Source organism: Embiotoca jacksoni, unplaced genomic scaffold (genome assembly GCF_022577435.1).
Source record: "Embiotoca jacksoni isolate LCO1_2020_lvr unplaced genomic scaffold, fEmbJac1.0.p SCAF_3, whole genome shotgun sequence".
NCBI lineage: Eukaryota > Metazoa > Chordata > Actinopteri > Embiotocidae > Embiotoca > Embiotoca jacksoni.
This window is the reverse complement of record NW_027185381.1, coordinates 4,225,462-4,480,252: the sequence shown is the minus strand read 5'-3', so window position 1 is coordinate 4,480,252 and position 254,791 is coordinate 4,225,462. Positions and strand designations below refer to the sequence as shown.

General features: G+C 40.2%; 3 protein-coding genes across 4 annotated transcripts; all 3 read right to left on the bottom strand.

The window, feature by feature from the left end:
* Positions 1-47,657: 47,657 nt before the first annotated feature.
* Positions 47,658-211,241, bottom strand: LOC138206115 (metabotropic glutamate receptor 8-like). The gene is made up of 11 exons (XM_069162617.1): positions 210,559-211,241; positions 203,653-204,465; positions 162,119-162,335; positions 111,100-111,235; positions 109,544-109,698; positions 109,288-109,425; positions 89,207-89,407; positions 71,554-71,693; positions 69,153-70,088; positions 52,786-53,032; positions 47,658-48,805 (listed from the first exon to the last, which is right to left on the bottom strand). Exons 2-11 carry the CDS (start codon positions 204,193-204,195, stop codon positions 48,756-48,758), a joined length of 2,763 nt encoding a protein of 920 aa, XP_069018718.1. The 5' UTR covers positions 204,196-204,465; positions 210,559-211,241; the 3' UTR covers positions 47,658-48,755.
* Positions 211,242-213,918: 2,677 nt separating this feature from the next.
* LOC138206403 (peroxisomal succinyl-coenzyme A thioesterase-like) lies at positions 213,919-233,771 on the bottom strand. The gene is made up of 10 exons (XM_069163094.1): positions 233,576-233,771; positions 231,939-232,038; positions 231,668-231,858; positions 229,904-230,073; positions 225,882-226,001; positions 225,452-225,534; positions 219,030-219,123; positions 216,370-216,450; positions 215,640-215,778; positions 213,919-214,055 (listed from the first exon to the last, which is right to left on the bottom strand). Exons 1-10 carry the CDS (start codon positions 233,769-233,771, stop codon positions 213,919-213,921), a joined length of 1,311 nt encoding a protein of 436 aa, XP_069019195.1.
* A 6,098-nt stretch (positions 233,772-239,869) lies between these two features.
* On the bottom strand, positions 239,870-254,206 carry LOC138206402 (peroxisomal succinyl-coenzyme A thioesterase-like). 2 transcript variants are annotated; one of them, XM_069163092.1, is made up of 11 exons: positions 254,062-254,206; positions 251,585-251,786; positions 251,392-251,491; positions 251,121-251,311; positions 250,077-250,246; positions 244,464-244,583; positions 243,577-243,659; positions 243,330-243,423; positions 242,278-242,358; positions 241,689-241,830; positions 239,870-240,924 (listed from the first exon to the last, which is right to left on the bottom strand). In XM_069163092.1, the coding sequence occupies exons 2-11, from the start codon at positions 251,778-251,780 to the stop codon at positions 240,788-240,790; spliced, it is 1,314 nt and encodes a 437-aa protein (XP_069019193.1). In that variant the 5' UTR covers positions 251,781-251,786; positions 254,062-254,206; the 3' UTR covers positions 239,870-240,787. The 2 variants fall into 2 exon arrangements, with proteins under 2 accessions (XP_069019193.1, XP_069019194.1); XM_069163093.1 differs by having other exon boundaries at positions 251,585-251,781.
* Between the last annotated feature and the right edge of the window lie 585 nt (positions 254,207-254,791).

Here is a 254,791-nt window from a genome sequence, read left to right as displayed (position 1 = left end):
ACTGTATGAAACACTTGTGCACATTTGGTGGATCCCTCGGAGGACAGACAGACAGAGTGTTACACTCACCTAAGCAGAATGGTCGGAGTCACCAGTGGAGGTTAAACAATGCCATGTAATTTGATCATTGACGTAGCCCATTAATTTGGAAGAATGATGCAATGTATGTATAAAAACAACAATCAACCATGGAGAGACCCTGTGGCATCCCCGTGGCAAACCATTTCTGGGGCTGGACCGAACACTATAATGTATTTATTTATGAAAGTAAATATATATATGTATATATTTATTTATTTATTAACAGGGACTGAAACTGCAGCTGAACTATGCTTTGTGTGTCAATAAAGATGTGTAGTTGTAAGTTGACCAATGATTCTTCTTTTTATTCATTGCTGACAGAGGCATGTCTCTCTGCAATACATTATTCCATAATATAAAAGTTTTCCAGCGCCATGGAAATGTCACACTGAAGGTAGCTTCTCCAAATACTCTGCAGTGTGTGGCAACTGTTTTCTCTTTTTGCTGTCTGACAGGACCTCGAGTCCACCCGAGAGAGGAAGTGTGATGGTGACATTAAGCAGGTCAACCTGCCAGCCTCCAGACTGACTGGAAGTGACAACATATGACTGAAAATGTCCTACTCTGTGACCCCGCCCACTGAGATTGGTCTGTTTTGGAGACATGTCTGCTGCGCCCCATCCTGCCGGGAGTCAAAATAAGGTCAGCTTCTGAATACTGGGAGAGTCATTTTCAGCATCACTGACTGCCTGGATTAAGATGACATCCATTTCCCCACGTGTTGGCAATTAATCCTGTGCTGTTAATCATATTTAAACAGGTTGCCTCATAGAGCTCAAGAATCCCTTTATACCATATTTTCCTGCCAGTTGACACACATTGGCGACACAAATTTATTTGACATATTAGGCTCTTCTTACCCTGTGGTCTTATCTCTTCTTGTGACACATCATCAGTCTTGTCTAAAGTACCATCCCAAAGCAAAGTCCACAGAACACTCCAAAAGGCCAAACTTAAATGTTTTTACTTTGGCCAATTAACCACAGTTCTTTGGGAGTTGATGTTGTGCAAACCATGTAACAAGGACAATTGGATACAGGATTCAAAGATGGCATCCACTCACTTGAATGAAAATTGCTTTGTACTATATCGCAATTTGTACCTGGAATCCTAGTAGAGCCAAGCTCCAAAGTAGACTTGATAAGGAGTTGCTGTGCAGTAACTCCTGGACATACATATATCTTAAATCCATTCTAGGTCTGAAAGTGTGTCAGGATCTGGTAATTTCTCAACATTACAGAGAATCGAGAGGCACCGGGGAGGTTTTCCAAATATGAAACCTCAATAGGTTAAACTTCATAGTAGAAAGTAAGAAAACGACTATGTATGTAACAGTTGTAGAGACTTACAGCATGACCATATTTGGACATGCTGTGGCGGAATGAGTGGTGGATCGGACTCGATCTGATTAAAAGACTGGACGATATCACGTCCCAACCACCGATAGCTGTAACCTGACTGCTCCACAGGCCTGTCAATCAAACAGGCATGCCCCCCAAAATTACAGCTTTTGGAGGCTTTTTTTTTTTTCTAATTAATGACGGGATTATTTTTTTGATGGAGTGCCAGAAAAGTAATAGGAAGGAGGGTGTTTTGCAAACAAATCTGAAAAAACTTGTGGAAAACATTTATTGACTTGAAATTTCATGAGACCAGTTGAATGGGAGTCTATGGAGCCGGAGGCTATTTGGAGCAAATGTCTGGCAGCACTTGGTGCTACTGCAGCTGGAGCACTTCCACATTGGCCTCATTCGCTCCACTTAGCACTGTTGCCCAGCCATCCAATCACAGTGAAGGAGGGGTGGGACAAATGTACTCTACCACCGACATCAGAGGCCATTACAAGCCGTGTATCCAGACTATAATCATATAAAACTGAAGCTGTGAGTAAAAGTCTTGCAGAGTTGGGCAAATGCTGTACAGCTGGTTTGTCCCAGTGGACACTTGTGGTATTGCAATGAAAAAAGCCTTGGTGGCACAAAAGTAAATTATCCTACCATGTCACTGTAGACCACCATTATAAAATAAATGTTTTTAAAAATGTTGGCAGGATGCAGTTTTTACTGTGTTTTTAGAGTTTTGAATTTGTGACATCTCGGCTAGCCTCTGCCCACTGGTTTCAATAACAAAATACAACATCTCATTTAGCTTTTCATGCATTTTTTTTTTTGTTCACAAGTTGAATCCACTGCAACAGCTGCTATGAGAAATTTAAACCTTGATTACAACAACAATTACTTGACGAATGTGGTTATTCTTCTAACCCAGAAGTTCCAGTTTAGCTCAGGAAGTCACATGACCAACAGACTCAGTGAACGGTGTCAGTATACTAGTTTTCTAGAGGGTTGCTAGCTTGTCTACTTGTTATGTGGTAAGGTGTTCAAGTGCACAACAAAACAGTCCTAGAAAAACGGGTAAAATCTCACAGCAAAAAGAAAAATGCATTAATGCTTGTTATCATTCAGTCACATTTCCTTATTGACTCTTTCAAATGAGAGCAAGCAAAAGTTCCCCTAAAATGTGAAATTATACCAATGATGATTGCATACAAACACACCAAAACAAACAAACAAAAACACCCTTCAGGATATAGTGGTGTGCATTTTGTGTCAACCAACAGTGATAGTGAATGATAAGAGCTAGACTCACAGCTGGTACAGTTATTTTTTTTTTTTGATTTTGTACACTTTATTAATCCCCAAGGGGAAATTTCTTCGCTACAGCAGAGGGGCTCTCAGGGGGGAGCTGCTGCAGCAGGCTGCCACTAGCGCGGCGCCAGGTAACCTGACCTGAGGTGCATGTTTTTGGATGATGGGAGGAAGCCGGAGAACCCGGAGAGAACCCACGCAAGCACAAGGAGAACATGCAAACTCCGCACAGAAAGGCCCAGGACCGGATTCGAACCTGGAACCTTTTTTGCTGTGAGGTGACAGTGCTAACCACTGCACCACCACTGCACCACCGTGCCGCCCTATCATTTTGCAGCTGCTATTGTGTCACTAGTTTTAGTTTTTTTGTTTTTTTTTAATGAACCCCTCACACCCTGGAGGTCCCTGGCAGTATCTGTCATTTAACTAAGTGTGACACACTCAATACCTACAATCTAGCAGTGTAGTGCCTCATTCCTGTTGCATGTAATTTGGTGGGGTTGCAGTTGGGGAGTTTTACAGCAGGCTTGCAGCTGGTCAGTTAGGGTTTACTGGTATGTAGCTGTGGACTTCTGGCCACTTAAAATAAACAGAGGAAATGTAGTGCATCATATTAATAATTTTGTTGTATCATAATTTACAGAAGGTTAATAGGTAACTGCCTCTGTAATCAAAAGTGCTGCATTTCCAGTTGTACTTGTTCTGCACCAAAGCTAGTGGTTCTTAGTTTATAGTTCATATTGCTAATCTTAAAAACAATGTGGAGCACAAGTGAAGAGGTCGCCAAAATCATTTGGAATTTGTCGAGCGTGAAAATCAATAGTGAAACTCATGATAAGCTGTCAAGTAATTGCTGAGATATCTTTCTGCAATCAATGCAGATCAATCCGAATCTGATCATTGCAGATACAACAACTTCCCCCTCATCAAACAGCCACTTCGCTCTGATAACCAGCATCATATCAACATTACACCTCAGAAGCTTGTACAACCAGATTAAGGACTGTTTTATTAAATTGAAACTCATAGCGTTTCTGATAGAGAGTATAATTCTGATGCTGTATTACCAGGAGGCTCATCAATCAGCACTAATGAGTTTCTCTTCTACAGGCAGACTTTACAGTAGAAGGCCTAAGGTTCTGTTCCTGCTTTATGTTTCAAATCAGCCTATTTCCTCTGTGAAGAATATCACCAATTAACCACATACATGAATATATCTTGCAGATAGAAAGCAACAATTTCCATATTACTCTCTTTGGCCCTGTTACTGCCTGGGTGAGGGGAAGGAGGCAGTCATTAGCTGGTGGATACTGTTCACACTGACTTCAGGATCACTAAATGAAAAGGGAATTGGAGCCCAAATGTCCTTTAGAGAAGGCTGTGTTACCTCAGGAACCACATTGATTGAGAGACACCGTGTAAGGTGGTTGCAGTGTAGACCCCGTCACAATACTTAGCTGCCGGTTAACAAAACTTGTGAATCCTTCTTGGTTCTTGAGGAGCTGGAGCATTTAATTAATGAAAAACCCTAGCTCAACCCACCACTCGCCTGCACTGAATGCTCTTGAAGTACCCGCCCTGCTCCACTATTTTCAGCCTTGCTTTAAAATGCAGCCGCGAGACCCCTCATTGGCAGTAAGAAGAGAAACCATATCTCCCCCTCTCGTCACTAGTTACTAGTGAATTGCCCAACTGATCTATAGATTTTTTTCTTATTAATGCATTTTATTGGTTGGCACCATATATAAAGATGGATAACATGACAGCTCGCAAGAAGTGAAGAAAAAACATCTAAATAGCCTTTTTGGCAGATTGGGACCAAACACACTGATGGTGAAAGCAGAGATGTTTGGATTAATCATAGTCAGCTGTGTCCCCTATCATAGATGAAGGTCATCTATGTGGATGTGGAAGTTATTGAATGGAAAAGCACATGCCTGAAATCGGTTCAGACATCTGCTTTTTTGAAATATAACACAAATGTAGCACTTCTGACTGCCTTCACAAGTGTTGCACCAATTAACTTTTAGTTAACTTGTTTGACCTCAGCCGGTTTGTTAAAGACATAATCAAACTCAATGATCTATTGCATTATAACCAGGAGAAATCATTCAGTAACAACTGAAAACATATAATTGCGTAAGAGTCGAACTTAGCCCAGTAAACATGGTAAAAAACAAGATATGTAGGGGGGGATGCTTACTGCATTTTAGAGATGATTGCTGTGGATTTACTAACATGAAATATATTTCAGGGTACATATGTATTTTAGGTGGCTTGTTCCTGCTGCCACGAGGTCATCTCACTTTTAATGAGAAACAGTATGACAGATGGGATTTGCTTGACTTTGCCATGGCCACCACAAATGCGTCAATCATGAAAAGAAATACATGTGTAAATGCATAAATGTTTAAATAAACACAAAACGAATGAATACATGTGGAGTTAAAAAAAATGTAAGTGTAAATGTACCAATGTGAAATAGATTTATAAAAAAATTCATATGTACTTATTATTTTGTTGGATTAGGATTTATTGACTGATACAATTGATACAATTTTAAAAGAGATAAGTATCAGCAACGTTTTACGATGACAAATGAATAATGAAAGTCCAATCAGCTAATCGAATATAATATAATCTGTTGTAATCTGATCCCAGTCGCTGGGGGGTTGATTTACTGATTCTGGTCACCCCACAGATGAACTCCATCATCCTTGTGAACTTCAACCAGGCCCTGAGGACTGAGGGTGTAGTATGGTGTTGTGACAGACAACCTGGGGTGTGGCGGACTGAGATCCAGACTGAAACACAACCTCAGGAACCTCTTCTCTGTGGTCACATCTGTTTGTTACACTGCCATGTGTAAAACCATGTAAAAGGGTGATCATATCAGTAAGTTTATACCATAACAGTGTATTTATTCCATATTTACCCTTTTTGCCTAATGTAATTGTACTGTTCATCAAAGTCCAATAAAATGGTATTATTCATTGGTATCACGGCAAAATGTGAAATAGGCACACCAGTCCACTACAGCAAAACGTGAAATAGGCACAGCAGTCCACTACAGCAAAACGTGAAATAGGCACAGCAGTCCACTACAGCAAAACGTGAAATAGGCACAGCAGTCCACTACAGCAAAACGTGAAATAGGCACAGCAGTCCACTACAGCAAAACGTGAAATAGGCACAGCAGTCCACTACAGCAAAACGTGAAATAGGCACAGCAGTCCACTACAGCAAAACGTGAAATAGGCACAGCAGTCCACTACAGCAAAACGTGAAATATGCACAGCAGTCCACTACAGCAAAACGTGAAATATGCACAGCAGTCCACTACAGCAAAACGTGAAATATGCACACCAGTCCACTACAGCAAAACGTGAAATATGCACAGCAGTCCACTACAGCAAAACGTGAAATAGCCACGCTCTGGCCTGTCCAGGCGTAATAGTTTAGGTGACAGTTTAATGATTTACCGTAGTGGACGAAAATAAAACCTACTGCATGCATACATGTGATTTACAGGGTGGTGAAAGCATTAGGACAAACACATGGCTGGGGTGAGGAAATCACAACATGGTTGGGTTATGTGACAAAAATATATTTGGGGTTAGGAAAAATAATATAGTTGAGGGTAGGACAAAAACAACATGGTTGGGCTAAGGAAAAACAACATGGTGTCGGTTACAATAAAAAAATAAAATCATGGTTGGGAAACAAAAATCAACTGAAGAACAACAATTTATGCTCCTGAAATTTAACCTTTGCCTCCTGCATGGCAGTCTCAGATTTATGCCATGAGGCCATCCCTCCATTCTCCTAATACAGCTGGAAAATGTCCTTTGTCCTTGGTCACACGATCCTTTGTTACGTTACTTTTACGTGGATGTAAGTTTCACACTTATAAAACGCGAAACTGTCATGCATTGAGGCCAAAGAGTTTTGCTGTAGTGTCTATTTCACACTTTGCCATGATATTAAGTTGTATTATTTTATGTCAGGATCCCTGTCTGACCCTAGTGTGTTTTGACCTTTGTTTCCCTAGACCTCCTTTCCTCATGTGTCCTGTCATTCCCCTGTGTATTTGTTGTTTTTGGCCATGTGCTTGTGTTTTGTTCTGTGTCCTCCTCTGCCCACCTCCAGTCACCTCCTATGACCACGCCCCTCATCAGTCAGAGCAGCTGCCACCAATCCAACTGATCACCACCTGCAGGTTGCTCATCTCACTGATCACATCCCTAGACTATATCAACCCTGGTCAGTCATTAGGTGTTGGTCCATACTCTCAGCTACATCGTCTCACCCACCACCTGTCGCCACTGCTACCAGCCAGCCAGCCGGCCGTTCGTTCCTGTTCCCATTCCATTCCGTTCTGTACTGTGCTGGCGACGTGTAGTGGACTTCCACCCACTTCATCCTGCCTGCTACCCTGTGTTGCAAGTATCCAGTCTGCTGCACTCTTGTGTCGGACCTCGGTAGACCCCACAAGCGTTCAGTCTGCTGCCCTCTGGTGTCGGACCTCGGGAAACCACACAAGTCGCTCCAGTCTGCTGCATGGCCTGCCAGCCTGCCTGCCGTGTCTACGGCCCCCACATGATCCTGCCCGGACCAAAGCTGAGTGCATGGTCGCACCAGCTGACTCCGCCGCAAGAGAGATCATATTTCTCTAGTTTTAGCTTCTCTTCACTGGCTTCCTGTGAAATCAAGAATATAATTTAAAATTATCTTGATGACTTACAAAGCCCTACATGACCAGGCTCCATCATATCTTAAGAGATCTTATAGAACCATATAATCCTAGCAGAGCACTTCGCTCTCAGTACGCTGGTCTACTTGTGGTTCCTAGAGTTCACAGAAATTGAATGGGAGGCAGAGCCTTCAGTTTTCAGGCTCCTCTCCTGTGGAACCAACCAGCTCCCAGTTTGTGTTCGAGGGGCAGAAACCCTCTCTAGCTTTAAGATTAGACTCAAAACGTTCCTTTTTGATAAAGCCTATAGTTAGGGCTGGCTCAGGTAGACCTGAACCAACCCTTAGTTATGCTGTTATTGGCCGACATTGCTGGGGGACCTCGTTACATGCTGAGCTTCTTTTCTTTCCTCCTACTCTTTAACTGACTCATACCTCACTATCCTTTTCTCTCCCATAGCTTTTTCTTATTATCTGTTGTCTCCATTCAGTTCCCTCGCTCGCATAGTTTCTGTTCTTTCTTTTCCAGATGTCCCACCGTGGAGCTGCATGTCTCGGCCCTGCGCTTGTCATCTCCACCAACAGTTAATGTTTTGTATCTCTATGCTGTCCTTTTCTCTCTCTGCTCTCCTCTCACCCCAACAGGTCGAGGCAGATGGCCGCCCACCTCTGAACCTGGTTCTGTCGGAGGTTTCTTCCTGTTAAGAGGGAGTTTTTCTTCCCTCTGTTGGAGGTTTTTCTCCCTTAAATAGGAGTTTTTTTTCCCTCCTAGCTTATGTGGGAATTGTTGGGTTTCTCTGTATAATATTGTAAAGTCTTGCTGTAAGGACTTTAATGTCTTAAGTGCCGTGAAATAACCTATGTTGCGATTTGGCGCTATGTAAATAAAGTTGAATTGAATAACACATTTTGGAATATAGTTGTACAAAACAAGGAAGATTCCAAATCTGTGGTTGGCAGGTTTTCCCAAAAGTTTTGCTCTCAGACACAGCTAACACCCATCACTGAAATGAGTCTGGTGAGGTTGAACTGGAGTTAATGGATTGCAGAATTAATACACAATATACTGAAACAGCAAACACTGCTTCTATGGAGTTAATTGCAGCAGGCAGATAGTGTGAAAGGAAGACCCCGGCGTTGGATAATTTCTTTGATCAATGATGATGTGAAGGAGCATGTTGGGAACCTGATAACAGCACAACAATGAGGGATGAAGTTTTGGATAATTACCGACACCAAGAGTCAAAAGGAAATCTTAAATCTAATCAGGCAGACAGAAACACCAACAGAGGAGTATTCATTCTCAAAGCGTTGATGAAATGAACATTTATTGTACGTCTACAATATTTAAACCACAGCCATCAATAACCTGCCAGAAGATTGGATCAAATTAGATAATAATAATAACATCCTTCATTTCTCTGACATGTTAATTCAGAAATGCCCTCTTAGGTACTGCTGCTTTGCAGTTAAGATTTCCCTAAAATGCCAAATCTGTTCATCATTTTAATAAATGATATTATAAATTAACGTATTAATGAATTTGTTTATTAGCCTGCTAGCTGTATGAATCCACGGCTGGCCGTGTTGGTCTGTCCTTTAGTTGGTCCACCACTTTCCTCTAGCCTGAAATATAAAAACAACTACCATATGGTTTGCAATCAAATTTATTCCACATAATCAAGGTTTCCAGACAGTGAAGCCCCTTGACTTTGGTATCTTCCAGACTTTCCTGTAGTGCCACCATAAAGCTGACATTTAACGGTTTTGTGGCATCTCTTTACATCTGTTGGTTGAACTGTTGTAAAATGTGGTACATGCTATTAAAATAATAGTAAAATACTGCCCCATTGACTTAAGACCAGGTTTGTGTTGGTCAGTCATGCAATCGCTTTTCACCGCCTCAAGATAGCGTCGCAATTACAATTACTGGACGGGAAAACGACAAATGGTCTGGTCGAAAACAATCTTACAATGGTCGTGGCGCTGCTTTGTGCCGGATGTGAGACAGAGCACTGAATCTATAGTTTAAGACAAAATCAGCATCTCATTTCCAACCAGCAACTGCAGATTTTTCTAGTTAAAAGGACAACTGATGTGAGCAGTTTGTATCAGATAGGTTGATAGCTTCCCATTTAAGCTAACATTAGTTTCATAAGCTGAAAAAACTCCCAACAAAGAGTCAACAACGTCAACATCCACGTGGAAGACATAAAACAGCATTCTTGTATTGCAGTGTAATTTAGTTAACTGCTCCCTAACAAACAACATACAGAGTAACTCTCTCTCTTTAGTGATGGAGCAGTATTATTCAGTATACAGCTATGTGCAAAGCTGCTCTGTTAACTGTTGTATACAATAGGTTTATTCAGAGCATCTGTGTGGGCGGTGACATGTAATCCAATCATGTAAAAGGTATCTTTTTTTAATGGATAGAAATAATGTGATGAAGCTGTTTGTACACTCACTACATCGTCCACACTGACATCCCTGATAGGTCACACTGTACACTGTCGTGATGCTCTGCTGAGTCTACAAATCACAGCAGTCTTGTTCTTCATGTCATTAAAAGCAGGCAAACTGGAGATTTTGTCTCATTTTCCATTCAGAGAGTTGTTCATTTTGGTCAATTTTTACTTCATGCCTCTAAATTTCGAGAGGCCGGGCTTCCTTTCAACAGCTGTAGCAGCTGGAGGTGAGTAACCGCATAATCAGTCACTGTTTAAAGAGAGACTCAGAGCCAGGTGGACCGTCTCTGGGTAATAAAGGTTTACATCAGAGCAGTGACCATTAGTGGTCTTAGCTGGTCCTCTGCAGCTTCTTGCAGTGTTGACACCTTGCCCTCAGAGAGTCATTACTCTGCGCATGGGACCGGCAGAGGGCCTCTGGATGAAACGAGCGTCCTCTTTATGAGTTGCTGGATGACCAGAGGTGCAAATATAACAAGGCTGAGGAGATGGATCATTATTGGAGCCGTTACAGGAATGTGTGAAGTGTGAGTGGCTGTGTGACAGCGTGTTTGACAGCAGGAGAGTGTCATGTCGAGGCCTCCGGACAGACCGAGATGGTTTCTTCAATGACTTTAAGTCTCCAGAGTAATGGCCAATCAGAGGCTGCGGAGCTGAAGAGTTCAGCTGATAACTGCACCACACGAGTCTTCATATTCAGTTACACTAAGCTATTATATAGGGTTCATGCTGCTGGATCTTCTACAGTTCGTTCATTCCTTTCCTCAGTCATCATTTATCCTTTATTTATACTGATTGGACCAGTAGAACTTATTGACTCGGCACTAGGGATGTTAAGATACCAGGATGTTGGTACCAATTACACAGAAATTTAACAGATCTTGAATATGATTTTGATACCACAACAAACACATAATCCAATGAAATGCATGCATTCCAGTATGAACTCTTTTAGTACATTCCAGCCACAAAAGAGGGATAAACCTTCATCATTATTTCAAGCAAAATATTATTGGGCCAAAAAATAAATCAATGTTTTTTGACAGGTATTTCTACGGCTGTGTTAAAATGCTTATAATAGGTCAAAACAAAAAAACCAACAACATGCTATGTAGCCTGCAAGGATTTAAAATAAACCATACAGTTATATAAAACTGTTGCATCTAGTTTCCTTGCTTCATGTGAGTTTGTTATATTTTCAGTGTCTCTGAAAAGCCTTGGATATGTTCAGCTGTGTGTGTTTGCTCAGGTAGAGCTCTAAGAAAGCCGCAGAGGCTGCTGTACATACAGAGCATGCCCCACGCTATTTTGTGAATGGCTGAATAGTAATGTCAGTAACTAATAATGTTATGAGCAGCAGCACCAGATTTTGGGCTATTGCAAATGTTCACCAGCATTAACAGTAATATTTCAGGATCTGAACAGTGACGACATGTTGTGAATGTAACATTTGAAATTCTGTAACTTTAACTTCTGTGTACAGATCCGGATGTCTGTCTTTGAGCTGCTCAAATGAGTTTGAGGTGCATCTTTGGTACCATTGAAAACAAGTACCATCACGTTTTCAGAATTTTGGTATTGACTTGGTTCTGAGGTAGCAGATCTCATGACATCCCTCCTCTGTATGAACCCCTGAGGTGAAATTATCAATCATTTTGCCAATTCAAATGATTTTATTCAGTTGTGGTGACTACAGTTTCCGAGCGTTCCCCTCAAAGTTAAAATACATTTCATTACAGCAGTGTTTCAGTGTAAAGTCACTCGCTTTGTTTATTGTAAATGGCTTACACACAATTTTTTTTAGCTCAGTCCACTGCAGTCACATTCAAGTTTTGAGTACAAGAGAGGATCAATGCCATCTGAGACTGCTCCTAACACGTGTGAACGATGCGCAGCACCGTGACGTGCACGGAGCAGGATAAAGGTATAACCCTCATGAGTAAGTGGAACAAAATGCATTGCTTGATCAAAATCAGCAACCGAGTTACGCACGTTGTTTTGAGCGCTGGTCTGAGATTTCTCTATGAACATGACACAAGGGGTGCACCCTCAAAATGCTTCAGCAAGCTCATGGCAATGAAGCCATGACTCTGGAAAAGTGGCTTGACTGAAATTTGCGTTTCCAGGGGGCGGAACATCACTACTACAAACCAAAAAAAGGCACGTCAGGTCAGGTGTTTTTTTTTTTGGGCATTCACAAGGCGGTGCACCATAAATTTGAATTTGCGTAAACATCGCACCCCAATGTGCTCATAAAACTCGGGTGCTGATTTTGATCAAGCGATGACATTTGTAACGCTTGCTCATTAGGGTTATACCTTCATCCTGCTTCATGCAGATTGCGGTGCTGCACATTGTTGGCGCAACAGCAGCAGTCTCCAATCCACCCTCATATAACTGATGCCAAATAAACTGTGTCACATGATCTCCGCATGACTGCAATGTCAGATCACAAAATTAAATAATGTGTCTTATTAACAGAAAACACAGTGTTCCTTTTGTAGAGCACAACATCAAAACAAAATCGACAATTAAAATGTATGCAAAGCAGGTATGTGTCTATGTTGTTAATTGAAGTCAAACCATTAAGCTACATCAGCTTTATAAATCTACAATAACCTCAATGAAAACTACAAACTTGTTGACTTTAAACAACAGAAAAGATCAAGCTGGAGGTGTCTTGGAGTCAAGGAAACAAGGTTTAGGCAAATAGAAAAGGGAATCATTTGAAAGACAGCATTTACACCCATGCCTAAGTAATAGACTGACAGTAATAGCTTCGATAACAAACTGTTGTCAGCCAACTGATCAGCTCTCGCCTCCTCTGTGTCTGTCAGTAAATGTGATGTTTTCACATGACATGAGCCTTCAGATAGCATCCTCCCTGTCAGCCAATCAAGTGCTGGGATGCTTAAATTGGCTGTTTTATAGACCTACAATCTGGGAGAACACATTGGAATGATCTAATATGACGTCACTCCAAAGATTATGTTAACTGGTTTGCTCCAATATCAGTAGTAAAAAAATAAAACAAAAAAATCCAAATAGAAACATATGCTCTGTGATTAAGGTCTGGTCAGATTTAGATACAAAAACAGCCTGATGAGGTTGAAGTAACGATGAAGATTTGCATTAAAATCTCTACATTTGTAGGGTTAAGGGGAGCTTTGTTGTCATGGTAACAATAATAAACGCACGATTAGGGTTAAGTCATTGCAGCCATTGCATCTAAAAAAAAAGAAAACAATGATTACAGGTTAAAAACAGGAAACAAATACCTTTGCATATTAAAGTCGATGTTTAATTGAACCAATCATCCACTTCTGCAATTTTAATTACTATGGTCAATGCTGAAATTGGCTGGTGATACCTCAAGGGCCAGTGACCATGACGCAAATATGCTAATAAGTCAGGACACCTCATTCTTTTCACTGGTTGTTGTTTTAATGTGAAAAATTTGCACAATGAGGCTGGCAATAAATCATTCAAGTAACAGATTACTGGTAACCTATTGGTGGCTGCAGCAGCTCAATTTAGTGTTGCTGCCAGCTTCTCATAATGGCACAGTGGAAACAGACGGGGGTTTGTTTGGGCAGCTCCATCATCAGAACCATAACAGACACAGCTATATTTGTTTAGTTGTTTAATTAAAGTAGTGAGTATGACAGGGACGCTCCTCTCAGTCTGATAAGACTCTAAAGAGATGTGTTATTTGTCTGAACACTGTTACTGGGTTTCATGTGAAAGATGAAAGCCATTCACCTCATACAGGGGCTCAATTATCAAACTTCAACACTGAAGCTGCGCTAAGAGAAAAGAATGGCTCATTATTGGAACTGTTCTGGTGTAAACATTTGATTAAAGACACTGCATTCTGCTCTGCTGCCCAATAACTTAAATTTATAAAGTGGTTTAACTTAATGAGTCCTGGAGGACAGCTTCACACCAGTTAGATTTAAACAATCCCAGAAGCTCATTTGTCAATCACAACTTTAAATAACTTCAAGAAAAAAAACTTTTGAATATTTTTCTGTGACATAATCATCATGAAATATTCTGCAATCACACCAGTGCTGCTGCAAGCCAACAAATCAATTGTGTTTGGCGTTTTGCATAATGACTACACATAGGCTGAATTCAGAAGGAGACCCTCTCTGTTGTTCCTCTTAGTTCACAGACTTCAGAGTTTAAAAGAGACCAGTGTGTATCTGTTTACGTTCCCTGAAACCTGTGAAGCTAATGCTATAGGTCCATCAACATGTTCTTTTCCTCCTGTTTTAGGTGTTTCACCTCTGAAGATGGAAAATGTCATAACAAAATGCATTGACCTTTAGCTCTGTTTATACAAAAATAATAAAAAAAAAAAGTGTGAAAACCAACACTTACAATGTCACACAGTGTCAGGTCAGTTTAAACCCAAAGCCCACTTCTGGACAAGAAAGAAGGAGTAATCAGGGTACAGAGTTTAGATATCTAAGAAATTAATGGGATCACAATTCTGCTTTTCTGGGGAGCCGGTGAGCTGGAAAATGGGACAAGTGATGGAGCCTGACGAGGTGACTCAGTATGTGGACTTAAAGAGAATACAATGACTTCATGCAGATGTTCTGATATATTTGATTCCACATCAGTGTTTGTGTTTTAAAGCATTACGGTAACACTAAACCAGTTTAACATCAGGTGGTAGGATATCATGAGACTTTCATCCTATTTAAAACAAGCCAATAGGTCAAACCAGTATCACAGCTGAGCGTGAAATATACACACCGGTCCACCAGAACAAAAGATAGCCACGCTTTGGGCTGTCTAGGCGTGAAAGTTACACACACATAAATGTCACACGACGAGGGTTCATGTGACAAAGGTACGGTAACCGAGGTATTAACACCGAGTACAAATGACAGTTCCTGCATATTGGGGACTGCCATGCAGGATGACGAGGTTGAGGACTGCCATGTGGGACAATTAACATTCAATTCCAGGAGATGACAATGTTGTTTTTGGGTTGTTGTTTTGCTTCCTAACCACAACCACGTTCTTTTTCCTAACCCCAACCATGTGTTTTTACTAAAAAAAAAATAAATGTTCCTGTAAATCACATGGCTGAAAGCATGCAGAAGGTTTCATTTTCGTCCACTACAGGAAAATGTGTAACTCACGCCTAGACAGCCCAAAGCATGGCTATCTTGATGTGTGTCCATTTCACGCTTTGCCATGATTCTGGGTTACATAGGTCATTTATACAAGCACTCTATTAAGGCACAGAACTATAACTATGTTTCATTGTGATAGTGCCGTCTAGTGGCCCTAATAAATATGATGGAAACAAATTAGAAGGCGAGGTGATGTAGGTATAGAGCCACAAGGAGAAACAATATTAGGTAAAAAAAAAAAAAAAATGCAGAACTTACCTCAACTGTATTTCCTTTTTTCTCTTGTATTATATCATTCCTTCTGTGAAGTTTTTTTAGTTGCTCAGTGACTGAAGTTGACAGAGATGCAGGACTTTGATAACTAGTGTGACAGTGTTCATTGAAAGGATTCATGCTGCAGGAGCGCTCTGGTGATGTTCCACTTCTGATGTAGATTCTCGGTAAAACTATTTTATAAAGGAACCTGAAGCTGGGGTTCCCACGGAAACCTCCAGGAGCCTAAAACAAGCTTCGAAAGGGATTTGGGATTATCATCCAAAATTAATCAAATTAATCCAAATCAAATTGCTAAATAAATAATTACTAAGCGGCGCCCAGAACAGCATGTATCAGCAATTTCTCGTCCTTACTGACAATACGACATGTTCGTAAGTGTCTTCAGAACACACGGCACACATATGGTTAGGGGTAGGGAAAAATAAATCCTAACTTCCAATTGGAAACAGAAAGCGAATAGTTGTATCTCATGTTATAATCCATCCATCCACCTCAACCTATGTAGAGTCTATGATAACATCAGTTGACTTCCTGCTTGGCACAAAAAAGTCACATTTACATAACATAACTAATTCTGTCACATGGAAAAAGTCTGTAAGAAAACTGTCTAGTTGGTGAAACAACATATTTCTGGAGATTTAAACCTTGGCAAGAGAATGTCCCCAAACCAGAGATTAGTATTCACTTTTCGCCCTGGACGGCAGCAGTGTTTCGTTCAGCGGAAGAAAGAAAAGCCAAATTGGTTTAATTTCTGCTGCATGTTGGCTACTTTAGGACATTTCATTCATTCATTAAATCACCCTCCAGGTTTATATCTCTCTTGGTAAAAAGGTTTCCCGAGCCTGTAGAGAATTATGAGAGAAGTCTAATGTCAGCTGCACTGCAAAAACTCCTCTATAACCTGAAGGTAACCTTCCAGAGACATTTTATCAGCATCATACAGATGTTCATGTTTGATTTGATGCTTTTTAACCTGCTTAACCCTTACTTTGTGCTCTCCAGTCTATGGTAAACTCAAATTCCTTCCCTCTGCAGTGACCCGGCTTCGTCTGCATTAATATTTCAAGTTGCCTAAAAACTTTAAATGGGAGTGAGGCGTGCCAGTCTTTAATTCCAACATGCTAAATAATTGATGCTGTTGGAATCTGATGCACTGCAGAGCTTCAGCAGCTTCTCCACTGGAGGAAATTTACATCCGCTTAACCACTGATCTACATTTCCCATCAGGCCTGGAGACTGCCTGCCAAATTCCTCACTAAACAGAGAGACACAGAGAGGTGTGGATGATGTGTTAATTCATTTTCGGTTTCCATTCTGTTTTTCAAAATGGATTATTCTTTCATTGAAAAAAAAACAGCCAAAATATAAATGATATCTGTTGAGGTCAGTGTGGGAAACAGCTCGAGGAGGCTAGCAATAACATAGTAATATTATATTTTAGTTGTATATGTCTTGCCAAAAACTGACTGGTGAGCCAAACTGTTGCACTGCGTTTTTGTTTTGTTTTTTTGCCATTTACAATGACTGTCCTGCTGACAGAAATACACTCTCATATTTGTTAAAATTTGCAATCCCCAGCTAGTCCAGCAAATTAATGAACCTTTTTTGATTTAACTATATAACTGAGACAAAGAAAGTCAGAAAATATTGACGGCCGGACTAATACATTGGTGGTTTGAGTCTTTTCATGAGATTTGTTGAGAGTCACTGCTGTACCCTTTAAAGCTGATGTAGGAGAGCAATCAACCAACACACAATAGCCCAGTAGTGAATTGAATCCAATGATTTTGATTGACAAAACAAAGGAGTCAATTTGATTGTTTTCAGCTCGTATTGTGAAGTCTTTATTAACTAAAGACATTTTTATCTGGTAGTGACGCTTTTTACAGTGGTGAAAAATGGCAATTTACCGCTGAAAAGTTTGGAATTATTTTTAAACAATTAGTCCTGGAGAGTAAGGAGTTTAAAAAAAGCCTCTCATTTTTAAAAGGATTGATGATCAGTTTTGCTACAGTGACATTTGTAACAGTTATTGACAGCTAGTGAATTCACTTTAGCTCTGCAAGTTGTTTGAAAAGTTTGCCCCCAGGCCAATTCACAATTATTTTCTTTCAGTCAGCTTAGATTGCAGTACAGTCATTAATTCTAACATGAAATCCTGATTCAGTACAGGGCATTGATCATCACTGTGTTCATCTCACTGCCCCTGAGAAAGGAATCACTAGCAAAAGGAAAGACAGAATAAAAATGCAGGAGTTAAGCCATCTTTGATACTTCTCAATTGCATCTCAAAACGTTGTGTATGGTAATACCATCAGGGCTGTCTTGTCCAACACATTTGATTTTGTCACAAGTTTTATTTATAGGCGAATAAATTAATTCTCTGTGCATTCCAATCCCCATACTACCATACTATTTAGTATGTCGGAAAAAGATTTAGTAACATAGTATGTTAAATACAGTGTGCCAAAAGTACCAGGATGTCTTACCACATCCGGACAGATTTTGCAGTATGCAGGCTAGCATGCTGATCTGCTTGATCTGACCCACAATCCTCTGCACGAAAGAAGATACTTCACATCAACTGAGCCACTGGGAGAGTTTGTGGCGATGATGCTAAAGGAAGAAGAAGGAGAAGAAGAGGCATTAAAAGGAAGCCTACTGGTTCCAAATCGCATCCATCCATGTCCCAATGGTATACATACTACATTCTTTGTCAGGTTAGTTGTAGTACATACTAAAAGTAGAACGAAAAAATATCTATCCGGAACACAGTTTCTGTATTTTTTTTGTCTCATTTGTAAAGCTCCAGAGGTGTTTTAATCTATCAGCATTGGGGCGCCGTTTTTTTTCTCCACTGGGGCAGAAAATATGAAATGCTTCAGGGAGTTTCAACAGGCTCTGAATCAAGACACAAACTCCTAAAGTGCTTCCATCACTCCAGGGACAAACTGGGTTTCACAGCTTTCTGTTGTGAATCCTGCCATGTGGGATGGAAAATGGCTTTCTGTCATTTTCTTTCTGCCATAAGAGCAGCAATAAAAGGACTGATGATGGCACACCTACTTAAACACTAATGACCATCCCCATTTAAAACCATATACTGAAAGATAGGCTCTGTGTATTCAGATAAAGGTGGGTACATAGTATTGTAGTAGTATATCCTTCAGTCATATGCCATTGTTACAGTATATTTTCTTCTGTTGTGGCTTGTTTTAGTCAGAATAATGACAACAAATAATAAAAAAAAAAACAGTATTATATTCTTTTTTTGAGGTTACGTTTAAGCAAAAATGATATTTCATGACCTTTACCTGAATCAGAGTCACATTTTGTTGATAGTTTTGGAGTTTAAGGAAACATGGCTCTCGTTCACTGAAGGTTTTCTTTTCTCCTTGAGATGCTGAATAAAATTAAACATTAATACAGACAATTCATAGGACACCGGATTTTTAAATGCACACATCTCTTAAAGGACCTTTTGTTTCTCAATACATAACAATCCGTACAGTTACAGTGTCACACCTAAGACACGTCTGTACTGTAGCCCAGGATAAATATAAACATATGCAAACAGACAAAACACAGGCAAATTCAAAACTTTAATTCAAATCATCATCAACTTGACCCTACAGTGGGTTTTAGTGTTGTATTATGTTTTGTGTATTCACATCAATTTTCGGTATGTTTTTTTGTTTCTGTATTTCATTGTGTTGCCACACTGACGTCATATTAGTTTGCTCATGTTTTTACTTTTTGCATGTTTACTAAAGTTGCCGTGTGTTAAGCTCTCCGGGTCACCGTACCACGGCTCCTCCCACTTGTTCAACAGGCTTCTGTTCTTTCACAGTGATCGTGAGTGACAGCTGGGAGGAACAAAGTCTGACTATCAATGAAAATCCCCCTTTTAACAGGAAGAAACCTCCAACAGGACCAGGCTCAGAGGTGGGCGGTGGCTGGGGTGGGGGGAGAGGAAGAGAAAAGAACAGCGTAGATATCCAAGACAATAAACTGTTGGTGGGGCAAGCAATCACAGACCAGAAACATACAGCTCCAGGGCCAGGAATACCTGCAAAAAAAAAGGCACAAACCTATGCAAGTAGGGAAAACTGCATAGTGAGATAACAAGCAATACGAAAAACGATGTGAGAAAGAAGGCTTAAAGTTAACGAGATGTCATGGTGGCATATACAGTACATGCATAGAGAGCTGCAACATGAACTCACTTAACCTCTGAGACACCCGGACAGGTTTCTCAGACAGAAGAACATTGTTTCCATGAGTTTAAATCAGGACCATCAACTCAGTCTGTCACCGGTCTGACAAGACACACTTCAGCAACTAAGATGAAATGTGATGTGATGTAAGTACTGGGAGACTTGACCTAAAATAAAACTCATTCCTTTGTCTCAGCAGTTTTTAAATCTATATTGCTGCATACATATGGAGCCAACCATTGCATACTATTAAATAAGTCCCAACTGTAGCCACAAAATCTGAAATAAAAACTCTCTTGAATTTTGACAAATGTATGTATCGACGATACTTTTTTCCGTCATAAAATTTGTTGAATAAAACAGTAAAACGCACAATATATCAGATGAATAATTATGTATTAAAATATATTGTATAATATATAGACTACCTTATTGTATGTATCCTCTCTAGTATTATGTTCTTTGATTTGCATTTAATACCATTTCATCATTTTATTCAAACATTTGATCAAGATTGTTGTTATTTAGCCATTCATAGAGTTCTTAAATGTTGGTCCAATAATCTGTTTACCTTAAAAATACTTTCAAATCAAAGGTTGGGCTGCTAGCCTCCCTATTTCTGCACATATAATGTATAATCTCCTGCCTTTCTGGACAATGCACAACACAGGTACAGCATCTGGCTAAAAGTACTATAATTCATTTAATACCATGATTTGCTTTTTTCTAAAATGGACCCGGCTACAGGATATTCCCACCATCAGAAGAGAAACACCAAGAAAAACAGATTAATACCCACATGTACTGCATAAATACCCTCTGAGCCACCCACAGACAATTACAGTATAATTACAGAGCTCATTATTTGTCTCTGCAGGAGACTCAGATGTTTTTTCTTCTGTTAAAAGAACATTTTAAAATCAGCAGCTGGAACGAGATGGAAAAACCTGCCGACTGTTCATTAATAACTTCCAATCAGCAAGTAGGTCGGCAACATCGGAGGCATGTGAAGGAGGGTCAGAGGTCACAGCTGTATGAAAGAGAACTACAGGAAAATGTAGAAAAAAAAGAGGCAGGCTTAAATGAACACTGGAGTTTTGCGATGACCTTTAGCGCTGTGGAGAAAGGTGTCACAATTCCACATGAATTAGGACCCAAATGCCCAAGTAGCCGGGTTAAACAAACAGAAAACAATTTCACTGAGAATTCAGTAAATAAAGTAAACAAAATCAAAAAACAAAGTAAAGCTGAGTCGCAAATTAAACAAAGTCTAAAGCACATAAATACTCAATATCAAAACATAAATCCATGAAAACTCAGAACCAAACTATGAATGATTGACTTGGAATTCTTATTTGAAAATCCAGCAAACAGTGATTTCAGAAAAGGAGTTTACATACCAGCTTGGAAGACTGGTGACTGCACACTGTGTTCCAAATGGTGTACATACTAACACTCACTATTTTTAGTGAATAAGTATGTGTTCACACTGTCAAGTACGAAAACCTCCAATGTACTACAAGTATGAGGATGGTGTACTCGAAATTGTCCACAAATATATGGAATGATGGACATTTTTCACCCTCAACGGTCAGCATTATGGTGACACAGCAGAAAGCCACTTTTGGATAGAAGCCAGCAGTATGTTTATAGTGCATGTTAAACAGAGGTCGCAGAAATAAAATAAATTAAAAAAATATATATAAAAAAAACTGTTTCTGGGTAAAATAATCCAAGCTGGCAGATATGTTGACACGTGATGCATTTTTATGTGATAATTATTTCTGGTAAGTGTACAACGGCAGTGTGCAATTTAAGACAACACAGCCATGTTAAAATTGAAGTACTACACAACTAAATGAAACATGTAACAGCACCCTGTGTGTTAGTGTACTAAGGGAAGTTTGCTATTATGAACACATCAAAAGACTGGAAACCTTAGATGGGGGAGGACGTGACACAAGGAGGCAGAAAGATATGAACAAGATATGTAACAAGGTTTTATTTATTTTTTGTTGACGTGCACCTGCATGTAGTTGACACTATACAGCTTTACTACTCCAATAAAAGACAGCTTTTTGCTGTAACATCCTAAGAAATGCAGCAATGGAGAAAAGAAAGAAACTGGAGCATGGATGTAAACAGGACAGGGCTTCAAATTTAAAAAAAAAATAAAATGTGTTTCGCAAAACGATTTATGAGGAAGGAACTGCATTTAACATATTTGTTTGATCTCAATGATGCTTGGTGAGAAACACAGAATAGCCATTGACAAGAAAACTATACAGACACAGTATCATTGTATCATTGTATCATTGTATCATTGTATCACCCTAAATTACCTGTCAGGTACGACAGCATACTGCTGCTGTGATGACAACATTTTTTCTCGAGTTTAATGAGATATTCTGGTTCAGTGAAAAAACAAGTTTTGTCATATTCAGTGTGAGAGAAAGTGACACTGTAATGCGTTGGAGACATTGGAGGAACAACAAAAAAAGTCATCATTACATAAAAAGTGTCATTATAATTTGCAGTGGTACCAGTAGGATCTCATCTCAATGTACGAACACAATTTACCTGCTGGATACGTAGATACATGTTTACTATTGCTATTTACTATGTCGAGTACTTAGCCCTGTTATATAGCTCATCTCTCTAATTGGCTCTTTACTATCTGCAGGTATTAACCACAGTCTCAGACTCATACTTGCTGCGTCACATTTGCTTTTGGCATTTTACACGGTTGCTGCAAGAAGTGTGACAGGTAAACTGTATATTCCATCATCCCACATTGTACACTTATGGTTTTGAGTCACAGCCTTTTTCTATGTAGACCATCTGAATTAGTTTTTATTGAAACGTTCCAAAACTACATGCTTGATCAAAAATATAGATACAAAACTAGAATATGAAAATATATAATTAGCCTGAGATGCTATTTGTTTTATGCATGGATGTTAAGCTTGGTTTTATTAAGTTTTTCAGGAGAAATTAAATTAAAAATCCATCCAATCGGATAAATTGTCCAATCAGAGCTTCACTGTCCTTGAGGAGCAGCAGGACTTAGACTGTCCTCTCACTTCTCAGTGAAAAGTAATAATTTCCTTTGTGTCAGTTGCAGGCGCCGTAATTATTTTGACACTCCAAAGTGAATTCCCTTCTTTTGTCTGGCTCTGGCTTTTTCTCCATCCGAAGACTTATTGAAGTGTCACTCTTAGAGGTGGCACTGCCCATTTATTTTTCCATTATTGCGAGTGATAAATATTTGGCTGTTGCTCTAGCGTTAAAGTGTCACTTGAAAGTCACAGAAAGTGAAGGAAACATACTGCCAAACACTTTACAGTTTGTTTTATCTGACAAATTTAAAATCTCAAATTGCAGTCATTTCAGCACACCTGATGCACAGCGTTATCTGCATTTACCATTATGTTTCATCACAAAACGCACACGGTCTTGTTTTTATTTGGTCAAATTTGAATGGTCTCATTTACTTCTAAACACTTAATTGAGATGTGTAATTTCTGCAACAAAATGCCTCTTTATTATTTTTTTGTCTGAAACAGCAGTGGTAATACCCACTTGATGCTGCTAAAATTAAAGTTGTCCTTCCAACTTTTTCTTACAAATTAAAAGGTTAATCTAATTGGCTATATTGTAAAGCATTCAGCTCACAGAAGGTAATTGCAGCTGTTTGGCTGCGTGATGAGATGGCCTGCTGGTTTATTGGTTAGCTATTTATTTGATGTGTTTCTCAGTTGGTTGGCTGCTTGGTTGGATTGTTAGTTAGTTGCCTGGTTATATGGCCGGACGTTTGGCTTCTTAGGTAGCTGGTTGGTTGGAAGTTGTTTTTATTGGTTAGTTAAAGGGTGAGCTGGTTGCTTTGGTTACTGATTTGTCAACAAGTTGGTTGGTCGACTGGCTGGCTTGTGGGTTGTTTTGCTTGTTGCTAGCTGTAATGTCCCACAGCAGGTTAGTAGACAGAATGAACACAATCATGTTGGTAGCCTCACGCTGCTGCACGCCTACGGTATGATAATTAAACCTCCAAATATGAACACCTTGCTGTCTGAATAGAAAATGAAAAGCTCAACTAAACTTGAGCTTTGATTGAGGTGAAATTGTTTGGCTCATGCAGCATACAGTATGTCTCTGATTTCAGGGGACGTGTTCACAAAGATTCCTCGGACTAAAAGTTACTCCTAGTGACAAAATTTTAAGAAAACTCTTACAATTGTGACGTTTTCTAAGAATTCCCCTTAAAAGTTAAGAGTAGATCCTTGTAAAGACAAAAGGTATTCACAAAGCATCTTAGCCCTTAAGAGAGGTCCGAAGGTGGAAAAAGGTTTGGAGCAGGGAAGGAGGACTTTTAAGAATTTCTTAAGCAGCGGAGAAAATTGCGGAAACTTTCTTTAAACACTGAAGGACGGCACGCTAATGAAACGCTACAACTTATATCATGCAGGAATGATGTTTGTGGTCGATCTCATTTAAGACGCTCACCTCTCCAACTCAACACAACAACGGCAGAAAGGAAAGTGATCGCAGCGTGAAGATATTTGGTGACTTTGGAAACTTTATTTCTACGGGATGTCACTGTCCATTCTGTGCCCATTACCACCCAATTACAGGATGAGTCATACCTAGTAACGGGGTCAACCACACCTCCTCACTAAGATAACGGTTTCTGTCCTTTGCTCGCTCAGAGTTGCTCTGAGAAGTTTCCTAGTACACTCCTAAGTTACGACTCCCTATGTTTAGGCTAAGTTAGGAGCTCTCTGAGAGGATTCTAAGAAAGTTGGTGAATATGGCATCAGGTCTTTTAAAACCTTTATGGTCAGACATTCATTGTACTATCCCCATGACATTTGACATATTGCAAAGTTTCACTCACTGTTATTTATTATGGAACCATCACCGTCTTACATACAGACATGCATCTGGATATACATATGTTAGGATAACTGCTTGATGGCAGCCACAGGATAAATAACAGCTGTGCACCCGAACATTCAAAGAGTAAGTCATCAACAGTTTGGTGTGTGGCTGTCGAGTGTTGTGATATTTATCCCTCTTACAGTTGCTGATGGTTGTCAGGGCCGATGAAGCAGATTAGATGAAGGTTGAGGACTTGAAAAGGAGGTTTTTCTTCTGACTTATCGCCGCTCATGACAAAATTGTATTTACAAAGAGGTGCATTTGATTTTAATGCACACAGACAAGACGATGGGTTTCACCCGCTCCTGTTTTAGTGAGAATTGACGTCTGAAGCCAACAATGTTGGATGACAGCACGAGACGGCCGATGTGTAACAGCTGAGCTAAAGGCCCCTGTGAAGCTTTGCGTCTCATCTGCACTGACAGATTCAGGACGGCAACATCGCAGCGTATCGTAATCTGCATCAGTAATACGCAGAACAAAACAACATCAGCTGCACGTGTTATTTCGGTCTTGAAGTGTTCAGGTTCTGAATAAGCATGTTACATAATCTGAATTTGCCACTTATGATAAATGTACAGGAGATCAAGTCAGTGATGTTGTCCAGAGACACCAATAACAATCTCATTAGTTTCTTGCTGTTATTTGTCCTCTATGATAAGGTAATTATCTTTGCGTTTAAGACAAGCAAAATGAATAATTCCAAGATCTCACCTGGACCAGTTGTGACAAGCATTTTGCACATTTTATAAACTATTGTTTAATAGACAAAACACTTCATCCATTAATCAATGCAAACTTTGGCGGATTTAGGCAATTGTTTAGGTCTTAGGTATTTTTGTTTGAAGCAATATTTCAGTATTTTGTCACCCATGTCTTGTTTTTGTCTTTATGGGTTTTCAATTTGTTTGGCTGACTATAATAGCCGTAGCAATGATCTCTTGTGAGGCTTCTTTTTCCCTCCGGTCCTATGGTGCTACATGTGGTAGTTGTGACGTGTGGTGATCTGATGGGTGTTTGTGTTTTTTAGCTCTTAAATTAAGGGGTAGCTACTTCTTATCCTAATTTGTATTGTTCAGCTTTCGATGATTTCTGTTAACATTAGTTATATTTGTGCTAACCCCTTTTTGGCACTTGCTTTTATTAAGTTTGCTTTAGTTTGTTCAGGATTGCTTTAGGACCAGTGGAAGCGAGGGCATCCAGACGGTGGAGAGTTGGGGTGATAGGGCTTCTTACCTGCTCTTTACACTCCCATAGTCGAGTGGTTAGTGGTAATTTTTATTTTTTTTATTTTTGCACTTCCTTCACAATATTTGCATGCTTTTCCCATAATTTTGTTGTGTGTGTGCAAAGGCACAGGAGCACGGTGAGTGCTATGTCCCAGCACCAATTCTCCTGTCTCACTATTCATGGTTGTGGTTTAATTATCCTTAGCACTCCATTTCCATGACTGAAATATGGGTTTTTATGCTGTAGTTTTAAAACAAGTTAGATTTAGTGTATATATATATATACATATATATATATATATATATATATTTATTTTTACAACTCGTTACATTCGAATAATAGATAACCAAATAACTAACCAAGATGAAATTGTAATTGTGAGAGAATTCCTTGTCTCTGTCCATTATTCACCATCATCTGTAATAACCTGTGGCTTTTAAAATGGGAGGAATTGAGAAGTAAAAGGGGTTGTGTCTCCTTAAAATACAGATTAAAGAAATTAAGTCCTGGCTTTGGAGCGGCGGTTTTCACATAAACTTACAAATAAATGTGGTGGAGTAGAGCGTATGATATTTCTTTCTGAAATGTCATGGAGTGGAAGTATAAAGTAGCATCAAAATGGAAATATTTGGAGTACAAGTACCTTAAAATTGCACTCAAGTAACATACTTGAGTTAATGAACTTCCGACCACTGCCAAAAGACCAGGTTGCTATGTAGGAGTGTTTCAGGGCTGAAAGCTCATGTTCACTTTGACATGAAACATAGTTTAATGTTTTTACTTTGTTTTGTTTGGGTATTTTTTTTTAAACAATTTTGAAATGGAAGTTAAATTTGCTGTAAGCACTTCTGTTTTCTATGTATGACTGAATGCACTGAAAACTGTCTCTGGGAAGTTTTTGAGGTTTAAAGAGTGTCTTTGTTTCTCAGCAGTTTATGGACTTTTGCATGTATCATGTCTTTGCAAGTTTCCTTTCTGACACAAATTGCAGCAAATGACACTAACCATTTCAAAGTGGCCTGCTTTAACTCAGTGGAGTAACAAGGTGGTGATTGGCCCAGGTGCAAAGAATTTTCTTCCCATGCCCAAAATCTAAGCAAAAAAAGGCAACTCAGTCTCACCACAGAGTTTTACAATGCAACTCCCGCCTTTGATCAGTTTTAGCCACTGTCCATGGTGCTAATTAAGGCCCACCGAAATGCCAATTTTATCATCGCTAATCCAACAGCCCTCTTTGGGCTCAAACCACCACAGCCTTCTCAAACTATCAAATGTTCAAATATTTTACACCATATGTCGATAAGCTAAGAACAAGCCTATGCTTCTAACGTCTTATCATTCGCAGAGTTTCTTGCTGAAAGTTTGAACTGTTGACAAAAAAAAGGACGTCGCCACATTGACACAAGTTATCACAAATGACAGGGCAGAAGGTCATTGGACAAACCAATTATCATTTCACAGCATGTCTTTTTCATTTATAACTCTTGAAAATAAAGAAAATATCAGAATAAGCCTCAGTGATGGGTGAAAATTATATTTATTATTTTAAACATGCAGTTTTGGAACATTTTAAAAGGACGAAGTCAAGACAAATATTGATACATTAAATAAGTTACGACTCAAAACATAAGTGAATATGGTAGTAGGGTGGTACACAAGTTCAAGAAGTGCCTGAGCAACAAATACGGTCTTGAATAACAATGGTGGTCCATCGTGAATCAGAGGACCGTCGCAATGGCCCAGAGGCTCTCGGTGAGTTGGCCGTCGCTGCGTCAGCGAGCGCTCGTGTGGATATGTGGACCAATCTATACCTGCCTGTTGCTTTTAGAGCACCTACATGCACCTGCCCCCGTTGACTCACACAGTAAGTTTGGCTCACATCTTTCTGCGATCCCACAGTTTGAAAATGTAGTTGACCGCTCTATATAAATTATACACAAACCTGGCAGCAGTAGAAATATGTTTTAAGCTACATCAAGAATATTGTATGCATTGATCAAAATTGCTGGGCATCTATTCCTTCAGATATGCTTGATTTGTGTGGAGCAGACATACAGAAAGTGCCACCTGGTGTACAGATATTATAATATTTTAGCCTTAATTCAGAGACTATCCTACCATAAAAAAAAAAATTAACCCATAAGTCAACTGAGCAAGCAACTTATTGCGCATTGTTATGGTTTCATTATGTCAGGACTCTATAGTGGCCACAGTAATTACAATAGGTTGCTGTTTGATCTGGTTGGTTGCTGTCCTTAGAAACACCTCTCCTTCTCACAGCTTTGTATTTACATTTTAAGTCACTTTTCAGAAAAAATAAAGAGATAGAGTATATTTAGCAGCTCAAATCCTGATGTAGGCCTGTGAACAGAACAATATACTGATTGTATTTTCTGTTTGAGGGTGTAACAGCAGAGAGTTGGTGTCATCTTACCTGGGCTACCCCTGATCCTCTACAGGATTTCTGCAAAATCACAAGAGCATTTCTTTGTTGAATCTGTTTAGGTGTTACTCATCGCACTTATCTGCCCGCAACATGTGTTCTTCCAGGCTCCTGCCTCATTCTGAATGCATTACACCAAAAACATTCATCCCCTGTCAAACAGTACACCTGTACGCCCAGATACACTTCAGTGATTCTTTTCTATCCCTGCTGTCCTATTTACATTCCCCGCATTGCCTGTCTGCCGAGAAAGGAAAACAAGCTGCTAGAGGGAATGCAGCCCAGAATTATTTAGTTTTTTTCTGTTGGCTACACACGCAATATGACTGTGGTGGAATGCTGAGAAATAAAGCAGGTGGCTGGTCTGCTACTAAGCCTGATGAGAGTTTCTTGCCTGGTGGACAGTTTGAATAATTTCCTATGAACTGTGTTTCTTATCATCAGAAAGTCAAGGGGCCTTTTGATTTTACTTGCGGAACCATATGGCCTGAGTCACAGATACTACAACACATGGGTCATATGGAGGCTGCTCACACCCTGCGTTAAGCCTCCTGGGTGATCCCAAGTGACCACGAGTTCTCACACTTTTCCACATGTATCTTGTTGGGTGACCCCACTGTGATCGGATCTCACTTCCCGCTCTGTATATAAAATGAACACTTACATCACGGAAATGTACAAGTAAATAAGAACATGAACAGGTACAGAAATGGGAAGAGAGGAGTAGAAGCATGAGGTTTTCGATAAAATGAGACATCTGTGCTAAATGGACCCTCATTTTGATGCGTTTATCTTTCAGAAATGTATGACATAGCCAATTTCACGTGAATAAATTAACTGTGTTTCTTGGCATAATGCATAAAGCCTTCCAAGACTAAATACCAAGAGGTTTACCTGTTCTTGTCACAGATACTGAATAATGGAAACGTGGGCGACCCGATAACCTAGTGGTGGGGACGTATGCTGCCTCGGTGCAAATTCTGTCCGCCTGGTGAAATTCCCAGCTGGTCCCACATTTACTGCCCACCATTTACTTGCTGTCTTTCAACATATTTCCTGTCTGTCTTCGCACCACTATGTGAATAAAAGCAAAAAAATAATACAAGCTAAATATCTAAATCCCTGCTATAGAGTGTTCTCAGCTTTCTGTCGCAGGTTTTTCATGTTTCAGGATTAGATTGACCTCAGGGAAACATATTACCTTCAGTTTTATCTGGAGCATCTCTGAGGAAGAGTCTGAGGAAGTCTAAATCAATAAGACAATGATGTGGAAAAGAAATGAAAGTGAGTGTCCTTGTTTCGTTATGAGGAAGGTTATCTTAATCAGTGTCTGTCGGGGAGAGTTTGTTAGCGGGTTCGGGAAAGTGAATGCATCCCTGATGAGTTACTGATTGGTTAGCATGGGAGCCAGATTGAAACAAAGGAGACGGTTGTAGACTTCAGAAGGACACACGCCACTGCTCGTCTTCTCTTCCGAAGGTGCGGCCGTATAAATGGTCACCTCACTGAAATTCTTGGGACTGAACATTTCAAATAATCTCACATAAAGAGAGAAATGAAGGCCTACCAATTCTTCTGTTTCCTAAAGAGACTGAAGAGACCTGGAGCCGGCAGCCCAGCACTCAACTCCTTCTACAGGTGTATAAATAGTGAGGACTCTATCGTTCTGCATCACAGTCTGGTACAATAGCTGCTCAGCTGCAAACAGGAAGACAGCGGGTGGTGAAGACCGCCCAAGGGTTTATTGACAGACGTCTTCCCCACATCACGGACAATTACACTGGCAGGTGCAGGAAAAGGGCCTCGTACAACACGAAGGGCTCCAACCACCCTGCATGTGGAGCTGTCTTCATTCAAACCCTCCTTCTGTGTTACACCTGTAATGCAGGTGCAGCGTCGTTATGCTGCTATGACAGTATGACACTAAAAGAGGCTTTTTCGTCACCTGTATTTATTAGTCCTTTCAGGAAATAATGATTGCAATAATTCATGCAAATTTTAAATGTCAAACCTGTTTGCGAGAGCTTGCAATTGTAAAATTCCCATTATTTCTCTGCAGTGCCCAATAGAAAGTCGGCTGAAAGGGGTCCTTTTCAAACAATTCTTGCTTCGTCGCCATATATACATTCTAATTAGAAGTTAGGAAGGCACTTAGATATGGTCTTACTGTAACATGACAATCTGTAACATGACAATTAGGCAACTTATTATCGCTCTTCCTTGCGTCAGTATAATCATACAGTATGTGATTGAAGTTTTACACACCCATGCAATTGTAAGGCATTGTACTTTGTTTTTGCCCATATAGGATTTGTTAAATTAATGTTATTCAAAACTTATGAAAAGCATTAATTTTTACAAAAGACGTAACCTTTTTTTTTTTTTTTTACTGCAACCACAGACTTTCTGTTTTGTAAACTATGACATTTTTATGACTCATAAAAGCCCATTTGTTTAAGTTCAGAAAAATAAGATGAGAGCTAAAATACTCCATGCTATTTATTTGATATACAGCATGCCTATTATCATAGGAAGTGATTACATATGACTATTTTTTTTATGAGCAGGTGGTTAAAAGAAATTATATTTTTTTACTTCACTTGCAACTTTTGCCAATTCCCATAATTTACAATTTAAAAGAAAAAAAAAAATCACATAAAACTCAGCAAATTGCAATGCAATCTTTGAGAAATGCTACTGCAAAATCAAAATGTTTTTAATGGAGCGACTAGTTTATTCTTATTAGATGAAGACATAAGAATACCAATGCTTGTGTGGTGGGGAATGTTTCCCTTTTTCAGGTGAACAGTCAGGTGTAGTGGTGTTGAATGCAGCTTGAGGGACCTGCTGTCCTTTGTTCTACCTCTTTGCTCTCCTGTGGCTCATAGTGTTGGAGTGTCAGGTTGCGATAATCCCTCTTAATGCCAAAGTGTAAATTGCATACTTGGTATCGATCTGTTGTAACTTTGTTTGATAAGTGGCTGAGATTGTTGGACACTTCATGGTTGTTTCGCCATCTTGACACTGTTAAACTCCGACATGTGTTTTAGTTGGCAGTATGGTGGTCCTAGTTTAACTCATCGGGTGTGCCTGCTGCTATTTTGTTTACCCTGGTTCTGTTTTGCTTTTTTGCTGTTTTGCTTTACTGTTTGGCTATATTGTTTGTTTGTTTTTCCATCATTGTTTTGTTTGGCTTCACTGCTTTGCATTGCTGTTTTTGTTTTGCTGTTTTTGGTTCTGTGACTGTTTAGTTTACCTTTACGGTTCTTCTGAGTTGTCCTTAGTTTTTTCCTTATTTTGTAGTTGTGGTGGCGGGGCGTGGTTTGGCTCAGCTGCAGGAGGGGCTGATTGGGGGAGTGGCTCAGGGAACAGTGCCTGGAAGAGGCTTAATTGGCCTCAGCTGAAACTGATCCCTGATTGTCCCTCTCTGGCTTGATAAAAGGGAGTAGCAGGACACCAGACACAAGGAAGGACACGGAGTAGCAGGATGGCTGCGAGACAGACAAGGGATGCAGAAATTGTGTATGTATGCAGCGTATGTTTGTGGTGGAATAAACACCTTGGAAACCACACTTCCGCTGACTATTGTCGTTCGCGCTGGGAGAAACCACCCGCGGTAGGAAAATGCTTGCCACAGTAGTTAAACCAACTGGGTTGTGTATTTGTTTATTTTGGAATAACTTGTTTAGTTTCTTCTTTTATGGAAACTGTGTGCCATATTGTAGGGAGAGTAGGCACCAGTGGCGAGGTCCCTGCGCTTATGCGCTTGTGTGTGTCTGAAGTACAAGGACGCCTTTTTTAAGTAGCACACCGGTCTACCATGAGGATTGCTGTGTTGCACCCTGAAGGTGAGTGTGTGGTGGCACTCCTCAGCATAGACTACCTCTCTCAAGTGGCCTGAGTTACTTCAATTTAGTTTTAATTTATGTTGGACTGAGGGTTTAAGGTATATTTTAGATTAATGTTAAGTCTTTCTTTTAACCCTAATGGAAATAAAAACATACTTTTCATTCCCTTATTGACTTTGTGGTTCTCCCTTTTTGTTTTTGTTTTTCCCTCCCCAGCAGCTGAAGTCCCTGCCAACTTGTTTATTTTGTTATTTCTATAAAACAATTGGTTTACTTTGGAGAAAGCATCTGTTCTCTCTCAGTAATGCGCCTGTGGGCCTCCATTAGCAATTTTCCAAAACAATACATAGTATTTCATGGGGTACAATTCCCCAGGTGGTGTTGTCTGTCATAATCTAAGTAGTTTGAGGAAAGCCAAGGAGCTGAGGACAATTGAATGAACAGAGCTCCGAAGTGGGAGGGTGCATGGCTGGTTTACCCATTTTGTATTTCCAGAAAAAAAATTATGAATATAATGAGCTACAATGGCACAGTTTTCATCATTTCACCTTGGGAGAAACAGTCAAGTTCTACTGCTAAATAGTTTACTTAGGAGCTTTGAACTTTTTGATGACGCCATATATTTTGTAATGACTATTAATTGCTTGAACTGATGATCAAACTCCTCCCACATCACCACTCTATTAGACTGTTAGATTTTGCTCTGAGTCACCATTGTCCCCTAGTACATGTTTTCTGGAAGGTTTAGTCAGGATATTAGCCTTATTATTACAGGTTAGTTTTTAAAAGTTAAGCCCATGTGTTCTGTTTGCTTCTGAAATCATATTGAGTCTTATTTGCCACTGACAGCTGAAGTCCTCGACAGTGTTCTCCGTCTGCAGCATTGAACTCCTAGTCACATCTCTAGACAGATGGAAAGGTAGAGGAAAAAAAACTAACCCACAGCTATTAACACTGATGGTGTCCTTGGTTCTTGTGCTGGTTTCTGTCTCCCACAATCCTCGGGGTATAATTGTGAATAAACACCTTAAAGAAAAATGCAGCATTTCCTTCACAGCCAAAGTTAACAGTAAATAATGCACCGTGTGCGTGACAGGATAGTATGTGGATCATTAATTTCAGAGCATCTCGGATGAGTCATCTGTGCTTGTAGGAGTTCTAGGGGGCCACAGCTAATTATAGCCTCTGTCCAGGAGGGGGATGATGAAGAGGAGGCTATTGAAGAGGGAGCGTGTGTTTGTGTTGGGCTGATTAGGTCTGTATTTGCAGGTGTGTTTCAGCAGGAGTGTGTTTGTGCGAGTCATGTGTATTCAGCACCTGTGTACATTTTTTGTTGCACTGCAAGTCATCTGCTGTGCACCGGCAAAAATATAAATATAGCACAAGCATTAATGTGCTATTTTACAGCAAGCTGCTAGGTTGGGCTAATTGCCCACATCAGCATGCTGATATGATAATGATGACTATGTTAATCAATCAATCTCATGGTGTTGCAACAGGAATAGTTAAAAGATCAACAAAGTCAGCAGGCTTCTTCCTCTGGGGACCATGAGCGTGTGGACCAGATTTCCAAGCAATCTCTCAAATAGCTGGTGAGATATCTGTCTCCACCGAAGTGATGGACAGACTGATCAAATGACAGGCTGGCACTACCATCTATGAAGCTATGCTAAAAAATCAGCACGGTAGCTTTTAATCACTGTTTACATGCACAAGGATCATGTTCTTTTCCCGTGTTCACACACGTAAACGTTATCTTTTACCTTGATCAGCAGATTCCTCTGTTGATTCAAATAATGTGATTATCAAGATTAAAGCTGCTTTGATACATTTTTTACATAAACAATGAATCCAATGATCCTGTAATTTTATGACCGTAAAGTTGTACTTTTTGTTTGAAAAATAATAAATTTGGCTGCAAGAGACCACACACACAATGTTTGCCAGATTAAGTACACCTGCTACTTTATACACATTATTATCTCCTGTGTTCAAAGAAGGTAAATTAAAGAAATTGTCACCAACAATGCAGTTTTCCTGAGCAAAGTGGAATAATTGGTATGTAAAATGCAATCATGTTATAATGCAATATAAAATAATATACTGTACAGTAAAATACACCAATTAGATCAATATTTAGAATGTGTATTACTGTATAAAATGCAATGAACCTATATAGATAAGAAAAACAATGACATAAGTTCCTGTAAACATCAGATGTAAAATATATGATCTGTCAATCCATTTTTGAAGAGACTATCCCAGCTGACTTTAGGTAAAGACGGGGTGCACCCTGGACTGTTTAACACAGAAAGACAGACAACCACGCATGCTCACATTCTCACTTACGGCCAATTGAGATGTTACCTAACACAAGTCTCGGCACTGTGGGAGGAAGCCGGAGTATCAGAAGAAAACCTATGCAGGCACAGGGATGTAGCATGTAAATTCCAAACAGAAAGGCTCCAACTGACCAGAGAGGTTCAAACCTAAAATGACAAATATGCATACAATAAAAATAAAATAGAATATGTTAAAAGTAAAGACTGATGTATCAACACACATACACACAAGCTAAATACACTAAACAAAAAAAACAAAATATATATATATATACCATTGACCTATACAGTGTAATATTTGTATAAAAAATTCAGAATATCTTTATATCTTTGAATAAAGTTGTAAGGAACATTTCTGTCTGAAATAAATCACAGCATTGATTGATGAAGCCAGCAGTGCTGAAATTAGTTAACACATGTAGCTGGGGAATAAAGTTACAATTAGTGGCTCAAGAGCCAGATACTTTTTTTTCAGGAGTTGGTGGAGGCCAAACCTGAGCTAAAAGAAAAGTAAAGATCAGATTTACATTGATCATGTAAAGACAAAATGCAACTCCAATAGGATGATCGTGTTTGTTCAGTGTCTGCCGGATGTGGAAGAAGGCTAACGTGTGAGCCACAACTACTTCATACGTTAACAGGATCTCAGACATTATATTTTTAGCTTGCTCTGCTTCCCCTACGTGGCCGAAAATCATTTAATGCAGCTTTAATTGACCGAGTTTGACATCTGAGAATAAAATTTGCTGAAGGTCTCGGATTTGTTCTCGACTTCGTGTGTAATACATCTGGACTGCTGCTGTGATGAAAAGTTGTCCCGCACATCTACACTTGACTCTAAGCTACTCCATTAATCCAACAGACACTTCAGGGATCAGTCCGACGTGTTTCTGCCGTCAGCCAGTAGAGAGACAAGCTGCTGCGTCTCTCCACTCTCTGCAGGCTAGTATGTGGTTGCATTTTAGAAAAAACTCAATTTGTTAAAACCATTTTCCATCGTGCTATTTAGAAATGGTGAACAGAGACGCCCATGAGATGCCCACAGCACATTTCCCATGCTAATCATCCATCTGATTTACATGTTAATATCACATGAGCGTCACAGTGAATGATCTGTGACCAGATTTATCTGAATATAAATATGTTCAATCTACCCCCTCCAACATGTGCAGAGGCATTATACTCAGAAAATGTCAGGCATCATTTTCTGTTCTTTTTTCTTTTTTCAAGTAGAAAATGCGCAGGGTGACAGTTTGGAGCGTTGATGGTGAGGCATAAATAGACAGGCTGTCATTTCAGGCACAAGCGTAGTTTTTTTTCTTTCTTTCTTTTTTATAACTTAGGAGGATTTGTTGTTTCTGGACAGTCTGAAGAGCAGGAAGTCACTCTGTGCTGCTTTTCATATGCCTGCAGTTTCACCACAGATGGTATTTTAGGTTCACGTAAAAACAAAATTTTTTTCCACAGTTGGCACAGGTCATAAATCAAGAGTGTGGAATGTAAAACTCGGCACTTTTTAGCATTGGGCACTTTGGGATTCATTTTTCCAGCTCCGTATTTTACTCCATATTCATTGCTCAGGCATATTTGCCAAAAAATAAATAAATAAAAGTTAAAATTTGTTGGTATTAAGCAAGACAATTTTATTTTTATTTGTTTTCATTTGCGACAAGAAGACTGTCACTCACGTTTTGTGTTAGCAAAGCAGAAAACAGCAACACAAATGTGAAATTTCTTTCTTCCACTTTTGCATTCTTTGAGCAGATGCATGTTGCTCAGTCTGAAAGGGAAAATCCAAGATCTTTCACTTCGCTTTCAGTCCATCAGAGCAATTGGAGGTTTCATTCAGAAAGTGATGGTTGAAAATGGGAGTAATTGGGAGGCTCGTATTTTCAGGAAGACAGAATAATGGTAGTGGGTGTGTAGAGGAAACCGTCGTGTTGATGCTTTGAGACATTTCCTAATCAGTACATAAACGCTTCTTTGAAATGTGCTACAATTGTCATGTTACCATCACCACATCGAACAGTTCACTAAAAGATTCCTCTTCTGATCAAATCTGTTTTGTTTGAGACTGTCCAGCTGTATTTAGAAATATTCAATCTGCATCTCCATGATTAAATCAGAAATGTGCACGAACCAGTGGTCACAAAACATATGTAAATGCAGGTGCTGATAATGATCAGCGATGCAATTTGGACTACTAACCTAAAAAAGGTTATTGTTTTTCTCTGCTCCTTGCTCTCGCTGTGCGCAACAGGAACACTCTTGGAACTTTTTGATGGATCCTCAAGTGTGCGGTAGAAGAGGTAGTAAGTAACTGCCATTGTTGTTGTGTTGGTATCTTAAAATGGTGGAAACTGTCTGAATTGTGAGGCTTTGTGCTTCGGACAATTAATTTGATTCAGAAAGGACCCGAATACGGTGGCAGAATTTTAACTTGGCCCATTTAGGCCCATGAATGTTAATGGGGTGCATTTCTCTTGTGTCTCTTGTGCAGTGCAGAAGCAAAAACATGACCCTTTTTAATAATTCATAATTAGCACACACTTAAATACAGACAATTTGAATCAGGGGTTACAGATTAGGAGCGAATGATTTGATCATCCTGAGGTAAGAAGTACATGCCTTATTTAAATATCTGACATCAAGGGTCTGCTGATTTCAATTTGAGCGTGTGGTGTCGTCAAGCCAGCATCTAAAGAGCTCTCTGGGGCATTCAGAATTTTTTTTTTTTTTTTTTTTTTTTTTTTTTTGTGGATTGCTTTGAATCCTCCAAATCATTTGAAATATATCATTTCCACTCTAAAAGAAAACACCCACAAGTGGCACAGAGTTCAAACAACCGGCAATTTGTCGGATCACCAAAGAGCAGACCGTTTGATGCAAAAGACGTCTCCAAGAACCCGAAAAATTTCAGCACAGGATCTGCACTTTACTCTTGGAACTGTTTGTGTCAAAATGCATGTGAAAGAGATTATTTCTGCTAAAAGGGGGAAACTGTGGCCAAGGGTGTACTTTCTGCTTTCAAAGAAGAACATTACATCCACTAATATTTCAATAAGGAGAGATCGTTAGGAGTGGAAAACGACTTATTGAAGTAATGACAGTTTGACTCAAAAGGTTTTGGCGGTTAGACTCCGGCAATGAGAGGTCGCTTCGTAGAGCGATGCCCCATGCGATGTGGGAGATAGGAGAGGATCCCCCGGAGCCAAGGAGAAAGACCTCCTACAGCATGAAGGAAAAACTCCCTTTTAACAGGAAGAAACGTCAGACAGGCTCAGAGGTGAGCGGTCATCTGCCTCGACTTCGAACGTCAGTGGAGATTCCCAGGAAAACCAGATGTATCAGGTGGTGATAGGGAGGAGGAGGATTGCACCTCGAGGTCTGAAATAAAGAAGGACAGAATTACTTCATGGCTAGTTTTATTGATCTATAGGGATGAGAAACTGGCTCAAAATCATGGGCAGAGAGATCATTGGGCAAATATGGTCACGACAAGATTATGAATGAGTGATTTGACAGTGTCAGAAAGCAGAAGTGACGCAGAAGATAGCACAGCAGGATTCATTCACGAAGGTGGAATTAAACCACGACACAAGGTTAGAGAGCTTCATTATAGAACTAACCTAGAAACGTATTTTTTTTGTTGATTAAATGATTTCAAAAATGTACAATTTTTCTTGTGTTCAAGTTTATCACCATTGTCTGCAGGCACTGTTTCAAAGAGGATCAAATGTTTTTCTCGTCCAAATATGTAAAAAAAAAAAAAGTCCAGAATTCCCATGGGATGTCCTACATTTTTCACATGACTGTATGTCTCTCACTTTGTACAGTATGCACTGTGGGAATATTGTATGACAGCAGTACAGCGAGCACCTGGTGTCTCAGAGCAGGTCATTCAGGGTGAGCAGTGAACTGTGAGCTGACCGATCTCCCAATCAAGACCACTGAACGTGTCGCTGCAGCACACCTGGGACTGAACCCACCTGCAGCCAATTAAAATCTCAAAAAGAAGCTGTGACCTCCCTTCAACACACACACACACACGCGCGCACGCACACCTCAGACCCTCAGAGCTATGAATCGATATCTGGGAGGATAAAAATAAACTTTGTTCATGCATCAGGATCCATCAGAGCTGACAAGAGGTGAAATCAGTCGACACCATGACGGGAAGCTTTTTGTGAAAAGGCAGGATAAAAAGGAATCAATAGTCATATTATTAATATAAGAGCTAATGAAGCCTGCAGCAGTTGCACTTCAATTATATATACAATAAATATTGATTCATGAAGATGACAGTATCTGAGCAGAATCCTGCTTTTATCAGCTGTCTGGAGGTGTTTAACTTTTAGCTGCTGCAAAAATGAGTAAAAAGGCAATCTCCACTGCTTTTAATATCCCATGTTTCCATATTGTCTTCAGTTTCCCACAGAGCCCTCTCCTATGACAACACACATAATCATATATCAGATAATCATCTATCAGATCATGTAATCTAGTTTATAAAAAAAAATTACCCTATTCTTTTAACAGTTTTATTTCCATGAATTGGCATTTCAGTATAAATGATGTATTAGTCCACCTGTGGTGATTCTTTTTGTATTGTAACTATACAACTCAATAATCACAACTAAATATGTTGATCGTACCACTTTTCAAATTATGTCAAAACTACTGTCAGTCCCACAGTCACTGTGATCTAGAATTATATAACAACTAGCACAGCCAACAGTGTTTCTGAACATTTATGCTTTTGTATCTTTCTAAAAGCAAAATTAGTATTTTTACACTTAAGCACGTGAATCATCCTTCATGTCTTCATGGGCTTATTTTCAGAAACATAGCAAACAAACCAAACATGTTCTAAACTAGTGTGGATTCTAATGTGATGTCTCTTAAGGAGCCTATTATATGATATAATGATATAACAAATGATATAATTTTGCTGGATGAACAAAAATCCATGGTATGGAATTCTTAGAGGAATTTTAAGCCTTACATAATGACTTCCATGTGTCAACAGAGGAGGAAGTTGACATCACATCTGAGAACTTGTTGGTGTCTGTCACTTGGGGCTGACAGCTTCTCACCACTGGGGTTCAGCAGTCCTACACTGTCAAGTTTTGTGAGCGGGGGCCAGAGACATGCCAGATCTCCTGCGTCTCAACATGCAGCCTCCGTCCATCTCTCCCAACAGGCATCGATGATGAGGTAGAGTTTAACATATTAACACTGTCAGTAACATTATACAGAAGGACCGCAGGGACCAGACTTCCCACAGCACAAATCTCATGTGCACCTTAATGACAGGCACACAGGGTCGGTAAAACTTTGTGGAGTTTTGAAGATTCAATCCAATTCAATTTTTTTTTTTTTATTGCACCAAATCACAACACGGGTTATTTCATGGCACTTAAATGCCGTAAATAAAGTCCTTACAGCAGAGCTTTACATCATACAGAGGAACACAACAATTTAACAATTCACACATAAGCGAGGAGGGAAAAACTCCCCTTTAAGGGAGAGAAACCTCCAACAGAGGGAATAAAAAACTACCTTTTAACAGAAAGAAACCTCTGACAGAACCAGGCTCAGAGGTGGGCCACCTGCCTCGACCGGTTGGCGTGAGGCCCACCAATGTGGCAACAAACTCTCGATTTGTCCTTCTATGAGCTATCGCTACATAGTCACACCTGTTTACTTACCAGTCAAGAAGAAGCATTGCAAAGTTCATCATTACACTTCATTCTTTCACTCCCCAAAAGCTTTGCTCCAGTGATTGAAAGCAAAACTAAATGCTAACTGTTGTTTTGCTTCCAATTTGCCATAAATTTCAGCCACTGAAATGATGTTGTTTGTTATAATGAATTGTTCCATTCATCTTAACAAGGTTAGAATATGCTAAATCCTCTTCCTCTCATGTTGGACTGCAGGCAGACTGGATACTGTGATTTTGTTCCACAATTTGTCCCATATTGTGGATTGTGATTGTGATTATTGAGTTGTATCTTAAAATTGCCAAATGTTGTGATAAAATTGTAAAGTTGGCAAAGTTGTTTCCTTCCTGCTCACTGTGACTGTTTAAATACAACAAAACTCTTAGTCTTTTCATACGTTTCTGTTATATGTTGATTTAAAACTGCTGTACTGTGTTATCATCTATACTGACATTTGAAATGATGGATTACAGACAAGGTAAATAAAGACAATCATTTGTTTGGTTGTTTAATGCCTGACAAAAGGCAAAATACTACTACATGATTGGTTTGCTGTCAATCAAATAAATGCGACTGTAAATGACGGGACAACCCAAATGAAGAAGGTATGAGGAGTGAAATTTCATAGCACAAAGCTGGTGACAGACTTAGAGCACAGTTGCTAATATATGCCATTTAAAATGGATGTTCATTAATTTGAAGGGGCAGATTCCTGTTGAAACAATGTTTCTTCTGGTACAGCTCTGGACCTTGAGTCAAACTGTAACGGAGCCCTGTGCCTCCTGTCGATATTAATCACATAAAGTGTGATGGTTTTCAACATTCTGCCATTTCAGTATAAAACTAATTAGTGTTCCCTTGGTGTTTTATAACAATTATAGTCTATTTGAATTGATCTGCGGTCCCCCCTCTTCCTATGAGAAGAACACAGATCTGTTAAAACAATGTAAACTTTTCAGAGAGTAATTGGCCCCGGAGCCACCTACAGCCGCTGGATGAAAGTGCTTAGTAATGAAGAAAACCTACATTGTGTCTGTCAAAGGGCCAATTAAGCTGATGGTGCAGAATTTCCCATCGGTGTCAGAACTGATTTACCAGTGATAAGATCTGGAGAGGAGGAACCTGCTGGAGTCTCTATTATCTGTCAGAGAAGATACTGATGACTGAGCTTGGCCAATAAAAACCCTTTGTCTGTCACTGAGAGAGTGACTGAGTGATCAAAGTTACACTATTGATCAACTGAACTGAAATTACACCACTGAACACCTGAATGACGTGCCCTTTCCTGTGCCTAAATTAAAAGCTCATCTCCTTTCATCTTTGTAAGCACTTAGCCCAGTACCAGTAGGTCCACAGAGAGAAATAGGGAAAGCAGAGAGAAACCCCGACGTCCCAGTGTCCTCGACGTCTTCCAAGCTTCACCCAGGCCAACTAGATGATATCATGTTTCAGGCAGTTTGTGGGCTGGCTTCAAAGTCTCGTTCCAGTTGGCTGTTCCTGGTAGACCTCCAACAGGACGTGGCCAGAGGTCATCCTAATCAGGCGCACCAAACCACTTCAACTGGTTCCTCTCAATATGGAGGAGTAAGAGCTCTACTTTGAGTTCTTCCTGGATGACTTGAACCATTCAAGGAGAGTGGTGGCAGTCACGATGCGAGAAAACTAATGTCAGCTGCTTGTAGCCACGATCTTCTCCTTTCTGGTATTACTCAGGTTTCGTGACATAGGAACACTAAGTGTAGGGATGTAACCATTATTTAATTGTTGTGTCTTGGTGAACCCCTGCTGCTGCTGGGAATGAAGTCCAAGGACTGGTGACTGGGGGAAGCTGGATGTCAGGGTGAGTTACTGAGGAAGGTTACAGGGGTCCTCCAGCAAGCCGGTGTGGTGAAGCAGTCACCGAGCTGATGAACAGGTGGGTGGCCGACTCAGGAGGTGAGGATATAAGAGAGGAGACGCTAAAGAGTCTCAGGTGAGTAAGTAGGCACAGGCAGGTTGGTAGCCTTGGGTGTCTAAGAGCTAACGGGCTAGCAGGAAGGTGCAGCAGGAATCCTCAGGGAGACTTTCAGGACAACAACGGACGGACGGCTGACAAAACTCTGACTTGAGGCAATGCAGAGAGAACAGGAGTCAGGTACAAAGATACGTTTCAGGCCTGGACAAGTAGTTCTTCTAGGTGATCTGAGTCATGGTACCGCGAGGCTAACAGAATGATCTGATGAAGGTGGAAAGTGAAAGACCAGGGGTTTATATACTGCTCACAGGTGATTGGTGGAAATGCAGTGCAGCTGTGTCAGCTGTCCGGAGGAGTCAACCAAGGAGGAGCCTGCAGGAAGTAAACACCAACAACCCACGGCCATAAAAAAACAGACCAACACAGGCACCACATATGGACAATGGGAAAACACCATTTTGTGATTTGAATTAGATAACAATAAATGACACGGCTACGGACCGGAACAGTTCCTACTGTTCCCGTATAGATGTCCTCTGTGACTCCTTTATTTAGAGCAGTCAATCACAGATGTCAGGCATGTTGACAAACATCCTTTTTATATCATCAAATAACTAATTAGAATCAGCCTTTTTAGAAAAATGAATACCTGAACCAAAATCATCGTGATAAGAAGTACTTAACATAAGTTTGATTTTTTGTTTTGTTAATCGTATATCTCATCCGCTAACATGGAAGGGGCGGGGCTTATGATCTACACTGGCAGCCACCAGCGGGAGATCAAGATATTATGGCTTAATATGATCCATCATGTTGTCAATCCTAACATACAGCCGAGACAAGAAAGCCATACAGACATGATTTAGGCTTAGACTTTATTAATCCCAGTGGGGAAATTTAGTCCTCAGAGCAGCATAGAAACGCAAAAAGTTGCACACAATAAGAAAACATTTACAAATACTTACACATAAAATAAGACAAGATAAAAAGAATTATTTTAGAAAAAAAATAAGAGCAATGAACACACACACATTAGGCACACAATTCACTTAAATATGGATGCTGACAAGAGACATTTATCACAGCGATATTATTTCAATGTGTTTCACATTGTTGTTAAGGACTAGTAATAATGTTAGTTTAAAATAACATTATTACTAACATCACCTGTAGTTTATGTAAAAACATTCAGGTTTTATTTTTAGATACTTCATGAGAAACATATTAGGGATCCACAATTTATTTTTCAAGTAAACACTATGCATCAACCCACCTGAGAAATGTTTGACTGTAACTTTCTACCAAACAACAAAACAAACTTACAATTTTTTTTGTAAAACTCAATATTTGTTTTTTTTTTTATTTTTATTTTCAATTATAGTGTATTGTACATATTTTATTTTCAATACAGGGATGTTTTAATGCTGCTTTAAATACAATTTTGGCAGAGAAATAATAAATCCCTTATTTCTTAAATAGACCAGACCTCCTTAGAAGCCAAATTTAGGAATTGAACCTCTGTTCAGCATTGCAGAAAAAGGCAGCAATACAGAAACTCTAACCACCATGATATCCACCACACCCTGAATACATTTAACATTTGTCAAAAATGTTTGAACTGCAGTCTAACTTTGTGGGACTTTTTTCTCTTCTGCAATGTAGAATATATAGATTTTTTTTTTAATTTGAATTTGTATTTTAGACACCTCATCGGGCTGAATTTAATTTCCCTTTTGTTGATTATTTTGGCAGTGTCCATCCTAGAGCTGATTACTTCCTGGCAGTCGCTTCATAGATACAAGCAGTGTTTTCTGCCAACCTGCTTGGCTGAGTCCTTCTCTGTGGGAACAGATTCAGACTGCTCTGTCACATTTCTGTTTTCTGATGTTTCTCCTTCAGGCTGCACCCCTCGCTTGTGTCAACAGAATTACTGCTGATTATTACCGATTATTGTTCATTGATGGAGTTGACACACCCTCCACAGGTTATTAATCATATTCTTTCTATCGAGCTGAATTCATTCACTGGTTTACATTGGGGGTCAGTTATTCTTAACACCAACAGCTGCTAAAAAAACCCCCCTCTCTTTCACGATAATGAGCTTGCTAATGAGTTTGCAATGCTCTTTGTGTGGTTTTCTTTACTTTCTGATAAGGAAACAATAATATTCTTAAAAGTAGCTGATAAAATGCTGAGGCTCCTCCACTTTCTCATTTGCGTTCTACACTCTAACAATGCAGCTACAAGCAGGGCGCGGGAGCGAACGGATGTTCATGCTCCACAAGCTCTCCAGATATATCACTGCTTTTCTACAAAGACAAAAACATTGCGTGTATGATTAAGTCATTTAAACTCTTGATTTAATAATTTATGTTCTTGCACCAACCCTAGCTTTTTACAACCGATTTAATGTCAAACTAGAGAAACTGCGGTAATATTACATTGGACTCACAGAAATGAGTCAGGTGCTGAGGATGTACCGGTAGGTTCCCTCCTGCTCCTTGCACATCACTGTGGTTCTTACCACTTGCGTGCAACAGGAGTAGACTGAACGTCTTGATCCATCCTCGTGTATCCAGTGCTGAGGCAAGCATGTGAATTAATGGGCACGCTGAATGATTTGCTCAGCTTGGTCAATGAGTGATAAGGAAGAGATACTACCACACTCTCAGTTTCTGGCTTTGACATAGACATATGCTCCTCTGGCCTCTCAGTAGTTTTTATTGTAAGCACATTTCTTCCATCGTGTACACAATTTTGAAATATCATCAATATGGTTGTGGCTTTGATGTCTCATTTTTCGTCCCTCTCTCAGCTGTCCATCTGTAAGAGGTCACGAGTTCAATTTCACTGAAAGAAAACCCCTCTGAAATGGTTTTCCTGTTTTTTCATTTGGGATTTGAGCTCCACATCTTGTGTTTCAGTAAATCTGTGAGAAATTTGACTGAAAGTTTTGACAGAAAAAGGAGCTTTCCCATTTAACGTCATGCATTAGGAACCATGAGGGCTGTACATTGTGGTAGTTTGGCAGATGAGAAACTCTACATAGAAAGTTATAAATGAAATGAAACAGAAACTGGAGGACAAAAACAAAGACCTTTTTAATTAAACTGAGGAACAAGAGAGCACTGAAGGACAACAGCAGAGAGACTCAACAGCATGAAACCAGAGGGCAGACAGAAGTGGGACAGACATCATCCTGCAGTTAATGGGTCGCTTTGGGATGCTGATGTCAATATTCATCAGCCACCACTTCATCTGAAATTGGAACAGAACAGAACAGATCACCTCATTAAATGTTCTGTCTAAACTATGAATTATTCTGAGTGTCATCACTATGGGAGGAAAGTTTGGGCAGTTACTGGCAATAGTTTTGGCATTTTAAGTTAGCTGAAAAGATTCATACCACTCTCATGTCTATCAACTTGAGCCAGCAGCTCTAGGGAAGACACCCAGCCTGGCTCCCCCCAAAGGTAACCAAATCCACCTACCAGGATATCTAAACCTCCCATCGTGTTTGTTTAATCTGTACAAAAACCAAAGCGTAAACACGACAACATATGTTATGGTTATGTGCGACTCTTTTTGTCTGCCACCTCACTGGTTGCCTGGGAACTGCTAAGAGCCAAGAATAGAAACAAGACTTGGAAAAACTCTCACTAGAAAATATTTGTCAGCGCTAATCTAGATGTTACCAGTGAATGTTGCCATTGACCTTCTTTCTCTAAGTTGCATAAGTCAAAAGCAGTGTTCCTATGTTCAAGGTGCAGCTAACACCTGCAACATTCAAAATGGCTCATGTTTCACTAACAAGATGCTCATGGGATGCTGCCACACAATATTTTGGTAAGTTTAATGGTTGGACTCATGGTGCCATATTGTAGCTAAAGTAACTAAGATTAGATCATGAGCGAAATGGTCCATGTTTGTAGTAAGTTAGTGTTTGCGTCGCTCTTTATTTGGAAAGTTTTTTTCTCCAAACAGAAAAAAATGGCGATTGGAAACTCTAGACTTGATACCGGTTCCAATACAAACCAATGTGTAACATCACACCTTGCCATAATGGTAGAAACACTGACTGCGTCTGGAAGTTAAAAGTAAGTAACAATTCCTCTCAGTCTTCTGAATAGACACCCCAAATCAGGATATACAAACTGATTTTTTTTTTTACAAGGCTGATTTTTAGACAGTTGAGCCTGAGAACAGCAAACACCGAATCAAACAACCCGGTATCACAGCAAAGCATGAAATAGATACATCCGTCCACTACGGCAAAACATGAGATAGTCACACTTTGGGCTCAAGAAAAACGTTGTCACCTCCTGGATTCAAACCTCATCATCCCGCATGGCAGTCTGTTCTAATACTTCCAAAAAAATGTCTTTTGTACTTGATTTTAAAACCTCTGTTGCGGGACCTTGGTCACATTATCCCGCGTCACATGACATTTACGTGCGTGTAAGTTTCACACTTTTAAAACGTGTAACTTTCACCCCTAGACAGCCCAAAATATTGTGATCTCACATTGTGCTGTAGTGGACGGGCGTGTCTATTTCACCCTGGGTTGGATCAAACAGTTAAACCCCCAATCAAAACCTGCACAGAATTTCAGCTGAGCTGTTTCATCTTCACTGTCTTCTTCAGTATGGACACAGACGTTCTTTTCTTTCAGCTGGCTACAAATGCGAGAAATGAGAGAGCCGTCTGGGGAAATAAAAGCACGATGCCTGGAGGCTCCATCACTCAGTGTCTACCTGTTCTCTTCTTCTTTTCTGCCAGGACATGCAGAAATATTCATTACATGCATGAGGAGTTCTCTCTGGCAGCTTGTATTGATCCGACCTCTCCTGTTCCACAGCACATATTGATCACATCGACTGTGCTGAGTTTCCTGCCAGACTCAGGTTTGTATGGTGTTAAAGGTCAAATCCAGTGTGGATGGAGTTACTGTTTAGTTCCTGCTCTGCAGCTTTACCATGTGTGGACATTTACTATTTGCTCCTGGTTTTTCTGTTCTATCATATCCCCACTGACATCTGCTCTTCACACATGAAAATTATCCTCTCCAATTAAAGCAGAAATCACCTTTAAAGTATTGAACTTGTTAGTCCGTGGATAGAACATGTTTCAATAGACACAGATAATTTGCTTCACTTAGCTCATTTTGTGCAGAACAGATGATTTCAGATGATTTTTATGTTAGACTTTGGCCCAGCAGTTCTTGTTTGCGGCAACAACCACTAGGATGGATCTGTGGGGAGTTATGTATCGGTCAATATGATGTTATAGGCCATAGGAAAAGCTGTGGTACACACCTGTACCACAGGTACCACTGGATCAGTTTGATTTTTAACAGAGACAACAAATTCAGAGTTAATTTTGACTGGAAACACCACAATCAGCGGATTGGCTCACAAAGTGAGTTTTTGTGTAGTTGTCAAAGATAAATTTTGTGAACTTTGACCAATCGTAGACTTTTTGACAGGACTGACCTTTGAGAGAAGACAACTGAGGAGGGAATGAATCATTTTAGACAGATCACACTATCTACTTTAATACAGGACTAAAAACTACTCTAAAACGATGCAGCATGGTCAGAATGGGAGATTAAGATATATAACTTGATTTAATTCATGTACAAGTCATTATTGTCCTGTAAAGTGAATGAATCAGCTTTTATAACTAACAGCCAAGCTGCTAAATGATTTTAGCAAACCAGTGGTTGGCTAGTGTGCTTATCAGTTATCACTAGTGAACCACCCATGGCGTCTCTGATTTGTTCCGAAATTCAAATATGTCTCCAGCTGTGCTCGTTGACAACTGTTTCCCTGGTTTGAAATAGAATCAAGAGCTTTTGTAGTCAAACGAGGGCCTCGAGGGACGAGGGACATCAATAATCATACATACCTGGTCTCAAAGTCTCACACTGAGGAATCAGCCGCGTCAGAACAGCACCAACATGTTCTGCTTCCACTGAGAGGACGACAGCGATCTAAATAGAATGGAGAAACAAGGAGACACAAAACCCCCAAACCCATAACAAAACAACAAGAATTCACATTTTCTCCATTTATTCGTATCTTCTATTATTCAATCTTTCCCCTCTTTAAACAGACTCAACCATGGCACCAACTTGTGAAACATTCCTTTATTATAAATAGATCATTTGTATAAAAAGGGGCATGCTTCAATTCAACCATGGCATTTAGACATTTCACAACCAAAAGCTACTGTTCAGTTAGCCAAAAACAGCGACGGACTTAGAACTCATCTCATAATGCAGGTTGACAGACAGACAACATGAGACAAGAATCAGAAAATTTCACAACCACAATCAAGTTTTTTTTTTTCTTTTTTAAAACGCACAATTAGAATAACAACAAATATGGTTGGTCCCTTCAATTTGTTTTTTGTATAACTTTTGAAAGACTTTTTAATGTTTACATTTTTTTTTTTTTGTCTTTGTCTCCCAGGTTACCGTTAGCTTGCTTTTGCTTATGGTTTTTAGTTGTGATCATCTCAGGTTTTTTGCACCTTTGCAGCCCGTTGCCTGCTGTATGTAAACAGAAAAACACCACAGATGTGTTGGTTCAGTTAATCAGTCGCTCTGATCCTCTGGTCCTTCAGCCTGTTCAAAAGAACTCCTTTCTGTCACAGCCTGTGGTAATGTCTTCTCTTGATTCTGACGGAAATCGGCTAGTTAAGTGTCCCAGGAGATCCTCGTGTTGAAGGTCCTGTTTCTTCACATGGCGTGGTTGGTGTAGCTGACATAGGTGGTTTTTGTTGGCGGCACTGAGGAGAGAACAGAAAATAGCAGATTGTAAAAGCTGCTTAAATTAATTTATCTTATTTCCCTGCAATTTAAACAGTCTTCAGATTTTCACTTCTAACAGCTAAATTCCAGCAGACTACATATTCTGAAAAGGTCTGATCCATATTGTACAGATTGCGATTGATTGACACTGAGTTTTAGATTTGGGATGAATTTCACTCTGATTGGTTGTCATTTAATGTTTAAACGCCTAATGAATAGTGCTAAACATTCAACAGTCTAGCTCTTGGACAATAAGATAGATTTCCAAAAGGTTCAGTTTTGTCTTTGATAGACTGTTGGCAGTTTGAGCAGTTCGACAATCTGGTCTCCCACATGGCAGCTATCCAGAGATCTGTTCACAACTCCAGTGAGCTTGTTTTAATATTACTGGAGTAGCATTTTCCTGGTCATGGTCTGACGTCAGCTGCACTGATGGAACTGTACTTCGCTGCAGAATAGACAGATGGTTGGGCATCTGTGGGTCCACATTCTTCTGTTTAGCTTTTTGCCATCCTGTCATACTAGAGTTACTAAAATAGCTTTCAGTCTGGGCTGACTGGTCTTGTTTGACTAGACTTTATTGGTACTTTTAAAAACTGATTTGGGGTGTTCATGTTCATTGTGCGCATTTATTGACCAGCTAATGGATCTCTACACTGTGTGCATAGTAATCATATAGTTTATTCATCAGAAGAGGCTGATCAGAACATGTAGGCGACGGTCTCCAACCTTTTTTTCTCTCAATACTTTGACAAAAGGAAAGAGTCCATCAGCTACACACTGGTGTAAATCTTGACGGCGCAGGCAGTGCAATGCACACTGTGACGGTTCGTGATATAATGAAGATCAGACAAAGCTCAGGCACAGCCGAACAAAGCGGAGGAAGCCGTGATGGATATACTATAAATACCCCATTCCTACCATATTCACTTATGGTTTCAGTCATAACTTATTTAATGTATTTATATTTGTCTTGTCTTTGTCTTGTTAAAATGTTCCAAACATTTTCCAAAATGTTTTATTTAAAATAAAGTTCCACTCATCACTTAGGCTTATTTTATTTTTTGCTTTATTTTCAAAGGTTATGAAGGAAAACGGCATACTGCTTATTGGCTTGTCCAATTACTTTGCTCCCTGTCATTTGTGAGAACTTGCGTCAACGTCATAGCTAAAAAAAAATTCTCAAAGGATCAACTTTTCAGCAAGAAGTTTGGTGGATGACAAGACGTTAGCTCAAGCTGATACAATTTTATTTAAGAAACAGAACAGGACAAGAAAGACTCAGTGGATTGGCTATACTCTCAAAAGTCTGTGTCAAGCAGAGCCAGGAATTTTGACTTGAGCATTATTGTTAGTGAGTTTGCTGAACGCAAGGCCCGTAAGATGAACTTCTAATGGGTGAGTGCAGGTTTCTGTTTGTTATGAAGTGGGATCAGATCAGGGATTTAAATCTGTGGCAATGAAATTGTTCCCTCTCATTTGTTGGAAAATGCGCATCGACTGTAATCTGTGTAGTAACATTTTGCTGCCACATCATTGATGATAAATGATGACTTCAATAACATACGTAATCAGGCATCGTCATACAATTATTTTGTGTTGGACTATAATGAGTAGCTGTGCTTTCTTTGATGGCTATAAGGAAGGACTGTTAGATTAGTGCTGATATAACTGCCGTTTTGGCCAGCCTTGATCAGTGCCATGGACACCGGCTTAAACTGATCAATGGCTGGTTTGCAGGCTGGGAGTTGCATTGTGTGTTGCCTCAGTGGAGAGATGGAGTTGTCTACTTTATCTGGATTGGTTGTACGTTGATGTGGGTGCCTGTGTGCACTCACAATAATGTGCTTACATCATGGGTGTGGGTAGGGCCCCAGAAAATGATTTGCACCGGGGCCGATCCCTACCTTGTTACACTACTGGTTACTCGTGTTTAGCAACATTTATTTACACAGCTGAGCTCCACCCAAACAAACTGATACTCAAAAAATACAAAATGACAACAACAAAACACCACAAGTTTTGGTCACTGCATCAACAAGAGGTAAAACGTAATCAACCAGGAGTCAGTGGACGGACAGAGAAAGTTGAAGGAAGTCATTCACATCTGACGCCATCTTTGAACAAAGACAAGACAGGTGATAGTCAAATGCTGTGGCATCAGGTATTATGCTCAGTTGCTGTTAAGGAGCTAGGATATTTGTTAGTCGAGTTGTCTTATTGGATACATGAATATTCATCCTAAATGAAAAGCTAATATAAGGACAAGCTGAGTCTTTGGGATTCATCTGTTCAAAGTGAAACACGGCAGAATAAAAGAAGTTGAGCCTCGTATAAGGTAGAGAAAGTGAAAGAGATGTGAGAGCTGCTTGCTTGTTTATTAATAAAGCAGATCATTTCAGTCAGCACATTTGTGATGAGTAAACAAGTCGACGTCTCCCACTTTTCTGCTGACAAACCGAGAAGCAGCTTTGAAGTGTTACTCTGAGCTGTTAACAGTTTGCCTACAATAGATCTCCACTCAGATGACGTCTAAATAAACTCAAGTGATTTCCTGTTAAATCCTCTTTAGTGGAGGGACTTCATGGCTGCGACTTTACCCCCAGATGGCAGAATTTACAGACAAACTGACAGAGAATAATTAACTCTAATCACTAAAAAAATATTTTTTCTCGACCATAAGCGCTTAGTACATAATTGTAAATACTTTAACTATAGTTTAAAGGAGCAGTCCTGCATTTAATTACATCTTCTTGTTTTTCAGAGCCATATTTTTACACCGGAAAGCTGTGTCAAACAACAACAAAACAGTGAGGCTTATGAAGCATTCATAGCCAGCAGGGATGGCATGAATAGAAAACTATGAACCGGTGGAACAATATGCTGTAACAGGTCAGAATCACAGTAGCTTCATTTCATACACGGCAGGACTTACAGGATTTGTTGCTATTGTCTGGTGTGATACACCACAGGACACCTTCAGAGATCTGAGAGACTCCTATCCCCGTGGGTTGGAGGTATTTTGGTGGCAAGTGTTTGAAGAAAATCACTGATTCAAAAGTTTGCTGGAGCTGGTGTTGTAATTAATATGATTTATACCGGTATAAAGGTGAGCACTCACCAACAAGTCTAAGAAAGGTGAGCCAACAACTAGCAAAGAAAGAGTGAGGTGTTTCATACATATGACAATTGGCAAGAACGTGGGGGGAAACAGTATGTAAATGCCGACCAAAAGGCTGATGACATCAAAGGGTCGAAGAGATGGGAATATAGGTGCGGTATGGTTTTGCCACTGATGTTGCTGAGTTCATGGCATCTGATAGACAACTGATATTATCAAAAGAGAAAAAGATCAATGAGTTCATGTAGTTTCGAAGTGCAATAAAAGTTCTATATTCAGGATGTGTATTTCTCATGAAAGATTGGTCAAAAAGTCTAGTCTGTATTATAATCCGTTCTACACAAGCAAAGGACCAACATCTTATTGTTTTGGGTCATTAGTGTGAACTATGCGCTCAAACGTAGGTGGACAGCCATTTTAACTAGTTCAGCTGCATCAGGAAAATCTATTTTAACAGATGCATCAAAGCATACAGCATCTTTGGTGGTTTCAACTCAAAACTTCTAGGACTTAAAGTATCTGACGCTAACGACTTGATGCCAGATGCCACAGACAACCTTCAGAGATCTTGTGGAGTCCACGCAGAGTCAAATCCAGCATTCAGCCATGTATTCAGCTTTAGAAAAGATCAATCTGAAGATCTAACTGACTTTATGAGTCACACTGTGAAAAGAATCCAGCCTTTAAACCTGTCAGTTTGTCAATTATCCGTTCTGCTAGAACTTTTGCTTAAAGTTTTTTTCTTAAATTTGTCATGTAAAGAAATACTTTTTAAGGAACATAAGCATAGTGACCATCATATTAAAAATCAGATTGTGTGATATCAGACCCACTCACCGCTGGCCTCCACGCCCTCACACAGCTCCGTCTTCACTTCGCCGTTGGGCCGCTCGGCCGCCAGCTGTGACAGCTTGCTGGTCATGGTGGCGGCGGTGACGATGGCCTTGAAGCTGCGTTTGCGTTTGGGCACGTTCTGCTCGGGGTGGAAGATGATGATGTAGACCTTCGGCATGTAGAGCATGCCCAGAGAGACGGAGGCGCTGAGGCTGAGGGACACAGTTAGCGTGGCTGTTTGGATGTACATCTAAGGAGGAAACAGAAGAGACAGATGATAGTGAATGGCCAATGATAGCGGTCGACGAGATTCAGCGTGAGTAGGAGATCGTCTTTCACAAACTTACTGTTTAACTTCATGTTAACTTTCAACTGTGGTGTGTCAGAAATTCTGAATCTTCAGTTCTGGTGCATTGTAAGATTCACACATTTAGCATTCAGACGGGAACAAATGATCTGTGCTAAAAAAAAGTAGCAACACTCGGATGAATGTAACGAAGAGACAATACAATTCATATTCAAAATTTGTCTGAAAATATTTTCTGAGGAGAAAAATTAACCTCAAGGACACACTGATTTCTGCTTTAATGACACTGCAATGTAAACATGTGTTTTTTTTTTTACAAGAAAACTCCACAGGGTACATTTGATTTGTATCAAATTCTGGAATCACTAACTCTGATCCTCAAATTTCTCAGAAACTGACTTATTTGAATTACTAATTTGTTGCCTAAAATGTTATAATTTACATTTGGGTAAATTCTGTAAATTCTGAATTTTAGTCATTAGCTGTAGTGCCACTTCATCTGTTTTTTGTTTTTTTTTATTATTTTTTTTTCACATAAGGATTTCAGCTGACTGCGTTGAAACCCCTTTTGGCTCATCACATGCAGATAAGGCTGTGGAGCTGATGTTTTTTTTTTTTCAAGGTTTTACAACTGCAAATTAAACTCAACACTTCCAGAGTTTTCATAAAAATATTACATTGAGAGGCAAAGCTGCTGGAAGAATTTTCATCTGGAAAGTCTGCACAGAAAGTGCTGAGTTTTGGTAAAATTAGCTGAACACTGAAAAAAAACCAAATGGCCAAAAGAAGTACTGGAAAATAATGAGTGACTGAAAACAGTGTGTGGAGTAGGACTTGCTTCTCTTCTTATACTGATGAATTTAGTGCTAATGAAATGTATATTATACTGAACTTACTAAGGCAACAGGTTCACTTGGAGCAAATGCTACATATATATAAGCAACAAGTTAGAACCAAAAATTTGAAACAAATATTAAATTGATCAAATAAAGCCTTACTTCTAATTAAACCTAGTATTAAATAAAGACTTGGATCAGTCTAACACTGAGGTAAATAAAACTACTTCTGCACAAAGTACACTGTGATACATTTATTCATGAATTCCAATCTTTTAATCCACTTGCAGTGCTTCCTCCTCTCACCTTGTTAACTGTGAGCTGAATAAAGCTGTTGGAGTTCCATCATGTAAGCAGCTGACTATCATTACTGCTGATAATCCTCGGTCTTTAAAGAGGAGCATCAACAGAGCAGAGAAACACCAGCACTCCGTCCTCATCTCTGTTTGACATGACGACCCTGAAGGCATAATTAGGCTCCGCGCTGCGTTTATGACCCACCACGAAACTATTGATTATGTGCTCTTATCGTTGTCTGCAGTGTTGTTACTGACAACATTCACGTAGACCTGAGAACTGATCTACTGTCGCATCCTGAGTCTCCCTTTAAACTTGCAAATTTAACATCAACACCATCACTTTTTGAAATAAAATGAACTTTGATAAAAATATTAAAACAGACTGTTGACTGGAACTGCATCTGCTACCTTATGGTAGCGTTGTTCTGTATGTTGGTTGGCCTGCAGCAGGCAGTGCCCTCTTAAACTGTCTAAAAGTGGCCCTCTGCTCAATGACGTTTCATATAAATGTCACATGGTTTGGATGTTTAACCTTCTCTGCAGAATGATGCATATTCTGAGTTTGAGACCGCAGGACTGAATTCAGCAGTAATTAAACAATAGAATATAAAGATGGATGAAATACCACCACTTCCACCCACTGTATAAAAGTGAATGTTGCAAAAAAAGAGTTGCTGCCGTTTCATGCTGGTCACATCATTTATAACCTGCGTCTGTGCAGCGGTGACCAGGGGGGGTGGAGATGTGGTATTGAGGGCTGCAGTACACACCCCTTGACCTTCACGTAGCCCAGGTGCTGCAGTCTTGATGTGAATTCTCACTGTACGTACTATATGCTTATCACTTTTGACGTAAAAATAATTACTGTTAGTTGTCTTGCTGGCTAGCTACAAATGTCGCGCATCCATCTTTACTTAAAGTCTGTGAATCCTCAACTCAATCCACCCATGGCTGTATTGCTCACAGAGCTATTTGTTTTGATACAATGAGCAGTTCATGAAGGTTAATACCAGAATATAATCTACCAGGTGTAAGACTCCTAATTCTATTTGAATGTTGTTTTATGTCCACTGGATGCGACTGCATCATGTTGCATCAAGTTTTTCAGACTTCCAGGAGTCCGCCTGAAGACACATATCTATACTGTTGTGTTTGCAGTTTACTTGTTTTAATGAATTTGAGGTTAGAACAGCCGAAAGCTGCAAATGAAGGGCTCCAGTCACAGAGCTGGGGTCCTTCAGTACAAACTGGAAGTACAAAGAATCTTTTCCAACTGATGTACTAGAGTTGAAATGAGATGCAGCCTCGACAAGTGGACATCGGGGGTAAAACGGAGAGAGCCTCCGTGTGCTCTCAGCTGTGACAGGAAGCATCAAAGTGTAGTTTGTATTCTCTCTTGTCGCCACTGTTGATGCTGACAAAACAAATTTTGGGATGAAAACCTGTCTTCTGCTACAGCAGAAATATAACGACTCAGCTGAGTTATCAGAGAAAGAAAGCAGCTTGCTTCAAGCTCACTCTACCACACACACACACACACACACACACACACACACACACACACACACACACACACACACACACACACACACTGACTATGCAGAGCTCAACCAGGTAGCGCAAGCCTCTGTTTCATCCACCCGCCCTGCACCATCTGTCAAAACACACCTGTGCTCATGCTCCCAACACACAACACTACCGCTACCCACAGCTTGGAGACCACCCATGTTGCTATGGCAACTGCTTCAAGTAGGTTGAGGCCCGGGTTAATGGCCCCTCTGACTGAGTGTCAAACTGATAGCAGGGATTCCTCAGCGGGACTCTGCTCAGCCACCAGGACCGAGAGGAAGGAAGGAAACATGGCGACAGATGGATCCCTCCCCAAGAGCTGAAAAACAACGCTGGCAGTGATTCCAGGGACACATGAAGGAATCATTATGAAAATGTATGACAGACACCCAAGCATAAAGTCATTTGTGGGCCTGAGAGAAAAAAAAACAAGCTCTGCTTCAAACTGTGATTAAAAAAAACAACAATCCGAACAGTTTGAAGGTCAGAGCAGTTGGATGACATGTTTTAGGAAGGATTTGAAGAGAAAGGTAAAGAAACGTAGAACGGCTGACTGACAGAAAACCACTGAGTCAGACGACGAAGAAAAGTGGAGATAATGTGAACCTTAATGTAATGCCAGTGTTCAGTCTTGCCGAATACAATGTATTCCTTCACCTTTGAGAAAGCCCTACCCTTAAGACCCTACCCTTTCTTTCCTCAGCATTAAACTCATGGTCTGGGAGTATTAGGCAGTAAGTGAACAGTTGCTTATTCTTTCAAATATATTTGATGCTGAAGAAATGGCAATTGACAAGACAACTCGGCCAGAGTATCTCTTCAATACAACCTTGTGGGACACTTGAGATCAGAAGTGGTGAGTACTCATACCAACAGTGGTATGGACAAACCATGAAGTGGCAGAGGGGCATTGGGGGAGGGTGTGCTTGAACATGTCTGACCCACAAGCTCCCCAATTTGCAAATTACTGCTGCTAATGTCTTGGTGCCAGAAACCAAAGGGCTCTGTAGAATCCATCCCTCGGTGGCTTGGAGGACCTACAACATACTAAGAGGGAGTGGTTATAATGTTTTGGTTCATCCGTGTAATACTACAGTAGTAGTGCTTGTTCAGCTGATTGGGTACTATCTCTCTCTCTCTCTCTCTCTCTCTCTCTCTCTCTCTCTCTCTCTCTCTCTCTCTCCAACTATCTCTCTCTCTATCTATCTATCTATCTATCTATCTATCTATCTATCTATCTATCTATCTATCTATCTATCTATCTATCTATCTATCTATCTATCTATCTATCTATCTATCTATCTATCTATCTATCTATCTATCTATCAGGCACGCCACACAATAGAATTGTCATGTCAAGACATGCAGGTTGGATAATGCATAATTAGCATGATTTCTCCACAACAAAGTTACTCAATAGAAGCTCTACTGAAGGCATTACGGCACAAAGTAAGCCTCTACAAACAAAACTAGCTTTATCAACAAATAACATCCTTATTATTAGTTATCTGAATTTGTACACACAGTGGGTGTTAAACGCATCTGGAGAGGTGGATTAAAGGGTTATTATTTGGATGTTTTTGGAGAAATGTGTCTAAAAATGTGTCCGAGGGATTGATTAAGCCACAGCGAGTCATCCAACTTTAAATCCCCTTCAAAGGCAAATTTGAACTGGAACTGGAAGTTTGGGCAGCTTATAAAGAGTCCTGTGTGTCTGTGTGACCTGGGGGGCACCTTTCAGCCTGATCAAAGAAGAACTAGTTAAAAACTCTGGACTATTCGCTCAGACTCCAGCCGAGTTCTGAGCCGAACTTGAACGGCAGATCTTTAATATGAACGTCAGCAGCAGGTCAGAGCTGAGATGAGAACCGGTGGATGAACCAGACAGGATCATAATCACAAGATTATTGAATAGAATTAGCTCATTATTCATTAGTTTGATGGAAATTATGATGTGCCGGGTCTGATGAATAAACATTAACACTGGCACTTCCCTACATCTCTGCAGTTTAATCACCTTCTTAAATTTGGCCCTTTTACTCAAATAAAAGAACACACTGTGCCTCAAGCAGAAAGAGTTTATGGAATTTTTATACGTTAATCTTACGTTAAAATCCAGATGTTCCTGCACTTTATCTGTCATTTAATGGAGTGGATCTGAGGAGCTTTAAACCCTCATTAACAGCAGAAATCAGTATCATCAAGTTCTTTGGGAAAAGCACTAAGCGCTGATTTGTCTGCACATCTCTGCAGTCAAATATGTTCCCGTCAAATGACCATAAATCATTCAATGCAGACTATTTATTTTCTGTTTTTGTCATCTGATTAGTTACATGATCCCTCCCTGGCTCTCCACAGGCAGACATATTAAGTTAGCTTCTTTCCAATGCATTAAAATGCTGGAGGCAGTGCTGCTGCTGCTGGAAATCAAACCCTCTGTGTTTTCATAGACACTCAGTAAAGATGCTGTAATTTTAGACCAGCCAACAGTTCCCCAAAATTCTTAACCCCTTCCACCCTGGAGGTCCCTGTACTCAGAACCAGACTATCTAACTGTTATTAAAATGCAAACCGCCGCCATTTTTCGAAGGTCGCTCAGGTCCAATGAAGAGGCCACCTGGCACGAATGTGATAAAAATGGATGTAGCATTTAAAACAAGTTGGAAAAAAACATCAGTTTTTAGTGACAAACTGTTATAAGGCTATTATTTACTCTCTAATTTGCAGTTTTTATTAGCTGAAAATAAAAAAACAAAACAAAATAAAGCCCAAAGTTGTTCAGTTTGTCCTTAAATTTGAATTTTGGGATGTTCTTTTCAGGTAAAAGGTTTTGCCTTTAGACTCTTGCCTGTCTGGTTCAACGCCAAAATGTATTACATGTACCGTCATCACTTACTGAGCTCTCATTTGAGTTATATATAAACCGAAAGGCAATTTAGACATTACGTGACATCGCCTTGTGCTCTTGAATATTATAAATTGTATTTTGATAATGTACCTTAAAATACAAACTACTCTAATGTAAAAACAGGTTGAGTCCATTTGGTTCACATTTTTTTTGGAGTTAGGATTATGCAAATTGATAATATTGTTTTGTAAATATTTTGCAGATATTGATATTCAGCCCATTCCTGCTCATCATTCTGCTATCACTGCTGTAAACTATGTTCCCTCTGTTTGGCCCAAAAGGACAAAAAAAAAAAAGAAACAAAAAGCCATCCGTAGATTCCTAAACAGCAGCTGGTCACTAATAACTGTGGTTGGTATTGAGTTCCTTTCCACGAGTCTGACGCTTATGAAGAAAATAAGCAGTAGAGCAAAGCTAATTGCTAACTATGTGCTGATTTTTTTTGTTTTTTCTTTTAAGACAAGAAGGATAAATTGGTTGCAGTTAAAAAAAAATGCCAGCAGAATGTTTTTATGTTGTTTGTGGACCCCAAGAAAAATACATCTCAGTCAGATATTTCTGCCTAGACTAAAATATTGCACTGACCAATACTGTGGTTCCCAAATTTACACCAATATCGTGCCTTCAAAATAATAAAAATTCTAAAAATCATAATTATAAATTTGAACTATAAAATTAGTTATTGTATATTTAGCCTGTATATATTTCAGGGTGGAAGTCTGATCTAAAGGTGGAGTTTTTTTTCCATTTTAATCTGGTGCCAGAGGCTAAAGCTTTCAAGAACACAATCATGACATCTTATTTGATGATTGTCACACAAATAATTGCAATTACCAAGTCTTTTTAGAAGCCTAATCACAATTTACTAATGCACAGACAACTTTTGAAGACGAGTCCCATATTAACTGTGTTGTCATTGTCAATAAATGCCCATCAAAATGTCTTCAGTTGAATATTAAAGGTTGGCACATGTCCCAATCCATTTGTGACATTTTGAGTAGCTCAGCACAAAGACTGATGGAGCACGCCATCCTTGCTCCGTTAAAAGAGAGAAAAAGTGCACCTTAAAACTCCAACTTAGTTTTATATACATCTCCGTGGTCTTTACATGTCATGTATTTAAATAGAAAGCCTGGAGGTTATCTGGAGATATAAAATGCACAGGAGGAGGAGAGGAGGGTGTTTTTGTGTGATTTTCATAAATCCTGGCAGTATGAAGTGTTTGTAGACACTGACAATAACACTAATAATAGCACTCTTAGCATATTAATATGATAAAGTAGCTCATCAGCTGAGGTCAGAGGAGTTGGATTTCCCGGAGGAGCTGCTGTGGGTGGAGGCTGCATGTTAATCTGCTCCTGGATCCTCTGGCTGAATTTCAAAGCCCCGTTTGTTATGCGTGGAGACTCTCTCCCAGCGGCCCTGAATCCTCTCCATCTACCTGCCTGTGAATGTGAAAGCCTCCCGGGGCAGACGGTGCCGTGTTCAAGGCCCAGCCCCTCTGATGTGCTTATTAGTCATTCTCTGGCTTCTCTCTGTGTCTCCCTGAGCCGTGGCCGGCACAAAGCCAGCGCACAGTCTGCTGCTGCTGCTACTGTAAATGTCAGCTCGTAATCGTCCTGCTCCAGATTCACAGGCTGACCTAAAAGATCATCTGATTAGTTCAGGTCCCCCACATTTTGGCTCATTTGAATCCTCAGCTCCCTTTCAGATCAGGTCTTTTTTTCCTCAACAGAGCCATGACACGTACATACTGTAAGTGAGACAATCAATTCAGTGTGTTTGAGTTCACTGGTGAGACCACTTCAAACCAAAAAGTCACGATTTCACAGAACAATATGCACCCACACATCATAAGGGACAGACGGGTGTATGATAAGTTCATTATACTGCAAATGACAGCCTCAACAGTAAACATATAGTTGAGGTAGAATTTATGGCCGAGTTGTTGCATTGTGTTACAGGCCACGCCTGTCCCTTTAAGCGAGCTGGCCATGCGGGTCAACGTGTGCATTTGACGTACGTTTTTGGGTCAGGAAGTGAAGTTTGAGAGACATGTGAGTGAAGCTAATGTGTTAACGTTCCTATGGCATCACCAAGGTTATTACAGTATAGTATATAAAGAGGAAGGTGAATGTATGCAACACGGTTGGCAGCTAAGCCTCAGTGTTGTGCACTGTGTAATCTGCCCGAGGAAAGGGATAAATAAAGGCCCGCTTCATGCAAAGTTACAAAAGCCTCTCTCAAATGCTGCTCATCACAGCAGAGTAAATCTGAACAAGCGAAGCTAGTTACCAGCTACGAGCCAGGCTAAATGAGGCATATCTAGAATTACATCCAGAGGACTCCATACTCAGGTTAGGAGCTGTGCATCCGGGAAGAAAGGTAATGATTGGTTTGCGTTACATTTTGCAGCTGTACCTAATAAAGTGGCTGCAGAGCACATCGTTTATTATTTGTAGCCGCATTGGTAAAGATTCTAAATCTTCTTTTTGGTAAAAACATGCATTCAGACTTTGTTTTATAGAATAAAAGCAAAGTAAACATATATTAGGACATCACTGGGAAGGATTTTATCTGAAGAGTGTTCTAAAGGTTCTGAGGTACTGAAGCAGGTTTCACAACCATTTGCTTCTTCCAGTGTGAAACATCTCCTTCGCATAGAGCTCATCAGCTTGTTTAATGTGCCCTGTGGAACTCTGGTCCACTCCTCTTCAATCTGTACGAAGTTCCTGGCTATTGGCAGAGACATGAACATGGTTTCGTATACGCCAGAGCATCCCAAATCAGACATGCAAGAAGTGTAATGTTTTTAGCTTCCAGGAATTCTGTGCAGATCCTTGCAACGTCATCACATCAAGGAAGTCTTCCCTTTGATTAATACTTCCATATTATCTCAGATAAATCTATTTCTTTCAACAGGCTTTGTACCACAGGCTTTTAAAGTGGCTGTAATTAAACCTTGACTTAAAAAGCCGACTCCTGATCAGCTGTTTTAGGAAACTACCAATGGACCAATTTCCAACCTGCTGTTTATTTCTAAAATCCTTGAAAAAGTTGTTGCAAGTTAATGTTGTGATCATTTACAAAGGAATGATCTGTTTGAAGATTTTCAGTCAGGTTTTAGAGTTCATCATAGCACAGAAACAGCACTGGTGAAAGTTACTAACGACCTTTTATTAGCCTCAGATAATGGACTCATCTCTGTACTTGTTCTTCTGGACCTCAGCGCTGCTTTTGATACGATTGATCACACGATTGTATTACAGAGATTAGAAGATGTTATGAGGATCAAAGGAACTGCATTAGACTGGTTCAAATCATACTTGTCAGATAGATTTCAGTTTGTTCATGTCAACAACGACTCTTCCAGACAAGCAAGTCTCCAGGACTGCCTTCTTTCATCTACGTAATATTAATAAAATCAGGAAGATCCTGCCTTAGTGTGATGCAGACAAGCTAAATCTTGCATTTGTTACTTCCAGGTTGGATTATTGTAATTCCTTGTTGTTAGGATGTCCAAATTACTCATTAAAAACCTTGCAGTTGATCCAAAATGCTGCAGCAAGAGTACTGACGGGATTTAGCAAGATATCATATTTATCCAGTTTTAGCTTCTCTTCACTGGCTTCCTGTGAAATCAAGAATATAATTAAACATTATCTTGATGACTTACAAAGCCCTACATGACCAGGCTCCATCATATATCTTAGATATATTATAGAATCATATAATCTTAGCAGAGCACTTCGCTCTCAGTACACTGGTCTACTTGTGGTTCCTAGAGTTTACAGAAGTAGAATGGGAGGCAGAGCCTTCAGTTTTCAGGCTCCTCTCCTGTGGAACCAACCAGCTCCCAGTTTGTGTTCGAGGGGCAGAAACCCTCTCTAGCTTTAAGATTAGACTCAAAACGTTCCTTTTTGATAAAGCCTATAGTTAGGGCTGGCTCGGGTAGACCTGAACCAACCCTTAGTTATGCTGTTATAGGCCGAGGCTGCTGGGGGACCTCATGATGCCCTGAGCTTCTTTCCTCTCACTCTTTCACTCTTTCACTCTCTATAAGTCATATCTCATCATTAAATCTCATTAACTTCATGCTTTTTCTCTCCCTTCTCTCACATAGTTTTTGCTTATTGTCTGTTGTCTCCATTCAGTTCCCTTGCTCGCGTAGTTTATGTTCTTTCTTTTGCAGATGTCCCATCATGGAGCTGCATGTCTCTGCTCTGTAATTGTCAGCCCCACCAACATTTCGGGTTTTTAATAACATATTCAAATAACCTATGTTGTGATGTGTTGGGTAATTACACTGCACATTATATACTTTCCTTTTATTATGTTGTTTATTAGTATGTGAAGCCACAACCAACAGTGGATTTGCTTAACCTAACATATAACAGCAGTGGAAACAGTTGGAGACAACAAGCCTGGCTCTATTCAAAGGCTACAAATTTGACAAGTAACGTTATATATACGTTATATATATATTAACGTTATATTTCATCTGTATGGCAATTCACCATTTTATACATTGTATATATACAACTGTATATACACATAGTTACTGACTGGATTCTCTTCTGGTTTCCTCGAAACTACTCTAAGCCAAGAAATGGAAAAAAAAAAAAAATGCTTGTTTTGCTTGTTTTATAAAACAAAGGTGGAGGTATTATTATTTTATTTTTTTTATCAAAAATTCAAATTATATACTTTGTATGTAAAATCTATCTCTGAAGTCCCTAAATGTATTTGATTCACAAGTGCAGATTGGACTTGTTTCCAGGCCGTAGTGATATAATTCACATTTCTACTTCTGCCATAAAGGAACTTTAAATCACAGCCTTATGAACACTGATGTTATTAAACCTCTTTTCTAAAAATGGCAGTGAGCTGCGTTTCACCAGAGTGAAAAGGGTTAGGTACCTCAAACAGGGCATACGAATGCATTCGAGAATAAAGGTGTAACTATCCATGCTTTCTATCACTGACAGGACCATTGAGCAGTTCATAGTAGTAAATCCGGGGCAAGCCGAGGTAAATGACTGCATCTGCGGAAATCAATAACCTATTTAATACGAATAACAATCTCAATGAGTTAAAAGGTGAGACTTCGGCACGAGGGAGAGCTCAGCAGCCCAGAGGCATGAAATTACGAAACCTGCATTGTTAGAGCTTGATGTGATCAAAGAGAAGAAATGCTCGCCTCAACATCAATCTCGAATTACCCTCAGACACTCGGATCAGACCTAATTCATTATTTTTTTTCCAAGTTCGGTCTTGAAGTCGACATCCATCTATCACTGAAGAAAGCAGTGATGCATGTATGCATGAACACATGTATCACTGCATGTAGAATAGAGAGCAGTAACCTGTGTGGAAGACCCAGTCGAGAAATTTATACTGTTTTTAACTTCTCGACTGAAGTCGCTGATGATGAGGAGGAAATTAATTTCCAAAAGTGGAAAGTTGGAGTTCAACTTTTCTGTTGACCGATGCAAACAATAAGAAATCTGGAGGATTGCGGCACAGAGACAAAGAGTTCTGGATACCGAGAGGAAAGTAAAAATGTTTCTGAATAAATTAATAGAGAGCCTAAAAAGTGTGGATTTTCTGGGAGAGTTTTTCCCAGGTGGAGTACTAGTGGGTAGAATAAAATAGCAAGAGTATCTCAAGAAAAATAACTAAAATCCCATTTTCCACACAATGAAAAACACACTGCTTCTGCAAAAAAAATAACTGGCCATTTTGTTTGGTGTTTGGATCATTTCTTCCAGTTATGTTCAGTTCACTCTGATTGCTGGAGTTCCAGATTTTGTCAGCGGCTCACTGAGCAGCTTCAACCTTTAAGAGCGGGTGTTACTGCAACAGAAAGGCCAAACTTACAGTCAATCAGACATCACTGATCCTTCACTAAATGAGCTGGCTGACTTCTGACCTCATGTGTATTTGTGACCCTGACTGCAGTCTTCTGAATGTTGACATATAGCTTTAAGGATGACTCCTACCTTTGCTTACCTTTTCATTTCTGCTTGTAAACAAACTGAGCTTCAGCTTCATCGGCTGTTTGTGTTTCAGTGCATTTTTTTTCTCTTCTGTGACATTCATAAAGAGCGCTTCCTCACAGTTGAACTAAAAAGCCTGTTCTTGGAAAAATACTGCTTTCAGTGCTGGAATTTTAGCCAAAACTTTGACATCTTAATTTAGCTTTTACATTTCAACAGCCCCTTTCCGTTTTTGCATTTCCTTTGTAACTTTCTAAACATGCTTCAACTGTCTTCAGTGATTATGACTAAACCCAAATCTCAACTTCTTGGAGCACTTTATCTCAATGATTTCAACTTCTCAGTGATTCCGGTGCAGCATGTTGTCAATTTGATAATGGCTGAAAAAGGGGCAGACTGGCACCACCATCCAACTTTATGAAGAAAAAAACTGACAAACTTGTCTGGAAGTTTCAGGCTCATAATCACCTAATTTATGGTACTATGAGTCAGTTTTCACGGGCTGATGATGTTTAATTGGCTTGAGAAGAGGTAACTAATATAATTAATGCCTCGTCCCCTGTTATTATGAGAACCACTGCCCAGTGTAGGAAGTGGTTTAATGATGAGACGAAGGGACTCAAAACTTTATTTGCTATTTTATCTTTAATTAAATGTGAACAAAGAACACGCTTACAAAGAAGGTGCTGGAACAATGTTAAGGAGTGAGCAGAAGTAAATTACACACACTCAAAGCTCAAGATGCAATTCATTTATTAACAACACTGATGAAGAGCAATGTGCTTCAAAACGTCATTTTTAATAAATTGCTTTAATTGGGAGCTTTGAGTGTGTGCAATTTACTTTTCAGTGATTAATTAAATGACCTAAGGTACTGTGTGTAAATTGCCCCTTTGAACCTGTCATGTGTCGATGAAGCAATGTCACACTCTGTGACCTTTCACAGCTGGTAGATTATTGAACTAGATGAGTAGATGTTTCTATGCGCAATTTAATTGCAGTTCATTTGTAGTTCATTATATTATACATTATATCTTATGGCTGAGATTGTCTACCGCATCATGACATGTGCCAACTGCCTGATTCACATCCAATTCAATAGACAGAGAGCCATCTTAATTTTGATATAATTAACTGCATTTAAAAAAAAATTCTTTTAAGTTTTGGGATGAACTACATCCAACATCTTTGTGTGATTTTGGATAGGACTGTTCATGTGCACTCTTGCCCACTTAAAATTAAAATAAAAAGCCCTCGGTCGGCTGCACTGCACTTAAACCAGGTTTGAGCTGGTGGAAGCGCTTCGACCACCTTTGTGTTGGTACAAAAATAAGGTCCTATGTTCTTTCAGTACTTCTTTCTAACTCAGTTTATTCTTCAATTCAGGAAATATCAACTTCTTTTTACTTTGTGACATCGTAACCATCATCCGTTATTGCCATACAAAGGTTCTAAAACAGGATTGTGTTGTTTCACTGAATAAATCACCTCAGGCAAGAACATAAGCAGAACTGGATTTAAATTGTGAAGGTTTGCTTGACATAGAAGAGTTTATTGATTTAGCTGGTCTGATTTTATGAAGCCCAACACATAATTTGCATGTTTACAGCAAGCAGGACTGGTTAATAAAGAGTTGAACAGTGGGCACAACAGTGTTTATTGAATAATGGATGATATAGCCTGAGGTGTTTGGGTGATTGCGTGTCTGTCCGTCTGCTGTGTGATTACAGAAAAACATGAAATACATTTTTCTCTGTATAGTAAAATGTGTTATTTTTGTGGCAGCAATTTGTCTGCACATTTGTTGCAGAATAAGTTGTGTCTATCTTCAAATTGCTGTTCTCTGAAACCTCAGAAAGGGAGAAACTGGCGGATGATTGATGTGACACCTTCATCTTTTTGGGGACGGGGGATGTAATCTTCATCTCAGCATGTCTGAATGTTCAGTTTGAATCTGCTGCATCAGTTGTTTCTATGGATAAAAATACCCACAGTAAAACTGATACGGCTGTTAGCAAGCGGTGTCCGTCTATCAGACGAAATCTGCACATTCCTGTTGGTACACCTGGTTCACTCTCTATTTTTTTTTTTTTTTTAGCTTTAAGCAGAGTCACATGGCCTTCATCAGTAAATGGAACTGGCTCTCATTACATGAGACCAAAGTATTGGAAGTTCAAGGGTAATGGGTGGTTGAATATGGTGGTAGTATAACTCTTTTATGTTCATTTTTGACCTTTGAAACAGCAATTGACAAAAGAGTCCAAACTTAAGCTCCAGTTTCTCACTTGTTCTCGAGATTTAGACTGTATCAAACAGTCCTACTCAACATGCTGTGTTTGCTAAAAGCTTTGTCAAAAAAACTGAGTTTAGATTTGTTTTGTCAGCTGTTGTTTCCAAAGTCCAGACGAGTGAACTGTCACGCTCAGTTTTGGACAATGTTTATAATTTCATAATCTTACATATAATTCCAAAATGTTTACAGTCAAGGGTTATATTTCATCATACAATTGTTATTGTTCCTACAGTGTTCTATACGTTCCTACAGTGGAGAATTTCAAAATCTTGCTTTGCTCTGCTGGTTCTGCTTTCAATAGCCCACCTGATCAAAGGCTTTAAGGCTGAAGAGGGTGAAAATATTTCTTTTTTGGCATTTCAATAATAGATATTAACAATACATTTTAACTTCCCTTTAACATGACTTTTAAGGAATGGTGCTTGCAACTTTGGCGGTAGACAGAAATCTTCAGGATCCGGCTTATTGGTTTTAGGTTGAAATTCAATTACCACGGCTTCCACTATTGTTAGTGCAGGTTATAACCAGTGATGGTGAGTTTTGCTGGGTTAAATCTTAGTCATTCGATCTAAAGCAATTCTTCATATTCTCAACAACTAAAACAGTAGCAGCAGAATAAGACTGATAAACTATATTTAGAGGAAGTCTCAGTGAATCGCTCATCCTGTCCTCCAGATCTCCCCACAGACACGATAATGAGCAAAATCCTCCATCTGGCAGACTCGCTTACAGCAAACTCAACCCAAAAACTGTTGTCTGAATGTGCTAAATTTAATTCTGCTCTAATTAGTTTTGTGTCGAGAGGCTGCAGCACAGACTGGGCTGTGCCTGTGGTGATCAGAAATTAATCAATCAGTCCATCAGAGCAGGATGGTAAATCTGGTTTGTAGAGACAATCCTGACTCAAACAAATCACCTTCTGTATTTAACATGTGTAGAGGCCGAAAACGAGCCTCTGTAGTTTCGAGTTTACACAAGCAGCACAGATAATGACCTATTACAGGCTAACTCTTAGCTCTGGTGGCTATTCACACAGCACTTTAACATCCTGTCCTCATTATTGAAGCATTGCATTTTACCCTGCAAGAAATCTGGTAACCAAAGTGTTTGCATAGCTGTGTCATTGTTTGTTGCCTGCTCAGTAAGGAATGGATAAAAAGTAAATAATGAATTGAACTGTGTCTATCTGCTCTAAAGTAAGATGCGTAATGAAGTATGTTCAATACAACTAGGAATACCTTTAAACTATTTCCAATACCAAGACTAAGTATATCACTAGCTCACGATGTTATTGGTTACATCATGGCTGGAACATCCACCGAGTAAAACCAGTCCTGGATGATATGTAATGGCTGACATATGCAGTTTAGATGATGCTTTTTTATTGGATTTGGGGAAGTTGACTAGCCTGGCTGCACCGACTGTCGATCACAGCTTCAGTTTTCTTCACTGTAAATACAGTCTGGAACTCAGAACCAATTAGCGACCAGTGTCAGTGGTAAACCGCGTTTGTCCCACCCCTCCTTTTACTGGGATAGCACGAGTAGTGACAGTGACGAGCGCGTTAACATGTTTCAATTCTTACTGACTGGAACAAATTGTCGAACATTCAGCGCTGAACCTCGTCAAGCTGCTGGTGTTTTTTAAAACAATTTAAAAAATATGCTGTACTCGGGTAAGAAACGCTTTGGTGGACACAGGTTGTAGGTAGTTACAGCGGTGGCACGCTGATTGGTAAAAATGAATCAGAAGTCTACACCCAGTAGGATAGAACGATTGCAAACCACTTCTCCAGGGAGGACAGCCAGACCCATATTCACACAGTGAAATTGGCTGGCTAAAAGTTTACATCCCAACAACTAACTAACATTTACTACTACTTCTCTATATCAGGATACTTTGTTGAGTGTTAGACACAACACATATTGGAAGAGAGTGAGGGAGTCTAAAAAAGTCAATGAAATAGCCAATTTGAGATTGCCTGATCTGAGAAATTCCATCAGCTTTAGCATCCTTGCTGGAATTCAACATGATGTCATCTGTCATCCAAAAGCATGCAGAATGTAAAAGCTGCTGACAGATTGTGTTTCCATTTATAAACTGTGGCTAAACATCACATAAACATGGCCGTGCATTATTCATGGTACAAGTGCACTCACCCGCTCCGCGGACTGTGCCGTGCCGAAGAAGATGGGGATGAAGGCGAGCCAGATGATGCAGGTCGTGTACATGGTAAATCCAATGGGCTTGGCCTCGTTGAAGGTCTCTGGCACTCCGCGCGTCTTAATAGCGTAAACAGTGCATGTGACCATCAAGAGGATGCTGTATCCCAAGGAGCAGATGAGCGACAGGTCGGAGATGTCACACTTGAGGACTCCGCGAGCATTCTCAGGATCCTGCGTGCGCTGCTCACCGTAATCCACAAAGGTGTGCGGCGGGTCGGCAGCAAACCACACAAGGACACCGAGCAGCTGAACTGAGATGAGGGAGAAGGTGATGACCAGTTGGGAAGCCGGCGAGATGAAGCGCGGTGCCGTCACTGCCTTCTTGCCCTGCTCAAAGATGCGGTGGATGCGGTTGGTTTTGGTGAGCAGCGCGGCGTTGCTGAAGCACATTCCAAGGCCCAGGAAGATGCGTCGGAAGGAGCAGACGACAACATCGGGCGCGGCGATCATGGGGAAGGTTATGATGTAACACAGGAAGATGCCTGTCAGCAGGACGTAGCTCATTTCCCGACCCGAAGCACGCACGATGGGTGTGTCGTTGTAGCGGACGAAGGTGACGATGACGAAGGTCGTCGCGATGATACCCAGGACGGAGATGAAGACGGGAACCAGTGCCCAGGGTGAGTGCCACTCCAGCTTGATGATGGGGATTCGCTGGCAGCCAGTGCGGTTCTGGTCGGGTCTCTTTTCATAGGGGCAGAGCTCGCAGGTGAACTCGCTGGCCTGGAAGTGGTATCCCTCGCAGCGCTCGCAGTGCCAGCAGCACGGGACGCCCTTCACCACCTTCTTCCTTTCGCCGGTGCGACAAGGCAGGCTGCACACCGAGGACGGAAGGGAGGGGTCGCCAGTGGTCCACTGCAGGACCTCCATCTGAGGGGAGGGAGGAGGAACCAGCTTGGTCAACATTTACCTTATATTTAAGAAAATGAGCAAACAGCCCAGTGCATCATAGTTCAACCTCCACCCTAAATCCAAGTTTAATATATATTAAGCTGCAGGTAACCATATCAGTGGTTGTGATGCTTTAGGCTCTTTAGACTTAATGGTGAAACAAACTGAAACCATAGGTGACACTGACTGCAAACACGCACAGCAACAGGTTTTAAATCCACAGCTTGATTTTGTTTCCTCCGTCAGTGGACTGGCTGAAATCCCAGGTGTCCATATAACCCCCACACAGAAACAATATGGATTTATAAAGTGTTAAAGTTGGGGGAAATTGAGTTATTCCACAGTGTGTGTTTAAAGTACTCTATGATTAAAAAACAATGGCAGAATGCGTTCATTGACAACGTGGTGCTTGACTAGCAGGGGGCAGCTCCCGGAGAAAAGAAAACTGTCCTTACTGGCTTTTTTTTTTTGCTTAGCAAAATATTCTTCTCTCCTGCTGTTGTGCTTCCGTTTGGTGGAGGGCAAATCACTGCTGCAGGGATCAGATATGAATGCACATATGTTCAACATCTACTTACCAGTTTGTTCGCAAGCTTTTCAAAAGGGACTTTGACTTGAGATAGGTTTGTTGAACTGCTGTTTCCATGATAAAGAATGAGAACAACAAGTCCTAGAAACATGGAACGTTATGAACTCTGTTTTCAGTCAAACTCTAGAGATCATGTGACACAGTTTCAAGTTCTAAAACAAGCAAGTGAGTGGACCTTGAGTTAAAGACCCCCCTCGGAGGAAAATCGGATTTTTAACCTTGTTAACATTTCTTTGTGGTGTTGTATAGTACAAGATATATCATGAGTAAACTAAGCAGTCAATACCATGTCAGCGCAATTATGTCTTAAAGACCACAGATTCAGACAGCCAGGGTTTCATACATCACAAATCCAAGGAACCAATCCAATCAATTTGCTGTCCATATCTTAAGCTGCAGTCGAGCTGCAGAGGTGGGTGGAAATAAAGGCAGACTCTATGTTGAATATTCATAGAGCTCCAAATACTGACTGAAGCCAAAGAAGAAAAATTACACTGAAGCCACATGGAGGCATTACAGGTTGTTGTTTTTTTAAACAAAAATATTTTCTTTTTTTATGAAGTAATTTAATTAACTCTTGGAGAAGGACTTTAATATTTTTTCACACTGCTGTTTCCACAGCTGGGAGTAAACGTTTCCAATCAACACATTTCCATATTCTTTAGGTTTGCTCAACAAAAGTAGATTGAAATTTAAAAATGTAATTTAAACATGTTAAAAAGAACAACCTTTATCCTATTTTAAAATAAAGTCTCCCATCAATCAAAATTGAACTCAGGTCAGAATGGAAAAACATACTGCCTTGTGCTCATATACACCTTCTTGTCAAACCTCCTACAGGTTAGTGTCCCTTACGTCGAGAAACAGCTGATTGGTCCAGTGTCCAATGACCTTGTACTCTGCTGTCGACCTGTTGTTGATCTGATACTGGAAGATGTCGTAGCGTCCGGGAGCATCTCCATTCTCATTAAAGATGACCGGAGTCCCGGCACTTCCTGCAAAAATACAAAGCCCATATTTTCAGAAATTAATATAAGATGCAAGACAAACAGTTACCCTCGAAAATGGAAGGGTGTGTGTGTAATATACTAAGTACCAACACATGTTTAGCCATATTTTGAAAAGTGTGTTTAAAAAAAAGTGCGAGAACATACTGTTGTGAAATTGAGATGTTTAAATGTTTATTTTTTTTCTAATCCGTGTGTAATATACTAAGTACCAACACATGTTTAGCCATATTTTGAAAAGTGTGTTTAAAAAAAAGTGCGAGAACATACTGTTGTGAAATTGAGATGTTTAAATGTTTATTTTTTTTCTAATCCATGCACATGTGAGAAGACATTTCAGGTTCTGTGTCTTGATTCAGGAGAGTTCAACATCTTCCCTGATTGATGCTTCCCTCTACAGTGGGGAAAAAAAAATCATCTCAATCAATTCATTCAATTGTAATTAGAGTCCAAACACACAGCTTCTGTCCTTGTCAAACATTAAACCACACAAAACAACTTGGACAAGTGCAGGGAAAAATCTGGGGTTTGAGTTGAAATAGAGGACATTCGTTGTCATGATTATAGTAATGAACACTTAGTTAAGAAAAGCTAAACAAAAGGCTGTTTTATACATTTAAATGATCATGTATGGCGGTATCTCACCTGATATACCAATACCTGATAAGCGTCTTTATAATTAAAATGGTTATTTAAATGCAAAATCATAAAGTAAATCTTAAAACCATAATAGTAATCCTTTACATCTTTTACATTATTAAAATGATTATTTATACTACTTTTTTAAAATAGGAAAACTTGAAATTATTTTCAGATTTTATATGACACTAGTCCAAAGGGTCCAGTAACAAGAATTTAGTTCAGCTCAGAGATTCAAACAAAAGGAAGGGGAAATGTGGTAGAAAGTGTGACTGCACCGCTGAACTTTCCTTAAAGATGTTATTAAAGAAAAAAAAATGGTTCAACTTCATTATGCTATACAATATTTTATGAACATGAAATACGATTTTTGCAAATTGGATCAAAAAAACATTTTGAGGTGGTTTGTAACGCAAATCCCATCTGATTTCTACAGTTGCGTCTCAGTCCGCACGTACATTTTGGACATACATTTGTGGAGCTGTTACTCAATAAATTTGGGATTTTCTTTTAGGTGTAAACTGTAAAAACAACCCAACGCCCAAATGATTCAGTTGCTCTGACAAAAAAAACTTTATTGTCACAGTTCTAAAACCCTAAATCTTCATCCAACTTTATACGTTATGTTAATGTACCACCAAAATCAGCAAATATGTTTTGAGAGAAACATTATGTCCATATTTCTGGTTATTTAAAAGAAACACTTTTAAATAAAACATCCGGCAAGTTGCAACACGGTGTAAATAAATCTTGACATCTTTAGACACAAAGACATAAAATATTATGTTTTCAATAATTACCTCTGTTTGACATGTTTTTATTTTCCCCACAAAGAAGATAATTACTGTGCTTGATTATAAATCTTAAATTGCATCTATGTCACCGTTTTTTTCAAATTCCAAGAATTTACAAATATATCAAATATTTGTAATGTCAAGTTGACTTTGAAAAGTCTAAATAAGTTCTAAGAAAACAAAAAGAGTTATAATCGGTTTCCTCATTTAGACCAAGATGAATGTAATGTATTTGAAACACAATTCTTAAATCCAAACGTTGGATTTCAGAGTGTTTGAACATCACAAAGAACATTCACAGCCTCAGCTAATCCTCCTAAACAGAGTCAGTCTCTTTTCTTTGAGCTGCTGTATTCTGTGTGTCTCTGTTGGTAGCGTACCAACTTCGTATCTCGCTAGAGGGCAAATTTAACATCGGGGACAGTTCTCTCGAACTTGCCGCACATTAGTTTGGATCCGCTGAAGCAGAGTGGAAAAGCTGCAGATTGGAGCTAAAGAGCTGAGCAACAACAACAACAACAACAACAACAAAAAAGAAAACAGGCGCATAATGAAGTGAGTGGGCGCCGGTTAGATTCGATCCTGCCCCGATTTTCCTTCTGCAGCATGAATAAAAGCAGCGCAAATCACATCAGCATGAATCACCATACCTCGCCTCGGGATGTAGAAACCTCCCCTCCCCTCCACCCCCACCCCCTTTCCTTCCCCCACCTCACTGCAACTCACGTCAGAGAATCCGCGTTGCTGCCGAATTAACGCCCTCGCTCAACATTATTTCCAAACATGGTAATCATGCTAACTGTGTGGTGACACATGTTGCAGCTTTCTCTTTAAACACAATAAAACATCCGACAAACAATCTGCTCCGTAGAATGAAAAACAGACATTATAGTAGAATCCAGGATAAAGAGCTGTTTTTTTCGGGGGTTTTTAGCACATTAAGCAACACACGCACACCAACTAACCAACTAAGGTGATGTTACATTAATGACACTGATGTCAATGAAACTAGACATCTTTAACAGTTCAAGTGGTTCAGAGAAACTGAGCCAGGATCCAGCATCTGAGTTAGGTCAGGTCTAGATATGGTCCCATGTTAGTATGTAAACCTCTGAGATCCTTTTATGGATAGAGTGTCATGAAATACAATGTTTTCTCTCTGTCTGGGTCTGTTCAGGATCTTCTAATGCTGCAGATCTTCTGGTCTGCTGAGAACATTTGTCATGCTTGGTTTAATAGCCTCAAACAAATATTGTGTGGTCTGAATGTGACATAACTGTTCTTGGGTCCGTTTTGGATCTGTTTTCATGTTGCACCCGTGGAAGTTTCAGGACATAAAGAGCCATCAGTAACTAAATGTCCCCTTTGGGCTTTGTTGCTTGTGTTTTCATCGCATTTGAAGAAACACTGAAATTTGGCAAATTATAACTGATTATGTTACATTTTCTTCCACTTATCGAAGGTCGGGTCGTGGTGGTAGCAGGTTGAGCAAGTTAGCCCAGATGTCCAGCAACATTTTCCAGCTCCTCCTGGGGGATCCCAAGATCGTTCCCCAGACCGGATGAGATATATAATCTCGCTGGCATTTCTGGTGCTACGCTGGGGTTGTTGTCTGCGAGCTGAAGCAGCTTTTTAATTAGGGATTATCAGAGATAATTATTAATATTGATAAAATTATAAGAATTTTTTCAAATTCACATTTGATCTCAGATATAATCCTGGACATCCAGTAGCGAATGGCCCAAAAACTGACACAGACACAGATGGAGGTGTGATAAAGGTTCCTGATAAGAACCATTAAACCATAAATGTGAAACTCTTTTACCAATGAGCTCATATAGTGACATTTAAAGGGTCATTTAACGTATTTAGAGGGACATGGGACTTTATTTTCAGGCTGTCTGTACTCTACTGTGCTGCAGTTTGGGTCAAATCGGAGCAGAAACAGATCTACTACTCCATTAATCCTCCTGTTCGACCTGCATGGATCCAACAGGAGCGGATCTTCTTCGGTGCCCTGCCAGGAAGCACAGCGCGGTGAGCTCTCCAGGTTTTATTGAACGGTCAGAGCTGCAGCCCGTCAGCTCGACCATTCCTCCGTCCGATAATGCCTCTCAACGTACCCATTTCACTCTGCTCGGATTTCTGCATCCTTGCTCATCGGAAACTTTCATCATCATTCCATTCAGATGTCTTGCTTTCACATAGATACGTTGGGAAAAAAACCCTTCTGCTATTTCAAAATTGCTGGAGTCAAAATTCAAAATAGGGTAGGTCACAAGTATTTTTTTTAAAACAGATACCATAAAATAATGTTTTATATTTTCAATAGCACAATGGAAGGAAAACATACAGAACAGTGAAAACTGTGGGAACAGAAGGAAAGCTGCAGGACACACATGCACAGTTCAACACTGTCAGAAAGTCACTCAGTTCGTATTAGAGAGACGATCAAGCAGGACTGCTTCCTATTGTCAGTGAAAATAAACGAAAAAAGGCACACTTCATGTTTGACGGTATGTGCAAACCCAGTATCTGCAGCAACCGCAGCAAAACTGGAAATGGCTAGCTTTGCCCTGTCTCGGTGTGACAGTTTCACGTTTTGAAAGTATGAAACTTACATGCACATACATGTCATGTAACAAGGGGTCATGTGACCACGGTCCTACAACAAAGGCAACAAAGGAAAAAATGTTCACGGTATCAGGGGACGGGAGGGGTGGCTTGATGCCATTAGTCTTGGACTGCCGTGGGAAACGATAAGGTTCGTATGCAGCAAGAGTTTTTGTTGAGTTCTTTTGTTTGTTTTCTAACCCCAACCGTGTTTTTTTCTCCTTAGCCCAACAATGTGCTTATTAATAACCCCAACTGTGTTTTAGATAAACGTTTCATTATTGTAAATCACCTGGCTCTACACATGCAGTAGGTTTCATTTTTGTCTACTACAGGAAAACGTGTAACTGTCATGCCTAGACAGGCCAAAGCGTGGCTATCTCACGTTTTTACGTGATGAAGGGTTGGTAACTGCATGACTACGGTAACTACGTAATACACTCAGTACTGTGTCTGAATGCATCCTATGACACACTGGAGCCGCTGCAGTTCTTCTGACTTACTTTTTTCAAACTGAAGTTGTTTAAATTAAACTTTTTTTTTCTCCCCTCTTCAGTCTCCAATCCACGCTATGAGCTAGCTTTTTTTTTTCCTCAACAGGCTACAGAGGAGATTCAAATTAAAATGCCAGTGTGGTGTTTTAATGTGTGCTGGTAAAAGGAAGCTTTTGCAAAATTAGCCAGTCATATTCAGTCTTGCAGTAAATTAAGGTTCACAGCTGCTCTTCTTAAACTCTGTCTATGCTGATTTTGGAGACAACTTCATGACTTTGATGATTTGTGATTTTGTAAGCATCACATCACAGCAGCTTGGGAAGGACTGCCGGTTAACATGTCGTATTTATTAGCTGCAATAGTCATTTTGTTGTCTGACAACAGAAACTGAAATGTGTAAATGAGAATAAGTACGTGATTAATTTTGCTGTGCTAAAACATAGTGATCACAGATAGCAGGGGAGGACTGCTAAAAATCTGAAGGCAGGGACCAAACATAATCCAAGTCTGCAACCAGCTGTTTTTCTTCAAGCTGCTGTCCTTTCAATTTTATGCATCTACATGATTCAAGAAAGCAAGTGAAATTCCAGAGCTCATTACATAAACATATCTAAATTTCCCCACTGTGGGATTACTAAAGTCTTATCCATCTATCTTATCTATCTATATCTCTGGTCAGACATGATTACCATTGTTAGGCTGGAATTTACAGTGCTAACATGAGGATTCATGACGTAATTGGTTGAGAAGTGTTGGGACAGACGTTGAAAGACGGGCTGTTAATCCACGGAGGCGGACTTCATACACAGTCCACAATCATTGGTCACTCGTTGGTTATGTCATGAGAATAAGAGAGCCATTCAGTCTACAAATACACTGAGCAGAGAGGCAGAGGTGGCCGTTGTCGCTGGGACGCAACCTGGGAGACGGTGTCTGGTATTAGATTACACCAGGAATCATTATGAACAGTCCCAGCACATCGGCAAGATGTATTTTGTCCATATGCATTATGTATTCTGCACAGCAGGGGTCTCCAACCTTTTTTTTCCTCTCAGAGCTAGGGTGTTATTTTCTGTATCTACAATTACACAGATGTTTCCTAAATGCAGACTTCAGTGCACGCAACTCAAGTGTGGCCAAATCGCTTTAAAAAGTGTCAAATGAAGCATTGTAATATAAGATTTACCAAAGAAAATCCAGTGTTTCCCCTCTGATTGGGACCACATGCCCCTCCTGACAGAAACACGTCTTGGCCAAAACATAGTATATGGCTGACCCATGTGTGACACAGAAGGGCACGTTGCAGGTCGCGTTTCTGTCCTCTGATCTCTGTGTGTTTCATGAAGGCTGGCGCTCAAACCTGCCCCCCCCCCCCCATTACACTGACACGGTGCGGAGCAGACACTGTTATACTGTATATTGTTGGAACCTTCTGCAATCTTCTCAGAACCAGTTCGTAGTCTACTGGTTTACAAGCAACGGGTTGAAGACCTCTGCTGTTCGGAGTTAGAGAGAAAGACTTGGAAAACAGTGGGAAGTTATTTATGCCCTCTAGGACCACAAACTGTTTATTTATTTGTTATATATATATATATATATATATATATATATATATATATATATATATATATATATATATATATATACATATATATAGTTCTGTTCATTAACAAAAGAGATTAAAAAAAAGTTTTGAATAGTGAGCTTTTAAATTTGGCCTTGGGGTTAGGATGCTGACAACTATACACGGCATCCCACTTCTGCATTAGAAATACTGGATGTCCATTTGTACAGCTCACTCTCTGAAATACAATATGCATTTTCCCCAAACTACTCCTTTAATCCCGAGGCTAACAGTGCAAACAGCTGAGCTCTCTCTCGTTGTTTCCTCTTCCTGCTTCGTTCAGCAGTTTGTAAAAAGCTGCATATTTGAAGAGAAGCCGCAGCAGGAGATGAGGTCCTCACATATTCATCACTTCACTCACCTACAGTATCTGCTCGTCCCCTCCGCAACCTCCCCACCTCCCTCCTCCACCAATGATCTGACTGTAAAGGGTTTCTCTTCCTGCAGCGCCACGGGGTCAGTAATGCTGCATCCTCCTTAAAAAAAGGCAACAACAAGCTATTATCCCCTCTTAATAAGTATCTGCTGTCAAATTGAATCAGGGTGGAATCTCCCTGACATCCCTCCCCTCCTCCCTCACCCGCTGCTCTCCCTAAATGTTTTCAACTGGGACGTTGCTACAAAGGCCTCATGCAGATGGCGTTATCGCAGCAAGCACTAACATTAACACAAGTGTCTCAATTAGCATCCTGACGCTCCTCTAAAAATAAGCACACGGGCGAGGAGCACACGGCTGAGTTGGCGATCAGCCCCCCGGCCGCCGTAGCCACGGAGCGCTGCCTCGTCCTGGATTTTCGCATTTCATACGTTAAAATTATGGGTAACCGCGTTGCCCCATGTTCAGAGAAGTGAAGCATAAAAAAAACAGAGAAGCTGCCCGAGTTTGATTTATGTCAGCATTTGATGTATGTGAGGGTTTAACCGAGCACGCTGTTCACAGATTCACACAGGAAAGCCCCAAACGCAGTGTGACACGAGTGTTTGCGCGTGCGTGTAGGCCTTAATAAGAATAAGCTCAATCAGGCACAAACTACACATGCTGCTGAGCCCGGATTCATCGGTGATGCACGTGTGCTGCAGCAGCGCTCAGAAGCTGCGCCGAGGAGATGTTCTCAAACGCTGCAGATTCGTCATATTTAGCTCCGTACTGAGTTGCACCAGTTGGAGGTTTGACCAACAGCCAAAAGACAAAAAACTAAAGAGATTCAATTTGCAATGAGATAAAAACAGAAACCAGTAGCAACGCCTCAGAGAAGCTGGAGCCAGATATCATTTGGGAGCATGTATTCACAAATTAACTGATAATTGCCGGCTTGATGTTACAGCAGTAATGGGAACATTTTAGAGACGGTAAACGAGTCTGTTCATGTCTACAAATGATTCAAACCCCAAAAACATTTGCACATTAAACACATCTGCAAAGGAATAATGCTCGTGATCTGCTTATTGTTTGTGTTTTGTGGCAGCAGTCATGGCTTTCCTGACACCGAGAGGCCCAAAGTCCGCAAGAGCAAGTTCATCTGACTTAGAGCTACAGCACCTGAACACTGTCCCTGCTACCAAGTAATTAGCATCGCCCATTACCCGCATATTCCACTGAAGACGTGTCCGTCGCGATTTTGTTCCGTCCTCTGCGCGGCTTTATATTCCACCGCGTTTTGTCTGCCCATTTTATCTTTAATCATTGTCATTAAAAACATGAATCCTCCTATTTATTGTGTAACTATTTCACATACCGTGTCTGTAGCAGAAGGAGAATGCATTTCTTGTCCAAATTGAAAGACCGCTGGGGTAGATGGTGATGTAATGACGTTTTTTACGACTGGGAGTTTGCACATGGGCTTTTTATTGTGAAAATTTGCGTCAGAAATAGATTCGCTACACATCTTTAGCGGAGCAGTGTCGGAGACGGAACGCGTTGGACACGGACCCAGTGGAAAACAGCCTTTACTCTCTCATCTGTCCTGGCTTCCATTCACCTGGAAACACTCTCCCTATCAGCCAATAGAACTTAGTAAGGACAGGCGCTGAGCAAGACAGGATCAATTTCAAATGTTGCATTCAGGTCGGGGTCTTCTGCAAAATCTTAAAGCAATGCAAGTGTGAGCTTCTACAGTATATGAGCATTGCAGCTCGGGGTCACATGAAGTGAATGGTGACTACTTTTGTCATTCAGAACTCATCCTGAACTCATTGATTCTTTCTTTTCTCTACACACTGCATTTCACATTTCTAAATCATGTTTTGAAACCTTCTAACTAGCATTAACGAGCCCAAACCAAAGCCATTTATCCCCAGTGTTCCACAGCCTTTGCTCTACAACGACATCATGTTGCCTTCCTTTGCTCCAAGACAGAAGAGTCATAATGTCTTTGGAAAATAGAGCTCTTTGTAATGTAAAAGATAAAACAATCTATTGGCTTAAAGGCTCAGAGGGGATATTCTGGCTTCAAAGTTCAATTCTGTAGGACTTACTGTAGTTAAAGCCAAAAACCTTTATTTTTGAATTTTGACTTCCGAGATCATGTTGAATATGTCACCAAATCTGCTTTTTATCATCTCAAAAAAAGCCATTTCTGTCTTGGAGTGAAACAGAGACTAATCCATTCTGTCACACCCATTTGTCTAGACTATTTTAAATTGTCTGTTTTCTGGTCGACCCAGACAAGTTGTAAATCAGTTACTGAGCAGGACCAGGAGGAGAGAACACATTACACCTACAGTATTATCAAGTCCTCACATTAGTTGGCTGTCAGTTTCTGTATAGATTTTTCAGGCACAACCACCTTTAAATCAAGCTGCAGTGTTTATATGCTACGATATTGTTTAACATAATACAATAGTACTGTTTATTTTGCAAGTTCTTTAATTCTATAAAGTTTGATCCACAGATTTACATTACTTTTCTGGAAATTTGGCCAGGCAACAACAACACTAAAGCAAGTTTGACACAATTAATACAGACTCGATGTTCAAAGTGATGGATTACACAACTAATATGAGGTTTTTGTCCATAACTGATACCCACACTGTGCCTCATAAAGGAGATGTATGCAGGAACACATAAACACATTATTTCCTGAATCCGCTTCAATGCCCTGAATTCGACCGTACCCTGAAGTACGATTTCTCCTATGGACTTTAATCTGGAAGATGACTGATTAATCATCCTGTTTGTGACATTTCCTGTTTTCTGGCCTCATTTGCTTTAATTCACGAAGTAACAAACTGCTTAATGTTAAAAAAAAAATAATAATATATATATATATATATATATGACTTGCAGCCTTCAATTTAGCTTTCACTGAGCAAAGATTTACTTTTTCGACCCTGCGGGTGAAATTTACCGCTGATTCAATCTTTAATGCCTCTCCTCCTCCTGCAGAAATAACATCCAGCAGCTCCTCACATCCATCACGCCCAGCCCAGAACTATGAGTCCCTGAGAGCTTGACACATCAGCCACAAAATCTGCTCCATCTCCTCGTTTCTCTGTTTTATATTTGTGTCTCGCATTTCGCTGCGCGGTGGAGGTAGATAGGAAAATTAGAATTATTCAAATGCAATGTCCCGTCCCCAGTTGGCGCCTGGGAAGGAGGGAAACGAGGGGAGTTCTCCTGTCGGGAGAGACATATCTGGGGTAAAAGGGAAGATCTCCCGTCGGAAGTATTACAATTTACAGCAGGATTACAGTGAAGTGGAAGGCAAATATAACAGAGGAGAGGGAATACGTTTTTCAGTTTTTTCCCATACAGTAGGATGAGTTTTTTTTTCACTGATTTTAGTGAGATTCAGCATCATAATCCCTGACACTCCAGGGGAAGACTGCCAACCCAAAGCAGCCTGGAATTCAAGTGGATCCAAATCAATACTCTATATTTACACCAAATGTTTGTCATTCAGCAAATCACTCAATTAAACAAAAACACAACATGTTAATATGCATTGTTTGTGGTTGGCTAACAAGTAAAACAGTGAATGTATTTTGTGTTTCATTCTGTATTTGTATGAACAGAAAGCAAAAGCATTCCTCCTGAAAGTTGTTGATATGTTTTAGTCAGTTGACCAACAGGCTAGCATGGATGGAAGAAGGTCAATACAGTCTTAATCTAAATCTGTACACTGTGCTGAAATGGTGTACATTCCCAAATGAATTTGTTTCCTTAATGGACACGGGTTACACAGCCCATTAACAGGTGGTCTGTTGCCATTAAAAACCAATACTCCTGCGTGGATGTTTCATATTGAAAGCACTTCAGAAGTTCAAAGAGAATAATCCTCCCCATTCCTGGCAGGCTTTTACTGTGAACAAATTTAACAGAGGGCTGAGTATCTTCACAGCGTTAAAAAAAAAAAAAAAAAAAAAAAAGTCAGTAAAAATGTACAGTAGATTGGAATAAACAAGAAAACAATATCAATAATGTTGTGGCTAAAAAGAGAAAGTGTTTTCAGCAGAGTAGTGAGACATGAATGTTTCATTGATGTAATCGATGCTGAGGGAATGTATTTTACTGAATTTATCAAACAAATTAAAATGGCAAAAGATCAGAAAATGGGGAGAAATATACAAATTAAACTCAATAAATTCATTAAAATGTTAAGGCCTGTCTCCAATTTAAACATGTTTAAAATAAGACTGGTTCTTTCTTTAGTTGTTCATTAATGTTTCAAGTAATATTTAAGAATTTTTCATGTAAAAATTTGAATGAAAGTGAACAAAATAAGCAAAATATATTGAAAACCTGTTTTCCTGTTAAGTGAACTTACCTATTGTGTCTTCTAAAAAAAAATATTGACACAAATGGTAAAAGAAAGTGTAAAGAGTAATTCAAAGTGAAATCCATTAAATCCAAGTTAACTGGTGGTTCATTGAGATTTTTTTGTTTTCTCTTACTGTTCCTTTCAGTGTGTCCTTAGTCCTTTTTTCTTTCATCACTCTGAGATCTATGAGGGAGTTAGTTGGGGTATGATAGAATTGTGTATTTGAAAAGAAAAGCACTAGTAACCTTCAGCTCCAGCCTCCAGAGTGATGAAGCGGAAGAGTGCATCTGGAATGTGTGTTTTAATTGTCTGCTTTAAATAAAATAAATTCTCCTCACTGAGTAATAAAAAGGAAGCCAACCTTGGCCATAAACTCCACAACGCTCCGAAGTGAGAGAGGCAAAACTAAGCTCTGCCAAAGCTTTCATGAAACCTACAGATGGTTGTTATCCAACCAGAGAGAAAATGTTCATGTCACATGTTTGAACGAGAAGGGACAGGACACAAGCAGAAGGGAGTGAAAACCAAATGAATCATAAATGAACCTTTTCACTGCTGCTACTAATGCATCATATGAACAAATGTGGAATTCCTAAAGGCAATATTATATTTAGGGGGACCAATCTTATAATATTACATTTGAAATTGAAACTCATCCCAGACCATCTCAGTTGGGTTTAGGTCAAGTGATCATGAAGACCAGGTCATCTGGTGCAGCACTGCATCACTCCTCTTCAAACAGCCCCTATAGGCCTGGGACACACTGGATGTGAGGCGTGTGTGTTACCTGGTACTGCGTGAGATGCGTGACTCATGCGTGATTTCATGTACAATATGATCACAGCAAAAAACCCGTGTAGGCCCTAATTATATCATGACGACACTTTACCAGGTGAAGGTGTGTTTCGGCTCATTGTCAAAAAATCAAACAATGTTCCCACAAAGGACGAACCAGATGTGATGTCGTGTCACTGCAGAATGTGTGGTAGCCATGCTGGTAAAGTGGAGACTTGCATTATTATTAATCTTGGGAGAACAATGTTATTATTATGGATACAAATGATAGGCAGAGATAAGACACACTGCTATACGCCACAATTATCTTTTAACACCATCAATCACCAGACAATCCACTGTTTCCCCGAAAGGATGAAAACCGAAACGGAAAACAGTCCCTCATATTTTATGTGTCATGCATGTAGAGGTGTAAAATTAACATCTAAGAAATCATAAAGAGGAGTGTGAGATTTGTTATTCTGCAGCTGCGTGTAAAGTTTTTGTAATTATCCAAAACAGACAGCTCATCAGACTGCAGCGGCTCCAACTGAGCTGAGAATAATGAATCTGGAAAAAGAATGAAAGCCAGCAGCCACATTGAGTGTTCAATAATGAGCATGAGTATTCCCTGACGACGGCATCAGCATCGGCACTTCCTGCTGACAAAGGCCCCCACCCGCTGTGGAGTCAATCATGATAGGCGGACCTCGGACTGTGAAGATGAGGAAGAAAAGAAAATGAAACAAAAGATGGACAGAAGGAATGAATGAAAGGTTAATGAGGAAGTGATGAGTCGTCCTTGTTGGTTGTTTGTTAGATGGAGGAAAAACAGCAGCTGGACACATCAAAATTTGGAGGAAAAAAAAACAGGTATGAAGGTTGGGATGACTAACAGTGGTTTTTAACATCTTTTTTTTCCATATTCACTGTCCCTTTTTTCAATGTCATTAATTGATCAAATTTTACTCTCAATGAGCTGGTAAAAACATGTGGAAATTAAATCACACATCTCAAAAAAGAGTGAATGACACCATAATGACCAGAGGAAATAATGTATTGAGTTGGTGTTTAATGAGAGATGTTTAATATGGAGTCTATGGAAGCAGTGACTTCTTGGAGCCAACCCCTAGCGGATATTAGACAGCATTTGTACCTGGATTGAAGACTGAGGTAAATAGTAAGCACTTACAGTGCATCCGGAAAGTATTCACAGCGCTTCACTTTTTACACATTTTGTTATGTTACAGCCTTATTCCAAAATGGATTAAATTCATTTTTTTTCCTCAAAATTCTACACGCAATATCCCATAATGACAAAGTGAAAATAGTTTGTTTAAAATTTTTGCAAATCTATTAAAAATAAAGAACGGAAATATAACACGTACATAAGTATTCACAGCCTTTGCTCAATACTTTGTTGAAGCACCTTTGGCAGCAATTACAGCCTCAGGTCTTTTTGAGTATGATGCTACAAGCTTAGCACCTATTCTTGGGCAGTTTCTCCCATTCTTCTTTGCAGGACCTCTCAAGCTCTATCAGGTTGGATGGGAGCGTCGGTGCACAGCCATTTTCAGATCTCTCCAGAGATGTTCAATCGGGTTCAAGTCTGGGCTCTGCCTGGGCCTCTCAAAGACATTCACAGAGTTGTCCCGAAGCCATTCCTTTGTTATCTTGGTTGTGTGCTTCGGGTCGTTGTCCTGTTGGAAGATGAACCTTCGCCCCAGTCTGAGGTCCAGAGTGCTCGGGAGAAGGTTTTCATCAAGGATGTCTCTGTACATTGCTGCATTCATCTTTCCCTCCATCCTGACTAGTCTCCCAGTTCCTGCCGCTGAAAAACATCCCCACAGCATGATGCTGCCACCACCATGCTTCACTGTCGGGATGGTATTGGCCAGGTGATGAGCGGTGCCTGGTTTCCTCCAAACATGACGCTTGGCATTCAGGCCAAAGAGTTCAATCTTTGTTTCATCAGATCAGAGAATTTAGTTTCTCATGGTCTGACAGTCCTTCAGGTGCCTTTTGGTAAACTCCAGGCGGGCTGTCATGAGCCTTTAACTGAGGAGTGGCTTCCATCTGGCCACTCTACCATACAGGCCTGCTTGGTGGAGTGCTGCAGAGATGGTTGTCCTTCTGGAAGGTTCTCCTCTCTTCACAGAGCAACGTTGGAGCTCTGCCAGAGTGACCATCGGGTTCTTGGTCACCTCCCTGACTAAGGCCCTTCTCCCCTGATCGCTCAGTTTGGCCGGGCGGCCGACTCTAGGAAGAGTCCTGGTGGTTCCAAACTTCTTCCATTTACGGATGATGGAGGCCACTGTGCTCATTGGGACCTTCAATGCTGCAGACATTTTTCTGTACCCTTCCCCAGATCTGTGCCTCGATACAATCCTGTCTCGGAGGTCTACAGACAATTCCTTTGACTTCATGGCTTGTTTTGTGCTCTGACATGCACTATCAACTGTGGGACCTTATATAGACGGTGTGTGTCTTTCCAAATCATGTCCAATCAACTGAATTTACCACAGGTGGACTCCAATCAAGTTGTAGAAACATCTCAAGGATGATCAGTGGAAACAAGATGCATCTGAGCTCAATTTTGAGTGTAATGACAAAGGCTGTGAATACTTATGTACATGTGATTTTTTTCATTTTTGATTTTTAATAGATTTGCAAAAATTCCCCCAAAAATTATTTCACATTGTCATTATGGGGTATTGTGTGTAGAATTTTGAGGGAAAAAATGAATTTAATCCATTTTGGAATAAGGCTGTAATATAACAAAATGTGGAAAAAGTGAAGCGCTGTGAATACTTTCCAGATGCACTGTATGTAGCACTTTACCACCTTAGCGGTCTCAAAGCACTTAAAACTGTTTCCCATTCACACACGAATGGAGCTGCCGTGCAAGGTGCTGGCTTGCCATCAGGAGCAATTCGTCGGTTAATGTCTTGCCCGAGGACATCTTGGCATGTGAACGGGAGGAACCGGGTATCAAACCACCAACCTTTCAATTGAGGCCTAGAGGTTTCAAACAAATTTCATCTACACTTTAAGACCTTCAGAGAGCTTCATGAGACTAATTCTAGGTTCCAAATGACACACTTCCCGTAGTATACTAATAGTGCTAATAGGGCACTTTACACAAAGGGACCTTGTGCAGTGCAGGAATTTTGACATGGTAGTGTTGTTTCAAATCGCACACTGCTGTTCTGCACTTACAGGAAAACCTCTGCATGCGAACACATCACCCAGCAAAATATCCGCAGCTTTAAATATTTTACCTGTATGTTGAGCCCTCTGTTTAAAACACAGTAAACACAATGAATCTTCTGTCCACCAGCAATAGCAGTGGAAACGAAACACTTTTGTGTGGTGTTCAGGAATAGCTGCAGCTTCTTTATGTCGGTGGCCCCGCCCCCTTCCTCTACGTAGCCAAGATGCCGACCGTTTAGGGTGGAAACCTGGTACTTGCAGTGTACTGATGTTTCTGTACTTGACAGTGTGAACGCACTTATGTACTCAACATAGTGAGTGTTAGCACACAAGTATACCATTTGGAACACAGCCTGTTTTGGCCACACAAAATACAATTTTGGATTAGCATAGCAGTTCTGAACTTCTTGTGTTCGTGCTTAGTTTAAGTTGAAAGCTAAACTCATTCATGTAAAGACTAAAATACTGGTTCGATTTGAAAGTTGGACAATGAAATGTATCCACTCATCCCCTTAAAAACCTGATGCTGACCTCTTTGTTTAGACTTGCAAGGCTACTTGATGAACTACTTTCACCGGCAAGGTAAGTGGAGGCATGTTAGTCAATCACAATCAAGCGGCAACCAACTGTGATGTTACCAGTTGGTTTGTGAACTGTTTTGAAGCCCTGTGTTTGGCCGCCGCCATGTTGTTTTTTTTGGAGCAAGAAGTAACCACATTTGGACAAATTGTGGAGGAGAGAGCAGTGGGTCTGATGCACTCTGATTTTAAAACCTGAGGACACCACACCCGCCCACCCAGATCAGAAGCCTGACTGCACCGCAGGCCTTGTCAATCAAAACAAATACGCCCCCAAATACAGTGCTTTTGAAGCCTAATATCGAATTAATTATGGGATTATTTTCAGATTCACCCAACACACTGATTAGAAAGAGTGAATGACACCATAATGACCAGAGGAAATAATGTATTGAGTTGGTGTTTAATGAGAGATGTTTAATATGGAGTCTATGGAAGCAGTGACTTCTTGGAGCCAACCCCTAGCGGTCTTCGCGGTATTGCAGTTTAAAGTACTTCCACAATGACTTCACTTTTCAGACCTGGAAGCTACGTCTACTTTTATATGCAGTCTGTGGTCACAATATGTTCATCTAGCTGAGCAGACAAAAAAGCTAACACAGCTGACGTAGAAAACCCCAGTGTGACGACTATGACTGCAAAACATTGTTGAGAATAAAAGTTTACAGAAAACTTTTTACCAAACATCAATAAGCTTCATGTTATAAAATCATTTATTAATTTCTTATTAAGTTAGCAGAGGCCATCTTTATTTCAGGTGAGATGTGACATCTTCAATACTGCCTTCAATTCCAATCCAAAAACAGATCAGATGTGAATAAATGAATAAATGTTTCATAAACTTCTTCGGTGATATTATTTTTTTTTAACATGTTTTTATTGCCTGACTGAGGACATCTGCATGATCAAAGTTGAAAAAGGGGAAACTCTGAGGTGCACATGCTTCATGTGAGACCAAAAAAATCTGAAACACCAAGTTCAGCTACTGTACTAATTGTATTGTGCAAGCTTCCATCTGTTGATGAGTGACTCATTGGCTCCTGGGAACCCTTAACCAATAACTTCCTTTCAAAACACACAATCAAATAACAAATGTATCTATAAATATCTTTTTGTTTTTTATTTTAATTTTTTTACCCTTTTACTGCTTTCTTGCATTTGCAAAGCACTGTGACATTTGCTCTGTGAAATACTTACTTACTGATTTACATGTCCAATGAGGGCATTCAGCTAGAACAGAACCTTTAACAAAGAACCTCCACATTCAGATTTCCTGGCTTCTTGTGCTGCAGCCGACCTGTGTGTTTACTGTAGATGTGTCCCTAGCAACCACTGCATTGTCAGAGCGCAACAATAATTCCCTGCAAGAATGGGAGTATGGGCACACACTTAGGTGCACATTCATTGTTGTGACCTTGAAATGAACTGAAGAGAACTGAAGTCTTGGAGTTGTGGTAATTTTAACAGTGGAATGTTGATGCAGATGGAGTGCTGACACTGTGATCGGCCCTGTCTGCTGGTGTGTGCTGTGTCAGTCACTTGTCCACCCAGGTTGCTTTAGTATATGCCAGGGGAGTTGATTGCATATACCTTATCTGGAGCACCTGAGTTCAGAGGCTCAACAGGATATAAAAAAATGTCCCAGCGTGGCTCTCTGTCATCCCTGCCAGTGCCTGCACCTTCTTGGTTTTGTTTAGATTTAGGTTTTTTTTTTTTTTACTCCACAACACTTTATCCACAGGAACACAACTGATGTCACCTACTAACACACGCCGCAACCAAAAGCTTCCATGCTGCTACTTTTCTGTACTACGATAAACAGCATGTACTTATTGGCATTTTGTGTCCTTACCCATTTTTGTCATGGCCTAATGGCTGGACTGTGGCTGGCTCATCTATTTTTTTATGTTCCTATTTGTGTTGCACACATCTAGTTAAAACATTTGTCGATTTTGTATTTCTCTGCCATTTGGCTACGAGTTTACGTGTTTTCACATAGCAGAAGTTCTTACCGTTGAAGTTGACAGCACGGATATGGGCCAGCAGCTCCTTGCCGTCAATGTTGGCCATGCGTGGGCACAGGCCGGGGTATCCGGCGCAGAGCTCGCGGTGCATGTGGTGCAGAGCGTGGGCCATGGCGTAAACAGCATCCATCACAAACTGCACCTTCCCCTCCTGCTCGTAGGTGGAGTCACGGCCAACTTTCTCCAAACCTAGAACAGAAAAAGGATTTATCACTCAAATGGTCAAAGACGTCCACCATGGGAGATCACAGGTTCATTCAACCACCGTTCAACAAGTAGAAGATCCACCATGAACCTTCTCAAAATTCTCATCTGCTGTTTCCAAAAACCTGAAGGAAATCTCAATTTTAACTTTAAAAGACAGAACAAATACAAAAATCTGAACATCTACAGTTCAGTGTCAACTGGGCAACCCGATCTCCTGAAGAAGATGATGTGATGTGATTTAAAATGAACAGAACAGCTTCGGAGTCTGTGGTGACTTTTGGATGGTTGCAACAGTCATCAGTAAACTCATAGGTTCTGTTTTTTAAAGAATGAATACTTTCTGTTCCTGAAGTTTATATTCAAAGGTAAATGGGACATGGAATTTACAATGATGACCACATTTGCAATTTCTTTTTAAAAAGGAACACATCTTGTAATTATTAAAACGTTCTTTCAATCTTGATTGCAATAACAAGAAACTTAAGAAATATTAGAAATTATCATCTATAAGCTCTGCTGAGGCAACAATGAAAGATAAGACTAAGCATTTAGACAGTAAAGCAAAACCAATGAGACCAGTTAAACTAACTATTTAAACTTAAATATTTCTGTGAGCCTCTTTCCGCCTTTTTGTGTACTTTTCTCTTCCCCTCCAAAGGTTGCTGAGCTCGTCCTTGCCGCCAGGCAAAAAGTAACTCACAAAAGGTTATGGGAATGTTAAATGAGACACGTTTCCCATAACAAACCCATTAACATAAAAAAAAATGCACTTGTCATCATCTCATTAGCTGTGATTAAATAACCGAGTGGAGAAGACATCGTCATCTTTTATTTGAAACTTTCGCACAGTCCTTCCTAAAATGTTCACTGAGTGATTAGAGTTATTAGAGCCATGGAGCGCTGCGATCATGCCGCCGGCTGGAAAACTGAAATGAAAGAGAGGAGGTGGAAACTAACTGCTGGACTGGACCCTCCATCAACAGACAAGACTTCTCTGAATTAATAGGAGCTTAGAAATGAAATCCAATTTAATTCTAATAGCAGGCAGGCAGCAGAAGATCTGTCCGAGGGGAGACATTTGCTTGAGCAGTAAAGACTGATTACACGTCTGTATGGCAGTAATGAATGAGCTTCGACCGGCGAGCGGAGAGCACAGGATGTCAAATAACCGAGGCAGACAGGAGATGTACAGCTGAGTGCTGATGATTGCCGCTCGCTGCAGATGATGAGGGTGTTTTTAATATTTAAAGAATACATATGTTTGATCCTGTAAATTTAAATGATGTCTGAATGGAGCGTTTTGAATTTACAAAAAGGTTCTTGACGTCCAATCTCACTCAGCCTCAGAGAGATTGGAAGAAGGTCATTGGTGAATACTCAAATCAGTTGGATTATGCTATGTATGCTGTAATTGTCATTTTTCTTCTTTTAATGAGCATGTTTTTGGGAGCATGTGGGGGATTTGTAGCTACATTTAACATTTATGTCTGTTGAAGATGTAACTTATTCAATCAATCAATATTTAAACATGTGACAATAAGAGAGACATTGCTCATAGTGATGACATGATCAGCTGACTATGCATCTCTACTCAAAACTGCATCTTGGTTGTGGAAACACATGTAAATAAACTAAGTTTCTGTTCCCTGATAAAACATTTCTGAGTTGGAAAAGCACCTACTGTTAAAACAATCAAGACTGTTCATCCAGCGGTGCCCTGGTAGCCTTCTAGTTTAGATGCATACTGCATAAAAACACTCTTCTCTAATTTCAGTGTGGGACCTTTGCTGCAAACGCTGCTATGTTTGACTGTCAAATATATATATATATATATATATATATATATATATATATATATATATATATATATATATATATATATATTTTAAGTATGGTAAATCCACTGTTGATTATAAATGTCCAAAGTAATTCCATGATAACCATTAGATATGTTTGGTTTTGGACCGAGGATAGCTCTAAAGGGGAGGTCTTGGGGTCGACCTGCAGCTGTTGAGATATGAGACATAAGACATGTTGAGTGACTGACACTGATAATCCTGCAGAGCAAGATGGTAAGTGGAAAGTGTGGAATCTGCTTCAAGACAGCTGCTTCATTTGCAGAAAATTCCAGTTATTTAACAGCCTCTCCCTCTAAAGATGTTATCGGGCTAAAATAAATGGATTATGAATTAATCATCATCTCCAGAAACTTCATGAATGAACATTATTTTCAGAGCGGGAGGTGAGCGGCGTGTTAGGCCAGGTGGTGACTGGCCACTCTGCCATTTGCCTCCTTATTTACTAAATTAGCCTTATTGACCAATGATGATGATGATGATGATGATGATGATGATGCTGATGCTGATGCTGATGATGGTGTCGATGGCGAAGCTATCTGACCGATGAGAGGCGGCAGCTAGACAGACAGCTTCATCACAGCTGTTGGCATTTCAATTACACATCACTTAGAGGGTAAATTTAATTCCTTCTCAACACGATGGAGGTGTTTGTGCCCCCCACCCCACACCCACCCTAACCTCCCACTCGCAGGCATCCTTCTGTTTCAATTAGATTTGGAAATTAGATAAACAGCAAACTAATTACAGAGGTTAGGGGAATGGGAGTTCAGGGAAAACGCGGCGAGCTGGGGGCGTCTCGCACGCCTCAATATATTTACATTAACAGAGTTATTTTCGTTGGCTTTGTTGTTTATCAGGCAGAGTCAGTCTCAGCGAGATTTATCAGCAGAGGATTAATAATGTTTGCTCACAATGCTGATTTTGACTATGAGTAATAAAAATATGACAGACACGTCTGAGAGCTGCTCAAACATTCATGAATTTGTCCTGCCTCCACGTCAGCACTGAAGACTTCTTTACTTTATTATAAAACCATGTCATTCATTTTCTGCTTATCTCTGTTTTTTTTTAAGTGATTTGCATGAAACAGAACGAACGGCATGTCATACAGAAACAAAATAAAATTGAATCACAGCATGAACAGAAAGTTACTTAAATCTTAACAGTCATTCAAATGTCCATCAACATGGAATATTTCCCCTGTCCGTGACATTTCAGGTTTATTATTCATAATATTTCCTGTTTATTTAAAGGTTTCTACCCAATGCAATAAAATACACAAAAATAGAAAAAGGTGAGAAAAGTTTGAATCAGAAGAAGTGAGTCTCGAGCCTTAGCTATGAAGTGCAGATTCAAGGCCAAAAATATTCCAGTTCAAGACCAGTCAACACTGTTGGTTAATCCAAAACCGAACCATAAATAGCAAGTCAAAACCAAAACGTCTTATTACAAGTAAAGGCCAACATTTCAAAACAAGTAAAGCCTGGGAAAGCCTGGTCGTCTCAGGATATTTGTTCATTTGTTCGTTAATTTTGTTGTCCATGTCAACAGGTTACGGCAGCCACGTCCTGCCTCGCTGCTACGACGTCTTCTCTAGCGTGTCAGCATCTTGTGTCTATTTTTCACATATGTTCTCAGGAAAAATATACGGTTAAATAAAATGTCATTGCATGTATGTTTTATAATAATAGCAGAAACTTAGTGCAGGCTACTATTATACTATGTTAATAATTCAACAGATAAAGGGCAGTGTTTATCCGACGGGCTTGCTCTTTCTATCTGTGTGTGTTGCTCTGAACGAGGGTAGACAAAAATCACATTAACTGCTTTTTGGTTGCACTTCTTCAATCATTGGACCTCAAACATTCAATTACTAGCCATTATTTCAGGGAAACTCAGTATGAAAAAAAAAAGAAAAGGGCAGGAAACACACTGCGAGCTCCAAGCAGTACAGCGAGGCAGCCGTCAAGTCCCAGGTGTCACAACACCAACATTTCCCAAGACAAGACCAACAACTTGACACAAGAAGTCAAGACTGAGTCCAGAGTCTAAGTCAAGAGCGACAAGTTCCAAATCAAGACAATTATGTCAAGTCAAATCAGGTCTATTAAAGAATGGGTTTCCATGTGAAAGGCTTTAGTGTTTCAGCTTAATGAACAGATCTCATTATTGAGACTGAACAAAAACGCTGGGTGCTTCCAATGACACATTTTTAGGGGTTAAAGGTCAAAAGAGAAAGATTATTTTCTGTTGGCCAAAAAAAATACATGATAAATATTTTTTTTATAAAACAGCCGCTGTGCTTTGTGGCTTCTCATCCCTTCATAATAATGTCAGAGCGAGAAGATGAAAGCTGCTCACAGTTACAAAAAACATTCCTGAGAGCGGCTAAACTCTAAACAGCTGCTCGATCTCCGATATGGAGGCAGCTTTGTCCCCTCAGAGATCATTGCTGCTTACAAACAGAAGAAAGAAAGACACTCAACCTTTGTCTGCATCACGTCTTCATCTGCCGATGTTCCTGGCATAACAAACTGCAGGACAAGCACACAGAACGCACGCACAAGGAAACACAAGTTTCAAATGCAATTCTGGCTCTCCTATCTGCTAACACATTGTTAAACAAAGCAGGAGCATAGAATTAAGTCTGTTTTCTGGTGGAACTGTGTTTGTTGAGTCTCTAGGTGGGAAGTTGGAAAACAAGGTATCCACTAAATAACAGAAACTCGTCCTCCTCTCCTTACTGCCAAGAGAACTGTGACACAGTAAAACACCCTCATCCTGTTTCATTAAAGAACGACTGAAATCTTCATTACAGCCCCACAAACAAACTGATCCATCTCCATGACATCATCTAGTGGTTTGTGAACTGCTGTTTTGAAGCATTAAGTCCAGGATTTGGGGTGAGACACGCAATGTAACTTAGTGTTATGTATTCTTTTTGTTGAATAAAACTCAACGTGAGTTCACTTTATAGCGTTCACACTCCGCAAACAGCAAGGACAGGAAATATATAATTTAGACTCTAAACGTAAACTTCTATCCATTGTGTTATTGTTGGGTTATTCTTTTCCGTTTGTCACTTTCTTTTCTGACCTTCAGCCAATCTTCCTCCCTCCTTCTTACATGACTCACTCAGCGCTCCTGTTGGTGGTGAAGTTTCCAGTTCAGCCATCATGTCCGCTGTGGTCATCTTTCTTTTTGATTGGTTTTTGGTTATTAATGGCTGTGAAATGACTTAATTCCACCTCCCACTGCTGCAGAGTGTGTCATATGTGTCTTTGCTTTTGCACTGGGGTGTCTGTTCACACATTCTTTCTTGGGGACATGTGATGGCATCTCTCGGCTGGCACGTTTACCATTAAAGAAAAAAAAAAGATGATTCTGTGACCGAAACAATAATAACAGGTTTGGTGAATTATTATGATTATTATTATCATTATTGTTTTGTATTATTATCATTATCATTAATATTTTCTTGGGGAAAAAACAAATCTTTTTTTTCTTTTTCTACAAATAGTTTAGGTTTGAATGTCATTTCTATATTATATTAGTGACAGGAAATAAAAGTATGGGAAATGAGGTCTGTATATCCTGTAGTAAGTTTTAAGTTAGATTACAGTTTCTAATGAACTTCAGTCATCTTGATTTACACGGAGAACATTTGGTGATGCTGAGTAACACTGACGGTGACTGCTGAACTGGCTCAGATGCTGTGGCAAAAAGGACACGGGACATTCAAGCAAACAATGGCTGACTTTGTCTTCCATATGCAATTCTGCTGTTTACCTGGTGATGGTAGAAACGGGAGATTAAATGATTGCCTTTGTGATAACTTTTGAGAGAGTTTATTGTTTTTTCTAATGCAGTACTTCCTATACAGCAAATTTCTGGAATGAAATATCCTGGAGTTAAACAAAGAGTTTGATTTTGGGAGTTTATTTTCTAAGTTAGACTACAGCTTGCGTTCAGTGTTATTCTTTGGTGGGTAATATTTTGGGATTCATTCGCTGAGTGTTGAGGAACACGATTTAACACGACTCCCGGTGTTAACTGCACAGCTTTGTTGCCGTATTAGCATTTCCCAGGATGCCTTAGTTATTTCTTTGTAGCTTTTGAGAATAAATCAACCAAATTAAATCAAAGTGATGGGCAGAAATTATATTTTGTTTTGTTAAAACGTGCTGTTTATCAATATTTCAATGAAGACGCAATGATAAAGAAAATGGGGCTATCATTCAAAACCATAAGTGTACAAGGTAGGAACGTAACATATACCAATCACAGTGGCACTAATATGTTGGTCATTTTACAACTTGTTACATAAAGTTTTCATGTAGCATTAATTGTTGCACACTGCATATAACTACACTGCACACCATTGTTAAATATGTATTTGTGATGAATATGTTGTGATCTTGTAGTCAGTCTTACCTAAAACATTTTTAGTGTGATGAAATTGTAACTCCATGAATGTCAAATAATAAAGGCTTTTAAGTGTTGACTGTTAAAATTGTGAAAGAGTTCATATTCAAACAATTCAAGGTTAAAGTACAATTTTACTCTTCATGAGAGTCGAGTTTTAACTCCCAGAGTTCAGGTTTAACTCCTGAAAAGTGTTAAAAGATCAACTCCAACAAAAGAGTTCCACTCTGCTTGAGAGTGCATTCGATGGTCTCACATGTACAAGCAAAAAGAGTTGATTTGAACTCAGAGAGAGTTCATTCCAAAGATGTGAATTTGCTGTGTTGGATCTGAATGCTCAAAATTTTACTTTATGTAATTTACTGTAGTACTCATATTTATACACAAATACAAGTTCTGGGTACTTCCTCAGCCTCTACTCGTACACAGGACAACACAAACACCACAAAGCAAATGTTATGTCGACTTATTTTGCCTGATTGCGGCTGTCTTTAACAATAATTTCCCTTTAGTGATCTTCAGTGATAGTGTGTGTTCATTTCACACATTATTTCACACATTATCTCCCCGGGCCATAATACTTTCTGATGACTATCACAAATGAAAGTCCATTTATTTCATTAAAATTTATGAAAAAACGATGCTTCATGTCACTTCAGAAGTTGCCTGAGAATCAGGCATGTATCAAACTAATTCAGTGAGTGTCTGCATGTCTATGAGAATATTAAAAACCAGTACAGCTACTATTGTAGGTAATTGCGGACATTTTTAAATTGTGCAAATTTGCCAAAATATTAAAAAAAATGCACTCAACTAAATAATTTGGTATTTTTTTGTCTCGTTTTGTTTTACATTAATATGGCTCATCATATCGTATCAATATGGTATCTACATATGTTCTTGTATTACAGCGCAAACTGTCCAATAAACAACAAATGCCTGGAGGACACGTAGTGACTCTGCAAAAAATATTTAAAAGTAAAAACAAAGCAGAACCCGACAAATGAGCAAAGTGCTGGTCGAGTGTAGGTTGTGCCCTGAGAGGTGCAATATAGGATAACATTAGTATTCAGTCTCCTACTCTAACTTGTAAGTCTTCACTTGAATGATGAAACAACACACTTGTCCCCATTATCCAAACAAGTGTCTCTGTCGACTGCCGCCGCTCGCACACAAACAAACAGGGCTCTAATTATAGGGTAGATCGCAATCAATGGAAGGCTGACAGGGAATCCATCGGCTGGAGGTCACGGAGATCAGTGACGAATACCATCCACAAAGGTTCCGCTTTTGACCTTCAGAGAAGAAAAGGATCTCATCTGAGAAAAGGACCTCACAAAGAGGTTTTTAGCCTGATGCAGGTGATTCAGCTGAAAGCTGGAAACACGGTGTCATGTGTTTCTGCTGTAGTGCTTCACTTCAAACGGAATTCCTTCATTTACATTCAAATTCAATTGTTTGTACATTGATAATGAAGTTATTGAGTTATTTCTGACAATATTTGAAGTGATAATTACTGGATAAACTAAATGAATGTAATGATTCATAAATCAGGTCTATAATGATTCATAAAATTGACAAAATAAAACGAGAGCTGCCCAATAATTTGGACTTTAAAAAGGTCCTACATTTTTCAAATAGACTACAAATTCAGGGACTACATTCTTGAGGTTGATTATTTGATGATATATTCACTGTTTTTACTGGTGTATTTGCAAAAAGCTAATTAGCAAATAACACTGAAAGTCACTCCAATGGCATTTTACTATATTGAAGAAATCAAGGTTAAAATTTGTGGGTGTTTGTATAATGTAATTTATTTTACACTTTAAGAACCCACTAATACTGTAATGTATATCCTATTCCTGTTTCCACTATTTTACCTCAAATCCGAGTAAAGCTATTAAATAGGTTACTGGATACTGAACCCTTACAATATAATGAATTATATATGTTATTATATGAAATATATATTATTATAAAAAATAATATGAAATCATATGCTTTAATATTCCATTAATTTACCAATCCAAAATTATGTAATGGAGGTACTTTTCAATAAATCCAGGGATGTTTTCATCCATATTTTTCATCCTTAGAGCTATCTCCTTAAAATTTGGTATATGTTTTACTTCAACAGTATTTGTAATTATTAAGTCATTGGTAACAAAGGATAAATTAAATGTATTTTATGTGATATGTCTGTTTCATGGTGAATGTGTAAATGAAGGAAGAGATGCAGGATTAGAAAATCATTAAAAAATATATATATATATTTTTTATCAAATTTACCCCCATCTGAGTGTTGAGGAGGCGGGCAGGGCGGGTGGCTGGGGTATAAATACAGTGTTGCATTTCTTTTTCAAGGCGAGACACTCGATCTGGCAGGAGATGAGGAGCCCAGACGAAGCAGCAGTGTTAAATGTACTGGATAACTCCTGAGCTTCAGGGAGCATCACCTTCGGAGCTGCCACCTGCATCTCATGGATATTTAATTATCCTAATTAATTACAATTAAGGCGCCCTCGTCCTTCCCCTGTAGACCGACGTTTAAAAACCCACACACATGTATGTTGTTTCAGAGTTTGGCTTACATACATGTATATTCACAGGAATCTGCCGTGTTGTATTATGTGTGGTACTATTATGAAATGGACCATTCCACTGGCATGACACAAAAACAAAATAAAGTCCTTCATTCATGCTGGGCTTCACATACATTTAAATTTGCTTTGATAGATTTAACTATACAGAATATTCACTGTCATACTAATTTTCTTCAGATACATTTTGAGAGAGTCTGTTTTCTTTTTTCCATTTTTAAATGAAAAAAAGAAAACGTTTTTTTAGCATTTTAATCTGCACATCTAATATACGAATCCTTAACAATATCTACTTGTAGTTTTTTTTTTCATGGTTATAAGTTGTATATTAGGTGTTCAATCACTTGGTTACAATTCAAGAAAGCTTGCGGTCTTGGTTAAAGATGAAATGTAAATAAATTCATACTAATCCTCTACATTTCACTGAGGAGATATGATACTTTCCAGCATTCCATGTTTTTCAAGACTAGGATGGACATTTTTGCGTTTATTTGACAGACAACAGGGGAAGAGGCCGACTGGAAACATGGGGTGAGAAAGGGTTGGACGATATACATAGTCGCCCCATGCTGGAATCAAAGTTGTGCAGTGTTACCATCGCATAGACACACTTGGGTGCCTCTACATACAAAAATACCTTTTATTCTTAAAAATACAGTCTGTACATTATTCTCCCACATAATGATTCTCTGGGATTCACAATGTGCAAATTGCTTTTTGAAGATGAAACCTTTACCAAATCAGGTCCAGCTGGGGCGCCACGTCACTTTTTAGGCATCTATGAATTTGACCACAAACACTTTTTCCCTCGAACTTTCCAAAGAGGTTTTATTTCAAAAACTGTTTCTACAACTATCTTATAAGGCCTGGATAAAGATTATCCGGGAACATTCATTCCTGGTGGGTTTGGTTTCCTGCTTCAGAGACAAATTGTGATCGTAATTCATCTTCAAGTCAAAAATATCACACACTCTCAAAATGTGTCTACATTTTCAGCTTCCAGAGTCAGGAGTCTCCAACCTGTGGTGCAGAAATCAATCTGAGCTGCTTTTAACACAGAACAGCCTCAATTTAGTGAAAACAGTTGATAGCTGTGATTTGGTGAAGATGTTGTTTTCTTTCTGCCTCATGAAGTGAATCGATGCAGCCACAGAGGTCATTAAGCTCCTGATGTAAGATGATGTACAGCTGCAGGACTTAACTGCTCAGGAATTAATGTCCAGACTGACATCCGAAACAAAAGGATGTGTCTCTGTATTCGGGTCTTATTATAAAACAGTGATAGGAGCTGATGTGAATGGACACACTCAACAAAATAAATAGATAATGTGTTCTGAATTTTAAACATAGAAACAGTGTAGAGGCTGTTAGTATTCTGAAGTTCAAAACATGAGCTGGATCATTGGAATACAGTCCGCTGTGGGGCTGAAGCCTGCCGGATGAATGTCTTATCAAATGAGAAAAACTGATCAAATGAACATCTATTTTTCTAAATGAACAGGATATTTAGATTTGTATCTCCACAAAAAGGATTAACCTAGTATTCTAATTTAAAAAAAATATCGTTATCTGGATTTATCTCAACAGATATCAGATTCAAAAGAATAAAACTAATTCAAAAGGATGAAACAACTTTTCCTTTAGTAGATATATTTGGCAATATAATTTGGAATAATTGCCATGCTACACAATAATTATCTTTTCAAAAAGCAAAGTGCATGTCAGGGTGAACATGACTAAATGAATCCCAGTGTTCCGGGTAAAGAAATGTTTCATCCATACATGTTTTGAACAACCACATTCACACAGTTTTCTTTTATAACATATTGTTGAAAAGACTCAACACGAAATGATGACCGTAAATTTGCTGAACCAACTATTTATGATATTGTACATTGTGCTGCTGAGAAATGTGCTAACATGCACAGCACTGCCCCACTTCTGGTGTAGAAAGGAAGACAAAATCACGAGGTCGGTGCAATTCTGTGTTGCTGAAATGTTTACAGACTGCCTGTGGCTACAGCTACTTCATGGACACACATAAAAGGAGTAGTTTTTGGAACATTTGACGGTAAAATGACTCGAATGTTTAACCACGTTTAGCCACGTGCAACCACATGCCTCTACACAACTATAAAAAGTTGTATACTGTAGTCACAACAAATGGATATTGTACAATATTGTAAGATATCAGATAGAGCACATTGTCAGTGAGCGTATCACTACTACGCTAAGTATCATCGTATTTGCAACTTTCCCAATTTATTAATCATCTAACATTTCCTCACTACATTGATATGAAATGTACACTGATTACATTGTGAATTAAAACACATTTACTGTTGTAATCGAGTTGTATGTGAACATAATTTCAGGAAGGCAGGTTGCTGGTAAATATAAGACTCCAGTGTTAATGGAGTTATATACCATTAACATATAAACAGAAACAGCTAGCCTGACTCTGTCTAATAAATTATGTTTAGTTAATCTGTACAAACACCTCAAAAATGACAATTCAATTTATTACAAAGGATTATGTCACTGTGTGTTACGTGTATATTTTTCAGATAACTCAGAGGAGTCTGGGCCAACCCACTATCGGTGGGTGGATTTTGTAAGTTTTAGGCGTGGCAATCCTGGATGTTTTCCTGTTTCCAGTCTTTTTGCTAAGCTAAACTAACTAGATGAAGACTGTGGCGTCATATTTAACTCTATGTCAGAAAGCAAATAAGCAACCTTTGCCCATCCCTCCAGCTCTTCAAAAAAAACAAGTCATTTTATGAAGATGTGCAGGTTTGGCTCCACCATAAAATGAATCTGCCCTATTAAATGTTTCTGTGGTGTTCACCTTTTTTTTTTTCTTGAGCTTCGTCCCTGTAAAGTAACTTCTTTTCTTTCTAAATGAAAACATTAAACTAACGACAGGTGATACATACACAACACACGACTCAATACAGACACACTTTGGTACACACAGGCACTTTGTAGCCTCTCGGCACTGAGCTCACAGCTCTTGACAGCTCTGAAAGAAAGATACTGCAAACACACACACACACACACACACACACACACACACACACACACACACACACACACACACACACACGCACACACACGCACGCGCACAAACACACAAACACAATGCCGACCTGCTGACTCAGCTCTTTGTCTGTTTGTGTGATGACTCTGCTCCAAAACTCAATCTGGAGCTTCTGACACAATCACTTGAGATCTGCGTCCTGACAGCAGCAGCCTGATCAAAGCTCAGGTAAAGACTCACAGCATTATCAGCTGCTTCAGCTGGGACACTGCAGCTTTTCTCAGAGTGCTGACGCTGTTCTTCTGCTGTTTCACTTTTGTCTGCAGCTGGAGGGAGGCCGACGCTTGCGCCTGTATTTACCCTACACCTTCCCCAAATCCTGTTTCGTGTGTCCGCCATGTTTGTAAAGGATTTGGCCCTCAGTGGCCAACTGTTCCAAAGAGGAAGTCCTCCTGAATCAGGCAGGATTACATGCTGCTGCGGGGGACTCTTCAGTCAGCAGGTAAAGACTCAGCAGAGAGATGAACATTACTCGAGAGGAGAACAAAAATTCCTTTCAGATCAGGCTCAGCAGCTTTCAATTTACCCCTGTGGAATCCACTTTCATCTTGCTTTTTTTTTACGCAATCATTTTTTGGGATTGTTCACCACCTTTGAAACTGTCCTTCATCTGCCTTGCATGATATCTGCATGGCAACTTGGCTTTTTCTCATTGTGTGTACACAGAAAGCAGCTAGGAATCCAAACTTCAAGAAAAAGATACACTCACCCAGAAATATTTAAGAATAACATTGATTACCATGGTCAGGGTCTTGGTTAATTAACATTGTAGACAAGACAACAGGACGGCAACATCTTCTCTGGTGCTCCTGGTCAGCGGTATAAACAGGGATCCACAAACTGCTAACAGGACGTTGGTTGAGTGCCGAAACAAATCTAAAGTATACAGGCTCAAACTCCCATTTTACAGGACTTAAAGGATCTGCTGCTGACATCCTGCTGCCAGATCCCACTGTACACCTTCAAATGTCTCGTAAAGTCCACAGGTTTACCCAATTCCACTATTTGATCATTTCTTGCTTGATCCAAAAAAATCCTACCCGTCTTTAATCTTGATGCGTCTTCTTTCTAGTTTGAGGAACGAGGCGTCTGAGCGAGGACACACAAGACCATTCCTTGCAGACGTCTAGTATCAGGAAAAAACACACCTCTGTCTTACAAAGAACTGGAGTCTGCATCTGATTGTACTGCTCTCATTGCAGCAGTTTTATATACAACATTTTTAACTCAGTGTCAAAATCAACAAGTTTAGATTTTATATATGTTCTGCCAAATGATTGGATCTTTGGTAACTGTAGGTCTGATTTATAAACACGTTCCATCACCCATCAAAACGTTTTTGTTTGTCATTGTCAATCATTTTATCATTTTGAACCTGTATCATGGATAATCTTACAGACAGGGAGAAGAGAGTCTTGTCTTTCAGCAGTCAACCCATTTTTAATTAATCAGCAGTTTATATTAGTTTAATAAAAGTGGTACATTAGGTACAAAGCATATTTTGATGCAAGCCACTGTATATTAATATAATTTCCAGTTTCTTGAAAATAAATATGCGACTAATTATTGCAACAGACTGAGCCTTGTACTAAAAAACCCCAACTCAATGTCACTGGTCTATTTAGGACCTGTTGTAAACTACAGGTTTCTGTTGACAGACGATAGAGGGATGATGGGTAATCAGGACTTTAAAACCATTTAAAAACTGTAATCTGAGGAAGTCTTTTGAGTTTATACACTATGAATGCAAACATTATTGATGCCTTACGTCAATTATTGTGAAGTCATCTGTCAGCAGCGAAGCAGTGAAGAAGACAACAGGTGTGAAGAACACATTGATTTTACATTGGAATTCTATTTGATTTCAACCCGTTGTGCCTTTGCTCTCATTTTGTTTTTTCCTGCTAATGACCACAAAGAAATGAAGCTGCCCTTTTGGCTGAAAACAGTTCTGCATGAAAACACCACAAGGTTTGCTGGTGAGGTGGGTGAGGGTGGGGTATTAAAGAGACATGGAATGTGATCCAGGAAGTCCACTTTGAGTAACACATTATTGACTTTAAACTTCAAAATATAACTTTCATAACACTGAGCATTCATTCTATTTGTCATCACAATGATCATGTGGTAAGAATAAAAATGACTTTATTCCCCTTCCAAATGAATTTATCAGGAATGCTTATTTGCATATGTGATTGGCTGGATTATGTTGTCTACGATCCGACAAAAATTTAACCTGCTTCAACATTTGCTCAGCGTTTTTTTGCTCAAGTTCTCTGTGTTGGCATCCCTGCTGTGCTACAGTCTGGGCTGCAGGACTGGGAGGACTGGTTCATGTCAGTTTGGACCACAGAGGTGAACCTGCCCCTTTACTAATCCAATATTCAAAGCCACCTTGCAGGCTGCCTTTACGCTTTGAAAATCAGAATATTTAGCTACTGCAAAGGTGACACACTAAATGTGGACTGTGTCAGTTGTGGCTCACTGACATATCCAATGTTTCATAAGAATATGACAACAGAAGAATAGATGGTGAAACTTCACCAACCAAAGCACAGACCGATCCAACTCAATTGCTGTTCTTTCATTTTTCTGAGTTCTTGTTTTGGTTCTTTTTGGCTTGCTTTGTAAATGCTAGCTTTTCTATGGAAATCAGATGTATCTGTTCCATCTGAAAGTATCTTAACTCAAAGCTCTCATTAGATACTGTTGAATAATCTCCTGCTTCTTAAAAAAACACTTGTTCATATTCATTCTTACATTTAGCATGATAGAATGAATGCAGGGTTAATTACCAACCAAAAGGGTGCCAAAGGCTCTTTGTGTCACGGGCTTGAGAGGTTTGGCTCCAAAATGATTATTCAGCATTTTAATTGGCAGTCAGCAGTGGTCACAAATCCAGCTCATGAATACAAATGGAGGCCGAGTGTTGGAACGACCCGAAGAGACAACAGACCCTGTTAACCCTCCAACATGGAAGAGACGCTGGACAGCTGGGATTAAATGGCTTCCCCTCTCAGGTTCTGGGGATTTTTGCTCCCATCATCATTCAGTGGTCACAGGAAAATATAATCCCTTATTATTTTGAGTTCCTCGTGAATGTAGGTCAGGCTAAACTGGCCACAGGGGAAGTTCATGACTTTTTCCGGTGCGCCTGTCTTGTAAGGGACGTTTTTCTTCCCCACCCAGGCATTATATAGCCTATATACAGATATTCAATATGTCATCTTAGCTTCAACAACATGGCTGGGGCAATCTGTAATAGCTGGCAGCAGATGCCATCACAATTTATCCAGCACTGATTCCCAAAACACAAAGAGAGAGAAGAGAAAACCGGCGGCTGGCAGTGCAGAGAAGATGCCCCAAAAAAACAGAAACAAAATCTTTGTGTGCTGAGATAACGGATTTATTGAAGCAGTCTGCAGGTGATGATTAGATCAATGGTGAAGAGGCAGAAACATCAAAGAGGATGAGCAGGGAGCAGGTGCTTTCATCAGGCTTTTATGCTGTGTGCTGTGAACTCGCTACAGTAAATGAACTAACTGGAAACAATGTGTTTTCGCTCATGTAGAGGTTTTAATGGAAGAGTGCCGCTGCAGGTTTGATCATTTCCAAGGTTGAACTATAAGTTGAGGTTGACACAAAATTTCTCTAAAGGCTTAAAGTGTCATGTTTTCATCATTCTGTTTTGTGTTGTCTCCATGACTGCAATAATTCTCATAAACTTGTTTTTCACAGCCACTGAAACTTTCTGTTGAACAAAGTAACAAAGTGCTGATTCGCCAAGTTTGTGTTTGTCGGCTGTTCCTCCCTCATTGTCAAAAATAATTCATCTGCAATGCTGCTGGAAGAGTTGCGGTTTGTTTTTGTAACCAAATTATTGTACACAGCATGTAGTCCGACAAACGCAAAACCATCCTGAGCATGGAAAAATGTCAGCAGCCTCGCTTATGACCTATCACACAGCTTAACTCCTACCAAGAGCTGCACAGGGTTGTCCTATCACGCTGTCACAGTCCGATGGTTCTTTCCTTCGAAATAAAAAGCAGACATCAGATCAGACTGGTGTGGCTGACATATGAATCTATCAGCAGCTCCTGTTGTTCCCACTCATAGAAAAGAACAAGAAATCGAGTGAAAAGATGGAAGGAAGCAAAGGAAACAAATTGTGCCGGTGCCAAATCGACAGCCGCATAATTATTATCATCACTTCAAATGTGATTGAGGTTCACATGTTAAAGGAATCCTTATGTGTTCACATGCTTGGCCAATAAAGCTATGTCTGATAGAACTCAACAGCAAGCAATGCTCAAAATATGGAGAAGAAATTCTAAATCTTAAACGCTTCACACAAATCTTCAAGCCAACAGCGCAAAATATCTATACAATCAGCACATTGTCAAGTTTAACACTCAAAACTAGTGTCACCAATTCAGTATCCGACGAAGGGCCTGATTTACTAAGATCTCAAATAACGGGCACTAAATTGCATGTTCCTTCCAAAAGTTCGCACAGTTGTTTTTCACCCGCTTCGCGGCTGAATTCCTAAGAGTAATTGCGACATTGAAATCAGGTGCAAAATGCTTTATTTAAATGAGGGGTTTGCGTGCGTTAATGGGATTCCAGCAAAGGAAAACAGAGCGACCGCAAAAGGAAAAGGAAATCTGATCCCATTAAAATTATGAAATATAAATATAACAAGGACAAAACACTATATAGGAGATTATCAGCAAGAAAGACAAATACTGTGGGAAAAACAAAAAGGCAAAAAGAAGGCTTAATAATAAAACGTCGGCAATAAAACAGGAGGGATGGTGGATGAGATCCTCTGACAAACACCGATCGGCAGGTCCAGATCTCTGTGATGAGCAGGTGACTTTTCATTCAGTGCCTCGGGAACCTGATGAAGCTACCTGTGAATTCTGCGGGACACATTCAGGACCTGTTACAGCTCACCTGACTAACGGGACTGGGTGGGAGATCCAAGCAGCGATACGCTGGAACGACCCAGAGGCAGGACGATGCTGAGTCGTAAGAAGTTTTGACATTGCTCGTATTTCGTGGCTCCTCCATCTTGTTGGCTGTCAATCATCATTCAGTTCGTTCAATAACTCCGAAATGTCTTCGCTGGACAAACAATATGTCTGAATCATTTTTCCCTCTGACATCTCAAAAATGTTTCCACGGGTGTAAAACCACATTCTCTTCGTATTCTTTAGTTTCTCTGCGTCTCCTTCTCACCACAATAAGAGCAGCCGTCTCTCCAGATTTGCGCTCCTGATTAATACCTTTCAGTCGTACTAAAACACACAACAATCACTTCTCCTATTTCTACTTTCAGGGTTAGTAAATATTGTTGCGGGTGCTAAATTGTTCTGTTTGCATGTTCCCTCCCAGTATTTTGCACCTTCAGGTGGAAACGCGCAATATTACATATGCATGCAGGCAAACACGCAAAATGGACAACGTGTGTTAAATTGCACATTTGAAAGATGCGATCCCCACTGCACGTGGTTGGTAGATCAGCTTGGACATATTGTTGTGGGTGGTGTGGAGTTTGCACCAGATTTTACACAGGCAGACTTTTAGTAAATCAGGCTCTGAATGTTAAATACGATCCCCATCTCCCCCTCCTGTTTCTGAGGCATCGTGTTAACAAAAATGGGACAGTTGCGAGGTAACAGTGACCTTCACCTTTGGCCATCAAAGTCTATTCAGTTTGTCCTTGAATCCGAGTAAATGTTTGAGCGACATTTGAAGAAATTACCTCAAAGCGTTCCTAAAATATCAAGTTCACGAGAATTGATGGTGTGATGTCACTGTGGCTTTGACCTTTGATCCCCCAAATTCGAACCAGTTCATCCTTAGGACCAAGGGAATGTTTGTGACAAATTTGAAGAAGTTCCCTCAAGGAATTCTTGACATATCGCGTTCACAAGCATGGGACGGATGGAGACACCGAGCAAACACATAACTTGTTAAAAATGTAATTAGAGGTCTATTTTTGATCAGTAATAGTATTATTAATATTATAATAAATTAGCACTGCATATTGTTTCACATGTCTGTTCCAGGACTTTTTTTTACTGTTCCTTTGATCAACTCCTGATCACTGGGATTTATCTTGTGACCCTTTGGAGGGCTACAACCCCAACGTTGGGAACCACTGGACAAAACTGTCTGTGTGTACAGTATTTAAAAGTAGCTCTATCTGGACCAGCTACAACAGTAAAGATAACATACTGTAATATAATCTAATACTATATATAATGAAGGAATTTGAATGCAAAACTTTCATCTGTAATGTATTTATTTTAGATTTTGGTATCACTATTTAAGTATAATTTTACTGTTTCTCCTACCATTGTCTTGGGACCTCCTGCCCCGCCTACTCATAGAACGACATCGGGGAAACACAGAATGTTGGTGATTTTCTACTATAGTGGAAGCTTCATGTCACTTTTTATGTATAATTCTCTACATTTCAATGGAAAATATAGTACTTATCACACCATTCTATTTCCTCTAAAGCAAAAGACTGACTTAACCCATAAAATTACTTTACATGAGGGACATTTTTATTAAGGATTAAGCTAACAAAAGTATGTGAATTAGTTAAAATGAACTCCACCTCAACATGCTGCACCCTCAATGGACTCCTCAGCATTTAATAATGTTCCAATAATTCTGCCGAACAAGTATTTTTCATACGTTAAGTACAATTAATAATAATACCTTTGCACCTAAGTAAAATTTTGTTTTACTTGTAAATAAAGATTCTTACATTGTGGTACTTTTACTCAAAGAAGTGAAGAAACTGAGAGCATTTTGTAAAACTAAGAGTGGCACTAACAGAAGCTCCTCACACTGCAACAGCTACAGCAAAGAAAAAAAAAAACATGTTTTACTTCTTGTATCTGCCCCTAGAAATCACCCTGAGCTGCCTGAGAAAAGCTGAGTCAGCAACATAGAATTTAACCTAATCACGCTTTCGTAGTTTGGGAGGTTTTTGACTGCAGGGGAAGAGCAGAGTTTTCACTCTGCTCTTCTGCAGGGGGACGTATTAGAGTTCCATGATGTGATTTCCGGTCGGTGCTTCAGGGAAAAGATTAAAGGAGCTGTGTGTGCATGTGATGCAGAAGGGAGAGTTTTTGAAGGGTCGGAGACAATTATACAGAGAAAAAGTAAATGTTTTCTTCTCAGTAAAGTCAAGTCAATTCAGCCCAAAATCACAAATCAGCCTCAAAAGGCTTTAAGGGTCAAAGATACTGAGCCTCCATGTTCGACCCACATCTGAATCACAGAGGGGGAAAAATAACATTACGATAGGCTGAAAAGGAGGCAGGGAGGGAAATGATGAATTAGAGAAGGGAAGAATGAGGTAGAGAAGAACAGAAGGAGGTAAAGAATGAAATAATTAGTTAGAGAAAGAAAGGGAAATGCAGGGACCTTAAGGAGCATGTAGTGAAGCAAAAGAGGAAAGAAAAACGTACTGTAGAAAAGGTTAAATAATCAAGTCAAGAAGGTAAGGAGGCGATAGAGGAGGAAGCAAGGAGAAAAAACACAGGCAGGAGAAGTGTTGCGGGCAAAAGACAAAAAAAGAAGAATGGAAAGAAGGAAACAAGGAAGCAAAAGATGGATGAAAGACATGAAGAAGCATGGGAAACAGAGAATGAAGAAAATAAAGAGAGAAAAAGGGAAAGGAGAATTTAGAAAAGGAAAGGAAAAGACAGAGAAGAAGTTAAGAGAAGGGAAGGAGGTGATAGTGGAGGGAAGCAAAGCGGGAGATCGAAGGAAACAAGGAGGTAGAGATGGAAGACAGAGAAAGAAAGAAAGAGAGAGACAGACAGACAGACAGACAAACCTGTGTCCTACCTGTACATTTCTTGGGGCTGCCGGGCCTCTTGCCGTGCATCCCCAGCTTACAGACGAAGTTTTCCTCCCAGAACTCAGCAAACCAGACGTTCCTGCGGTTGTTTGACAGAGAGCGGCTCTTGAAGTAACGGTCGAATGCTGCCAAAAAGAAGGAAAAATGTCACTACAATCATGATCTCCTTTCTGAATGTCTTCAAAAATGCGTGTCAGGTTTGCTCCACGGCCTGCTGCTCAGCGCTACGTTTTCCCGCCTCACCATCCACAGACGCCCTCTTGGGGAGGATGGTGACAGCGCCCTCGGCCACCCGCTCCTGCTGGACCACCGGGGAGATCTTGGAGCCCCAGCTGTCAGAGCCCACCCACAGGAAGTGACCCGTCAGGTTGTTGCGTTTGGCTGCATCCAGGATTCGCCTTTTAGCATCACAAGTGACAAATGAGACATGAAAATAGAGAGTCGGCTTTAATTTCCCCCTTGATATAAACTGCAGAACATTTTCTGATGGAACAAGACAAGGCTTCTACTATACCATAGTAACATATTGAAGTTAAGTGTATATAATGATTTTGTTCATGTTCACCACGCTAAACACAAAGTGTAACTGACCCTAATGGGAATATTGCAAGTTTTGCATATATCTATTCATAAACAGATACAATTTTTGACCCGATGATGGTGCTAAATGAAAGTATCAGCAAAGTGACAATTCACCCTGAGGGAGACTGTACCAACTTTCATGTCAAATTATCAAATATGTGCCGAGATAGCCGGTTTTTCTCGTATATATTCACATTTGAGACATGAGGGGTGATTGGTCTGGTCCTTCACTGTCTCATGTGTCTCCTCTTGTCTCTGTGAGGTCTCAGGATGAGTAACGTTTTCTGTCTGTGTGTGTGTGTGTGTGTGTGTGTGTGTGTGTGTGTGTGTGTGTGTGTGTGTGTGTCTGTGATTCAGAGCTGTAGATTAACATCAGCTGTCACACTGGGGGAGTGAATCTGTGTGTGTGTGTGTGTGTGTGTGTGTGTGTGTGTGTGTGTGAGAGAGAGAGAGAGAGAGAGAGAGAAGCTCTCAGTTCAGTCACATAATTGGAAACTTGTTATCTTAATCTGCTCTGAACAGTTGGTGGATGAACTGATTAAATATACTGAGAACATTCAGATAAAGAAAGTATGAACTGAATCACACAGTAAGTGTGTGCGCGTGTGTCCCATTCCATATTTGGAGACTATATTTCACATGAACTGGGGAGAAGCTGGAACTGTCCTTCAGAAAAAAAAAAATCAGCAAATTATTATCAGTTTGTATTTTGTGCACTATCACAGAAATATTATTAATATCCACGTCAGTGTGCTTAGCAGATGTAGATATTGTATTGGGTGCCAGGCAGATCTATTACTCATTAAACTCAAGAGATAATAAGTGTCAACAGGACAGCTGGTAAAAAAACAAAACGGAAGAAGCACCGATGCTTGGCTGCCTCTGTCGTCAGACACATGATCCAACTTTTGCAGGTCATAGTTGTCCGTTGAACGTCTCCTAACTTGGAGGAGCTTTTTTACAGTTTTACACATGTATCTTTAGACTTTGAAGTTTATTCTCTGGAAAAGCTTTAAACACAATAGGCCTACTTTAGTTTTTTTGGTTGTAGTTATTTTAAATTTTCTACAGACTCAGCCATAATATCATGATAATAATATTAACCATGTAACTCCTTAAGCTCTCCAACTGCTCCAGGAGTATCCCCCTCAACTGAAAACTAATCGGGGATTTCCCCACAAAATATTGTATGTGTGCAGGTAAAAAAATGTTTTCACCGGATGTCGTCCTCGTTGGCGAACATGATGACAGCGCGGGCGTTGGGCGTCTCCACTAGACGGAGGATGATCTTGTCGAACTCTCCTGGTCTTGGCTCGCGAGGAATCTTCAAAGACTGAGCGATACACACTCCACCTGAGAGAGAGAGAGAGAGAGAGAGAGAGAGAGAGAAGCTTTAGTTTTCTTCGCTGTGATCGGAAACTCTGTTCTCATTAACGTTTGCTCGGTCACTCTGAAGGGCTGACCAATCAGCGATCAGTGTCGATAGCCAATGTAATGAAGTTGAAGTCCAACACTTTATTTAAAACAAAACAAAGTTTTTTATTTGGAACAAAACTGAAACATGTCTTGTAAAACATCTTAACGTAATGTTCCCATTTTAACAGGGGTGAAAAAAAAAAAAAAAAGTTTAAATAACTTAAAAGCACACAGTAAAAAATACATATTAAACAAATAGTAAAGAAATTATAAGAACAAAAAATGAAAATATGAACATTAAACAGAAGAGTAGCTAAAAGAACCTTTTTGGATCACATAAAATCTGTTCTAAATGAGGATGCATGATCAATCCAAGATTTTCAACAGCTTTCAAACTTTTCTTGTTCAAGTCTTCAGTGGGAATTTCTGTTGTCATCCATTTTCTCATGAGAGCTACTTATTTGCTATCAGAAAAATATTAAACATGTATACAGTATATCTGTTTTCGGGACCCTGGACAGTGTCTGGTAAGTGCTTTTTCTTTAAAAGAGGTAGTTTCAGCAGTGGTAGAGTTTCAGCACAAATGGTGATCAATGGTCAAAGGCGGCTCCGATAGTTTCAAAATCCTCCATTGGCCATTGGAAACGATTCGCCAACTGTGGTTTGTCTCTGACTTCTCAGTAGAGTTATGGACAATTAGTAAGGCTTATTTGAATGTCCAGGTCAATGATCAGAAAATAATTCTGCAAAATACAAAATCATGTCCAGAACAACGAGTTAACCACCAGAAAACACATGGAATATTTTATCCCCCACCGTGCTCATGTAGTTAACCCCAACACGTGTTTCAGCTATCACTTTCATTTCCCTGTAAATCACATGGCTCAAAGCATGCAGTATGTGTCATTTTCATCCACTACAGGAAAACATGGAACTTTCACGCTTCTAGACAGGCCAAAGCGTGGCTGCTACACATCTTCTGTAGTGTCCATTTCATGTCTTGCCATGATACCGGGTTAAACAAAATCGAACAAACAAACCCTGTTTTACCAATGCCCCACAAATCTCCAACAAACATACTGTGGTTTGCAAATACAAAATACCATTAACAACCTCATGTGTCTAATGTTTTTTCAGCAGTTTGAAAGTCTGGGAGCAAAGATATATACTACTATACTATACGTATCTGTCAATCTGTTCATGAAATGCTCATCTTCCCTTCCATTTAGGTGTAGACGGGTTTTATTTTCTCTGTGTGCTTCATTATGTCTCTGCTGTAATGTTTTAATCATCTTTACCGTTTGTCTGGTTCTTATTTTACTCTTCTGCTCTGACATGTCGCTATGGGGACCATTAAACTTTTATATCCTGTCAATAAAACAGGTCAGAGGGTTCATTAATACTTCAAGACATCAAACACTGTCAGATAACCACAAATATCTCACTGACGATACTGAACCTGCAGGATTCCGCATTACCAGGTTAAAATGCCTTCATCCATTTATGTAGCAACAATTATTTTATGCTCTTAACTTGACCTGCTTTATTCTGCTTTGTCAGGCTGCTGGCAGATGATGAGGAAATTGAAGATGAGGAAGAAAAAGTGGGGAAGGGCAAATGAGGGATGATGAGAAATGTGAAAAAAAGAGAGGACGAAGGCATGATTGTGGAGGAGGACGATGACTTTGATGGTTACATGAGAATAAAGAGGGGAAACTCTTTGATACCACAATGAGATTCATGTTTGTGTTTTTTAGTGAGATGTCTGGATGGAAGGATTACCATGAAATCAGGTGCTTTTCATATTCCACATCCTCTTCAAGATGGCCTGTGATGACGTTTTAGCCCGTGCAAAAATCTTTACTTGCAATATTTTTGTTAACAAGCAAAAGCCGAACAAGACTACTGACATTTCTCATCAGTCTTAAATGTAAAATGTAGCTTGTTCCTGTTTGAAATAATTGTAAAGGTCCTGACATTTCTATGATTGAAAAGAGCTGCAAGGTTGTATGACTTTATATTTTTTAGAGCAGTTTGAAGCTCATAGAATTAAGTTGAGCTTGAAGGTCCAGTATTGACCTGCGAAGGAGTCTCAGGTCCACTAGCTTGCAGCTAGCCTTCAACAACTAAACAAAGAAGGTTTGCTTCATTGTCAATGACATTTAAAAGCAGGCTTGATTATTCTGCTTCTTAGAAAGTTGGCATAAAAGAAGACAAGAGGTTTTGAGGTGATGACAACACTATAGCTTGATCACATTATATTCATCTTTTATGACAGTTTTATCTGTTATGACTAATTGCACTGGGTCCTTTTCTCTGCTGCTGCAAGAAGCTGATTTCCCTCCTGGTTTCATGGATGTTTGTCCCTCTCCTCATCACATCATTTAACTCTCACATTTGTTCTCGCAAAAGGCACCTCTCCTAAAAAAAACACTATTGAAGTTTGTGATATTGCTCCTGCAGCATTGCCTCTGGGACAGATGAACTAGGGCAGTGGTGGAGTTTTAGAACTTTATGCCTCTGACAGAAAGTGAAGCAAAGTACAGTAGAGGCTGCAGAGAGTACCAAACCACAGAATGTAAGTCCTAGATTTATTTGCTTTCTTTCTTAAAGTTTAGCCACAAAGGAGCGATTCACTGGCTATTCGTCGCAGAAAATCTCAACGGGAAAAGAAACAAGATTAACGACAAAAAAAAAAAAAAACGTCCAGTTGGTCTGACCTCAATTATTTAAACCTCAAAGCTGTCTCAGAGGTATCTTAAAGGAAGAAGAACAGGAATGTACTGCAGCAAAGATAGTTTTAATGTACACAACAAGTGCCGTGTTACTGCGGACTAACAATGGTTGACTGACTCAGTTTCACTACCTCTCTTCACCTACCAAATGTCTCACAAACTCTAACCGCTAACACTAATTATTACGATTACACACATTTCCCACAGACACTACCTAGTATGAAGCCTTTACCAACAAGGTGAGAGTGTGCACTATCTTACTGGGTTTATCAAGTAGGCACCTTCCTTCACCGGTGTGTCATCGAGGCCCACGACATCTCAGGAAGGCTCAACCGAGTCCTGATGTCCCAGAACTACGTCTGTCTATTCCCACACCCACCACCTCTGCTTCAGCTGCTTCACATCTAGTCTAGTATAACTTACTTTGGCTACATACTTTGGCAGCAGTATCTTTGCTCAAAGCCACAAATTCATACTTTCTGTACACAAGGTAACTTTCCTGCTCCGCCAAATCCAGAGATAACCTTGCTCAGCTGCTTCTGCCATCTCCCTTACCGCCTGCCGCAGGCTCCGTCCAGGGATTCCAAACTCCCGCAGTAAACATTACTGCAGCAAAGGCTTAAAAACCGAATTGTTTCCAAGCAAGATAAAGGAATCACTAAATAGTCCATAAGGTGTTTTCCAAATTATTTAATTCACTGAAATTTCACCTGATGATGACACCTAATGTCACTAAATTCATTACTTTTTCCTGAATGGAACATGAATGTGCTTACCAAATTGAATGTAATAGTGAATGAGTTTTTTCACTGAAAACCACATACGTTGACTTTATTGCAGAGCGAAATGCAGGATACATCCTCTGGGAACCAAACTTCACTATAATCCATGTTTTTGAAATAGCTTACTGAAAAAGTGAAACATATGATCTGCTGGTGGTGCCAGAGGAAATGTATTCTAATATCATTAGGGTTCATCCTCTGCACACAAATAATGTCTGTACTAAAATCCCTTCCACTCCATTCATTAGTTGTTGAGGTATTTCATTTAAAGCCGAACATATCAACCCTGCGGGATGCGTTAGAGAAAAAGTTGGGGAACACCACAATATGAACAAATTCTGAATACAATTTTGTGGCAATCATTTGTGTGATTGTTGGGATATTTCAGTCTGAACCAAAGTGGTAGGAGGGAAGACTGACTGGGCCAACCCTTGAGCCATGTTGACAGCATTAGTAAAAATATAAGCAGAAAAATGTGGACAGTAAGAGCTGGGCAGAATAAATGTAAGAAATAAATGTTGATGCTCATCAATTCAGGTTTTTGTCTGTCCAGAAACATTTGCAAGACAGAGCTATGTAATATTGAACTGACAATAAAACTCATAGACAATATGTAGTTGCTAAACTCTCACCTGATTAATTCCAGCTCAGTTGAGTACAGATACTTTTATTCAGGATACAGCACATGCTACACACAGCTGCACATGCAATAGTGTGAAATATGTCTGCAGACAAGCACCAAGTTAAACATAAATGGAAGAGAAATTACAAATAAATTTTGACTGGATGTTGAATGGAGTAATCATTTCAAGGGTTATTTCCTAAAATTAGCTGTAACTGACTAACTTACAGCTCTTTTCCATGATAATTTAGAGCAAATAACAGACATGCATAAAATAGTGTGAACATGACTTTACTGTTGAAGCAACACTGGTATAAAAAATACTATATTATATTTCACAAATAGCATGCAGCTGAAGTGTTATCCCGTTGAAGAAAGAGGAGTAGTGTGAGTTCAGATCTCGCCTGTTAAGTCTGATCTCAAGGGCTGATGGGAGAAAGATGGAGATAAAACATTTAAGACCCCGCTGCCGTTATTATCACACCATCTACAATGAGCTGAGAGGCCATCTACTGTCACTCCCCCAAGACACGGCTTCGTTCACATACTTTCAGAGTAAAATTGATTCCACTCTGAACCCATTCCTGCATTACACAGAGCATCAGACTGGAGCTGCTGCCTCTCCTGGGCAGCCTCTCTTCATTGTGAGGGTATGGGATAATGTAGTTAAATCTACGAAGGTCAAGCCACTGGCAGTGTGATGGCAGCAGTTTCGTCTTACATCTTAATGTGAATTTTATTTTTCTACGCATTTTAACGAAACGGTTTCTTGACATCTGGTTGGTTTCAAAACCACAAATTGAACTTCACAGGATTGGAGTCAATAGTGAATTTATCATGACAGGTAGTAGTATTCAAACACCCCCCTCATTTGTTCCATATGGATCAGCACCTTCAGTTTGAAATATGTTTAGGGACACTATTAAAGTGCCAAACTTCAACTTCTGTAGGTTTGCATGAAGCATGTTAGCCTATGTACAATATATCACAGATATCATATCGCGGAGTTTACCGCCATTTAGATTGAGGTGGAATTGTCTGTCGATATAATCAATCAAACAAATCAAAGGCTCAACAAAGCAAAAGAACTAAAGAATCAAAGGGTGTTGGGTTCATTTGAAAAAAGCAGGAAAACTAGAAATTGAGCGAGGAGATCCATTCCACTTGCTGAAGATCTGACTAATGGTCAGTACCTCCAGGATTCTGTTGACGGTTTTTTTTTTTCAAATTATGCGGTGGATTTTCTCAAACATTGCGATGTAAATTATGGAGTTTTAAGTTAGTTTTTGTTGAGAAAGAAAACTGTTTTTTTTTTTTTTAAGCACTACCTGATGAAGGAATCTATGCAATCACGAAGCTGTGATAATATTAATGCTGCACATCACATACATATTTTAGTTCTAATCTTTTCTTTAATTTATTTATTGAACTTAGAAAAACATGGGGCTCAGAGTTAAAAAAAACAAAATCATAAGTCACAGCTTTACAAAACATATATATATATATATATATATATATATATATATATATATATATATATATATATCTCGACCAAATAAGGCCGTCTAAATAAGAGCTTTAGATGCTGTTTAATTAATGTCAATTCAACACATAGGCCTACTGTATGCACAAAAACAAAGTGCAGTCTCTTACAACTTGGTGTGTATAATTTTTTTGTACCATACAGTAACATGTAATCACTTCCATTAATAATAAGCATTTTATTCTAAACCTTCCGCAAACCCCTCCACTTCCATTTGTTTCGTTTGTTCGTGTTTCCTCCGGTGCACAGTTTGTTTTGGTGAGGAGGAGAGCCGTACTGACTGTTAATGAGGATTTATTTGAGTTAGTAAAGTGAGTTTTGTCCAAAAACACGCACTTCATGTGTTAATACACAGCTTCTGCTGATTAAATCCTTTTGCAAAGGAAGGGAATTTAAACAAAATTCCAACTTGCGCAAATGTTCCAGTTTGTTTGAATTTGCGTTAATTATTGCGATCACGATTTCCTGAAGGGACAGTAATGGAAGATACTCCACAACAACCAGGAGCTGCAGTGAAAATGGGAGAGCATCATCAGAGGAGAAACAAAAAGTCAAAGCTTTCTTTATTTGTCCATTGACATTTGAAATATGGCATTAGTCAAACAAATTAGCATTTCCCATCATGCCCTCTGGTTGGATTATGCAACCAAATTAAATAGGTTTTAGTGATGGGTAGAAATGTACTTTTAATAATGTAGTTTTGGAACATTTCAACAAAGACATAAATATATAAATACTAAATAATACCGCAATGTATTATCATCAAAGCTACAATGTGACAATTTTTCTAATACAGCTTACTATTTTGATTTTGTGATATTGCAATAATTTCATTATCCTTAATTATTTTGGCCACAATAATTCATTCTTCATTCTTTGCAAAACTTCAAGTGACCACTGAAAAAAAACTGTCAGCACAGCCAAGTGGTGATGCTTAATCAGCTCTGTTAAAAACATTCATGGGTGCCAATCAATCCAGTAGGTACTGACATACTTTGTATGAAGTTATAGTATATGTATATATATAGTTATAACCAATTGAGGAGCTCACCATCCTCAGGGGACCATGAATTTCTGTAATAGAAAGTCATAAAAACTTGTTCACGGCACTGTTGGATCACAATTAGTTGGAATTTTGACATCTGAGCCACTTGAATATGAACTGCTGATAAATTATTTTGTGTCTCCCGTTTGAACATGCTGTTTTTTTTTCCCCCAGCCTTCCTTCATATTTAAACTACATCCATCTGTCTCATGTCACAATTGCTAACAATGACAGAGCTCAAGTCCTCATTTTAAAGTACTTTGCAGTTTGCTGCTCAGTAAAGCAGGACTCATTTGAAAATGAGAAGCCATGTACACAGTGTGAGATGATGTTCACTAAAGTGGGAGCGGTTAATATTTCAACCTGGGGATGAAAATTAGATGGAGACACTAACACATGGCAACATGAGGTATTCATCACAAACTGTAATGAAGCTTAGGAGGAAAACTCAAACTGCAGAATATTGATGTTACTGCCAGCCATTTTACTTCCGACGCCAGGTTTTAGCTACTCAAAAGCTGTTTTCAAGCCTTTTCTATTGATCCATGATCCCATTATAATTCATCATCTGGACACAATGTCATTAAATAATGTATTTGAAATGTTAAAAAATAGTTAGGACATTTCGGTTCGGACCAACTGACATGCTATCACTAACACCATCTTTGGGACCACACAGCTAACATGGCTAAAATAATTCTGGAATTGCATCTTGTTTAATGCTTCGAAATTCGCATATCTTAACATTTTCAATTAAACTCACTGTTTTTCACTCTGTCGCCTTGTTTACTTTTTGTTTTAGTTTTAACACCAGCTTAAATGAAATGAACAGGCCAGGATTTGCTGTGAATGTACCCTTGCGCACCAACTATGTTCCCAAATCTCAGTTTAGTGAGGCTTTCCATTATTACTGACAGCATTACCAAATTAAAATTTGAATTTCAATTCGTTGTAATTACAACATAAATGTTGCTTTTCTTGCAGTGTTTTTAATATTACTAATTTTGCACCAGTCCTCTTTGTGTGTATTTTTTCGTTAATCCAACCTACCTTTTCTACCGCGTAGATTGTGGTCTACAGGTTGGAGGCCCATGGTCTGAAAGTTATTATTTGGAATTGAAAATGCTTTTGTTCAGACCAAAATAAACCTCCACAAAAATATTGGGCTTGTTTAGCTTTAATTTATTTCAGATGATTCCTTTGCAGAAGTCCAACAGTATTCCATAATCTATGACAGACTGAGGGGTGTCTCTTTTGATACACAACCAGGTGATATTATTGCATCATGTATTGTTGACAGCTTGACTGACTATTAGAGCAAGCAACTAACCTCCCTTAAACAGCTGTCAATCACCTGTCTGTCAAATGGTGATGGTTCCCTCTTAAAATATTTTTATAATGGGACTCTCTTTGCTGCTCTGAGATCGACAGGATGAAAATTATTCTGTCTCTGGTTTTTGTTTTCAGAGATCAGTCTGGTGGGGGTGGACAAACCTCATGAAAAGACCAAAACAAACAACGTGCTGGTCTGTTCCTCAATATTTTTTGACTTCTTTATCCTACTCTGACACTAAACTGCAACTTCCCTGATTCCTGCAGACATAAATCTTTAACAGTATACACAAGTATACAAAGGGCCATCAAAAAGTTTAGAGACTGCTCCCTGTTACGTACGAACACAGCGCAGTACCGTGACATGCTTGGAACAGAGGTAAGCTATACACTTTATGAGTAAGCCCTCCCAGTTTAGTGACTTATTCAACATTAGTTTGTGAGTTACACACATTTGTGTGACCGCTGGTATGTGCGCATTTGGGTATAGCGCATAGAGCCCATATCAGATTTTGTGTCACATTTTGAGGGATCAGAGAGGCAAATCTGATAAGTATCGATGGAGAGGAGCAACGAATGTGTTATTGCGGGCGAGAAACTTGCATGTTTTCAAAGCACTATGAACGGGTGTGCTGTCATGTTGGAGAACCCAAGTGCCATTGCACTGCAGTTTAGGTAGTTTGCACCAAATGTTTTCCCCAGATGCTTCAGGACACAGTCCTGACAGTCTGACCCTTGGGTGCCAAATTCATGATGCACAACCTGCCAATGTCACTTTACTTTCCTTCCCCAGCTCAAATGGTGATGTTCTGCCCCTCAAAGCCTCAATGACACTCAAAACGCCTCGCCCATTTTGTTGCTTTATAACCGTACGGCTTCCAAAAGCTTTACATGGGTGTCCATTGCTCATTTCCAGAATCTAAGTGCAAATCCAGCATATAATTGCAAATGCTCAAGTGATGAAACTTGGAATAGTTAGGTTCATTTCTCCCCCTGCGCTGTGCTCATCACGGTACTGTACTCAGACAATAACGTGCAACAGGAGCAGTGTCTGAACATATTGATTTCCCCAACATGGCGAAGTAATCTCAAACGTTGACTCAATTATTTTCAGGCAGGGAATAATCCTCATTTTGATGCTCTGCTGAGTGTCTCAGCAGCTGGACAGTGTATGTGGGAGTCAAAATAACTACGATATGTGTGTTAGTGGTATAGAAGATATTGGTATGGCTCCCTATTTGTCTTTTATTAGTATCATGCCCACCAAAATAATGACACTGTATCCTCTCTCTTACAACTGTCTCTCTTCTACCTCCTAAAGTATGAATTGTGACATCTATAAAAAATACACAGCCTGTGGATTGCATTCCACCATCTGTAGTTGCCTCAATCACAACTGCACCCCAATTCCCTACCCAAATACATCTTTACATTTCAGCCACTGTGTGGAATCTAATTAGGAGTTGTGAACTCGTCTATCTATCACAAATGTATTAGAATGTGGAGATGTTTCGCAATACCGTTATTTTTACAGATCTCATTAATGATTGGAGAGGCGCCGCTGACCTTGTCTTAACTCTCTTGAATAGCATTTTGTTCAAGCTTTTTTCTGAGCTGATTTTATATCTCAACCCACACTCTAATAACAGCACACTACAAAGCCAGGAACTTCTGTTGATCAATTTACCTCTTCCCATTACCTATATTATTTTTTTTCACCTTTACTTATCCAAACAACAATGCCTCTTTTCACATGTTCTTTGGAATACAGCACGTTGCAGCTCTGAGCAGTTCAGCAACAAATGCAGTGTTTCCTCTACATGCAGCACAGATGAAAGCACGAGTTAACATGAGGTACTAAAGCAAGGCTTACTGTTAACTACACTTATTGTTCTGAACAGTGGTTTATTCAGTGGAAAAATTGTTGTTTGTGATACTTTTGCACCCTCCGGGCCTCGAGATCAGTTCTAAGGCAGCCAGCTCTGAAGCCTAAATACAAATGTGACCTTTGGCTGGCCTCGCAACAGTCCAGTTAGCTCGCAGGGTGGCCACTTATATTTCTAGCTTCCATCCAGGCCTCCAGTTTGGGCTGTGTATTTGTGTTAATGAGTTCATGTTAATCAGGTTAGCCAAACAAAGAAAAGTTTGCAGCGCTAACAGAATATTGGACAATTATGCAACACCCCAGACAACCTCTTGTGGTAAATAAACTGGTTGAGGTAAGGAAAATAAGACATCACATATGTGAATCCCCGGTTCCCAACGGTGATTATGGACCTCCAACTGAGTTGGCTGTGGTGAATGACGGTTCATAAATATGCCACTTCATTTATTTTTGTAGAGTCACTTTATTGCTCCAATTGATAGTTCTCTTCTCACTCACTGTTTGTAACTAAACTGTGTCTAAACATATTTAGTTGTATGAAGGAAAGAGAGTCTGACAAACTTGGAAGGGATTTCTGGTGCTTCCTTAAGGAGCTGCTGCACATAAATGTGAATATAATATAAATGGAAACACATAGCATTGATTTTAATGAGCTTTAGTTTTGGCTGACACTTTTTCAACAGAAGAAACTCAATGTGGAAAATCAGCTGCTGACGCTTCTCCTGCTGGACTCAAATTCACAAAATTAACTTTAGGTGACAAAGTGAGAAATAATCAGTTAACAGATTTTTCACAACACACACACACACACACACACACACACACACACACACACACACACACACACACACACACACGCATATGTGATAAAATGGGAATGTGCTCCCATTTCCAGGGAAACAGATAAAGAAATCCTTGCTGTTTCAAACAGGCTGAGGATTTACTTTAAGCTCTGCAGAGTACATCTCTGCTATAAGCTGCTGCACTGAACTGAAGCAGTAAATTCACTAAATGTTACAGATATATTTACTCAAAAAAAAAAATCAGCACCTGGGGTTTTTAATTCAATATCTCTAAAATGATCTCTTATCTAAAAATCTATTTTTATTCGTTTTTATTAAATTGTTATTGTTACCCAGGTTACCTGCAGTCTTCTGACTATATTTGACATGATCAATATATTGTTGGAGTTGTCAAATTTATTTGGGTTCCTCGGCTTTCAGCCACAATGATAAATCTACTCTCAGAAGCTCAACATTCACCTCTGTTTCACAAAAATCATTGGAAGTCTGAAGAGACTAAAAACAAATAAATCTTGCAGCTGTTTTTTTTTTGCTCACAAAAGAAAAATTAAAATAGAGTTTTTGGAGAAAAAAAAAGTAATATTTATATTTATGCACATCAAAGCTTAATGAGTTCATGAGATAATATTGTATATATTGTATATTTGGTTTGAGATATACAATAAACTATAGCTGGACAAACACAAAGTAAATGTGGAAAAAATACTGTGTTCCTTTTACATTAATAATTATGACAATAAATCCACTGGTCAAAACATCAACCATCATCTCCCATTTCACGTTATTAATAGCAAACAACTTACTTTGGTTTAAAAATTTAGAAAATTCTCAATATAAAGTTGATGTGTATGGATCACATATTGTGGCGTGATGCTAGAAAGGGGGCTTGTGTTCTGAAACTTGGGTTTGAGAGTAGTAAAAAGCCAAAACTCAGGGCATATAGTTCACCTCTACATCTGAAAATGATGCAAATTTGCAAAGTTCGGATGGCGGTCCATCGCCAAATTGACAATACACTGCGCCTCCGTGGTTTTAAAGGGGATGAGAGGAGCTGATTAGATTGGTCATGATTGAAGTCAGCTGTGACACACCCCTTCGAATGAACTATTCCTTCTACTTTACCACTGCACCGTGCTGCGCCACAGATGTGCTTGTGTCCGTGTTCACCAAATTGCCAAAAACCTTGGCCACACCGAAATGCACTCACAGTCCAAAGGAGTTAAACCCACAATTGCGGTGAGCCCAGCTTGATGAAAATAAAGCCTAAAGTCTTGAAATCAAGTCAAGTTTCTCTTAACTCACCCAGTTAGGACCTACTTTTAGCTTTTGGATGTTTTGTGAATATTGCCTCTGATTCCTCAGCCACTACAGCATTGGACTTCTGGATTTTGTTCTCTTCTGAATCAAAAACTCTGGGGAGGGAGTTCAATCTCAGCAATTTGTCCTGTTTGTATTTTTTACACAAAGACATAAGCTCTAATGCAGCATGGTTTTAATGATGTGGAATCAAATGAAGCATAGCAAAGGGACAAAAGACCAAAGAGAAGAAATAATACAATTTCACTTTGCTTTTCAACTCAGCTGAAGAAAGTCTCACAGCGGGAGCCATTGAAGTCAAAGACGGGCCGAATAAACACGTCTGTGAACCTTCAAAGGCATGCCGTCTAATGGAATTATGTGTAATAACAGATATAATTAAAGCTAGCCTCTGGCAAAGCTTTAACACTGACCTTTCAATGAACAGCTCACCATGGCAGTGAGTGTTTATCGCTGTGTAACCTCCCTCCTCCAAATCCTGAGTCGGAGTGGCAGATAGAGGCAGGACATATGTGCCCACTCGCCTCTTTCATTCTGCGCCTCAGAGCCACTGAACGTTGGACCATGAAAGGTTTCCTGAGTAACGCATGCACAGCCTTGACTTTAAAGCCAGATGAAACAAGCGGAGCAGTGTGTCTACAAAGCTTTCAGTATGCCTTCAAGCAAAAATGTCCTTTAAACTTCAAAGTGTCATCCCGGCTACTTTGTCAACTTCAGCAGTGGGAATTTCCCAGTTGAACCTTTATTTATATCAAATTAACATTTAGTTTAGTTGATTAATGCGACACTTATGAATCAGGACTTTCTTCCAAGGTGTTGGGAAAGCTAAGGGCCACAGCTTTTAATACATGTCAGAACAATTTCACTCAGCATTTCAAATCTCTTTAATAATAGGCTACTGCCAAAAAACTACTGTGCTCCTGACTGCATCACAGTGTTGCAGTGAGCTTAATGAGCTTAATGAGCTCAATATTTGTTTTATGTAGCTTTCAAAACGATACCATGTTTAAAATAACTCAGTAGCAATATATTGCAAACAAAGCATTTATGGATTTTCGTGCAAATTTCTTGTATTAAACAATAGAGTGTGATTTTTAGGGGATCTGAAGTGACACACTGTCACTCAGTACTATCTATTAGCCAAATGTCATGTGACCTTACTATGTCAAAGAATAAACCAACCGCACTTGATTTCCACTTCCGTAAAGTTAAGAGGCAGCACGGAAAATAAGGACAGTGAACAGGCAGCTAATGAAGATTGTGCTAGAGGATACAATATTGACAGTGCTCCCACAGCAGGGCCCACTCCAATGGGGAAGACGCCCCCGCAGGCTCAGCCACAGAGCTGGACACGTTTTTTTTTTTTTTTTTTTAAATATAGAAGATTCACAATACCTGGCTTGATTCAAAGAGAGGAAAGCCACAATGTCTTATCTGCAGAGGAGATAAAAAGTTTGCTGCTTCCTGAAAAATGTAGGGTTAACCTGGCAGAGGTGGATGTGTGTGCCAGATGCTCTGCAGGTATGTAAAAAAGTACACAAACAGAGCACAACGTAAGCATGAAATAAGGTTTGCTTAAGAAATAGCTGTGAAAGTGGCTCAGGCAAAGCAAAAACACATTCTACCAAATCTAGTGTGACGGAACAGTATACCTTCTCTTTTATTTGTGGATTTAAATTAGCCACTTATTGAAGAGTTTGATCCAATGCCTTTTGTGTACATGTGGATATAAGCTGGCGAGCACATTTCACCTTCGTTGGCCCTTGGACAAAAAACAATTCCACTCAACTGAAATAGTAGATACTACACATAACTCCAGCTGAATGAGTATGTGTGTGGCCCCCTAATGGGCCTCGCTATTAGTTAATTCCTACAAGGCTCATCCTCGGCACCCTGAAGCAGACTTTTGTACTCACCACTGCACACACCGAACATCTACCGGGACTGGGCCGGATCATGCATTTACACATAGAACTAGAGTTATATCCAGGAACCAATATTTATATTTCATGTGTGTATCGCCCTCGGAAGGGCTTAATTACTGGTTACCATTGAAGGCTAAGGCCATTAGGGATGTGATGTACTCCCAGCCGGGCCCGACCAGCTCCAGTCTCCTCAACAAAAGTTTGGATGAGGGACTTGGGGGACTCTCTTTTTTTGTCTTTTTTTTTTTATATACAAACTGAGGTCCAACCTTCAGGCACCTAGGGCTTACCAAATGCAAAGCAAAGACCCCATCCATGCGGTGCCCCAAGCACAGAGTCGTGTATCATATGTCTGAGATACAACTGTAAACAGTAGAGGTAGGGGACCAGGAGACAGCCAAGCAGATACACTTCAGTGATACATGCTAGAACTGTGCAGCGAAGGTTGCTACAACCCTGTTCAAACAAGCCCTGAGCCTCATCAGAGGAGTACGTTTAATGGCCTCATAGCTCCGGTGAATTACTTTGCAGACCCAATGAACAATCCACTGGGAGGACAAAAGCGTCCACAGAGCTTACATGCCATAGCACACAGACAGCTCAATGGAGCTCCTCAAGCCCACCGAGTGGTCTACATGGCATATAAAGGTACTTCTCCTTACCGTATGCTAATGCTCAACATATGTCCTTGCCTTTAGTGGTTATCTGTAGCTTATGCACTCCCTTTTGTTGTGTGCATGAGTGTTGCTGTGCAGCCTTCTGGTCTGACCAAGGAGTTATTTCCAGTAGTTAATGTTCAGATTTTACCAGTTGTTCAGGTGGAGTGTGAGAACTAAAAAAAGGCTTCAGTCATGTAAAATGTCATCATTAAATGTCAGACTTTAGTATCTGACCCTCATGTTCAAAAATCATATGGAATAAGGGAATTTACAGTGAGGCATATGTATACTGTATCCCAGAAATACTGGCTCTTCCCACTTCATTACTCAGCCATTTGGATCAGACGCTGTCAGACTCAGGAAGTTTGGACTAGAACTTCACACGGCTCTATAAATACTCACACAGCAGGGAAGAACAGTCAGAATTGGGACACTTTCAGCTGCAGTGTGAGAGATCTTCTTTTCGTCTGACTAGAGGCTTGTTGTGAAGAGGAGAAGACATTTTTGGCAAAAGCTTTGGCTTGGTCCCAGTTACCCACATATGAAACAGCTCACAGTGGTATGTATAACCTCTGAATAGTGTCAGAAGTGGGCTCATCTGCCAAAATTTCACAAAATGAACACCATGTCTTAAAATTTAAATGGAAATGAGGAAGAGAAAGAAGTGGTTTCACTTGAAGCAAAGATTTAAGTGGAGGCTTAGTAGTTCCAGTGGGGGTGTTGGTATGGATGGAGATGTTTAGCATTCTACCCTGATCAATAAAATTGAAAAAGTCCTAACGAGTTATCTACTGGGAGGGATGTTGTCACAGATTCACCAACTGTTGCTAAATTGAACCATAAGCTAATTGTAGTCTTCAAGGTAGGTAGGTAGGTAGTTACTTTATTCATCCCCGAGGGGAAATTTTTTCGCTACAGCAGTATACAGAAGCAATAAGATAATAATAGAATAATAGAAAAGCAATAAAACAGCAGTAAATAGCAGTAAAAAATATAAAATGCACAGTATATATAGTATATACAGTACAGTATATATCTATATATATTATATACAAACAACCAAGAAACACAGTCAACAGTGTTATTGTTGTGTGATGGATTTTGCCAGAGGTGAGTTATTGTACAGTCTTATTGCGGTCGGCAGGAATCTCCTGTATCTGTCCTTGTGACAGCGGAGCTGAAGGAGTCTTTTGGAGAACGTGCTCCACTGTCCTTGCAGCAGGTGGTGGAGAGGGTGGTCAGGATTATCCAATATGGATAATAGTTTGTTCAGTGTCCTCCTCTCCACCACCTTTTCCAGGCTGTCCAGTTTGCAGCCGATGATGGAGCCGGCCTTCTTAACCAGTTTGTTAAGTCTTTTGGTGTCACCGGCTCCAATGCTGCTTCCCCAGCAGACCACAGCGAAGTACAATGCACTGACCACAACAGACTGGTAGAACATCTCCAACATCTCGCTGCACACATTGAAGGATCGAAGTTTCCTCAAGAAAAAGAGTCGACTCATCACCTTCTTGTAGACAGCGTTGATGTTGGTCTTCCAGTTCAGTCTGTTGTCATGGAGACACCCAGGTACTTGTACTCCTCAACCATGTCCACCTCCTCTCCCAGAACTCTCAGCGGTTGTGGAGCCGTCGTCTTCCTCCTGAAGTCGACCACCATCTCTCTGGTCTTGGCCACGTTCAGGAGCAGGTGATTTCTTCCCGCCCACTCCACAAAGTCCTCCACTACTGCCCTGTACTCGTCCTCCCGTCCATCCCTTATACACCCTACCACTGCAGAGTCATCAGAGAACTTCTGCAGATGGCAGGACTCTGAGTTGTACTGGAAGTTAGTTGTGTATAAGGTGAACAGGAAGGGAGACAGAGCAGTTCCCTGAGGAGCTCTAATACCACTGACCACCGTATCAGACAGCACACTGCCCAGACGGACAAACTGTGGTCTGCCTGTCAGGTAGTCATTGATCCAGGAGATGGTGGATGCGTCCACCCCCACCACCCGCAGCTTCTCACTCAGCAGCAGTAGTTGGATGGTGTTAAATGCACTGGAGAAATCAAAGAAAGTGATTCTCAGTCACCGGTTCCAATCAGGTGAGACTGAGCTCGTTGCAGCAGGTAGATGATGGCATCGTCCACTCCCACACAAGGCTGGTATGCAAATTGCAGAGGGTCCAGAGAAGATTTCACCAGCGGCCTGAGGTGTGCCAAGACCAGCCTCTCCAGCACCTTCATCACATGAGATGTGAGGGCAACCGGTCGGTAGTCGTTGAGGCCAGATGGAGTCGTCTTCTTGGGGACAGGAACCAGGCAGGACGTCTTCCACAGCACCGGGACCTCCTCCTGCTTCAGGCTCAGGTTGAAGAGGTGTTGTAGGACCTCAGCCAGCTGGACGGCGCAGGTCTTCAGGACCCCAGGGCTGATGCCGTCAGGCCCTGCAGCCTTGCGCTGGTGGAGTCTCTCCAGCTGTCTCCTAACCTGGCCAGTCGTCACAGAGAGGGGGGGTGGGGGGTGTCGATGGAGGAAGAGCCCTTTGAGATTGAGGGCTCTATGCAGTTCACCAGGGGGGAGGGGGGCAGCAATAGCTACAATCCAGCAACTGTGTGTTGGAGGATGCGCCGGAACATCTCAAAATTGTCTTACAAGACTTTAGGTGTTGGTGCCAGATACAACACCACATCTAATGGTCCCGCAGAGTCCATGTTTCTGTGGTCTCAGGTGTTTTGGCAGCACTCATGACCAACAGCATATCAGGCAGGGGTGGTCCTGTTTTGGCTCATCTATGTGCAAGGGTATAGGTTTGATGTCGACAATGGTGGAGACATAAATTTGTCCGTCCTCCGCCAGAAAATCGTGTAAGTTTTAATTGCATTTTCTGAAATTCTGCACAGTATGTGCCTAAATAACACCAGACAACACCAAAGCTCGCTTGCTCTCCTGGTCACCTCTGTCTCTTCCTCCTCGTTATCTCTCTCTGAAGCCTTTATGGACAACCTCTACCGCATGTAATACACATTCATTGACAACCATATTTTTTTTATCTAGTTTTGGTTATGCACGAGGTAAAATAATTTTGGATCAATTACATCAGCAGGAAATATTCAATGAGGTAACATTACAGCACACAGGTCTGTCTATGTCTAATACCTGTAACCACTAACTTATACAATAACTCTGACATAAACAAACAAACAAAAAAGCAAAACATAAAAAAAATAAAGAAACTAAACACTGTTCATGCAGGTAGAACTAGTGATGGGAGAAAATAGTTTGCTCAAATCAGAAGGATGTGCTCTTTTAAGTAACATGACAGCTCATATTGCAAATGATCTGTTTACCTGTGTCTGTCTCTGCCTGGCCTAGGCCTTTCTCTCTTTTTTTATGTCTCTCTCTTTGATGTCTTTATTACAAACAAAATTAAATGATAATAAATGGAACTTATTCTCTTACAGTCATTTGTTAAAGACTCAGATTTAGACTTAGACTTCAGTAATCCCACAGTGGGGAAATTTAGTTGTCACAGCAGCATAGAAACACCGTTAGGGGGGGGGGGGGAAGCTGCATACAATTAGAAACAATTACAAATACATATACAATATAATAAGAAAGATAAATATATATATTTTTTTTTTTTTTAAAGTAAGACCAATGAATAAATACACACACACACACACACACACACACACACACACACACACACACACACACACAAACTGTATACACAAATAATAAATAAATACAGCTTGGGATGAATGGAAAGTGTCAGGTGCTATGAAATGATATACAGTGCAACATTATTTTAGGGTGGTGTTGAACAGTCTGACAGTCGTTGGAACAAACGACCTGCGGTAGCGCTCCTTCCTGCTCTGAGGGTGCAGCAGTCTGAACTGAAGGAGCTGTTTAAAGCTCCTACAGTCTCACGGAGGAGGTGAGAGGTGTTGTCCATGATTGATGTCAGCTTGGCTAACATCCTCCTCTCACCCACCTCCTCTATGGAGTGCAGAGGACTGCCCAGGACAGATCCGGCCCTTTGGACCAGCTTGTTCAGTCTCCTCCTGTCCCTCTCTGTACCTGCACAGATCCAGCAGACCGCTGCATAAAAGATGGCAGACGCCAACACAGTGTCGTAGAAAGAAGTTATAAAAGTGCAGGGAACTTATTTGCAATACAACAATAGATAACAAGTTACCTCACCAAGGATGTTGTACTGACAGATGTAAAGCAAGAGAGCCGGCTCAGCCATTTTCTACTACTACTTACATTTACTAAGAAACAGGAGCTGATATCCCTCCTCTCCTTCACATCCACAATACTAATCAAGACAGGAGCATGAACATGAAATATTGCAGGAGCTGCAATAAGTCATCAGAAAATACTAAATATAATGTTAACTACAGTAACCAGAGGCTGTAGCCACACAGATGGAATTTAAATCTATAGAGAACACAAAGTAAAAAATTAGCAATCCTCGAAGAAGTAGACACGCCCCAGTTGTTTGGACAACAAGTATAATGACGACATGAGAAGAACAAGAACAGTTTCTCTTCGTCAAGTCAAAAGTAATCTTATGATAGGCCCACAGGTTTAAAGGAGTCAAATACACCAAAACGTTGTAATACTGAAGAGAAATCAAGTTATGGAATAAAATAAAAAGCATCCTTTATTAAAGATATGAGAAAGCCAAATCATGAATGGGCATGTAACTAAAGACACAAGAAAGTATCTTATAATCAGAGAAATTCAGACAATAAAGTCTTAATCCCTCATTGCAAATAACTCTCCTTCAGGTTTCAGTTTCAAATAAAACCTTTAATAAGCTAATTTAGAGCGTCATTATATATCTAGTGAAGCAAAGGAGGAGGTGAGGAGGACGATGATGGTCCATATGGCTGCTGGTTTTGGTTCTGTCTCACAGCCTGCCTCAACATCTGTCCATTAACTGCTGACAGAATGAAGGAAATGGGATAAAAAGAAGAAACCCATCAGACCCGGAGTTTTTTTTCCAGGCGTCAGCATCATAGGTGTCAGGATGCTGTATGACACGTCCAAGAAAATAACCAAACAAAAATACAACAATGTTTTTTGCAGAGTAGAAGCTGACTTTTGCTATCAGTGAATTGTTCACTTTCCGGTTCTGTCTGTTCAGACTGATTCTGATGACAAGCAGGAAGAGAAGCAGCAGTTATGAAGTGAAATGGAAACAGACTTCGAAGATAAAGAAAGATGAACATGATGAAGAGGACTTCAGCTTCCACTCCGTCCATGTTCAATTCCACTGAGAAACAGGAAACTTCAGGTGCATGTGGAGCAATGACGCAGTTTAATGTTTTTCACTGTTTGTATTTTGAATGGCGCTGTTGCAATTATGTCATCTCTTTTGTTTGTTTTTTGCAGTGACTAAATGGACCTTGAGAATTAGGACCACCAACTTGTTATCTCAAGGAACAAAACTTCTAATATTTGTACAGTGGATTAAAACAGGCATCCACTCGTTCCGCCCTGGCGGTAGGTGTACCGGGACCATGTTCTATGTGTAATTAAATACAATCTGCTGCCATTTTTAGGTTGCACAGCATGGCACCTTCAGTGAAGATGTTTCCTGGAATTACTACGACTAAAATGGATGTTGCATTGATGTGCTTCATTTCTGTTGCATCAAATTTGGTAGAGTTGCAGTTTGAGAAGTTTTAGAGCAGGTTCAGTTACATCAGTATTTATCGATTCATTGTTATAAGGCTTTTACTTCATGTCTAATTTACAGTTTTGATGAGGCGGAGGGAATTTTGGCGGAAGGTTTTCAAAGCTCTCATGATGACGATGACGAGGAGACTTGTTGGATTTCAAAATTCTCCCCAGTGTCTCTCATCCATAGAGCTCACTGTTTGTCATTTTGGTTATACCTGATAGATGTATGAGGGGCTGTATGACTGTGTGATAGAGAGATTAAAGACATATGTTTGTCTTTTACATTTAGTATTCTGTTAAAAGAGCATGATTGTACATGATGATGTTTAACAGGTAAAATGCAAAGAATATATATGAATATCTGTCCAAAATTGGAAATAAATCTCACAGTCTGATAAATCTAAACAATAATCCTCAAAGTCTGGATAACTCACACAAATAAATTATTGATTTAAAGAATTATATGTACATATCTTCGACAAAAAATAAATTCAGTTCTCTGCAACTACCTCTTCATGGAAATTAGCTGAAAGCAATGACTCCATGATTAAAAAAAAAAAAAAAAAAAAAAAAAGGAAATTAAATTAAAAGCCTGATGTGATTATTAAAAATCTCAGCAGTGACGTACAGCATATATGATTTATATGTGATGGACTAAAACCTGTGAAAAGACTGGAATATTCCTTTAATTGTGAAACTGGGGTCAGGCTCGGGTCGAATTTAATTCCTACAAAGACGAGCTCAGATTTAATTTCCAGAGGCTTTTTCTTTTTCAAATACTACGAGCTGCTGAATGAAACGTCAGGATGGCACGGGGCGGGTCTGTCCTCTCTCAGTGGGAGCAGGTGATGAAACCCACCGCAACAGCTCATCACTGTGACTCAGACAGGACCTGTGTGATACGTCTCAAGGTTGTTCTTTGTGTCCTTCATGGGGAAGAAAAAAAAAAATCCTTAATCCCTATTCTGTTGAAACACAAGGATACAGTGTCAGCTGATAGAGCCAGACTCTTTTGATTCAAAAGTTTTTGAAAGCTCAAACAAAGAACCTTCTAAAATATTTAACTATGCTGTCAACTATTTTCAATTAGTTGATCCAGCTTGCTTTTGCTGTGAAGAACTCTTTGTGTTTGTTTTAGTTGTCTTTGTGGGTCGTCACATATCTCTGTGGCTGTTGTATGTCTCTTTGCTGTGGTTTGTGTATCTTTGTAGTTGTTCTTTTTTGGGGGGCTGACCTCTGTGCCTTTCCAACAAGTAATATTAAGTCACTTCATAGAGAGACACAGGCCCAGAGGCCCCTTGATGCCTCAGCCTGTTCCTGGTAATAAGCCCATTCAGTAATCCATCTGTGCTTTGGCTCTTTATGAGCTAATATTTGTTTGCTAGAGAGCTAATGATATCAAAATGCACTTTTGCCAACTGTTTTCAACAGGAAGTACCTTCATCCAATTAAAAAAAAAGTCACTGGATGATGTCACACCTATTTACTTAATGATGTCATGCTTGTAACAACAGTTTTTACAACCGGTACCAGTCAAAAGTTCGGACACACCTTCTCATTCAATGGTTTTTCTTTATTTAATTTTTTTTCTACATTGTAGATTTATATTGAAGACATCCAAACTATGAAGGAACACATATGGAATGATGTGGTAAACAAAAAAATGCTGAACAAACCAGAATATGTTTTATATTTTAGATTATTCAAAGTAGCCACCTTTTGCTTTGATGACAGCTTTGCACACTATTGGCATTCTTTCAATCAGCTTCATGAGGTAGTCACCTGAAATGGTTTTCAATTAACAGGTGAGCCTTGTCAAGAGCTAATTTGTGGAATGTCTTGCCTTCTTAATGTGTTTGAGACCATCAGTTGTGTTGTGCAGAGGCAGGGTTGGTGCACAGTTCTATACAGTGGCCTATACAGGCCTATTCGACTACAGTTCTAATCCATATTATGGCAAGAACCACTCAACGAAGTAAAGAGAAACGACAGTACATCATTGCTTTGAGACAGGAAGGTCAGTCAATCTGGAAAATTTCAAGAACTTTGAATGTATCCTCAAGTGCAGTCGCGAAAACCATCAAACGTTACAATGAAATTGGCTCTCATGAGGACCGCCCCAGGACAGGAAGACCAAGAGTTACCTCTGCTGCTGAGGATAAATTCATTAGAGTTACCAGCCTCAGAAACCGCAAATTAACAGCACCTCAGATTAGATCCCTCATAAATGCTTCGCAGAGTTCAAGAAGCAGACACATCTCAAAATCAACTGTTCAGAGGAGACTGCGTGAATCAGGCCTTCATGGTCGAATTGCTGCAAAGAAGCCATGACTGAGGAAGAACAAGAAGAAGAGACTTGCTTGGGCCAAGAAACACAAGGAATGGACATTAAACCAGTGGAAATCTGTACTTTGGTCTGATGATTCCAAATTTGAGATTTTTGGTTCCTCCCGCCGTGTCTTTGTAAGACGCAGAAAAGGTGAGCGGATGGTTTCTACATGCGTGGTTCCCACCGTGAAGCATGGAGGAGATGGTGTGGGGGTGCTTTGCTGGTGACACTGTTGGTGATTTATTCAAAATTGAAGGCATATTTAACCAGCATGGCTACCACAGTATTCTGCAGTGACATGCCATCCCATCTGGTTTGAGCTTAGTGGGACCAGCATTTGTATTTCAACAGGACAATGACCCCAAACACACCTCCAGGCTATGTAAGGGCTGTTTGACCAAGAAGGAGAGTGATGGGAGTGCTGCGTCAGATGACCTGGCCTCCACAATCACCCGACCTAAACCCAATTGAGATGGTCTGGGATGAGTTGGACCACAGCGTGAAGGCAAAGCAGCCAACAAGTGCTCAGCACCTCTGGGAACTCCTTCAAGACTGTTGGAAAACCATTCCATGTGACTTTGTGGTCATGCTGTGAGGCATGTGACCATAGAAAGAAGTCTGGGACAAGCTGATGTCACCTCACCGTTAGCCAAGTGTTCAGAGCACTGTGAAACCTGAGCCTTTTTCTCAGAGGAAGTGCTTTTCCATACATGTACCTCATTATTTAAAACTTCCACCATTTTTATTATGAACATTGGACCACGGAATATTATGTATACAACATATATGACATAAAGGTTTCCTTGAAGTTAAAGTAATCATTAACTATTAATTATTTTTAAGCAGCTATTATTACATCACTATGCATCTAAAACTGTTTTTAAAAGAAGTAATTTATTGCGATTTTTGATTTGCGGGGAAAGGAAATCCAAAAGCAGCTGCTGCAATTAAAGCTTATCGTCTTAAGTGCTTCTGAAATGAACAAAATGGAGGTCTTTGAGATTGTAACTTTAATACAGTGAATCCCCAACAGTGGTACAGCTCCACTTGGTGGAACACAAGAGCCTTCCTAAAAGCAGTGGTGTAGTCCTTGTGACATGAATGTGCATCCGGAAAGTATTCACAGTGCTTCACTTTTTCCACATTTTGTTATGTTACAGCCTTATTCCAAAATAGATTTAATTGTTTTTGTTCCTCAAAGTTATACACACAATACCCCATAATGATAACATGAAAAAAGTTGTTTTGAAATTTTTGCAAATCTATTGAAAATAAAAAACGAAAAAAAAAATCACATGTATGTATTCACAGCCTTTGCCACGACACACGAAATTGAGCTCAGGTGCATCCTGTTTCCACTGATCATCCTTGAGATGTTTCTACAACTTGACTGGAGTCCACCTGTGGTAAATTCAGTTGATTGGACATGATTTGGAAAGACACACACCGTCTGTATAAGGTCCCACAGTTGACAGTGCATGTCAGAGCACAAACCAAGCCATGAAGTCCAAGGAAGATTGTATCGAGGCACAGATCTGGGGAAGGGTACAGAAACATTTCTGCAGCATTGAAGGTCCTAATGAGCACAGTGGCCTCCATCATCCATAAATGGAAGAAGTTTGGAACCACCAGGACTCTTCCTAGAGTCGGCCACCCGGCCAAACTGAGCGATCGGGGGAGAAGGGCCTTAGTCAGGGAGGTGACCAAGAACCCGATGGTCACTCTGACAGAGCTCCAACGTTACTCTGTGAGGAGAGGAGAACCTTCCAGAAGGACAACCATCTCTGCAGCACTCCACCAAGCAGGCCTGTGTGGTAGAGTGGCCAGACGGAAGACACTCCTCAGTTAAAGGCTCATGACAGCCCACCTGGAGTTTGCCAAAAGGCACCTGAAGGACTCTCAGACCATGAGAAACTAAATTCTCTGATCTGATGAAACAAAGATTGAACTCTTTGGCCTGAATGCCAAGCGTCATGTTTGGAGGAAACCAGGCAGCGCTCATCACCTGGCCAATACCATCTCTACGGTGAAGCATGGTGGTGGCAGCATCATGCTGTGGGGATGTTTTTCAGTGGCAGGAACTGGGAGACTAGTCAGGATGGAGGGAAAGATGAATGCAGCAATGTACAGAGACATCCTTGATGAAAACCTTCTCCAGAGCGTTCTGGACCTCAGACTGGGGCGAAGGTTCATCTTCCAACAGGACAACGACCCGAAGCACACAGCCAAGATAACAAAGGAATGGTTCGGGACAACTCTGTGAATGTCTTTGAGAGGCCCAGGCAGAGCCCAGACTTGAATCCGATTGAACATCTCTGGAGAGATCTGAAAATGGCTGTGCACCGACGCTCCCCATCCAACCTGATGGAGCTTGAGAGGTCCTGCAAAGAAGAATGGGAGAAACTGCCCAAGAATAGGTGCTAAGCTTGTAGCATCATACTCAAAAAGATTTGAGGCTGTAATTGCTGCCAAAGGTGCTTCAACAAAGTATTGAGCAAAGGCTGTGAATACTTATGTACGTGTTATATTTTCGTTCTTTATTTTTAATAGATTTGCAAACAATTTAAACAAACTATTTTCACTTTGTCATTATGGGGCATTGTGTGTAGAATTGTGAGGAAAAAAATGAATTTAATCCATTTTGGAATAAGGCTGTAACATAACAAACTGTGGAAAAAATGAAGCGCTGTGAATACTTTCCGGATGCACTGTATGTACACACTGTTTACCTTATCAGAAAGCTCCTGGATTTCCCACTTAATATATATCTTTTATAGTTTTGTGACAGAGTTTTCACTTCTGTGATTTTATTTGTGCTGCCAACGCTTATACATTTGGTGTCATGTTGCTTTACAATTTCACATCTATTACAAACTGAAATGACCATTAAAAGTACAACTTTACTGTCACAGGTTTGAGTAATGACATACATCAATGATGGATGTAATCTAGGTTCTGACAAATTGTTTGTCAGGATCCATGTCTGACTGTGTTTTAACCTCTGTTTCTCCCGATCTCCTCTCTTAGCGTTCTGTCAGTCCCCTGTTTGTTATTGTATGCCATGTGCTTTGTGTTTTTCCACTGCCTGCCTCCAGACACCTCCCATGGCCTCGTCCCTGCTTGGTCTGCACAGCTGCTGGCCATCAGGTTGATCACCTCCTGGGAGTATATCAACCCCGGTCCTGCACTTCGGCGTCGTCAGTTAGTTCCGTCTACTCACCCGGTATCATGCTGCCACAATTGCTGTCAGTTTTTAGCCTCCCTTTTCCTTGTCTGGCTCTGACCTCCGGTTTTTGTCTGCCCGCCTCAGCAACCTGTCAGTATACCTGCAGTCTTCCTAACCTGTCCCCTCGTCTTGCGTTGGACTTGCCTGATGCCCTACGGAGATCCCACCGTCGACTCTCACCTGCTGTCCTGTGTCGTACCACAGAGGTCACCAGTCAGCTCCAGCCTGTAAGTCTTGTTTCAACCCACGTCATCAGCGTCGAGCCACCTCTGGTTCCTCCACCATCCGTCTCGATGCGGTCCACCACTGTGTTTTGGACTTGGCCCCAGCAGGAGAACTCAGCCCTGTCTCTGCCTGTCCCTGCTGATGAACTCGCGTTCACTGTTGAACCCTCACGTTCAGACTCACCTCCAGCCTGGAAGACTCTAGGTCTTCCCCTACCAGCACCAGCCCATCTACAACTCCTTTTGCAATAAAACATTCTATTGGATTAGTTGATCCTGCTATCATCATAACATTGTTAACTTGAGCTGAAGTTTATTTTTGGTGCTTTCAGCTCTTTGGAGGAGTATTTCCTCTTAGTTCATTAAATACCTACAGCAGGATCCATGTTAGTGTCTCCAAAGCGAGAGAGTTGTGCACATTTACGCACAACAGCGGAAACTTGATTAATAACTTATGAATATCAAATTATCCCCATCACAGGGACAAGATCAATCAGAATCTAAAGAATAATCACAATGTGTTGACTACTTTTCTTCCACTCAGATTGTGAACTGTCCAACTGTTCGGGATATTTTTTATTTTACAGTTGGTGAAAGTCTGGTCTGTTTACTAAAGTCTACATTTTTCTGTCAAATGTTTTAATTACAGTCTTTAAAAAAAAAAAATCATTATTAATAATCTTTACTGGCAGATAAAGTTTTCAGTTTGAAAAGCAACAAAAAGATGGAAACAGTTGGAGGGTAAAAATATTTCTGTGTCACAGAGCTCTTGAAAGAGGCAGAGAAAAATAAACCGTTGTTCCAATTTGTCTTTCATTGCATCCTCATCGCTGTTAACAAGCTCTGGATAATTGGAGCACTCTGAGCTTCCTGCAGCTGATTATGTATTCAGTGAAAGCAGCTTGTTTCAAACCTCCTCCCTCACTCACAGGACTGGGATACGGACAGAAAGAAAAAGCCTCACAATGGAGTTCTTGTTTCACTTTTGTTGCTTTAACTGTGCAGCACAGAGAGGCTGCAGATTATTCTGAAGTATAATCGGAATAATTTGTTAGGCATTTTCAATAACATTGAAATTGCCTAAGAAATATCACTGAGGATCTGTGGAGCAGTTCACAATTTGACAGTCAATGTTTTTTTCCAAAGGCTCCTCGTACAAACTTGAGAACAATAGCAGTGCTGTTTTTCACATTTTGACCCCCTTTTGGACAGCTAAAAGAAACAGACAATAATGGGACTAAGTAGGGCTGTGGATTGGCAAGTATTACAATACAGGAGTTACAATTCCACATATAGCAATATATAACTAATTTCAGAAAAACTGCCATTGTATGAACTGCTTCTTTCATAGTATATGTGATTTCCTGTCTCAGTTTAGAGTGGAAGAGTTGCTGTACAGCAGTATGGGTTTTTAATGCTACACAAATTAACCACTGACCACCATGAATCTCTGCATGTCAACTATTCGTTGACATCTAACTTTGCTTTTGAGATTCTGTACAGGATAACAAAACATACTCTGCTTCAGAAGGAACAGTAATCCAGAAGCCAATTTCCTTTTAGTTAGATTTTGAATATAAAGGACCCCTGTGTAGGATGAAGGGGGAATCTATAGACAGAAATGGAATATAATATTTGTAGTTATGTTTTCATTAGTGGGTAATTGCCAGAAATGTTTAATTTGTTGTGTTTTTGTTACCTCAGAATGAGTTCTTCATTTCTACATAGACACATGAATCCACAGAGCACATGATGTTGCACAGCCATGTTTCAAAAATAGCTCAGACGAGACAATCCAAACACTGGCTTTAGAGAGAGACTTTACATTGTTCCTGTTTTGTGGCCACTGTAGATTCTCTTCTCTCTGGGGGGAGGGGGGTATATGGGTGGTTGCCACTGCCAGATGTCACTAAAGCCTATAAACTGCTCCTTTGAGATTGTTGGTTTGTCAGCAGGAATCTTGTAATGTGATGTTGAGTTTAAATCATCGTCATTTAACACCATGCAGTCAGATAGGATCATTAGAGTGAAATATCACTTTAAACCACTTTAAACTGTGATGCTTTCACCTAAATGTTTCCAGGGTTGCCTAACTCTGAAAGATATGAGCAATATTTAAGCAGCAATCAAACGATAACGCAACATAAGTTGTAGAAGACCATGTTACTCTGGAGCTCTTAACTATTCAAAAAGAATATCTGCTCACACCCATGTTCACATTCACACCCAGTATTTGTAAAAGAAAAAAGAAGACTGGAAAAACATTCTGCTGAGGCTGCAGATTCAGCCATTTACCATCAGCACTCCATTGACCCAACCTGCCTTGTGTCAACATTCCTGGCTGCTGGTGTTGTAAATTTGGCCCACTTAGAGACCCTTAATATTAAGTCATTGTTTGAACATCACAGCCTATCTGAGTTTTGTTGCTAACCATGTGCAACTCTATGGTCACAGTTCTAATGGCTACTTCCGCCTGGATAATGAACCATGTCAAGAAGAAAAGTTTTTTTTCAAACTGGTCTGAACATAATAATGCGTTCGTCAGATTTCAGTGAGATCTTTGGTCACCAGATCTGAATAGTAGTTGTAGAATTGCCTTTGGGATGCAGTAGAGCTGAAGGATGGCAGTATGAAAGTGGAGCTCAAAAATCTTGAACTCAGAATCTCAGGAATGTTTCCAACATACCATCAAGAACTTGAGCTGAACTGAGCAAAGGGAAGACCAACCCAAGTATTGGCATGGTGATTACTGAGTGTACAGCGCATTACATTTACTGTCTGTCATTTCAATTTAGTCACTGTATAGTGCACTCAAAATTTCCACAACAAAACAATATTTTTGTAGAATGTACACTATTTTCTATTAACAATCACAACGCAATTCTCCACATTTTGAAGGACTGAAGTTTTAATATACTGCTCACTATTGAGTGTCCATGAGGAGCAGTGAATGAGTGAATAAGGTGGTGACTTTAGACACAAATTTAGATTCTTTACAGTTTCCCTTGATTTGATGGCTTTTGTTTTTACTGTGATGAGTGTGTGCCGATAACTAATTTTTACTACAGTAGTGGATGAATCTCAGAATGCTTAAAATGCTTCCTTCCTCCTAAAAGTGATTAAATTAAACGGTGGTGCAGTGGTTAGCATTGTCGCCTCACAGCAAAAAGGTTCCGGGTTCGAATCCGGTCCTGGGCCTTTCTGTGCGGAGTTTGCATGTTCTCCCTGTGCTTGCATGGGTTCTCTCCGGGTTCTCCGGCTTCCTCCCATCATCCAAAAAACATGCACCTCAGGTCAGGTTATCTGGCGCCGCGCTAGTGGCAGCCTGTTGCAGCAGCTCCCCCCTGAGAGCCCCCCATGCTGTAGTGAAGAAATTTCCCCTCGGAGATTAATAAAGTGAAATAAAAAAAATTAAAAAATAAATGTCTTATGTATACATGCATATGTCAGAGTAAAACAGACAAAGTGTGAACATTTAAAAATATTTGCTTCTTCTACAAAGATTATTCTGAAATGGCCATAAAGATTTTTTTGGTACCCCCAGAAAAAAAAGATAAATAACTGATATTTCAAACTAAATGTTTTCTTTAATTATAATCACACGTCTTCAATATTTTAATCAGTCATTCAGCTTATCTAAATAGAGGAAAGTGGTCACTGCATCTTTGTGTATAATTGTTTGCAAAGTAGAGAATCTAAGAAGCTCAGAAAGTCAAGCATGTTAATCATAAATGCTATAAGTCTATCAAACAGCTTGATGTTTCTGTGACTACAGTCAAAAATATTAGTAACAAATAGAATACATGGTACTGTAGTCAAACTCCTGGATGTGGCTGAGAGAGGAAAAGTTGAGCCTGGACTGAACAGAAGGATGTTGGTGATGGTGGTGATGGTGGACCAAGAACAGAGGAAAACTTCCCAGTAGACATCAGCTGAATTGTAAGATCTATCAGTGTCTGATGGCAGCATGTGGTGCTTTTTCAACACAGTGGGCTCCATTGAAGATGACCCAGGAGGACTCCACTGTTGAAAGAGCAACTTGATGGAGGCCAATTACTTTTGTCAGATAGAAGTTATTTCAGAGAAAATTGTGGGTTTTCCTATTTTTTTCATGGACAGGTACTAAAAATAAATACATACCTATAAAAGAAAAAGAAAAAAATGTGGCCAAAGTGGGTGGAGAAAGGATGACGGGTAGCTGCCTCATTAAACAGACAATATTAGGTTTGGTGTGTACACCTTGACTTTGCTTTGTATTTCTAAAAATAGGTTTGATATTTCCCAGTAAACTTCAGTAAATGTTGTCTTATTATTAGTTTCTAACCTTTCCCTTTCATTTTCACTCATGAAAATAAAGGTCAGTCCCGTTCTTGCAGCAGTTACTGTGACAGTCCTCCTAAATGACACACCTTTTCTTCTGAGTGCAGTCGTCTCTCACTTGCTCCTCACCTCCTCGTGTTCAACTGGCCACCACTAATGGAGTGTTTCATGTGTTTGAGGAAAGGAGTTAGTTGCTGACTACAAATGATTAATTTTGCGCTACTCACTTGTTCTTAAAAGGAGGAAAGGTCGAGGAATCCCTTTCCATGAAATATTCATCCATTCCTTCGACTGAATGCAAATGCTGCCCACCAGGAAAAATGAATGGAAGTAAATGATCAACAACATGAAAATATAGAAGTTGGAATCACTAGAAACTAGAAAAAAAAAAAAAAAAACTTTCCCTGTTGGATGGACAAAAATGGTGAAAATGAAAACCAAATACATCACAAAGACACCCAGGTGAGGGTAAACAAAGTATTTATGCTATATACGGGAGTGAGAAAGAGAAAAAGAGTTTAAGGGATAAAGAAATACAGAAGGAAAGATGGAAGAGGATGAGTGCTGAGAGAAAGTAGAGAAAGAAAAGCAGATTATCTCCTGCAGGATTTCACACTTCTGAGGAAGAAAAAAAGACGAGATACTTTTTCCACAGCAACTGATCCGACAGAACGTCAGCGAAAATACAAAACCATCACTTCCTCTATTTAATCTGCTGCACAAACACCTACTCACAAAGTCACAGAAGCACAGTACTGTATTTGACTGAAAACTTTGAATGACAGGAATATCTGCTGCTGAGTTCAGAGGAAGAAAAGAACCGTTTGCTGTGACGCTTTCTCGTCATTAAAAAGACAAAGTCAGAGTCGAGCAGAAAACCATAACATCAGGTAAATCTCTGTCTGTTTTTCTGACATGACTGAAACTATTAGCTACTGAATGGTGCTGAGTATTAATGACAAGTAAAACATAATATTTACAGTAAAGGTATCTTAGACATTAACTTACTTAGAGTATGCTCTTTATTTAAGAACAGAATGGTTATGAAAAAAAGAAAGAAACATTATATTATATAATCTACACATAGGCTGAATGTTTGTCAAATGTCCAGTAAGCATCAGACACCCAAGTGTCCATCGATGGAGAAATGTCCTTGGGGTGGACATTTTTTTGATTTACCCCTATTGACCTCCTTTAGGCTATAGATTTGTTTATTTGTTTATCAATTATCAGATGTCACATTCTAAAAAAATTAAAACCAAAAAGACAGACCAGAAAATGTGATAGAGCCAGTGGTATACGCTTTCATATGGGATTATTTAAAACACTCTCCAGGAGGTATTCATTTAAAATGAATAAATAAACAACAGACTAGAAGATCCAATTTTGTTTCAATCAGAAATGCAGTTAAGTAATTACTGGTGGTAGATATAATTTTTTTTTTAAAGGAAACATAAGAAGGGCTGGAAATAGAGTATGAATAGAATAAGTGGAATTGTTGTGAACTTGATAATTAAAAGAGTTCAGTTCACATAAAAAAAATGGAGGAAAAGTTTGTTCAGTGACTCATAATACAGCCAGCTGTAACTGACTGATCTGAATATCATAAAGAATGCCGTATGGTTAAGGATGGAAAACGTTTATATGGTGTTTAATTGCTCTTAAAACGCACACACATAAAAACCAAGCATGTGCACAGAACAGTATCTGCGAGCGGACGACCATCCTTGCGAAGGATTGTTTCTGCTCTGCGTGAACGAATGTGGTCCTGATGTGAGCACGAGGCTGTGACGACCCTCCCTTCACATTCACAGCTGCTCGACACTCATTTGCTCCTCAGGTTGACCTCTGACACTTTGGAAGTGTACACTACACTGTAGATGTGTGTTGTCTTTATAAATTGTACATTAAGTTCAAAGAATTGAATATTGGTCTGCGTAAAAATATAACCACTTTGCCTGCCTTCTTTTTTTTTAAATAACCCATAATGATTGTAGTGTAAATATAAGTGCAGTCAGTTGTCTATCACTTCACCAGATGGGGCTATATAGAGATGTTCCCAGATTGTCTCAACACGATTTATATCATTTTTTTCTTAAAATATATTTGAGGTGTGCAAAAATGACTAGACAGACTGCACAGAGTAAAAACTACAGAACTCTTTTCTCTCAAGAAACAATAACTATGAAAAGCCTCTAATACTAAAATCTCCATTAATGTCTCTCACACTAAAACTTCAAAGATCACAAATCCAGCAATCTATTTCCTAAGCAGGTTAACTGCTATGAAAACTGCTGTGTAAGTGAATTGTGAAGTGAGAAGAGCTATTTTGGGAGATTCTGGTTCTGGGGCTTTGTGCTTTTTCTCCATGGCAACGGCAGCTGAGGCTCATGGGTATTTAGAGGGATTATTTGCTATACAAAACTGACAGACAAAACACGATTTCAAAGAAACAGCATTTAAATGATGAAAACTGATTTCCATAACAAACTTCAAGAAAAAAAAAAGTTCTGTAAACCTGAGCAACTTGTGAAGAGGAAATACAGGTTTCCTCTTGAAAACACTTTAAACCAGCAACCTCTTTGATGTATTTCTTTCATTTCGTAGTGTTGTTTTTTTTTTGTGTGTGTTTCCATGTCTTAAACTCCTGAACTCATCAAGGAGCATCTGCTTTGTAAAGCCGCTTATTTATCACGAACTGTTCAGCCTCAAGATGACAATAAAAGACACCCGAGAGACAAACAAACAAAAAGCATCTCTAAAACCTGAGACGAGACGTGGTATCATCCGACACACATGCAGGAGGTTTTCACACCAACAACTGTTTGCAGTTCTGAAGATGCATGTTTAATTAACAGCTACTGAGCTGAATTTAGCTTTGGAGGCAGCAGGCGTCATCTCAGTCAGACATGGGTTCAAACAGGAGTCAGCCCGCTGACAGCCCTGATTTCCCGCTGAGACAGCAGGAAAATCCCAGTTCTCCTGGCGGAGAGCCTCTTGGTTTGACTCGATGGTGGTGAGATGAGGACAGCCTGCAGACGGCAGAATGGCTATTTTCTTTTTTTCTTTTTTTTTACAATCAGAGGTCAAACAGTAAGTCTCTCCTCTCTCCTTCTCCGAGAGCTGCGGTGGCATCCCGAGCAACACTCAAGAGCAACATCTCTTTTCCTTTACTTTTTGAAACTTTTATAATGCTGAAATGTGGCCTTGTTGAATAATTACTAGTATCAACCATGTCACTTAGAATTTGTCATTATTATAAATATTGTCTCACAAAAAGACATTTTAAACTGCAATTACCACCTTTTTTGCATGTCTCTGCCAACCAGTCAAGTTGCAGTTTGCATCCTTGTCTTTCCAGACTCATACTGTATTTACTGAACACATTGGTTGAATTTATTAAACTGTATTAAGTGTATTTTTTTGTAAGTATAAATGAATAAAATTGATTGGACTTTGTTACGCTTGATGGTTATTGTATGTCTACTGTATTAGAGTGTAAATTCATTTGAGCAAACAGGTTCGGGGTCCGAGGCTTCGCTGGGGCATGAGCTTTTTTTATGTGGAGTTTGTATCCCATGCACCATCCAAAAACATGCCTGTTAGATTATTTGGTGACTCTAAATTGCCTATAGGTGTGTATATGAGCGTGTATGTCTGTTTCTGTCTTTCTGTGTTGACCCTGTGATGGACTGTCCCTGTCCAGGGTGTACCACGCCTAGGCCCAAATTTCAGTCTGTTTCATTCTGTTTTGGGAGAACAGTCTGATGTTTTGCATTAAGCTATTTTCACTGTTTATAGTGACTGGTAATTTTTTTATGAATTATGCAAGTAATGTATAAATATTTAACCAAGCTCCCACCACTACATATCAGAGATTATCTAATGTAACAATGTCTGAGGTCAGCATGAAATGCATTTCTTGATCTTATCAAGTGTTGGTTGATAAAATAATCTCTACTTCCACTCACAGACTTTCTTTTAGCTTTCAAATGTGTCTCAGTTTTCCACAGTAGAGAGTTTGCTCAGCTCAGCTGGCAGAGATGCTCCTGATGTCATTGCACCACCTAAATTGTGGAACCTCAGCAATTCGTTGACACCTGGGAAAACTCTGAGGAAGACTGTGAAATGATGTTGAAAAGTTTGGACGAAGCAAATAAGTCGATCTTGTTAAGTCGATTTCCGTTCCAATAATTATTTGTACACTTGCTCTTTTGGTTTTTATGTAAGTTTTTAATGTAAGTTGTCCAAGATGTCTAAAACTAAACTATGTCCAGGACATCTCACAACTGCCTGTTTTTTTGATTAAAAAATAACACCTAAATCCTCTACAATGTACATCTGTGTCAGTTTATTTTGATAATTACCTCATTAACAACATTTAAACTGATGGAGGGCTAAAGTCATCACCACAAACATTCTCACAAAGAATTCTGGTCCAACATGGTGACTGGTGAGCTGTCAGCCTCGCAGGAATAATAACCCAAATAATGATGACGGTAATTAATAATAATAATAACAGTGGTGCAACAGGCTGTAATTCTCAGTGGTCAGACTGGTATAATCAGCCCAGAATGGAAACTTTATAAATTTATAACAACCCATCTCTAGCTCTCACTCTCTCGCTCTCGCTCACTCTCTCTCCCTCCCTCGCTCGCTCGCTCACTCTCTCTCACTCCCTCTCGCTCTCTCTCCCTATCTCTCGCTCGCTTTCGCTCCCTCTCTCTCGTGCTTGCTCCCTCTCTCGCTCTGCTCACCTCTTTTTCTTCCCAGCAGTTTGTTCACTTCACCAACTCTCTCTCGCCCCTGATTGAGAGCAGTAACATACAGTAGGAGTCGAGTCTGCACAGCGTGATCCAGCCGCAGACAGAAAAAGACATCAGTGAACTGACAGCAGGTCCCTGAACATATCCCAAAGCCATTTTTCCTTCAGTGCGGTTCCTGCTGTTCTTCTCACAATGATCTCCCACTTTACAAAGTGGCAAGTTGAAAACAAAAACTTCCTGAGATGAAGGGACAGAATTAATTTATAGAATTTAAACCCTAATACTTCCAACTTTGGAGCTTCATATTTTGTAGTAAATTTTGCAAACTTGGGTTGGCCAGATGGATGATTGCCATTGTCCACTGCAGACAGCTCACAGTCATCATAATGAGAGTCCCTATCCACATCGACAGCAGGGCTCACCTAACAGCTGAGCATGCATACATCTGCCTGCACAGCTGGCAAATGTTCTAGTTGGTCTCTGCCACGTAGAATATAGAACTAGAACAAATGGACAAGAACAGCTAGCGGGCCGGCCATCACACTGTCCTCCCCTGAATGCAGCATTATGTGACTGAAGTAAATCATCACAGAGTTTTGGGGTAATATATTATCATAAGTTAAATTGAAAAGGAAGAGCAGCATGAGCCTGGTGTTGCAAACCCAAATTTACTGCGTCATGGGTCTGACCAAGCAGCAACCAGCTGTGACGTCCGCCGTTGGTTTGTGAACGGCCATTATGACACCTCGAGTTCTGATTTTGGCCGGCTCCATCTTGCTAGTTTGGAGCCGGCAGTGACCATATTTGGGTGAGCTAGGAAGGAGCGAGCGGGGGATCTGGCTCCATCCAATTGGAAACCCGACAATACTATGTCCCGCCCACTGATAGCCTGAACCTGACTGCACCACAGGCCTGTCAATCAAACAGACACACCCAAAAAAAAAAAATAATGACGGTGTTGTTTTCAGATATACCACCAGAAAACTAGAACGAAGGAGAGACTTTAGCTGACAACACCAAGATAACTCGGAAATTTTATTGACTAGAATTTTATGAAACAAGTTGAGTGGGGGTCTATGGAGCCGGAGGCTTTTTGGAGCCATCCTCTAGTGGCACTCGGGTTGTATTGCAGCTTAAGGCGCTTCCGCATTGGCCTCGTTTTTCAGACCCGGAAGCTACATCCACTTTTACATACAGTGTGTGGTCTGACCACTCACCATAGGGAGTTGTTTTCTGTCGTTGCATTCCACTGGTTGCAGACCTGGGTTTTCTGACACTCTACCACGGCTGCAACTGCATTTGGAAAAAAAAAAAAAAAAAAAAAAAACGCTTGACTTCATGGTCATCGTACTTAGCCGTCGACACTGACCGCTGATTGGTCCGGCCTTCAGAGTGGCTGAGCAAACGTTAATGCAAACAGGGTAGTGCCACAACAAAGAGAACTGAAGCTGTGAGTAAAAGTGTGGGAGGGAGGTGTACTGTGACTGCTGTTGGGGCAGACAGACACAGAGTGACACGAATGAGCTGCAATTTATTCCAAAGAGCACAGACGTGTGTCAGCTGGAGGCTAAAGCTGGACACTGTTTGAATCTTCAGTAATTTGAGTCGTGGCTCGGTGCGACAACAACTGCTGTCAGTTCATGGTTTTTCCCTTCTTGGATCCCTGTCAGGATGAATTGTAATGACTTTGGACATCACATCATTTTTCATCTGGGACCCTTGGCTGTTATAAGCAGAGTGCGAACTACGGGGGAGCCAGGGGAACTTTGCTCCCCTGAATAAGAAATGAGCCTTCCTGAAAACACTGTGATATTGTGGGAGGTCTCTAAAATATTGACAATATGCTATTTTTGCAATGCAATTCTATTTTTCTGTTTCTTTATCATCAATGATCATGCGTAAATTCGGCTATTATTGATGTATGATTCATGCATGGAGGGCATGTTGATAAACACTGGCATGTACGCTATTTTTGTCATCACCATTGAAGGGTGGTCGCACACTAAAATTAACTTCATTTACTTTAACTCAAAGATCCGAATTTTTTTTGTTTTTAAACTCCTCTTTGTTCCACTCAGTTTGTGTGGCTAATCGCTTAATTTATGTCGTCAAAAAGAAAACCAGGTAGTTCACTTACACATTTTTGATTCACTGAAAAATTAAAGGTAACCAACTATGAAGAGCAATCAGAGCCAGAGACTGCTTGAACAGCCGACATTGATGCTCCACCTGCTGGGACTGCTGCCGGGGCGACAATGAAGGACAAACCAGCAGGAGAAGCTGGAGATGGTGATAACAACTCGACAGAGGAAGAGGCCGATGATGATGCTAACCCCGACTGGATGTTTGTTTCAAATGTTATGTACAGTACACAGACGTGCTTATCTAATTATACACGAGATGTGATGTCGTGATGTGTGTGGAACTGACAGATGTATAATCCATGTTCAACAGCATGAGACAGAGGTTTCTCCAAATGGGATTAGATGATGCATTTTGGGGGGAAACACCTCATTAGCATTGCCACAGATGGAGTTTCAGTTCTCACCGGCAAAACCACTGCAGTGATTGCACGGCTTGAATCCAGTTTCCCAAACATTCAGTCTATACATTGCGTAACGAACCTTCCTCAAATTGGCAATTAATGACTCTCTCAAGGAGGTTGCTTTTCTTTTTTTTTTTTTTATCAGATTTTTATCTCCAAGCTGCACTCTCTGTTCCACCAGTCTACAAAGACTGTGAGATTGCTCGAGGAAGCAGCTGCAGAACTTAAATATACAGATTTTTACAACTGACAGATATTCACCATCAGGTGGGTGGCAAGTTTTATTACTTTAAAAGCAGTCTGGAATAACCACCCTGTTTTAGTGCACCACTTCAAAACAACATGCAAAGACATATCTCTCAGTCAAGCCAAAAGGAAGACATTTCTAGGTCTGCACAAACACCTCATAAACGGTCAGCTTTTAATGGATCTAGATTGCATGAAAGAGATAGTCGGTGAGCTGCTGGGCCTCTCGCTGAAACTTCAGCAAAGAGTCGTGTCTCTCGCGGATGCCTGTCGCCACATTCTGCTCGACTATTGGCATACTGACAGCTGTGAAAGCGAGTGGAGGTGAATCCACACTGAAGGCCACATGGGGCACCTCCCTGGGACTGTTGATCTTGTTGATGGCAGGGCAAGCTTAACCAGAGACAGTTTAATCAATCAGTTAGTGATATTGCCACAAAGAAAAGGCCAGAATCAGGTCTGGCTCTGATGTTGAGATGTCGCAATAAGCCTTTTAAGCCACAGGACTGCAATGCATTGATACTGTATGGAGAAAGCGAGGTACTAACCAGCCCGCGAGACAGTATTTTTGATGTTAGTGCTTAGCATGGTGCAGGGGAAGAGCTAATCTCTCAGAACAGAGGGGGCGGAACATTCAGAATTGGCCCTACGGATGAAGTCAATTTAGGATTTTTAAATTTACAACAGTAAAATAGTCATATCCTAGAGTCAGCACCACCACTGGCTGACAGCGACAGGCAGCTTCTCTGTCTCACTATGTCTTTCTTACAGGGGAATAACAAATATTAAGTAGACACAGCAGTTCACAACACTGTACAAAGCCTATATAATGTAGACAGTCTACAAAACCATAGGCCATGACACAGACAGGTGCGGAGATGCACATGGATTTAAACAACAGATTACTCCACTATTCTCAATGATTTTTTTTTTTGTAGGTCAAGACAAATTATAAATGTTTCACTCAAGTCATTTTCCCTGCTCATCCTGCTGTAGTTTTGTGCAGTTCATCATCCTCCATAGCACAAAATAACCCCAACAGATTACCATATTTTGAACATCACAGGCCCTTTTAAAACGTCACCGTCCTCTCCTTCATTGTCAATGTTTATGTCCCAAACAGCACGCGGCAAAGTGAGGTTGGATAGTCTGGACTCCTCCGTGCACGTAACATATTACTACTAGGTGCCAGTAAAACAAAGGAAAATATACTTTTTAAGACACGATTATAGTATTAACGATGGATGATTTATTGACTATTTGAAAACTCAAAAATAGTGATCCTAGTGATTATATTAGCGTGCTGAAGTTTGTACTTAGCTGCCTTATTATGAACATGTGTAACTCTTCAGTTTTTCCTTTGGCAAATTAGCTCAGCATAGTTTTTCTTCTTTTACTTTTCCAACTGCCATAAAATCCTTGTAGAAAACATTCTGCCACATCCATTTAATTTGTTGGCTTGGATTCTGCTTCATTTATCAGTTCTGACACTTAAAATTTGCTTCGACGGCTCCTTTTACATCCCTTCTCTGAATCACCGTCTCAGAGCAGAGAGCAGCTGATCTGAGTTTTAAAAACTAATGAACCATCACTTTGGCTCATATTCTCCCAATCAGGAGCAACACGTAGCAGAGTAAGAGAAACATAAAGTTGTTTTCTGTCTGAGTAGGAATATTGGATTTCAATTGGGTTTTAACTAATGAGGGTCAGAGTTTGGGCCCTTTCTAGCCCCGTACACAGTACACTAGGCTCCACGTGAGCGCAAATGAAATCCCATTCAGTTAATATGGGACTAAATCAGGGTTTTCATCAAACATTTACATTGATGGACCTGTGTCATGTCATTGTTCTTTGCTTTATGTCTGTAAGGAATGTAATAAACACAAAATAAACCTCAAAAACCCGCCAACAGTCTCTATCAGTATTGGCACGAGGCAGCGATGATGACTTGGCATGCAGGAGGTCAAGGCTCTCTGGAGTTCAGGCCCCAGAGGAAAAACCCTGCAGCTGATAGCTGTGACTTCAAAGACTTCAAAGGCCAGCGGACAAGAAAAGATATTTCTATATATTTCATCTATAGTTAATAGGATTACCAAGCTGAGAAAATTAATTATTTGAAGACATTTTCATATTCCCTACATACAGTGTGAAGGGTGCAGATCATAGGGGGAAGTTCCAGAGGGAGAAAAAAAGTCTCTTTCATTTCCAGTGATATTATGTAAATGGTCCTTTAATCTGTGACAGTTTCTCCCTGCCAATGAGATCAACTCTGCTATCAGGGAAACTCTTTTGGCATCAGCCAGCTGGCCCAGCGGCAGCAGCAGCACAGAGCAGCATGGCATGGCACGGCTTGGTGTGGTGGAGACATCCACCTACCAGTCAACCTGCCTGGGTTCATAATGGAAAACCGCAGGAAACCTAGTTGTTGCTACGGGTTTTTTTTAGGGAGGAATTGAGCTGCTGTAAAGCTCAGATTGAAGTGTTGCTAATTGATTATGAGATTTGTGATCGGCTCAGCATAGATGCTCTTAGCAACCGATTTTCCTTTTAAGACTAAATAGATACCTTTTCTTTATTTGTCACATGCAGCACACAGCATGGTAAAGATGCAGAGAAATCTCTCTCCCTGAGAGTGTCCAGCTTTGCTTCAAAGAAAAACTATACTGATGTTTCAAAAAATGATAACAAAAAAATTGCAACTAGAACAGAAATTAAAATCAGAAATGAACAAATTAAAAAGCTAGATGATCTGCTACAGGTTTCTAAACAGATGCAAGCAATAAAACCAAAAAATAACCGAGACCATCAGACAGGTTGATATTCCGAAGAGTATTGTTAAAAATAGACATAGGGAGGGAGGGAGAGAGAGAGAGAGAGAGAGAGAGAGAGAGAGAGAGGAGCACTATCAGTTGTTTTATGTGTTTGGCAGTGCGATTGTAAGAAGCTCTTTTGAGTCTTTTAGTTTGAGCTTTGATGCTGCAGAGTCGTCTGCCTGGTTTCAGCAGCTTAAACAATAAAATAGGTGAGTAGGGGGACAAAATAGTTCTCTGCTGACGATGTACCAAAGCATAAACTTTACAAGCTTTTAGATGCAGTTCTGTGCACATTTTGAGAGGAGATTTGTGGATTCTCCTCATAAATAAGAGACATTGATTTTTTTTTTTATTTGAGATTGACCGTGTTCCCAAGAAAAATAGCTTTAGTCATTTCAGCAAATGCCCCAAAAACAGCAAGTGATAAAGCGCCCCAAAGGCCACAGTGAATTGTGACACCTGGGAAATGAGGAGAATGTTTGAGCAACACATCATCCACAGGGGAGGAGGATACCAAGGGAATAGTAGCCCATTTCATATTTCCTACCAACAGTCAACATGGATTTGTATTTACCATGTTTACTGACCCAAACAAAGACCTGTACAAAAACAAAATAAAAGTAACACGGACAAGTTTTACTGGTGGTTATGTGCTGAACTATTTCTTGGCGAGAAGTAGTTACTCCATGAAATGAAGACAGATGTGCAATAACAATTTAATTTCTAGCAACATATAAAATACGCACGAATGTCAAAATGTCGAAAACTTTATTAATTCTAGAGCACAGATTTGTTTTTCTTGTTCTGTCCTTGACATCTGATGGACTCAACAACAGCTTTAATTGCATCTTTTATTTGAGCTTCTGAGTCTGGGAAACAGCCACGTCTTTCAAACTTTATTTCAGTGGAATCGAGGCAGAAGCCCAGATAAGAAGCTGGTGACATCACAGATGGTGAAGAGGCTTTCTCCACCTGTCAGCTGCCCCACTTACTGTTATAAAGACGTTGTTCAGCTATATGTAGAAAAAGTGTAAAATAAATCATCGTAATATGATCAGTTTTTTTTTCCTCATACAATGGAATGTGACTTTTTCATTTATAGGTTATTTTTATTTAAAGTTTTTTTTTTTTTTTACGTAGTTCTCTGGCACCAGCAACAGTTTATTGTCTATTGTATCTCTATGCTGTTCTTGTCTCGCTTCCTCTCTCCTCATCCCAATCAGTTGAGGCAGATGGCCGCCCACCTCTAAGCCCAGTTCTGGTTCTCTCTGGGGTTTTTCTTCCTGTTAAAGGCAATTGCTCATATTGTTGGGTTCCATTAATGTTGTTCGGTTGTATTGTAGGCACTTTATTATGTTAGGTGCCAAGAGACTTGTGACTTGTCCTGTGATTTGGCTCCATATAAATACAATTTAATAAGATTTGCCTCATCATTTCTATCCACTTTAACAGTTGTGGCCATGTTTTGTTTGAAACTGCCCCATAACTAATTTCAAAGCAGTCACTTTTTAGATTTTTAACTGACAGTCATGTCTTTTGTCTGCCATTTCACTCAACCTTTCCCCAAAAGTACACAAAAATATTTTTTTTCTGGAAAAGAAGGTCATCACGAAGATGGGAACGCATCTTTCCACGTTAAAATTTTAATATACTAGTGTTACAAAATAGCAAATCTTTAATTTTCAATGTGTTCTCCCAAAAAATGTAGTATGAGTATTGTGAAAACAGTATTGTGAAAAGATTTTTGTCACTTTGGATGATTCAATTCTTAATACAAAAGGGACCAAAAAAAAGGACTTCAAAAGAGGGTCTGTCCCGCCACAGAGTCCTGATTTCATCATCATCAATCTCAGATCACAAGAACTGAAAGGAGCAACTGAGACACCCTAAATCCAAAGAACTGTGTTTTTTTGTTGTTTTCCATACTTTGTATGACTGATTCTTATTTCCGAAAGGATCCTCTCTTCAAATTCAGCACCCGGAACTTGTGATAGTAGCTGCTGAGGGGTTAGATTCAGGAGGAGATCACAGTGATTTATCCATCTGATCCCAGAACCACTGCAGCGGTTGTCATGGAGACGGGCTTCGCAGGGCGGTGGCGGCAATGATCCCGCATTATGTTGCAGCCATTAGAGCAGGTCTCTGTGGGCCTCGGGTTACACACATCGGTAACATCTGGTAACATCTCGGCAGCTGTATCATCAAAGAGCAGAGACGATGTTATCAGAGGACAAAGAAAGTTATTACGGAGATAAACCGGTCCTGCTCTCACTCAACATTTGATCCTTTCCACCTAACACTTTCTTCACTGCCATTCTTTCATCAGCCGTGTCCTTCATTCTGTTATCAACTTATTTCCTCTTCAACCCTTCATCCCTTTGCTGTCTTAATCTCATCACCACCTCTTCCTTCTACTTTATCAATCCTTTCTCTAAAGCATGTAGAATTCCAATGATCTGTTAGCAGAATTTGAATATAATACTCAGAATTACGTTTTCATTAGTGTATAATCACCTGCTACTTTAGAATGAGTTCTTCTCCATAGGGAGACAGTTCTCCATTGAGTCCACCATGTTGCACGGTCAAACAGACAAACCAAACACTGGCTCCAAACAGGAACTTTTGCGATTTTCAGGGCCACAATAGACTACTTGGAAGGAGAGGGCTTGGTTGATTGCAATCAGCAACCTCACCGCTAAATCAGATTAACTCCTGCTATTGTTTTCTACTTCCTTCTCATTCCCTCTTCCACCTCGGACTCTCTCTACCATTTCCTCTTTTTTTTTTCTTTTGTTACTTTCTGTCTTTCCGTTTCTTTATTTACTTGCTCCTTTCCTTCACCCTCTCCTCTTTTCTTTTCCCACCTTCTGCCTCCTATAATTACCTCCTCCTTCCATTCCCTACTTCCTCCTTGGTCTCCACCTTCCCTCCTTTGTCTCCGTCTTTCCTCATGTCTTCTTTTACTTCCACATTTCCTCCAAGTTACATTCTACATTCTCCTTTCCTTCTTTACTTCCTTCCTTCACCACCTCCTCATTTCCTTCTTTCTCAGTCTTCCTTTATTCACTTTTCCTCTTCCTTCTTGTATCCATTTCCAACTCATCCACTCACTAATTACTTTTTTTCCTTTCCTCCTCCTCTATTTTTAGATTTAATCATTGTTTTCATTACCTCAACTACAACCGTGTCCTCCTTTCTATAGTTTTCCTCACACTTCTGTCTTTAGTTCACTTTTTCCTCTGTTATTCTCCAGTTTTTCTTCATCCACCATTTCTACTTATTCTTTGCCTCCTCTTCTCCTCTCATATATTATTTTTGCCTTCTTTTCTTCCTCTGCCTCCTGGTTTTCTTTTTTACATAATTTTCTCTGACGTTGTTTCTTTCTTTTTTCCTCTTCTGGTGGATTTTTCTCTGTAGCCTCCTCTTTTTCTCCTCTACCCTTTTCTTTAGCTCTCTACCTCTTCACTCCATTTCAACCTCATTTAGTAATTCCTTATTTCCCTTCGCTCGTGCCTTCTGCTTCCTCATGGTTTTCTTTACCTTCAATCCTTAATTTCTTTATTACAGAGTTATAGGGTTTGATATACTGTATAATTCAATGCAATCAACAACTGCAGAGTTTTGGTAAATGAGCGCACTCCAGTCCTGCAGTAACGGTGTCCACTTGTATTTGATTAATAGCAACAAATAGTCATTACTTAACATTGGACTATTCAACGCAGTTTATGGTTTTAGTCACTGTCAGCGGTGATTACAGTGAGCAGAACGTTTGATGCAGAAATGTTTTTGTAAAGTGAAAAGGAGACGGGGCTTCACTTTCCACAGTCTGCAATTGTATCAGACACATGAAGGAGGAAATATTTGCAGTTCTGTAGCTCACTGGCTTTATTGACTTCATTAAGTACTCCTTGCTTGTACCGGGTTGGAGTTGGTTTAAATGATGCTCAGGGAGAATTAAGAGGCCCAAAGTGTGCAAAGAAAACATCCCCTACACCAGGGGTATCAAACATACGGCACGCGGGCCGGATCCAGCCCGCCAGGGGGTCCAGCTCGGCCCGCCGGATGACTTTGCTAAGTGTGAAAATTGCGGAAAGACATAAATTGCATTTCTATGAGAATATGGAGGTTTATGAGTACAAACGTTTTGTTATTTTTTTTTTTTTTAATCGATCCAGTAATTGCTTCAAAACAGCGTAAATGCGACATCTGCTCCGGAGGAAGAAGCGCTCGGTGCCACAGTCAGGCAGCCGCGCTCGCTGCTCACTTTGTGACGCGTTTGACGTCAAACGCGTCACAAAGCGAGGGAATCTGCAGAGGAGAGCCGGGGCAGATAAACAGTGGGCTGATGTCTGAGTTTTTGGTCTTTATGTTTCTAGTTTATTGTAGAAAGACCTTAAAATAGGGTTTATCATCCAAAAACCTTCACCAATGATTTAAACAAAGAGAAATATTGTCGTTATGTATGCATTATTATGCTATGATTTTACTGGTCTGGCCCACTTGAGATCAAAGTGGGCAGTATGTGGCCCCTTAACTAAAATGAGTTTGACACCCCTGCCCTACACCATTACACCACCACCAGGTTGAACTGCAGGATGAATCCTGCTTACATGTTGTTTCCACCAAATTCTGACCTCCAAACTGAATGTCACAGAAGAAATTGAGACGTATAAGACTTAGCAACTTTTGTCCAATCTTCCATTGCCCAATTTTGGTAAGTTCTTAGCTGACGGGAGCAGCATCTGATGTGGTCTTCTGGTCCTGTAGACCATCTGCCTCAAAGTTCCATGTATTGCGCTTTCCGAGGATCTCTTCTGCACAAATTAGACGCAGCAGGTGTATTAAAGTAACTGTTGCCTTTTTATCCAACCATTCCTACCTCTGAACTCTGTCATCAACAAGATATTTTCGCAACGAACCAAGACCAATCTCTTTAAACCAGGGGTGTTCAACTTTTTTTTTCCTCTGAGAGCTACTTAAGACAAAACAAAATCATCTGAGAGCTACTCGTGTAACATTTATTCACACAGCTGAGCTCCGCCCAAACCAGCAGAAAAAGCTTCATTCATGTGAACAACAACAAATTGATACTCTTCACACACATTTTGTATCACAACAGCTTAAATTCAACAGCAAGTGCATGTTTTATTTTTGTATGCATTTCTTTACATTTTCAATTAAGGGGGAGGGGAGGTATGTATCTACAATTACACATATCAGTGCCTACTGCAGTGCGCAAAACTCTTGTGTCAAAGTGTCAAATCAAGTGTTCTAATATAACAATTCACTTGGGAAATCCAGTGTTTCCCCTTCGATCGGGACCCTCTGCCCCTCCTGAAAGAAACACGTCTAAGTCAAAACCTACAAAGCAATATCATAAAGGAAGATAAAAAAGAAGAAGAAGCCTGTACACCAAATTTATCTGTTGTTCAAAGACAAACTGAAAGTCCTATTTCCACTCAAAACACAGTCACTCAGGGCCACTTAAGTATCAAACATATTGAAAGACCTGCTGCAATAAAACAAGAACTGGATCCAGTTGGATCCAGTCTGATTCTAGTCCTGGCTCCGGAGATTTACCAGAATCTAAGGGATTGCTGGGTTTATGTGGGCCCATTAGGACCTCTACTAGAGACGCCTACATCATCGTCACTAAGAATGAAAAAAATGACCAAAACCGCAGCAGAAGTCTTTTTATTCCACACATTCCACCTCGTCAGAACCTAGCACCTATATTACCCTCAATGCAACTAGCCAGCTGATAGTTCAGTCAGATATATGGGTGCGTTACGCGAGTAGCAGCTAATGTGGCCGGACAGGCTCCAGATTTCTAGTAAGATCACTTCTTTCGAACTCCACACCCCCCGATGGGTCATTTTTTTTAGCCGAGGCATTTCTGACGCTGCTCGCTAACATCTAGGAGACTTCACACTGCTCACTGTGTAGCCCAAAAAGATTTTAAACAATTTTTTTTTTTCCCACATTGGCTGTAATGTAGCACAGCATCTATAAATGTGTAAAATCCCCAGAGTTCTCCTCTCAGAAAAAAAAAAAACAGAGTTAGTTAAAAAAGGCTGTGGTGGGAAATAGTTAGGAGGCTAATTATTTCCAGTGGAGCTTTTTACAGCACTACTTTACATATTTCACAATGGCACTATCTTCTGTGGGTTTGAGATATTGTAAGATTATCATAATAAGACAAGTGTATTTTCAATTGCTACTGTGTTACCTTCCTCCTGTTGATATAAATCCACATGCGGGCTGCTCATAAAGCCATGTTCGTGTTCATGTGTGTGTGTGTGTGTGTGTGTGTGTGTGTGTGTGTGTGTGTGTGTGTGTGTGTGTGTGTGTGCAGAGACAACATGTCCCAAATTTAACAGGCCTATAACAAGTAAAAACAACATTACGTTGCATATTATATGAAATTCAATTCCAAATTTATATTGCCATTGAGAAGGCGGAGGGATATTTCTAGTGATGAGCAGGGTGTGATGGTATGCTGATTTGAGCATGTTCTAAATGTACAGTTGACCAATCATTTGTCTGGGTTGGGACTACAGCAGAGAAACTGATGTTTCTGTTATAATGAACTAATTCAGCAGAGGTTTTTGTTTGGAAGAGGAAATATGAGCTGCAACATGATGCTCAGACATGTAATCAGTAGAGGGATACATCCAGAAGCTCAACGGTTCTACCGTCTGGATCTAATGTTCATTCCAAATAAACAAGTGCCTTTCTTTACGAAAACAGCATATTTTTTAACATATTTACCACATTTGACCCGCGACATATTGAAGGGACACACACCAGTGTTTAAGAGGCGGTAAATATGATTAGGATAAAGATATGAAGGAAAGCTGGTTCAAACTTGGAGTTTTATACAGAAAAATATTTGTTTTTAAAGGGTGGGGGGGGGGGGGGTTAAAGACACAGATAGAGGATAGACACTTGGATGTAGTAAGGAATAAATCCAGTAGACCTCTCTTGTGGAGTTTACCAAAGACAACTTTGCCAAAGTGTGTCTGCACATCTCGTACAAGCAGCTCTCTGGATTTGGCAGAGGATGACTGATATATCAGGGATAAACTCTCAGCTTTGAGAAAAGACTAAAGTACAGCCTTATTAAGCATCCTGAGAGTTAGTGAGGCATTTGATTCATGTAGATAAGTCGTAACATTGAGTTAGTCTCCCTTTCGGGCGTTGTTCTGCAATAATATGGCACTTTGTTTGTACTTTAAAACATTTTTTCTACATCTTTTGGAACTGCTATGTTCCACTAAACACATCTAAAGCTCTTGCTTAAGATTGCCCACACAGTACTTGCCACATGGACATAAGATAACATGAATAACACCTTTTGTAGTGTAAGAAATAACAGACTTAATAAGGATTTTTGTTTTACCTGAATGGGGGTGTGTGAAATAAGTATATTTGAAAGTACTGTTGCATTGTACACCACATCTGTTTCTCCCATCTGGGTTGGGGGCCGGCATGCACTGTGGTAGAAGTTTTGAAGGAGGCAGGTCTGAATTTTCTTATAATGGTGTGAGCTATTTCCTCCTCGTTATAATTGGTCTTGATGAGGTTGTACTCAATCTGATTGGAAACCCGGCGATACTACGTCCCGCCCACTGATAGCCATAACCTGACTGCACCACAGGCCAGTCAATCAACTGTACTGGTACTTGGTAGTGCTTGGTATTGCAGCTTAAGGCACTTCTGCATTGGCCTCATTTTTCATACCTAGAAGCTATGTCTACTTTTATATACAGTCTATGGCTGAACTTTACTCGTGGTATTTTTTTAAAAAAAATTTTTTATATACATAGAAGAAAACGTGAATGTATTTATATTTGAGGCTACTCTGTCAAATAAATGATACTTTGTGATTTTGGGATATTTTTTTGACCTTTATAAGCAGTGTTTTGCCTTGACAAACTTTATAATTTATAATCTGCCTCTTTAATGTTGTCTTTGGACATATCCCCTTTCCATGGTATATGGCTGAGAGCACTCTTCTCTATGATGGAAAACCCCTGTCCCCAATATGTTACCTGTTGAATTGTCATGTCCCCTGATACTCTGAAGAAAACAGTCATGTTGAAATGTTGGTAATCAATAATATTCTGTTTGTGATGCAATCGTGGATTGTGAACTTTCTTTCCTTCACATAAGTTTTCTGACGCACCTGCAGTTTTCTGTGTCTGTTTGTTTGGCTGCAAAGTAAGTTTTGTATTTGTGACCAAGTAGCTGCTCTGTGATTGTTTGCTGTCATATTAAAACCAGATTTGAAGTAACCGCGGGTGCTGTCAAATCAACCAGGATTGAAACAGGCCTGAAAAGATTACGACATGAACTCCTGCAGTGATGATCTGTCATATCTGATGACATTTCAGTAATGTTCACCTTCACTTTGTTTTCTTCCTTTCAAACATTTCTCTGAGACCCAGCATGTCATACTTTAATATATAATCTTAAGGTAGAGCTGCAGTCAAAATTATTCATGCAATACATTCTCGTGATGTCAATACAATCTTATGAAAACACATCGACTAAAGCCTAGCTTTCACTAATTGTATCAAACCAGATAAAAACTTTCTCTAGAAAGGTACATTAAAAAAATGATTTAACCTATTATTTAAGTATTAAATATGTATGTTTGCAGCAGTTTCTCACCAGCCTCTGTTGCAATTTTATCTTATTCATCTTTCTTGAGCTGCCAGCTAACTAATATTGCTTGGTTTCTGTTTTGCCACTGGTTTCTGTAAAACCCACCAAAGATTTCCAATTCAATTTAAATCCAGGGACTGAGATTGGCCCCAAAAGGATGTTCCCGGAACAATTCCTTAACCAAGCTTTGGTTGACTGGGACGTATTGCTTGCACCCATTTTTGGATGAGCCGTAAGTAAACCTGAAGTCAGGCACTGCCAAGGTGGTGATGGCCAGGGCCACCTGGACCTGAGCTTCAAAACTGCTCTTCAGGAAACCTAAGGGTGATGTCATTGGAGAAACAAGGCTCATCCTGCACACCCACAATGCTTTGCTGCTGTACATAAAAGTCTCTCAGAACTTAAAACATCTTGGACATCTTTTGTAAAAATTATAAAATTTTGGTGTGAAGATTTATCTTTGCCATGTTTGCCATTCAACTTGAACACAGGTGTGGTTTATGTCTGTATCCCAGCTGAAGTGTTGTTATAGAGTACCCAAAAGCTCAATCAGGTTTCGCAACCGCAGCATACATTTGCCTCTTATGTCTTTTTAGAGGGTCGCGAAGATATTCAGTGTAGTGTGTTCAGTTCAGTAAAAAGTTTGAGTGAGACAACAAGGTCATCCACTTTTTTTTTTTTTTTTTTGTAACTGACCATAGTTTCATCAAAGGTACCTCGGTTAATGATGAAAACACAATCATATTCCGGAGGGAAATGGACAGTGTCAAAGTCATATACAAGACACGATTAATGGCATGAACATGGCTAGATCATAGCTAAGAATATCTGAATGCATCATTATTCAAGAAGTGAGTGAGCTGCTGCTAATCAGAGCCTCCGATTCATCCACGAAACACAGCAGAGCCATTGAACCCGAATTCAACGACCACCACACGCAGACAAAGCGCTGCTCTCCAACATACATGTGACCGCCAATTAATTTTCAACACGCCGCTTACAAGCTAATTAATGTCGGGGCTCATCTGGGTTCCGATAACATTTTAATCAGCAAGAGTCTGATTGCCTCACAGTGACCAGCTGAAGAGAAAACAGTGTTGCCTTCTGGTGTAATTACATCAAGAGTCAATTACAAGATCTCTCCTCCTGTTCACTCGTCAACACACTCCGAGACACAGTACAGCCAATTTATCAGGCAGCATCTGAACAACCAACAGAGGCTGTTCTTCCTGCTTGTCCCATTTCACCGAATTAATCTCCATTGGTTAATTTAAAGCAAAACAAAGTGTCAGATCCAAGTCGTCACAGATTGTCACAGTTTAATTATCAACCTGTATCTCCTCGAGGTTTCCTACCTGACTCTCTGGAGATCTGGACGAAGGCCTCGACGCCGCTCTCGCCGTAGTTTCCCTCGGAGGCTAGAGTGGACACGTAGTTCCAGCCCATCGCTGTGACGATGTCCAGCATGGCCTGAGCTTGGTAGGAGTCCGGAGGCACCACACGGGAGAAGAAGTCATAGCGCGTGTTGTCGCTGAGCTCTGGAGCGGTCGAGGCGTAGCTGATCTGAGGAATCTGTGGAGACATGTTGGGGTTAAGGCCACAGGCAGAGGAGCAGGAGAACTCTGAGCTCACATTCAGTATCAAGACTCATGGACAACATTCAGCAGACTTTGATGTATTCACAAATTTCACAGAGACTGAAGGAAAATAAATGCTCAAAGAAGTAAAAACATCTCATGCCAATCAAAAAAAAAAAGAAATGGAAAACCCCTTTTCAAAATACTTTTTGCTTTATTCAATTTCAAAAGGTTTCTTTCAAGGCTCAGGCCATCTCAAGACTTGCACACCAAAATTAAGACAGGATGAGATAACGCAAAGTTTTCACTTAGACTTCTAAATATTGTTTACTTTCAACTCCAAACATCCCATACTTTATTTGTTGAGATTTACAGAGTTTAAATTTGATCTTTAAATATTGACCCTCCTTAGCTTCCTGTTGTCCACTTTCTTGTTAAATTTGAGTTAGCGAGCTCTGCTGTGTGAATTAGAGAGGCGGATCAGGTCATAGATCCTGCGGCAGGCAGGCCGACAGGCCCGGCAGGGCTGGATAATGGTCCTTTAGAGAAGCATTGAAGGGCTGATTGATTTCACTTCAGACAGAGGCCGGCGTGCTGGGCCGAATGCCGCTGGACGCCCCATCAGCATTCACACAAGAGAAGGAGGAGGGAGGGAGACGGACAGCTGGAGGCCTGACAGCAATACAAATGTCACTCAGCCTGACTTGCTTAGTGACAGCCAGAAAATTAAAGGCCCGTACTGTAAATGCAAACCTGTCTGAGAGCTGACGCTATCAGAGCGCTGCAGCTCCAACACATCAGTGAGGAGCTGCGGTATATTTCTTCCACAACTCGATACAAAGAACATGTCACTGCTGTTAATCTCAAGGATGGAGTCACTGTTTACTTTGGAGATTCAAGCTTTCCATTCAAAGCGAGATAAATGTCCGTCAGGTTAAAAGTAAAATAATTCATTCAAATTGTCAGCAATTCACAAAATTCTGAAAATCATCCTCTCACCTAAAGGACACAATGTGTTGGAGACAGTTTTGAAAACATTTCAAGAGACTTTAATTCGACATCAATGTAATCCTTCAGACCTTGAGAAGATGAAATGCTTTGTGTGCACGCACTGAGGATAAAACTAAAGAAGTATTGACATACACCCACAGAAGAAAACCAACATTGTCAAAAAAGATGAACATTGTGACATTTGTTTACAGCTCCTCCCTGACAAACCGTAAATCAATATCGACCCACTAGATTTCTGATACAGACGGACTGTACAAAAGAGGATTAAAAAATATCTTAAAATTATCTCTGACATGCTGAAAATCAAAGAATTTGATAATTAATTGCCATTTTATGTTTTGTTTTTTTTCATGTTTCTTTGTGTTTTTCTGAGGACAAATTTGGTCATTTCTCCTTCCACCAGAAGAAATGCTCAGAAGATTTTTTTTGACACTGCCTGCCTGCTTTGCCAGTAGACGCCCCAGCGGTGCTGCTTCACATTTATTGGCTGAGAGACCCGTGGGACAAAAAACAAGACCCCCAGACACAGGGGCAAATCAGTGGAGGAACCCAGCCAGACATCAGGCTCTGAACATCCACGTCCCTAAAAGAGGCCGTGTCGACGAAACCATCAAGTAGGCGTCATTTTGTGGTTTTCTCTTGGGTTGATGATCTAATAGCTTATTAAATTAAGGAATTAATTCATAGTTCATTGTTTGCATCAGTTCTGACTTCGTGAATATCGATCCCTCCCACCATCAGTTCAGTTTAATTTCATATGCTAAAATTCATACAATTTACTGTTTACTGTTACTGATTTAATATCACTACATGTATCATCTGCACTGATAAAACTAAATTGCCTTGATAGTGAAGATTGAATTTATTTATAATATTGTAAAAAAAAAAAAAAAAAGCAAATTGTTTCACAGCAATGAAACAGCATGTGAGCAACTGCCTCCTGCTCTGAATCCAAACGTTGCTTCTTCTGGCACATTAGAAGTAATGGAGGTTCAAAGTGGTGGAACAAACACACACACACACACACTATAGACAGTACATTGATGTTTACAGTAAGATGCATGTAAATATATAATGGGGGCCCTACATTAGCGTTTATGATGCATTATAAAAAACAGCAGCAGCAGTTATTGATGCTCAATCAGTAGCTGCTCTATTAAAACATATTAGCTCCTCTTATTAACATGCAATGCTTCTTTCTTTAAAGGACGCTTCTGCTTTTTTGACGTTTTACTTATACTTACCTAAACTATACGTAGCTTCAGTGAACATGTGATGATTAATCCAGTCTGTCCGGGAGTCTATTCCCATTCAGACATGTCTTAAAACCCTCCACTGTGTAGAACTACACCATAACTTGAGCTGTGTGTGTAAGAAAAGTGACATCAAATTATAGAAGTAATAAAAATAATAACAGTGACAGAGCTCGCACAGAGCTCCAAATGTGTTTATTAAAATAATCCATCCATCCATCCATCCATCCATCCATCCATCCATCCATCCATCATCTTTCGCTTATCCGGGGTCGGGTCACGGTGGCAGCAGGCCAAGCAAGCTGACCCAGACTTCCCTCTCCCCCACAACATTTTCCAGCTCATGCTGGGGGATCTCGAGGCATTCCCACGCCAGCCAGGAGATATAATCCCTCCAGCGTGTCCTGGGTCTTCCCCGGGGTCTCCTGCCAGTTGGGCGTGCCCAGAAAACCTCCAGAGGGAGGTGCCCAGGAGGCATCCTGATCAGATGCCTGAACCACCTAAGCTGACTCCTTTCGACGTGAAGGAGAAGCACCTCAAGTCCAAGTTCCCTCCTGAAAAATCAAACGTTTTCAAATATATCAAATTCCCAAAGGTGATTTTGCACGATTTGAAACAGTTTAAACTTGTGCAGACTGCATTTGCCCTTAATTTGCATCTTCTGGCTTCTCTTTATTGGCTTGGTATGAAACTGCTAACTAGGCCTTTAACCTGAACGACCATAGTTCGGCTGTCCCCAAACTCTCTGACACAACCGGCTCGATCTGGTTGAGGGTTATCATTAGTTCAAGAACTGTATGTAATTAGGCTTATGGAACAGTCATTCTTAAAAACAATGTTGTATTGTTCTGAAATGGGAAACAAGTAGCTCTTTAAGTGTTTTGTCAGTCCAGCCACCAACCCCAACCTCCTCCCTCTGCAGACTTTGGGGCTCTCTAACATCTTCGCCTCACTTCCACCTTTGCTCCTGTCGTAACTACAGCCCCGATAAGGCACTGTAACACTAACAGGTCATATTACGCTTGCTCAAACAGTCTCGAAATTGCATTTGTGTGCATTCACTCTGCTGCCTATACTTTTCAGTTGCCTAGCTGGGGATGAACAAACACCACCACTTTTCTTCTGCAGGATGTTGATCATGTAGCTTGATAGAAAGATTGATAGAATTTGGAAACATGAACCTGACGTGCACCACCGGTGTGTTGTTGCATGTCGGTTCAGCGCCTGTTTTTCTTGCATTAAGCTTCAGGCGTGGGTCGGGCTGGATTATTTTCAAATGAAAGAGACTTTCTTCTATCTTTAAGCTTATGATTGAGAAGTGGAGGACGGTCTTAATATCAGCCATGGTGGATACAATTTTCTTCCCCCACATTTAATGAGTATTGCAGCATTGTTTTGGATTATAACTGTTGAGGTGAGAAATGTGTTGACTTTAATTTTCATGTGGCTGATCTTTAGATAAGTCGTTCAGCCAAAGTCAGGTGTCAGTTTTCAGCCTGTGCAGAATTTTGCAGTGTGCAGGAAAAATCTTCATTTTCAGCTTTCATTTTTATTGAGATTTCGATGATGATTTTATTTTCCAAAAACAAGTCAAGATTTAGTTATTTCCGCCTGTTTCCGGTAATAATAAACTATTTTACTTTCTAAAATCAAATCATGTTTTTCTGAGTTATTCTGTCCATGTTCAAGATCATGACTTTGAGTTTGGAGATTTTAGGATCAACAGAACTCACTGAATATTGGAAATGGGTCAAAATAATCTCAATGCACTGCAGATTCCGCCACTTGTTACTTCGATACCATCCTGACATCAATCATTACTCTCAACACCAGCCCTAATGCCTGTTGAGACCTGGTCTCACACCGAGGTCAGGTCTACGTGTGCGAGGATATCGTTACACATGTTTAACTTCAGGGAACACGCTCGCCATTTTCTGCCATCTCAGGCTGTTCTCCGTGACAGAGATTGATGCTCATCATTCTGCGACAGCTTCAAGCTTTCTGCTCGACTGATCGTTAAGAGAAGAAATCCATCAGTGGTGACAGCACACGTCCATCATCTTTCACTCTGTACTCCGATTTTCTTATTTAAAGTAAAGCTTTGTTTACTTGTCATCCGTCTCTTTCCTGGACGATAAACTGTTTCACCCTCGAGGTAAAAATCTCCATGACTCCTGTTGTCGCTGCTCTCATTCTCTTAATGTTTCTCTCTTGCAATGATCAAATTGGATTCAGGGTGAATATAGATTGACTTACTGCCAAGCTGAAAAGTCCTTTCTAGGGAGAAAAAAAAAACATTCAACAACCAGGCAGGTGCACAGCTTTCTTTTTTAAATTAAATGCTCATACCAATAACATCTGCTGGGGTCTTTTATTTCCAAAGAATCCTGAGTTAACTCTGTAAAACTGGCTGTATAAACTGGTTTTTAACTTTTGAATTTAAGTTTGAGCCCTGCAGCCATCCTCTCTTGACTTTACGTCATCCTGTTATTTCCAACCGTATTTAAAAAATATGCACCATGTTACAATCCCACAAGTTGTGAGCAGATTGAAGTTAAAGGCGGCTGTAAAAACAGACCAACGATAATGAAGTGAAACACAATAGCGATAACATAAAAAGTTAGGATTGTAGAAAAAAACACTGGGCATAAATGTTTGTATACTAGATAGTAAATAGGGGACGTTTAGGCTCAGAGTTAATGTCTTAAAAAATAGTATTTTGATTTCTGTGACTGATCAGCATGTGGTGGTCCTTGCACTATTGTGTGCAGCGACAGAAAATGTGGCTTTGCCTTTCTTCACCTTCAGCACTGATAAACATTTCCTTTTGCTCATACAACACCTAAAACAACGCAGAGACCCGTCCATTTCCACACTGATAGAAAATGATGAAGTTATGGAAAATCTGGGTTCATTTATTCATTTAAAATTGGTCAGGTATTTGAGATTTAGTGACGCTGGATGACGTAACAGAAATCCCCCCGTCATGCAAGATACCGTGTGTTAACAGGCAGGGAAGCAAAAGGTGGAAGAAATGATTGAAGGTGCAACATCATTGCTGCATGTTCAATAATGCAAAAAAAAAAAAAAAAAAAAAAACTGCCAAATTATGTTGTAGTCTGTATTAAATTGCTCATATATTTAAGAATAAATGAATAGTTTGCCTATGTACACTAACAGCCTACTCTAAGGGGAACTATCACAGTAAGATTTAAGCATTTTATAAATGTTGCCATCATATTTTGCAAAGTAAAACAAGATAGAGGGAAACAATGAAAAAGTATTTTTTTTGTAATAGTCATTAGTTTGGATATTTTCATTTCATATGAATTCCACCAAACACTTATTTTAATACTAAATCAAATTATCTTTGCATTAATTAACACTTATTCCAACCAGTTGGAGGAATATTAACAGCAACATTTAAATTTTGAGTTATGCAGTCTTCAACATCTTTAAAAAGTAGACAAAAGCACAGAACAAATAAAGGAATTCATTAAGAAGAACGAGCTAATAATGTTCAAAAGTGGTAATGATACTATGTTTAAAGGCAGAGAAGAAAAAAAAAATTACATATGCATGTTTGCATGCTTGCTTTCACATTGTAAGAGGAAGGAATAGTTTTCAGATATAAGAGTTATTATTTTGGATACAATAAAGCAAGATTTATTATGAATGTGACACTGGAACTATGTACCTTAAATAGTATTATGTGGACTGTATTGCGTGTCAAACTCAGGAAATTAACAGCAAAGACCCTTGAAATTGCAAAAGCCTACAGCAATGAAGCAATGAGCTGGCAGAGTTGTTTTTAGTGACATTTGTGTTTTAAGAGGTCACGGTTCAAAACCCCAAAAAACCTTGAACAAATATTAACGCGATAAAAACAATATGAACATGACAGAAACCATATTTAGGAAAACCTAAATTGATGTTTACTTTGATTTTCTAGTTTGTCTCTTTTCCCACCTGCTATCATGGAGAGGGCTTATATCATATTAAACTGAATAGAACTGCAACCAACATTCAGGGGAAAATCAAGATATTTTGGCTTCCCGCTAGGGAGCGGTCATGTTGTCTACCCATAGCTTGAAAACCGAACAGCACTCAAAGCATAACATTTTTTTAGCAAGGAATGACCAACAATATATTTACAACAGCTCACAGTACAAATTATATGCCGCAAGCTCATTTCTCTGCTGCCAAGAACACCGAAAGAAAAAGAAATGCACCATTTATCACAGAAAAGGAGACGGATAAACAGCCATGAAAACATACATGTCTGTTGCACCAACATCAGTTAAACTGCAGTGTTTTAACATGTGCCTCTTGTGACGAGGCTATCTGGAGGTTTTCCAGATGCAACACTGAAAACTGTTCAATCAACAGCTGCCTTTAGATGTATATGACTTTTAAAAAGAGGGAAATGTCTGACATGTTAAAGAATATCAGATCTTCAGAGGCATCTTGTATAAAAGCCATCATTAGCATAGAGTAAAATCAGCCAGGCATCAACCCGGGTCACACGTCTCTGATGGTGTTTTAAAGATCAGAGATGAAAACAAGGTGAACGAGGGTTCAGCGTCTGATTAGAAAGAAGCCTGAAACAAGAACTGATCCTCTGTCAGCCCCTGAAGAGACAAATAAACCCCTGTTTGTTTTCCACTTGGTTCTGAAGCGATTGGCAGTGAGCTGAGGGACTTCCAGCGGGACAGATCCACCTCAGTGTCTGCAGCTAACAGTCTAACCCTCGAGGGATCGGCAGCAACGCACACTAAAAAAAATTGTTTTCCTATTCTGGTCGTAAAAATAATGGAAAACAAAAAAGTTGAGCTCTTACATCTTTTACCTGTTGGATACCCAGCTACACATATATTTATATCATATACTGTTTTCTCTATACGCATTCAGCAGGTGGCAATATCTGCCCTCGACACGAAGCAGCTGACTGAGGCTAGTACAGTATAAAGGAGATTCAACCACACACCTACAAACAAACACTAACTCGGTGCGATCAGCATTTAGCAACCCAGCATCAAATGCCAGTGAGCAGCTGTGCAACAGCTGGCCGACACTTCAGCAACTGGAAGGTTTCTGATTTGCAGGCAGGGTGGTGGAAGAGGAAACATCGAAGGGAAGAGGGAAGAATAAATTAAACTAAATGTCAACAAATTCTGCAGTCATTCATGGAAGTGAAAGTAAAAGCTGTTTTAGCAGCACAATGATCCAAAACAAATTTCAGAGTCCACAATCGATCCCTTTATGACACTCAAGCTGAAGCCCAGTGAACATTTTTCATATATTTTAGGGGGGATCATGGACACGTCTCCACAGGCTAAAAATGTCTCAGAACTTGAAGTGATCTGCAAAGATGGGAAACTAAAACATTCTAAATCAAATCAATCGATCTATTATTAGTGAACTGATAGCTGCCAATGGGGAGATTATTAAGTACTGATGTAGTTACAACCTTCATTACAGTTTATGTTTTCAGTATGTCGATGAAATAGAAAGTAATTACAAATTGACATTTAAAGAATAGTTCTTTTTCATTTCTGTTTGCTGAAAAACATTTGAAACAATCATGTATTTAGCAATAAACTAAACTGAATTGTGTTTTTTCAATCAACATGGTGAGGAAACATATCTGGTATGTTACCAAATGTTGATGCCATCGAGCACGTCCTGTAGATGAGGTTCAGAAGAGTGTTCTCAGGTAAATTTTGATAACTGACTTGAAGCACAAGATAGAATCTACTGACTTTATCAATTGTTAACCAAAACCCATGATCTTCCTTTGTAACATTAACTAAAGTTCTATTGTTGCCTGCATTTAGCCACACGCCGGAGCTGATACATGACACCCTTTCTCTGGCATCCAAGTCATCCTTGAACTTTGGACTCGGAACTCTGACCTACAAAAACAGTGTGGTACAAGACAGAACTTTAATATATTGGTACTACAATTATGCAATTTATAGGAGACATATATGAACATCAGCTGATCAGAATAGTAATCCCATTCCTACAAATAAAAATATTCCATTTAACATTGACTGGAATATGCATTGTTTTTCGCTGCATCATTCGGCATCACAGATTTGCAATGTTTGGAAAGTCCACGAGAATTTAAAATAAGGTTTTGTGAGTTTTAACAAACACACAAGTTTGAAAAGATTGTAAAGAATTTACAGATGTGTTTCATGTTTGCTTTTATTAGTCATATGTCCACCTGATAAAATGCTTTTTTTTTCCCCTTTTCTTTACTTGATCCTAAAAGTCAGAAATAGATATCAGAACTAATATACAGCTATTGCTTCCGACTACACTCTCTGAACTGTCTGATGCTGCTCACTGCCACAACATTCATCTGAGACACAGACTGCCAGAAATTGACTCGACTCAGCTCTGTCCAGTCTTGTCTGAGACCTGAGGACCGTTTACGACGCTGGCTCTGTGCCACAGTAGCTGGCTGGCTGGTTGGCCGGCTGTTTGGCCGTCATCAACCAAACAACATCAGCCCTTACCAGAGGCCTCTCGTGGAAGCAGGATTTATAGTCAGCGAGGTAACTTGGTGTTTAACTCTGGGTTTTCAGTACAATGAACATGGTTGACTTTTTACCTGGATGCATTGCCATGGTAACTTACCACAAACCTGCTCCACAGCAGGTTGAGTTTGAGATAACAGCTTGAATCCTACTGACAAACTTTTCCAATTCTCTTGGAAAATGACATTACCAATCATAGAAGATCACGTGGAGTTTCTTTGGAGAGAACAACAAACCTCTTTAGATTCCTGGACAATTTTTTGCATAGATAATATATTCTATTTTATAGTACTTTTGCATTCACTAATATTCTACAACAGAGACGGATCAAAGCATATGAAATCAACTAATCATGTTTTCCTGTATATTTCTCATTCGCTCCCCAGTCCGTTTAACATTGCCGGCTCTGCAGCTGAAAAAAGAGGCTTAAATGATCGCACATGCCATAAGAATAGACATCACATTTAAAGCTATAATTGTATTTCAGACATCTGTGAATTCATCACATCTAATCTGTAGCGCTACATTAATACAATTATTAGTATTCCAGGTAGTATCACACTGCTTAATACACATACTGTGCACTATATAACAATTTTTTTTTTTAACACACTCATGAAATTGTATTTATATACCTCGTGTATTGTATTTTTTTGATACTTGATTTTTGTCAAACAATTTGGTTTTCTGTATTATGCACCGTAGCGGTACAAACTTACTTGGCAATACATTTTAATCTTATTCTGAAGATTAAATATAGGTTTTAAGAAACAGATTAATCTAATGGAATGTTATTACAATGAGATCTGATTCCTAATGACGCGGCAGTGATATTAGAAGCCTTTTTAATCGTATCCATTAACAAAGTGTTTGTGATCATCATAATGCTCCAAATCTTTTGTGACACGCTCATAAATGGTTTGAGAAACCCTGTTGATAACCACTTTCATGTGACCACTTAGCATGATTACATTTCTTAGGCTTAGTGAAGCCAGGTGTCGATAAGATTGCCTGGGTATGCAGAACCTGCTTCATAGCGCAGACCCCTTGTGTCAGCGGTTAGGAGCCGGAGTCCCCACAGAAAACAGACAAATGAGGCAACACCAAGTAAACAACCAGACACCAAGGAGTTGTCTGAACATGTAGGTTTTACGTTCTCCATTTCGATTCTCCCGACGTCCTGCTGAAGACCACGAGCGTTCATCTCGTGTTCGCTCTGAGGGCATTATGTAACGTGCTCAGCTTTAAGGACAGTCCTTCAGTTCAGAACCATTTTCTCCACTCCTGTTCAGCACATCAGCTCGGTGGAGTGTGGCGAGGAGCTGCTGCATTATGGATCTACAGTTAGATATTTCAAATACGCATGTGGGTGTTTCTCGCCCTCAGACAGTGGAGAGGTGTTTGGAGCAGACTGGATGTTTCATGTGTGAGCAGCTGTTTTGCAGGCTCTCACTGCATTCACATCTTTAATCTGTGTGGGTTTAACAAAATAGGCTTTTTGTTCCCTGAAGATATTATCTAAACGAACACGAGCCGTAAGGGACTGGGACATGATTTGACCTGATCCGAACATGCATGTATAAAGTCGGGTTCATACTACATCAGGCGCTCAGTCATATGAGTCTCATAATCCTGTTTCACTTGCACCAATTAATTTCCGTTTTCAGACCCATCTTTTCAGTGCCGTTAACCCATTTCTGCCGGGGCATTTTTGTTGTTGTTGTTTAACTTTCCACCAGAAAAAAAACGTGCCCACATTTAGGCATTAACGGCTCCAAAACTTTAACATTGGTCTCTATGGGTCAGAGACACTTAGGAGAACTTTGAAATACAGTAAGTCTCCATGCCCTCATCACAACCTGCTGAAAACACTGGATGCGGTCATAAAGAACCTCCTCCTCTAATAAGTGATGAAGTGAATTAATTACACTCACTGACAGAAAAAGTCACTGACCCACTTGCTGCTCTGAAGTCTAAAAGACGGATTCATAGTTTTTAAATCAGACGACTGTTGATTAGACAGAAGAACAGAAAGACTATTAACTGGAGTAGGAAAAGACCGGTAAGTTTCGATACATACATTATAAATATTGTTGGGTTTTTTTCAATACAAACATCCTAAGTAATCAGTTACTACATAGTTATATCATTACAGATCGATAAGAGGTCACAAAAAAGACAAGACTAAGAGACTGTTAGGTGCGTTGTGAGACTGTACCTTAGCAAAATGTGAATATATGCATGTTAACAGGGTAATAATGATGATGCTTAGCTGGTGGACGTCGGCAGGTGACAACATTTTCGCCTTAAGGAAAATCAGAAACCAGACCAAAACACTCGATTGAATAAAAATTCACCTTGCACATAAATAAAAATAGGTTTCTAGCTTCCAGGTTTGCTTCTGCATTGTGAGGCCCGAGCATTATTACTGCGTTGACCAGAAGGGACGGTTTTAAAACTGTGAAACCTCAATGGATTCTAATTAGGCAACAGGTATCTGCAATGTACAACCAGGGGGCGCCAGTACCAGAACGATTTAAATCCCACTGTTGTCAGGAAAAGAACAAGTAAAAAATAAAACAATATTAGGACACATTAAAATTATAACTTAATAATGGTGGAACTTGAAAGATCTGAGAGTCATCTGAGAGTTATTGAAATTCATTTATTAAGGGGTACGGAGGAGTAAACAGGATTCAACGTGATGAAACAAACGCTGCAGTTCTTCACTAGAGAAGGTCTCTGACTTTTTGTTTCTTTGTCAGATGGCTGCACCAACCTTTTGGCGGCCTAATTGGAAATGCGCTGCTGCCCAAAGGCATTAGCATATGAAAGGATCAGCTCTCAGTGCGTAAGTGAAAATATTACCAAAACAAGATTTAACTGTTTGCAGCAGCTCGCAGGCTTTTTCATGCTCATCACACAGCTCGGATATGATCCCAATGGCGCTTAAATGAGATGTTGGCTTTTCTATCAGTTCACCTTGACATGAGCCGGGAATGTTTACAACATTTATCTTCATCTCTGCCACTCATTAGCTCTGGCGTTAACGTCAGCCCTGCAATTTTAATTTATGACCGTGTGAAGCAGGAAGCAGGCGTCTGTGTGCTCATTCTCTCGCTAGTTTTCCTCCTGAAATCCATCCATTCTGCTGACAGAAAACGAAGTCTGTCTGGACGGATCGTTTCTCCGCTTTAATGATGACATGATGCTGCTTCAGCTCTTATCGCGACAGCAGGATGTCATTTTATAAAATCCTGTTTCCTGCTTTTGGTTTATGAGAAGTGTGTAGAAAAAGTCTTCAGTGATGACTGTTGCTATTTAAGGGACCATTACAGGCCGTGTCGCAGCTCATTTCCCGCAGATCATGTGCGAATCCTTTTACAAAAAAGTTGGGATGCTGTGGAAATAAAAACAGAATGCGATAATTTGCAAATCTTGTGAACATATATTAAATTGAACATAAAAAAAAATGCAACTTATCAAATTATGAAACGAAGAAATGTTATCACTTTATGAAAAAAAGATATGCTCGTTTTAAATCTGAGGGCAGCAACATGTTTCAAACAAGTTGGGACAGGGCCAACAAAAGACTGGAAAAGTTGTGTAAAGCTAATAAACAAAAAACCTAGTGGAAGTTCTAAACTAATTTGGTTAATTGAAAACGTGTCAGTAGCATGACACAAAGAGCAGCCCAGAGAGGTGGGGTCTTTCCGCAGTAAAGATGGGAAGGGGTTTACCACGTAAGTAAAGACTACGTGGGCAAACAGTGCAATAATCTAAGAATACTGGGCCTCATTCAACAATATCTTCTTGAGATGTTTCCGATTTGTTCGTAAGAAATGTCCTAAGAAAAGGTCTTAGGAGAAGACGTGTTCTTCAACCCCGGATTTGTTCGCACCCGTGTTCTTACATTGATGAATCCCATGGTCCTGGTAAATTGAAAGTACGTGCGAATTGTTCCTAATTAGCATAAGTAAACGCCCTGCCAAATGCCCATAAAAGGGCATGAGACTGCAGTGCCGTGTGCACACGGAGGCAGAGGAAGTGAGGGAGAAAAGAGAAGTTGAGAGAAACGTCAATAATGCCGACAAACGGCGGTGCAGCAGACTCCAAGAAAAAGAAACACCTCAAAGAAACTTCAAGGAATTTTTTTTTTTTTTAAAAAGGAAAAAAACACCAGAGATGGTTCCTTCTTGAGACTAATTGTAATATATAAATCGCACTGTCAATCTAATTTACTAACAAGCAAATCGTTGCTTTCAAACCTGGACGGCAAGTCTGCTGACCAGTACTCGGAGGGTTAGTGTTTATTCAGAACCATAACGCTTTGTAAAGTTATCAAAATAATTATTAAAAGTATGAATTATAAAGAATATCATTGGAGATGAAATACTGTAATATCATACAACTGTTGGATTGAAGAAAACACATTAACCAATTAGTTGGCACAAAACATTTCAGCACTCAGATGTGCTTAACGGTGCGGTTATTTTGATTTTACTTTATTTTTGTAAAAAAAAGTGGGTTTTAAGAATAAATGTATTCTTAAGAACAGTTGGTGAATGAGGCCCATTGTTCCTCAGTGTAAAATTACAAACAATTAAGTGATTTTATCTTCTACGGTACATAATATCATTGAACGATTCAGAGCATGAAGTTGCGATGCGCCAGAACAATTCATTTAGGTGACCCGAGCCCGTTGGGTCCGCATGTTTCAGGCTGTAAATTAGGCTTACAAACTTGAGTGTACAGACATTTTCAAATTAAGCAATATTGCACAAGAGGACAGTGATGTGGTCTGTAAGCATCATGTGCCAATTAATGACGTTAAAGCACGACCTCTTGCTTATTATTGCAAATTATCCAACAAGTTACCAACCGAATGAAACATGTAATCAAGATGCGTTCATATTGTGGGAAAAATTCCCTCTCAAAATATAAACCTTTGGCTTAGTGCGATCTCTGTTTACATGGCAACACATGGGTATGATAACTGGAAAACAATCAGTCACGTCAGTAGACTCGTAGGTAGTGTATGCATTGTTTACTACAGGAAGTAGGCCGACCTTTACCTCGCAATAGAGAGGATTCCTAGTCCATTTTAATGCTTTCCAGAGATTCTTTCTCAGAATAAATAAATGCTAAAACAAAACGTGTTTGCTTCCTCAATCTTGTTACCAAGATATCTGCTGAAATAAAAAAAGAAATTCACAGACATGTATTTTTAACATAGTAGCGCCTCATAGAGGCGGGGCATATTCAGTCACACATTGAAAAAAAAAAAAGACTCTTCTAAGCCACTTTAAAGCATTGTGGGATCTTTTTCAGAAAAAAACATATAAATATGTAATTTTTTTGTGAACAGAGATGAGTTTTTAGGGGTTTAATCAATGCCAGGAGAGGGACTTTAAAAACACATCACTTTTTTTTGTTTTTATGTCAAAACATGGTAAAGGTGTTTTATTATCATCAAACTGTAATCATCATTGTACATGTCGAACCTCCTCATTCAATGCTGGACGAAGATTAGGCTTTTAGTTTCCAGTGTTTAGGGCGATATCTTTTAGCAGTGCTCGGTCTCCAGCGGAAAAACACAGTTTGTCTAAGAGCTCAGCTCAATACGGCTAATTACTGACCATTCTTTATATAACAATGAGCAGGCGGATTTAATTGTTGGGGTTTTGGGGCGACTGCTGAGGTGTGAGCAGAGGCTCATTATGTGTGGGCGAGAGCTGGATTTCCACAGGTTTGGAGGATTTACAGACAGGGGCAGGAGAAGAAGAAAATTACCAACCATTTAAAGAGAGGTAAGGAAATGTTAAGTGTAGCTGTTAGGTTTTTCACATTTTAAAGAAAAGAGGATTTGCAGAGAATCTTCCCCTGATAACACCCAGACTATTCAGAAATTATGCATTCTAAATTCCAGTCTATAAAAGAAGTATTTCTCATATTTGTATCTGTGGGTACAAATATGAGAAATACAAACAGATGTTTTGTCATCACATTTATTTCTATATTTTTCAGAATCTTTCAATTTCAACTCCTATTTACCTTTCAGTCTGGTTAAATTCACACTTTACAAAGCCTCCATCTTCCATCTAATTTAAAGCATTCCAGTTAAACAGGATTGATGGGATACTGTCCTGCTGTTAATGTTTTGGCCAGCTCAATGGTTCTCTATAGCTGGGTTTCTGCTCTGCAGGGCTCCTTTGCAGTGGGCTCTCTATCCTACATCACACTGTAATTATCAGAGAGGCATTTGATGACATCAAACAGCGAGTGATACAGCCGTACAGTTAATCCAGCTGGATGGGAGTGAGACGACACAGGATAACAGAGGAAGATTCAGATGGGAAGCAAGGCAGTCCCGTTTATCACATGGTGGGATCGCTGAGCTACAAAACTCTTACAAGTTTAGATGAAAATGAAATTCATCAGGAGGAGCCACAGACATGCAGGGCTCATCCATCAGCTGAAGAACGGGAGAGGCGTTTGAGCTGCACACGAGCAGGCAGCAGAGACGTCAACTTGGCTGCACTTACTGTTCTGACAACCTGAACACAGAGTTGATGTTTATATATATATATATATATATATCTGGGTCTTGAGGTTTTGTAGTCGATACATGAATAAATAAAGCTCAAACCTGTCTCTTAGAACTTAGACATTAGACATTCATATACAACTAACATGAAACAGCACATTCATTACATTTTCTGTTAACATGAGGAAATGTTATCTGTTGCAAGAATGTCTGTACTACATCAATAGTATGTTCATTTGTCTTTTTGCCAAAATATCCCATCATGCAATGCATAATCTGCTAAAAGAGACTATCGAGTTTGAACCATTTTTATGGTTCCATTTAGGCACTTCCAGGTCCTGGCTGGAGCTCGGCGAGGATTCTGGCAGGTTTTAAGGGCAAAAAGTTGTTGCACTACACACTCAATCAGTCGTGAGGATATTTGGCATTTGAAAGTTTAGCTCAACTGAAACCTCTGGTCCGTGATGTAATCAACAAAATGCCGTGGTCTGTAATGGCAGTCAGTGCCCGAAGTATAAAAAAAACAAAAAAAACACTGGCTAATAAGTATAGTGTAAGCATTAGCTTAAGTGAGCTTGATAAATGCTAAAAACAAACAAATGTTCTTATATATTGTGGCATTAAACATGCAGGCCAACAATAATAATGATGATGATGATATACTAATAATAATGCACACTTTAATCAATGATGATATCATTTAAATTCTCTAGTTGTAATGTTTTATAGACTTTGGAGATGTTTGTGGCCTCAGGATTGAGTGTTACATTTTTTTTTTAGTGTTACACTGAGAATAGTTAGAATTTAAAGTTTCTTTAAATGTTTTTATTGTGCAGTCCAACGAATAAAAACAAATGCTTCCATGTGACAAGATTAGCGTCAGCACACCACGTCGACACAGCGCTTTTAACTTCCTTCTCAAGCTTCACTTCTAACAAGCACTTTATTTCTTCAGCAGCGCTGTTTTACATCCCCACTGAACCGACCTGCGGGACCTCACAATGTACTAGTTTTAAGGAGGTTCGAGTTGGACACGACACACAGCTTCACGCCTCCTATAGAACAACAAAACACCAGCTGAAGTGAAATATTTTACAGGAGGACGCTACCAAATGGCTGCAAATGTTTCCAGTGACTCATAAAAAATAATTCTGATCAGAGTTCAGACCATCAAACTCGTTCTTTTTTTTGGGAAATACCTACATTCACTGAACACTTAACATGTTTGTTGGTTTTTACCAGGTAAATTAATTTTGGCTTTTTCATCCAAATCTAAACTAATTTCTGCAGATGATTTGGTGATAAAACATAGTCCAATATTGTCTCTTGTTTAATGAACACTGACCAAATCTGAAAGAGGCAATGAGTTTGAAAGTGAAGGAGACAAATCAAGGAGCTGTGTGAATCTCTGTTTGCAAAGACATCCACCATCTCACTGATTTACTGCTTTTGATCAACACAAATGGAAAACCAGACAGTCAGACTAGTGTTATAACAAACAAATCAACAACTTAATTAAATAAAATTGAAATTGCAGCATCCAGTTTTGAAAAGGGTCACCTCTGTGCCTCTCAGTTTCCTGCTTGAAACAGTGAACATCTGCTGTTCAAACACGGTTACCTAGAAACTGCTTCCATTGCTGCATGTGTTGTTTAAACAACTTCCGATAAACTCTGTTCATGATATACGTCACTGATTTATGTTGCCAAAGATATTTACAAGGAAACATAAATGCCAGTTGGATTATATTCGCAGGCAACATTGGTGTGTAAGGCAAGGACAGTTATATTATATGGCCCCATTCACACACTCAAAGTGCTTCAAAGAGGCATAGAAATAGATCAAAAAGACGATATTAAGAGGAAACAATCATTAAAGATAACATGTAGTGAATGAAAGAAGAGCTAAAACTCCATAAAATGTTATATTTTATACTTTTTCCAAGCAAGTAAAAACAAAATGACAATCTTAAATATGGGTAAATGGACACATGAACTGCTGTGAATTCCTGTTTTAGTAATTAAAACATCTATTCAGTGACCTACAACATCTGTGGAATAAGACACTTCAGCTGATCAGTCAAGTGCCCTCCGCTGCCCAAAATATTTCTTGCTCAGAGGGAAATTTATCTATTTGACCCTTCTGTACTGCCGATAACGAGAACATTCTGCAACGCTATGTTCCAGTCAGTAATGTTATCTGCTGTTGCTTGGCCTCGTGTAAAACTCTGCTTCCCACCCGACGTGAAAACAGCAAAAGGAAAGAGTGGGTTGCTGTCAGAAGGAATGAGTCAGTTTCAGGATTCATGACGGAATCACACTTAAATGGTCCTCTAGATGATCACTGAAGAGCTATCACTGTTTTAAAACTCTCCATGTTAACCCACACAATAAACAGTATTCAGTTAATAAGTGAGTGAATCATCTTTTTGAATGAGCTGGATCTCCACAGGTAACTGCAGTATATCGGACCAACACGGTCTTTAGTTTTGTGTTGATTAAAACGCTGTTGATTAACAAAAATCCTATGAATAAGGTTGACACCAAGGCACATTTTTGCATTAACACTTCTCCACAGATTTCATAAATAAATCACAACATGTAAAGTTAGCGTTGGAGGTGCTGACCGATAGATTTTGCAATCTTGTTTGGAGCTGTTTACCCCTATTTTCCAGTCTTAATGCTCAGTGGCTCCTGACAGTCACTTCAAACTCTATTGACATGAGAGTGGTATCCATTCTCTTGGTAATTTAACTCTTGGTAAACACAGCAAAGGTTTAAATGAGACAGATTTCACCCGTCACTCCCTGGGGGTTCTAGTCATTGACACCTACTGTGGAACCCCCGATTCTAGTTTGGTGGGTTTTAAGGCTTATACAGGTGTGTACTTATTTTTCTGTGACTTATATTTTTTATAAATCTATTTAAATAACAACAAAATAATGCAATTGTATGTGTTATGTGTTTGAGTGTATCAACATTCTCTGCTGTAAAAGAAGAATAAGTGTTTGCTTGTTTAAATATATTGACAAAGTACCATGGGATTTACTTTATACGACTGTAAATGTCATTTTAGTATCGTTACCAGTTGCTTTCCCTTGTCTTTCACATAAAATACAGTATGATTGCATTTAACAAAATCCAACATTTAAATAAAGAAACGGTGGGTTTTCTTAATCCTTAGTTACATCCTGTTCCACCTGTGGACTGAAACTCACCTGCAGTTTGACTAAAACTCACCTGCAGTTTGACTAAAACTCATGAATGTCGCTGATGAATAAACCTGACCTGAGTCATTCTGCAAGTTTTGCTGAAGTTATTAAAGTGTTTTTATCGAGAGAGCAAACTGAAATGCCAGTGAAATGCCACCGCTCCTGCTCTCTATATTTGGCTTTTAATTTTGCATGTTGAAGAAAAAAAAAAACGCAGTCTCGGCTTCTTCTTTTAATGATGGGTTTAAAATGAGCCGTGGAGAAGCACTGGTCAGAGGTCACTCTTAAAGGTAAAGGCCACAGACAGTTGGTTGATCACTTCAGATTGTTAAGAGTTACTCACACATATAGGAAGTATATGAGCTGGTGTAGGAAGTGACATTAAGTAAAAGTAAAGTGCCCTTTAGCAATACATTTGTGTCTATGATCAGAGCTGTGGATAGATGGATAAAAAGCTCCCAGAATTGTCATTTGTTTTCTGTTTAACTTGAGAAGGTCTTTAAAAAAAAAATAACCCCATAGGTCTTTTGTGCAAGCAGCTTATCAAACCCACAGCTAAAGTTAAGCGCCCCCTAATGGTTGTTTAAATAATGACAATCTGGTGCCTGATACATTTTTATTTGATCTAATTTAGGAAACATTTCTGTGGGCTGTAAATAATTAATGTAACATCGCACTAAAGCAGAGTGTTTAGAATCTTTGTCTGTGTTGCTCATCTTTTTGTTATGACTTTAAGACTCAGCTGAACATTTCATAGAGTTACTGTCAGGAGCCTGTTAAACTGCCATGTTTTCACTCCAAAAGTTATTTAGGTCAGACATTGAGCCAGTATTCTGTTAAACGGCACGTAACCACAGCAACAGCACTAATGCTTCAGGCTTTGTTGGCAGTTAACCGACCGGTAAAACTAACCAAACCTAATTAAACTAAAAGTGAGGAAAAGCGATTCACTGAGGTGAAAGAGACCATGGATTTTGGCCACCTTTATTTATTTATTGTAGCTTGACTGCTGATTTGGATACTTTTCAACACACTTGGCAATTTAAGATGAGAAGGCCATTGGGGTACTTTAAAACCCGTGGGCGCCCAATAGCTGTAATCTTCATCAAAAACTGCACTTTACTAAATCATACCCCACTCAAGTTTGAACCTACATATTGTTAGTCAGTGTGACTCACACCTCCTGACAATATGCTTATATCTGATGTCCATCTCAAATAATAGCCAAAAATATGTTTGTAGAGGTCATAGAAAAAAAGAGACTTATTAGAAGTTGCCCGACTCGTCAGAATTTTATCGTTGGTATTAAAGTGATCCAGTGTTCGTACATCAGCAGGCTCACTGCAAACAGCAAGCGTTAAAAAGCCAAACTGGCACACAGAGCACTTTACACACACAAATGAGGCTGACATCCACATGATGTCCTCCAATACAAGCTGTGAAGGAATAACAGATTGTAAATTTGCATTTGGTTGAGGCCATTTTTCTTTTGTTTTTACTGTCAATCATGTATTATGATGGATTACTTGTGAATGTGCAGAAACTGCTGTTGGTTCTGATATTCATCGTGACAGGTACAAAGTCGCAATACCACAGAGCTAACAATGGAGTCAGCTGTCGAAGTCTAGTGAAACAAATCAGAAAAACTTCAAGCATGTCCTAAAAACATGACCTGTAATGTTCGACTTGTTGTTTTGAGCAAAAAGTGACCATATTTGGAAGAGAGGGGGGGAGCTATCTGATGGGAAACCCGACGATACTACATCCCGCCCACCGATGGCCGTAACCTGACGGCACTACAGAACTGTCAATCAAACAGACACGCCCCCCAAAAACTCTGTTTTTTTGGAGCATATATTCAAATTAATGACAGGATTATTTTCAGATGGACGGCCAGAAAACTAATAAGGAGTGACTTTAGTTAACAACACAAAAATAACTTACGGAAGAAAATGCATTGACTTCAAGTTTCATGAGAGAAGCTGAATGGGAGTCTATGCAGCCGAAGGGTTTTTGAAACTAAGCTCTGGCGGCACTCTCGGTGGCATCACAGCTGGAGGCACTTCCACATTGGCCTCATTTTTCAGACCCGGAAGCTACGTCCTCTTTTATATAGTCTATGGTCTTAAAACATTTCCACAATCATGGCTATAGAGAGGACAAACCTTTCTTATACTGTATGTCCTAAAATATGTCTGGAAAGGACCTTTAAATGGAGACAGCGTGGTCTAAGCCTCACCATCACCCACAACATGGGTCCAGTCCCCACATCAATAAAAGTACAAAACCTGTAGAGTTTTAATGTCCAGCAGTAAGAATCAACCGCTGAACTTGACAGGGACATTTCTTATTTTTCATCGTACAAACGTGATTTTAAAAATAAGCAGTATCGACAGCATGTGAATGTGAGCTGTTGGTACCTTCAGCTTCTCTTTCTGTGACAGTGACACTGTGATGACAGGCAGCAGGTTTTCAGCTGATCTGCAGCGAGGCGGGAGGATCTCCCTGAGGACGTGTGTGCGTGTGTGTATGTGTGTGTCGGGGGAGAAGGGGAGTAGGGTTAGTGGACCAATCAGCAGTAGGAAGCTGTCAGGACCAATGAGTGTCAGTGCTGAGAGGGAGCAGCAGAGGATGATGGGACAGAACAGATCGGCAAGGAATTCTCATCACTGACACATTTCTAAAAATGTTTCAAATGACCTAACAATCAACTCAGAAGGGTGAGACTTCAGTACTCAAATTATCACATCATTTTAATCACATTCTGAAGATGACAATCTGAAAAAGATGATTAACATTTACTCAAATATTTCAATTGTCAAATTCTTAAGATGTGAGGGTTTTGGAGAAGTGAGGATATATTTGGGACCTTTTCCAACAACAGTAGAGTGCTCAGCTTCAGCTGAAATATGAAAATGACTGAAACATTTAAGGGTTTCCCCTTCTGGCCTCAAAACCGGTCTCATAATATCAGAGTTTCAGGGTTTGGTCCGACCAGCAACCAAGTCACCCATTGGTTTGTGAACAGCCGTTCAAGTTAGTTGTTTTCTCCTAAAAAAAAACACAGTCGTTCAGTTTCCAGTCACACAGGTCAAAGAGAAGCATACAATTTTCACAGTGGGGAAGCAACCTAAAGAATGTTGAGTTGTTAATACATTTTTCTGTTGATTGAGTAATGTCCTGAAATTGATGTGTTGAAATACAGTGTGTTCATTTACCAACAACCACGGGTGGCATTTTGGTGCAGCCTTTATAACATCATCAAGTGTTGTTCTCTTTGCACTTGGCGTGTGTCTTTTACATAGATATTATTCCGCTATTTCAAGATGTTTTATATCAGAGATGAAGAAAATATTTTTGCGGGCCGCGGTAAATGATGTAAAACCTGCATTCACTGATTTTCGGTTTGGTCCACCAGGCCAGCTTCCTGAGCTTCTCCTGGGCCCGACATGAGGGCTGAACGGCGGCTAAGTGTCTGCAGACCCATGTCTGCGAGCATCACATCCCAATGGCAGGCAGGCAGGCAGTACCGTCCTCCCACAGCTTAACCCCAAAATGTCACAGCCATGCCAGCTGCTGCTGAAAGGTGAGGAGACGGATCTGAGGAGAGGCTTGACGGTAATCTGGAAGAACAACCTTAGCGACGACATGCTGTGACATCATCATCCCGAGGCCCGGAGAGAAACAACACGACACGTTTTTGTCATGACCCGGCGTTCCGCGACCATCTGCAGCCTGCAGCGGGAGACATCAGGATGCATGTGTGGAACAACATGGAGGGTGCAAGGTGCGGGTGGGGGGGGGGGGTTCGCTATACGCTACTTTTAGCGTTTTAGAAATGCAGATTTTCAGTTTGAGTTTGAGGTTTGTCTATTGATAGCTTAACTGTAGGCTTATATTGTCCTTTTTTTTTCTTTTTTTTTTACAGTTCTATGAGTACATTTGTGTTTTGTTTCTTTCAGGAGAGGGGGGCAGTCTGCCCTCCCAAGACAATGGTAGGGGAAACACTGACATTGATAGGTTTTTCCATGAGGTTCATGAACTCAAGATAAAAATCATTGTGTCAAACGGATCTGTTGTGGACTAAGTCATCGCAGGTGATCGATGCGTGGACTCAGATTATTTGACAGGAAACATAAATATTTGTTCTGGCATGGTGTTGTGTCAGAGGGCCTTTATTAAAGTCACACATCACGAGTATGTTTGTGTGTAAATCCACTGAGTGTATTTCCCTCATCAATAGTGTGAATGGATCTGATGACCTGATGCTGCCTCTGAAATGTACACAGTCAAATAACTGACTTCACTCATGCTGACAGATTTACACAAACTCCCGTAGGAAGATTTAGAGGTACATCAGGAACAAATATTTACAGTAAATATTAAAACTGTGATGAAGCTCTGCTAAAAGTTGCCTAAAAAGTGCTTTTGGATCTTGTATACTCAATCATAATATGTCAGAAACCTCAGAGGAACAGAACTGTTTCTTTTACTGCGGTAAGTTGTGATCTATACTTTTTTTTAAAATGTTGGTGGTTGTGCTATAAAATTAAAACATCACACTCTTAATTTGAGTTGTAATGATAAACTTCAAATTAAAGTTTGACAGTTATCAGCGTTAAGTTGTGTTGTGAGGTTTACACTGCCAAGTTTAAATGTGTTTTAGAACTCTTCTACTTTATTGTCCAGTATAAAACATTCATTAGAAAAGTAATCAAAAGTAATCAAATGTAATAAGTTACATTACTTGAATGAAGTAATCAAAATATTACAATTTAACAGGGTAACTAGTAATTTGTAAGCTATTACATTTCAAAAGTTACTTTCCCAACATTGAAGGATTCTAATAACCTTGAAAGGTCCAGAATAACTTTGAAGCAATAACCCTCAGAAGTAAAAAAAAAACTTTAAAAATGGGTAATTCCCAAAGAACTTGGCCAAGTCTGAGATAGCTCTAGTTATTCTACCATAAATATGGGTAGTTCTATGAGGTCATACAGTATAATCCTGAAACATCAACAACTGCCTTAAAAAAAAAAAAAAAAGTCAGAGAAACAAAAAAAAGTCTAGAATAAGCTTGAAAGATCCACTTGCACCATTAAAACAATACTTTAGGCTTATAAAGTGAGCTGTAGACCTTAGAAGTCAGGAATATCCCTTGAAGTGCATGTCTGAAGAATAAAAGTTGCATATGAATGTAAACAGCAGGCCACAGGCTGCTATATCTTCTCAGTACTAATTGTAATTTATGATGTCATTTAAGGAAACAGGAAAAAAAAAAAACCTGAATAACGGGGGGGAAAAACAGAATAACAGGAAGAGTTTGAGGTGTAAAAAGGAGAAAAAAGGGGAGAACATAGTGATTAAACTGTCAGTGAAGGACTCGTCCACTTAATAGCCTTCTCCGCACAGGAAGAAAACCATTTAGCTGAAAGCCAAAGGCACAGTGAGGCGAGCAGTGATTTGTTTTGTTGTTTGAAAGAAAAGAAAAAAAAAAGATGCTGTTAAAATGTTTTGTCTCTGTTGTTGAATTACATTGTATTTTCTCTCCCTGAAGCGTTTTAAATAAAAGAAGAGTCAGACACAGGAAGGTCTGTCAGAAACCAGACAGCAAAGGGGGGTAGCTACGGTTCAGGTTTGAAAACTTAACCATCAGAAGTGTCAGAACACACATGAATTGTAATGTCCTGTAGTGAGATTCAAACCTGCAGCTGTTCACTTTATCTTGAAAATGCTTGAAATGTTAATCTGCTGCCGTCGACAGTGTTTCCTGAAACCCCCCCCAAAAAAAAACGAAGGCGTCTGTTTCTTCTTCCTAAAACCAGCAGGGTCCTGAGCCTCCAACCAGCCCCCAGCTGACATCGAACTGTCACAGGATGTGTCAGAAATCATAAACTACTTTAAAGAGTCAGCGTGTTTATCATTAAAACAGGCTGAAGTTATTCTGCCACCTCCGGCGTGCCAAATGAACCGATCAATCAGAATAAGAGTCCACAGCCGTGTTTTTGGCATTAACGCGCAGTGCATCGAGTTCAACGGTCACAGTAACAGTGATTGTGTCTCAAATCGCGTACTGATGCACCTTCTTAGAACAATAAGTGCAATAACAACGAGTGCACTACGAGTACCCGCATGGTGTACTCCTATCCGTCAAAATATTGAGTTTAAAACACCGAACACTTTTCACACTCACCTGTTCCCATCATGGCTACATCGCGGTTTGTGGTCCATCCTTTTTCTAACTGCAATAACCGAGGAAACTACAACTGTTGCAGAACTTCCTGGTGTGGAAGATTCAGAGTTCAGCTGGAAAACAGAGCAACTGAAGAAAGGAGTTCCCCTGCTGATAATAAATCATTCAAATAAGATGTATGTTGCTGTGCATTTACATTCATATATCATTGTTTATTCTATATACGAGCGCAAGCTACTGGACTGACCATCCTACATCGCCATCCCAGAGGCACGCTACTAGTATGGATAAAACGCCTTTTCAGTTTGGTTTGTCATGGTCCTCAGAGGATTCCTCCAAAGGATTGTGGTGACCGCCTGATCTTTTTACTCAAGATATGTCACAATGAGATTGTTAATAAATGTATTACTCTCAAAAGATTCACCTCTTTAGGTGATTCTAGGACCTTTATTCTGCCTCCGCCCTCGGGAGCTAAAGCTCGAAGAATCGATAAAACATCAGAAAGTTTGTTTATATTGTGGCTGTTTCAAACTTTCAGGTTTGACCCTTTGCATTAACACCAATGCAACACAACGTGGTGCCAAACACAATGCGAGTGCCCTTGTTTTACTCCAGCACAGTTGTCATATTCCAGTTTTGCACCCATGTTGTTTAAATAGCAAATGAACCTGCATCTATCTGCGCACCCATGGGTGTGTCAGTCATAAAATAAAGTGTGGTTAGGCAGTGGAATGCAATTGACCAACAGAAATCTGTTATTAAGTCAATTCCACAGGGTTTTGCTGGTATTTTAACATTGCTTTATTAAGACTAGGATTGAAAACACACACTTCTGGCATTAGACACCCGCTTTCAGTCTCTGTTTTATGCTCTCACCCTGGCCAAACTAATCCCATGTCAAATAACACAAAGCCTCAAAGCCCTTTCTTTGAAAAAAAATTATTATATATGTTTCACAGGCTTTTTCTGCACACAGGACAAAAGACTGAACATCACACTTTGCCCACGTTTCAGCACAAATGATGGACCATAGACATCACAGAAAGCGTAAAAGACAAATTCCATGTGCATTTAGTTGCTGGATTTGCACATACAGACCCTTTTCCAAATTACAAAACATAGTTAATCTATGGGGAGTTCTCCCTCATTCATGTTGCCCTCCAATCGCACATCTTTTACAAACTGAAAGGATCATTAAAAGTACAACTTCACAGCGATGAGTCCGTAGCAGGTTTTGACAAAACATTAACGGGAGCTGGAGTTCAGTTTGTTGCTTCCAGCTGTTTATAGAAGTCTTTCCTCTGAGTTTATTAAATACTTGCAGCCTCAAACAGCAGCAGGATCCATATGAGTGTCTTCAAAGCGAGACAGCTGCTCACATTTATGCACGACGCACCACAGCGGTATCTTCATTAATTACTTATTTTTTAAATGATCCCTGAGACAGAGTCATGTCACATTTTCTAGTATTGAGATTTGTCCATCTGTTTGATGGCGGGATATTTGCAAGAGACATTGCTGTGCATACGGATGTGTTTCCATAACTCCATATAGATCATAACCTCTACATACTAAAATATGGCAACAGGTAGCTGAGTTACAATGAAAACATTTCATTTTACAGTACGTTGCTGTAGTTAGATAAATTATCATTACACATGGAGGGAATTTTCAATGACAGTTGGTAAATAATAGGACAGCACCACCAGTACCGGCCAATCAGAATCTACAGAGATGATGTCGTTACAATGGATCATGGTTTGCTGAAATGCATGTGGGGAAGACAAAGTGCCCGCATACACACCCCCACAAAGTGCTCAAAACCGACAGAGAAGTGTACACATCAACTGGGTGTTTGAACACACTATTGTCTGATTTTTGACCTCTTCTGAATGCAGTATTATTTGACTATATTGTGATCCACCACGCAGTTCTGGAAATCTCATTCTCCCTGTGTCTGTTAAACTGTTTTGGTGGAGAGCTGTGCAGTTTAACAGACACAGGGAGCTGGTCGGGGCTTCAATGCGTTTGACTGGCAGCAGCCGCCAGCTGAGCTGTCAGACAATGTAAACTAACACGTGTTGGGTGTGAGTTTAGGGCAGAACGTTTTGTTCGCAGAAAAAAGATTTTGCCATTTTGGGTGGTCTTGACGATTTTAAGCACAACCACTTATCTGCAGCGTGCAGGCTAACTCATAATGTAAGTAATCTAGCAGAGTAAGCAGGCGAGGTAACACTTAAGTTATTTTTTGGGGGGGGGCATCCTAAACAACCAAAACCAAAAGAAACATCACTGTTGTACATATTTGTTTATAATAATTATGGGAAAAGCCTAATTTTCATTTTTGGGCTGCTGGACCATGCACTGAAAATACTCAAGGGCCCAGTAAAACTCTGACCTACTGACCAAAAAGGCCAGTTGCTAAAAAAATATGACATTGAACCTTGCCCTAATTGCACTTGCGCCACACGTTTTAAATCGGGCACTTACATCATTAAGATGGAGCCCTTTAACAACATTTCACTGAGTTTTTCTATACTTTTGCAACAGTGCAGCAATGATATTGATTCTGACATATGAAGTTGTGTCCAGGGGTGTTGGCTGATTCAGCCTCTGATCAGGTCATGGTAATAGAGTATTTAAAGTTGATCAAGTTTATGAAACAAAACATATTCAGGTTCCAGCTTATCTAGTGTGTTTTAAATCATCGTAAACTAATCATGTTTGGTCAAACACATCCAGATATTTTATGACATCACCTTGGACTCATGGTTCACTTTTATTGGACACTTTATAAACCCATAGAATAATCAGTTGATAAAAGAATAATTCTAAATAAACTACGTTCTGCTCTGTTCCTTCGGTACAACTGCGGGCACTGAATGCAGAACAGAGAGCCTCTCCCACAGCAGTTTGAGTCGCTGACACATTCAGACGTGACGGCCGAGCAGCAAAGGGGAAGAAACGAGCGTGGGAGTGTGGAGGACACACAAATGAAGCATGAAGTGTGTACAGAGACAGAAGAAGAAGACGGGCTCCTTGGCTCTCGAGAGAGAGAGCCCCCTGTACCGAGACGACAGCTCCTCCCTCCCTCCTCCGACCGACTTATTCAGGCAAAGCACCATCCGCGGCACAATAAATGTCAGATTACCGTCTGCGCTCGTTAGCGTCGCTTCGCGTCGTGACTCAACGCTCGTCGTGCACAATCGACGCTTTTCACATGTCAAAGAGGACAGGCAGTACGCAAGCAAAGCATCAAGCTGACCTGAGAAAACAGAGCAGAGTGGAGGACAAACAACACACACCTCTGAGCAAGGCACCTCACCTCAAACATCCAGGCAGATGTGCGGAAGGTGACCAAAAATTTAACGAACGAATTAAATGAAAGTTTTTTTTGTCCTATTTTGCACAGATGAACGCTGACTTGCGTGTGAATCCTTAATATTTTCCTCATGAGTTTAGCACTTTGTTGTTTCGTTTAGAAACATCTCCAGCAGTTTGTTCCAGTCAGATACTAAGTCATATTCAAATTTTTGGCTTCAATTTATCTGAAAAGTCTCCACGGAGGCTGTAGGGTTGGTTTCTACAGCACCGGGAGACACAATAAAGGAGTTCAGTCAAAATATAGGAGGCAATTTTACAGCATTAATAAAGTACATTGTTGTGTACAGATTGACCAACTTTTTGACTTTGGCTTTGACATTCACAAGGACAAGAAACAAAGCATGTTCAAACTCTCACAGTAGAGGAGAACGAGGAGGAGTCAAGTTCATTGAGATTCTTCTAGACAAAAGAAGGATAAGAAAGACAAGGAGATGAAGAAGAGGAGGAGGAGAAGTTGGGTTCATTGAAAGCCCCCTGAGGAGGAGGAGGAGGAGGAGGTGATTCAGTAGCTCTCAATTTAAAAGTCAACACTTTTTAAATGTTCAGGTTGAAACATGTGTGCCTTTGATTTCAAGCCAGCCACAGACCTGTTTGCTGTTTAAATAACTGTGCAAAACCTGCAAGAGTGTTGAAGTGATGGATAAGCCCTCCAATGAATAATTAATGACATAATGTAGCATGGTATGTAACACTATTATCAATTTATAGTAGACCCAGGGTTAGATGGACAGCAAATTTTAAAATAGAACTGACGTGAGGAGTTGAGTGTTTACTGGATGTCTGTCGTTAAGGCCATCCGTTTGGCAGTATATATAAGCTTGGGATGTTCAGATAAATAACAGAATTAATTAGTGACTTAAGGAGTTGTGATGCAGATCAGTGTGGATGGATGGACGTACAAAAGGACAGATACAGGAGATCATCGCTATCAGACTATACAATAACTCACCTCTGGTCAAATCCATCACCGAACAATAATACCGTTGGTTGTATGTTTGCTGCTTAAATCTTTGAACTATTGTTAGTTTAATTTAATATCACTTTTTTTTGTAATTGTAACCATTACGACAAAGGTCCTCACATTAACATTAACAGAGCAGTTATTTCAACCCAAAAAAAATATTTTTCTGTAAACCTAACTTTTGTAATCATTTACCTTATTTTTGTTTTTTTAAGTGATTTGTAAGACTTTGTTCAGGCACTAACATAATGGTGTCCTGCCAATAAAGTCACCACTCTGTGATGTTTTAAAAGGCATTTAAAAAGGAAGAACTTTTGGAGGACTCATTTTTAAAGCTCAGTAAGAGCAGGTGAAAAAGAAAAAAAGAAAAATGAAAAAGAAAAGTCAAAATATGAATTGGATTTTGTTTCAATTTAATAGACAATCAACTTAGGCAATCAATGTTCATCAAATAATTTTCACCAAATTCTTTCAACGGTCAAAAGTCTCCATGCACAACAATTACACAGGGTTAAACTATCTCAGCCGTAATGAAGCGCTCAAACTTCTTGCCATCAGGCTGACTGTGAACCACCAGGTCAAAAGTCAACACTGCTGTCCCACGGCCGCTGTGACTCACTGGAGAGGGTTTCTCCTCCTTGAGCGTGTCCTGAACCAAATCCAAAATAACAGTCTGGGGAGACTGAGGGAGAATCACAGTCATTCCTGTTGCGTAAGCGGGTGCCTGTGGGGCTTCCGTCCACCAATCAGGAGCTCAGAAATCTCCCTCTGACTTTTAGTGACGCTCCGATTCATGACAGCCGGCCAGGAAATGATGCAATATCATTACAGGATAGGTTTATCCGGTCCATCTTAAAACCATATTCTGGGTTCTCAATGACATACATCCCTTTGTACAATAACAAATAGTGCTCTTACAAATGTTTACTCTTTCTTGTGTAGTGCAGAAATTTTGACAGCGTCATGTTGTTTCAAATCGTACACTGCTGTTCTGCACTGCAGATGCACTCAAAATAGTGAAAGTTAGTACACAACTACAACATTTGGAACACAGCAGCAGTCCAATAGTCAGGGGTTCAAACGAACGCTGAAACAGGTTTTGTTTGCTGTAAACTTTCCCCCTGTTCTCTTTGAACATCAAGAGATACATTCAAAATGCAGTTCACCCCTCTGACTGTAACACCAGAGTTTAAATCCACTCTGCTACCAACATTGTTGACTGTTGTCAGGAAACCGTTGATTTTGTCATCATTACTTTCAAACAGAAATTGTATATTGCATGGCGAAAAAGCAACCTATTATTTTTCGGAAAGAAGTTTTTCTGAGCTTTTGCACTGAGAATAAAAGCCTCATGAAATTACTTTATGCATTTCAGGTATTGTGTCAACCCTAGTTTTTACTGTGGTGAACGTTCATTTAGATGCTGCACTTGAAGCACACATGCAAAAGGATTTGCAGACAGCTGTAACCATGTTGGCTCACCTGCATCATCGTGTCCAAACCTAAAATATTCCCAAACAAAACTCCTTCTCAGATCAGCTGCCTGTATCAAGACTGACTGCTTTGCACTCCAGTTCATCATGTTAAGGCCCTGTGTCAGTTTAAAAGGAAAAGGAGTGCATGTTTACAACAGTATTAAAGTTTTCCTCCGACATTGTTATATCTTAATACAGCCACGTCAATGTTTCTGAAGAATGACCTGGCACAAATCTATTTGAACCTTTTTTTATTTTTATATTTATGCGATCCACATCTTTTTGAAGCCTGGAAATATGTCTTTAAATGTCTTGCTTTGTATCACCAACAGTCCAGAATCCCAAGACCTTCCATTTCTTCTCTTACACAGGACAAAAAAAAGCAATTAATCCTCACAAATGACAACCTGATAGATTGGAATGTTTGGCATTTTTGCTTGAAAAATAACTTTAACAGTTACATTAATCAATTATGAAAGGAGTTGCTGATACATTCCAGTAAACCGTCAAATCAACCGATCCATTTCATAGTTAAAGTACAGTTAGTAGACTGGTAGTTGTGAGGACAGACATCTTTCGCTAACCCGTTAACAAAGGGCCAGAAATTTGTATTTTTCATGACTGGTACAGACGTTTTTAAGAAGTAATTAATCAATTTGTGTAAGTGGATACAATTCGAGGTGTAGATACAATTCGAATAATGTCTTTGAAAAGTGACAATAATCAAACATCTCCAGTTATGCTTCATGCTTGCGGGTCACAGATTTCAATTCTAACCAAACTGCATCACTTGAGCAAAGTGATGATGAGTCAGTGTTTGCCTAACTAATTAATAGTAGTATTTGGTAATGGAAACCAACTGACCTCTGACCTTTATCAATGTTCAGCTGATCATGTATATATCTATCTGCAGAGGTCACACTGACCGCCCACTGACTCCACCGCAGTCTGAAATTTCAGAGTATTATCTGAGCTCCACACAGAGCTTTTTATTCCCACATGGATCGCATTTCTCATCTGGTGGCAGAATTATGACCTTTTTATTCACAACAGAGACATAAGCCAAAAGAACAGGATGACCCAAGAGCAAGCAGAATGCCTTTCCAATGGGACTGTAAACATCTGAACAAATTACAGCTATCAGACGGGCTCGACCAACATATTCAGTTTACAGCGATGAAACCGAAACATAGCAGACTTCAACCCTGGTGATGGCTGCATTGTACTTAGGAAGGTTCTGTTTTTGTGCATGCCGGTTTACTGTCATGGCAACAATTAGGACTTCAACTTAAACCTTGTGTGCGTGGAGACAAGTCAGTGAAGTCTCAAGTCGTTTGAGGTAAGTCCCGAGTCAAATGGAACAGGTTAGAGTCGAGTCTCAGACCATTGGAGAGGAGTCTATTTCAATTTATTTACAGCATATATTTACCATGATGTAGGGTCCCAAAACACATTATAATGATAGTGACTAGAATAAAAGACAAGTACATTAAAATGGTATACATCATCTATACACATTTTGCCCTGTACAGTGTCACAGGGGGGCTGCAACCTATCCAAGCTGATATTAAGGGAAGGACAGACCCTTGGACAGGCTGCCAGCCCATTAAAATATCAGTGTCAAGGAAATAAAAGAACATGCAGTAGCGGTATACACATGGCTGAAGAGCATATCCAAGTGATGTAGCAAAGCATTTTATAATAAATATAATGATCACCAATGAAATTATTAATGTTAACACATCAATGTTAAAGAAAATGATCAAAAAAATATGCAGTAGTGCCAATTGCATGAAGAACCAAAGAGAGCATAAAGGGTTCAGGCTGATTTTAGCCCGTCCTAATTTCATCAAAAAGGACAGTTTTAAGCTTACTATTAAAGGTAGAGAGGATGTCTGCCACCCAAACCCACTCTGGCAGCTGGTTCCACAAGAGAGGATCCTGAAAGTTGAAGGCTCTGCCTCCCATTCTTCTTTTAGAAACTCTCTGAACCACAAGTAACCCTGCATGCTGAGAGCAAAGCACTGTATTGGAAGTATATGGTACTATGATCGGTTAGTCAAAGTCAAGACATCATTTCAGGTTCAAACCACAAGGATCCAGTGATTTGAGACAAATCCAGGACAAGTTACAAGTAATTTAAGACCTGAGATAAACAAGTCAGAAATCAAGTCATCAAAGATGAAGTAGTTTAAGTCTCAAAGTAAATCCCAAGTTACCAAAGATGAGTCCACGCATTAAGTCTCCCAAATGTTAGATAGTTCTTCCACAGCAGTCAACATTTTTTTGCATTATGAACGTGCTGGTTATGTTGCTGTGTTACCGTTTACTGCCCTGGGATGACAACGTTTGTATGCATTACCTCCCCTGACACACAGCACATCTGTCTGGTTCTAGTATTTCAGTTTTCAAAATGCTTTATTCAAAACTGAATGGATTACAAATTGAGGCCATCAAAATGAGTATAAAGCCCAAAAAGCTTTATTAACGTTGACAATAAAACGATGAGGATGATGGCTTCAGACAGCTTAACGAGGTTGTTATCAGCCAGGCTAATGAATTGCCGCCACAATGAGCAAATTCGCCCCGATTAAATTCCATTATCCACCCTCTCCTCTATTTTCTTTCCCCTCACAAAGAAATTACATTTGTTATCCAACAACAGAGTGATCACGTATTCGAGGCAGAATAGCCGGCGGACGCCTCCAGCTCGCATTCATTTTCACTGGAGGTGGAGTGGTTTCACCGTCATATTTATATCTTTAGACTGAGATGAGTTTGCTGAATGGACGTGATGCTGCTGCTCAGACTGATTTTGAGTTCACACTGTCGATTTATGAGTCATGTCTAATTGTCTGCGATTGGCTGCAGGAGGCTGAATGTAGACATACTTTGCCATTTGTTATCAAGTAAGAATCAAGTTCAGCTCTGGATGGTGATGACTCTTCAACAGATCAATCACAGAAGTCCCACATATTTTGTATGAAACAGTGTCAACCCATTTAAGAGTGTTTCAAGCCAGATTAAAGAGGCAAACCTGCTGTGACATTGTTGACTGCTTACTACCAGCTGTACCACAACCAAAAGTAAGCTACATAAACTGCTGTCTGTGCTGATAGTCCAGGTGTTTGGCAATGCTCCATAAACTTGCCCTTTGTCAAAGGTGACTAAAAGCACAACGAACAACCCTGTCATTAGGAGTTGCGATGTGACAGCCATTCCACTTCCATTCAATGTGATTAGTGGATCCCTTTACTTGCGGTGTGAAAGCTGAAAAAAAGACCTCTTAGCTCTGTAAGAAAGCACTCATGACAATTTGAATTAATCTTATGGAAAAAAACAAAAAAAAGTCCCTGTTTGCAAAGACCTTTCGTGTTAAGTGGTGTGAGACGAGCCTTACTCAAGTCTTAAGTCTCCATCATTTGAGATAAGTCCAAGTTAAGTGAAAATGCATTTGAAATGAGCCTGTTGCCATTTAGGGATAAAACTCAAGTCACTGGAGGTAATATTCGAATCATTAACGACAAGCCAAAGTCATTGGAGACAAGTTTTATTTGATTTGATTCATTCTGGGACACTGTATCATTATCAAGTCATTGAAGATAGATGTCAAGTTATTAAGAGAAGTCTCTCAGTAGAAGTTAATTAATGTAAAGATTTAAATCATTAAAAAACAGTCAGAGACACTTAAAAAGTAAGATGGGTCTCACTAAAGTCACGGGAAAGAGCAGTAAGTGAGTCCAAAGTATTAAAGACAACACGATATAACGCAATACAGTTCAGTTCAAGTTAGGGTTTGCTGTAGGATTGTGATGTTAGACTGCATTCATTTTAGCCAGCTGTACTTAATAAACTAGAACCTGTCTGTGGTTAGCTTTGTCTAATTAAGGTGTGAGCGCACTTATGTACTGAAAAAAATCAAGCGCAAGATCAGCAGTTGAGACGCAGCCATTGATTCTTTTTTTCTCCTGTGGACTGAAGCAATCATGTTGCTCTGCCCTCCCACAACCTCTGACAGTTCATGTGGAACAATGCAAGAAGGTTCCCCTCCGTTTTCAGTCCTCCTTTCTAGTATTTCTCGCCTCTTCATTTTTTATTTTGTGACTTTTAGCTGAGCCTGCAGCAAACTCCTGAACAGAGACTCGGTGGTTTGGTGTCTCCCACACAGAGATGGAAATATAGCGCAGCAGCCTGAGTGACTGTCACAGCGGAGCGTCCTCCTGAAGACAAGGCCATGCTCACACTGTGTGATACCGTGTGAAATGGATGTGCAAATATTATGCAAATGCAGTGAAAGCATATCACAGTTTCAGTTGGAGTATCTCACCTCTGACACCCTCAGTGAGGCTTCTGAAGACGCAGGAGAGCGTTTCTATTCAGAGCAAAACTTCTCGCAATCAAGACGGGACAGATTTGTCCAATCGTACCAATATTTGAGCTAAAAATGTCCGATTTATCTGCAGGGTACACGGTTCTATAGCGCAAGTATTTCCCCCACATTTGCACCTAAAAATAGATATGTATGAGCTAGGAAGATAATTTAGGATCAGTGCACGAGTACAGAATACAACCTACAGTAATTATTGTGTTACAAATGGAACATATTGGCCGAATACAAGATAACTGGTACAGCCTGGTACAAAAAAAGGCTACTTTCCCAGTTCATGACCACTGTACATAGGGTAAACTGTTATAATAATTTGTATTTGACCAAGACCAGTAGTTCTAGCTACAGTGGATGTTTTGTTCACAACTTGTTTCTGAGGCACCCAAATGGCCCAGAAAAATTTACAAAAAAATAAAAAAAAATCGGTCCCTGAAGGTGAAGTTACACTATTGTTTCAGGTGAGTGGCCCTAGACGTCCATTGAGGGGTTTAGGTATCTAGAATATTTTCATTTGGTGAAATGGTGCAGCCAGTAAAATGAAGAATTTGGGGGCTAAATATTTCTTTTACATCCCATTTACACCTTCTTTTTTTTTTATGTGGTCTGTATCTAGATACTGATATCTAATTGCTTTCACATTTCCTCCTGGTATTATACTGTGATCTTGTTATCTTGATTTAGGCCATAATTTACATGTTAATTACTGATGGAGAGCCTCAGGTCAAGGGAACCAATGCTGCTGTGTGAGCACTATTTCCTTTTCCATTGTTAAACTAATGTTATTGCTACTACTCGTAGTATTTGTGGAGCTTGTTGGAGTGAGCAGGAAGAGGTGCAACACTGACGTGCCTTTTCCTTTTTCCAGGGATCCAGTGATACAGATTGCTTCTTAGTACGAGGTATAAATGGGGTATTAGTGAGATGTTGACTATGCTACCTTAACTGAAAATATGCTCAACTAAAAAAACAGCTCCTCCAGTCAGTTCTTGTTGTCTGTCAGAGTCCTGACTGTAGCTGAAGGTTGTGACAGCGCTGGTGAGGAAACCTCTGCGTCAGCACAAATGTGGCCATTCCTGCCATTCCTAACCCCCCGCCCCCCACCGCCCCACCCCCCTGGAGGCATCTCCAGCTAATTTTAGATAAGTGATGTTGTTGGGCCTTTCTGTCCTCATTAGGTTGGTCCTCTAACACATGGACCATACAGCTCATCACTAATTTAACGCAGTGGAATTTGTTTGCTGCTGTGCACAGCTTCACACCGCCTCCAGATATGGTTTGTCTGCACGTGCCGCAGAAGACAAGGCAACAGCTGGGATCGACTTATGTCGACACAGTGTGAGACACATCCGTTGGAGGATCAAACTAACAGAGAGCTTCAAACTGTTTCCTTTAACATCATCCTCAATAAAGGTTTAGACTGCTGAAGTTTCTGTGGGCCTGGCCGTCAGGTCTTTTCACATCAAACCCATGAAGGACGTATGACTAAAGCCAAGCAGAGGAAAAACAGTTATGGAACCCCAACAATGACAAAACTAAAGATTGTTTTTTTTCACTTTGAAAAAAATCATGCACAGATGAGCCAAAACATTGTGACTACTCCCAGATAAACCAAATAAAAGTGAATATCTTGTAACAAGTGGTGCATGTAAGATATGAGATATATTATACATGAGCAGCAGTGACCTTCTGACAGTGGTTTAAAGCGGGACAAACCAAGGACTAGGGACAGGTTGGTGTGGAATATACCAAGGATGGGCATTTCAAGCAAAACTACTATTTGAAATTTGTTCAGAACGATTTTGATTTTTAATCGAATATTCGCCCCCACCCCTCTCACATCGCCCGAGCATGCACACACACACACACACACACACACACACACACACACACACACACACTCACTTATGCGTATAAAGAGATCTTTATTTATGTTTTGAAGGAGTTCCCCATTCTGAGGGCTGTAGTTGTCTTTGCACCGGGATATCTAATACTGGGAAAGCTTTACCTGCAAAGTTCCAGATCCCTGAAAGCAGCATGTTCTTCTTCTCCCTATGGTATGTAATTGCGGCTGTAAACGTTCACATTCTTTGTTATTCTTTTATCTAGAAGTCGATCCGTGGCACTTCCATCCAGGCCAACTTACAGCAAGAAGTTATATCTATATGAACATCAAATATGACAGTGGCCATCTTATCAGATACGACAATGCTAACCACTGCACCACCGTGCCGCCCTTTTAGATAAGGTTGGATTTCTTCTCATCGTATTACAATTGATTATCCCTTAAAAGGAACTCTTTTTAATTAATTGTGTCAAAATGAGCTGGAAGAGACAATGTTATGGTGCACGTGACAGTTTGCATGTTGCAATTTTTGTTGAAACGTGCTTCTCATCTATAATGAGGGAGGTGAGGTCGTCAGAATAAAACAGAAAACCCTGTCTTAAAATTACCAGCCGAGATAATTAAAGACGTGTAAAAATATTCTGCTTCTGATCATTTTTGGTGTCCAAAAAATAACTGAATTGCCTGGTCAAGAAAAAAAAACTAAAATCTAGTCCTTTGCTGAAAAAAATTCAGAATATATGAACAGGCAAATGTTTTACTGCTGGTCACAACATGTCTCCTAATTAATAAAAAAAAAAAAAAAAAAAATGTCAAATGTAAATACTAAAATGTTCACGACACTTGTTTAAGTTTCATACTGGATCGTGATTGGCTCCAACCAAGTGACAACCAGCAGTGACGCCACCCATTAGTTTGTGAACAGCCGTTATAAAGCTCAGATTTGCTGGGGGGCAGCGAACGGGGAATCTGACTATGTCCCGCCCACCGATAGCTGTAACCTGACTGCACCACAGGCCTGCCAATCAAGACGCGTCCCAAAAACACGTTTTTTTAAAGCTTGTTTTCTAATTAATGACGGGATTATTTTCAGATGGACGGCCAGAAAATGAATAGGAAGGAGAGACTTTCGCTAGAAAAAGCGAGATAACTCGTGGAGAAATTTTAATGACTGAGAATTTTATGAGATCAGTTGAATGGGAGTCTATGGAGCCAGAGGCTTTTTGGAGCCAACCTGTAGTGGTGGTATCATGGCTTAAGGCACTTCCGTATTGGCCTCATGTTTTTTAGACCCGGAATATACGTCCACTTTTATAGTGGAGAGTCCATGGCTCTTCACTCATTGAAAGGAGATCCGAGTACAGAGAAACGGTCTCCCTTCAAAGATAAATGTAAAAGACTCATACAGCTGGTGATGCTCAAATGTAAAAAGAAGAAAACATAGTTCCGGGTTGTAAACGCAACAAAAGTTTCGTCATCAGTGCCGAGACTCATATCAACACTGGTGCTGAGGATCTTAAGGAGGTTGTACCCAGGAGCAGTGTCCAACACAAACAACGTTTTCTATGTCACGAATTCACTGTTGCCCATCATGTGCTTCTTAGCCAGTGACCACGGACACGTGGCTAACATTCATTCATGCTGTCAGAGTATCACCTCAAACTAGAACTGTTCACCTCACTTGACTAAAGCAGCTTCAGGGTTTTTGAATCCGGGGACGCTACTGGGATAATTTTCTTCAATTTTTTTTTTTTTTTTTTTTCCACACAGCTGTAGTCGACCTGCAGCTTCCCTGCACAGCAGCAGATTTATCCGGGCTGCGAGAACAGCCAGCGGTCCGCTCACACCGATCAAACACCTGTCTGGTTTAAAGCCGCCGCTCCCCACATACCGACATCTCCCGCAGGAGGAATACAGTACGTTGCCATGAAGATGAAGACATGGTGAAATTACAAAGTGCCTTGACACTCACAAATGAGGAATCTGTGAAATCAGACACACTCAAGATGCAGCTGGTTATTTCACCGTTTGAAGGATTTAAATGTCATCTCTTGTTTGTAGATATAATGAGACGCTGTGAGACAAGAGTTTTATCTTCATGCTCCATATTCCAAAACGGTTATTTTACAATTAAACTGGTTCTCACTTAAATATCCAAAACATTTACAGCATCAGTATAATCCACATAAATACAGAATAACAACATAAAGTCAGGTAGCAGGCATGATTTTGTAAAGTATTTGTGCAATTTTAATCAGCTCGATTCTGACTGGTGGTTTGAATCACAATCAATTCAATCACTCAAACCTATTTTTGATTCAAAACAAACGAGGTCAAGATATTTTGTCTCAACCCACTGACTCCTGTCCTCTGCTCACTGAGCTGCAGAGAACATCACTGACTGATTTATTTAGGCCAACTGCGTTAGCTTCAAAGAATCGTATAGTGTTCTTCCTGTATAGCCAAAATTAAATGAAAATGCAATTTACTGATCAACATCACTGGTTAGACGGAGAACGCAAACAAGAACTATTAGCTGTTAAAATGGCAGGACTATTCTCTATGAGTCTGTGGTCCCTCATCGGCAAAATGTTCCCGCACGCTTCCTGTAGAGGGCGTAAGCACACAATCACGGGTTAATTGCTTTTTGTCCATTCCGAGGTCGCCATGTGTCTCCAACAGCGGTGAACACGCTCTCCGCTGTAACGATCATACCGGGGAAAGCCCTCCTTTCACACACAGTATGGGCATAGCATTACATTATTTGCATCTTATTTATTATCCTAATTTTCTTTGCCTTTCCAGGGGTACATTTTTTTTGAAGTGCTGCAGTGTGTGTTGGTCAGTCAATCTTATTTGTTGGTGCTTCGTTCCACTAACTTCAGTTCCCATGTGATGCACTACAAATTATTCACATAACCCTTAGCCTTTATCTTAGAACTAACTTTAAAGCCATTAAAGACAAAAATACAGCCAAATGCTGCCTTTTTTGGAGAATGAACAAATATAAATCTTGTATTTGCATTTCGTCTACTGTCCAGGTGCCCTTGAGGTGCAGTTTTGCCTTTTTTACTCCGTTGAACTGACGTTTGAAACTACTGGATTAGTCATATTTGTAAATCGATTTAGAAACATAAAAGAAACTAAATCTGCAATTGTTTTGTGAATTGACTTTTTTATACCCACCCCGAATATCAATCTCTCAAACTGAAGGCTAGTTAGAGGAATATACACCTAAAGAAACTTCCCCAAATTCAGTCAGTAATTGCTCCACAACTGTAAATCCAGAATGAACAACGCTGGGCTCTATGGATAAGAGACAGGAAGGAGATCTTTCAAATTCAATAATTCACCATTTCTCCATCACCAGGCCAGAGTGACATCTGAGAAACTGAGATTTTTATTTCTGAGCATGAGTCAGTAACCTGCTGCTATTGAATCTGATTTAAAACTTCCAAAATTGCAGCTGTACCAAATCTGATGCAACAGAAATGCAGCACAACAAAGGCCACAGCCCTTTTGAATAAAACAGTACCATGTGGCCTCTTCACTGTGAACGTCTAATGCTCGGCAAACTTCTATAAACAGTGGGTTGGGTTTTAGTAACTGATACAGCCTGCTCCCGGCACAGCTAGGGACCTCTCATTAGTGAACTGTTTCCCTCTCGTATCAGCAGAGGCCTGTCCCACAGAGAGAGATAATCCAGGCAGTGAAATCATCTCTGGTTTCTCTGGTATCACAAAGCTGGCTTACTTACAGCCAGACTACATCCCCATGTTAACTTGTGCTGCAGGTTAGCCTCAGAGGATCAGATCAAAACCTGTCAACCACCCGACCGCTGACCGAGCAGCTCACCATGAACACGGACTCGTCACTGCTACAAAATCCTCACACAAGTGTTTAAAGACGAGAGAAAAGGAGAAATAGATGTTTTCATAGATCCTTCGAATGCTTTTACTGTTGAACTTTCGCTCCTCAAAAAAAAAAAGAAAAAAAAGAATGTGGTTGAATATTAATTATATGTCAGCTGAATATAACCATCAGCATTTCTATACAGTATATTCACATTCCCAACCACATTTCAGGCTTCAGGGACACAAACTGCTCCAACAAAAATAGACCCTATGCATTAACATCACATTAGTGAAGAGCACAGAAAATGCACCGTTTGCATTTTCTACATCACTCCTACTTATTTTATCTTCTGACAGATTCCACATTCCGGATCTTTACTCGCATGCAACACATACAGTTTGAACATGTTTCACTTTTAAACACGTGAAAATCCTGTGAAGTTATTTGGCCAAAAACAAGTAAAAAAAGGCCAGCCAAAGTGCCATATAGTGTTTTTGTGGGCTAGTTTCTGCTTTTGATCTTTCTTGGGGAAAAAAGGCTATAAACCAGACGATGCCCAAAGCTGAGCAGTAATGCAGTGCGGCTACAAGCCCACCAGTTCAGACAACAAACAACTTCAAGGAACCTGAAGGGCCTTCTCTTACCTTGAAAAGTCGCAGGATGTTGGCCACCATGATCGACACGGAGCTGGCCGATGCCCCGATGACGCCCACCACTTTGTCTGGCTTGGCAAAGATGGGCGGGTCTCCATTGGCGCAGCGGACGTCCGAGCCGTCCCTCTCAATGAGCGCCTGGACGAAGGTGAGCGACTGCTCCAGGGCGTAGGTGTCGCGGGAACACGTGTCCAGGATGCGTGCCCCGAGTGTCACGTTGGGCAGCAGCTCCGGGTCCTTGTTGATGAGGTCGATGGCGAACAGCATGGCCTCCAGCCGATGGATGCCCTTCTCCTTCTTCAGCTCGCCACAGGGGACGCCCCTTTCGCCACGGGCGTGCACAGGGAACAAGCCGCCCAGAATGATGTCCCCGTCCAGGCGGATGGAGTGGGCGTACTCCTGCAGGGGCGGCTGGGAGTCGGCCAAAACAGCAGGCTTTTGGGATGCGGAGCACAGCAGCCAGAAAGTCTTCAACATTAGCAGAGACAGAAAGCTGTGGCTGGAGACAGTTGGGGGCTTCAAACCCCCTGCCATTTTGGATTAAAAAGAGCTGCAGGGAAAGGAAGCGGTGATATTATCGCACAATCAACAGGTCGGTGGTGGCGCAGGCGTTGGGGCGAGGACGGGATGAGCCAGAACATGGAGTCTCCCGTCACCCGGGGCAGGGTCGACCACGGCGGGCAGTCCCACCTATGAGCGCTGACTCTGAGGTTGTCCTGTGGTCCGGCTTCCTGTGGCGAGCATAATTGTCTGAGGCAGAACTTCTGAGTCTCTGCCGCTCCAGTTTCACATTCTTCCAGAAACCTGTTGGAGATTCAGACAAAGGATGAAACACTCGATAAGTGATCAATAATACCTTTAAACCAGAGTTCCTTTTTAGGTAAAAATCCTGAACAAAAGCGTTGCCACAGAGTTTCTGTCTCAATACTCTACTTTGATTTGAATATGATGTCAAACACCAGTACAACTGTTTTATCAAATGATAACACTAAAAAGGCTGTTTTTGTGTAAAAAAATAAATAAATAAACCGAAGTAAAAAGACGGGATCATTAATTTTAGATCATTCCATGTCTCCCAAAACCTTGGCTCATCTCTGTCAGTGCACGATGGAAGGTGTTTTCCATGGAGGTTTAATAGTATGGTTTGATAACATGCATAGATAAAATAACAATATTCAGACAGCACTACTGATTTCATATCATCTAAAATCTGGAGACATTTTTCAGTCGGAATAGATTATTAAAATAAATATCCTGTTTATATATATAAACTGTTGTTCCATATATGAACAACAGTTTTGACACCTTCAGTCCGGCACCTTAGCAGTGGATAAGTGAGGAGTGGATCTGACTCGGTGACCTGACTGAGAACCCGATGACGCTATGCATGTCCACCTATAACCGGCAAACCGACTGCACTCGGACACATCAATCATATCAGACACAACCGTCAACAGAACTTTAATTGAGATAATATTTAATCAGTTGTGAAATTATTTTCAGGAGGAACACCAGAACACTGATCAAAAGGAGGAAATCTAGAAAATAAAATCATAATTACTTGTGGAAAAAATTGATTGACTTTGTATTTCATTTAATGTTAAGTTGGCTTCACTTTTCAGACCAGAAGGCTGCATCCATTTCTCTATACCGTCTCTGATGTGACCGGCGAAGATGTTCAAGTTTACAAGCATATAAAAACAGAGAGCAGCAGAAAAAAATGTCCACAACAGATTATTTTTTGTGGATCGATTCAAATAAATTGCTTCCCCCCCCCACCTGAGAGCTACACCCTGTTCACCCCGCTTGGAGATACAAAGGTTTTCATACCATCAGGCTTAAGCCTGCATTTTCAGCAGTATTCTGAATCTTTTAAAGAGGATCAGTGACTAAAAGTTTAGTCGCAGAGGAAAACAAATGCAGAACCAGTAGGTCGTACATACTTTAGTGTACATGATATTAATCAGGCTGCAGCTCACTGAAATAAAGTCCCAATACTTCTTAGCAAGAATAAGTCTGATCCTAATAAGTTAATGGGAAAACAGCCTGCATAGGTTATAAATATAACTGCTCACATGCCCTTCAGAACTGCACACAATGGACAGCACACTGCACAATTACACTAAGTAGTAGCTGTAACTGACTGAATTGTGGCAACTTTGGATTCTTTAAAGCCAGGCATTAGACTGACACAGTGCTGTTTAATTTGCAATTACACCAATGATTATCACAAAATGAGTTTAATTTTTAAAAAAAATAAATAAATACGCTCAGCAAGATTTATTTAAAAATGTCATGCACACCTGCATGCTTTGGTTCGCCACGGAATATAACAAAGAGCATTTCTTGCTTATCTACAAAGACTTTCGAAAACAGCCAAGAAAAATAATTACTCATACTGTGTAGAGGTGGTTTGAGACAGACTATTGTCTGTAATAATTATCTGAGGTGTTTTCAATTTTCAGATAAAGAAGTGTAATTATTGTGCTGTTTAGGATCACCGTGTTCTCCACAGTGAACAAGAGGTAGAAAATAAAGAAAAGAGTTCCTGTTTAAGGCCCGTGGGATTGTGGTCCTCCCTGTACGTGACCGCAACAGCAAAACTAGAAGTTAGAAAGGTGGGAAAAGAACCTCTCCTTTGATTCCCATTTGATTTGACAGTAATTGAACTTCACATTGTGCTGTCTGAAAAAGCAATGTAAGTATTCACATCAATAAACAGAGAAAACTAAATGGGAAAACTATAAAAAGATTCAATTTAATGAGCAGTAATTGGCAAAATGCCGGTATATTCAGTCTTTAAGCACCTGCCTGCCTTAAAGAAACCGAGAGTTGTGTACCAGTGGCATTGTTTCTCATCCATTACAGCATTCTCTGAAAATAAAAAATAAAAACATCAGTACAAAACTTCAAAGGAAACTGCACTTCTGACCCTTGATATTGTACATAACATAACTACCACACATTGCCAGAGAACCTGCAGTCCCAGGTCCGGTCTTGCCCAACAGGTAAATGACCCCAGAAATACATCTAAGAGCGTGAGCTGCGAAGGAAATATCAGACCAATCTGTAACGGTCCGCTACGGGTCCTGATCCCAATCCAACTGACTCAAACCTGAGAGACTTACTGCAGTTTTCTCAGGACGAGTCAAACTACCAGATGAAAAAAGCACAAAACGTATTTCACTGCAGTGAATACCTCAGGAGAGAGTCCTACAAAATATTAGGTTTAAGCTCCCAGTGTTTTTGATTTGTTTTGTTTAAAATATGTTACATAGAAAAGAAAAAAAAATACATCGAGAACATCTGGCCAGGTATGTTCTGAGCAATCAAAGCCACACAGCAGGTGAAACATCCCAATACACTTTGCTGTGCAATGTTTTTATATTTAATATTCATTATTTTTTGTATTTCTTTTTGTGCGTGCGTGTGTGTGTATGAAGCACTTTGCGTGTTTTAAAAGGGCTGCATAAATGAAGCTTCACTTACTTGTTTGTAAGGTTAACAAGCAGGAAATCAAACCAGACAGGAAACAAAGTTTTAAAACATGTCAAAAGTCACTCATCGTGATGCAGGATGACCTTTCAAACTGGATAAAACCGGCGCATGTTATCCTTCTAGCTTAAGTGTGACACCTACTTTTTAATATGTACATAGGAAAAAATGTGAAAAATAAGTTTGTGGTGGAACTATCTGTTCATCAACTGTACCTTTGTGTGTGTCCTGGCTTCATATTTGCCACCAACCAAATATTCACACTTGACTAAGATGGCCTTTTATCTCTTCAAGCAAGAAGTAGAAGAGACCAACGAGCTGCGTTCAGACGGGGGGAAGCCGCCTGTAATACTTATTGAATCTGATTCCTTCGGACTTCTAAAGGCTTTTTAGACACCATTGTTTATTCCTTTATGATCCAGTATGTGTGGCGGGCTGATTTATTTTAAACCCTCCCCAAATGTCAAGTCTTTATTACACACGGTTCCAGTCCCAATCTCCATCTTCAGGTCAGAGCACTAAACCTTAACGGAGTTAATTAGGTTAGGTTAGGTAGTTACTTTATTAATCCCCGAGGGGAATTTTTTTTCGCTACAGCAGCATACAGAAGCAATAAGATAATAATAGTATAGATAACAATAATTGACATCACCTGCGTGTGCAGCTGCAGCGCTTTAGTGTTTGCTTTCATGAGAGCTCGAAAGGGTATAAAATGGCAAAAATGGTGACATTTGGCCAATATACCCAAAAATCAAATGACAATATTGTCATTTGATTTTTGGGTATATTGTGCTGGTATGATGTGTTGACTGTGTATTTACTTTGTATTTACTTTGTAGAGTGATGCAGGCGTGTCTACATACTGATGTACAGTGTTACAGTGTATGTGTATGTCTATGTACATATATATATATATATATATATATATATATATATATATATATATATATATATATATATATATATACACACATATATATACACATACGTTCTTTTTTGTTTGTTTATATATAAATGTTAAATGTTTATACATTGTAGAAAATTACTCAGGAACTCAGGGAAATTATTAACATATGCGTACATTTGATTTGAAACACAAACGACTTTACAAACGTGCAATAAATAATGACCACAGCGAGTAGACACGTGCTGCCACTTACAATAAAATTCTTAGTGCATTTCTTCTCAGTCCATGAATGGTTTGTTTACACTGTGTGGGACAGGATACATATCAATTTTGCTATGAACTACAGGAAAGTCTTTCAGAAACCTCGGTCCTATTCAGTGTTAACTAGGTAAAAATCAAATGTACAGACATTATGCCTCCAGTGATAAAAAAAAAAAATGTTGGTCATACTGAAGAGCTCAATGAATTTCAGTGTGGCGCTCTCACAATATCACCTCTTTGTAAAAGATCAGAGGAGGATAAGCAAATCATTCATCCTCCTGTTGGTTGACAACTTCCATGACTGTGCAGAAGCACCAAAACTAAATACTGCATTCACTCAATATAGAGATAAAACAAAAAGAGCTCCTTTTTAATTGAGAATAGGGTATTTCAAATTCTCACCCTGACCTCCTCTTTATATAGACTTTGTCACTGTATAATGACATCACGTTGTATTCGTGTTTCTCTCCGATTAAAAGAGTTTGTCACTTGAATGGAAACATACAAAAAGCCATTTCAGAGCGTTGGTTGTAATCACCGGTGCTGTTGCTCTTCTTTTGAGGAACGTTTCGGGGTGACGTTAAACTCACCGACTCTGTATTCTGGAGTAAAGGAAATATGTTGTTTGAAGTGACGAGGCGGATACCTCTATCTGTCAGTCTGATGGATAAAGCTAATCACACAGAGCTGAAATGTTCAGGTGTCCACATACTTCTGACCATGTATTTTATTTAAACTGATGATGCAGTAAATGTCAGGGCTGCTGATTGGATGACCATCTGCTGGCAGTAGATTTAGGGCCGGGCAATATATCAATATTATATCATTGTCGGGATATAAGACTATTGCCTCAGATTTTGGATTTCATATCATCATGTGGCATACATTCTGTCTTTTCTTTGTTTTAAAGGCGGCATTAAGTTAAGTCATGCCATTTTCTGAAATTACAAACCTGTGCAGTCCTATTACTGTATTTGCCTTTACTTAGTTATTATATCCACATCAACTGATGATTATTGATCAATAATCTCATATTTAAAATATTTTGTGAAAGCACCAACAGTCATCCCTGCAGTAGTGCCCCATTAGGATTTTGAGACATTTGGCCAAAAATATTGGGACATTTGATTTTGTCTCATGGCCAAGCTTTACCAGGAGGTGAATAAAGTCACTTTGCTCTTATTGGACGCTGCAGAGGGAGACATGACATGCTGTCTCTCTCCCCCACTTTCTATGAAGCTCACTGTCTCATTATTTCTCTTAATTTCCCTTCCTTTACCTTTTTATGCGTCCTCTCGCCCTTTCATCCTTTAACACGATTTTCTCTACAGTGTATGCATCGCTCTCTCGCTCTTTCTTTCTCTCTCATAATCGTACATGTTATTTCTCAAACACAAGTTCATCCCCAGGCAAATTTAAAACACGCACACAGACACACACACTTTTTTTTCAGGAATTAACCACATCTGAACTTAAAAAAAATCGGGCCATGAGTGCGTGACTTCAGTTTCATTTTCATTACGCACGCACACGAGCGCAGACACACAGATGAACATGGTTTCTTTCTCATCCAAGACACATACACACACACACACACACACACACAGACAGAGCGAGACATGCACTCGCACGCACGCACCCAATATAATCTCGTGCACAAATCTATACAGCGCAAACTTGAAGGCGCACTTCATCGCCGCGCGTGCACAGACTGGAAATTCAAAAGTGCACTCACACATTTGCACGCATGAAATCGGCAACACGCGCGCACATACGTTCGCTCGCGAGCATTTGGACACGCACGCACATTGTCACAGGTGCGCAAGCATGATAGCCTACTCCGTGAACGATTTTACACGCGCGTGTGAGTTCGATTCTCAAGTTACGTTGGAGCAGGATCAGCTGGAGTCATAAAATACCGAATCTGATCTGAAATCAGATGAAACACACAAGTGAACAGTCTGAGATCTATTGATTGATTGCTTGATTGATTGATTGATGGCTTGATTGATTGATTGAGTCTACTAGTGGAGTTACAGAATCTGGAGAATGTTAGTGCTCTTCTCTCCGTAATAACATCAGCACTATAAACCTTAAGTAGCCTCTCGTCTAAAAAAGAGAGGTGTGTGTTAATGAGCAATAACCTGCAGCCTGCGCATTTAATTAAACCTAGATTGCCTTCACCTGTTAATTGTTTTTCAGCCATAAATGTTGTGATGCGTTCAGGTGCCTACCTTTTTTTTTTCCTTCTCTGCAGCCGGAGCAGGTGTTTCCTCTCAGTGTCACAGGTCAACCAGATGTTGTGTCTTCAGCTGTTTCTCACATCACAAACATTGTTCGATAAATTCTCTCGCAGGAACTCAATCCAATCCTGCATCAGCATCCATACTGGCAAAATATCAAATCCAAAATCCACTTAATTTTTTTCCTTTTCTGCACTTACACATGAAGGCAGATCCTAGTCCTGACAGAGAGGCGATAAATTCCTCCAAATATAAGGTTTCTGACAACCTCGATCACCTGCAGGTGTCGGTTCGATTCCCTGCCGCTCAGCCTGGAGATGACGTCCGGGTCTCTTCCCCTGCAGCCCTTGCTGATCTCAAATCAGTGTATCGGACAGGTCACTCCAGTAAAGACATGCATCACATCAAGCGTTGGGTCCTGAAGAGAGAGAGAGAGAGAGAGAGAGAGAAGGGGGCTGGTGGGGAGAGAGAGGGGGCGCGATTTTTCTCCGCTTCTCGCAGCTCTCCAAAGTGCGCGTGTAGTGCGGCTGTCCTGCATCATAGGAAACACCGGGTAACACGGGCGGCTCTGAGGCTCAATCACACCAGCCGAGTTTAGGCTGAAGGAAGTCTGAGGGTCTCCTCAAGTTCCCCGGTCACAGAACAGGTGTCAGATTTGAGGAGGGAAACACATGATCCCGTCCTGGTGGGCACTAACATATCAAGAGCCGAGAGGAAGAGTGCGCGCGCGGCTCGTGCAGTCACACATGAAGTTAACGAGCTTTCTTCATGCAGCCTGAGAGAGATGTTGAAGGTGGAAAGCAGTAGAGATGGAAGCAGGACGCCCCCGAGCGGACAAACTGCCCAACTACATCCAACCGGTTGCTGGTTCTAATATGTGGCTGCATCAAACACACATGCCTATATTGATCTTCCTTAATTGCTTTCGCCAGATTCATACAATTTAAGCCTACTGAAAGTTTAAAAGAAAGGTTTAGTTTTTTTCACATCTATCCTAAAATAATACTCATTTCATGTACTATATTGAAGTGGAAAATAACTACAGACCTTTAGTAAGTACACGTGCTGTACTTGTATGTAGGTCTACTTGTGTATAAATACTATTTACATCATATGCGACTTTAAACTTGTATTTCTTCGACAGCTAGCATCAGACTTTATGAAGAATAACATCCTTATATTAAAGGTAAACAAAGTACTGTGATGATTAAGCGATATCAAATTAAATAAAATACTGTTATAATAACGTTAATGCTAAATTCAGCAATAATTAAGGTTAATTTGGATATTTTTTTTATCATAACGTATTAACCTTTTATGTTACAACTAGAGGTTGTGGATGCAGTAGGGAGGTTCCAAAGATATTTGTATGGTTATAAAAGTATTAATTATCTGGATTACATGAATGTGAATACAAGTTCAAAAGTACCTCCAAATGCAAAATGTCTATAAATGCCAGTTTTTCAATGAGTTGTGTGTATGAACCACTTACTGCAAGAACAGACCGAGAGTTGAATTCCATCATTTGATTTCAATCTGTAAATTACCTTCTGTGGTGTCAATATAAGTGACAGAATCAGTGTTACTCAGAGCAACAGCAGACCAACCATCTGCAGAGTTTTATTGAATGGTTTGAAGGTCAGCCTCACTGTGTGGAGCTTCAGTCTCCTCCCACAGAAACATCACCATCTGCTTTCTGAAACTCTTCTGTCAGTCTGATGTTACTTATTGTCTGATTATGTATTGTATATAGTGTGTGGAAAAAAAGGTTTTGAGGAGTGTGAAAATATTCCCAGACACCTTTCATTGATTGTATTTTATTGATGACAGTACAGAATGAATAATAATAATAAAAATTTAAAAAAAAAAAGCGTACAGTTCTTGAATAGATCTCTGATTTGATGAATTGGTCCACAATAAATGTATCTATATTTTAATCAATGATAAATTGTTTTAAGTCATTTATCATTTAAAAGATCCAACTGTTCTCTGTTGACACGTCCTCCAATGTGAGGACTTGCTGCTTTTCACTGTTTTGTATCACTGTCCACTGAATATCTTTGAGTTTTGGTTGTACAATACAGAACATCTGAAGACACCTTGAACTCTTCTGGCATGTTTTACTAATTATCATTATTAATCATTACATTACATTGATATGGCAGCCCTCTATCTCCAAAGCAACTAACAATAAGTGCACTCAAACTCAAAGAGGAACCAGAGCTAGATGTGTGCTTTTTTTCGTGTTTAAAAAGTGAGATGTGAAATGGAAAGCAATACTGTAAAATTAATTCTACTGGTTTCTGAAGGAGTTTTCATTGCGTTCCCATTGAAATGTTCCAACTGTAACCTAACAAGACTCCAGGGTGTGACCAAACATTTTCATTGGTCATACTGGAGCACCTGCAATTTAGCAGGCCAGGGGGGGAGGCAAAGATTTGCCTTTGAAGCACTTGAACATTTATTTTGACTTCTTTTGAAAACAGAATTATTTGACCGAAGTGAACATTCACACAGTCCAGAGTTTTGGGCCATTTTTGTATCGAGGGTACGTTTAAGCAGACACACAAGACAGGGAGCTGGTCAGGAATGAGCTGCGTTTGACTGACAGTGACTGTAACACAGTGTAAACGAACTTGAGTTGGTAAATGCAAGTAAAGGACAAAACGTTTTGGTCGAAGCTGCGTTGTGTCGAAGAGCATGGCCATTAGGGTGGTTTTGACAGTTTGAGTGTTTTAGGTGCAGCGTGCAGACTATCAACTAGTTAATAGTAAACTAGAGGAGTGAGTGAGTGGGAGGAGAGTGTGGGAGCGGCGCTGTGGCTCACTCAACAGCTCGTCTCCTCATGACATTTATTCATAAATATTAGTTTATCCACATAAAATGTGGATGTGACGCGGATGTCAAATAGCACAAGTCTGCTGCTAATCTATTGGCTACAGTTTTGTATGAACATAATCTAAAAACATAACAGCTCAACACCGATTGGTACCAGCATAGTAATAATACAAGTTCTTAGTAAATTATCATTATTCTAATCATATGAATTTGATTACAAAATATATTATAGATGGACAGAAAGCACGTAAAGTAGAAGAAAGCAGTACAATCATAATTTCTGAATTCATTAAAATGTATAACCAGGATCCAAAAACTGTTATCAATATTTGTATGATAAAATATGCGATCAGTGTGACAGGAGTCGCTTGTTCTGATGATCCTACAGAGAATTCCCACCCGAGCAGTAATTACAGCTTCATAGAAGTGAGTCATGAAACATTGTCTTTGGGGTAAAATGTGTGGAATTTTGACTTCACATCGGTAAACTACTATCGTTAGTTGTCACCTTGGTTACAGGTGGGACGATGGGATTGTATAATGGTTTGAGCCGCCGTACAAATTCTCCTTCAGAAAGACGAGTGTCTTCCTCCAGGCGTCCTCCTGAGCGTGAGAATGTGCCGTCGTTTGTCCGCCCCACAGATTCATTACTGCAAACACAAGAAAAACGGCTGTCAGAACTCGACTGCCTGATTCTGGCACACTAAAGGGGAAATTGGCCAATTGTTGTGAGCAATAACTGTTGATGGTTTATGTAGTAAACTGAAACAACACATTCTCTGTTCTCAGCAAAGCAGCTACAAAATGTTGTTGTTCTTCTGGCAGCGGCGGCAGAACTTTCTGCGTGGCCAAGTGGGTGTGCTCTGGATGTCAATCAAAAATGAAAAGGAAAAAACCCTGTTCTCTTTGCTTGTGTTGCAACCAGTTGTTTCCAGTAGCAGAAATGTCATCCAAATAGCAACTGGTGGTGCCAAACAAATTGAAACTGTGATGCCAACTGAAACGTAATTATTTTAAATAATAATTAAATAATTTTGGATAGTGTTTGTTGGATGCTGTTGGAGCCGTGTATGCGTATGTGGATGAAATGTTTTCTCCAGGCTTGGACGGAGGGGAGCTGGAGAACTTCTTCAGGATACTGAAGATGAATTGATAAAGACAACTAAAACCAGCCGGGTTGAGAGGGCTGATGATCACGGAGTGTTTTTGTCACCTAATGCTATATTTTGGCCAACAAAAAGTGGGTGGTGATATATGGAAATGACGGACAAGCAGTTTTCTCAACTCCCTTTTCTGTTTGTGTTTACAACATGCAGCAACCAGCAGCGACGTCACCCGTTGGTTTGTGAACGGTCGTTATGAAGCCTTGAGTTTCAGAATTTGGCCATCCGAGCAGTTTGGAGCTGGTAGTGAACATATTTGGGCGAGCTGGGGGGGTTTCTGACTCGATCTAATTGCAAACCCGGAGATACTACGTCCCGCCCACCGATAGCCATAACCTGACTGCACAACAGGCCTGTCAATCAAACAGACACGCCCACATATACATGGCTTTTTGAAGCTTATTTTCTCATTAATGACAGATTATTTTCAGATGGACCGGCAGAAAACTAATGAGAAGAAGTGATTATAGCTAACAACACTGAGATAACTCCTGGAGAAATTTTATTGACTGAGAATTTTATGGGACTAGTTGAATGGGAGTCTATGGAGCCGGAGGCTTTTTGGAGCCGACCTCTAGTGGCACCCAGTGGTATTGCAACTCACAGCACTTCCGCATCAGCCTAATTTTTCAGAGCCAGAAGCTACGTCCACTTTTACATACAGTCAATGGTTTACAATAGCTGCTCACGTTTTATTTATATGATCAGTAGTTGTAGCTTCCTAATAAAAAAAAAACAACCTTCTTTCTTGTCTTTTGCACTCTGCAGACAATATTTTATGAATGTTTATTGTTTGTTTGTTTGTCATTTTGGTGCTACAATGGGAGAGACTTCGCAAAGGGAACCTGAAGGATTTCGTGGGTTAGGCGTTAGAAGCTTAGGCGCAATGCATTATGGTAGATGTAGGCACTGCCGGCATGGCTCAGAAAAACGTAGCTTTCTCGGTCGGTGTAGCAAACACTGGGGAATTTACTGCTTCAGTTGACAACATTTACAATCAACACAGGACATTCAAATAAAAAGATAAAACCAATTCCCTTTAACCTTAAATCATCCAAAAAGAAAACCTACTCTTTTCACGTGCATAAGCTCTGAGGGTGCTGGCTCGGGCGTGCGGCGTGTACGGTGGTTCGATCAGGTGACCTGTGTCTGGGTACGACAGGACAGTCAGCAGGTGGCCGTTTCCTGCCCGCTCCATCATCTCCTTCATCTGGAAAACAGGACGTTCCAAACCTGATCTCACATTTGTTAAATGGTTTCTTGCCCTTTTCCAAACTTTCGTTACAAAGGGCTTCACAAAAATGGTCAATAAAAGAAAGCAGGAAAACAATCAAGTCAACTGACTAAGAGTTAACTAATTCACGGTCAATACGAATGAATTTCCTTGTCATAGTTCAGGTGAGCTATTTCAAAGGGTTGAAGCCCCGACAGCAAAAGCCCTGTAACCCTTGGTCTTTAATATTATGAGATAAACTTCTGTGGCCAAACTGACTATGTGAAGGATTCAAAACTTTGTTTTGCCAGAGTCCAATCAAATAACATACCAGTATTACAAGCAAAAAAACACATTTTGTGTGTTAATTTAAAAGCTAATCCACTTTTTAATGAAGAGTTGGTTCATTAATTTTAAATGACTTTACTGTTTAGTTTTGGCCCTTTTGGACTTCCATATCTCACTGCCCTGATTCAGTTCCCCCTCAGCGATCAGTAAAGTTTCACCCAACTTTGATCATCCAGCTTTCTAACCTGACTTCAAATCTCTTGTAATAAATACAGGAAGCTGTCGTGTCAATGAACTCACGTCTGTTGCAGACTCAGGGGCGGGCCAGTTCTGATCATCCTGACCCACAAGCAGCAACAGAGGACACTGAAGTTGTCCAACCTGATCAGAGACAAACAGCAGCAGCTTGTCACACTTCTACACCTGTTACATCTTTAAATAATTACGCTTCACCTCCCATCACCTCGGGAATCATCAATTATATGTGGGGTTTTGAAATGTGCTCCAGTTATCTCCCATGAAAAGCTTTTGACAGAGTGATGGAAAGGAGGATCTGACCGATTGTACCTTGTACTGAACCTTTGGATTCAGGAGGAGCAATGCAGATTCAATTCAATTTTATTTATACATCCCAACACAGGTTATTTCATGGCACTTAACACATTTAAAGTCCTAACAGCAGAACTTTACAATATTATACAGAGAAACCCAACAATTCCCACATAAAGGAGAAAAACCTCCAACAGAGGGAAGGAAAAACTCCCTCTGAACAGGAAGAAACCTCCGACAGAACCAGGCTCAGAGGTGGGCCTCGAGATTCCGTCCTGGTGGTGGAGTAGTGGATTAACTCTTTACCTTCACTGGGTTACTCAAGGGGTCACGGGAGTTTGTGCAAAGTAGGCTTACGACAGCGGATCTTGTGAGGGGTGTATATGGTTCCAGGGTCTTGGCAACGGGCCATTCCATTTCTATATAACTATACTAAGACTTGTGTTCATATTCTTGACAATAAGTCAGACACGTTGGGAGTTGGCCTCTGCCAGGGATGTCCTTTGTCACCAGCTCTGTTTGTGATTGTCATGGACAGGATTTTGAGGTCCAGCTTCATCAGACCGTAACCTTGCACATGCATTTGTGCGTTTTACAGCAGAGTGTGAAGCGGCTGGTAAGAGGTCTGAGGCCATGGTGCTCTCCCGGAAACCGGTTGATTCCTCCTTCAAGGTGGGGACAGGGTTCCTACCCCAAGTTAAGGAGTTAAAGTATCTCAGGGTTCTTGTTCAGGAGTGACAGTAGGATGAAGCGAGATATTCAAAGTTCAAAGCAGGGAAGCAGGCGCTGTACCGGAGCATTTTGGTAAAGAGGGAGTTGAGCTGGGAGGAAAAGCTTCGGTTGAGGTGGTCCCGGCTTCCAAGACCTGGAACACCGCTTTGCCTGGCGTGTGCGTTACCTTTTCACGTGCTGCTCTTCTGCGTCTCGGTTACGTGTTGGTATCCACAATGGATATGCGTGTCAGCAGCGGTGACGCAGCTGCAGTTCCTACCGTTGAATCAATGAGTTTCTCTTGGTCGGTTCGATTTTATAAATGAAGCACCACACCCCCAGTCATGGCTGCTCTGATCCGCCGAATTGGGCTCCAAAATGAAATGATGCCACGCAGGTGGTGTGTTCCGCTGGAGTGATCATATATCTCATCTGAAAAAGCCACAGGAGGAGCTGGAAAATGTCACAGGGGAGAGGGAAGTCTGGGCTAACTTGCTCAACCTCCTGCTGCCACCATGACACGACCCCACCACAACAACAACACCACAAGAACAGTATGGACAGGTGGATGTTCCAATCCCTGCCAGTAACACAGCCATTGAAGAGGGGAGGACCAGCATCCAACAGGCCACAATATACAACCTGATCAAATCTATGGGAAGATGTGCTGCACCCCATGAGGTAAACAGTGGTAACACCAGATATTGACTATTTTTGTGCCCCCCCCCCCCCAAAAAAAAAAAAAAAACAAAAAAAAAACACTGCATATCTGCATTATCGTAATACTGTTAAAAATTAATTAATTAATTTAAAAAATTAAAAAAAAGGCTAACAAACCCTCCAGTGTCAATAGCTGCTTAGCTCCAATCCACCTGGATATGCAATCAATTTGCCTCCTTTTTAGTGACAAAATTCAGAAAATTAGACAAGCAGTAAGTGCCTCCACATCATCCACAGGATGTGTTGTCCCCATCTCTAAATAATATCCCTTCAAATATCATGACACAATTTCATTCAATCAACCACTGAAGTCTGGAAGACATTATACAACATCTGAAGTCCTCCTCCTGCAGCTTGGATATTATACCAACACACTTTTTAAAAAATATTTCAAACTGCATGATAAAACTGCACATTTGAGTGGCATTTTATTGTGACCAGTCCAAGGCACACCTGTTATATAATAATCATGCCGTTTAATCAGCATCTTTATGTGCTGCAACTTTCAGGTGGGTGGATTATTCTGGCAAAGGTAAAGTGTTGACTAACATGGATTTTAAAATATTTGTAAAGAAAATTTCAAAAGTCTTTTTTTGCTTCATGAAATATGGGGGTGAAGAGAAAAGTGCTGTGTTTTCATTTTTTTTTGAGTGTGTTAAGTTTGGAGTTGATTGTCATTTATTTTAATTTGAAATTAAAATCAAATGCATTGCTGTCTAGTTACAAAATAAATACATATACTGTCCATTCAAGGGCAGGTTATGTAACAGGTGTTTATCTGATTTTGGATCAGTGGAGCATATTTGAAGGGTTAACAATGTTCCCAGTTTGATTGCGCTCTCTACACTGTTGTACTAACAGATAAAGGCAGGGGTGCCATAACAAAAGATACTTTTAAAACCCAAAATACATTTTCAAAACTAAAAACCAAATGAAATGTGCAACAATATGACAGAAACACCGTGGCTGGCGGTACTCACATCCACTTTGAGTGAGGGGTCAGTGGGCATGGGCAGTGACACATGTCGCAAGATTACCTCGTTGTTCTCGTTGATGCGAGTTTTCCCATTGTTTCTGATGGGATGAAAAAAACAAATAAAAACTTAAAAAGGACAGAATTCATCTACAACCCCGTTTCTGAAAAAGTTGGGACGCTGGGTAAAATTTCAATAAAAACAAAATGTGATGCTTTGCAAATCTCATTAACCCATATTTAATTGCAAATAGACCAAAGATAACATATCAAGTATTGAAATAGAGACATTTTTGTGTTTTATGAAAAATACATACTCATTTTGAATTTGATGGGAGGAACCTAAACAACAAAAAAGTTGGAACAGGGTCAACACACACTGGAAAAGTTGTGTAAAGCTAAGTGAAGAAGGTGAGAGGTTCATCACTTTGTGAAAGACTGTGCGGGAAAATAGTGCAAAAATGGCTAACGAGGAGAGGGACCACCCAGCTTGTTATCAGCGCTCAGTTAAAAAGCAAGCATCTGTGATAGTATAGGGATGCATTAGTGCACATAGCATGGGTAGCTTGCACATCTGGAAATGAACTATGAATGCTGAACAATGTATTCAGGTTTTGGTGCAACATGTGCTGCCATCCAGATAACATCTCTTTGAGGGAAGGCCTCGTTTATTTCAGCAAAACAATGTCAAACCATATTCTGCAGGTATTACAACAGCATGGCTCTCTAGTAGAAGAGTCCGGGTGATAAACTGGCCTCCTGCAGTCCAGACCTATTTCCAATTTAGAAATATTTGGCACATTATTCAAATGAAACTGATGGAAAGAAAATATGATGAGTTTTATTTTCTTTGCCTGTGGCTTAAGAAGTTCCTAGTGTCTCATTTACAAGGTCTTTTACGACGTCTAATTTACGACGTCCAGATGTCCTTATCTTGTGACCTCCAACTGAACTCAGATGTAAAGGGAATGGGGGTGAATGTTAACTGCTTGTCACACTGTATAAAAGCTGCCCTACGGAGAAGAGACGTTGAGCAATGCTGGGCATCCTTCTTTGAGTGTACATGTATTTGCTCCTTCTTGCAATAAATGTTCGATATGTTTGATTTTGAATCCAGTCTCCGAGTAATTTTTCTAACATATTTGGTCCTTCGAGCCGGATCCCAACATCTTCTCCTCTCTCCGGACACAGTCTGGAACCGTGCACGGGGGAGTCTGGGACTCCTGAGGAAAGACCTCCGCCCTGTTTCTTTATCGAAACAGTTTGGACATTGGTGAGGCCAGGACTAACTGGAGAGAGGAAGGGTGATGGGATCCTAGAGAAAGGCTGATTCACCATCAAACGTCAGACACCCGGGTAAGACATTTTTTTTTCCCAAAAGAGTCAGGTCAGGGACCTGTAGTAAAGAGTCAGGTCAGGGACCTGTAGTAAAGAGTCAGTTCAGGGACCTGTACTAAAGAGTCAGGTCAGGGACCTGTAGTAAAGAGTCAGGTCAGGGACCTGTAGTAAAGAGTCAGGTCAGGGACCTGTAGTAAAGAGTAAGGTCAGGGACCTGTACTAAAGAGTCTGAGTAGACTATATAAACTAAAGAGTCTGAATAGACTAGGTAAACTAAAAGGCGCGCGCGCAAAAATAGGTCAGGGACCCACAGGTAACTAAGTCAGGGACTTAGGAGATAGGTCAGGGACCTACAGATAATTAAGTCAGGGACTTAAGAGATAGGTCAGGGACCTACAGATAACTACTTAAAAAAATAAAAAATAAAAAATAATTTTTTTTTAAAAACTTCCGGAAGATATAAAAATAAATACATAAATAACTAGATACTGTGAGCGTCCAGTTGCTCGGGTGAACTCCATACAAACTGGTTGGCTCATGGATAGAAATAAATAACAAATAAATGAATGAATAGATACTGTGAGTGTCCGACAGTGTAAAGGAGAGCCGAAACCTTGTGGTGTGAACCTAAACTCTCCTCTGCGGAAACCTAACGGTGCCAAAAGCAGATATCACTGTATAAAGACCAGTTGCTCGGGTGAACTCCATACTAACTGGTTGGCTCACAGATAGAAAAAATGGGATCATGCTGTAGTAAGATCGAAGAGATACCTCTGGAGGGAAACGTAAAACGCATGCACTCAAAAGGCGCAGATAACATAAAATATTTGAAAAGAGAAGAGGAAAGTTGAGACGAGAAAAAGTTAAAAGGGAGAAGAGGAAAAGTTAAAGAGAAAGAGAAGGAGATGGGAGAGATTAAAAACAAAAAGGCGGGGGAAGGGAGTATAGCTTTTAATGCACCAATACTATATCTAAGAATTGAAATACATTTCTCCCGGAAAAATGATGAGGATGATGATTATGTGGTACAAAAACGAACCAACATGGGACCGTGGCCCGATCCTCCTCCATACCCTAACATGGGAGACGTCCCGGTAACAGCTGATCCGCCCGTTCCGCCCGTTCCGCCTATTCCGCCTCCGGCTGCTCAGCCAGCTTCTGTCTCCAAACCCACGACACCGTCACCAAACTCCACCCCCTCTACTCCAACCCCAGATAGCAGCCAAGAATTTACAATGCACTTATTGTAAGTCGCTTTGGATAAAAGCGTCAGCTAAATGAAATGAAATGTAATGTAATGTAACTTTTACGAAGACAGAATATTCGGAAGTATATTATCGAGGGGATAATGATCAAGGAGATTTCAGAAGGAGGAAGCGAGGTGGATGGAGAGGGGCTGGCGGCCGTGGGGGAGGACCACGAGAGCCAGGTAATGACACCTGCTATAATTGCAGGAGGAATGGACACTGGGCAAGAGACTGCAGGCGGCGGAAAGACAGGAGGGGCGGAGGAAGAGGAGGAGGAGATGGTTGGCGGTCGCAGACGGGTTCAGCATGACTAACCACAACCACTCCAGGATCAGGTTATACAGAAACACACACACATTCACATGATTCACAGACACGGACACAGACCCAACTAGAAACAAAAGATGAGGATGTGTTAGAGATAAGTACAGTTGAAATACTCAAGATAAACCTTTTGTGACTCTACTGATAGAAGAGATTGAAGTAACTTTATTGTGTGATTCAGGAGCATATAGGTCACTTATTAGGAGTCTAGACAAAGGACGTAAGGAGGCCATTTTAAAGGCACCAAAAGACGAATGATGTCATTTTTAGGAATGACAAATTTCTGTTGAATTGGATTCCAGATTATGCAGAAACGACTTCCCCACTGTCTAAACTCATTTATGATGACCCTATGGCTGCCCATGATAAAATACAATGGACACCAGAAACAGAAAACGATTTTGAAAAATATGACAAAAAATTGTCTAATCAACAAAAGATTTTGTGGACCAGCTGTTGAAGACCTTGGCCCTAGACAATGAGATTAAAAAAAAAAAAAAAACAGCAGTGGAAGACAAATAAATCACAACAAAAAGATGATGATTTATGGAGATGACAGGAAGGCATGATACTCCAAAAAAGTTTATATGCATATGCAGCCTTTTGAGCCATGGGATAAACCATGTCTCAACAGGAGGAAATGGTATCTATAATAAACCAAGCATTTAAAACATATGGCTTTACAAACTACTCAAAAAAAATAAATAAATAAATAAATAAAATAAAATTTGTTTGGCATGTATTATATGTGCAAAACACAACCCCCAAGGAAACATGAGACCCACAAGAGGCCGGTTCCCTACACCAGAGTATCCATTCCAGCATCTCTGCATGGATTTTATTGAATTAACACCATGCGAAGAAAATAAATATTGCCTAGTTATCATTGACACCTTTTCAAAGTGAGTAGAAATATTCCCAACTAAAACAGCGGATGCATTGACCGTAGCAAAAGCGCTGACAAAGGACATTGCACCACGATTTGGAATACCAGAAAAGATATTTTGCGACAACGGGACACATTTCGTGAACAACATTATAAAACAGCTTTCGCGACACAGTTAAGACATTACTGCTCATACCATCCACAGTCAGCAGGCCTAGTGGAAAGAACTAATGAGACAATCAAATTAAAATTGAGAAAGATGATGGCAGAAACAGGGTGGAAGTGGATGAGATGCATTCCACTGGTAACATTAAATATGCATATTCTACCCAGTGTAAGAGGCATCTCACCGTTTGAAATGATACATGGACATCCCTATCACATGTCACAACTTGGACCTATTGTGGACAAGAAATAGCCCACTGACCAGACGACTGCAGACTACATGGCCAAAATGTTAAAAAGAAAAGATATGTCTTCTGTTGTCCCTCCTACGCAGGTGGTGGAAAACCAGTCGATAGACCTAAAACCAGGGGACTGGGTTTTTAGTAAGGTGATAAAAGAGAAATATTGGAGCTCTGCCAGAAGGGAAGGAGCCTTCAAGATACTCCTGGCTACCCCAACAGCAGTTTGGATTGCTGAACGGACCTCCTGGATACACCTCAGCCATTGCAAAAGGATGAGACCTTTGCCTGAACCACATAACACAGACATACCAGATTAAGCAAGCCGGCATTCCCCTGTGGTGAAGTCTGGCTACAAAGGGAGGCGATACCAATCGGGGTACTTGTCTCAAACCAGTGAAGAAACCAACAACACCCTGGCGAGTAGGCTCTGGTGAGCTTATTTTGGTATATCCGTGGACGGACAGTACAGCGAAAATGGCTCAAGGCAGCATCACATGGCATCCATTCAGGAGGATAGGACTCTGTGGCCTCAGTGGGACCCTTTGTTTTCTGATAGTCACAGCTCTGTTCATAGTACTCCCCATATTTTGGTACAAAGCCAATATAAGCCAATATAACATACCTGACAATCAGACATCAGACGACAAGACCACAATAGGACCTCAGGCTACTGACAAAGTTCACCGCACTAAAAGAGCATTTGTAAAGGCTGATGGACAATTTGCAAGGAAGAAAAAATCAGTACCGGGTACAGGGAGCATTAATTCTCACATTCACGGAAGGGCAACAGGCCAGTCTAACATTTGACACATGTGCGGTTCTTCCCTGCAAGGGGAAAGACCGCAGCTTAGTTTGGTCAGACAAATATCTGTGAATAGTAGCATCTGTAGACCTAAAACAATGACCGTCTCTGATTAAGGGATCTACCGCACCAGGTTGCCACATACGAAACTGCAACACCTTAATACTGACACTGAAGAATCCAAAACAATGCGACTCCAGACTGTTAGTACGAGGGGCAGATGTATCTGGGGCAGATCCAAAGGGCTTAATCTGGATAAATATAGTACAACCAAACACCACTGTACCCCAACAAAGGGTTACAAATACAAGCTCACACATAGATCCTGTAGTCTGACGATTGAAAATAACTCAATTTACAGATGTGGTGTCACTAGAGACGAGATATGGTGATACCAATATGTGGCTACAGTGGATGCAGTACTCAGCTCAGATGGTGGGCAAAGCCGACTGCATTGTATGCTCCGAGGCACGCCCACTTTTAGGTCCTATCCATGAGACGCTGTTAAGGGCCTCAGCGAACAGTTTGATGCAACTTGTCTTATGGCTTAGCAGAACTGCATAGCATTGAACATGCTGCTGGCTGACAAAGGGGGGTGTATACAAAATGTTTGGCTCTGTATGTTGTACGTTTATTCCTAACAATACAGCACCAGATGGATCTGTCACCAAGGCTCTACGGGGACTTACCACCCTAAGTGAGAAACTTGCTGAAAATGCTGGGATTGATGATCATTTTTTACATATTTACAAGGTCTTTTACGACGTCTAATTTACGACGTCCATATGTCCTTATCTTATGGCCTACAACTGAACTCAGATGTAAAGGGAATGGGGGTGAATGTCAACTGCTTGTCACACTGTATAAAAGCTGCCCTACGGAGGAGAGACGTTGAGCAATGCTGGGCATCCTTCTTTGAGTGTACATGTATTTACTCCTTCTTGCAAGAATAAATGTTCGATATGTTTGATTTTGAATCCAGCCTCTGAGTAATTTTTCTAACAGAAACATATGACAGAAGAGATCCCAGACAGTTGAGCAGCTAAAATTATATCTGGTCTCCTTAGTTCCCAAACATTAACAGTGTTGTAAAAAGAAGAAGTGATGCAAAACAGTGGTAAACATGACCCTGTCCCAACTTTTTTGAGACGTGTTACTGGCATCAAATTCAAAAGAAGAACATATTTTTCACAAAACAATAACATTTCTCAGTTTCAACATTTGATATGTTGTCTTTGGTCTATTTACAATTAAATATGGGTTTATTTCATTTTTATTTACATTTTACACAGTCCCAACCTCTTCACAATCGGGGTTGCACTTTAATTTTGGCAGATGATGACTTAGTTCAGAACTGATCAAAACTAAATCTGAGATTCATGTGTTTGTCTCCTTATAATCTTTCCATGAATTTATGTAACTTACTCCTTAAAGAAAGTCAGTATTTGATCCACAGTTGCATTAACCGGCTGCACATGGCTCCCACTGATACACACCGCACATCTAAGCTGGGAGACACACACACACACACACACACACACACACACACACACGTCCAAGAGGGAACAAAGAACATACAAAGACACAAAAATATAAAGTAGCAATGTGTCAAAGGTGTAGTAACCACTAAGATTTACCATTATTATTGCCATTATTTCTAAAGCTTTTATCACCTAAAAGCATCATGAGCAGTAATACTGAAAACATGCTGAAAAAGCCACTGTAACAGCCCATTATTGTGGGAAAGAGGGACAAAGGTGAGAAGGGAAAACATGAAAATATAACATGTGTAGTCCAATATATAACATAACACTTTCAGACTGAAACTGGATGGTAACAGCTATAGCTGCCATACCTTCATAACTTTGGAGTAAACAGCCATTTTGAGGGTGATAGTGGTGCCCAAGGAAAGGCCCAACATGGCGATCCTGCTGCCGAGGACCTGAGGATGCTGCTGCAGGACTCTATAGGCTGTCTGCAGTCAGAAAACAGAATGATACAACTCAAACACAGAGACCAGTGTGTTTATTATCATTTTACAGAATATGTTTCACAACTTCTGATGGTTGAACAAACTCCAATCTGAAACGTTTTTTACCAGCCATCCCATGTACGTTTTTTCTATTTACATTGTAGTGCTACCATTTAATCATAGACTGTATGTAAATATGGACGTAGCTTCTGAGTCTAAAAAAAATTAAGCCAATATGGAAGTGCCATAAACTGCAATACCACCGAGTGCCACTAGGGGTTGGCTCAAAAAGGCTCTGGCTACATAGACTCCAATTCAACTTCTCTCATGAAATACAAAGTCAATAAAATATTTTCCACGTTTGCTTGAACGACAGGCCTGTGGTTCAGTCAGGTTCCTACTATTAAAGGGCGGGGCTTAGTGTCCTCGGATTCCCAATCAGATAGAGTCAGATCCATCCCCCCCCTTCCCAACTTGTCCAAATACGGTCAGTTTTGGCTGCAAAACAGCAAGATGACGAATCCTAAGCCTAGCTTTAAACTTACGTTGTAGAAGATAGCAGTCTGCAGCCAACTCAACAATATTCCTAGCAGAGTGTCACTGTATCCTGGCAGGTTGGAGAAAGCTCTTCCAAACACTAACCATCTACAACCTTTGTGCGGTGAAACTGTGGACACGTTTTCTAACGAGTAAAAAAAACGATTAAAAAGTAGTGGAAAGAAAATGTACAGTAAATTCAAAAGTTGTTACAGACACAATCTCTATTTATAAAATCCTTTCCTCTGCCCTGTGGTTCAAGCTCAAATGAAAATCAAGATTTTTACCCAGGGACATACAAACTAGGGCCGGCCGCTCCTTATTGTCATCGAGTCAAGTTGTAAGTCGGAAGAATCCTGACTAGCTGCTGACCACACGGCACACGGTATCCAGGCTCTTTTCAAGAAATAATGACATTTTCTGTGAGATGAGGCCGGCATGACCACTACCTATATGTAGAAGTTACTTTTGAATTTAGGGGTATGAGAAAGAAAAAAATCAATACAGCATAGTATCACGATGTATTGATATTTTGTGCGGCAATACTGTGTTGACACATGGTGCTAAGTATCAATATTTTATTACATAAATGAATAAATAAATACATTTTTCAGGTGTGCACAATATTTCTGACAGGTTATAATGGGAATGTCAGTCAGCATGTGTGCTTGACAATCTCATTTTGCTAATTCAGGGTGCATCTACAAGCCTATATCTTTGTGGAGCGTTCAGAGCGTTTCAGTCTGTAAACTGTCACCCTGCCATTCTCAACTCATCTGGTCCCTCAACTGTTTCAGCTGCCAGCTGGTGTATGGATATCACAGATTGCTTTCAGCTTTCAAGGCAAGGCAAGTTTATTTGTATAGCACATTTCAACAACAAGGCAATTCAAAGTGCTTCATATAAAATCATTAAAAGCATCAAAACATAAGGCAAAAGAAAAGTAAATTTAAAAAACAATTAAGAACATTGATTGAAAGATTAAAAACAGTCATTAAAACATTAAACAAGCTAAAAAATAGAATAAAAGTTGCAGAGCCGTTTAAGAAATAAAATACAGTAGTAAAATGCAGAAATGCAGGAAATTGATCAACACCCTTGGATCTGGTTCAATTAAAGGCAGCAGCAAACAGAAAAGTCTTCAGCAGACCTGCAGGTTTCTGGGAGTTTGTTCCAGATATGTGGAGCAGAAAAATTGAGCGCTGCCTCTTCATGTTTAGTTCTGACTCTGGGAACAGAAAGAAGACCCGTCCCAGATGACCTGAGGGGTCTGGATGGTTCATAAGGTAGCAGGAGATCAGAAATGTATTTTGGCCGAAACTATTCAGTGCTTTATAGACCAACAGCTGGATTTCAAAGTCAGTTATTTGTTGGACAGGAAGCCAGTGTAAAGACCTCAGAACTGGAGTGATGTGATCCATTTTCTTGGTCTAGGTGAGGACTCGAGCAGCAGCGTTCTGAATCAGTTGCAGCTGTCTGACTGACTTTTTACAGAGACCTGTAAACACACCGTTACAATAGTCGAGTCTACTGAAGATAAATGCATGGACAAGTTTTTCCACATCCTGTTGAGATATAAATCCTCTAATCCTTGATATATTCTTCAGGTGATAGTAGGTTTATTTTGTAATTGTTTTGATATGGTTGTTCAGATTGAGGTCTGAATCCATAACTACACCTAGATTCCTGTCTCGGTTTGTGGTTTTTAACATCAGTGATTGAAGCTGAGCGCTGACTTTCAATCGTTCTTCCTTGGCCCCAAAAACAATTACTTCAGTTTTATCTTTGTTTAATTGAAGAAAATTCTGGCACATCCAGTTGTTGTATGGGATTATAGTCCCCTGGCGATATAGTTATGTATATTTGTGTGTCGTCTGCATAATTATGATAACACACTTTGTTTCTTTCCATAATCTGAGCTAGTGGAAGCATATAGATGATGAACAGAAGAGGCCCCAGAATTGAACCTTGGGGAACACCACATGTCAATTTAGCCACTCTGATGTGTAATTATCTGCAGACACAAAGTATTCTCAGTCCTTCAAGTAGGATTCAAACCAGTTTAGTGCTGTGCCAGAGAGTCCCACCCAGATTTTTAGTCTGTCCAGTAATATGCCGTGGTCGACCGTGTCGAATGCAGCACGAGATCCAGTAATACTAAGACTGAAATTCTGCCACTGTCTGTGTTTAAGTGGATGTCGTTGAAAACCTTAAGAGCAGTTTCAGTACTGTGGTGCTGTCGAAAGCCTGACTGGAAGACATCAAAACAGTTCATTACGGCCAACATGTTGTTCAGCTGTTGAAAAACCGCTTTTTCAATTATTTTACTTAAAAATGGGAGGTTTGATATTGGCCGATAATTTTTCATTGCTACAGAGTCTAAATTAGCCTTTTTTAGGAGTGGTTTAGTAACTGCAGTTTTTAGGGCCTGTGGGAAGACACCTGAGAGAAGGGATGTGTTTACAATTTGTAAAAGATCAGTGGTCATGGAGTTTGAAATATTTTGTGGATGGTGTGGAGGCACTTACTGCTTGTCTAATTTTCAGAATTTTGTCAGTAAAAAAGGAGGCAAATTGATTGCATGCCCAAGTGGATCGGAGCTTAGCAGCTATTGACACTGGAGGGTTTGTTAGCCTGTCGACGGTAGCAAATAAGGCCCTTGTATTGTTATTGTTTTTGGTTTATGATGTCAGAGAAGGATTGCCTTGCATTTCTCAGTTCCAAATTATAATTGCAAAGTCTTTCTTTATAGATGTCACAGTGAACCTGGAGATTTGTTTTTTGCCACCTGCGCTCAGCTTTTCGACACTCTCTTTTCTCTATTCTGACCAGCATGGCATTTCTCCAAGGAGATCTTTGCTTACCAGAGAAAACCTTCACTTTAGTGGGTGCAATGGCATCAATAACATTTTTAACTTTAGAATTGAAGCTATCTACAAGCTCATTGACTGAGATGCCAGAGAGGGCTGGTGTGGAGGAGAACTTCTGAGTAAATAGTTCACTGGTGTTTCCAGAGATGTAACGCTTCGTCACTACCTCTGTTTGGACATTTGTGTGCAAGGAGATTGAACTCTTAAAGAAAACACAGAAATGATCGGAGAGTGCGGGTGGAGGGGGGGAGGGCGCGTGAAGGCTGTCTGCCTGTAAGAGGGGTGGGGGGGGGGAGTGGTGTGTGCTGCCATGTTTGTTGCTCTGTCCTGTGTGTGCTGCGTTGGGGGACGGATCAAGCTGTTCTTTGGCCTTTCAAGAGAAACTCGGTGGTATCACAATACTTCTAGAAATAAAAAGTATGGAGAAACTTCCAGGCTGTAAAAGCTTCTTTCTCCGCTGCCTCCTGGAGACCAAAATATGAAGTTCATCAGATTTACCTCAAAGTACTGGTTGTCCACCATCTTTCCAGTTTCCAAAGTGATTTTCGGTGTCAGGTAGTCGAGGGCCAGAGAGGCGATGCCATGGGAGGCCAGCAGCGCTGCGCGGTACTCCACCAACTGCCCTCCACCCCCCCACAGGTCCAGGAGGCCGGGGAAAGGTCCGGGTCCTTCACACAAATCAAAACAAATCATGTCAACCCGTATTGAATTGCAAATAGACCAAAGACAACATATCAAATGTTGAAATGGAGAAATGTTATTGTTTTATGAAAAACATATACTTATTTTGAATATGATGCCAGCAACACATCTCGAAAAAGTTGCGACAGGGGCATGTTTACCACTGTGTTGCATCACCTCTTGAGAAACTGATAAAAACCAGCTGCTTGAGTTTAGTTCTTGCCTGATATAGGATTTCAGCTTCTCAACAGTTCAGGGTCATATTTATATTTCATTGTGCGCCTATTTTTTTATTATTATTTTTGTTTTTAAAAGGGCAACAGCTATGAACCGCAGGCAGGCCAGTCCATCACTCGGACTCTTATAATAAGGCCATGCTGTTGTAATACAGTACATGCAGAATGCAGTTTGACGTTGTTTTTCTGAAATGAACAAGGTCTTCCCTGAAAGAAACATTGGCAGCATATGTTGCTCCAAAACATGTATACATTGTTCAGCATTCATTGTTCCTTCCCAGATGTGCAAGCTACCCATGCCGTGTGCACTAATGCATCCCTGTACCATCACGGATTCTGGCTTTTGAATTGAGCGCTGATAACAAGCTGGATGGTCCCTCTCCTCTTTGACCTGGAGGATGTAGTGTCCATGATTTCCAAAAAGAATCAAAAATTTAGATTTGTCATGCCACAGGACAGTTTTCCACTTCGCCTCGGTTCATGTTAAATGAACTCGGGCCCAGAAAAAGCAGCGACGCTCCTGGATCAAGTTAATATATAGTTTCTTCTTTGCATAATAGTTTTAACCAGCATTTGTGGATGCAGTGATGAACTGTGTTCACAGACAATGGTTTTCAGAAGTGCTTCTTAGCCAAGACAATGATTTCCACAAGAGAATTCTGTACGTGTCTGTTTTTAATGCAGTGCTTCCTGATGACCCAAATATCACAACCATCCAACAATGGTTTTCAGCCTTGTCCACGCATACCGAGATTTCTCTGGATTCTCTGAATCTTTAATGATGACCACGTTCCGAATATGATGAAATCCCCAAATTCTGCTGAGATACGCTGCCTCTCTGGGATGCTCTTTTTATCCTCAATAATGTTACTGACCTGTTGCCAATTAACTAACGTAGTTGAATTTTTTTTTTTTTTTTAGCTTTACACAATTTTTCAGGTCTTTTGTTGCCCCTTTCAACTTTTTGGTAATTTTGTAATAACATTTCCGTTTAAACAACTGATATGTTGTCTTTGGTCTATGTGTAATTAAATATGGGTTTATGTGATTTGAAAATCATTGCATTTTGCTTTTATTTACATTTTACACAGCGTCCCAACATTTTTATACTTTGTGAGTGTGATGCTTCTGCAACACTATATTACTTTGAATGACAAGCTTTTTAATTGTTTTCTGCAGGTGTTTTTCTAAACAGAACCAGCCAACTGCAGCTTTTCCCCACATCTCCTCCTCTCCATTCATTAACACTGGCTCCCTGCTGCGGCTCACATCCAGGTCAAGACTCCAGTGCTGGTCAGAGCTACACCCACTGGACACCTCCTTCTAGACTTTCCTCTGGTCCTACCTGAGGGCAGGAAGAGGGTTGCAGTGAGATTCTCCTCTGTGATCGGGATCCTGCGGACACCGGGCGCCATGTACCAGCGCTCCACCACCACACCGGCCAGTGGAACCAGATCCACAAAGTTCTCTGCCTGGTGATCCTGGTACACTGAGATTGTGACCTCCATGGGAGTCTGGACATTCTTCTTCCTCATCCTGAGGGATGATGGGAGTGTCAGAACTGGTATTTATTATGAATCCTTTATTGATTGATATCATCTGCACCGTTAGCCTACCTGAGCCCAGGTTTGCTGCCAGGAACCGGTCTGAGGCTCCACAGTAGACCCATCGGTTCAACCCCAGAATATGTCCCACCCAGACTGCAATCCTTTGAAACTGTAAAGTAAAAGGAACAGACTTTTACAGTGCATCCGGAAAGTATTCACAGCGCTTCACTTTTTCCAGTTTGTTATGTTACAGCTTTATTCCAAAATAGATTAAGTTATTTTTTTTTCCTCAAAATTCTACACACAATACCCCATAATGACAGAGTGAAAAAAGTTTGTTTAAAATTTTTGTAAATCTATTAAAAATAAAGAATGAAAATATAACACTTCAATCGGGTTCAAGTCTGGGTTTGTCCTGGACCACTCAAAGACATTCACAGAGTTGTCCCAAAGCCACTCCTTTGTTATCTTGGCTGTGTGCTTCGGGTCGTTGTCCTGTTGGAAGATGAACCTTCGCCCCAGTCTGAGGTCCAGAGCGCTCTGGAGAAGGTTTTCATCAAGGATGTCTCTGTACATTACTGCATTCATCTTTCCCTCCATCCTGACTAGTCTCCCAGTTCCTGTCGCTGAAAAACATCCCCACAGCATGATGCTGCCACCACCATGCTTCACCGTAGGGATGGTATTGGCCAGGTGATGAGCGCTGCCTGGTTTCCTCCAAACATGACGCTTGGCATTCAGGCCAAAGAGTTCAATCTTTGTTTCATCAGACCAGAGAATTTTGTTTCTGCTGGTCTGAGAGTCCTTCAGGTGCCTTTTGGTAAACTCCAGGTGGGCTGTTATGAGCCTTTTACTGAGGAGTGGCTTCCATCTGGCCACTCTACCATACAGGCCTGCTTGGTGGAGTGCTGCAGAGATGGTTGTCCTTCTGGCAGGTTCTCCTCTCTTCACAGAGCAACGTTGGAGCTCTGTCAGAGTGACCATCGGGTTCTTGGTCACCTCCCTGACTAAGGCCCTTCTCCCCCGATCACTCAGTTTGGCCGGGCGGCCGACTCTAGGAAGAGTCCTGGTGGTTCCAAACTTCTTCCATTTATGGATGATGGAGGCCACTGTGCTCATTAGGACCTTCAATGCTGCAGAAATGTTTCTGTACCCTTCCCCAGATCTGTGCCTTCATACAATCCTGTCTCGGAGGTCTACAGACAATTCCTTGGACTTCATGGCTTGGTTTGTGCTCTGACATGCACTGTCAACTGTGGGACCTTATACAGACGGTGTGTGTCTTTCCAAATCATGTCCAATCAACTGAATTTACCACAGGTGGACTCCAATCAAGTTGTAGAAACATCTCAAGGATGATCAGTGGAAACAGGATGCACCTGAGCTCAATTTTGAGTGTCATGGCAAAGGCTGTGAATACTTATGTACATGTGATTTTTTTATTTTTTTTTTCATTTTTCATTTTGAATAGATTTGCAAAAATTTTTAAAAAAAACTTTTTTTTTCCCCGTTATCATTATGGGGTATCGTGTGTAGAATTTTGAGGAAAATTTTTTTTTTATCCATTTTGGTTTAAGGCTGTATAACATAACAAATTGTAGAAAAATTGAAGCGCTGTGAATACTTTCCAGATGCACTGTAAATACCTGCAAATATTTCTAAATCAAGTCCCCTGAATGTCCACGTCTAGGTACTGAATCACGTACCGTTCACAGTCCCGGTGGCATCGGCAGTGTAGTGAGCATACGCCTGCCAGCTGTGTCCGTCTTCACACTGGTGGAGAGCGTGGACAGTCAGCTGGGAACCAGGAAGGATGTTCTGGACCAGGACGACAAACTTCTCGTCCATGAGTCCTCTGGATGGCCGGATTGACAGCTTCACGCAACACTGATTCCTGTCCATCCTGAATTGAGCAGACAAACAAAAAAAATCAAATAAATACATCAAAATGTGGGCTACTATTATTTGAATAAAATTAGTTAGCTCACAACCCCGTTTCCAAAAAAGTTGGGACACCAAAAATGTGTAAAATGGAAATACAAACAGAATGCAATGATGTGCAAATCACATAAACCCATATTTAATTAAACATAGACCAAAGATAACATCAAATGTTGAAACGTAGAAATTGTATTGTTTTACATGCTAATTTTTAATTCAATGCCAGCAACATGTCCTCAAAAAGTTGGGACAGCAGCAACAAAAGACCTGAAAGGTTGTGTAAAGCTACAAAAAAAAAAACACCCGGTGGAACATCTCATAAGTAATTGGGTTAATTGGCAAAAGAAACATTGTCTGTGTCATCACTGCATCTGCAATACAGGTTAAAACTCTACCATGCAAAGAAGAAACCATGTATAAATATGATCCAGAAACACAGCTGCCTTCTGTGGGCCTGAGTTCATTTAAGATGGACTGAGGTGAAGTGGAAAACTGTTCTGTGGTTTGATGAATGAAAATTTGAGATTATTTTTGGAAGTTATGGATGTTGCATCCTGCAGGCTAAAGAGGAGAGGGACCACCTAGCTTGTTATCAGCACTCAGTTAAAAAGCCAGCATCCGTGATTGTATAGGGATGCATTATTGCACGTGGCATGGGTAGCTTGCACATCTGGGAAAGAATCATGAATGCTGAACAACATTTACAGGTTTTAGAGCTGCATGACATCCAGACAAAGTTTTTTGCAGTGAAGGCTTTTCTTATTTCAGTAAAATAATGCCAAACTGCATTCTGCACCCATCTAAACCGCATGGCTTTATGGCAGACGCGCCGGGGTCTGCTTGCAGTCCAGATCTGTCACTTATTTAAGACATTTGGCGCATTATAAAATGAAAAATACGACAAATGAGACCCCAAACTTTTGAGCAACTGAAATCTGGCAAGATTCAGGCAAGAATGGGACAACATTTCACTTTCTAAACTCCAGGAACCAGGTCCCAGACATTTACAGTGTTGTAAAAACAGGTGATCCAAAAAAGTGGTAAACATGCCCTGTCCCAACTTTTTTGAGAAGTGTTGCTGACATTACATTTAAAATAAGCACATATTTTTCAAAAAACAATATACATTTCTCCATTTCAACATTCTGTCCATTTTCAATTAAATCTGGGTTGACATGATTTGCAAATCATTGCATTCTGTTTTCATTCACATTTTACAACAGTGTCCCGACTTTTTTGGAAACAGGGTTGTGCAGTTTATTGGACTTTTGTTCCCTTTACATTCCACCACTGTTTTGTAAACTACATGCATGAAGATGCTTCATTCTTATCTTTGGCATCCATGTACACAGTTGAAGCCTACCAGTGTGTGTATAATGTTACTTATTCCGTGTGTGTGAAGGGACAGAGTTCAAGCTGATTGTACCTTGACATGACAAAACAGATAGTAATTCAAAGGAACATGTGTAATCCAAACCTGTGTTAACCTGTGATTGTAACCTGACAAAGGGTGCACATTACTCTTCAACTTTGCTTTCCTCAACTACTGCCAACTCAGACCTGTGTGCATTGTGCAAACTCAAGAAAAGATGTATCAATAAAAATGTAATAAAAATTGATCCTACCAAATTAATGGATCAAAACAATCTGACAATTAAAAGCGGACTATTAAATATCAGATCTCTCGTCTAAATCTCTGTTAGTAAATGACTTGATAACTGATCATCAGATTGATTTACTCTGTCTCACAGAGGCCTGGCTGCAACAGGAAGAATATGTTAGTATTAATGAAGCAACTCCTCCCAGTCATATTAATTATCATATTCCTAGAGATTCAGGCTGAGGAGGAGGAGGAGGAGGAGGAGTGGCAGCAATCTTCCACTCAAATTTATCAATTAATCCAAAGCTGAAACTTAAGTTATAATTCATTTGAGTCTGACTCTTTGTCTCTCGCACCCAAACTGGAAAGCACAGAAACTGATTCTATTTGTTGTTGTTTATCGCCCACCTGGTCCTTATTCAGAGTTTCTAACTGAATTCTCTGACTTTTCATCAGATTTAGTGCTGAGTTCAGATAAAGTGATGATAGTGGGAGACTTTAACATTCATGTTGACGTGGACAACGATAGCCTCAGTCCTACTTTTAGCTCATTATTAGATTCTACAGGCTTTTCTCAGAATGTAAATAAACGCCTTCACCGTGGTAACCACACCCTCCATCTGGTTCTGTCATATGGCATGGAAACTGAACATTTTATTGTATTTCCTCAAAACCCTGTTTTGTCGGACCACTTCTTATTAACATTTGAAGTTACATTAATGGACTACACAGCATGTGGGAATAAGTCCCACTACAGTAGATGTCTGTCAGATGATGCCGTGGCCAAGTTTAAGGAAGCAGTTACATGCTTATCCTCTTCGATGCCGTGTGTTAAAGCAGCGGAAGGCATCTACGTTGATCTTAGTCCCACACAAGTGGATCATCTGGTAGAAAACACTGCAGTATCTCTGCGCACAACTCCAGATAATGTTGCCCCACTGAAGAAGAGAGTAATGAACCAGAGGAAGTTGTCTCTGTGGTACAACTCAGAACTACACTCTGCTAGGCAGGCGACTAGAAAGCTGGAAAGGAAATGGCGTTCCACTAATTTAGGAGAATTTCACCTGCCTGGAAGGATAGTCTAATATTATATAAGAAAGCTCTTCGTAAGGCCAGGACTTTATATTATTCATCATTAATAGAGGACAACAAGAACAACCCCAGGTTTCTTTTCAGCACTGTAACCAGGCTGACAAAGAGTGACAGCTCTGTTGAGCCCTCTATTCCTTCAGCTCTCAGCAGTAATGACTTCATCAACTTCTTTACTAATAAAATTCTTACTATCAGGGAGAGAATCGGGCCGACCCTTCCTGACACCATCACTGATGTGATGTTAAGCACAGCAGCCCTGAAATCAACTGTAGGACCAGATGTATACTTGGAAAATGTCTCTCCTGTTGTGCTCTCTGAGTTAACTAGAATTATTTCTTCATCTGGATCCTCTAGCTGTCTGTTAGATCCCATCCCAACTAAACTTTTTAAGGAAGTCTTCCCTTTAATTAATACTTCCATATTAGATCAGATCAACCTATCTATTGTAACCGGCTATGTACCGCAGGCTTTTAAAGTGGCTGTAATTAAACCTTTATTTAAAAAGCCGACTCTTGATCCAGCTGTTTTAGACCAAAAACTTCCTGCTTCTAAATTCAGACAAAACTTGTACTTGGTCCTAAACACCTCAGAAACTCTTTCTGTAATCACTTAGTTACTCTAGATGATGTTGTCTTGGCCTCCAGCAAAACTGTGAGGAACCTTGGAGTCATCTTTGATGAGGATTTGTCCTTCAGACACCATATAAAGCAAATCTCCAGAACTGCCTTCTTTCATCGACGTAATATTAATAAAATCAGGAAAATCCTTCCTCAGCGCGACGCAGAAAAACTCATTCATGCATTTGTTACTTCTAGACTAGATTATTGTAATTCCTTGTTGTTAGGATGTCCAAATTACTCATTAGCTGATCCAAAATGCTGCAGCAAGAGTACTGACAGGATTTAGCAAGAGAGATCATATTTCTCCAGTTTTAGCTTCTCTTCACTGGCTTCCTGTGAAATCAAGAATAGAATTTAAAATTCTCTTGATGACATACAAAGCTCTACATGACCAGGCTCCATCATATCTCAGCGATCTTATAGAACCATATAATCCTAGCAGAGCACTTCGCTCTCAGTACGCTGGTCTACTTGTGGTTCCTAGAGTTTACAGAAGTAGAATGGGAGGCAGAGCTTCAGTTTTCAGGCTCCTCTCCTGTGGAACCAACCAGCTCCCAGTTGGTGTTGGAGGGGCAGAAACCCTCTCTAGCTTTAAGATTAGACTCAAAACGTTCCTTTTTGATAAAGCCTATAGTTAGGGCTGGCTCAGGTAGACCTGAACCAACCCTTAGTTATGCTGTTATAGGCCGAGGCTGCTGGGGGACCTCGTTACATGCTGAGCTTCTTTTCTTTCCTCCTACTCTTTAACTGACTCATACCTCACCATCTTTTTCTCTCCCATAGCTTTTTCTTGTGATCTGTTGTCTCCATTCAGTTCCTTCTTTCACGTAGTTTCTCTTCTTTCTTTTTCCAGATGTCCCACCATGGAGCTGCATGTCTCTGATCTGCGCTTGTCGTCTCCACCAACAGTTATTCTCTTCTATCTCTATGTTGTCCTTTTCTCTCTCTGCTCTCCTCTCACCCCAACCGGTCGAGGCAGATGGCCGCCCACCTCTGATCCTGGTTCTGTCGGAGGTTTCTTCCTGTTAAGAGGGAGTTTTCCTTCCCTCTGTTGGAAGTTTTTCTCCCTTAAAGAAGAGTTGTTTTTTTCCCTCCTAGCTTATGTGGGAATTGTTGAATTGTTGGGTTTCTCTGTATAATATTGTAAAGTCTTGCTGTAAGGACTTTAATGTGTTAAGTGCCATGAAATAACCTATGTTGTGATTTGGCGCTATATAAATAAAGTTGAATTGAATTGAAATTGTCCCGACAGAGTTCTCATTCATGTTTTCATCTCAACCTCAGTAGAATTGGTCATTTACAGAGCAGCAGAAATGCTTCCTACACACAGCCTAAAATCAGATCAACATCTGTATATCTAGACGCACGTGTGAATACAAGCACAAATTCCATAATACCCTACACCTTACCTACCTCTTAAATAACGTGCATGAACCGCTTCCTGTGCGGTCAGAGTAGAGCTGGTGTCTCCTGGTTTACTGCGTCGAGGTCGATTTTTCGGTCTGTGAATCGTCTCCTGTCGCCACTGAAATCTGGTAAACAAACTTTTCGACAGTCCGGACTTTTAAATGCGCGAGAAATGTGGCGCCTCGCCGGGCGGAGCTTCACGTGGTCCCCTCCCACAGGCGACGTCGCTCTGTACGGACACAAGATGGCGCCATCGAGCAACAGAAAACGCTGCAGTCAGTCTTTCCATGATGAAGCTGGTCCACAATGGGTTTTCGGTCAGGAGCCCGCACTTGGGTAGTACCCTCAATGGCAGCCCACATGGCCCCTTTGCAATGTAGCCCTTAGAGGGCCCACTGCTGGTGTGTCCATACTGGGCCGGTACTGTTTTTCCATCTATGGGACCAAACATAGGTTTGCACTGTTAAATCTCCACTTGTAGAGTACGCGTGAGTGTGTGCTTTGGGTCTGGTATTTGGTTAAAATACAGCATTTTAAAATGCGAAATATTTGAATTTTTTTTTTTTTTTTAAATAAAAATAACAATAAAAACGAGTGAGTTAGACCATATATTTGAATAGACAACATAGTGTTGGAATTTAAATTGAATGACCAGGACATTAATATAAATTGTAATAAATACAGCCTACAGATTAACTGAGTCAATACTTTCTGAAGATATTGCATTGTTTAAAAAAAAAAAAAAAAAAAAAAAAAAAAAAAAAAATTATATATATATGTATATATATATATGATTTCATCAACCTTCACAACTCATGATTGTTTTGGTGTATAATTATATTTATATAAATACAAATTATAATTATGTTTAGCATATACAAATATACATATACAGCGTATACATAAGCTGCGTTTGTGTTGAAGAGCATGGACTTTGCTATTTGAGCGATTATGAGAGGTTGAGTGTTTTAGGTGCAGCTAACTGGTTAATAGTAAACTAGTGACTCCACACAGTGAGTGGAGTGGGAGGAGAGTGGGAGGAGAGTGTGGGAGCTGCACTGTGACTCACTCAGTAGCTGGTCTCCTCATGCCATTTATTCATAAATATTAGTTTACCCACAAAAAAGAATACAAAGAGGCTAAAAAAAAAAGTGGATGTGACATCCACCCAGACATAGCACAAGTCTGTTGCTAATCTGTTGGCTACAGTTTTGTATGAACATAATCTGAAAACATAACAGCTCAACAATTGATGGTACCGGCATAGAAACAATAATAATAGTACTTGATGTATTATCATTATTTTATTATATATATATTGCATAACCCCGTTTTCAAAAAAGTTGGGATGCTGTGTAAAATGTAAATAAAAACAGAATGCAATGATTTGCAAATCATGTAAACCCAGATTTTATTGCAAATAGACCAGAGACAACATATCAAATGTTCAAATGGAGAAATGTTATTGTTTTATGGAAAAATATATGCTTATTTTGAATTTAATGCCAGCAACATGTCTCGAAAGAGTTGGGACATAGGCATGTTTACTACTGTGTTGCATCACTTCTTTTTACAACACTGTAAATGTCTGGGAACTGAGGAGAACAGTTGTTGGGAGTTTTCCAAGTGAAATGTTTTCCTATTCTTGCCTGTTATAAGATTTAATTTTCAGCAAAACAATGTCAAACCTTATTCTGCAGGTATTACAACTGCATGGCTCTCTAGAAGAGTCCAGGTGATAAACTGACCAGCCTGCAGTCTAGACCTGTCGTCCATTTAAAAAATTTGGCACATCATGAAATGATAAATACGACAAAGGAGACCCAGAACTTTTCAGCAGCTGAAGCAAGGCCTTCCCTGAAAGAGAAGTTGTCTGGATGTTAGCATATGTTGCTCCAAAACAGCATTAATGGTTCCTTCCCAGATGTGTGAGCTACCCATGCCGTGTGCACTAATGCATTCCTATACTGTCACAGATGGTGGCTTTTCAACAGAGCGCTGATAACCAGCTGGATGGTCCCTCTCCGCCTCAGCCTGAATGCAGTGTCCATGATTTCCAAAAAGGATCTCAAATTCCTTTTCATCAGACCACAGGACAGTTTCCTACTTTGCCTCAGTCTAGCATAAATCACCTCGGGCCCATAGAAGGCGTTTGTGTCTCAGGATCATGTTTATATATGATTTCTTCTGGTCTTCGGGCAAACATTTTGAATTTTGACTTCAGTTTGCGACTCTACTTGTATTGGTTGTCAGCTTGGTTACAGGTGGGAAAATGAGGTTGCATAATGGTTTGAGCCGCCGTACAGATTTTCCCTTAGAAAGACCAGCATCTTCCTCCAGGCGTCCTCCTGAGCACGAGAATGTGCCACCATGTGTCCCCCCCACAGAGCCATGACTGCAAACACAAGAAAAGAAAAAAAACAGCGGTCAAAACTCGAGTTGCCTGGTTCTGGCACAGTAAAGAGAAACTTTGCCAATTTTAATGAGGGTGCGTAATCAGTGTTGATGGTTTTAATTGAAGCAATGCATTTCTCAATAAATCCCTTGTTCTTTGGGAAGCAGCTGCAAAATCTGTTGTTCTTCCGGCACCAGCGATATCATTTGATGTGTACTGTCACGTAGTTGGTGGCTGGAAGAACTACAGGCTAAAAGAACTTTCTAATTCACCAGATGGTGTGCTCTGGAGGTCCCTCAAAAACAGAAACAAAAACAACAACAAAATCCCTGTTCTTGTGTTTTGGCTGACTTGGACATTCAGCCAAAGAGATGCAGCAAAGAGAGGCAGAGGCTGTGGCTGTGGCTGCATTATAGCTGCAAGAGGATATGGCCAGCGGGGACCATCTAGAAACTGAGCTGCTAAGAGCAGACAGCGACTGGTGGTGTCTTTGCTCTGCTTGTTTTTGTTGGACGCTGTTACCAAAACCGACTTATGTTTGAAAGTTTTTCCCCTCGCTGGGATAGCGGTGAGCTGGTCAACCTCTTGAGAATACTAAAAATAAACTTAAATCGACAACTTAAACCAGCAGGGCTTCAACTGACTACATTTACCGTCAACACTGGACATTCAAATTAGAAGAATCAAAAGTTACCTTTAAACTTAAATCATCCAGAGAGTTTCTAAGAGTGTCTACAAGTTTCCCAGTGTGAAAGTGAACTTACTCTTCTGACGTGTGTCGAGAGTTTTGAAGGTGCTGGCTCGGACGTGCGGCGTGTACGGTGGTTCGATCAGGTGACCTGCGTCTGGGTACGACAGGACAGTTAGCAGGTGGTTGTTCCCTGCCCGCTCCATCATCTCCTTTATCTGGAAAACAGGAAGTTCCAAACCTGATCTCACATTTTGTCCAAATGTTTATTTGCACAGTGCTTCACAAACAAGGTCAATAAAAGAAAACTGGAAAACAATCGAGTACTATCGACAGAGTTCACAGTAAATTACAAATATGACGCTCAAAGGTATGGCTGAATAATGGATAAATGTGAACACATAAATGTACACATAGTTTTTTCATATACTAAAATGAAGCAGTTATTACAAAAATTAAAATATTGAATTGTTACTTTAAAACCTAAGTCATTATTTCATGAAGAGTCGGTTCATCATTTTGAATGACTTTATTGTTTAGTTTTGGCCCTCTAGGACTTCCATATTTCACTGCCCTAATTCAGTTTCCTTTGGTCATCCAGCTTTCTAACCTGACTTCAAATCTCTTGTAATAAATACAGGAAGCTGTCGTGTCAATGAACTCACGTCCGTTGCAGACTCGGGGGCGGGCCAGTTCTGATCGTCCTCACCTACAACCAGCAACAGAGGACACTGAAGTTGTCCAACCTGATCAGAGACAAACAGCAGCAGCTTGTGACACTTCTACACCCGTTACAGCATTTAATATTTAAGCTTCACCTCCCATCACCTCGGGAATCATTTATCTGTGGGTGTAATTTCCTCCACATCTATGCTTAGTCTCTAAAGAAATGTACAACTCTGTCTTCCCAAAAAGTCAGGACGCTGTGTAAAATGTAAATAAAAACAGAATGCAATGATTTGAAAATCACATACATCCATATTTAATACCAAATAGACCAAAGACAACATAGCAAGGGTTGAAACAGAAGTTGTATTGTTTTATGAAAAAAATTTGCTCATTTGAATTTTGACGCCAGCAACACGTCTCAAAAAAGTGGCATGTTTGACACTTTTACATTAAGTCTTCTTTTAAAAACACTCGTAACCGAGAATACTAGTTTCTGGAGTTTTGGAAGTGAAATGTTGTCCCATTCTGGCCTGATATAGGATTTCATCTGCTCAACAGTTTAGGGTCTCCTTCATCGTATTTTTCATTTCAGGATATGCTAAATATTTGAAATTGGTGACAGGTCTGGATTGCAAGCAGATTGACTTGGGCTCTGTCCAATCACAAACAACATGTGTTGTCCTACCCTTCCCAGTTGGTGAAATGTTTTTGTGTTTAGTGAAATGTTTTTGTATATTGTGACATGCCATTGCGTTTTGTAAAATGTTTTTGTGTTTTTTCTGAAATGTTTTGTGTTCTGTGAAATGTTTTTGTGTTTTCTGAAATGTTTTTGCGTTCTTGTTAAATGTTTTTGTATTCTGTAACATTTCTGGAGCATATTTGAACTACGTTCTCAGATTGATTCTGCTCTCTACACTGTTGTACTAATTAAATAAAGCCATTAGATGCCATTAAAAAGACACTTTTAAAACCCAAAATACATTTACAAAACTGAAAACTGAATGAAATGCAACAAAAAGACCGAGACACTGTGGCTGGTGGTACTCACATCCACTTTGAGTGAGGGGTCAGTGGGGATGGGCAGCAGCAGTTCTCGCCAGATGACCTCGTTCTTCTCGTTGATGCGAGTTTTCGCACCGTTACTGATGGGACGAAAAAACAAAATGAAAAAAAGAACAGAATTAATCTACTTTCATTTGGCAGATGATGACTTAGTTCAGAACTGATCAAAACTAAGTCTGAGATTCATGTCTGTTTGTCTCCTTAAAGTATTGCCATTAATTTGAGTAACTTACTCCTTAAAGAAAGTCAGTATTTGCTCCAGAGTTCCGTCAACCGGCTGCACATGGCTCCCACTGATACACACCGTACATCTAAGCTGGGACACACACACACACACACACACACACACACACACACACACACACACACACACACACACACACACACACACACACAAAATGTCCAAGAAGGAACAAAGAACATACAAAGACACAAAATTATAAAGTAGCAAAGTGTCAAAAACTTAAAACGGTAACCACCAAGATTTACCATTATTATTATTATTGCGAGTATTTCTAAAGCTTTTATCACCTTAAAGCATCATAAGCAGGAATAATGAAAACATGCTGAAAAAGCCACTGTAACAGCCCATTATTGTGGGAAAGAGGGACAAAGGTGACAAGGGAAACATGAAAATATAACATGTGTAGTCCAATATATAACAGAACACTTTCAGACTGAAACTGGAGTCCCCAAAGTCATCTATTGAACAGGCAAAGTAAACTGGCAATTAGCTTTTGGATGATGTTCAACTGTGTGCAAGTTTAAGATACTGACCAGCCCAAAAAATACTTTGACATGGCTGAGCTACAGCCGAATACAAGCAGAAGTTCTAGGTTCTGTTGCAGTATAATAAAAGTTAAGATGAGCCCATGAAGGCAAAATCAGTTGTTCATATTTTGAAGCAACGATATCTCTGGCTTTCCCACTGTTTCCAGTCTCTTGGATAATGTGTGCTAACTGGACCTTCATACTTCCTGTACAGGAAAATAGGCATGAGAGTGGAATCAATGGCGTCATCAATTCTCAGCATGAAACAAAAATACACATATTTCCCATTATGTTTACCTTTTACAGATGTTGAGACTATGAAAACAGGTTTCAGCTACAATTGCCATACCTTCATAACTTTGGAGTAAACAGCCATTTTGAGGGTGACACAGGTGCCGAAGGAAAGGCCCAACATGGCGATCCTGCTGCCGAGGACCTGAGGATGCTGCTGCAGGACTCTATAGGCTGTCTGCAGTCAGAAAACAGAATGATACAACTCAAACACAGAGACCAGTGTGTTTGTTATCATTTTACAGAATATGTTAGATGTTCCGTAACTTCTGATGGTCGAACAAACTCCAATCTGAAACCTTTTTACACATTTTCATGAACCAGATTTCATCCCTTCTTGACAGCTGGACCATCAACGTGAAGCAGGTGGCTATAATCTACTATATCTATAGAATATGTCTATTTATTTATACATTTTAGTTGGTTTTACCAGTTGGCATAATCTTATACTATATTTTAGAAATGTAAGTAACTTAAAGTCCCACCTCTGGTGTTTACTGGGTAGTGGTTGGTTGAAGGGAGGGGGGAGGTATTATTTTTACTTTTCTTATTTTAAACCACTGTTACGTAGCATTTGTGTGAAAAGTGCAATACAAATCAAGTTTGACTGATTGATTAGGTTATCTTTGTCTTTTTCAAATCTTGAAAAATACACACCTCTGTCCTCTGTCCCGGCTTCTGTATCTTGACAAGCCTCTGTTCCCACATACTTTTTTTCTATTTACGTTGTTGTGCTACGATTCAATCATAGACTCTATATAAATATGGACGTAGTTCAGGGTCTAAAAACAATTAGGCCTAAGCTGCAATACCACCGAGGGCCACAAGGAGGATGCTTCATAAAGGCTATGGCTCCATAGACTCCCATTCAACTTCTCTCATGAAATACAAATTCAATTTGTTTTTTTACACGAGTAATTATGGTGTCATTCACTACAGTCACTCCTTCTTATTAGTGTTCTGGCGGTCCATCTGAAATTAATCCCGTCATTAATTAGATATTAGGCCTCAAAAAGCTGTGTTTTAGGGGGTGTTTGCTTGATTGACAGGCCTCATGGTGCAATCAGGTTTTCTGTTATCTCTTATTAGTGTCCTTGAATTCCTCATCCCAATTTTTATAAATAAAATATGTAATTTTTTTCAAAACAGAAACGTATTAATGACAAGAGAAGAGGAAACGTAAACTGACCTGCATGATGCACTTCTTCTAGTAATTTGTCATTTCAACACTTGGTCTCACTGGTCTGAGTGAATAAGTGTTCCTGTCAGCCTGCATAAACCTCTATCCCAGTTTTTTATGGGTTTATTTTCACATAAACACACACTGATAACACACACTGATATCAGACACACCCCTTTTTGTAGTGTCTGCAGCTAACTCAACAATTTTCCGAGCAGAGTGTCACTCTCTCCTTCTAGATTGGAGGAAACTCTTCCCAACACTGACCATCTACAACCTTTGTGCGGTGACACTGGACACGTTTGCTACTGAGTAAAAATAAACATTAAAAAACAGCTGAAAGAACATGAACAGTAAATTCAAAACTTGTCAGTAACAGAATCTGGGTATTTATATAATCCTGTCTGAATAAACATCACAATTTTTGTCCCGATGATACATTATTTCTAACACGCTCATGGGCAGGCGGTAATTACAAATGAACCCGGGAACATAAAACCTCGGGCTGGCCGCTCCAACGTAACATTTTCAGTTTATTTCAACAGCTAAGAGGCGTTTAAAGGTAAACCTCTTCACCAGCCACCTATTAGCATATAATCAACATCAGATCACTTTTATCGGACTATATTTCAATACTGACTTAATGATATAATTCAGGGTGCATTTTAAAGCCTGTATCTTTGTGGAGAGCATTTACAGTGCATCCGGAAAGTATACACAGCGCTTCACTTTTTCCACATTTTATTATGTTACAGCCTTATTCCAAAATGGATTAAATTCATTTTCCCCCCCCTCAAAATTCTACACACAATACCCCATAATGATAATGTGAAAAAAGTTTTTTAGAAATTTTTGCAAATCTATTAAAAATTTTAAATTAAGAAATCACATGTACAGTGGGTATGGAAAGTATTCAGACCCCTTTAAATTTTTCACTCTTTGCTTCATTGCAGCCATTTGCTAAAATCAAAAAAGTTCATTTTATTTCTCATTAATGTACACTCAGCACCCCATCTTGACAGAAAAAAGCAGAAATGTAAAAATTTGTGCAAATTTATTAAAAAAGAAAAACTGAAATATCACATGGTCATAAGTATTCAGACCCTTTGCTCAGTATTGAGTAGAAGCACCCTTTTGAGCTAGTACAGCCATGAGTCTTCTTGGGAATGATGCAACAAGCTTTTCACACCTGGATTTGGGGATTCTCTGCCATTCTTCCTTGCAGATCTTCTCCAGTTCCGTCAGGTTGGATGGTGAACGTTGGTGGACAGCCATTTTCAGGTCTCTCCAGAGATGCTCAATTGGGTTTAGGTCAGGGCTCTGGCTGGGCCAGTCAAGAATGGTCACAGAGTTGTTCCGAAGCCACTCCTTTGTTATTTTAGCTGTGTGCTTAGGGTCATTGTCTTGTTGGAAGGTGAACCTTCGGCCCAGTCTGAGGTCCAGAGCACTCTGGAAGAGGTTTTCTTCCAGGATATCTCTGTACTTGGCCGCATTCATCTTTCCTTCAATTGCAACCAGTCGTCCTGTCCCTGCAGCTGAAAAACACCCCCATAGTATGATGCTGCCACCACCATGTTTCACTGTTGGGATTGTATTGGGCAGGTGATGAGCAGTGCCTGGTTTTCTCCACACATACCGCTTAGAATTAACGCCAAAAAGTTCAATCTTGGTCTCATCAGACCAGAGAATCTTATTTCTCATAGTCTGGGAGTCCTTCATGTGTTTTTTGGCAAACTCTATGCGGGCTTTCATATGTCTTGCACTGAGGAGAGGCTTCCATCGGGCCACTCGGCCATAAAGCCCCGACTGGTGGAGGGCTGCAGTGATAGTTGACTTTGTGGAACTTTCTCCCATCTCCCTACTGCATCTCTGGAGCTCAGCCACAGTGATCTTTGGGTTCTTCTTTACCTCTCTCACCAAGGCTCTTCTCCCACAATTGCTCAGTTTGGCTGGACGGCCAGGTCTAGGAAGAGTTCTGGTCGTCCCAAACTTCTTCCATTTAAGGATTATGGAGGCCACTGTGCTCTTAGGAACCTTGAGTGCTGCAGAAATGATTTTGTAACCTTGGCCAGATCTGTGCCTTGCCACAATTCTGTCTCTGAGCTCCTTGGACAGTTCCTTCGACCTCATGATTCTCATTTGCTCTGACATGCACTGTGAGCTGTAAGGTCTTATATAGACAGGTGTGTGCCTTTCCTAATCAAGTCCAATCAGTTTAATTAAACACAGCTGGACTCCAATGAAGGAGTAGAACCATCTCAAGGAGGATCAGAAGAAATGGACAGCATGTGAGTTAAATATGAGTGTCACAGCAAAGGGTCTAAATACTTATGACCATGTGATATTTCAGTTTTTCTTTTTTAATAAATTTGCACAAATTTCTACATTTCTGTTTTTTTCTGTCAAGATGGGGTGCTGAGTGTACATTAATGAGAAATAAAATGAACTTTTTTGATTTTAGCAAATGGCTGCAATGAAACAAAGAGTGAAAAATTTAAAGGGGTCTGAATACTTTCCGTACCCACTGTATATAAGTATTCACAGCCTTTGCCATGACACTCAAAATTGAGCTCAGGTGCATCCTGTTTCCACTGATCATCCTTGAGATGTTTCTACAACTTGATTGGAGTCCACCTGTGGTAAATTCAGTTGATTGGACATGATTTGGAAAGACACACACCGTCTGTATAAGGTCCCACAGTTGACAGTGCATGTCAGAGCACAAACCAAGCCATGAAGTCAAAGGAATTGTCTGTAGACCTCCGAGACAGGATTGTATCGAGGCACAGATCTGGGGAAGGATACAGAAAAATCCCTGCAATATTGAAGGTCCCAATGAGCACAGTGGCCCCCATCATCCGTAAATGGAAGAAGTTTGGAACCACCAGGACTCTTCCTAGAGTTGGCCACCCGGCCAAACTGAGCGATCGGGGGAGAAGGGCCTTAGTCAGGGAGGTGACCAAGAACCCGATGGTCACTCTGACAGAGCTCCAACGTTACTCTGTGAAGAGAGGAGAACCTGCCAGAAGGACAACCATCTCTGCAGCACTCCACCAAGCAGGCCTGTGTGGTAGAGTGGCCAGACGGAAGACACTCCTCAGTTAAAGGCTCATGACAGCCCACCTGGAGTTTACCAAAAGGCACCTGAAGGACTCTCAGACCATGAGAAACTAAATTCTCTGGTCTGATGAAACAAAGATTGAACTCCTTGGCCTGAATGCCAAGCGTCATGTCTGGAGGAAACCAGGCACCGCTCATCACCTGGCCAATACCATCCCTACAGCAAAGCATGGTGGTGGCAGCATCATGCTGTGGGGATGTTTTTCAGTGACAGGAATTGGGAGACTAGTCAGGATGGAGGGAAAGATGAATGCAGCAATGTACAGAGACATCCTTGATGAAAACCTTCTCCAGAGCGCTCTGGACCTCAGACTGGGGCGAAGGTTCATCTTCCAACAGGACAACGACCCGAAGCACACAGCCAAGATAACAAAGGAATGGCTTCGGGACAACTCTGTGAATGTCCTTCAGTGGCCCAGCCAGAGACCAGACTTGAACCCGATTGAACATCTCTGGAGAGATCTGAAAATGGCTGTGCACTGACGCTCCCCATCCAACCTGATGGAGCTTGAGAGGTCCTGCAAAGAAGAATGGGAGAAACTGCCCAAGAATAGGTGCTAAGCTTGTAGCATCATACTCAAAAAGACTTGAGGCTGTAATTGCCACCAAAGGTGCTTCAACAAAGTATTGAGCAAAGGCTGTGAAAACTTATGTAAGTGTTATATTTTCATTCTTTATTTTTAATAGATTTGCAAAAATGTTAAACAAACGTTTTTTACTTTATCATTATGGGATGTTGTGTGTCGAATTTTGAGGAAAAAAATTAATTTAATCCATTTTGGAATGAGGCTTTAACATAACAAAATGTGGGAAAAGTGAAGCGCTGCGAATACTTTCCAGATGCACTGTAAGTCTGTAAATTGTCACCCTGCCATTCTCAGCACATCTGGTCCCTCAACTGTTTCAGCTGCCAGCGGGTGTACGGATCTCATCGTTTGCTTTCAGCAAGAGACAACAATAGCAAAATTACTTTGAAGGACAACTCTGTGGTTTTCAGGACATTTTATATTTTACATCTCAATTTTCAAGGTGTAAAATATACTATGTTTTCAAGAAAGCTTGGAAACCCTGTAAAGCCTGGAGAAAACATAATTTATGTTCACTAGTCGGCTGGACAAATTGACAAAGGGCAGTAGCTCTGATACTGCCTGGCTCTACAGCAGTAGGCCAACTTTTAAAAATTACAGCTAGCTCGGTGCACCTGTCATATTCTGTGGAGGAGGAGGACTCAAGTCATAACATACATGAAAGAACATCAGTAAAGATCCACAATACTTCTAGAAATAAAAAGTATGGAGAAACTTCCAGGCTGTAAAAGCTTCTTTCTCCGCTGCCTCCCGGAGACCAAAATATGAAGTTCATCAGATTTACCTCAAAGTACTGGTTGTCCACCATCTTTCCAGTTTCCAAAGTGATTTTCGGTGTCAGGTAGTCGAGGGCCAGAGAGGCGATGCCATGGGAGGCCAGCAGCGCTGCGCGGTACTCCACCAACTGCCCTCCACCCCCCCACAGGTCCAGGAGGCCGGGGAAAGGTCCGGGTCCTTCACACAAATCAAAACGTGAAAAACATTTACAACCGCGATTCCAAAAAAGTTAGGACGCCTTGTAAAATGTAAAGAAAAACAAAATGCAATGATATGCGAATTACATAAACCCATATTAAATTGAAAATAGACCAAACACAACATATCAAATGTCGAAACTGCAAAATTGCATTGTTTTATGAAAAATATGTGCTTATTTTGAATTTGATTGACAGCAACACGTATCAAAAAAGTTGACTGTAAAAAACACCTGGTCCAACAGCGCTCAGTTCAAAAGCCAGCATTCCTGACAGTACAGGGGTGCATTGGTGCACATGGCATGGGTTGCTTTCGCATCTGGAAAGGAACCATAAATGTTCATGGATCCATGCATCCATGTTTTGGAGCAACGTATCCAGACAACGTCTCTTTCAGGCAAGACCTTGCTTTATTCCAGCAAAACAATGCCAAACCGTATTTGTCACGTATTACAACAGCATGGCTCTGTAGTAGAAGAGTCTGGACCTGTTAACCCGTTTAAAAGCTGAAAAGGCAAGGATGTGACAATATATCACACAAAACTGGTCTCTCCAGTTCCCAGACATTTACAGGGTGTTGTAAAAAGAAGAGGTGATGCAACACAGTGGTAAATATGCCAATGCCCCACCATAGATAGATAGATAGATAGATACTTTATTCATTTTAATTTTAAGATGTATTGTTGGCATGGTGTTGCAACACTGCATTTCTTTGAATGAAAAGCTTTAAGTGTTTCCTGCAGGTGTTTTTCTAAACAGAACCAGCCGGCTGCAGCTTTTCCCCACATCTCCTCCTCTCCATTCACTAACACCGGCTCCCTGCAGTGGCTCACATCCAGGTCATCTGGTCCTACCTGAGGGCAGGAAGAGGGTCGCAGTGAGATTCTCCTCTGTGATCGGGATCCTGCGGACACCGGGCGCCATGTACCAGCGCTCCACCACCACACCGGCCAGCGGAACCAGATCCACAAAGTTCTCTGCCTGGTGATCCTGGTACACTGAGATTGTGACCTCCATGGGAGTCTGGACATTCTTCTTCCTCATCCTGAGGGATGATGGGAGTGTCAGAACTGGTATTTATTGTGAATCCTTTATTGATTGATATCATCTGCACCGTTAGCCTACCTGAGCCCAGGTTTGCTGCCAGGAACCGGTCTGAGGCTCCACAGTAGACCCATCGGTTCAACCCCAGAATATGTCCCACCCAGACTGCAATCCTTTGAAACTGTTAAGTAAAAGGAACAGACTTTTAAATACCTGCAAAACATCTCCAAATCAAGCCCCCTGAATTTCCACGTCTAGGTACTGAATCACGTACCGTTCACAGTCCCGGTGGCATCGGCAGTGTAGTGAGCGTACGCCTGCCAGCTGTGTCCGTCTTCACACTGGTGGAGAGCGTGGACAGTCAGCTGGGAACCAGGAAGAATGTTCTGGACCAGGACGACAAACTTCTCGTCCATGAGTCCTCTGGACGGCCGGATCGACAGCTTCACGCAACACTGATTCCTGTCCATCCTGAACTGAGCAATATGAAAAAATTTACAAATACGTATACATAAAATAAGATGGATACATTTTTTTAAATTATTTTAGAAACAAATATGAGCCATGAATAAATACACACACGCAGACTATTTACACAAAAACAAAAAAAATAAATAAATACAGCTTGGGATGAATGGAAAGTGTCAGGTGCTATGAAATGATATACAGTGCAATGTTATTTTAGGGTGGTGTTGAACAGTCTGACAGCCGTTGGAACAAACGACCTGCGGTAGCGCTCCTTCCTGCTCTGAGGGTGCAGCAGTCTGAACTGAAGGAGCTGCTTAAAGCTCCTACAGTCTCACGGAGGAGGTGAGAGGTGTTGTCCATGATCGATGTCAGCTTGGCTAACATCCTTCCTCTCACCCACCTCCTCTATGGAGTCCAGAGGACTGCCCAGGACAGATCCGGCCCTTTGGACCAGCTTGTTCAGTCTCCTCCTGTCCCTCTCTGTACCTGCACAGATCCAGCAGACCGCTGCATAAAAGATGTTCTCAGCAGATGGAGTCGACTCTGGCCCTTCTTGAAGAGGACATCAGTGTTGTCCGACCAGTCCAGTTTATTATTGAGGTGAACACCCACGAATGTATAAGTGTCCACAATGTCAATGTCCAATCCCTGGATATTCACCGGTATAGTTGGCTGCACTCTAGATCGTACCCTTCTGATACACGTCCACGAGAACTTCTGGATGTGGCAGCAGTCAGTGTTGTAGAAAAGCACAGCACCTTCTTGGTGGGCACGGTGTTCTCCACACAGAACGTCATGTCGTCCGTGATGCAGTGAGTCAAACTGTCCATGTCATCCCCGTGAGGCCGACATAGCACTTCCCAGTCAGTGGTGGCGGAGCAGTCCCTCAGCGCCTCACTGGCCTCCTCAGACCATCTTCTCACATACCTGCTGGTGGGGGGTTGTTTGTTCACTACAGGTATGTAAAGAGGGAGCAGATGGACCATGTCGTGAAGAGCTGTAAGCATCCTTTGTATTTGCATACAAAGTTCGTTTAGCCGAGTCTTGCTGAAGCACACGATGCTGGACTCCCGGTACTCCCTCAGCAGCCTGGTCAGCGCCGACAGCTCTTCCATCTTATTTGGGAGAGATCTCACATTCCCCATAATAACAGACGTCTATTCCTCTGCCGGCGTTTGACTCCAGCTCTGCAGCCCCGCTTCCTCCTCCTTGATTCCTCGGGGATCTGAGGTCTTTCTTCAGGGAGAATCCCAGAGTCGCGCAGCACCAACAGCTGTTCCCGTGTGTAAATAATGGAGCCATCGCCGAACAATGAAGAAGTTCCCGAAGAAGTTTGTAGAAGTCCACAAATAAGTACAAACTAAAAAACGAATTTCATTAGTCGCACATCCATAGACGCGGATGAGCAACAGAGAAAAAAAAAAACACAAATAAACTTAAAGAAAATAAATTGTGAGAGCTGCTGAGACTGACTCACACAGCGCCATCTTAACCATTAATCAGATAAATACAGCAAAATGTGGGCTTTGAATAAAATTGGTTAGCTTGTGTTATATTGAACTTTTTACATTGCCTTGCATTTTGAAAGCTTTGTGTTGTGTTCTGTCTTATATAAAGCCCTTTATGTCACCTTGTTGGGCTATACTCCTAAACCTGTGTCTTTATCTATAAAATGCATTATATCGTCATTATACAGCCAGCTTTGGGTGTGAAATATTGGGAGGACTACAGCTGCCATATAAATGTAGAGCAAAATGTACAATAATTCTGTATTAAGAAAGTACAAATACCATTAAATGTGTATTACTGACATGAGTATGTTTTGACATTCCACCACTGTTTGGTAAATCAGATGCTTCATTCTTATCTTTGGCGTCCAGGTACAGTTGAAGCCTACCAGTGTGTGTGTAAGATGTTACTTCTTCAGTTTGTGTGAAGGGACAAAGTCCAAGCTGATTGCACTTTGATAGGTGAATATATATTTAGTCATTAACAAGAACATGTGTAATCCAAACCTGTGTTAACCTGTGATTGTAACCTGACCCAGGGTGCACATTATTCTTCAACTTTGCTCTCCTCAACTACTGCCAACTCAGACCTGTGTGCATTGTCCCGACAGAGTTCTCATTCATGTTTTCATCACAACCTCAGTAGAATTTGTCATTTACAGAGCAGTAGAAATGCTTCCTACAGGGGGACAAACGGCCTAAAATCATATCAACATCTGTATATCTAGACGCACGTATGAATATAAACTCAAAGTCCATAATTCACCTTACCTACCTTTTAAATAGCGTGTATGAACCGCTTCCTGTGCGGTCAGAGGAGAACTGGTGTCTCCTGATTTGCAGCCGAGTAGATAGAGTCTGTAAATCGCTACAGAAATCTGGTAAACAAACGCTCTGACCGTGCTGTGAGATCTAGAGTCTATAACGTGACTTTACGAGTCAGCCAGGGCTTTCTCCTCCTTTCTCCGGGCGGAGCTTCAAGTGGTCTCCTCTTCCGCAGACAACGTCGTCCCGCGCGGCCACAAGATGGCGCCATCGAGCAATAGAAAGTAAGGAGCATGATAGATAGATAGATAGATAGATAGATAGATAGATAGATAGATAGATAGATAGATAGATAGATAGATAGATAGATAGATAGATAGATAGATAGATAGATAGATAGATAGATAGATAGATAGATAGATAGATAGATAGATAGATAGATAGATAGATAGATAGATAGATAGATAGATAGATAGATAGATAGATAGATAGATAGATAGTTACTTACTTTATTAATCCCACAAGGGGACTTTTTTTTCTGCTAAAGCAGCATTATAGATACAGGAAAGCAATAAAATAACAGTAAAACATATAAAATATAAAAATGCACAGTATATACAATAAAATAGAATAAAATAAAATAGAATAATTAAATTAAATTAAAACTAACTAAACAATAGTGCAAAGATTTAAACAACAAGAAAACAGACAACCAACAGTGTTATTGTTGTGTGATGGAT

Coding starts and splice junctions, on each gene's coding strand:
- LOC138206115 (XM_069162617.1), bottom strand. CDS start 204,195: ATGGCAGGGGGTTTGAAGCCCCCAACTGTCTCCAGCCACAGCTTTCTG. Junction 89,408..109,287: donor CAGCCCCAAGAAATGTACAG/GTAGGACACAGG, acceptor TTTCTGTTCTAG/GTTTGGAGAAAGTTGGCCGT. Junction 71,694..89,206: donor CCGTGCTGTCAACTTCAACG/GTAAGAACTTCT, acceptor GTATTTTTGCAG/GAAGTGCCGGGACTCCGGTC.
- LOC138206403 (XM_069163094.1), bottom strand. CDS start 233,771: ATGGACAGGAATCAGTGTTGCGTGAAGCTGTCAATCCGGCCATCCAGA. Junction 231,859..231,938: donor GGCAGCAAACCTGGGCTCAG/GTAGGCTAACGG, acceptor ATCATCCCTCAG/GATGAGGAAGAAGAATGTCC. Junction 219,124..225,451: donor ATACTGACTTTCTTTAAGGA/GTAAGTTACATA, acceptor TCATCCCATCAG/AAACAATGGGAAAACTCGCA.
- LOC138206402 (XM_069163092.1), bottom strand. CDS start 251,780: ATGGACAGGAATCAGTGTTGCGTGAAGCTGTCGATCCGGCCGTCCAGA. Junction 243,424..243,576: donor ATACTGACTTTCTTTAAGGA/GTAAGTTACTCA, acceptor TCGTCCCATCAG/TAACGGTGCGAAAACTCGCA. Junction 241,831..242,277: donor CCCCCGAGTCTGCAACGGAC/GTGAGTTCATTG, acceptor CCTGTTTTCCAG/ATAAAGGAGATGATGGAGCG.